Source organism: Miniopterus natalensis, chromosome 4, assembly GCF_054644295.1.
Source record: "Miniopterus natalensis isolate mMinNat1 chromosome 4, mMinNat1.hap1, whole genome shotgun sequence".
Lineage (NCBI taxonomy): Eukaryota > Metazoa > Chordata > Mammalia > Chiroptera > Miniopteridae > Miniopterus > Miniopterus natalensis.
In genome coordinates this window covers 9627158-9863786 of record NC_142084.1, presented here as the reverse complement: position 1 = coordinate 9863786, position 236629 = coordinate 9627158, and the positions used below count along the sequence as shown (strand labels likewise).

At 46.2% G+C, this 236629-nt stretch overlaps 1 protein-coding gene across 3 annotated transcripts; it reads right to left on the bottom strand.

The window, feature by feature from the left end:
* Positions 1 to 6999: 6999 nt before the first annotated feature.
* Positions 7000 to 134253, bottom strand: HTR4 (5-hydroxytryptamine receptor 4). Of its 3 annotated transcripts, XM_087816274.1 has the most exons (7): positions 134223 to 134253; positions 76462 to 76587; positions 75146 to 75346; positions 58906 to 59059; positions 57977 to 58018; positions 54716 to 55284; positions 32694 to 33558 (listed from the first exon to the last, which is right to left on the bottom strand). In XM_087816274.1, exons 1-7 carry the CDS (start codon positions 134246 to 134248, stop codon positions 33468 to 33470), a joined length of 1209 nt encoding a protein of 402 aa, XP_087672400.1. In that variant the 5' UTR covers positions 134249 to 134253; the 3' UTR covers positions 32694 to 33467. The 3 variants fall into 3 exon arrangements, with proteins under 3 accessions (XP_087672402.1, XP_087672400.1, XP_087672401.1); XM_087816276.1 differs by lacking the exons at positions 32694 to 33558; positions 57977 to 58018 and adding an exon at positions 7000 to 7948; XM_087816275.1 differs by lacking the exon at positions 57977 to 58018 and having other exon boundaries at positions 32695 to 33558.
* Between the last annotated feature and the right edge of the window lie 102376 nt (positions 134254 to 236629).

Below are 236629 nucleotides of genomic sequence, written 5' to 3'. Positions count from 1 at the left end.
GCTAGGCCACCCGGGCTTGTGTAAGTGCACTCTGACGCATGCACAGTGACAATTGCTGAACGACACATTTCTCAGAGCATAAGCCCCTTGTTAAGTGGTGCAGGACTGGAATATGTCATGGTCTGTTGAGGGGTAAGGGCCCTTCGAGCTTATCTAGTCCAACCCCCTCGTTTACAGGAGAGAAGCCCAGAGAGGGACAAGCTCGCCGGTGGTCAGGAGCTGGTTAAGGCCAGGTAGGACAGGAATCCAGGTGCCTGATTCCCAGGGGCTGCCTCCCCCATTAATGTCCACAGAAAGGCAGGCGTGGCAGCAAGCTTTCCTAACGCTAAAACACTGTGAATGATGTCTTTCCACAAAGCCTCCCCTTTCCAAGGCTTTAAAAACTCCATTACATTAGGAAGAGCGTTGGGGACTGCATTCAGTCCTCTCGCTAGCACCTTGCTTTTAACTCAGCTAACCCTCCTTTTAACTAAACGAGTATATCCTACTCTCCAGGCTAGAAATGTGATCAGTAAAAGACAGGAACATTCTAGATACTTCAAAATAATACAAAATCCCCAACTCTGTTTAAGATTCAATCCAAACCTCATTTTTCACTGTACCTGCAACCAAATAATCTAACTCAGCGATTTCCAACCCCTTTCATCTCATGGCACACATATACTGATTACTAAAATTCGATGGCATGCCAAAAAAAAAATTTATATATATATATATATATATATATATATATATATATGATACACACACACACATACACACACAAAGGTATAATTTTGGTTCATTCACACCGGACGGTTATTGTGTTGGCTGTTGTCACTCTTTTTCTTTGGCAATCTAAGGGAAAAGAGGTCAGAGCCCCTGGCAGAATAGTCGGGTATTGCATGTGTTAAAAATTCTTGTAGCACACATTGTGCCTCCCTCCCGCACACCAACTGAAAATCGCTGGTCTAACTAATGCTTAGATGAGCCACTAGAGGTCGCTGCTTTCTAGCGTTTGTTGATCCTCCACACGGTCGCACTTAATGCACTGTTAGAGCAGCAGGGGGCGCTGGAGTCATTCTACAGAGGCCCACACTGGCCCAGCTAAAGGGAATTTGGTAGCTGCCTCTGGAATGGATGGGTGGATAGTGATGGCCCAACAGCACTTTTTCAGCACAGAGCCAGGTAGTAAATGCTTCAGGCTCAGTTGTGACAACGACTCCGCTACTGTGGTGTGAAAGCAGCAACAGAAAATCCATCAACAAACGGGTGTGGCTGTGTTCCAACACAACTTTATTTATGGACACAAATCGAATTGTACGTAATTTTCACGTCACAAAATAAATACCTTTTAATTTGTTTCTAACCACTTCAAAAAGTAAAAACTAGTCTTAGTTTACAGACCGGAGGATTTGCCGACACCGTGGACAACCGCATTGTCCTGTTCCTCCTTCGAGGAATGTGGCCCTGGCACATGTTTAAAAGGTTAAGGATGTTTCCAGGATGGACTCCTGAGCTAATGGGAATGGCAGAGAGAGAATCGGGTTTCTCTCGGCGAGGCCGGGTGTGTGAGCCCTAATAGTCTCTCCAAATAAGAGCAGGCACCACAGTTCTTACAGGGACTCCGCATTTAGATTCAGAAGGCCTGGGTTCGGATTCTGACACCCTGAATTGCCTGCTGGGTGACCTGCAGATAGTCACAAGCCTGACTCTGGAGCCTCAGTCCCCTCATCTGTGAAATGGTCAGCAGTGAATAAATACCACGCCCACCGCACAGGGCAGTCGTGAAGGCCCGGCGAGAGCGCCGGTCCGCCGGAGTGGGAGCAATAGGGGTGGTATGGCTCCCGCGGTGGCCCCCTCTAGTAGGGAAGGTCTCTGTTTTTCTAGTCTTCCCCAGGATGGCAGGAAGCAGAGAGAAGGGCTGAGGCCACGAAGCAGTTTCAAGGTGTCTACCAGGTGCTTTCTATACACTCACACTAACACTTCAAAGCGTGCCTGGTCCTACGTCCCCTACTTTACTGCCGGGGACACTGGGGTCGAGCGGGCTAGAAATCTGGCTCGAAAACACAAATCTAGGCAGCGGAAGCAGGAGCTGGCAGCCTGACTCCAAAGCCTGTGCAAACTGAGCAAACTGCCTCTGCCCCCCGAAGGGAGGGGGAGCCCGGGAGCCGTGTAAGGGCCGCTCTTCCCACAGGGAAGCTGCCAAGTCAGAGCTGCTGCTGCCGCTTAAGCTTGAAACCTCGCCAGCTGACCCTCACGTGGGGGCACAGGCCGGGCAGGGGGCGGCTGAGCCGAGGCCTCCGAGCCCCGCGCAGACGGGGCGCAGCCGCGACGAGGCGACACTGCGAACTCTGCAGGCCCGTCCTGTGAACCGCGCACAGCGGCCGGGAAGGGTGAAGGGGACCCACGTGCTGATGTGAAGTGGGGCTGGCGGGGCAATTTGCAGGTTGTTATAAACGGCCTCGCCTTCTTTCCACGGAAGAACGAAACGAGCCGTGCCTTTTCACGCGCCCGTTTACACACCCGCAAACCCAGACCCGCTCTTGAATGACGTGTAAGCCAGGCCATAAAAGCGATTACTTCTTGGAATGGGACTTAGTTGGAGTCCAAGGGTATTTTGTTGTATCTGTATTATTAGAACTTTTTAGAATGAGAATGGACTGCAGAAATCCATTGTTTGTACAACCCATCATTTATGTGGCCCCCAAATACAGAATCTGTATATTTAGAAATACATTGAAAGCAGGGGAGGAAGGAAGCACTGTTAGAACGGGGTGAGCTGAAGTGTTTCGGTCTCGACTTCTGTCCCGCGTGCACTCTGTGTCCTTGGGCAAATCACTTTTCCCGACACAGTCTGTTTCCCTTCCTATCAAATGAAGTCAATAATCCCCCACCCAAGCTGCTGGGGGGGGGGTCAGCGACGCTGCGCAGCTACAGAGAACCCGCTGGGAGCCTGCGATACCATTGAGACTGGCTGGTTATTAATAACAGGCAAGGAGCCAAGGGAAGGCCGGACATTACAGGCATGTCATCTGGGCAGCGTCACCAGGGAACAGTGGGGGAAGGGGTTCAACAAAAGGGGACAAATGCAGGCGCAGTGCAGTTGGGGTGCCTGTCAGAGATTATTAGCCAGAGTGAGAGAAACCACTGCAAGCCCTCAAAAATTTGGGAATACAAAATGCCCTAAACAAAGGAGTGTTTTCTCTTGCATTCGCCCACACAGCCCACGGCCATGCGGACCCCACACCTGGTGGACTGCAGCTGGGAACACAAGCTAAGCTCGCCCGACGCTGGATTGGATGGTCCCACCACGGAACAGAAACCCTGGACCCTGGCTCTGATTCCAGCTCTGCCGAAGCTCCAGCTCCCTTCCTTCCTTGGGGGCACAAAGGGAAATGGGACCGTGGAAACTCAGGGGTTTCTCCAGTACCTCCTCCCATGCCAGTCTCAGAAAATTCTTTTTCTCGGGATATCACAAGAAATCCTCCCCCTCTGGTCAGCCACCCGCCTGTACCCCTCCGTTGTTCGGAGGTGGAGACCAAGGCTCGGGGGGCGGAGGGTGCCCACGAAAGCAACAGAGCGAGGGAGAGGCAGAGCTTCCCGCTGGATGGGCATGGCCCCTGTTGCGCCCCAGATCCCAAGCTGATGCAGAAGGGACACCTCAGGCCACAGGAGACGGGGAGGCGGCCGCACTTGGCTGGCTCACTGCTCCCTCCCAGCTCTGGGGCAGCCCGTGACCGCGCAGTAAACCAGTCCAGCGATGGGCAGTGTCGCCACGGTCAGGCCCGGGCGGAGGGTCAGGCTGCCTGTGGCCGCACTCAGCCCGCACCGCCCAGGTCTGTGTCCTTGGGCAGCAGGCCTCTCAGCCGAGGTCTGCTCGTCCGTGACTCTGGCATTTATCTTGTAAGGATTTCATGGGGATTAAATGAGCTAATCCACGAAAAGCACTGACTACGTGCCTAGCAGAAAGGAGCTCATTAAACGTTAGCTTCACTCTTTCATGCTACATTGTTATTATTATTATTAATTATTGACTCAGATATGTTCTTGGTGAGCTGAAAATAAGGGAAAGGAGACATGTAGTCTAAATAAAATATAACAGCAGTTAAAACTTTAACTTCCCTTCTGTGTTTCCAAAAGTGCGGAACGCAGCTGCAGTTGAATCACAGTAACTCACAAAGTTTGGAAGCCCATCTCTGGGATGTTCTTCTGCAACCTTCCCTTGCTGAAAGGGTCCTTCCTCAGACCCCCGAGGTGGGGTGCCCCTAGCAGCTCCCCAACACCCTCGGCCCCCTTTAAACACAGAAGCCTGGAGCAGCTCTGAGTGCTGGCTTCTCATTAGAGCTGAATAACCTTGTTTTGTTATCTATTTATCTCAGTGGCTGCTTTCTATTTATGGCGAGTAGCACTGATTTTCTATTTCGGGCACCGATATAATGTTTCTTCCCAAAATAAATTTGTGTAAGTGAAAACCTGAATTGACTTAAATTAAAATATTACGTAAATAACAGCGCGGGCAGGAAACACATTTGGTAAAAATCCCAATGTGGCCCTGGGTGGATGGGCGTGGGAACACTCACGTCTCCGACCAGCTCTGAGATTTTCTCCGGTGCGGAGACGAGACAAGTGAGGCAAGTGTGGGAAGTGACACGATGTTCCAAACTCAGGCCTCCAGATCCACCCCGACGTGTTTAAATTCAAACCAAATATTCAGCCTCCGTTGTCCAGCCTGGGTGGGAGAGAGACTGCAGGTGTGTAGAGGGGCCCGGGCACTCACCTCCTTTCCCCTCTGGACCAGCTGCTCCAGGAGGGACTTTGGCCAGAGCAGAGTGGAGTCATAGGGTAAAAGACACAACACCAAAGAGGCCAGTGGGCCGGGAGACAGCACAGCCCAGGGTGACATTACTGCTGTTCCGAGGACAATATTAAAGGCATAGTTACAGCCTCTGGCTCCCTCCCTGAAGCCAGCCCCACCCCACCCCCCAGCGAGACAGCACTTTTCTCAGGAAAGAGCAGGTTAGCAGCAGAAGAGCGCGTGTTGGGGAGAGGAAGTGGAATCGCAGAAGGAATGGCTTTTTCTACAAACGCATCCTTGGGTGTCAGGTGAAGAAGTTGGTTTTTATCTCTTGCTTTCCTGCTGCTGATCGCGAGCTGTGTGGGGGGCTGCGGGGCCTCCACCTGGCCAGCCCTGCAGGCCGGAGAGTCAGGTTGAGAAGCAGCACAGGGGGCCCCCCTTTATCCCGGACATCGGGGGTCCGGTTGCCGCATCCACCGCCCCAGGGAGCGTCGGGGCCAACCTGCGCCTCCTCCGGGAGCATCTCTCCTGGACACTGCAGGCTTCCTGGAAGGTGGTGGCCTTCTCAGAGAAGAGGGCAAGACACGGGCCCCCTCTTCCCTCGGATAAGCTTGAAGCCTCCTCCCTCTGAGTCTTCATGCACCTGCTCTGTTACCTGGGTTCCCAGGAGCCAGGGACTGAAGTGGTGCCAGGCTACCAGCTGTCTAAGCAGAACAAAGCTGGTCCTCTCCTGGGAACCACCACCATGGACGGGCCTTGGGAGCATCTCCTACATCATCCCAGCCCTGGTCCAGAGAGTCAGGAAAGCTTGCTCATGAGTCCATTTCTGCAAAGGAGACCATGCAGACAATAGCAAAGGCTCCTGTCCCCAGCCCGGGGTGCATGTGACCTCTACAGACACCAGGCATAGACTGGCCCACAGAAGCTTGTCCAGAGAGTCCAGAAGATATAGTCCAGTGATATGGGAAGATCTCATTTTCTCACCTATATTATAATCTGTGGATCCCTGTTGCATCCAAGTTGCCCTTTAAGATGGTAGACCTGCCACTGAGAAATACTGTTTCACATAAGCAGATATGCTTGCTAAGCTCCCGGGAAAAGAAGCCTTTCACAGGGAAGAGATCCTGTTGTATTTATGTATCTGTGTGTGCACATATGCATTTAATAGCGGGTCCTATCGCCTTCAGGGGCATTAAACAAAGTTTGTCTCAAAGCTATGCCTCCTTCTTGTGAGCTGGTTCTCATGAGGTCTGTGTCAGTCCTTCCCTAAGACGTTTTTTGTGATTCAAGAACCGAAACCACATTCAGAGACCAGGTGCAGAACCGTGGACCCCAATTTCACTCATCTCTGCCTTTTCCATAAAAAAAGAGTGAAGAAAGGAAATAACCTTGAGGAGGTTTATTAATCCTCAGCGCAGGGAGGGGCCCGTCGGTGGGTGACCAGCCAGCCCCTTTTGCCCGGGACTAATGGGTTTCTTGGGATGCGGACCTTTTGGTGCTGAAACCAGAGTGGTTGGTCACCCTAGTCCCATGTGGAGTCTGACCATCCTTCTTACCATGTCTGGGACAGGGGGGGCAGGGAGAGGTAGTGGATTCTGCCCCCGTGGATAAAACATGACAAGGAGGCAGTGTGGCTTCTGAGATCACTCAGGAGGGAATCAGGGTCAGCAGGCCAAGTGGAAGGACAAGGGGAGCTGCTGAGGTTAGAAACGTCTGTGCACCTGTGCCTTGAGGGGTGCATCACATACGCACCCCGCCACCACCCACACTGTCTGCGCCCTGGGGTCTTATAAGGAGCAGCAACCAATCCTTTCCATAGGGATTTTATCAGCAACCAAGAGAAAGGCAACTGAGCTTCAACCTGTGGGCACAATTCACCCCAAGATAAAGTAATTTGGTGGTAACTTGGACATCAGGGAAGCTTCTCCTTAGGAGCTTGGAGAAGGGGAGATGCTGGTAAAAGATGTAGAAAAATGATAGCCTGGGAGCTTCACAGGCAGGGGCCCGTGAGGTTTCCTAGAAAGCAAGTTGGTCTGTGGTTCTGTTTTGGCCAAAGGAGCAAACTGCCCTGACCGAGACCAGGCAGACTCAGCACAAGTCCTGAAAGCCACTCAGAGGTGTCTGATTGGAGCAACTCAGTGTCGCTCCCCAGGTGGAGTCGTAGGACCTTTCCCTACTGACGTTCCCGGTAACGGTGCAGCTGTTTCTGCACTGTCCCGGGGGGGGGGGGGAGTGAATCCAGTAAGATTCATTCCAAACGACCTCAGAGCCAGCGTGCCAACGAGGGAATGTCACCTTTAAACAGATGCACACACCAGACCAGCTTTAAAGATGCTCTTTGGTAAGGGATCTGAAACCAAATCCTAAGCAGAGTTCCCAGAGTCTATGCCCAAAAAAATATGTCAAGAAAAATGTTCATGTCTATAAACCAAAATATATTGATGCTTCTCTTCTCAGGACTTCAGTGCTTCTAGACGGAACTCTTGGCATTGCTACCAACCTAATTTCGTTAAAAGAGCCTCGATTAATTCATCCACCAAAGCACGTCCAGAAGCAGATGGCCGGAATGGAGAGGAAACTGGAGCCTCTGAGTGTAGGAGGAAGAATTAAAAGGGCGAGTGGGCAGCGGATCACTGCCTTCTAACAGCTAAGGGTTCTTAGGAGGGAGAGGCAGCCAAATGCACGGCCCCAGCGGAGCAGTGACAGACTCTCGGGCCAACAAAGGAAAGAACTTCCTTCAATCAGAGCGTCCCGGTGGCAGGAGGAGCTGCGTCGGGAGGGAGCGAGCTCCTGTCCCTGGGGGTGTGCAAGCAGAGACTGAGCGGCTTTCAGGGGCGATGTGAAGGACGCCTCTCCTGCATTGGGTGGGGCTGGATCTGACGCTGCTTGAGGTCCCTCCTCAACTCTGTGATCCTCCACCCTCTGGCCTCGGGCCTGTCCATCGGGTCCTCCAAGACCTTCCCCCGGCCCTCGGCCCCACTGCCTTGTGCCTCACGGGTGGTGATGAGGGTCGGGGGGTGCTGGGGTGTCCCGTTCATGCAGACACGATGAATGAACAGCCAGGCTGTGAGCCATGTCCTCGATCAGAAGCACGATTCCAGGGACTCTGGGTCATTGTTTATGGGCAGTTTCTCGAGTTCCTGGTGACGTCCACTGTGCAGAACTGTGTACCTAGGGGGGAAGGAAAGAAGGGATGAGAAGTGAACAGGCACCTTTCAAATGCACCGAACAGCTCCCAGCAACCCCCTTCCTTCCACTGCATGCTCCTGAGAGCACGTGGGGCTGAGGGTGGGGCCGGGGTACCTCGTCGCAGCGAAGTCAAAGAAATGGATCCAGATTCTCATCTTAAAGATGAAGAACTGAACGCCGTGAGAAAATCAGAGGCCCAGATTTACTCAGACAGCAAGTGGCAGAGCTGGGACTAGGACCGAGATTCTTCCCTCCCTGCAAAGCCTGGGGCTCTCGAGTGACTCCCCAGATGGACCCTGGTGGATCCTCTCAAGCTGCTCCCCACAAACCTCCGTCGGGGGCGGTTCTGGGTTCAGCAACATCAAAGTGCTGCCAGAGACCACTGAGCCACTCAGGGCCTGGAAGACAGTGTGACTGTACCTATTCCTTTGATTCCTTTTGGGGACATTTGCAACAGTAAATCCATTCGATGAATCAAACGGCAGGTTGACTCCAAACATCGCAGTGAAGCTGACTACTTGACAAGCGTTTATTATTTTCCTGCAGCATCACATGGTTGCACTCAATATGTTAATTGCATTTAAATCAGTTTCAATGGCATGTGGTCTTGTCATCAGTAACCCAGATTCCAGCATCTGGCAGTCACCGTTATGACATTTCTAAAGAGGTTAGCAGCTCCGTCCCCACTCACTTTCCCGAGGGCAATGTCAAACCCAGTCAGTAAAGTGCACACACACACACACACACACACACACACACCCCAGTTAATTATTTGGCGTTATGTGTTGACAGCCAACCTGATGGTTTGTCATGCATGACATGAATGCTTTGATTTGAATTAGAATCATTAACTGCTGGCTCGTATTGATTGGTTGGTATGTACCAGGGACTGTACTAAGCCCTCTCCACACATTACCTTATTTAATCTCACAACGGCCCTGTGAGATATGTTCATTTTTCAGTTAAGCAAAATGACACACGTCTCCAGTGATTCGCCCAAGGGAATACAGGTAATATGTGGAGAGACAGCCCATCAAACCCGGTCCATCTGACGCCAGCAGCCATGTGCTTGCCTGGCTCTCACGTAGCCCGTGGACCAGGAGTAAGTTTAGACAAGTGAGTCTCAGCAGGAGCACAGAGTAGGCGTTTCTGGTTGGCATGGCGGGGGTTTGCTGTTGGCACCTAGTGGGTAGAGACCAGGGCTGCTGCTAAACATTGTCCAACACACAGCACAGTCTCTACAACAAAGAATTATCTGGCTCCAAATGTCAATAGAGTCCAGACTGAGATGCCTTGATCCGGACAGAGTTCCCAAACCAGCCTCTACCACTTACCAACTCTGAGACCCTTAGCGAGTGATTTACCCTCCCTCTGTCTCACTTCCCTCCTCTGTATCCGAGGGTGATGGTGGGAAAAGCATCAGCCCAGGGCCTGCACAGAGTAGAATCTCAATGTAGTGAAACCAAAATTATTCTTTCTCATTTAATCATGAGAATATCATAATGATGATAATAATATATGTACAGCAGCTTATCGCTTAAGAATACTTTTCTCCTTTATTTCCTTGATAGGTAAAACCTCAAAGGACTCAAGACATAAAAGGCTACCAGATGTTGTCTTTCTTCCTGATCGGAGTCGCAGGCCTAGTGAAGAAGAGCTCACTGAGTTTTCCATACATGACCCTTTACAAGCAGCTCTGCAGGCCGGGCCAGGCAGGCAGCTACAGTGGGGAGAAAGCGAGGCTCGGGTGAGTGTTTGGGCATCACGGTGAGCGAGTGGCAGAGCCTGGCCAGGACCACAGGCAGGCTCCTGACCATTGCTGTTGCCAATGAGCAGCATTGTTAGTGACTGAACTACAGGTCTTCAAAACAGGGCCTAGAACCTACCACCCCATGAAGTGGAGCTGCACTCCTGGGGTACAGGGATATCCCTGAAGTGGATGCTTGTGCAGGAGAAGCTTTAATGATAACAATGAGAGCTCAATTTATTGGGGGAATTGAGGATGTGTGCTGATACCAGTTTTAGTAATTACATATATGAATTCATTTATATCATTCACTTTTCACAACCCTACTATGCTTAGATCTACTTTACAGATGAGAAAACCAAGGCTCAGAGAGGTTAAGCAGTTTACGTTAGGTCACAGTTTCCATGATGCCCACCCTTAACCTCAAACACACTCCCGAACCTGGCCAACAAGCCACCTGCGCTGGCAATCAATGGGCCCTTCTCCTGCACCGAGTTCACCTAAAGAGCGTGTCCTGGTTGGGGAGCCAAACTGACATTTCTGATCACATAAGATGTGCTGCCCCTGAGCGCAGGCACCCTCGACAGCAGCCTTCCACACATCTCTCGTAGGCTCCCTCCCACGCTGCTGAGTGGGTTGTTCAGGAATAACTAGAAGGGAGGTGTGGGACTGGAGCAGATATTCCAAGTGGAGTTTCCCTTTATCCAGAGTGCAGTTCACAGGCAGCAGGTTCCGTGAGAGATGGGGGTGAGCCCGGCCGGCGTGGCTCAGCGGTTGAGCATCAACCTATGATCCAGGAGATGCCAGTTCGATTCCCGGTCAGGGCACATGCCCGGGTTGTGGGCCCGATCCCCAGCAGGGAGCATGCAGGAGGCAGCCGATCAATGACTCTCATCATTGATGTTTCTGTCTCTCTCTCCCTCTCCCTTCCTCTCTCTGAAATCAATAAAGATATAATTTTTAAAAAGAGAGAGAGATGGGAGTGAGCAGACACATGTTTTCTAGTTACAACTTTGGGGTGGGTCCTGTCACCGTGGCAGCTAAGTGACACACAGAATGGAGGAACGGGCCAGAGATTTCCTTGGCAGGATTCAGGCACAGGGCAGTGTGTCTCAAATGGAGTGTGGCCTGCAGAGGGATTTCTAGGACTTGGGTATTCCCAGTTCTTCAAGATATGTAGAGACTTGATTTTGTATTTTCACTTTGATAGCAAATAAATAATTTGAGCGGACTTGGGACCATCTGGATGGCCGCCTTATAAATTCACATTGCCTTGTGAATCCCCACCTTTGCATTGGGGACCCCTTGATGTTGCAGTGACAGTGGCTGGCTTTACGCAGCATTTCTCTAACTGGGATGCATGAACCCCAAGCACTCTGTGGGCACATTCATGGGGATCTGCACATCTCCACTTTGAGCAATACTAGGGGGCGGGGGGAAGCACTCGTTACCGCAGGCAAACGGAGCAGCGTGCAAATCCGGACTCTACCATTTACCAGCTGTGTGACCTGGTCAAGTAGATTAGTTCCAGGGACATCACAACTTTGTCGTGATGATAAAATGAACATGTTTAAGGGATTTGGGAGAGGGCTGGATACATAGTGAGCACAGCAATCGTCACTGTTGAGGAAGCCAGGGTTCAGGAAACGGGACTTCCTCAGGCTCTGGAGGCAGAAGGCTGGGGCTGGAATCCTGGCCCTGGCACCGACTAGCCCTGGGATTACTGACGACGTTCTGGGTTGTTGTGGGCATTACATGAGATCATGCGCATAAAATGCTTCTTTGAATAGTACCAACCCACAAGCACGTACTCCATAAGTGCAAATTAATACTGTTGTTATCTAGTGATCCAGGTAAGACTCGAACCCAGTACTTCACTGCCGATTCAGTGCAGAAATCCGTTCCTTAGTCATTGACCAAATGTTTATTCACTTAGCAATTGACCATAAGGCTGAAGGAAACCTTCGAGATGACCTTACAGATAGAGAAAGAGCCCCCAAAGAGGCTGGCGCCTGCTCAGAGTGGCCGAGTGGCCCGCCCTGTGTGGTGCAGTCTTGCAGCTGCCCTGGTGGGGAGCAGGCCCGGAGGTGTGGCTGGACCTGGGCAGCCTCAAGTCCAGATGAAAAGTCTCCGCTGCTTCCCAAGCACCGGCAGGCAGGAGGCAGCTCCCTCTGCACCGATTCACTGGAACCGGACGCACATGCGGGGCCACAGCAGGCTGGTAATTACCTGAGTCTGCGGCTCACTCGCTGAGCAATTAGCGTCGCTTAGAGCAGCCCGCGGGCTGCAACCAGAGGCCCCAGAATCGCCCCCTGCTCCGACAAGGTTAGACTTTATTTCATATCACACCCTCCCGGCAGTGCGCACACGGGGGAGCGTGCAAGGAGACATTTTAATTAGTAAAATACAAGGCGCAGGGGTTTAGAGACTCAACCCTGAGGCAGAGTTTCGTGGAAGCTGGAGCCTCGTCACCTGGAAAGGAGGATCCCACCCTCGGTGTTTTCTGGAGGAATGAGGCTTTCAAATCCCAGTCATTTTCTTTTTCAGCCACTTGCTTGTTTAAAAGTGTATTTGGAGTGCCTAGCCTAGTCCAGGCGCTGTGCCATGTCCTGGAGATATCAGGGCAGTTAGAAAAGTCGCACCACCCCTGTCCCCGTGGACCTCTCAGTGGGGTGGGGGAGACCCACAGTTAGACGCAAACGCGCGGCCATGAGAAGCGTTAGGAAGGAGAGGCGTTAGGTGAGGCTCTGAGAGCACGTCACCGAGGGATGTGGCCAAGGTGAGTGTGTCAGGGTTCTGTGACCAGGGAAGCGATGGAGGCAAGAGCTGAAAGATGGGTGAAGGTTAACCAGGCAAAGGAAGAAAGATGCCAGCAAAAGGACAGCACGTGCAAAGGCCCCTGTTGTGGGGGCAGAGGGTGCTGCAGAGCAGACCAGCGCAGTGCAGGCTAAGGGGAGGGCTAAGGCGCGGGAGGCTCCCCGGGTAAAGACTGTCGTGGGGAGCAGTGGGAGGCAGCCAAGGCTATAAGTAGAGTGGGTTCATGAGGATTTTATGTTCTGAACGAACATTCTAGGTGCCGGGTGTGGAATAGATTGGAGTAAGGCTGGAGGGGGAGCCCAGAAGCAAATTAGGAGGTGTATTAATTTCCTATTGCTGCTGTAACAAATTACTGCAAACTTATTGGCTTAAAAGAACACAAATTTATTTTCTTACAGTTCTGGAGGCCAGAAGTCCGAAATGGGTCTCCATGAGCTAAACCTCAGCGTTGGGTAGAGCTGCATTCTTTCTGGAGGCTCTAGGGGAGAGCCCCAGTCCTTGCCTTTTCCAGCTCCTTCCAGAAGCTGCCCACATTCCCTGGTTTACGGCCTCACTGCTTTGACCTCTGCTTCCATCACCACATCTCCGTCTCTGCCTCTGCTCCCATCCCCCCTCGCCTCTCTGTGATGAGGATGCTTGTGATTGCAGTGCACTCGCCCAGATAATCCAGGACAATCACCCACGATGAGTAACTTAATCACACCTACAAAGTCCCTTTTGCTATCTAAGGTAATATAATCCCAGGTTTGGGGAATTAGAAGGTGGACCTCTTTGGACAGCTATTATTTTGCATGCCGCAGGTGATTTTCAAGGTGTCCAGAGATGCTGGTGGCTCAGAGATGTAGGATGGTAGTGGTGGAGGTGTCGAGAAGCAATCAGATTCAGGATACACCGGGCAGGTAGAGTGGATGGAACCGTCGATGCATTGCACATGGGCCCATGAGGGCACTGGGGGCAGGCATGGGCCAGGCAAAGGCCCAGAGGCAGGGAGGAGCACCGAGTGGCATGCTTTGTTTGAGGAATGGGCAATGCTCTGAGAGTGCATCCTGCAGAAGAGACCAGAGCGTTTGCACCCTCCCCACCCCCAACATGAGGATGCAATGAGAACAGGCGTCCGTCTACAAGACAGGAAGAATGTTCTCACCAGGCACTAAACGTACTGGCACCTTGATCTTGGACTTCCAGCCTCTAAAACTGGGAAATAAACGTCTGTTGTCTCAGCCCCTAGTCCATGCTGTTTCGTTGTAGCCGCCCAAGCCGACTGATACAGGAGGTCTTGAGGAGTCAAAGAAACAATGCGCATGAAGGGACAAGAAACACAGTTTAGGCTGTGAAGGTAGGACTTCTTGTCCTGAGCTATTAATTTAGGAAAACCCGAGTGATCAAGAAAAAATTACCAAACAGAGGGTGGGGGTCGGTGTGCGGATGTGTTTCTGCGAATCATTCACTAGCGACGCTTCATTTATCCGAAGGCCCGACATCCAGTGACCTTAACTATCCAGAAACCTGCGCGGAGATGTTTTTTGTGTGTTGGTTTTTTGGAAAGGCCTCTGAATCACCAGAGCAGTTGTCACAATGGTGTGGACTTTTCTTGACGCCTTCCTCCGTGTTTCACTCGGAATATTGAAGCTGAGTTCGCACACGGCCCTAGAAAGCTTGTTTCCTCCACACACGGCGGAGCGGAGGCTGGAGGCGGGAGGGAGGGGTGCGGTGCAGGTGGTAAGGGGCGATCACGGGGCCGGTGAGGCGACAGGGAGGAAGCAGAGGACGCGAGCCAAAATCAGCACAGCCCGCCACTCAGCCAGAGCCGCGTGGCACACGCCTCTCAAGGGCGTCACCGTCGGGCAGGATAACTAACGACAGAAATTCAAGTGATAACTTTGAGCAAAGTTCCTCAGAATCAGGTTTGACGCTGCGGGAGCTCAATCAAGTGTGGAGCTCAGCTGACAGTCTCAGGTTAATGCGAATTGTCCAGCTTTGACAAACGACCCATGGTTATATAAAATGTTAGCGGTGGGGGAAGCTGTACTGACTCTGTGCTGTGCTTCTAGATATAAATGTGTTTTAAAATAAAAAGTTTTTAAAAAAATGTTTAAAACTTTAAAAAACACACACCGGGGTTTAATCACAGTCATTTGTTTGAAAAAGATGAAGGAATTCACCACCAATAACCCATGAAAAACGGGGTGAATCGGGGCCTGGGATAGCTGGAGGAGAGAAGCCCTGGGCACCGTGACACTGGCTCACTCAGCTCCACCAGGGGACGTGGGAGGCTGTGCTTCCAGAACAGGGAAGAAGCCCAACACAAAACGGAAAGATTGATGGGTGTAAAACAAAATAAAGCCCCCAAGGCCTATGAATCTCTGGCCTTCCGATCAATAGTGACCAAGGTCCAGAAGGACATTTTGTAGGAAGACGGGTGAGTGGACAGACAGACAGACACCGGACACAGACAGTGACACTTACAGAGCGCGCTCAGAGCTAGACGGGAACCGGTCTATTGCAGAAGAGCAGGAGGAAGCTGGCGACAGAGGGGCAGCCACTTTTAGGCGCAACAGAAAACGGCCACAGACGAGGGACAGCCAGACGGAAGTGGGGAAAGAAAAAAGACAGAAAACGCAGTTAGCAGACAGGTGACCTGAGCCTGAGCGAGCATTCTCATAGCCTCAAAGGGCTTTGGGGGGGGGGGCGCCTAATTATTGCACAGCGTGGTTATGCCGAGCCACGCGTCTATAAAGCACTTTTATAGCAGAGTCTCACTTGAATCTCATGGCAACCTGCGAAGGTCGCGGTGCAGGTCAGTGCTGTAATTTACCAAAAAGGACACAGACACAGAAAGAAAGTTGCCTGTCCAGGGGCCACCCCACAAGTTAGCAGCCTGGGGGACATAAGCCAAGGGTGCTGAGTTACCTCCCATAGTGTGGCCGAGTGTGCACAGAAAGCCACCTTCCCTCCTCCCCGTCCCCCTCCTCTTAGCCAGCCCCCATCCTGCACGCCTTACTTAAGTCATCCCGTGTAACATTCCCATTTATAATACCCCCATATAATGCTCATGTCCACCTTGTCAGGCAGGTACTATGAACCCCCATTTTCTGTTGATGTGACCAAAGAAATCTTCTTAGTGAGAAGGAAACCGTCACTCGACCCCAGGGCCCTCTGAGCCAGAAGCATACACCTTTAATCTCCAAGCATCAGGATTCCCAGAGCCTCGCTTCTAAGATCCTGAGCTTCTTGTGGCCCCAACCCCCCCACTCGCCACCCACCGTGGGCAGACTCTGGGCCGGGCAAGCAATGAGGCTCTTTCCTTCTTGGACCCTGGGTCCCACCCCAAGAAGGAAGAACCATCCCCTGCTCCCTCAAGTTTCCCAGAGATCCCCTAGATCCCTGTGTTAGGAAACCCCAGCCAAATAGCCCCTTCGCACCATCAGGGCTCCGGGTTCTAAAATGCTCGCCTGGCTCGGCCCACTTCTTCCCTCGTCAAAACATCAGGTTCCGCTTCCGCTGAGGCAGGAGGCCAGGCAGAAAGCCAGGACCCTGGCAGCAGGGTTATTAAGGGCAATTTGATTCAATCAATTCACCACGACGTTAAAAAGCACAGGCCACACCCTCTTCTTCAGCTAATCTCCTACGAGCACGTCTCTGCTGAAGCATCTTTGGAGTATAATTGGGTGTGCACGGCCACTTCCTCCAGGCAGCCGTCTCTGACCGTCTCAGGGTGATACCCCTTCCCCTCCTTTGTACAGACATAGCACCTTCTGCTTCTACCGTTTATTTGACACTATGAGCAGCCCGTGACAGCCCTTGAAGTAGCTTGTTAAAGGCAACCTGTGTGTGCATGTAAACAGCATGCTCGCAGATGAATTGCAAGCCTCTTGGGGGCAGAAACCATGACTTAGTCATGTAGCCCAGTGAGGTATTTTACCCACAAGTATGGTGGTTGAGAGTCAAACATCCAGAATTCTAACCACAGCTTCATTACTTGGTAGCCCCTCCACCCTGGACCTCCTGACGCCCCACGGTCCTCCTCTAGCACCTGCAAATAGTAACAGTGCCGCCCCGGGGAGTGGGGGTGAGGGGTAACTGAAGCCAGGCATCCCGCCCTGTGCTTACCGGCCTGGCATGTGCTCATTCAGTATGAGCCAGTGCAGCGAGGTGAGTTCATTACATAATTAAACAGTGATTTGGACCCCCAACCTTCTCTTCATTTAACTGGTTCTCTGTGGCCTGTTATTAGTCCGATGACATGCCTGCTATCTGTCCTTCACTAACAGAGCGAAAGGTCTGTTAGTGTACCACCGGAACACTACGTATATTTGGTGAAAATCTCCCATTCCAACAATTCTTATGCTTGTTTGAAAATATAAGGAAAAACTCAGAAACGCTCAGCGGGCTCTAAGTAATCAGCTAAAGATGTAAACCCCTGGGGGCCTGTTTGCATGGCGTGCTTTCCCTGTTGCATTTTAGTGCAGGAGGAGCCAAGGCCACGCCTTTGCTCTGGGTTTTCCACACAATTCCGAGGTTTCAAGTATTCCTGTGGGGCTGTGTTACAAATGGGACAATACAGTTGTAAACTGTTACACATCATATACACAATAACTAATACTTGGTATGTATCTGTATGTACTTACCCACACAATCACACACATGTTGTTTTATTAGGCCTTCATAATTATTTAATAACAACTGAACTACTCTTGCATATTCATTTATATACCTCCTTTTAAATGCAAATCACGACTTTGTTTTTCTCAGATATACCCTTAAGGAGTCTAATGAATTAAGTTCTGAGAGTGCAACATGTAGGCAAGTTGTAAACATGTCTAGTAGTGAGCACATTCTGGCAACAAACGAAATGTTTCCTTATGAAAATTTTTTAAAAAGATGGAATTCTTACATTTTCTTTGCACTGCACTTAAAAATGGGAGATGTGGCCCAGCTGGCGTGGCTCAGTGGTTGAGCGTCGACCTGTGAGCCAGGAGATCGAGGCTTGATTCCCGGTCAGGGCACGTGCCCAGCAGGCGTGCAGGAGGCAGCCGATTAATGACTCTGATCATTGATGTTTCTCTCCCTCTCCCTCTTCCTTCCCCTCCCTGAAATCAGTAAAAGCATACTTTTAAAAACGGGAGATGTGATTAACGGCACACATTGAAGTAATGGTAGGATGAAATTTAAAATACTAATGTAAAATACAAATTTAGATTTTCGAAAATGTTTAAATGTGTTTTAAATTTAAAGATCTTCTCAACATCCCCTGTCCATGTCAACCTTGCTGAACGAACAGCATGGTTTTCCCGTGGCCTCTGCCTGCCTGTCGTTTTCACTGGCTGGAGCGAGCGTGGGAAACCACACCCAGATGAAGCTATGCTTTTATACACAGGCATTGGTCCTTACGTTTGTATTGCAGACCATGATCTTACAAAGCCCTTGACACTGGTTATTTTATTTTTTACTCACCACAAACCCCTGAGGTTGGTATTGTGCAGGCTTGAGTGGAAGAGAAGCCACATGGCCTCTCCCCTGCCCGGACAATGCAGAAGCTTTAAGTAATCACACGAGACCAGGCTGACCAGGCAGGCTTTCCTCTCCCAAGTTCCAGCACGTTCCGTCCAGGCAGGAACTGGGTAGGTCGGGGACCCGGGAAGCAGCACGGCCAGGCTGCCTTGGCTGTTGTTTGGATGGTGATGTGACCAGCCAGGGATTGGCTGGTGGTCAGCGGACTGCCTGGCAGCAAGTGTTAGGAAAACTCAAAGCCAAGGAGACAAGGCTTGGTGACAGGCAGAGGGAAGAGGCCAGGCGGGGATCTCGGATCCTGGGATAAAGGCTCAGGGCCCTTCAGACACCTGCAGAGCTCCCCCAACCCACCTGCTTTCAAATTCGAAGAACCTGGCTGCTCTGATCAGCTCCGCCTCCCTTACTCTCTGAAGAAATCGTTGCCGCTTAAAAGGATCTGATCCACCAATACCGAGTTCACACCTTCAAATCGTTTGCCAGAGGCTCAGAGGGGAAGGCTACATCTGGCCCAACACAGAGGCCCACAGGGATGTCCTCTTGCTGCGGCAGGGGGGCCACACAGTCCTGTTTCTCAGGCTGAGAGCTCCGTGTCTCCTGGACAGCAGCTGGGAACGAGTGGCGGAGTGGATCCTAAGCAAAGCTCCCTGCTGTCGTGAGAGGCAGACCAGGAGCTTCCCCCGTGGGCCAGTCCCTGCCTGCAAAGGGCGCTCCCTTTGGCCCTGCCCTCTACGCATCTGGGGCAATGCTGAAGCCTGTTCAGGGTACTTTTCATTGCTGTGCAGCAATAATATCAGGAAAGGGGACCTTGCATACTTCCCAACAACAGGGTCTATTTGAACCTACTGCCTTAAAAACAATCTGAGCTAAAGTGGGTTTAAGCTGAAGCTGGTTGGAAATGACCGGGACTCCTCTCACAAGCTAACTGAAATATTACCAATTTTTATAGTCATGTGCTCACGCTAATGCTGTACCTCTGTGATCGTAACAACTTGCTTTAAATATCACCCTGAGCGCACATTTTGGTCAAATGTGTCTCGGCCTTTGGCCAAAACCAAATAAAACACAGTTCGGATCTGAGCACACCAGCTCTGCTGTCAAAAACGTCCCGGCGCCTCGCCTCACACGTCCCTCCCTGCGCCAGGTCCCTCCCCTGGTCCCGGGTGGCAGCCTATGGCCTGGCACATTCTGCGGCCACCTCTGGCCTGGATGGGAGCCATGAGGAGGGTGTTGGCTGCTGTGGATGAATTTTACTCTCTGCAGCATAAACAATGAGGTGCTGCGGGAGGCTTGTGTTTGTTTGGTCAGGGCTTTTTCCATTAGGCTTGGTCATCAGCAGTTGGCTGGTTACAAATGCAGTCCTAAGATCCAGTGGCCGAAATCCAATTATCCCAGCTTCCTGTCTGCAGAGCTGCGCCAGCGAAGCACAGTCCTGTTTGCCTGCCTTGTCAGGCTCCCGGGACGCAAAGTATATCCTTTGGAGAAAACTAACAAACAACAGACCCTCAGATGTTTTGATGGAGAGGCCGGGTGCTGTGGAAAGCGGGTGCACTGGTGCAGAACACGGGGCCCAGCTCTTGTCTAATGTGCGCCTCTTCCTGGCTCCGGGCCTGTCCCTTCACTTCTCGGAGCTTCAATTGCTCATTTATTCGAGGGAATAACACCAACTGCAGGGGTGTCTAATGGGATGATGTATGTGAAAGAGGTCTGGAAACGACAATGATGGTGGCGATGGTGATGATACTAACAAGGTTAGCTGACAATTATTGAATGCCTGCCAGGGGAAGGGCAACATACTGTGTGTTTAATGGACACTATCTCATTTAATATTCACAAACATCTCTTAAAACATTGGCGATGATGGTAATAACGATATTAATAGCAATAGCTAGCATTTCTTAAGTGCTTACCACATGCCAGCCTCTAACCTCAGTGTTTCATGCTTATTAACATAGTATATAATCCTTACATCATGGGCAATAAGTGCCAACCATCCACGTGACATAGGAGGAAAACCAGGGAGCTGGGTAATTTGCTCAAGACCATGCTGCTGCTGAGAGGCCACCGGGATTCACACACAGGCATCTGGCTCTAGGACAGGAGTCAGCAAACGTTTTCTATAAAGGGCTCGGTGTTTAGGTTTGGGGGCCACAACAGATCCTCAGATGTTTTGATGGAGAGGCCTGGTGGTGTGGAAAGCGGGTGCACTGGTGCAGAACACAGGACCCAGCCCTCGTCTAATATCTGCCTCTTCCTGGCTTCGGGAAATGCTACAGAACTGTAGCATTTCTCCTTCTCTGTCTTCTGTTTTCTCCTGCTCTGTCTTTTCTTGCCTGTTTCGTTTCTTATTGATGATTTTTCTTTGTTTTCACATTCCTTCACAAACGCGAAAAACATTCTTAGCTCCAGGGTCACACAGAAATAGGCCGACGGCTGGACTTGGCCCACTGTAGGCGTGCGGACCCTTGCTCTGGAAACAATTTCCACTTTTCGCATAAGCAAGCAGAACCTCCAGTGCCTAAGTAACTGAAATCAGGATTCGAATCCAGTTTTGTCTGCTTCCAGAAACGGTGTCAACCCACATTCTACTGCTTTCGTGTATGCTGTTACAATGGAAGATATCATCACCGGGCTAGGGATGCTGTGCTCATCCCAGCCTATTTCCAAAGAGAACAGACTTCTCTTTCCCTCTTGCAACAGACTTGGAGACCAGATGGCAGTGTGAGAATGAGCGGGCTCCGTGCCTTGTACGGTGCCTGGCACACAGTAGGCATGCCATAAATCTCTACTGGGTGAAATAATTCTGATTGAATGTAGTGATTCACCAAGGTCTCAGCTATTTGCTCAAACTCTTCTGGACCTTGCACTGGAGTCTACAAGTGAAATCAATGACCTATTCCTTCGTGGAGCTCATAGGTAATCTATAACAATTTATGAGATCATTTCCATAGAGCCATCTGGAGAGAAGAAAGAGGCTGTGTGAAGAAATAGGAAGAGGAAAATAGCTCTGGGGGACTGTGGTTATGACTTTGAGATAAACACATCAGGAACCTGACACAGGACCCTGGGAGGACTCTGTGACTTCAAGTCCCTGTTCGTCATATCTGCTGACACAGCCAGTCTCACATTAAAGCAGACAGTTTTATTTTAACCTTGGGTTCTCCTTTAGGGAACCACTGAAATTCTTGGAAATGTATTCAAAATTCTGTGCAGATGTCCACACTTTCTGGGGAAAGGCCATAGATTTCACCGGGCTCTCAAAGGGGTTTATCGTTCCCTAAACGCCCTAAACGTTAGAACCACAACACAACGGCTGCTGTACAGCTTCCCGACAGGCACGGGGAAGGGGAGCTTGCTGGTGTGCAGTTAGCAGCAGTAGCTTTTCCAGAGGCCCCGGGCAGCACGAGGCTCTGTTACACTCTCAGGACACCTGCTTAGGGTGCCATGTCCGCGCTGGCACAGGTCTGGAGCTGTGCGTTCAGCCAGGAGATCGAGCGGCAGCCCAGCAGTGACCAGCACTCAGGGAAGCCGGCAGGGTACAAGCAGCCCCAGGATGAGGCCAGAGAGTCTCTTTCATTTTCTCTCCAGCCCCCAGGCCAGGCCCGGAGTCCATCATAACAAACCTCAAGGCGATTTTTCCCTTTTTGCATTCATTATTAGCATCCAGCACAGCCAACGATTAATAAAAGTCTGTGTGCATGAAAGTGAGGATCGTCATGAAACTGAGAGACCGGGCGTGGCTGACAAGGCTGTTTCCTTCTGCCATCCCTTGAGATTATCTATATGAACTCTTAGGTCCTTGTCAGTGAGAGGGCATTTCCTCTTTGCACTGTTTGGTGGTGGTGGTGGTTTTATGTCAAGGTAGCTGGTTGGGATGCTTCTCTTTTGTATGTGGGCCTGAGAGCATCCTTCCTTGGCGATTATCATTGTGGCCCCAGAAAATTAGGCGCTGTGGTCCTAGGCCAGGGCAGGCTGGATTCGGCCTTATGGGCAAAGTTGCCCACAGCATAGGCCTTGGCTTTGACCAGCAAGTGGTGGGAGAAAAGGCAGAGTGGGCTGCAGCCGAGCAGGGAGAAGTCACGTCTGGACCCAACAGCCGGAAAACGAAGTGGGACTTGGCCCGTTTGTCCTCATCGCACGCTCAGCGGGCCGTCGTGTTGTGGGTGCCGGCAACCAGTGATGGGCAACCGGCGACCAATTTATGTTTCTGGGTTGTCGAATAGGAAACATTCTCAGCGTGTGGAAAATTTTAGGAGGGGTGTCACCTGACTGTTTTCTTTTCGTTCGTTGTCATGTGTTCACGTGTGACTTAAAAAAACAGATTAACCTGTCCAGATGTCAAGAAAAAAGAATTAGAAGATAGTGGTAGTTCAGTAGGGTAAGGTAAGAGGTGACTGGGAATGAGCTCTGAGAGGTGTGAAACCGAAGAGAAAAGACTAGATATAGGTCTTTTGAAAGGGAGAGAATTTGGAGACTAAATGTAAGAGGCATTGAAGGTGAAGAAACCAGAGATGACTCCCCACTGGGAGTAATGTGCTGCTACTACTACTACTACTAATAATTATTATTATTATTATCATTATTATAGTTGTACATGTCGCCCAGTCCCATATATTTTAGAATACTGTGTCTTAATTAACCTCGCTGGACTTGTTACTTTTTGCCTGGATTTTAGTTTTTGCACACGTATCTTTTCCTGCCTGTTAAATGGAAGCCATCAGAGGCCAATGAGCATTTATTGATTGATGTATTTCTCTCCTCTAGCGGCACAAAAAGTTCCGCCACGTGAATAAATAAAATGTGGTATCAGTGAGGTGGGTTGAGGCATTTGCTCCATGAGCAATTTGAGACCCAGAGTGGCTTGTCAGAAGTCACCCAGCCCGTGAGGGCAGGATTCAAGGTGGAATCAGAATTGGTGGGGAGTTTTTTTTCTTTTTTCCATCACACAGGCTACCATGAGTGAAACCATCAGCTGCAATAGGGAGGTTTGAATAGCAAATAACTGCCAGGAAATTAGAGACTAAATAGAGGCGGCTCTCCACTGCCAGGGCTACTATTAGATGAGAGAGAATTCTGGAATGACTTTGGCCTTTTACTTTTGTAAGCTCAGTGTTTCCGGAAGGCTCTGTGTTGAGAGGATATGCAGTAATAAGGGTGACTCTGATAAGACTAAAAGGCTCCTTCCATTGACTCATATCCCCTCCACCAACTGCCCACTCTCTCTCTGACTGTCTGGGACCAGAGGTCTCACCAGAAACAGCGCCTTGGATGGGCCAGCCAGCGGCCCACCCTGACTTCCTCTCCGCAAAGCCTTAGTGATGAATGACTCACAGGACCCCCAGGGCTCGTTCCTGAGGATGAGAGAGACCCGGGTACAGGGCTGTGGGGTGGAGGGTGGGCGTGGGCTGTGTTCTGGCCAAGCACTTCATCATTACGCAGTAGCATATGGGCTCCCATTGGGACCCTGTTGGCAAGAAGGCCACATACTAACGGTTACCATGCTGATCTGGGGGACCGAGGCTAGAATACAATGACGTAACCCCCTAATGGCGTTCAGCACTGAGAAAGGTGGGGTTGAAATGAAATGATCTGACCTCTACCGAGTTTTTCAACACAAAGATAACGTCTGACCTTTCATCCAAAGCTCCAAACCAGTTTAAATGACTATCCATCCAGGCAACCGGGACACTCACACGTTATAAAATGTCTCCCGATTTCTGAGGGAGTGTCCCTTCGAAACGTGATGCTACTGCTCCATCTCCTGCTTTCCACACAGGCAGGAAAACCAAGTACGGGTTCTCAAAAGAAGCAACGGTAGGTTCGTCTCCTGGCCCTGCGCAGCGTTGCTTGCGTGACCTTGGTTCGGAAACCTGGTCTCCTTAAGCCTCATTTGACTCATCTACAAAGTGGAGGTTATCATGATATAAAATAACAATGAAAATAATGATAAAAACTCCCAATTATCTGCCTGGTGGTGTTCTAATTGCTATCATACGTACTATTTTACTTAAATTATACAACCTCATAAGGTAGGGAGTGCTAACACCTCTATTTCACTCACAAGGGAACTGAGGCTCAAAGAGGGTAACTGACTTGCCCAAGGACACACAGCGAGCAAGTTGGGAAGCTAGAATCCAGTCCAGTCCATACTTTGAGGATTAACGTGTTATATGTCAAGTGTCCAGGGCAGCACTGACATCCTAGGTGCTCAATAAACATGCGCCCCTTCGCCCCCCAGAAAGGGAGGGGCCACTGTTGCCTAAGGCAGTCCTGAACTGCAGAAGATAAGATGCATTTAGGAGAAGATAAGATGCATTTAGGAGAAGATAAGATGCATTTAGGAGAAGATAAGATGCATTTTAAGACGCCAGATGGCACCTAATCTCCGCCCCTGCGCTGCACGGCCTCCTGACTCCAGCCGAACCCCTGATGGTCGCCACCTCCTTCTGAATAGTGCCCACAGCCTGCCCCTTTCAAGAGCAGACGACGGGCGTAGAAACAAGCCCTGCCTGCCACCTGCCCACGTCCCAGCCCTGGGTGCTCAGCACCCTTCCCAGGTGACTCCACATGGCCTTTGGAATTTCAAGTGTCTGGGACTCGAGAGCGACAACTGTCACAGCTCCACTCTGGTGCGCCCTTCCTGCGTCCCAGCGGCTCTGCTCCGCTGCTGAGCTTTAAGCCACTGAAGCCCACGGCCACACTCCGGGGATGGGCCACCGTGATCCTGAGCTGAGAAGAAACTGAGGCTCAGAGAGTCGGAACCTGCCCAAAGTCACACACAATCAGTGACCGATGGAGCCTGAATCTAAACCCACATCCATCTAAGGACAAAGCCCAGGCTCCTAACCACAGAAAAACGTCTCAATTTATAGCTGGTAAAACTCAAGCCAGAAAGGGGCAGGTTCACACACCGAGTCATATAGCAAGTTACTAAGAATGCCTGGGGTTACCCGGGCTGGTGAGCTCAGGGGTTAGAGTGTCGGCCCACCCACCGAAGGGCCTCGGGTTCGATTCCCAGTCAAGGGCACATACCTGGGTTGCACGTTCCATCCGAGGCCCCATGCAGGGCACTTGTGGGAGACAAGCAACGGATGTGTCTCTCATACATCGATGTTTCTCTCTCTGTCTCTCTCTCTCCCTCCTTCCCTCCCTTCCACTCTCTGTAAAAAGTAACGGAAAAAAATATTCTCAGGTGAGGATTTTAATAAAAAGAAAGGATGGTGGGGGAAATGCACTTTCTGGCATCTTCTTAAACATCCTCTGTCACACTCCAGCTCGAGCAGCTCTGGCTGTGTCCCGACCCCACACTCATCCTCCCCATGCTCTGTGCTGTCTCAGTAAATGCCATTCTCGGTGACATAGTGGCCAATGCTCTCTAGGTTTACACAGTGTGAAGCGACTCGCACACCTTCGGTGCGATTCACCACCACAGTCTATAAATACGACCCTTTAAGCCTAAGTTTTCTTTCAACCCATAGACATGAACCAAAAAAGAAAAGAAAAAAAAGAAAAGCTTGCCATGAATCAGGAAAATAGTGGTATTTTAAAACTCTAATCCTTTTGCTCCTTGCAAGAAACAGGATAAACATCTCGATTTTATTCAAAACTGGCGCAGCGGTGGGTGAAGTATTAGCGGAGCAGTGAGATTTAGGGACTGAACGAGCTCAGTGGGATGGTATAGAACGGATGCTATAAACAATGCAAAGCCTCAAATTCTTCCAAAGACGGGAGTTCCGTGAATTTATCGGACAGCTCCAGTGCACAAAAACCTGAGTTGGGCATGAGGGAAAATAATGACCCGTAAGAATTGGTTCCTGTCCTCAAGGAGCCCCAAATCTGGTAGGGAAGCTGAGAAAGGGCAAGGCCGATGAGCCCCATGGAAAAGCCTAGCAAAGTATCCTACGCGAAGGACACATGAAGTGCTTTGGGGATTGTCATAGGTCAACAACCTCATGCCGTCCTGCAGGCTGGCAGAGACGGCAAGTGGAAGGTGACGTCTGAGACAGACCTCGTAAGAGATGCTGGGAGGTGTATGTCCAGGGGAAAGAAGGCAGGACCGGGAGACCGGAGGGGACAATGCAGAGTGAGTGCCTGGAACCTGGAACATGGCGTTTGCCCTGCAGGATAAAGAGGGGTAACTGGAGGCCAAACGGTCAATGGCAGGCCGGGGAGGGCCATGGAGAGCCCTGAATTCTGTAGGCCCTGGGCAATTGGGTCGGGATTTCCATCAAGGCCCTGGGCGATCGGGTCGGGATTCCCATCAAGGCCCTGGGCAATCGGGTCGGGACTTCCATCAAGGCCCTGGGCAGTCGGGTCGGGATTTCCATCAAGGCCCTGGGCGATCGGGTCGGGATTCCCATCAAGGCCCTGGGCGATCGGGTCGGGATTCCCATCAAGGCCCTGGGCAATCGAGTCCAGATTTCCATCAAGGCCCTGGGCAATCGGGTCGGGATTTCCATCGAGGCCCTGGGCAGTCGGGACGGGATTTCCATCGAGGCCCTGGGCGATCGGGTCGGGATTCCCATCAAGGCCCTGGGCGATCGGGTCGGGATTCCCATCAAGGCCCTGGGCGATCGAGTCCGGATTTCCATCAAGGCCCTAGGCAGTCGGGTCAGGATTTCCATCAAGGCCCTGGGCAGTCGGGTCGGGATTTCCATCAAGGCCCTGGGCGATCGAGTCCGGATTTCCATCGAGGCCCTGGGCAGTCGGGTCAGGATTTCCATCAAGGCCCTGGGCAATCGGGTCGGGATTTCCATCAAGGCCCTGGGCAGTCGGGTCGGGATTTCCATCAAGGCCCTGGGTGATCGGGTCGGGACTTCCATCAAGGCCCTGGGCAGTCGGGTCGGGATTTCCATCAAGGCCCTGGGCAGTCGGGTCGGGATTTCCATCAAGGCCCTGGGCAGTCGGGTCGGGATTTCCATCAAGGCCCTGGGCAGTCTGGTCAGGATTTCCATCAAGGCCCTGGGCAATCGAGTCAGGATTTCCATCAAGGCCCTGGGCAGTCTGGTCAGGATTTCCATCAAGGCCCTGGGGAATCGGGTCGGGATTTCCATCAAGGCCCTGGGCGATTGGGTCGGGATTCCCACCAAGGCCCTGGGCAGTCTGGTCAGGATTTCCATCAAGGCCTTGGGCAATCGAGTCAGGATTTCCATCAAGGCCCTGGGCAGTCGGGTCGGGATTCCCACCAAGGCCCTGGGCAGTCTGGTCAGGATTTCCATCAAGGCCCTGGGCAATCGAGTCAGGATTTCCATCAAGGCCCTGGGCAGCCTGGTCAGGATTTTCATCAAGGCCCTGGGCAGTCGGGTCGGGATTCCCACCAAGGCCCTGGGCAGTCAGGTCAGGATTTCCATCAAGGCCCTGGGCAGTCGGGTCGGGATTTCCATCAAGACCCTGGGCGATGGGGTCGGGATTCTCACCAAGGCCCTGGGCAGTCTGGTCAGGATTTCCATCAAGGCCCTGGGCGATTGGGTCGGGATTTCCATCAAGGCCCTGGGCAGTCGGGTCGGGATTTCCATCAAGGGCCTGGGCAGTCGGGTCGGGATTTCCATCAAGGCCCTGGGCGATGGGGTCGGGATTCTCACCAAGGCCCTGGGCAGTCTGGTCAGGATTTCCATCAAGGCCCTGGGCAGTCGGGTCGGGATTTCCATCAAGGGCCTGGGCAGTCAGGTCGGGATTTCCATCAAGGCCCTGGGCAGTCGGGTCAGGATTTCCATCAAGGCCCTGGGCGATCAGGTGGGGATTTCCATCAAGGCCCTGGGCGATAGGTTCGGGATTTCCATCAAGCAGCGGCACGCTCATAACGGGCTTTACAGCCTAAGGCCAGTCCTGATGCAAGACAACCCCCACTGCAGAGGGAAGGCGGCAGGCAGGATGGAGGCAAAGACACACGGAGAAACCCTGCTGAGGACAGAACCAGGTTGGGTTTCCTCTGATGTCTGATAAAATGAATGGTTTTAATAGCAAACCACATTGTGGCTGGCCAAGAATTGGTGTTCACTTCTAATTAGATGCTCTTTGGAATTAGGTAAAAATCAATGAAAAACCACCGTGGAAAGGCACCTTTGTTTAGAGACAGCCAGTACTTCACGGAGAAAGAAGGGAGGCCAAGGGGGGAAATGTGCAAGAGAATCCAGCTGTTTCCTGCCCCTAAAGATAAGGAGTCTCAGGTGACTCAAGTTCCCTCAGCAAGTGATATGCGGGGGAGAAAGGCTGCGCTTGGTGGGGACTGGGTGCGAGTTCCAGCTCCCAGTAATCTGTGTCCTTGGGAAGTTCTGGGTCACTTCTCTGATGTGACGCTCAGTTGCTACATCCATGTAGTGGAAAAATACTTACCTGCAGGGTTTCATATAAAATGCTCCCCAGAGCCTGGCACATAGGAAGTAGCTAATCAATAGTATGTGACGCTACTGAATTGTTATCAGCGTTAAATGATTCTTTGGTGCCACCTCCTACCACTTTCCCCGCATCCACCGAGCACCGGCCACACACGCTCAGCTCATTTCTGCCTCGGGGCCTTGTGTTTGCTGGTCCCTTTCAACGATACCGTCCTCCCGTCAACGCACGGCTGACTGGTCCCCAGTATTCCTGTCCCAGGTCACAGGGCTGCCCCTTCCCATGAGCTTCCCCTGACTCCCCCAGATAACGAACACACCTCTGCTTGTCACGTTCTTTATAGCACTTGTATCTAAACTTGTCTCATCTGTGCACATACGTCTCCTTGTTTATTTTCTGGTTCCCGACGAAAGACAGCAGACAGACCTTGTCAGTACTATTAATTAATTAACCTCTGACACAGTAGATGTTCCAAAAAAACATACTTGTGAACATTGTAGTGCTGTTGATAAAGCTAAACTATGTGACAAATAAAAACTACCCAGCATATAGCAAGTGCTAGGTCAATGCTAGGTTCTCGCCCTTGGATGGGTTGAGAGAATGGCTGCTCCAAAGTGCAGACAGACAATTTGGAAAGAAAGCAAGAAGGGGGACAGTGGCCCCAGGCGAGGCTGGCTGAGTGCCGAGGTCTAGTTCTCTGCCAGGAAACAGAGGATGCCTCACAGGGGGATGAAGGCTCAGATCGTCATTCTAGGATGGAAGTTTCAGGAAATTAAGCTTTTTTTTTTCCCCATGGAGAAAGAGGTTTTGCAAATCAGTGGACAGTTGTGATTTTGAGGAAATGCATCTGGATAAGTAACTCACAGAGGCCTCATGAAATTTTTAGAAAAACTAAGGAGGAGGGAAAACCAATCACCATCCCAGGCTTCTAGAGGAGAGTGCCTGGTCCAGCTGCTTAGGATTTTAAGCTGCAAAGAAGGCTCCTTCCAGTGATGAATTATAATGAGCGGAGATGGAGGACACACCTGTGCCCCATCCTATTTCGGGCCAAGTGCAATGGGGTTCCAGGTAAATTTGAGTATGATTTGAAGATCTAATTCTTGCCCACCCTCTGCATTTTATACGTGAGATGATGGAGGCCCCAGGGTTTAAACAGAAGAGCTGGGACAAGTTCCCTGCCCCTGACCGCCAATGGGGATCTTTCCACTGCCTCATACTCAAAAGTAATGGGACTGGAATTTCATTGACATATACTCTAAGCCTAACACCCCAGGGGCTCCAGGTCAAGGGAGCTCCTGGGTGGCTCATCACACCAAAAAAGATTTCAGCAAGGAGGCACACACTTAACAATCTCAGTCCTGTGGATATGCAGGTTCCTACGGTGTGCGCACCGAGAGTGGCTGGGCTGGATCCTTCCCCACCCTCTGCTCTTGGGATGACCATGGCAGAGATCTGTCATAGCGCTCGAGGCCCTGACGAACATGGCAGACAGACAGACAGACAGGTAGAATCACATTACCTAGCAGTCCTGGCCTTCTGGCTTACCCTTGTGGAGAACCTGATACTGGAGACAGAATATTCTCCAGCTCCAAATGTCCAAAGCTTCCGAGGGATGGGTCGGGCTACCGAGCTTACCAGAGAACGGAGGCACAGGAGTGAGGTTGGCATTTTATTGTGTATTCAAAACTCAGTTATTAGTTTTAAGACTTAAGACTTCCTGCAATATATAATTTATATAAACATGTACAGAATGCAGAAATATAAACATATGTGTAATTTATTGTTTATCAATAAATAGAATTTCTCAATTAAAAAAACAAGTCTGTAGGCTCCTGTTTTTCCCAGAACACATTCCTGGGAACTGCATCAGAAAAATCAATCATCGTAAAGCCAGCGATGCTTCCCATAGAAACAAATTCGACTCAGGATCCCAGTACTTTCAAAGTTTCAGCTTCAAATAAGTAATAGGTATAGCTAACAATTTCATAAAACCAAAGATACAACCATCATCAAAATTTGCAATCCTTTGAAATTGTATAATTAAGTTCCATGTTGTATATAAGGGGTACAAGTGTAATTTACATGTCAGTTACAAGGAGACTCGATACACTGTGACCCGTGCCCGTGACCCCACTTATAATTCGGCTTTATTAAAAATGTAAACAAAATTAAGGTGCTAGCAAAATAACATTAAACTATAATTAATAATCATTTACACAGACTATCATTAGCAAAAATCTCAAAAGTTATCTGGTACTTAAAGGGGGAGCAAGTGGGGGACATCTATAATAGTGTCCACAATAAAAAAACTTTATCTGGTTCAGTGTCTTAGCAGATTCTTTATGTAACATACTTGTCAGCTGCTTGTTCACAGTCTAGTCCATGTTTGAGGTTTGTTTTTGTCATAGAATTTATATATATATAAATATATATATACTTATATATATTTATATATATATATATGATAGGGATCATTTTGATGACCCTTTTTCTCCAAATAAATGTTTTCACGGCAAAAAGGCATTTGAATTTATTCTATGTGACCTTGAAGTTAGGCTCACTTTTACAAAAATTAGCCCCATCTCTCTCCAACAACTCCTTTATTTCGAGGACAACAAAACCCCAATAAATAAAGGGTTTGTGATGTATAAATTTGCAACATTGTGTGGGTTGTACAACCTGGAGTAGCCAAACGAGGAAGAGTAAATTTGGAAGAATGCCCCCAAAGGTGCCCCCTTGATATTGTTTTCCAACACAGAAGGCTCATCCTCTAAATTGGTTCACCTCTTGGTGAAGAAATTCTTAGTCCTGGAGAGCTCGGGAGCATCAGTAATAATAAACACACAGAATGGCATCTGATGATTTACATAATGTTTTCACAAAAGTTGTTCATCGCCACAACAACTTCGTGACCTAGGCAGGGTGGTTCCCTCCGAGTCCAGAGAGGTCCAGTTATTAGTTGAGGGTCACACAGTAAGTCAGCCACTGATTCAGTGCACGTGCTCCCAGAGGCGGTGGGCGGTGTGGGCCATCAGAGCAGACAGCTCGGGTCCGAAGGACAGGTTCACGGCCTTGGGACTCAGAACCTTACTGCTTCCTCCTTGGCATTAGAAGAGGAACATCCTTGAAACGGTCCCAAGTCCCAATCTAGGAAAGGCAGAGGACAGTGACTTGAAAAAGCAAAGGGGGCTAGTCTAGCCAGAGTCAAGGTGCAAGGCAGGACCTAACCAACGATCTTCATGAGTGATGAGAATAGATCCCCAATCGAATCTGCTCCGTGGGCCAGGGAGCCCCAGCCCGACATGGAGCATTTCAGCGTGTGCAGCATTTCTCAGCGACACTCATGAGTCCTAAAGATCACGCGTTTTCCCTTCCCTGAGGCATGACTTTCTCCCCAGCAAAACAGTCTTCACAGGACAGATTTTACTTTATTTTTTTGCATTTGGATGGTTTGGGGGCAATCTCCTCTTTCTCATTCCAAAGTCTTTCCTATCGGGTTTGGTTCCAGGACTAAAGTAAACATCGATGGAAATGGTAACTGACGCTTAAGCAGCGGGAACAAAGAGAGTGTGACAAAGTCCTGAGGCGCCATGAAATCACAGCCAAGATCAACGTTAAAACTCCCCATTGCTCTGGGACTTGACAACGTTTTCTTCTTTGTGACATTCACTCTGGGGCGGTTGGCAAGAGCCGTGGACTAAGCCTTGAATGAAAGCCATCCAGGTCAATCTGAAGGTCAAAGCTGGCAAGGTCAAGGGTCTAGACGGCCCAAAGGAGGTGGTTAGCTCCTGTGAAACAGACAAAAGGCAGGCCGGCCATGGCTTTTCGAGGTAGAAGAGGGCTGTAGCTGCATCCTGTTGTTCTAGAAACAGGGAGGAATCTTAGAGATCCCCCAGTCCAAGCGTCAGCTGACAGATATATAAAGTGAGGTCCAGGCACGTCAGGGGTGGATCAAGATCTCACAGCCTATTAGGAGCAGAGCCACGGCTGGAATTCGGGTCCTCTGGCTTCAAGTCAAGCACTGTTTTTGCACCCCCCCACTACTGCTTGGTCCTGTCCCCGCCACCGGGGGACTGAGTGACAGGCCTCAGCAGTGTAAGCTCCCAACAGTTCTCTCCTTTGAGAGCAACACAGTCAGAGCCCAGGGTCACACAGTGGTGCCCTGGGCCTCGCCACGAGCTCTCGGGAAAGATTCCAGAGTCTCTTAATAAACACCGAGATGCTACCGGCCCTGCCCACGGCTCCTTCGGAAAAGATGCTGCTCTAGCTCCCGAGCGAGGCGGGCTCCTCGGCGCAGGGGGCCCAGGCCACGGCTCCGGGGCAGCTGTCTGTCTTCGGCCCCCCTCCGGGGTTGCTGCGGACACCGTTGGCCTCGGGTGGATCTCTGCCCCAGTTCCTTCCGTGGTAAATACATGGAGCGTGTCCTGAAAGGACTGACACCAGACACCAGGAGGAGCAGAGGAAGTCTGCGACTGACACGGGACTGGCCAGGAGGACACACACTCGGATCCGGGCCCCGGGAGGAAAGTGCGCTAGTGTCTGGCACAGAACAGGACGTGATGAGACAGTGAGTGGTTTGAACTAGCAAGAAATATGTGCCTTTGAACACGATTCTGATGACAGGCACAGGGTGGGGGTTGTTGTGACAACACTGGTCTGTGAGCAGGCACAGCAGAGAAGGCATATTTAGCGACACCTGTGGCCGAGATAGGACACAGTGAGCGATCATGTTTGGAACATGAGTGGGACCAACCAGGCACAGCAAAGGGACAGACTGGGGACAACAGACAGTGTGAGGCAAGGGCGAGATGCCAGGAAGGAGTGCTGGGAAATGAAAAATCCCTTCCTGGGGGGTATCTCTGGGGGAGAAACCCCAGCGAACAAGGGGCCGTCCTCTCCCAACTCCCGAAAACACTGCCTGCTGGAGTCCCGGAGGGAAAGCCCGGTGGGCACGGGATGCCTGCCCCGACGGGTGGACGGACGGACGGACGGAATGCTCGAATGAAGAGAACACCAGGTGCAGTCACCCACAGGCAGCAGCTTAGGCCCTGGCTCTCTTGGAGGGATGGCTGTCTTCTGAGTCACTGCCCCAGGGGACTAAGTGTCACTGGGCTGAGTAGCCATCAAAGGAGAAGTTGCTGGGGGGTGGCACTGACTCTCCCATTGGCCACCACACTCCACTGCATCCCTGGAGAGAGGAGAAGACCACAGAACCTCAGAGTTGGAACGGACGTCCTGGAGGATCTCGGGAAAGAGCCTACCCCGTGCAGGACAGCCCCTGCCGTGCGGGTGCCGTGGGGCGGCCCCGACGTAGGATTCCCTAGTGACTGGCCAGGACACATCATTCTTGAGCAACTTTACTGAAACAGCCTGTTATTGTTATTGGCAAGAGCTTATTAATGTTCAGCCAAAATCTGTCTTCCTAGCGGAACTACTGTGCCCTACAGGCCCACTTAAAATTCTTCCCCCTACTAATTATGTCCTCTGAGTTTACTCTCTCCAAACCGCACATTTCTCTAATAGCGCATAGTATATTACGGCTTCCAGAATAGTCCTCGTAATGAGCACTGTCTTCTGAACACAATCCTTAGGCTACGATGATCTCTCTTGAAATAAGGAGCCAGGGAAAAAGACAAATCGACACAGTGAACCTGACACATCACATGCTTTTCACCATCAGTGTCGCTGACTCCCCTGGGTGTGGTCAGGGTAGCTGACTTCCCTGGGTGTGGCCACCAAGCTGACTTCCACGAGTGTGGCCAACATCAAGTTCACTTCTGACTGTGGTGATATGATATGCTGTTGGCTCATATTGAGTTTGTTGCCAACTTACATGTTTTTGATACACACAGTTTTCCACACCTGTGTTCTTTATTTCACGGGTGCAGTTTATGTTGTTTGTTTGAGAAAAATATAGGCCATTACATTTGTCTCAGTTGAACTGTGTTTTATCGACTTGGTATCATTTTAGCTGATTGAGATCATTGTAAATCATAACAATTTCGATATTCAAGATGTGATTGTTTAGCACCTACTCAAACAAGACTTTGAGGATTTTATAAGCACATAGGAAGGTCAGATAATTTATTGCTACCTAGATCATTCAGTTTAGTGTCACCTGCCGCTTAGGTCAAGGTTAAAAAATGATGAAACAATGATCGGGACAGGGCTAACAGAGAACTGTGGTGCACCGCCACCGACTGCCTGAGGATGGACCCGCAAACAAGCAATCCATGGAAGGCTTCACAGCAAGCGGGCAACCCTCAGTGTGCCTGAGGATGGACCCGCAAACTGGCAACCCATGGAAGGCTTCACAGCAAGCGGGCAACCCTCAGTGTGCCTGAGGATGGACCTGCCCATGCAAGGCTTTGTCCAATGCCTTGCCGAATGTCTCTGCCAAGCAGTAAATAAACCTGTCCTGATAGATAATGAAATTCGTGGGCATGGTCTACTTTTAATGAAACAACACTGACTTTTGCTCACAAAGGATTTGTGTTATAACTGCCCTAAAATTTTAGTAAGGTCTATGTCAAGCCATGAGCCTGTAGTTTCCCGAGTCTAGCCTTTAGTATGCCTTTAACAATAGGGTCAATATTTACTGCTCTCCAGGCTGCCGTCATTTCCCCGGTCTCCAAAAGAGCGCCAGTCAGAGGTCTTATCAACCAGTCCCTTTAATCCCCTGAGATACAATACGCTTTGGCTCAGAGACAATTAAATGTTTTCCATCAATCCTGGACAGCAGCTTTCTCCCCACCATGTCCTCTCCTGTCCAGTTGGAAGACTATCCGCATCGCAGCAGAATATGTAAGATTTCTTCCCTAAATAATGAGATCTGACTATTTCCAGGTTTGCTACTGGCTGGTTACTAGCTTTTGACTTGTCCCTGGTTATACATTTCCTCTGCCAGATTCCCTCGTGCTATTTTCAAGTGTAAATTCACTAGATAATGCAAGATGGGGCCTCATGTCTTTACACGCCTCCCCCCCCAACATTTTTACCTGTCTCATTCATTGGACGTATCTACTAAAGAAAAAAAAAAAACAGGCATGAAGAGAGAGGAAGCAAGGAAGGAAGGGTCTCTATTCCTCATGGGCCCAATTCCCTTTCTATAGTATTTGTTATCATTGTTATTAACAATAAAGCAGCCGCCCATTAGGGCAGCACCTGTGTGTTCTGCCTTAACTCATTATTGCATAACTCTTTAACAGACAAGGAAACTGAGCTTCAGAGTTTATTTGGTTAATAAGTGGCAGGATCAGACCTTACCTTTAGGTCATTTTTGATGCCAAAGTCTGTGCTTTTAATGGTCCTGATATTGTCACTCATCACCTTGAGAATTACCACTGCTGAGTCCCGTGCTCAGGCGCTGCTGTTTCTAACATTTTCTTGTCCCATTAGGATAGACTTCAGGGTAAAAGAAATATGTACAGGGGCACATATCTTATCTATTCCACCTACGGGACGCCTACAGTGTGATGTGCCCCCCTTTACTGAGATCCAGGGCGGCCCAGACGTTAACACAGGGCTGTCCTGCTTAAGACCCGCCCAGGAAAGCGGGATCTTTGCCACATGGCAGGTGTGCTTCCTGTGAAGCAGAACTGGGGAGGCCAGGCGAACAGGAAACCAGCCCTGCAAGTGCGGGAGGGAAGGAGAGGCCAGAGTCAGGGACAGGGCGAGGTTAATAAACATCACGAAGAGTGGGGAGTGGGATGGAGGAGCCCCAGATGGGGCAGACAGAAGGCTCCAGAGCTGTTGGGGAGAATGAAGGTCCTTTGAGAAGTATTCCCAAAAGGTTGTATTAGCTATCTCATGTCCTCTTGGCAGAGATTCAAATAAAGATAGACACAGGCAAGAGTATGGTGATTTCCAGAGGGGAGGGGGCTAGGGGCAGGTAGAAGAGGGTATGGGGGGATAAATGGCGAAGGAAGGAGACCTGACTTTGGGTGGTGAGCACACAATACAATATACAGGTGATGTGTTATAGAACTGTACACTTGGAACCTATATAATTTTATTAACCAATGTCGTCCTAATAAATTCAGTAATTTTTTTACGTTTATACAGGATAAATAAGAAAAAATAAATATAACAAGGCTTTTCAGTATCTACAAAAAAATAAAAGATTGAGATTACTGTGGACTTGCTAATGGATGCGTGGTGTCACTTCCATTTATTCAGGGTACATCAAGGCAGGAGAGGAGTCAGAGAGAAAGAAGGACAATGGCCCAGCCTCTAGCCCCGTGGAGAGATCAGGGCGAGTGGGGACTTGAGAATAGTGACAGAGCGGTCTGGTGTCCTGGGTGGCCCGTGTCATTCTCAGCTGCCACTAAGGCACTAATCTAATTGTTCACACTTAACAGTTTAATGTCACCTGCTTTTTTACGTTTTCATTCAAGGTACAAAATCATGGCCCAATAGGCGGCACCCCAAGAGACCTCTTTCCAGTAATAGATCACACTCAGTGCGCGTGGCTTTGACACGAAGTGAACCCCTTTCACCCCAACCCCTTTCGCCCTGCTAACTCAGCCAAGGCACCAGCTGAGGGCAGCAACGTCGGGACCCGGGCTCTACGCCTCGCGAGCCCCCTCCAGGCCTGGCTCTGATGCTCAGTCCCTTCCCTGAGCTCCCTTTCGTGGTTTTTAAATGAGGGGGAGGATTACCTATCAGATCCTTTGCAGCCCTGGCATTCGGGTTGTGTGAGCGGCAGAGATGGTGGGTGACAGATACAGACCTTTTGATTGGGCACCAGCTGTGTGTGGGACTGTTCTCCAAAGCTGTGGGTAATTGCCTCAAATTTGGCTTTTAATATTCTGCTGTTAGTATCTGGTACTTTCTATTCTGTGTGGGGGGAAGAGGTTTCACTGGAAACACAAGAGGTGTAATTTTTGGTTTTGCATTAAAGGAGCTGAAAGACCTCAATTTCTGAATCTGTAAAATTACACTGCAAAGCTGTTGAGTGTATCTGGGTGGGAGAGGACAGGGGCTGAGATGCCACTACTTAAAATGCAGCGAGATCACAACTGCCTCTCCTCAAGCATATGCTTCATCAGAAACTGGCAGAGCCGCTCAAAATCCCTGATGCAAAACATCATTAAAAGAGAATCTCCAATATTTTAACAGAAGCGTTTTTAAAACACAGTTTCTTGTATAAATAGTTTTGTAAACACCCTCTACAATTTATGAAGAATTTGTGTATCTTTTCCCGTATTTAATCTTCAACACAAATCTGTAAGGAGGGAGGGGACCGAGCACTATTTTAACTTTAGAAGAGGAAGCGGGTCAGCGATGGGCCCGGGTGATGGCGGGGGCAGGGGGGGCAGGGCCATAGCTCAGGTGTCCCCCTCCCAGACCTGCATTCTGCCCACTGCGGAAGGTGGGAATCGCCCGTGTGCCTGAGGAGGTTTGCTCCAGAGGAGGGGGGGGGGGAGCTGGGGGAAGAGGGGGAGCTGGAGGAGCTGGAGGGAAAGGGTCCCTGGCTGAGTCCTCTCACAGCCTGGGTCCGAGACCCTGCGGTCCTGGGCGCCTGTAACCCATCCAGAGCCCAGACCCACCCAGAGCTCTGATGACAGGTGCAGGGACGCAGGTGACGGGGGAGAGCAGACATTTGCGTTTTAAAGGGGTTTCCAGGCGGTTCTTCCGCACATAGAGGCTGATGCTCCCTGAGCACGGGGCTGTCCAATTATTCCGCTCACCCCGGAGCAGAGCTTGGACCCGGAGCCTCGGGTGGCAACAGGGGAAAGGCAGGAGCGTGGGGAGGTCAGGGCTGGGGTCCGAGGCCCTCAGCCAGGCTCCTCCACCAGGGTCAGAATGCAAGCGCTGAAATGCACGCACAGCGCCGTTCAGCAAAGTGGGCGAGGCGGTGTGACTGGTTTTCATGACGTTGACGATGAAGAAATGAGAAAAGACTTGGGGCCGAAGCATGATCATGAGAAGGCAAAATAAATGTAGATGCACAGCATATTTATATGTGTTCAGGTGTTCTTTACGCGATGAAAAAATAGAATGTTTGAGTGCAATGAGCTGAGAAAAACTAATTATATTGTCTATAAACAGGGAGGACACACTAAGTTACCAGGAAGTCACATTACTCAGAAAACCTTAGGTCAACTTCTTTATCTGTCTTTAGATTCACACGGGATGTGTTCCATACATGATACAGCAACCAATCGGCACAGCATTAAACCATGTGAATCTCAGTAAGGAAATTCAATATTTCTTTCACTCTTTCTGATTATTATTTGAAAAAAAATTTTTTAGATTATATTTAAAAATTTTTCACGTATAGTTGACATACTAAAATTATATTCATTTCAGCTGTAAATATAGTGTTTAGACATTTATATACCCTATCAAGGTGATCTTTCTGCTTGTCGTTTTTTTTTTTTAATGTTTTTATTGATTTTCAGAGAGGGACTAGAGAGACAGAAACATCCTCTATTGTAAGGAGAGGGATAGGGAGATAGAAACATCGATGATAGAGAAACACCATTGATCGGCTGCCTCCTGCACACCCCCAACTGGGGATCGAGCTCACAACCCAGGCCTGTGCCCTGACTGGGAATCAAACCAGTGACGCTCAACCACTAAGCCACACTGGCTGGATCCTTTCTGCTTATTTTAAAAAGAAAGACTCAGCTTGGCCTCACTCTGGCTTCCACAAGTCTCTCACACCTAACAAGTGGAGAGCAGGCCTCAGGCTTGGAGCCTTTAGCAAGCAATAGAACAAAATTAAATTTTAATGATAATTTATACAAATATTAATTTTTCTGTTTCATTGCACTTTATTTTTAGATCATCTTCTCTACATGGTTTTGCATTTAAGATCACGATACAGAGTTTCCTTTACGAATATATTTTAGAGTAAAAGTGCATTTAAAGACAAATAGTAAACCAATAATAGCATGGGTGGAGTGCTGATGCAGTAAAAATTGTGCAAGTAGCAGGAGAGTGACAACAGCCCCTCCCAGGTGATGGGAAAGCTGACTGCAGAGAGCACAGTGTCTCGGCCAGGACGTAAACCAACGCATCCGGAAGCTCTGGGATCGAGGGCCAGGGCTCTTTCTGCTATTTTGGGCTACTTGCAGAAAGGACCACAAATAGCTGAGTCTGTACAGTTTGGAATGCCTAACCCTGTGGCCTCGGGACAAAATATATTCTCAGGGGCTCTTTAATTCCATCACAAGCCTCAGTTATATCCATCCTTCAACAAGCCGAAGTGCAAGATCAAATCAGCGGGTGAGGCTTATTCTAACCCCAATGCACCTGCTCCCCCGCTGCTCCGCAGTACAGATAACTAAGGTCAAAACAATCCCCTTGAGACAGTTTTTCTACTGCTTACCAGCATTCCTAAATGACAAAAGATTGGAACTCGGAGTCTTTGGGGGATTGGACTGCCTGCCCCTTTTTTCTGCTCAACTGTTTCTATGAGACTCAGCCTAAAAATATCCAGTTGAAAATGTCTTAAAAGCATGGACCCATGATGAAAACAGCCAACATTTTTGAGTGTTTACCGTGTGCCAATGACTACGCTAAATGAGCAAATCATGGCTTATCTCATATAATTTTCACAATAATCCTACCCCATAAGTTTAACTATGTGCAGACTCTAGTTGAGTGGAATGAGGTTTAATAACTGGCCCATGTCCAACATCTGGGGGGAGGTCCAGCCACGATCTGAGCCAGGCCATCCACCTCCAGGTCTCACTGCATCAGCAGGATGAAATGAGCCCGTTCACCTAACTGGCACCTGGACTAACAGACTTGGCAGGTAGCAAAAATCCTGCTCTTGAGGAGCCGCCTAGATGAGTAGAGGGAATGGCAGGTGCACAAAAGTCCTTAAGAGCCCACAAAGTGAGTTGAGCTTCCCAGACACGGAGAAACAGGAGGTAAGAGAGCCCAGAGGAGGAAGCGATTGTTATTACTCGAAGAGAAGATGGGGGGGTGGGGGGGAGGAAAGTCTAGAGGGCTCCTACTGAAACCACACCTCAAGGCTTCTGCCAGGCAGGAAAGTCAGAAAGGCTGTTTGAAACAGCAGAAATAATAAGCCCAAGGTAGGAGAATTCACTACTTATTTGAAGAAAACAGATCAGTCTTGCATGGGTATTGATCACACAGGGAGTCAGGCTGGGGGAAAGTTGAAGGAAATGAGCTGGAAAACCAGACTGGGTTAGGCAAGAAGAGCTTTGTATGCCCGTCACTATCTGCCCACTGCAAGTCACACTATGTTGCTCAAGGCTATTTTATTACAACTCAATACAGCCAGCATTTGCAGTTTAAAATCCTATGTGCCTGAAGGGCCTTTCCATCCCCTTAATGATACATGTGAAATAGCTTCTCTCTCCGTGGTTATATTACACACGGAGTCCCAAAAGAAAATGAGAGGTAGGAAAAAAATTATAATTTGCAACACTATCAAGGGAAGGTCACCCTAAAATCACCAAATATGTGAACAGCCTTGAGTGCAATCCTAGAGTCCAGTCCTTAGGAAAGCCCTGGCAGAAGACTGTAGAAGAAGTTGTCCAGGATGATCTGATGGTCTGGGGTGGGGGTGGGGGGATCCAAAAGCAGGGGTTGAACCGTTACAAGAAGTGAGATGGTAAAATCTTGACCATGAACTCTTTGATGGCAGGATCCTTGCCTGTCTAGAGCCCTGCTGTATCCCCACTGCCTAGAACAATGCCTGGACCACATTTGGTAAATAATAAAAAGATAATGGATGAATGAATGAGCAAGATTTGAGCTAGAAATGCTAAGACTTGGATTCTGATCTTTGTCCTTTTGCTGATGTACCAGCAAGATCTGAAGTCTTTGGCGCTCAGTTTTCTTGTCTGTAAAATATTGAGTTCAGCAGTCTATTCAGGTTACTCCTAACAAGACTTTAACAGATAACTTCATGGAAAGGCTACAGGAAACACTGGCAGGATGGGGTAAGTGGTCATCATTCTGTGCACACATACCACCACCCCATATGAACATCTGTGGGTTTTTTTTTTCTTAAACATGTTTTTATTGATTTCAGAGAGAGGAAGGGAGAGGGAGAGATCGAAACATCAGTGATGAAAGAGAATCATCGATCAGCTGCCTGCTGCACATCCCCTACTAGGGATCGAGCTTGCTCCCTGGGCATGTGCCTTGACCAGAAATCAAACCATAACCTCTTGGTTCATAGGTCGATGCTCAACCAGAGCCACACCAGCTGGGCTGAACATCTGTTTTGATCAAAGCTGTTGTATTTTTATTGCTCACAGTTCCAAGTAAGAGTCTATTGGGACAAGAGATTTCCACACCAGAGAAAAACTGTTTAAAAACCACTGGGCTGCTCGAGCTCTGTTGTCCTCTCCAGCTATAAAACTCTAAACTTTAATGATGCTAAGATACATGGAAGTAAAATTTGATCAAACTTTGCAACAGCTGTAGCTACTCAACAATAGAATGTCTTGCCTTGGATAATATTGAGGAGCTACCCTTCACTGGGAAGAGAGACAGACAGCTACCGACCAGATGAGTAGTAGAAGAGGTAACTGCATTGGGCCAGGTCATTTCTGAAGCCCTTCCTGTGTCTGAGGATCAAACGTTCTGCATCTTTCAAGAGTTTTCAGTTAACTAGCAAAGGGCATAGTTTCATGGTTACCAGCAAGGTCTTTGAACTCAGATGAACATGGATCAGAACCCTGGCCCTACCACTCACTAGGTGTAGGACACTGTTCAAGTTATCTAATCTCTCTGAGTCTCAGTTTCCTCATTAGTAAAATCGGAATAATAATACCTGCTTCATATTATATATTCAGGACTCAACATATGTAATGCTCTTGGATCCATCCCTGGGATAGGAGCCAGTGCTCAGTAAATGGTGGATTCTAAGACGATGACAACTAGACCAGAAACCCAAAACCAAATTATTCCTAAAGCAACTAATAATTTTACTTGACAATCATGTATATATGCACATATACGTGTGTACATATGTATGTATATGTGTGTACATATGTATATACACATGTGTGTTCACACACACACTCCTTTCTCCCAAGTCAGATACTTAGAACAGACAACGCTAATTCACAGAGGAAGAAATTTCATTATACCAGCCAGCAAAGGAAATGGAAGTCTGAAAAGCGTAAAAGGAACACAAGCTGGCACCAAATATATTTGTTAGGTTTATCAAAATATAGATTCGCCCGTTCCTTAGAGAATAAGAAGCTCTCTAAGAACAATTCTAAGTGTGAAGTATTTCTAAGAATCTTGTTAAAAATAGCCTGCAATAGGCACAGAAATGAGCAAAGCCAGTTCTGGAGTCACCCTGGGAAAAGTTAAGTTCTTAGCTCTTTAGGTGAGTGGAGCCCGCTCCGCCGTTGGTTTGTTTAATAACCAGGCACCACCCCCTGGGTCTCCTGGCTCGGGGAAGGTGACCTCCCAGCACTGCTGCAGGACAGCAGCCGGAACGTTCCACACCGCTCCCTCTCCACAGCTCCTCTCTCCTTGCAATTCAGGTACCGCTCCTTCTCCTGAGCTGACAGCTCAGGAACGATCCCGTCCCTCATCAGGAGTAAATTATGGTGATTTTGACACCAAACCATTTCCCTTCAGACCCTGTTCTGACAATGGACCAGTGTTCCAGAAACAGGGGCCTGTCCTACTAACCTGTAGACCTGACATTCTGCCCAAAATGATAACAATGAGAATAACGAGAGCACAATTTATCAGTAACACATGTTCCAGGCTCTGTATGTACAGTGTCTCACACAACCCCACAGCAGAGGCGACAACCACCGTTACTTGCATTGGGCACGGGAAGAAACTGAGGCACCGAGAGGTCAAGAAACTTGCCCGGGATCACACAGCTTGAAAGTGGCAGGCCCTGGAGTCAAACTGAAGCCCATCAAACACCAAGCCCTGTGTTTTTACCTGTGACACTGAACTGTCCCTCCAGCCGTCTGGTTCCTCTTAGACTGGGATCCTGCCTTGCTATTTTCAGAGCCTAAAGCCCTGGTCCTGTCTCTCTGTGGAAAAGAAAGCCCACGAAAACCAGCTTGAGGGCATGTCTCTCTTTTTTTAATCCTCATGGATTATGTTTTATTGATTTTAAGAGAGAGAGAGAGACATCGATGGAAGAGAGAAACATTGATTGGTTGCATCCTGTATGCTCCCCTACAGGGATTGAACCCATAACGTAGGTATGTGCCCTGACCAGGAATCAAACCCACACCCTTCTGGTGTATAGGACGACGCTCCAACCAGCCGAGCCACTGGGCCAGGGCCAGGGCAAGTCTCTTTAATCTCAGCCTAGGGCTCTTTCACCCTCCAAGTCTTTAAATAGTAATTACATTAATATTAAGGCCTCAAACAACAAAGACGCATCCTGATGGGTGGATATGACAATATTTTCCTCTAATGGAATCTCAGGCAACAAGTGAGCTGTGCGCCGAGCATCCCTAGGGCCTGGGGATGTGGCCCCGCCTTAGACGTGCCTAAATTCCCTACCAGCCAGATTGCCAGGGGAATCACGACGCCAACCAGAATGGCCCCTGACACATCTCTTCCCGCTGTCATCTTCCCAGGAGGTCTCCGGCCTTCACCGAAAAAAGCGTTAGATGGGCTGAAGTGTTACCCTCTCTCCTGTTCCCCTGCCCTGCGGGAGGGCGAACGGTTCTGTAACTCACACAATCACAAAGGGAGGGTCTGAGGACCCCCCGTCTCCCGGCCCCTCCTCAGCGATGCCGACTAATGGCCAGTCAACGCCCGCAGGGACCATCAGTCCGTCAACCCTTCTGCGTGCCTGGTGGTCACCTGATTTCCCCTCCTCCTGTATCAGGAGCTCCCGAGTGAGAGGGCTGGGCGCTAAAATGTGCACTGTGTGCTGAAGTACGTGTTCTAACACCCCCATCCTTTGACCCCACCTCTCGCCCTTGGCACCATGCTGCACACGCCAGGTCCCTCTCTCCTGGAACAGCCCTTAGATATGTGAAAACAGTGCTTATGACAGTGTCCTTCATGTGTCATGGAGTCCACAGAGAAGATCACGCTGCTTCCTCCCTTCTGAACACACTCTAGTGTGTGGCCCCCCGCCCAGGGCCCTGGATCTGCAGCAGGCCACCTAGGACACCCCCCCCCCCCACTCGCCGGGGCGTGGTTTTCTGGTGGCTCTCTTAGTGTGCTGTGGGGGCCATTCCTTCCTGAACAGCTGCTCTGACTAAACTGGGAGGCTGTGTCGCTGCCAAGTACACGCTGTAAGGGAACAGGCTCCCAGAGCCTGCCTGTGGGAAGGGCCTCTCTGCGAGGTTACCGCCAGCACTCCAGCCACGGGGCTCAGGGCCCTTTCTCGCAGAAACACCAACCGCCTGCTACACGGTTTTCCCCCTTGTCTTGCATCGGGAATGGATGTGGATTATCGGGGCCCACGTGGGGCAGGGGCTGCACTGAAGTGGGCAGATAAAAGCATTTGCGATTCCTGGCCTTGTTAAAAGACCTCTCCTGCTGCCCCCTGGCAGAGGGAAGGAGGCTCTTTGTTGTGAAGCCCAGAGGAGTAATTTAAAGCAGGCTCTTCAACCTCAGCACTATTTTATTGGGGGGGGGGGGGTTGCTGTAAGTTCATTGTCAGATGTTGAGCAGCATCCCTGGCCTCTGTCACTGGATGCCAGTAGCATCCACCAGTTATGACATCCAAAAATGGCTCCAGACATTGCAAAATGTGCCCTGGTAAACAGAACAGTCCCTGATTGAAAACATAGGGAATATAGTCAATAATACTGTAAAAACTGCGTACGGTGCCAGATGGGTAATAGATTTATCACTTCATAAGGTATATAACTGTCTAACCACTATGCTGTATACCTGAAACTAATGTAATATTATTATATGTCAACTGTTACTGAAAAATAAATTTAAAAAAATAAAATAAATATTGATTGATTTTGGAAATAAATCATTTCGAGAGAGAAGTACTGGTTTAAACCCACGCTACTTCAGTAGTTTAACATATGAAGCTGGGCGTAAACTTGTAGCCCTTTCTACTTCAATGTCCTCATTATATTGGTGCAGAGAGAGATGATGACTGCGTGGTGGTCAGTCAGAGATGAGAGGCAGGCTTCCTGCTGTTTCCATGGCACCAGTGGTCTCAATCCTACCACCCATTAGAGCTCTTAAAACATGCATTTTTGGTTCCCATCTGGACCCATTTAAATAGAAGCTCTACAAGTGGAACCAGGCTCAGGTGTTGCTTAAGACGTCCCAGGTGACTCTAGTGTGCAGCCAAGGTCGAGGGCCAGAACACCGCACCACACTGTCTCCACCGTGGCATCGGATGAACCACTTTGGGCATCCCTAAGCTGAGTGCTGTTTGCAGGCTTGCCCTGAGGGTGCCATACCTACTGTGGGCACCAATCTCAGAAGCCTAACCCCCTAACAACAGGTGCACTTGCAGAACCAAAGGAGGGAAAGATGCACACAGAATAGACCCACCTTGCTGGGCATGGTCAGCAGGTTTTATGTTGAGTCAAAGAAATGCCTACAGGTAATTTAAAAGCTACAAGGCATATTCAAAATAACAGTCTCAACTGCTCAGCACAGGGCATGATGTACCCAGGAAACAAGTCTTGTCTCATGTTGCTTAAACAATTATTTATACACAGTGTGATTAATTTATTTCTGGCTTTTCTCCTGGCTGAGGGAGTGCTGCAGTCCTTATGTAAAGAGCAGTGAGTAGAACACAGAGATTTCCACTGACTTGTCTCTTAAGAAATGCTTATCAGGAAGCTGAGAAAACGACGAGATAAGGTTGTTTAACCAAAATAGGGATGACGCTATATATACAATTATACTAATAGCAATTATAGCAGCTTCCATTCATTGAGTGCGTTCTGGGTAAACAGGAGCTGGGCTCAGCTCTGCACCTATAATGTGTCATTTTTAACTTTAACAAAAGCCCTAGGAGATAGGTTCTAATATTACTCCAATTTTACAGATGAGGAACAGAGGCTCAGAGATGTTTGGTCACATGCTAATGGTTGTATCAATAGTAAATGACAGCCCGGCCGGGCATGGCTCAGCCGTTGAGCGTCGACCTGGGATCTAGGCGATCGGGGTTCGATTCCCGGTCGGGGCACAGGCCCGGGTTGTGGGCTCAATCAATGACTCTCTCTCATCATTGATGTTTCTATCTCTCTCTCCCTCTCCCTTCCTCTCTCTGAAATCAATAAAGATATATTTTTAAAAAATAGTAAATGATAGATGTTAGGTTGGAAACCCAAGCATGCCAGACTCCAGCACCTACAACCAATAGGCCACACCTGGTGGGAGGTCCCTTTGATAACATACCCCAGTTCACCTTCCTCTAAGTCAGAGCAGGCACTTTTCTTGATAATGCGTCTCAGTAGAGGGGATAATGTTTAGGCCTCAGCACTCCAGCCCAGAAGTGGGCTCCCTGGAGGGCAGCTTCAGTCACGTGATTACCTAACTCTTGCAGGTGCATTCTGCAGACAGCGCTAACTTTTCTACTCCTGAGTATTTGGTGGAACTCTCCTGATGTTGTTAATTCTCACTATTGTCCTGGTGTGACCTCAACAAGGACAACATTTTCTGGGAGGCTGCTTCAGGTTGGGATTGGGACAGGATGGGCAACAGGGCCAGCTTCAGGGTCGTGTGACCAGTGCAGTCACACAGGAACCCAGGGCTTGGGTTAATGCTCTGCTTGTTGCCAGCTTGAAATTCTCCATAGTTTTATCTTTGAACTGTTGAAGGATGAAGGGCCCGTGGCGAGTGCACGCGAGCAGAGGTGACCGGTATGTGCGCGCACGGTAGGTCCTGGCCACCCATCGCGTACGCGATGCCTCGGGAGCACAGCATTCTGGGGGACCCACCATGCACAAAGTGCAGCAAGACTGAAAAACAAATGCAAAGTAAACACATTATACCCAGGAAAGGCTCTCCCTTCCTCCATGGCCCGCTGTCAGCAGCTCTACAACATGCTTACCTTGTTTTCCTCTGGGTCTTGCTGAATTCCATGGGTCCGCCAGACTCCTGTGCTCATGTTTCCCATCAACACACCTATGGCTTTGCACCTGGGAGAGCTGACAGCCCTGAGAGGCCACGCTTTCCACTTGAACCAGGACTTGCCAAAGGCGGAAAGAAAGCAGCCACGTTCTAGGAAAGGGGAACCACCAGGGAGCCCTACCAAGTCTTTTCTCACTCATGTGGCTTCCTTGTATTAGCCAAGCCCTTATGCTGAAAATACCGACTCAGAAAGAAGGGATAGGAGGGCAAACCGTGGATCTTCCCACTGTAAGTCTTTCTTTACTCCTCCGCAGCTGCAGACAGACAGGTAGTTGAATGTGTATCAAGAAGTGAAATAAAAAACTGCGTTGGTCTGATAAAAACAAAATACAACAGCACATCTGAACTACAAAATACAACCTGTGTAATTAGTGGGATTTTGTGAATCCACATACAAGCCTAATGCTCTTATTTATAACTGCATTTAAAACTGGCATTGCACAATACAAAGATGAATGATAAATTTTATGCCAAGAATAGAAAGTTACATTTTACTTTTCTACTAGAGAAAAGGTATATAGCAAATAAATACGCCGTGACAGGTTGAGAGAAGGACTGTGAATGAAGAAAAAGGGCCTTACATTTTAATACTTTAACAGCATTTTATGTCCTGCCCTTTGAACAAATAAGGCCTCGGGTTTTCATTTTGCGCTGGGCCTGCAGATTACGTGGCCAGCCCTGGGGGAGGGTGGAAGGGCCGGGGCAAGGTCATTCTCATCCATCTCTGACTCGCCCAGATTAAGTCTGCTTTGGCTCAAGACAATGAGGTAAATGTTGAATCCAATTGTAACCTCCAAAGTTCAAGGTAAAGGCCAAAAAAATGGCTTTTAAATGTCAAACAACTTTCCAACATTAGGAGAATCCTCGCAGGATCCAAAGTAAATCAGACCTAAATGATTTCCTCATTCACGGGTGATCTTCGATCCACAGTGTGAAAACTTTTGTTTAAAAGGGGAGCTCTGATAAGTTGAGAACAGAAGGTGGCAAGTGGTTTCACAGGGGAAAAAATGACTATTCCAGTTATGGAATTAATAAATATTTTTAAAAGTAGTGAAAACTTATTTGAGTAGACACCTGGATGGTGGTCCAGGTGAACAATAAGGTCTGATAAAAGCATTTATTCATTCATTCAACAAACATATTCACTGAACAACATGCTACACCCTGGGGAAAACTTTTGGAAATAAAATGAACATGCTACCAGCCCTCATTATTGACAGTCTCACTGGGGAGACAGAAAATAAACAAGAAAACAAAAAATAAATACAACCATAAATTCTAATCATTGTTATTTATAAAGGAAACAACGGGGTGATAGGGTTGAAAAGATTTAGTAAATCTGAGGAAAAGTGCATATTGCCTTCTTCCAAAGGAAGGCTCAGCTAGATCTAGAGCTGTTTTGTCCAACAGAACTTTTTACGATGATGGAAATATTCCACATTTATGCTCTCTAGTCCAGCAGCCACTCATATGTGGCTACTGAGCACTTGGAATGTAGTTAGTGGTTGCCTATTGGACAGCAGAGCTCTCAGAATCTCTAAGTCAACAGAAGACCTGTTTATCGGGTGGGTAATAAAGGATGGTAGACGAGCCAAGTTAGACAGACAACAAGTTTTTTGGAAATTGCCTACAGAAGTTCTCAGCCTTCTCGGGAATTGGGTGAGTGTCCCAGGTTTGAGCAGGGTCTAAACTTGGGAAACCAGGGAAGAAATCTAAGCCTGGCATGAGAGAAACACATCCCCCAAGCTAAACTCTGAATGCAATCTCTGCTCGTGTTACCTAACTTATAAATAGTCTGTTCTCATAGCATAATTCTCTCTCCCATCAGGACAGAACTTTGCAGTTAGCAAAGCAATTTCACATCCATTATCTGCTTTGATTTTCACAGTGAGGTGATGAGACAGGCAGGACAGGAACTATTTACCCAAGAAGTGAAAACTGGAACCTCAGTGGGTTCCACATAGAGAAAATATCTGTTCTAAAGTTACCATCAGCACCCTAGTCCCTACTCTGCCTTGGATCATCTTAAGAAATCTTCATAGAGACAGTTAAACAGAAGAAAAGCTAGGTCAGAGGAGAAGGGACAGAATCACTCTTTCATCCTCTTGTCAAGCCTCACAGTGTTCCTGACACTTTACTAGACTCTGAGGATACAGCAGTGAACAAAACTAGCTCAATCCTTGGCATTTATCCAATGGACAAGAATGAAATCAATATGACTTGTTCTTATCACCTGTCACCCGTGTGACTATGTGGTCATAGTCTATATGGTCACACTATGCCTCCCAAATGAGGAGACTCACTTGGCTTGAAGGCTTGAAGAATGACTGAGCAAGGCAGCAATGTCATTTTCCCTAACCTGCCCCAGTTCAATGAATGGACCAAGATTCTCTGTTTACTAAGCTCCCAGGTGACTCTAATGTGAGTGGTCTGCTGACCACACTTTGAAGAAAAAATGATCCAGAAAAATAAAAATAAAGACTACAAGTAAAGAGACATGATTATGTTCTCCAAACCTTCAACAATATTGCATGGAGCGTGATGGAGGAAATTGGGATACTGAGACTGTAAAAGAAAAGCCTCAGAAGGGACACATAACTAAAATATACAGAAAGGGTCATTGCAATAAAAAAGATGTAGCTCAGTTTTCTCTTGCTCAAGACAGAACTACAGCCAGTAAATAGCAGTCATAGTGATGAAGACTTGAACTCAATATAAGGAAGACTAAATCTCTAGAGCTGCCCAACCATTGAGCAGGTTCATCAAGTAGTAAGATTCTCTTATTGCAGGAATAGAAGTAGAGATGAGAGGATCATCCTCAACGATGACAAGGAAACTGTTGGTTAGATAGCAATCCCTTCAGCTCCCCTTAAACCTGTGTCAACTCCAGCGATGCCCACTGTTCTGTGATTATTTGCTTATGAGTCTCTTTCCTTGACTGTGAGCTCATTGAGGCACCAACTCTCCTACCAGCTCACACACAGTGGCTGGCCTGTTGGATGCTCAGTACACAGTTACCATGAATCTAACCTGAGAGCCTAATAAATCAAGTTCCAGAATCTGAAAATCTGGACTTCTGATGAGTTTCTTGTAGCTTCAGAAGAAAATTTGGAATTTACAGCAATCTCACCTGGGTTCACCGTGAACCCTTAGCTAAGTTTTCTTCAATAAAGGCCTATCTCTTTCTTTTACATTTTAAAGTAACTTTACAGTTTCTGTAGATGGTGGTGTTTTTCCTAATTCCCATTCTAACTGGTTATTTCTAGTATGTAGGAGTCTAGTATCTAATAACGGTTGGACTTCCTTGTGGAATAGCTTAGTTTTCACAGTTTACAGAGAATTTTCCTGGTAGATGATCATATATTTTTTAAAATAATGGCAAATTTACTATTCCCCCCCCCCCCCCAATTTTTATACTATGTATTTCTTTTTCCATCATTGGGATTTTGCATGTGCAATGTTGAACAGTCCGGGTGACGAGGCATCCTGGTCTCATTCCTGACTTGATTAGAAATGCGGCCAATGTTTTTTCATTAGGTTTTTCCCTCCCTTCTCTACCATTATGGTTTTTTGGTTTGTTTTTTGTTTTTTGTGTTTCTTTAATATATCTTCATTGATTTCAGAGAGAGGAAGGGAGAGAGAGATAGAAACATCAATGATGAGAGAGTCATTGATCAGCTGCCTCCCGCACGCCCCTGACTGGGGAGCGAGCCCATAACCCGGGCATGTGTCCTGATTGGGATCAAATCACTATATCCTGGATCCTAGGTCGATGCTCAACCGCTGAGCCATGCCAGCTGGGCTGCCATTATGTTTGATGTGCATTCCTAGAGTGAAAAAAGTGACTCCTATATGACTAAGGGAGAGATTGGGGGAGGAAAACAGCTATAAGACCAAGTTAGGGGTGTGGCAAGGAGAGAGAACCTGGCTCCAGATCCACTAAGGACCAGTTCACACACATTATGAGCTTCAGAATCCACCACCCACATGCTGGCATTATGCCTCTTTCTAATATATGTGTGCACACAAATTAATGCTGCCCCAAGAAACATTTATATGACAATAACTCATGTTTGGAAACTATTTTTAAAGGGCTATGTAACCTATATATCTAGACAAACTATTTCATCAGCCAACCAAATGGTATCTTCTTTTTTTTTTTTTTTTAATCTTTTTACTGATTTTTAGAGAGAGAGGAAGGGAGAGGGACCGAGGGAGAGAGAAACATCAATGTGAGAGAAGCATTGATTGGCTGTCTCCTCACGCCCCCTACCAGGGATTGAGCCTGAAGCCTGGGCATGTGCCCCAACCAGGAATCGAACCACCAACCTTTCAGTGCATGGGACAATGTCCAACCAGTTGGGCCACCAGCCACTCTTATTTTGATTGTTGGATGGATACCCCAAAGAAGACATGTGTCCAATGGAAAACAACCAGTCACAACTGCCTACATCTCTGCTACCATACATTAGTACAATCTGAGTGATCAAAGTCTTCTAAGAATGTCTTGCAAAAGCATATTTCATTTCATTGACTGCCCATCTGCTTGTTTAACGATAAAATGTTAATATAAGTCCCAGGGCCAAAGAACAGCACCAACCATTGGAGACCTATCATTCTAAACCACTGGGCCCAGGCTGGCCTGGTTTAATTCAACCTGAAACAGTGAAATCCATTCTCTCAAAAAGATCTTAAGAGAAAAAGGCCCTATGATTTCAGAGTGTTGTCATGACCTGGCTCTCCCAGCGTGATTCCTGGGTTGCAGACTAAGTCTTCTATATTTTATATACTTGGAAAAGAGAAAAGATAATTTTCAATTTTGAGGGCTTTAATCTTTCATCAGTCTGAAGACAATCATGAAGACATTTCATCAGTAAAAATGTATTGATATTTGGTCATCTACTGCTTCGCAGACAGCGGACCATATGGCACGTGAATAAAAGAAAGCCATAGTTTCTACTGTTAGGGAATATTTGGTCTTACAGGAGCTAAATAAGGAATTCTATACGCTAAAGCAGCACAAACGCCAAGAAAAATAAAAGCTGGGGTAGAAGTAGCAGGGTAAAAGCTGACTTTACTTTTGATTGTTTAGGTTTCATGTTCCTTGGATTCATCTGAATTTGTTGATGTACCACCTGCAGGAGTTTTAAGAAAAATGTAAATGTTTCTTAAGTCCTGTTAATACAATTGACCTGGAGAATTAATTGTATGATTTGCTAATTTAGTCAAGAGTTCAGGTTCCTACCACACGCATCAGACAGCAGACTGGGTATACGGTGGGTAGCAGCGAACAAAACAGGCAGGATTCCTGTTTTTGCAAGGCGTAAGTTCTGGGGGATTCAGCGTGCAAACAGTCTCCTCCTCTCTGGATAAACCGCCCCCCTCTATAAGACTCCTCACCCTCACAGAAAAGTGTCTCAGACCAAGCTCCTGCCCTCTTCATGACTCGCGAAGAGATGCAGGGACTGCAGAGTGGGCAGTGTGTCCACAAGCCACCTCCACTGCTCTCTCTGCCTTCCAGGCACAAGGCAGATTTCCAGAGGCACCGGGGGTAAAACAGTACACATGAACAGTGTTTTTTGGGCTGCCCTAGAAACCCCCAAACTCTTTCTATGACTGTTTCTATGGGAAAGGCCACCCAGTTCTGAACAACTGGCTTAGCAAACGCGCGGCTGAAACACTCTGTGTTTGGAAGCTGTCGACAGCCTGTGCTCAGGCAACTGCTAGCTCAAATAGCTAAAAACGACCTGGCACCCACACAGAGGCCCTGCACACACATTTCATCCAGAGTTGGAGCCTTTCCATGGCACTCGCCAAGGCATAATTATTACGAATGTCAGCCTATAGCAGTATCCATGGAGGCCCTTCTACCAGCTGGAATTGCTACCCTGCACCAGGCTTCAGCTAGGGGCCTGCCCACACTGGTGGCCGAAAACCGACTGCACGCTTCCGAGCAGCCCTGAGGCAGGGCGTGTATATTTCACCACAAACCCTATTTTTTCCTCTTCTTTTCTTCCACGTGCAGATCAAATTGCCCCGATTTTCAGCAGCCAGAACGGCTGAATGCCGTCATCCTCGGAAAGATCAAATGTGTGTCTCAAGGAAGGGACTGCTCTTTAGAAATTCCTGGGCATCTCGGGGCAGAGAAAACAAAGGTCGCTGACAGTTCATCTTGGCTACAGGATGAAGACTGATCATACATGGCTTTTCCCAGCCGAGAACGACTCCAGGCCAGGGTAGCCAGAGAATTCTCAGGCTTTGGAAAGAGGCATCTTGACTAATCATGGAACACTCAACTCCAAAGTCGCTCTCACTTCCATCAACCTAGGTGGTCTTGGGTTAAAACACCTCTTTCATATTCCAGTCGCTCCCTCACCCTGTCCTCTCTCCCTGGACCGGCTTCCTTGATCCCTCCTCCAAGTTCTGATAAAATGCTGTTCTATGAAGCCTCCCTGATTCCCTTAAGCCAAATCAGCTTCTTTCTTACTCATATCCACAGCCCAGCAGTCCATACTCTGTTATATATTTATCACGTGGCATTATTGTTACCTATTGATCATGATATTTATCTCAGTTCGTCATGTTATTTTGTGGTCATCTTAGGGTATCAGGCAATATGCTATCACTCCCACGTCTACTAATATTAGTAACACTATTAGTATTATGAGTGTTTACTATGCGTCAGACTGTATGAATGCAATCTCTAATTGCTACAAGAGCCCTGTGGGATGGATATTGTTATTCTTACCCTTTTTTCTGTAGTTGAGGAAAGTAAAACCAAGGGAGATTGTACAAATGGTTAGTTGTGGCACCGAGAGTCAAAATAAAGTCTATTTTCCCTTAAAGCCCATGCTTTTAACCACTACGCTAAAATACATAATAGTAGGTGCTATTGACTAAGTGCTTACTAGATGTCAGGCTCTGTTCCACAGGCTCTATGTACATTAGCTAATTTGATCCTCACAAAAACCCTGTAATGTAGATATCGTAATTATAATCTCGATTTTGCAAAAACGAAATTAAGGTTTAGAATGGTTAAATGACTTTCCCAAGGTCACAGAACTATGGAGAATGGATTTGAATGTAGGTCAGTCTCTCCTAGGGCCTGAGCCCTTACCCACTACACTATTCCATGACCAGATGGTAGATTTCCTTTCATCTTGGCAAACACCGCACAGGTTTTCAAGAATAACCCCTCTGGGGACAGAAAACTGGACAGTGGCCTACTTAACTGGACAATGACCCAGTTTTCCGACTCCAGCAAATAAAGCAAACCTGTCAAGCCCCTAGGCACTCACCTTAGCACGTGTGTGGACCCATTAATGGTTGTGGTCGAGCAGGGGACAGTCTGGCCCAGAATGGAAGGTCTTCGGTAACGCTCATCATCACAGCACAGAGTGATGAGAAAGGCACGTCGAAAGGACTTGTTCAAGAAGGCGTAGAGAAAGGGGTTCAATCCAGAGTTGATATAGCCAAGCCAGAGGAAGGCAGTCCACACCTGCCCGGGCACCGTGTAGTCTATGAAGGGATCCACAACATTGGTGACAAAGAAGGGGGCCCAGCAGAGGCAGAAGCAGCCCATGATGATGCACAGGGTCTTGGCTGCTTTGGTCTCGGTCCTCATGCGGTGGGTGCTGTGGTGGTCTGCCGGCTGGGGCCTGGCCTCCGCGGGGGCGCCTGCCCGCTGCAGCATCTGGATCTGGTGGGCGTGTTCCCTGGCTGTGACGTAGATGCGGTAATAGGCCAGCACCATGAGGACAAACGGGATGTAGAAGGCCACCACGGAGCAGGTGATGGCGTAGGGCTTGTTGACCATGAAGATGCAGTACGTGGCGTTAGAGCTCTGGTGGAACTTCCGCTTTTCTATCTGAGAGGGGAGGGGAGGGGAGGGGAGGGGAGGGGAGGGGAGGGGAGGGGAGGGGAGGGGAGGGGAGGGGAGGGGAGGGGAGGGGAGGGGAGGGGAGGGGAGGGGAGGGGAGGGGAGGGGAGGGGAGGGGAGGGGAGGGGAGGGGAGGGCGCCGAGAGGAAAGCAGGAGGGGAGCGAGGGAAGGTGTAAGAAAGGAAAAGGAAGAGAAAATGAAGGTAGAGAGAAGGGGAGGGGAGCAGAGAAGGAAAGAGAGGGAAGAACCAATGAGAAGAATGAAGGGGAAAGCAAAGGAAAGGTTTATCAGAGGAGCTTCCCTCCTCTCTCCTCGTAAGCACAGAGCACCTGGAACCTCGCGGTCAAAAGGAACAGGGTCGGGTCCCGGGGCTCAGAGGGTCTGTCTGTCCACAAGGGGCTGAACCCCCAGGGAAGGACAGAAATAAAACAATATATTGTCTGCTTGCACACAGCAGATCTGGGAGTAAAAGTCTTCAGACCGTGACTCAACTTCAAGACGGTGTTGACTACTCTTTTAATTTCAGCATTTCCCATATAAAATTGAGCATTGGCTTATTAATTTTTATAAAAATCTTTGAGGATTTCTATTGGAATTAGAATAGAATGTTTGAGGAAAACTAGTATCTCTACAATGTCAAGTCTTCCCATTCACAAACATGGTAATCTTTGCCCTTTATTGAAGGCTTTTAAAATTTATTTTGGTAATATTTAATATTTTAGTGCAAATGTCCTATGCAACTTTTATTAGGTTTTTTTCTCGGCTATTTCACTTTTTATTCCACTGCAAACGGCACCATGTTAAAATCCTAAATCCTAATTTTTTGTTGCCAGGAGGTAGAATTCAGTGAAAATTTTTTTGTATATTGGCTCTGTATCCAGCAACTTTGTTAAATTAGTTACTAATATATCATCTCTAGATTCTTTTGAATTTTCTCCATGCACACTCGTGTGATCTGTAAATAATGAAAATTTCACTTCTTTCTTTCTAATATTAACAACGTTTTTTCTTACATTATTGAACTTAACACGTCCTCCAGTATAATTCTGAATAAAAGTGGCTAGCGTGGACACCACTGTTACATGCCTGGATTTAGGTGGGGAGCTTTTAATATTTTCTTATTAAGTATATTTGTCTTTGGTCGATGCTTTTTATTTGATTGATAAAGTTCTCTTCTAGTATTAGTTTGATGAGAATTTTTAAAAAATCATAAATAGATATTGAATTTTATCCATGCATTTTTGGCAGTAATGAGATGATCATGCGGGTGTTCCCTTCTTTCTTTTATTAAGAAAGTACACTGATTGCATTGCATTGCTCACTTGTATTGTATACTGTGATACACTAGGTCCCTTTTGAATGATTGAAAGACTTTTCTCCCAACTATAAACTTTATGTGCTGACAGCTCTTAGTTATCAGCCTTCTCTAGGAACAGCCATTGGCTGAGGAGAGCTGTGTGACAAAATGGCACTTCCCTTCCTGAGGCCAGCCTGTGTATATTCACATGAAAAAAGATATAAATAAAAAATATATACAATACACACACATATGTTATTTCTTGTGTAATACAATACACAAGTAATTTAGTATCTTGTCTTCTAGTGTATTATAAGGTTATAGTATATCGTCCTATTGAATTGATATCAGTATGAAATACCTCATTTTATCTCAAGTAATATTATTTGCCTTATATTTATTTTATCACTGACAACAGTAGGTTATGCCAGCTTTCTTTTGGTTAGTGTTTGCATGTTATATTTCTCCATTATTTTATGTTCAACCTTTCTGTCATCTTATATTTCACGGGCCTCTCTTACAAGCAGCATATATTATGTATTGATTAGTTGATTAAAATATTGTGACCAGAGACTTGGAGGAACCTAACCCTGTGTTTCTGCTAATTCAGCGTTTGCAGGAGCTAATTACTGCGAATAATGGGAATTGACTGGATAAGTATTGTGAACACGTGGGTTCTACTAGCTTCTTTCTGGGCAGATTTAATGTGCAAATGAGTGCAGAGATGTGAAATGCAGTCACAGCATCGTGGAGCAAATACTAGGCGTGTTGACAGCAAGGAGTTGCCATATCTTTCAGTTCTACAAAGTAAATAGGGGGTGTCTCTCACTCTGACAAATGGACAAAAATCCCCTAGGTCATTTCCCTTAAAAATTCTACATCAGAAGGTAAAAGGGCTGGGCCCCTATTAAAAGTTCTGATGCACGAAAGCTTATGCTTCCAAAGGTTTTCTCTGTTAACGAGTAAGCTTAGCACAGGCAAGGAGAGCACCCACCGCAGTCCGTAAGCTCGGGCTTAGGTACAGCCACCGCCAATGTGACTTCAGCGGCTAACATCCCCTCTCAGAACCCCGCCCAAGGACAACAGGACCTACTTCACAGCCCTGTTGTGAGGCCTGAGCGAGGTTCAGAAGACAGTGACTCAATTACCAAGGGGCTCAGAGCCCAGTAAGTGTTCAGCCCTTGTTGGCTGTTATTACCATATTGGTTGTTGGAAACTTGAATTTCATTTCCCCCAGGAATGATAAAACTGAAAGTGTGAAAGAGGGATAGGATTAAAAAAATATCCATACAGCCTCCCTTGTATGGGTCCCCTTTTACTTCTCCATTCCTCTGTCCCCAGCATTGCTCTCAGAGGCCCTGGGAACTCCCGTTCTGACATACCACATGCAACTCCTCGCCCAGCCTTGGCTTGGGTGTTCTTTCCTGGACAAAGAACAAGGCAAGATTAGGGGCTAGGGATGGAAGGGAAGAAGGGAAGCCCTTACGCTGACTGGTTCTGTTGGGCCAGAGCTTGCTCTCAATCTCTCCTCTCCAGTCCCCTTCCTACTGCAACGTGGTCCTGGGATCAGCTTTAAAGCCACAGCCTGACTACTTCCTTAGGGGATGCATATCCCTGGTCATGGATCCAGACCATAGCTTTCAATCATCATCACAAGTTTGGTATCGCAAACAGTATGTCAGAGCTGGACGACTCTTAAAGATCACCTAGACTGGGGTTGGTAAAGGCCTGACACAGTGCCACCCTGCCACTCTCCTACACCCCGGAAGATACTGTTCCCCACTGGGGACCAATGGATCTCCTCATCACAGCCCTGCAGGGAGTGGGTCAATGAGAGCACTGGGCTCAGGGTTCAGCTCTAGCTCCTGTCCAGGGCTCTCTTCATTCTCAGAAGCGTCCACTCGCATGACATGCTTCCTGTGGGTCACTGAAAGCCTCAAAGGCTCTTAGCATGAAATAGGATGAAGCCCTCCTGGGGCACTGGAGTCTGGATGCTACACTTTGAACCCCTGCTGGCTACTTACTAGGCATATCCCTGGGCGTGTTACTTCACCTTTCTGGGCCTGACTTTTTCATCTAGATGAGACGAGCAAAGAATGTTATCGGGATTATAGGTGAAGTATGTCACATACTTTCTGGCATACAGTCAGCATTCCAGAAAGCTGGCTTTTCTTTTTCCTGTGGCTCAGACCACTGTCGGAATCTTTCTCAGGATAGCCGCCCAACCTGACACTGTTTGTTTATTTAGACCCCTAAGCAAATGAAGTGAATCGGACAGTTAACCAGTGCCACCTGCGTGGGCTGTACTCACCAAATCAATGATGCCAATGTTGTTCCAGCCTTGCATTATGGGAAGAAAAGAGATGAACATGGGGATGACCCAGCAGCCTCCCAGCATTAGTGCGATGCGCAGAGGGGTCATCTTGTTCCTATAGACCAAAGGCTGGCAGCAGATGGCATAATACCTGCGGGGGGGGGGTGGTGCAAGGGCGAGGAGGGATGAAAGGGGGAAGGGGGGAGAAGGAGTGGAGAGAAGAAGGGAGATATGAGAAGGAAATATCGGGAAAGAAAATGATAGTGGGGGAAGGGGACGGTGGGTAGCAGAGGAAGGGGGGGAGGAAGGGGAGAGATGAGAGAAAAGAACAGAGGAAAGACAGAAAGCAATTATACAATGAAATATGTTACAGTGGCCAATGAGCTTCTGCTGATGCAAATATCGGCTTTAGGTCACATCTGAGGATCGCGGCCTGGAGTGAGCCCACAGCCTCTGCCTTTCCCCTTGCCTGGGACGCGGGCACACAGCTGCAGTCCGCCCTGCCTCAGGCGCGGCCCCAACAGTGCCCTCACGCCTGGGCATTTGAGGGGCTCCAGTCCAGCCCTCTGGGCCTCAGCGTCCTGGCATCTGTGGTCCTCTTTGATAACAATTTGAGGCGACTTAATGCCTGGCCCAACATCTGAGCTTTAGGAACTGTCTCAGATTTGTCGCCATTCTCTTGCTCACCTACCCGCCTATACTAAAGTGATGCTCTAAGTCAACCGTCCTTCCGTTGTGGTCCAGGGATTCCACCCCGTTCCCCTGCATCAGATTCACCGGAGGAGGCCTGTTCGAAATGCAGGCGCCAAGGATCTCCTGAGGAAGGACCTGGAGATTGCATTTTGACAAGTGGAAGTCATTACGGCCGTTAGCTAAGTCAGCCCAGGCCCTCCTTCTGGGCACACACATGTCCTGGCCTCCTTTGGGCTGGGTAGGGCCAAGTGACTGGTCTGGTCAATGAGTTGTGAACAGAATTGACATGTGTTATTTCTGGGCTGGGCCATTTCACTGTTTCTCTAAGATGCAAAATTTCAAATATTTCCTGTTTCACTGTTTCCTGCCTACGGATAGAGGCCGCCTCAGCCCCATTTAGCAGGGTCTTCTCTTCCTCTCGGGACTCTGCGCACCTTTCGCTGAGTCCATGTTCTGCCTGCGGCACTGACCATCTTCTTACCTCCAGGCACAGATGCGACCTGCCCCACTCAACGGTCACACCTCTAACTCCCAGACTGCTCCTGGCACTCGTTCCAGCCTTAGAGATCACCACGGCCCGGTCCAGGCGGTTCACAGAATTGGACAACAGGCAAAACATCGCAGTAGGTCTCTCTGTTATTTGTCTTTGCAAGAATCTTAATAAGCGCAAAAAGATAGCCAGGAGGCTAAGTGTATTTTCCAAGACTTCATACCGTTGAATGATGTTCCGCCCCCTTATCGCCCTCGTTCTATGTAGTTCACTTTGTTAATTTCCCCACCTCTTCTTTTCTTAATTCAAAGCAAAACTAACATAACAATGGCAATATTTTTTGAAGAGGTGGTGGTGGGATGAGTTGGAGCGGGTGGAATGAGGAGAGCCCAATGTTAAAGCATGAGAAGCAGGTGCCTGGGGAGATGGGGGGACTATATTTTCCATCTAAATGGCGTAGCTGACCTGCAGCAGAGTGCAAGGGACAACCGTCCAAAGACTGGAAGAGGGGATTAGTCAGAACCTCATTTTCCTCTAGGTATGAAACTGACATGGCAGCCAGCTCTAACTAAATATAACTCAGTGATGGCAAAAGTGATGATTATCTGGAATTCCCTCCATAGAGAGGATGAATTAGGTGTGTAGGAAAATATATATATTTTCCAGATTTTGCTCCCTACCTCATTTCCTCCTAGAGGACCCAGGTTAGACATTTCATTGTGTCCATTCAGCATCTCCCTTCTTTTTTCTTGGTAATAGCACCCAGAATCTTTGGGGAATTCTCTCTTGTCTGTTGATGTGGTATTGGGAAAGCAAATGATGGGACTCTGACATTTCCAGCCAAGGAGTGACCCAATCAGTGCTTCCTGGGACTCCAGACATCATGCAGAGTGATGCAAAGACGGGGAAGTCCCCCTGTTCCCGCAGCACCCTCCTGGCAGAGCTGACAGTAGCTCCTTCCCCTGGGTCTTCGGGGAGCCATGCTCCTTCAGTCCCTCATTCTGCAGCACTCCCTTTAGTTTAATCAGCTGCCTCATGTCTTTCTAATAAATTCCCTTTTTGCTTAAGTTTCTGTTATGGGTTCAATTGTGTCCCCCTTCTCCAAAAAATATGTTGAAGTCCTAAAGCTCAGTACCTTGGAATGTGACCTTATTTGAAAATAGGTATACAGAGAGCTAATTAACTTAAAATGAGGTCATTAGAGTGGGCCTTCACCTGACATGACTGATATCCTCATAAAAAGGGAAATTTGGACACAGAGACTGACATGCACAGAGAAAAGACAGCCACATGAAGACAGAGGATTGGAATGACGTATCTAAAGGCCAAGGGACACCAAAGATTGTGAGCAAACATCCTGAAGCTAGAAAGAGGCAAAGAAGCACACCCACTTGATTTTATGGGTTCAAGGTTCTTATCCAGGCCTTGGCACCCTTGAGGCAGCTGCCCTAAATAAGCCGCCTTGTATACACTTTCTAATATCTTTCCTCATATCTTTCCAATCTTTGCTGTCTAGAAAAGAATCTAGAAAAATAAACATCTTTCTTTTTAAAACATTTTTTAAATTTTGTATTGATTTTTAGAGAGAGACGAAGAAAGAGGGAGAGGGAGAGAGAGAAAGATCAATGTAAGAGTGAATCATCCATCAGTTGCCTCCTGCACGCCCCCTACCGGGAACTGAACCAGTGACCTTTCGGTGCCAACCAACTGAGCCACACCGGCCAGGGCTAACCATCCTTTTGATGGCTGTATTCAAGAATCTAAATTAAGTAGATGGCCTGACAGGGTGTGGCTCAGCGGTTGAGCATCGACCTAGGATCCAGGCAATCAGGGTTCAATTCCCAGTCAGGGCACATGCCCGGGTTGAGGGCTCGATGCCCAGTCAGGGGCGTGCAGGAGGCAGCCGATCAATGACTCTCATCATTGATGTTTCTATCTCTCTCTCCCTCTCCTTTCCTCTCTCTGAAATCAATAAAGATGTATTTAAAAAATTAATTAAGTAGATGAAAATAAATATTACTGAATAAAATAATTAGTAAAAATTAAGTTCTAGTGCTGACTAATGGAGTTTCCTTAAAAATCTTAATTTTTGTCTCTAAATCAAGGGCCAAATAGAAATCTGATAACTTGATTTTTAATTCCTATCTCTGGATTAGATTACCCCTGCTAATAAAAATATTTCTCCTACTATGAACTGCTCCCAAAACACATGTACACAATACCCTTAGACAGAAGTAGCTAATTAAATTTGCAAGCTCTTTGGAGGTCAGGCAAAGCACCCTGGCTGAGGTAATAATAATAGCTACTATATCCATTTACTTAGCAAGAACTCTACCTGTACTATCTCATTAAGTCCTCATAACTACTTCTGAGACAGGAACTATAAATGTACCCATTTCACAGGTGAGCAACAAAAACACAGAAGTGTCAGGATTTGTCCAAAATCCCACAGGTGGTAAAAACTGGATCTAGCCCAGGCAACCTGACTCAAGAGCCAGGATTCTACCTTCATTACTATCCCTTTACTCTGCCACCTCCCCTGAGCCCCCAAGGGATTATTTTACTTCTTTACAAGCTGCTTTAGGAACAGTCAAAACATACAGACACTAAATCTCAGAATGCTGAAGTCCCCAGTCCTCCCAACAATGCAGTGGGTCCAAGCCTGCAGGAAGGCACCGAGGACTGGGATTCACCAAGTTCCACTGCAATACAGTGTGAACTTAAGTCAATCCTGAAGTTAAGAATGTTTCCCCGAAATTGACTTTCTGTAACTTCCAGTTTCACCCTCTGGTTCAACGGAAAACTTCTATCTCTAGTTCTGTTTCTGCGCAGTGGCCCTATGGATATCTGAAGAGGGCTTTTACATCTTTCTGAAGTCTTAATTTTTGCAGGTAAAAGCATTCCCAGTTGTATTCAACCAGGGTTGATTTTGCTTGCCGAGCGATACTGGGCCACGTCTTGAGACATTTTTTGTTGTCGCAACTGGGAAGGGTGATGGGACTGGTATCCAGTGGGCAGAGGTCAAGGAGGCTGCTAAATGTCTTACGATACACAGGACAGCCTCCCACAACCAAGACTCGCCTAGTCTGCAATGTGAGTAGTGCCAAGGTTGAGAAACCCTGGTCTGGAGGTGGTTTTCACCACCGGCAGGGGCTCCATGTCCTCTGCCTGTGCTCAGGTGTGCCATTACCTCTTAAAAGTGGGTGCCACAAGGGGCACAGTCCTCTGGGGCATCCGATGCAGCCAGGAGGAGGCTAGTACATCCCCTGCCACCACAACTTAATGCGGCGGGGGACACCCAGGAGTCCAAGATACCTGCATCCCCCCCAAGAGCTATGATCCAGGATGGGAGTGAGAAAAGTCTTCCCCTAACTGATTTATACGGTCCAGAGATGTTTGCTTCACTCACCCTGTATCCCTGCATGCTCACAGCCTAGGCTCGATAGGAAGAGCCCATGATCGCGGCCCGTGAAAAGGAGTCTCCTTACCTGTGGGACCGTGTTTTGGGGATGTGAGAGCTCACGTCGAGTAGGGGGATGGGGGCGCTTTCTCTAATAAGTGTCTTTTAAGTTGGACTTTAGAGACTGGGTAAGGGTGGTAGTGGAGAGAGTGCATGACAGGTGCTATAAAGGAGACAGAAATATTATATATTTGAGATACATATAAAGTATTTATAGATATGTATTTCATATCGATATATACATCTCACCAATATAAAATATATATGTATAAATATATATCCCTGTATCTCTACAGCTGGGCAGTAGAGTGTTTGTGAAAGGAAATAAGCCATAAAAAGCTGGCGGAGGGGCAGGCCCCAGAGCAGTGGTCCTCACCCTGTAGCCAGCATCAGACTCACCTGGGAACCCAGGTTGGTAAACCCGAGTGGGGCCCAGGAATCTGCATTTCTGATGTGTTCCCAGACGCTGCTGCTGCTGATGGCTTGGGACCACGCTTTGAGAACCACTAGTTAGAGGTGTTTGAATGCTGTGCTAGGAGGAGTCACCAAAAGCTTTTGAACTGGCAAATGTCCATCACAGTCAATGCACCTGACTGCTGTACTAACAGAGCTGAATTACGACACAGTCGAGAGAAATGGTTGCTGGTTCACAGCCTATGGACAGTGTTCATAGCTGAATGCAGCTCTGTCTCACCTTAGGAATAGCTTTAGCTGCCAGGTCTTCTTTCTGGCCCTTCATTGGACATTTCCCATTCTTCCTTAGCTAGAAAACTTTCACAAAGTGGTTAAATGAATGTTGAAATGGAAGTGATGTTCCAGATGGCCAGGATTACCTAAGATGAACTACGTCATTTCTTATGCAAAACATTTCAAAGTCTTGCTTATAAAACTCCATGAAAACCCCCTATGGTAGCCCAGCCATCAGCTTCCCCAACTACAGCCAGGTATAAATGTGTGATCACATTGCCTCTAAATGTCTCTGGGGACACAATTCACTTTGACAACTCTGACATGACAGTTGTTTATTTTAAGCTCCGTGCTAATCTCTTCCCCGCTCCTGCAATTAAGGAAAATTCTTCCCCCTCGCTTCCTGCCCTCCTACCACAGGGAAGGCAAGGAGCAGGCAGAACAAGTTGGAATCCTAGACTCTCAGAATTCGAGGAGGTTTTAGCTTTATGTCTTCACAGCTGGGACCTTAACCACCTATTAGCTCAGTAGTCTTAGGATCACTTCTCCAAGGCCCAGTTTCCTCACCATAAAGAGTGGGTCATTATGCCTGGTTCATCGATTAGCTGTGAGAACTGATGAAATAACATGTTCAAAACCCAAGAGGATCCTGGCACATAAAGCTTAAGAACTAGCAGTTATGACCTACTCCCAGCCCCTCTCATCTTTCATATACAGGGCAGGCAAAAGTAGGTTTAGAGTGTCCATAGCGAAAATAATACAATAATTAATAAATAATAATACATGAATAAACTGTGTTTCACATACAACTGTAAACCTACTTTTGCCCCACCCTGTATATTTATTTTGTACATACTGTGAACAGGTTCAAATACATTTGAGAGCCAGGTGCTTTTAAACTATTTAACAAATAAAATAGAAGTCTCTTGGTTCAACATCTCTCCCCGTAGCTGGTTCTAAGAAGCAGAAAGGTGAATGAGTTGATGCCAAAGAGGAGGGGAGGCACTGAGACTCTCCTGGCTGCCTGTGATGGAGTTGATTACGTGCAGTATTCTTTCAAGGACTTAATCCAGGCCCAGCCCTCCTACCTGACATAGTTGAAGAAAGCACCCTGGACGATCACTGAGACCAAATCTCTAGTCGAGATCAGCTAATGAAAGAAATGTCAACCACAGGGGAGAAGAGATGAAGCAGCAGCTGGCTGCTAAGACCTGAGTGTTGGAAAGGACCCAGGAAAACAGAACGTTTCACCAGATTCACTTTCTCACAGTTCCCAGCTCGTAAAGCACAGCGAACGGCCTTTAAAATTTAGGGCCAAGGGATAAAGAATGCCACCGAATCAGTAAACTTGTGAGTTAAGAGGGCACTTTGCCTTAAGCAAGAAAAATCAGTTGGTTCCAGTCCCAGCTCTTTCACAGACTGCCCTTCCAACTTTGAGACAGATCACTTGGTGTCTGTTTTCTTTGTCTAAAATGGGAATTAACTACATCTGAATTTCTGTAAGAGTTTGTAGTTGTGATGGATTAAAGATGACCACAAATTCTTTGACACTCCTCCCATCCAGAGGTGGGGAGTCTGCCGCCTTCCCTCAGATCTGGGCTGCCCTGGGACTGCTCTGACCAACAGAGCACGCTGGAAGTGCTGTGTGCCACTCCCAGGCCTATTTTTCAAGCCATGAGCTATCATGCAAAAGTGCTTAACATGTATGAACATGAGATCACATATAAAGGACCACAGGGACAGGAACAGGGGCCCAGCTGAACCCAGCCTCCCAGATGACCCTACCAAGGTGCCATGTGTGTAATGAACTGCCTTGGACCCTCTAAGCCAGTCCAGTCTCCAGATAAATACTATCAAGTGACTTCAGCCAAGCCCAAATTCCTGATGCACAGAATTGTGAGATTTAATAATAATACACTGTTGTTTAAGCCACTAAGTTTTGGGGTAGACATTATATGGCAATAGGCAAGCACAACAGGGGTAAACAGGTGGCACAAGGTCTGGGGTGATGGTGGGGTTCACTGGCTGGGTGCTCCCTCTAGGAGGTGATGCAGCCGAGTACCGTGGCAGAGCTCTGGGAATGGGACTCATCTTCTGCTCTTTGGTTTTGCTACATTTTAGTTCTGGTTTCCCTTTGAGGAGGTGGAGAGGAGAGAGAAGCAGCAGTAGCTTCAAGAAAACAAAGTAAAGGCCTTTCCCTCTGGTTCCCAAGGAGCTTGGCAAGCTGTCAGTCATTTGGAGGATCAATGAGGGCTCCCGCAGGGACATTCACTAGGAGCCAAGGACAGGAAGGGGGGCCCAGAATGTAGCCAGGAGTGGAGGTAGAACTTCAGGTTTGGGGAAGGAAAAATGCTAGGGGTGGGAGACAGGGAGAGACTCCTTTCTGTCAGAGATCTGGAGGATGTCAGCCTTTGCAGGGATCATAATCCCAGAAGCAATCCGCAGAATTAATGTTTACTGTGTTCCTCTCTGGTAAATATTCCTTGATAAGAAAACTTGCAAGAAGGGGAATGAATACCAGCTGGCTAGAAAGGTGTCCTCTTGAGTCACTACAGAGGAAAGGAAAAAGGTAATCTGCCCAAAGTGTCACCTGAAAACATCTTGGCAAGGTAACTGGACACACACAAAGGTCAGCAAGACATCCTTGATCACACGTGTGAACTGACCAGTCTGCGAGCAGACACTGGATGGCTCTCCCACTGACCCTTCCGGACTCAGCTCAACAGTCACATCCCCTGCAAAGACCTTTCTGGCCCCCAAAAAGCACAGGAAGAGACTCTTTTCTGTTAGAGAGATGAACTGGCTCCCCATCTCTGCCCTCTTTTTCGACAATACCTTGCATGCATCTGTGGTACAGCATTTCTCTAACTGTATCGTACTTGTTCAATATCTGCCTACTGCTACACCTACTCCTATCCCTACTGCACACACCACCCATTTATTGAGGGCACACTATGTGTCAAGAAGTGTATTCTATGCCGTATCTAACTCCTAGAGCAGCTCTGCAAGGCAGCGGTCACCATCCACGTTTTCAATGTGAGAATGCTGAGGCCCAGAGAATTTAACCCACATCAGACCTCCAGGATCTGGTGGACCCGAGACTGCAACCTACATGTGCCAAAGCCCGTGTCCTTGCCACTTCCGTAAGTGGGCAACACGAGACGAGAGCTTCGCTGCCCGGGGGGTGGGGGGGAAGGAGAGTTTGCAGTGCCCTGCTAGCGTGGTGAGTGGAGGGCACGCAGAAACAGGGCATATTTAAAGAGGAACCTGACAGGTGAGGCAATAACTAAGACGCTACTGCAATGATGTGACCCAAAAACAGGAGGGGGGTGGTAAAGAGAAGGAAGATGGAGCTGAAAGATATTTATGAAAATACAGCTGTGATTTGTCATCCAGCTGGCCGTGCAGATAAGTAAAAGCTGACCTCAAGGAATTACATTTAAATGACTCATAGGTGCACCTCTGATGTAAAAAGTGGAGGGCAGTGTCAGTTTACCGTGGAAATTTCCACTTTGAGCACCTTGCGTTTGAGAAAACAGAAAGATGCATAAGGCCAGATGTTGAACGGGCTGTTCCACAGAACCCAGAGGACCCCAGGGCCCTGCATGGGACAGGATTGCAGTAGAGACCAGAGCAGAAGTGCAGGGAAAGCCAGAGGACAGGAGAGCTCTCCAAAGGAGAGAGGGGGCACACCCAGGGCTGGAGGACTGAAGGCCACTCCGCTATGTAGCGGGAAGTAAAACACCCAACCCTCAGTACCTGGGAAGGCACCCACAACAGCCACTAGGGATTTGCATTTGGAAAGGTAACAGTAATGGCATAATACATGTGGCGGGCACGCACTGAATGCTTACTAGGTGCCGTGCACTGGTGTGCGTTCACTGCATGCACTCAGTAACTTATTCTTTGCAAACTCCAAAAGGAGCATGCTGTTACTAACACAGTTTTACTGATGAGAAGGAAAAACCCAGATGATTTAAGTAACTTCCCCCAAACCACACAACTGAAAACTGGTCAACCTGGGACTGAATGCAGGCAGCCGAGCCCTGGCGCCCCAGGCCTCATTCTAACTACTTGCTGTACTGGGACTTCTAAAGGGGAAGAAAACCCACCACCAAAGTTACATCAGACAACCTGAGTGGCATGTGAAGCACTCCAGCTCAGCGCAGCAGGCATGCACAGCTACTGTGGGCTGTGAGAGCACCGGCACAAACGAGGCAGAGGCTACTCTCAAGGAGCTCACAGTCGACGGTGAGACGGACAACAAGCCAATTATTAAAACGAGTGGTAACTGCTGTGCTTATATTTAATGTTCTGTGGGAGCTCAGAGGGAAAAACAACAGATCTCCTTTGGGAATGAAGCCTGGCCAGTCGGTGGAGAAGGTGACACCTCTCAACTGAGTATTTCAGGAGGGTGTGCGTTCACCAAGAAAAATGAGCTCAAGACACTGGTAGCAACATGGAGTTGTGAGGAAAAACATCGTACTCAGATTATAGCAGATCGCTGTCACTGGGAGGTGAGAGAGGAAAGACAGACAGACCTTGGGCATAGCACTGAAAGACAAGCTAAGGATGTAGCCTATAGTTGATAATGCGTCACTAAATAAAAGCCTCCGTGGCTTTGCACAGGCTCTTTTCTGAAACCATCCCTCCTCATACCTCACCTACTGATGTCTACACTGTCTGCAGATCCCAGCTTCCGTGTCACTTCTGAGAGCCATCCGTGCATTGGTGGTCACGTGCTCCAACAGCTCCTTAGACTTCTTGGTCTATTTCAATGACCCCCCCAATTTTACTATAATAACCTACCAGCTGCCAGTACTATCCACCAGGCTAAAATCTCTATGACTCAGAGCTTTCCTCTGATTGTTCATCACTGCACTTCCATGGTTCTGCTCAGCTCCTGGCAATTAGTAGGCACTCAATAAATATTGATGAAATGGATATAAAAATAAGATTCATATCCTCTGGCATGAACTTTGACTTGACAAATATTACTGTGGTGTGCAAGGCATGAACCTGCCCTCCGGGAGTAGGTGAGCAAGGGGAAAATGTATAATATACTTGCCTTGTGGAAATGCATCTCAGCCCCACAAGTTCACAATGACGGACACTTTTCATTTATATAAAATTGAGTCGTGCTCCAGGGAAATCATAAGAAATGCAGAGACACTTAATTCCAGCACAGGATAAAATATGCAGCCTTTGAGTCAGAATTGTATGTTTTATAAGGAAAGCTGTTTTGAAAGAAAACCTGTGACTGAGAAATCATTGGAGGGTTTTTGCAGCTAAAACACATCAAGTTCCTGGGCTGCCAAGAGGAAGGGTGACAGTTCAGTTGGACATATCAAAGACAAAACCTTGCAAGGCTACAGAGAACTATCCTCAATGAAGTGAAATCGATTTTTTTAAAGGGAATTGCATTTGATGCCAAAAACAGAACAAAGTACACCAGAGAAAGGGGACCAGAATGGTTAAGTCTGAAGATTACGGCATCTGAAGCCAGAAGAAGGATCTAGCAATGTTTAAACCAATATAAACAAGGCTTGGGGGTGACATGTCTGTCTTGTGGAGGCTTCATAAAGATACCTGTAGGTCCTTCAGCCAGCCTAAGAGAAGTTGATGACTGTTGCTCTTGTCTGTCCAACATCCTTCTTTCCAGCAGGAGCTGCCACTCTCCAGTGCCACATGTAGTGGTAAGGCCACAGGCACGGTGCCTCGCCTCTGCCCCACAGCCAGATGTGTCACCCTCACACCACAGCGATTGGTCAGGGAAGAGCGTCTGACTCAAGCAAAGCCAATAAAGTTCTTCCATGAGAAACAGCATTTAGGTTTCTCTTTCTGTGGACTCAGAGGTAAGGACAGTTCAAGACTCACGCTGCCTGTGGCTATTTTTCTGAACTCAGATGAAAATGAATCCGACACGGAAACAGTTTAGAAACAAAGAGGGGCAGGCATAAAGATAGACACAGACGTAGAGACAGAGAGGAAGATAGACAGAGAGAAAGAGATGGAAAGGGAGAGATGAGGACAGGGAGACAGACGGAGGGAGAGAGCGCAACCGGATGGCATTGATCAAACCCTTGAGAGAGCCACGTCGGAAGCCAGGCTTTTGAGCTAATTGAACCAATCAATTTATTTTCTGTCACATGCTGCTGAAAAAAAAGACCTACTAATATATCATCTGATAAGCAATTTGCTGAGGACTCTTCAGTCAGGCAATTCATTGGGGTCTATACAGGAAAGGCCCTCTTCAACTGCTAATTTAAACCATAAGTCTATTTGAGTAAGCTAAAATTACATCCCCATAACAAGTCTGCTTATTGCATATGAAATAATTGGAATTCAGAGGGAGCTGTATTTACAGTAGTTACCTGCGGGGTGTACAGCCGTGGAGGTGGGGAGGAGAATTGGGGACGTTTTTAGGTTTTACTTGTGAAAAGGTGCCATTTTTTTATAATGCTCAGGTATTATGTTTTTTAAAAATGGTGATGGTTAGAAAAGAGATTGTTGAAACAGATCAGACACAAGGTCATGGAGATGAGTGTGAATGTCCACGGGAGGGAGCATCTGCTGCCAGGCTGGCGAGGGCTCCCTGAGGGGGAGAATCTAGGCGATTCCGTGAGAAAGCGGAGGGAACACGCTGCTCAGAGGTTCCACGTTCCCGCAGTGCTCCGGCTTCAAAGGGAACTCCTAGCCCTGACTCAGAATGCTCTCGGCCGGCTGGGGAATGTGCTAGCCCAGGAGCACTTTCAGCTGGAAGGTGACCGAATACTCTCGCATTCGACAAGGGTTAACTTCTAGCAAAGAGAGAACAGGGGCTTAAAACACATATTTCCTAAATTAGTGAAGGTGAAGTTTTCCAACCCCAACCCAACTGACCATCCAGTCTAGCCAGCTCCACCCCCAGTGTCCCCCATATAACCATCACTAATGATTAATGTACTTCCCCCACTCACTCCCGTGTGTACCCAGATACAGACATCTAGGTATTTATCTTACAAAAGTGGAATTATTCTAAACACTAAAGTCTGAAGCTTGCTTTTTTCCCCTCACATAACACACCAGGGATATCTTTCTAAGACAATACACATAGTTATCCCTCACGATTTTGAATGGCTGAGTTACAGTATCCCACTTTCAAAACCTGTACTCTTACAGATACGTGGTTGGTTTTCATTCGCCACAGAACCTTAGCTTTAAAATAATCAGTGATACTTTATGCCTTAATGCAGTTCTGACCTCTCATGACCCATACTATAGGTGGCGTGGATTTTAATTATGCTTTTGAAATTATGTTTTAACGAGGCAATGAACTTTCATTAATAGGATTCAATTCTCAAAGCACCCGGAAGCACAGTGGACGGTGGTTGGGGAAAAGCGTTTCATAATGTTTTGCTTTGATGTAGGGTCTGCTATCTGGGTGGAATCAGGACTCGCAGTGAGCATTCTTGCTTGAGAGGCGCTATCCTTTATGAGTCATCCTGCAGATTCACACAGCCCTAGACAGGAGGACAAGACATCTTGCCAGGAGTGCCCATGACAAGTGATGACATCGCACCTTAGAGACGCTCACTCTGTGCTCTGCCCCAGCCCGGCCGGACTGTCCTGGGAGGGACCCAGCAAAAACAGAAGGCAGGTGATAAACAAAATCACACTCTTCCAGGCTAAACTGTTGCCCTGTAATGTCCAGTGTGAACCTTCCGGCCCAGTGAAAATATCACTCTTGGGACAGGCAGACACCTGGCAAGTTTCCCAGGGTCCCAGAGGAAAACAAAGCCATTGATCCCATTTCACTTATGGTGGTGGAGATTTTGACCAAGATCAGAGAAGGAAATGAAATTATTGGCAGCATTGTTCAAAAAGAGAGTGTGCTGGACACTCCAGTTGTTCCACAGTGTTGACCAAATACTAAGTCAGTATTTACGTAGTTACTGGTTGTCAATCTCCCCCATAAAAGGTAAGTTCCACGAGGGCAGGGACTTCATCGGCACTCATATGCTCGTGCTTTCTCCCTTTGGGGTAGACAGAGACGTTTAAGAAAAAATTGTAAAAAATTAATTGTTTTAGTCATAATTGCACTAAGTTCTCAAAAGAGAATGGGTTTGATGGGGCCCGAGAGGGCTTCTGCAACCAAGAGAGGATTGAGCTAAAAATCTAAAAGGCACACAGGGGAGGAGGGGGTAAAGGAACTTTCCAGGCAGAGGGAGGAGCCGAGGTCCTGAGATGGCTGAGCACAGAGCACTGGAAAGAGAGAAAGAGGCCAGGTGAGGCTGGGGCATAGGAAATGGACAGCACAAAACCCTACAGGCCACAGTTTGATCTTGATCCCCAGTGCAAGAAATAGCCACTGAAGGAGTTTAAACAAAGGAGCAACAGGATCACAGTTTGGTCCTGATCCCCAGTGCAAGAAATAGCCATTGAAGGAGTTTAAACAAAGGAGCGACAGGATCAGAGCTGCATTTTTTAAAGACGACTCTGAGGATTTGTAAGTGGAGAGGGTACTGGAGGGCCATAAAGGAGATGCAGAAGGACAATTATAGGAGGTTGCAAGAGATGATATTAGGCTGGGTGAGAATGGCGGAGATGGGGAGAGACAGACTGGGATCTGGGTAGGAAGAAAAATCAGTAGGACTGACTATTTAAATGTGGGGGGGGGTTAGAAAAACCCACATTAAGAATAACTCCCGCCCAGCCAGGCGTGGCTCAGCGGTTGAGCGCTGACCTAGGATCCAGGCGATCAGGGTTCGATTCCCGGTCAGGGCACATGCCCGGGTTGCGGGCTGCAGCCGATCAATGACTCTCTCATCATTGATGTTTCTATCTCTCTCTCCCTCTCCCTTCCTCTCTGAAATCAATAAAGATATATTTTTAAAAAAAGAAAAAAAAAAGAATAACTTCCAGTTTCTGAACGACACAGCTGCTGGCGCTGTTCACTGAGAAGGAAGTCTGAGTTGGTAAGAAATAGCATGGGTTTCGTGGATAGTCCCAAGAAACTGAAACTCATCCATTAACACTGAGTGCCATGCCAGCGGGGCCAATGCTGGGCCTCGAGTGGATTATCTAACTTAACCCTCACTGCACCCCTATAAGATAGGTGTCACTCCCCCCATATTCAGGGGCGAGAAAACAGACATGGAAAGGCTTAATAAACTTATCACCAATCTCAAGAGCGAAAAATGGGTAGATCTGGAATCTGAGCCCAAACTTCTTGAGTTCTAAAGCAGATGGCTCTTCATGACCAGCCCATACTGCTTCGTGACAACGCAGGGGAAATCTCAGGATTTCAAAAGAATTTGATGGTTAATCTGGAATTCTGAGGCCAAATCGACCTAGGAAACCTTCAGCCCTCATCTCAGAGATGCCCAGAGTAAACTCCACATCAGAAAGCGATGCTACACTTCCCTCCTCCGCTTTTCACTCCCTGCCTGCCTCATGTCCTCCCCCTTCTGCCCAAACCCCAAGGTTACCTCCAGCTGCTCTGATGCCTCCGCTTTGCCTTCTACCAAGCTCCCGCAATACTTTCAGTCTCACTGCACCTTTGAGCAGTGATCTCGTGCAAGCCACCCTGTAGGATTTCCATGTATTTTCTATTTCCTTACATTTTATTTTTTCTAATGTGAACTTTCATCCAATATATGCTGAATGTCTTTAAAAGTCTTTCATGTACTAAAGTCAGATTGTTATAAACAAGCTAATACACATGAATGTCAAACAATGGCACACCGTGGGTCTGGCTATCAGCCACCGGTTCAGCTTTATCAATGTCATCATCTCTAGCTATAGAGCGGAATCCCATCATGCATGCATTCGACTTAAGCATATTCAACTCTGACTCCTTGAGAAAGGGGAGGGGACAGGGAGAAGGAGAGGGAGAGAGTGTGGTTTAGGTAACGTAGGCCATTACACCTGCCAGGCCATTACACCTGCCGTTTCAGTCAGCGAGCACCTGTCCCCTGGGATAGGCTATGAATCTGCTGTTCCCCCAGCTGGACTCAGCCCCTAAGGACTTTTCCCAGTATGAGTGATTCTCTGGGAAGATGCTGATTTTAGCGTTGAAGGGCACATGCTTCAGATATACCACCATCTCTAATTTTAGTCAACCACTTTTCCTACCCCTCAATGAAAGAAACAGTTACCTATCCCAAGGCTGGAGGGAAAACTGGTCTGTTGGACTCCTTGAGAGACGTGATTTGCACACCACGCTTTCATTTGAGAGCTAACCCCTGAGACATGGCTACAGTGATGGCTGCACACGTCCGTGTGATCCTCTGACCTATAGACCACGTTGTTTCTTTATTGTTAAATATCCATAAGTGGGAGTCAGAAAATAAAAAGCACTGATACAACTAATACACCCACATCTGCACAAACGAAGCAAAGGTGAAAACCATGAGGCCTCCTGAAGTCAAATGAGAAGAAAGGGAACAAAATTCTGCAACAGAATGAAGTGCTGGCCCTGGGTCCAAAGGCCAGTAATTGGGGATTTTATCATCGTCTTTAACTTTCTGGAAAAGAGTCTCCACAGTCACAGGCACACACCCGAATGCACACCTAGAATTACGGTACAGACACACTTCCAGGAGAAGGCCATGCCCGGATGTGCCCCGCAGCCCGCCTAGGAATCCCTGGCGCTCAGCTCCCGCAGCGCCTGCCCCTGCGGCCCTGCACAGCTGGGCCTGCCTCCACCTCCACCGTAGGCTCCTCGCAAGGCTCAGGCCTCCCATCTCTGTGTCCACAGGCCTCAGAGCGCCCTCCGCGGAGACTGCAAAGTGAGCGAGTGAATAGCCAGATTTCCGTCTCCAAGATTCATCCCTAATGAATTAGGGAAGAAAGACACCTCTGCAGGCAGTGGCGGGGCCGCTGTCCCCAGCCCAGCGCCCCCTGTGCATGGCGCTCGGCCTCACCTGTCCAGAGAAATGCAACACAGGTGCAAAATAGATGCCGTGGTGAGCAGGACGTCCAGGGATGTCCGGACCAGGCAGAACATCTCCCCGTAAATCCAGATGTCCTGAACCAGCTCGATGGCACCGAAGGGCATCACCAGCACGGAAACCAGCAGATCCGCAAAGGCAAGAGAGACAATGAAATAGTTGGTTTTTATTTTCCTGCGAGCGAGAAAGTGTGAGGAAGAGGCAGAGGGAGGGCGAAGGAAGGAGGTCAGGGAGGAAAGGGAGGAGCGAGAAGAGGGGGGAAGGAAAGCAAAGAAAGGAGGAAAGAAGGGGGGAGAGGAGAAAGGAGAAAAGGTCAAACGTGTGACTGGGCCTTTGAAGTTGTTTCCCCTCTGCGACGTGGCTGGAAAGGCCCTGCGCGGTCCGGACCCCTTCAGAATTCTCCAGGCTCCTCTTGCACCCAGAGCCCTCTCGCCCTCTCCCCTCTGGCCATGTGGTCTGATTGGAGTCCCTGCGTACGGAGCTCCTCCCAAGGGCCTTTTACAGGGTGCTCCCTCTCCCTACTATTGGCTTAACTACATCCCACCCGTCTTGCAGGCCCCAGTCTGGTCGTTCTCGGGGGCCTTCCCAAGGTGCCCCCTCCACGAACGGCGTGAAATTCCATTATTTGCCACCTTCAGACTGACGTTTGCGACACCCATCAGAAGGGTGCTTTTATGCTCTGCTGCATTATCACTGGATCGATGCATGTCTTGCTCGGAGAGGAAGGCAGAAGATAAGCCAGGACTACGTCTTTTACCCCCCTATGGGCTGGTGGCTCTTAACCTAGGCTGCACGACAGAATCAGCCACTGCATGGGACGTACTTATACTACACAGTAGCAAGTTTTCAAAGGTCCCCGGGTGACCTTAATTGCAGCCAGGGCTCAGACTGGTGAAGCGAAAAGAGAAGACCCAGGTTTACATCCTGGATCAGGCACTGCCGGCCACCCTTTCTCTGAACCGACTGAGAAAGTGGAGAGTTTAGATTAGATGTGGCCTCAACACATGTACAGACAGTGATCACAACTGATTAAAAAAACTAACAAAGGTAAACCTAGGAAAGAGGACAGGATGGAAACGCACTTAAGTGTTTACACGGTCATGTTAGGGTTGTGGGGTGATGTGCAATCTTGTCGCCTTGCTCTGTTTCCAAACATTGTCCCCATGTATTTTTTTTTCCCCTTCATTATCACAAACTATAATGGAAATTAGAAGTGCAGACCCCAACTCTGCAGGGAGAGCCCAGAACACCACCCAGGTTTCCTTATGAGGTTGCCCCATGCTACTCACCTGAGCTGCCGGTCCCTGCACACGGCCACCATCACCAGAAGGTTCCCCAAGATGGCCATCAGGATAACCACCGAGAGAAACGTGAGCAGCAAGACCTTCTCCACTGACCTGAAACCCTCCTTGGAACTGGAAGACAGACACACAAAGAATTGAAGGAAACCCTGAGACGCGAGCAAGAAAATTCATCTTTTCCTCACTCAGGAAGATAACTTCGCCATCAGCAGCTGCAGCACACATTTATTGTGCACCTAATATGTGCCAATGTCTGCACCTGTCGCTTTACATGATATCTTAGTTAAGCCTTACACGACAGGGGAAGGAGGCTCAGAGACATGAATGAACCGCCCTGAGGCTGCACAGCCATTCTCCAGAGAGCTCATGCCTTTCCTTCAGAGCTTCCTCAGCTGTGCTCAGAAAGGCATTTTGGTTGATTCCTGTTTTGTGCACCTGCCCACTGAGGAAGCTCCATGTGGCAGGGACCTCATGTGGTTTATTCATGGATAAATTCAACAGCAATCAGTCATTCACATTTCTTGGATGAAGGAAAGACGATGTTGGGTGGATGAATGACGGTGACTTGAACCAGGGTCTGCATGAGTAAAAGGCCACCCTGTCTGCAGGACCCCAGCCAGCCCATGCAGAAGCTGCTGTGCACGGTGGGCTGTCTCCAGAATAGGCCGTGGCTTAAAGATTGTTCTTACGTAGCTGACCTAAAGAAATTGGTCTCAGATTCTGTGAAGTCCATTAAAAAGACAGCAGCCAATCAATAAACGTAGAAACTCACTTCACTGCCCTAAACAACATCTCTTTTGTTCCCCAATGTAACAGTTCAGATCTGTGGTCTTGACAATGTTGGCATCTGATTTGATTCTATAAACTCTGCTGTCCTAGTATGAATCATTTTGTTTTATTAACTTAGAAGTGAGTGACCCCCATCAATAAAAGCACAATGCCTGAAGATTATTCAGAAGCTACAGAAAAAAGTTTTATGCCTATTAGACTAATAAAATGTTCTTTTTAAATGAAGCTTCAAAGGATCTTAAAATTCTCAGACCCAAGCCCCACATTTCAATATAAGAAACTGAGGCCCAGAGAGAGAAACTGAGCTGCCAGAACAGTTTAGCGATTGGTCTGCAAGGGGCTGCCTGCCCCGGGAGTCCACTCCTGGGACCACAGGCTCCCAAGAATCAAGAAATATCTGTGTTTACTGAGCTCCTTCCATTGGAAACCAAGACGGCTGCTGGCCCCAGGTGGCAGCAACATACCAAGTCCTGTCTCTGGCCTTGTCCACAAGTTTCTCAAAAGATAAGATGCTAATTAAAATAAGGACCGACTAGTACAGTGGCTGAAGAATCAGAGCATCCACTCCACTGACAGGTGTTTTTCTTAACTGATTGACTGACTGATTGATTGATCAACGTCTGTACGGCTAGGGTTCAGATTGTTATCGGAATACGCGTGGATGGTCTTTCTCCAATGCTAATGAGTGGGGTTCTTGGGGTACCCTGGGAATAAACATTTCCAGAGGCCCCCGGGGAGGATGGATGTGGTAGAAAGCTTTATTTGCCGGAATTACACCCCTGGGATTCCAAAGCCCGGTTTCCCTCAATCCAGTCCTGGAAGAGGTGCAGCTGGGGACTCGGCAGAGCTAAAAGCAAAGCCAGTGTCCAGAGCTTTCGTTCCCTGGAGGAGCTGGATCCAGTAGCATCAGGCTAGTTGTAACCCATTAGTCCATTGGGGGGGGGGAGGGATCCACATGGATGTGGGCCATGTGGGCAAACGCAGGAGCTGAGAGTCCCACAGCCAGGAAATCAAGAGGCGAGAGTGCAACTACGAGCACAGGAGAGCAAACTCCTTTGTTTAGGAGATTCAGTTTCTCAAATCTTCCCACGTTCGCAGTGGCTACGCCGGTTCTGGTCAATGGCCTGTTCCCAGGTGTGGCCGACAGGCAAATACCTTCCCTATGTCACCCAGACTTTACTGGGCAGGCGTCTGTTCTCCCCCTGTCCAGTCCCTGGGGAGAGTTAAACTGCAGCTTCCTGGCAAAGCTGCACAAATGGCAATGATATTTGGCCTGCCTTTCGCTCCCTTCCTGTTACTTATAACTGGGTTCATTCAAACGGTATCGAGATGGAAAGAAATTCCAGGGATGTTCATCTAAATCACTCTTCCACACCTAAAGTCCCACTATCAACAGTACAAACACGGGACAGGGAAGGTTTCATTCATGAGGAAAAAGACCTTACTAGGGTGATGTGTCTACCCAAAACTAATCTGACCTCAGGCCGCGTTAACTGAGGTAACGTGTCTCACGAAGGAGGTGATGGTGGTTTTCCCCTTGTCCTTCTCAGAGGCTCCGACCCAGAGCCCCCCTGAAGCCGGTGCCCTCCCAGGCTTCTGCACTAGCTGCACCTCCCTCCCGGATGCCTCTTCCCGTCTTTCAGGTCTCAGGTTAAAGTTACCCCACTTAATGAGCCAGCATAAGACAGCACTTGCTGCTATCTGGAGTGACTTCTGTTACTGACTCTCGTCTGTGCCCCGCCCCACAGACTGACTTCGCTCATCTTTTCCAGCACAATCTCCAGGGCCAGACACGTCTACTCTGTGGCGTGTGGTGTACAGGTATGTGCAGCACATAGGAAGCGCTCAGTTATCTGCTTATTGAGTGAAAGAAAGACATGTTGTAGTCATAATGATGAGGCTCACCCCTCAACGTCTTAGAAAACTGACTGAACGTACAGAGAAGATGGTCCCTAGAGAAGATCCAGTAGGAGACACGAAAGCTCTTTTTAACTATCTGAAGGGCTGTCATTTGAAATAAGGGCAGATTTGTACATGCACTCCTTCAACTACTTTCTCAGCACCTTCTCTGCCCCAGGCATTGCTGCAAGTCCTAAGAAAGGAGAAATAAGCAAAACAGAGAGCCAGCAATGAATAGATAAAAGGAATCTAAAAGGAAAACAAACTGGGCGCCAGTGGGGGCGGAGTGCTGGCTATTTCGTAGGGGCCCTCAGAGAAGGCTCAGTGAGACGTTTGTCACACTACAGCCCTGCAGGTTGTGTAAGGAAGTGGGATGAAGAGCAGGCTGGGAGCTGAGTTGGTTCTCAACTCTGGCTGCTGATTGAAATGACCTGAGGAGCCTTAGAAACGCTGATGTTAGGGCCCCACTCTCAAAGGTGCTGATTTAATTAGCCTGGTTGCAGCTTAAATATTGGAATTTTTTCCAGTCCCTACGTGATTCTGACGTGCAACCAAGGTCGACAATCCCTGCTAGAAGGAGACGAGATTTAGACCCGGCTCATGAGAACTTCCTAACAGCTAAGGATGCTCTCCAGTAGCTCCCTGGTGTTAACGTGAGCTCCGGCTCGGGAAGCGGTTAAGGCGCCTGGATGCCAATGAGGCGCCACCTCGACCCACGCGGGCGGCTACTATAGAAACAAAACAAAGTGAGAAGGAGCAGTGCTGGTGAGGGTGTGGAGGCAGTGGGTCTGGTGGATTGCTGGTGGGCATGTAATATGGTGCAGCTGCTGTGGAAAACAGTTTGGTGGATTCTCAAAAGGCTACATTTAAGTTGACCACATGACCCAGCACTTCCAGTCCTAGGTACCTACCCGAAGGGATTGAAAGCAGGGCCACGAGTAGACACATATACATAGATGTTCGAAGCGGCAATGTTCACAATAGCCCAAAGGTGGAGACAACCCAAGTGTCCATGAAGAGGTAAATAGGTAAACAGAATGTGGTATATACATCCTATGGAATTTTATTCAGTCATAAATTTCTGACGCATGCCAAAACGTGGATTAAACATTGAAAATATTGTGCTAAGTGAAATGAACATGACACAAAAAGACAAATATTGTATGATTCCACCTATATGAAGAGCCTAGAATAGGTAAATTCGTAGAGAAAGTAGAATAGTGGTGACCAGGGGCCGTCGGAGGGGAGGAGGGAATGGGGGGTTACTTAACAAGTAGAGATTCTGTTTGAGGCAATGAAAAAATCCTGGAAATGGATAGTGGTGGTTGCACAGCATTGTGAATGTATTTATTGTAACTGAATTGTACATTTTAAATGGTTACTTTAGCCCTGGCCAGTTTTGCTCAGTGGTTAGAGCATCGGCCCGAGGACTGAAGGGTCTCGGGTTTGATTCCCGGTCAAGGGCATGTACCCCAGTTGCAGGCTCCATCCCTGGCCCTGGTCAGGGTGCAGGAGGGGAGGCAACCATTCGATATGTCTCTCTCACACCGATGTTTCTCTCTCTCCCCCTCCTCTTCTCTCCCTTCCACTCTCTCTAAAAATCAATGAAAAAATATCCTCAGGAGAGGATTTTAAAAGAATGGTGATTTTATGTATTAATAATAAAATTTATGCTATGTATACTTTATCACAATAAAAACAATACATGGATGACTATATATCAGGATGTTGTATAGGGCTCCTCTATTGGAGGCAGGTAAGGTTGGCTGATTTTAGGTCTCTCTCTTGTCTATGGACAATGGTCTGAGCATATCCTTAGAACAGGGTCGGTCCATCAACCAGAACCTGACCACTAGAACCATCTCCCTGCACTGCCTTTCCTCTTACAGAAGAGAAAACAGATTCAGAGTCTGTGGTGCACAGCTCTGGCTCCAGAGAAGGCATATTTCAAATCAAATGGGAATGTCAGGGTCAGAGAACCCCAAGTTCAATGTTACGGTTCATTTGTGGCATGCTAATTAGGAACTAGAAATAGCTAAACTTTAAACTGTGAGTGACAAGCACAGTTTAACCAGAGGAGGAACTTTTTTAATTAGGCAGAACTGTGCATTGAACTAAATGTTAAGTCCAGTAATGATAATTAAAATAAATTATAAGCCACTTCTGCTAAATCCGTGTGAGACCCTTCAGTTACCTCTGTCACCCTCCAAGGATACCGTCAGCCCCTACCAGACAGGTCCCATCTGACCAAAGAGCTCGGTCTAAGCCACTAAACAGGTTCTTTGACAGTTAGTCTTACAGGGAATTTTTCTTCTTTCTTTTTTTCTTTTTTTTTCAGTGATCTCTTGATCCATTAATAAAGAAAGTCCACACACTTGCTGGCTCTGTTTGGCATTTTCTCTGTTCTTAATAAAAGAAAACCTGCAACAATAATTCTGGGTAAATCTCCACATAGGTTAGTATATGTGAAAGTGTACCACAAATGACCAAGTATATTATAAACAAGTAATCATTGTTATTAATATTAGAAGCCCACGCAGGGAAATAGCTAAGGAAGTTTAGGTTATGCTTTGTCGTATCACCCAGAACCAATATCCTATACACTTCCATAGGAGTCAAGAACACTTTCCTTGAGCCTCAGTTTCTTCATGGATCAATTGAGGAAATTAGATTAAATCTCTCATTTATCAAGTGTGTATTGATTGCTAACTCTCTGTCAAGATGTGTGCTAAGTACTGTGATGTGACAGTAAGGATGGTGGACAAGGTCCCCGCCTTTATGGCGTTCCCACGACTGGAGAAACAGACACTAGCAAGTGCACAGCTAAAGAAATAAGAAACCTGGTCTGTGATCAGTGTACCAACGTCACCCTCCCAGACTTTAATGTTCAGATTAAATCTACTGAGGACATTGGTAAAACGCAGATTCTGATTCTTTTGGTCTGGGTTGGAGTCTGGGGCTCTGCATTTCTCACAAGGCTCATGAGCCTCAGTGATGCTCACGCTGCTGGTTCGTGAGTCAACTTGGGGTAGTGAGACTGTCAAGGGCATTGATGTGATGGTGTGATAGAGAACCACCGAGTTAGAGGGAAACTTTAGGTGATCAGGGAACACTGGTGGTGACACTGGTTAAACACAGAGTGCTGGACCTACCCATAGTTCGGTACATCTGGGGTGGGGCCCCAAAATTTGTATTTCTAACAAGTTCCTAGGTGATGCTGCTGCTGCTACTGCTCATCTGCAGACCTCACTTTCAGGATGTTGACCTAGAGCATTGCAAAGGATGCCCTTTTCCCTAACTCTCATTTCTCCATTGCATATTACCTCCTTTTGCTCTGAGGTCTGGAGCTTCCTGCTTAAAAGTGAGTCGATTTGGACACTGATTTATCAAGCACCTACCACACGGCAAACAATGCACTCAGGAGATTTTCCATGTGGGCTCATTTCATCTTCACAATGACCAGGTACTTTGATGTCACCATGCCCTTTTTTCAGAAGAGATGGGTGCTCAGCGTGCTCAGGAGACATAAGATCCTACAACTACCAAGTAGTGGCCCTGGGATTCAGACCTGCACATTCTGATTGCAAGTCCGGTGCTTTTCCTACCAAATTTTAAACGTGCTCATTTGAAATTGAATAAATTTCCTTTAAAAAAAAGACATGCTAAAGTTTCGCTTTTCCTCTAGAAACTTAGTATCCAAAATGTTGATGATGGCATCTTAATATATGCCTTGTAAAAACATGCTGGCTATAGAATATGGTAGGGGAACAAATAAATCCTTGCAGGATGGAAATAATGCTTCATGGAGTTTCTCTGCAGTTCTAAAAGAACTTTTTGATTGGTATTGAATGTCCTATAGAGAAGAGGGGTGCAGGCAGGGGTGATGCACAGCTGCTGAAGTCAGGTGTTTTTCAAATGTAAACACATGGGAGAAAATTCTAGTGGCAAGCTCTTAATAGACTTTTCCAGAGCCTCAAAGATCACACGTATTGGGCATGAGAAAGACTTCAAAGCCCAAAGAGGATGTGTCTGTACAGAGTATAATGAAGTTGAAAGCTGCAAGGAACACAAAGGATATCATCAGGATCAAAGCCACTGCTCTCCGAGGCCACACCTGACTGCAAAGCCAGGCAAAACTGCAGTGACAAGCTGAGGTCTCTGCCTGGGAAGATTCTCACTGCCTCACAGCATGTTGATGACCAGGGCTTCCATTCTTGGAAACCGAACGCCCAGTGATAGTGCCAGCAAATTAGACCTTCGAGGTGCATGTCACTTTAAGAAAATCCAGTCTTCCAATATTTAAACTGAGCAAACAGTTCCACAGGTAGATTTTTTTCTTTACAATGTATTTTTTTCCCTATATGCAGGTTCAGTGTAAAGTGTCTGGTTCGTTTTGCAAACATCCCTTTACCAGCAATTGTTCAGGTACCGAAAAGGCTTCCTTTGAAAGAAAACACGTGGCATGGTTTCAGTATTTGGCCGGTCATTTCCTTGAAATTATTCTTGTGGTTATGAGAAATCCAGCCCGGGGGAAAACGTGAACGACATGGGGCCTCTCCAGCGTGGTCAATCATTTACCCCAAGGATAAGTGCTCAAGGAAAAGTGGGATTTCCCATGCTCTGCTAACAACCTGCTCCCCACTTCTTTGCTATAGGTGGCCTCTGTCTCTGGCCCAGTGGCAAATGGATCGAGCTCTGCATAATGTACTAGGGTCCTGGCATGCTCTCGCTAAGTGTTACGATTTCTCTTCTCACCTCTGCTTCTGACAGCGTAAGAACCTTATGCTCAGATGAAAGAAGAGACTGCTTAGTGTTGCTCGATTGCAGGAACTGCCGCAGCTTCAGCCCCTGGGCCAAGTCCAGCCCGTGCCTGTTCTTGTAAATAAAAGTTCACTGGAACACAGCCACACTCGATCACTTAGGAGTTTTCTCCGGCTGCTTTCCACTCCAAAGGCAGAGCTGAGCAACTACAGCAGAGACTGTACGGCCCACAAAAGCTGACGCTGGTTACTCTCTGACCCTTTCCAAAACAAGTTCGATGACCTCTGCTCTTTTGGAAACAGAGATAAGTTTGGCCTGAAGAAGACTATGGTATAGAGACACTAGGAGCTCTAAGAGCCTACGACAAGGAACCCAGCAACTGGAGTCATTCATTTCTCTGGATTTTCTCACCAAGTGGAAAGTGCCAGCGTTCCAGGTGGCCAAGCCGGAGCCAGGCCTCTGCTCCATTTCTTCCTCTCCTCTGCCTGTCATTATTCAGTCTCAGGGTCTCTTTTTCTAATTTTTTAAAAATATTTTCAGTGGCAGTTTACATTCAATATTATTTTGTATTCGTTTAGGGTGACCGCATAGTGGTTAGGCAATCATATGCTTACAAAGTGCCCCCCTGATATTTCCTGTGCGCCTGGCCCCATGCACAGTCATTACAACATCACTGACCAGATGCCCTGTGCTGTCCTTTGCGTCCCCGTGACTGTTGTGTAACTACCACTCCGTCCTTCCCGACCCCTTCACCTTTTTCAGCCAGTCCCGCACGGGCGCCCCCGCTCTGACAGCCAGCAGCCCGATCTCTGTATCTGTGAGTCCGTTTCTGTTTCGTTAGTTCACTTACACCGCGGGCGCCTCAGATCACGTCTCGCCAGCCCGCCGCCAATGCCGCAGCGCAGGCCTTTCTGCGGCCTTTGCCTAGATTGTCGCGGCCACGCCTGTCTACTCTGTCTTTAGTTGTCCGTCTAGTAGTCGGCGTCAGCTAACATCTCCAAAATGGAGCTCTTGCTTTTCCTCACCCCAAACCTGTTTCCCATCACAACACGCAGCAAATCTATTCTTTCCGTTGCTCAGGCCCCAAACCTTGCGGTGATTCTTAACAGGTCTCTTCCTCTGACACCTCACGTATGTCAACAAATCCTGTCACCTCTGCCTTAGAAATGCAGGAGCTTCTGACCCTCTCCAAGCTCCTCCACCATTACCGACCTGTTTTAGCTACTATATGCTTTACCTGGGTGATGGCAAGGGCTTCCATTGTTTTCTTTTTATTAAAGATTTTTCAATTGATTTTTAGAGAGAGTAGAAGGGAGAGGGGGAGAGAGAGAATCATCAGACCTCAGTCGGCTGCCTCCTGCCTGCTCCCCTCTGGGGATGGAGCCCGCAACCCAGGCACGTGCCCTGACTGGGAACTGAACCAGCAACCGTTTGGTACATGGGACGATGCCCAGCCAACTGAGCAATACCAGCCAGGGCCATTGTTTGCTATACACAATCCACTCTTCACCCAGTAGAGATAATGAACTCTGCAAAATGCTTCGTTTGGAACATGCCACTTCCCTACTCAACGCTCTTGAGATGCTTTGCCATCACACTGAGTAATGCTAGAATCAACACTTGCAAACAATATAAATGTCCACCAGTCTGAGAGTGATTAATTAAATCATAGCATTCACACACTTAGATATTATACAGATGTTGAAAAGAACGAGAAGGGATCCATATACGTATAATTAAAATATACAGACATGCGTTGGGCTCATAAACAATGAAACCGAGGAAGTGACTGTGGAGTAGGGGCAGAAAGAGAGGAGATTTAGCAGGAGGTTTCGACTGTAAGCATTTGTAATAGTTTATATCTTAAGCTGGATCGTGGGTATAGAGGCATTCTTTCATTTTTCTCAGCAGCTTTTGTTATCTTTGAGATATTTTATTTTTCAAATGAAAACAATATATGTATATACATGCATATATACATATATGTCGTTACATATATAAACAATAAAATTATAAAAAGAATGAAATATTAATAAAATAATAAAATATCTCCCATACACATGATTAAATGGGGGGAAAAATGATAGACCAATACACATAACATGATACTATCAGAGTTGGGAAGGAAATAAAACCGGGGAGGGAGGGAGAGATGTGTATGATATCTATATACCTACTCAGAGGTTATAGCCGTAAGGATGCACAACCAATTGTTAATGGTAAGTATTTTGGGCATGGGAGTGGAAGCTGATGGGAGACTTTTCATTTGGGTTATTACTAGAATTTGAAACTATAAGAATATATCTATTATTTATTCAACTAAGGAACTCCCTCTCCAATGAATCCCCTTTTCTCTTGCAATTCCAGCAAACTCACAACCCTTCTCATCTCACACTAGAAGGTGAACATACCGCTCTTGCCAGACAGGTCCCACGTGAGAGGATTTGTTTCTCTAAGCTGTTAGGTGTGAGCTCTGCTCGAACTGGAAAACAAATTCCCTGACTCAACAAGACTTGGCCAAGAAACATCAGCCTCGCTACAGGCATACGTTTGCTCCTTTGTTCATCCAACTGTGCCTTCTACCCAGTCATTTGTACGTTCACTCAGCAGAGTATTTGAGAACCAGCTCTATTCCAGAGAAGAGAAAGGAGTGGTTCCTCCGCCTGAGAGCTCAGGTGACGGGAGCAGACACAGATCCAATCATTGAGTGTCTGTAAAGCTATAGCTGTGGTGGAGGCTATGAGAAGAAATACACATGGTGGCATTGACCCTGACAGGAGATCAGAAAATACTTTCCTGACGCAGTGATAACCGAGCTGCAATTTCAAGGGAGAATAGGAGTTGACTGATAAAAGTCAGAAGATGTCAGGGGCCAGAGCTGGAAGCATAGCAGTGACAATGACCTGACTGACTCCAGCAGGTGACATAAGGCCAGCACAACAGAAACCCAGGCAGCCAGGGGAGGCAGCATCAAAAGAGGCCAGATCAGGAGGGGATTAGAAGTGGAGCTAAGTATTCAGGTCTCTATTCATCAGTTCAGCAGAGAGTCACAGATTGTTTTAAAGTTGGCATTGGAAGTGACATGATCAGATTTGTGTTGACATGTCTGGAGTGTAGAGGGACAACTGATTTTTTTTTCCTGAGAATGGCTTTTGGCCTTAATAATTAAAAAATCTTTTAATTGTATGTCCTCTAGTCAACCTATCCAGAACACAGCTGTCAGGAGAAGTGGTACCAGCCCTAGAGGCTGTTTGAAATATCTGTGGGCCACTGGGCTGTGGTAACAACTGAGGAACACTACAGGCATTTAGGAGGAGGGCAAGGACAGGGGACATTACAATACGAGGGACAATCCCTCAATGAAAAAAAAATACCATCCCACATTCTCCATGAGTTTAGAATTCCTATCAGCCATTTGTGTGAGTAAAAAATTTTGTTTATAATTAGCTAATTGAGAACTTAACATCTTTTACATATAAACACAAATTTTTTTTTTTTATTGAGCTTAAAGAGAGGAAGGGAGAGGGAGAGAGAGAGAGAAACATCAATGATGAGAGAGTCATTGATCGGCTGCCTCCTGCATGCCCCCTACTGGGGATCGAGCCCACAACCCGGGCATGTGCCCTGACCGGGAATTGAACTGTGACCTCCTGGTTCATAAGTTGACCCTCAACCACTGATATTTTTTGCATAGTAATTTATATACACAAAATGAAGGAAGATGATGCATTTGTTTTGTTCAGATTGAGTATTCTCCATGTGCCACCAACAATGCTGTTCATGGGACTGGAGTTGCCAACACAATGCACTTGTGCTGGACTTTGCTGGTGGCTGTCACATTTTGTGGTGACTTAATGTACAAACGCAGGTGTCTGGCTGCTTTATTATGTTTTCTGCTGTAGATGAGAATTGATATTATGAAACACATATTGTTTTACTATAAATCACTTTCATTTTATTGCTTTTGTATTCCAGTTAAGGCACTATGTGGATAAGTTTTTAATTGTGTACAGATAGATTACATTACTCATGATTTCATTTTAGTATAGTCAAGGCGTGTTACAAAACATTGTTTTAGAAGAGCGAGGTGGTGGTTGATCTGATTGAGACTCAATGATCTAGAAAAGCATAATGACCTGGAGAGCTTGGCAGTTTCCTTGAACTTCAGGTGTCCTGTCTGAAATGAATGCGCTGAAATGTTCCTGATTATCAATACTGGGCATGTACAATTAAAGAACAGCAGTGAATATCACAGGCTGGAAATAACAGCAGAGACTGCATGCTGCTTCTCTATTGAGGAAATTAGAAAGCTAATGCTCTCGTTCCAAGCTTCTCTCATTCAGAGCCCTGAAGGATTTTTAATAGCTACAGTACACATCTTCCATAAAAAGCTGTATTTCATTATCTTATGAATATCTAATTTGACAATATTGGCAAATCAAATTTGTGTGATTCTGGGGTGTGCGTGCATGTGTGTGTGTGTGTGTGTGAGAGAGAGAGATTCTTTCTCAGAATAATTTATGGGGCAGATGCTTCCATGTGCTAGAAATCGCTGAGATAGAAAACTTAATTTTGTGGTTAGCCTGGAAATAAATGCGAGGAAGCCACGTGTAGCATAATGTAATGCAGTCTAATGTAATGTAATGTGATAAGGAAAGCCCTTAGGGTTGACCGTGGCAGCTTTCCAATCCTACGGGCCACTCTGGCCTCTCTGCTTTAATAACAACGGGGTAAGGAACAGTTATCATCATCTAAGCACCACCACGTGCCCGAAAGACTTCTGTTTTTCAAGCATTAATTCATTCTATTGTCAAAACAAGCCTACGAAGATGGGCTTTGCTACCGTGTTCAATTACAGATGACGAAACTGAGGCTCGAGAATGTGAACCAATGTGCCCAAAGTCACATAACTGGAAAGCAGTAAATGCAGGATTTGAACCTCGGTCTTGTGAACTCCAGAGCCTCAGGTGTGCCAGGGTGAATGTTCTAAATGTTAGAGAAAATTTAATAATCAAAGCATGATTTAGGAAGATAATCTCAAAGTTAAAATAAGTCATCTGAGACACAGATGAATGTAAATGCGTATCTTACTCTTTTTTTTAATATGCTTTTATTAATTTTAGAGAGACAGGAAAAGAGAGGGAGGGAAACACTGGCCCGACTGGGGATTGAACCTGAAACCTGGGTATGTGCCCTGATAGAATCCAACCGGCGACCTTTTGGTGCACGGGACAGCGCTCAACCTACTGAGCCACACCAGCCAGGGCTCCCCTCGATTCTGATAACTCCTTTGAGAGTTACAAATCTTCAAACCCGCCCTCCTCCCATGAGCTTGTGCTTCATACTTTGTCAGTTACTCCGATGTTTAAACCTTGAACATGTTATTACCAACCATTGCCACACCTCAAAACCTCAACTTTAAATATCTCACTCGCCAAACACCACGTTCCATCTTTAGAACTCATTCCTTTAGCACTTTGATGCCAGCAGTTCTGGGGACGACCCTCTTGGGATATTCGATCCATTGATCCCAACACTTTTACACCATCCCTCACCCTTCTCACCTTAAAGCATGACACACCTGGGCAGGTTATGGGATCTTAAGGACCTGAATGCTAAAGTTGCTGGGAGTCTAAGGGTACCCGGAGAATTGTCCTGGATAATGATTATCCAGAGATATTCAAAAATATCTAGACAGAGTTAACCAGGATGTTTTCAAAGGACCTAGTATTCCCTGCATCACCAGGAAAGCAGCTTAAGAAATAGGGGGTTAGCCGAGAGACCAAAAGGCCCAGATGTTGGGGTAGCTCACCTCCATCTCTGAAACGCTGTCATGTAGCTCTAAAGAGTGTGACTGGGTCCAGTAAGGGAAGACACTGGAGGGCGGAATTCAATTCAAACAAAGAGAAAATGACAAATCCCTTCCTTCTCACATCTCCAGTTCGATCGACTTGTTATATGAAATGTTATATTGAGAAGGTTTCCGGGAATGGTTTTCAATCATCACTGTCAGTCAGAACGGTTTAGGTTATAATCTGGTAACAATCCCCAAATCTTCGGCAGTTTAAAAAACATTCTTTTTCCTTCTCTGTACATAATCACTGTGGGTAGTCGGGGCAGTCTGCTCGTCACACTCACTCAGGGACCCAGACTGAGGGAGTAGGAGTGTCCACCGTCTTAATGTTGCCAGGGGCCATGCTAGGGGGAAAGGGAACTTGAGGGGTGTGCGTGAGTGTGTGTGTGTGTGTGTGTGTGTGTGTGTGTGAGAGAGAGAGAGAGAGAGAGAGAGAGAGAGAGAGAAATGTTCCCACCTGGACGTGACTCACATCACTTCCACTCGACAGCTCACTGGCCAGAACCAGTCGCATGACCCCACCGAGCCATAAAGGAGCTGGGATGTTCAAACCTACTATGTGCCCAGAGGACAGAAGACCAGTGGGCAGAGTAATAAACACAAGCAGCATGGTGGGCAGCACCATACCTCTTGGGTCCAGGGAAGGCATTCTATTCTGGCATTTAAGTCTGGTACTTTCCATTCCTGCCCTGCCAAGCCTCACAGTGTAGTGAGCTCCCCAGCACCAGAGGGCTACAAGGAAAGGTCAGTGACACCATCAGAGTTATTCCTTTATCTAACAGACTAGAGGAGCAATAAGGAAGCCTGCCCTTCTGAGTTTCTCCATAGGTCCCTTACCACACTGATAAACGGAAGTAGGCATTGTGGACCCCTCACAACAAATGCAGCCAGACCTTTAGACAGAAGGAATTAGCTCTCAAACCCGCTACATGGCTGGCCAAGAGCCACGGTGAACTGTACTGAGTGAAAGCAGACAGACGTGGGCTGAGCATGACTGTGGCGTCGCTGCTTCTCTCCTCCAGAGTCAGTCATGTTCCTCTCTCCCTAAGGAGAGGTGATCATCAGAAAAAATCAAACAGAAAGCCAGGCAAAGGAGTTCCATTGGGAGAAACCCCTGTAACAAGGTTTGTAATGCTGTCAATATTTCTTTATGAAAACTGAAAGCTGACCAGCAGACTCCCTGTTCAGCTCCAGACAGGACAGCTCTGGTCCAGAGTGAAAATGACCTGCTCTCCACCCAAACCCATGAGGAGCCGGCCAGGCTGATCAGTGTTGGATAAAACATCTGAGACAAGGTCACACACACACATGAGAGAGAGTTTAAAAATTAAACATCTGAAGCCAGCCTTCAGTTCACATATGCTTCCCTGGCTATTCCTGCTTAATCCACATAATTTAGAGGTTGGGATTCTTATTGTAATTAATACTTTCAGATAAGAAACCTCAGATTCAGAAAGAGTCATTTCATTCACTCATTCTCATCTAAGTAGGTCTGTACACTTGGTGCCCCTGGGAAGCCCCAGAACGGGTGTGTGTCAAAAACTGACTCCCTAACCCGTCAAAGTTCATAACGGAGAAAGAAGCAACTGATGCTTCCCCATGGCCAGAGTTGGTGGGGCTCGCAGGACCGCAGGTCTTATAATAGATGGTAGTTCTTAGGTTCTCAGGGAAGTTATCTTTGGCATTCTACATTCAGTCAAATTTCCACCTACCACTGAATTCATTTTACTTTTCATAAATCGCCAAATGACATGGAACAATTTTCTCTGGTTTCTGTTGATAAAATATCTTCACAGTGGATCTGATTATAACACCCCAAGAGCAAGCAAGCACTATGGGACACCTAATAAGTATGTCCACATGAGGGTTAAACACCAAGCACCCTAGAAAATGAGCCAACCCATCTGTAGATTTGGTGGTTGCCTGGCTGATGGGACTATGGCCCATTGGACCAGTCAGGAGAAGAGCTTCTGTGTGCATCTCTGCTCTGTCTCCCTGCCTCTACCTGCCTCTACCTGCCTCTTCTCTCCATCTTGGAGCAGCCACAGGCTCCTCTCAACCTGAAGTTCTGGAGCTAGTATTGTCCTTAATGAAAGAAGTGAGTAGCCCCTGGTCAGTTGCATAGAAGTCTAAGCCTCAACTCAGCCTGCCTCCAAGCCCAGCTGGCCCTATGCAAACCCCAAAGATGCACACTAGCTCAGCAACTGGACTCCTTTCTTTTCCTGTGCCTCGCTTCCCATTCACAGGAGTGAAAAAGATTAAACTAAACTAGATAAACATCAATATTGATACATTTTGCACATATGATGCTGAGTTCTTAAAAAGAGCAAGCTGTAGAAGAAAACATCCAGTCTATCATTCCTGTAAAGTTAAAAGCATGAAACGTCTTTAACATATTAATAATAATTAATCTTACTTTTGAACACATGCTACGTATTAAAAAGTGTAAAGAAATGCATGGGAGTGGCTGGCATGGCTCAGTGGTTCAGCATCAACCTATGAACCAGAAGGTCACGGTTCCATTCCCGGTCAGGGCACATGCTCAGGCTGCGGGCTCGATCCCTAGTGGGCGGCTTGCAGGAGGCAGCCGATCAATGACTCTCTCATCATTGATGTTTCTGTCTCTCTCCGTCTCCCTTCCTCTCTCTGAAATCAATAAAAAACATATGTTTAAAAAATGTCTGGGGATGATAGACCTCAAATTCTGGGTGGCAATTACCTGTGCAGGGGGAAGGAAGGAGATGTGAACTTGGGGAGGTTGGCTGTATCTGTCATCCCCTATTTCCTACGCCTGTTGATGGGTCCATGGGAATCTATTACATTAGGCTACATGCTATTTTGTTAGTTTGACCTATTTCATAATAAATCGTAAATGCCCCAGGAGAAAATTCAAACATTTCAAACAAACCTAAACCATATCTTGACTACTAACACCTAACCCCTAATCCCAGGCACACGTCAGGGGTGTCTACTGGGTTAGTTATTAGTCTTTTTATAATCAACATTACTGCATTGTTTGAATAAGTGTGTCTTTCCTTTTTACATAAGTGATAATATAACATATGCTTTCATTAAACATCACATCTTGGCCATATCAATATACCTCCATCTTTAGCAAAAATACATTTTCCTGGCCCTTTAGCATTTTTTCCAGGGAGAAGAGTAGAGCAGCTAAGAAAACAACCTCTGGAGAAATGCCTGGGTTCCAGTTACTGCTTAATATTTACCTAGGGAAAGTTACTCAAGTTTTCTGTGTTTTAGGCTTCTCATTTTTAAAACAGAAATAATCACAAGTACTAACTCTTAGGATTATTTGAGGAAATTCATATAAAGAACTTAGAAAAGTGTCTGGCACACTTTTTTGGTAATTGTTGTTGTTATAATTATTATTAATATTATTTGCAGCTACAGTCTAGGACTTATGGGGAAGGGTCCTTATGACGGCTTCCTCACACCATGCCCAACCCGTGGCTTCTCCATAGAAGAACCGTGATGTTCCTCTGCCCACCGCTGGTAATTGTGCTGCCCTCTGGAAATCAGTTGCCCTTCAGGATGCTGCAGAACCAGCTGCAATGGCCAGTCTTCTGGTTCCTACACACCAAATTCTATTTGTCCAAGTTCCAGGCATTCTTTTTTTGCAGGAGAATTTTTTCAACTCTAGCTGTCAGTTCCTGCCAAGTTAATTTGGCAACTAGAGAAATACACTTAAGTATTTATATGTCACTATTCTTTCTTTAAATTGGGCCTGTGGACATGGCAAACATTCCTTTTCACATTCATTCTAACAATATTTTATATTAGTTACAGAATATGTAACTTTCAGTCAATGTATTTCCCTCATAGTTCTCAGAGATTACTCCAAATTTATCACATCATTCATGCACATTTTATGCTTTCATTCAGCAATTTAAAATATCTAAGCTTATTTCTTGCCTAATGTAAAATTTGGAGTTTGCATAATTCACCAGTATAAGAAAGATTCAGAACAAAAGCTTTGGAGTCAGCCAGGCCTAAGTTCAAACCCGAGCTCTGTCACCAGCTAGTTCCGAGTCCCAAGGTAAGCATGTTATTTTTCTATAGCTAGATAACAAATAAACCTCACACTGAACAGGCTTGAAACAATATCTATTCACTAGTTCACAGTTCTGTAGATCAAACTTCTGGGTGTGGGAAGACGTGAGCTCCCTGCTCAGGATCTCATAGTCTGAAATGAAGATGAAGGCAGAGTTGACTGTTTATCTCATGTGGAGTTCAGGGTCCTCTTTCGAGCTGATATGGTTGTTGGCACAATTCAGATCCTTTCGGCTCAAGGACTGAGGCACTCATTCCTTGCTTCTGTCAGCTGAGGCCACTCTCAGCTCCTAGAGACTGCCCACATCCCATGCCACTTTCAAAGGCCTTCTCCACCTTCAAAGCCAGAGGGGATTTCCCCTCATATCAAATCCCTTTCTTTCCATAATTCTCCGACTTCCCTGAAGACCTAGATTTAGAGGGCTCACGTGATTGGGGCAGGCCTACCTGGATAATCTCCCGATTTTAAAGTCAGCTAATTTGGAATCTTAATTACATCTGCAAAATCGCTTCACAGCAGTAGCTAGATCGGTGTTTGATTGAATTCTAAGATGGGGCACATCTTCAAATTCTGTCACTCACAGCAAACCACTCTGGTTCTGTGAGCTTCCTGCATACAATGGGGACAATGGTGCTCACTGCGCAGAAGTCAACTGGATACAAAGCAGCAATGATAAAAGCTTCCAGGTACTGAGTATAGCCAGGATTAGGTCCTCTGTTCCCTTTTTTTTTTCTTCCCGTTTATCATTTCATCAACCCTTCTGAAATGAGCTTGGAGCAGAAACTGCTTGGGTGCTGATTGGGTCCCTAATAATTACTCATTATATAAAAGATTAAGGAAAAGTTACTATTACCCACATTTTATAGATGAAGAAACTGAAGCTTAGAGATATCTGTAAAGCAGTTTCTACAGGCTCTGGCACATACCACGAGCACTCATAAATATGAGCTGCCACCACCACCATCATCATCATCGACTTCTGTATTAGGAAGGAGAAGCCCAAAAGCCTGCAGTAGCAGCTGCCACACGCCCACTCTTCACAGTCCTGGCAAGGACCATGGAGATGACAAGCACTTTGCAAGGCATTTCTGAGGAGCCTCTGTTCCCTGAGAAGATGCCTGGTGGTTTTTTTTTTCATTTTTTCACTGCTTCCTAACCCCAGGAAGAGCTGCTGTTGACGCTCTAGTCCTGGGACAGACCAGACCAGAATCCAGAAGCTTCCTGCCTCTTAGCACCGATTTGATGGTGGAGTTGTCATTGTCTGGGGCAAAACGCAGTCCTTTCAGCATTTACATTTGATCTCTGTTTTCTGGGTATACAACTTCGTTTATCTAATTTTCCCAGTCATTTATTTTCGCTCTATCTTACCAGCCTTCAGTGGAGACAAGGAGTATTTGAAAGTTCTCTTAAAATCTCCTAACAGCATATAAAACATTTGGGGCCTATTAAACTAACACCATTCCTTTCGAGTGTCAATCCCCGAGGGACATAATGAGGGCAGCCAAGAGCGGTACCCAAGCCAGCGCTGGATTTCATCTGGTTCAAACTCTTCCTTTAACCAATGGAAGAACTGAGGAAAGGACTTCCTCAGAGTCACGCGGTCATGGCAGAGCCAGGACTAAACGGACATCAGGAGTCCGCTGGCTCCGTGCTGTGACCTTTCCAATTACACGGCTCCACCTGGCCTCTGGTTTCTAGTCCCCAAGGCTCTGCTCAGTGACCAGGTTCCTCTGTTCTCTCTCTGTGTGTATTTATATCGTAAAACCCAAACAAGTAATTATGAAGTGAAGATAGCTCACGACAGCTTTCACATCCTCCTGGGTAAGCAGAGATTCCCCGAGACCATTCAGAGAGTGTTCTACACAGGTGCTGAGATGCTGACAACCGCCTCCCCGGCCGCCGTGGTCTCCATCTTCCTGGGTGGCAGAGCCTCAGTTTTGCTTGGGGGCACCAATATGCCCAACTCCATCAAGCTACTCTCTTTGCCAATCTCCCTGCTGCCAGGGGTGACAACATACAATTTTAGCCAATAAGCAGAAGTGGGCTGGGGGGCTGGGGAAGGCCGCTCTCCGGAGCAAAAGGATGGACACTGCCGAGTCGTCCCCTGCCCCCCTCAAACCTGAATTTGATTCTGGAGCAATAGCAGCCTTACACATGGGACAAGAAAATGAACAGCTAGAAGGAACGTGGATCCTTGCTATCACTGACCTCCTTCACCAGCCCTGAACTACATGTGTATTTTTTTCAAGGCAAGAAACGATCCTTCAGAAAGCAATGTGTTGCAGTACTTAAAGGCCCTGCTTGAGACAGACCTGGCTTTGAGTCTTGGATAGCTGCCTGACTTTGAGAAAGTGTCCTGACTTCTCTGAGTGTCAGTTTTCCCAACTCCCAGGACTGTTTTAAAATTACAAAAAAAATTAATGCAAATAAAAGTGCTTATAATGGTGCCAGGCACAAGGCAAGCCTTCAGTCTCTGGTAGCCTGGTTAAATCTGGGAATCTGTTTCTGAACGGTTTTATTATTAGCCAATGTATAACCCAGGGATACATGCAGAGTCCATCTAACTGGCTGGCAAGTAACATATTTTACACGCATAACTTTATATTCATTGGTTGTGAAAGGCACGGATTACCACAACAAGGCTCATGAATATTCATCATAGATTGCCTCAAAATTCTAGAATGCTAAAGCTAGAAAGATTGTTCAGTGTTTTGCCAACAAACATTTATTGAACATATAAACACGTGTTCAGCACCATCCTAGTCACTGTAACTATCTCAGTGAACCCATGAAGTGAGAGTCCTGCTCGCATTGTGCTTATGTGCAGTGGGCAGTCCCTAGGTGTATTTGCTATGACCATCTCATTTGACAAATGAGGAAACTGAAGCCCAGAGAGGTTAAGTGACTCACAGACTTATCTAGATCATACAGCAGTTAGTGGAATGGAACTGCAGCTTCCTGACTCCTATCGCAATGGCTTGACTATATCCAAACACTCCTGGGCATAAATTTTTGTACATCACAAAACACGCCTTGCTGTCTGCCACGGTGACTGAGAACAAAACCTGACTCCTGCGTGCCCTGCTGGACCACCCTCTCTCATGCTCTCTGTGATCCAGAAAGTGCGGTCTCGATTGTATTTCCTCCAGCTTGTCAGACTTGGTCCTGTTTTAGGACTTTTACCCTGGCTGTCTCCTCCGGCTGGTTGCTCCTGGAGGATAGTCTTTGATCATTTCAGTCTCAACCTGAAGGCCACTTTTCTTGACCACCTCCTAGGAGATAGGCTTCCCTAACCCACCACTTTCCTTTTAGCTCATAAAACCAGCTGAAATGACCTCACTCATCTTTCCCCTCACACGCTCGCCGCTGGTCTGCATGGAGCAGTAACCTTGTCTGCCTTGCTCACTGCTGCGTTCCGGAGGCCAGAGCGATGCCCTGAACGAGCACTGCCACCCAGTAAATATTTGTCAAAGGAACACTGAGTGACGCTTTCAGCTCTAGCATGCGAGGCTCCAGGGGATTGTCACCTAACGAATAATTGCGAGCTGTGCTTGGCGATGTATGCTGCATGAATGAAGGCAGGAATCCTGGAGTCATTTCATATTTGGCTTCGTAGAATACAAGATGCAGGAAAGATCTCGGAACAAATCATTACTCCAACCCGTTCATGTGAAATGGAAGGAAAGTTAAATCCAGGACTTGCCTCGAGGTCCAATTGGCTGAACTGAACTCATGTATATAGAAGGCGAGGTTGGGTGTGAAACCCACCACGGGCAACCTGTCTAAAAAGCTAGATGAATGCTGGACAAGACAGCAAATGCTGACTGACTACAATAGGCCCTTACTTTTCTCCTCTTTTCCCCCCTCTGCTGTCCCCAATCCTCTTAAACCTCCTATGATCCACGCCTGAAACCTACCCCTTTCTTTAGCAGGGGCTGATGGCGCTCGGCCCTGATCCAGCTGATGATTTTTGTTTGTCCAGCACAGTGCTGACAAAACATTTACATGTGAATGCCTTTCAGTAAGCAGACACCCTCCGGCTCCCCAACCCCCTATTAGGCCACACCTGCCCGCTTCAGAAATTCATGTCACCTCCCTGGTCCCTGAACACACCTGAGTTTGCCCTCTTGGTATTGGGGTTGAAATGCAGCCTCTCCAGCTGTTAGCAGGAGGTCCCACCGGGCGGTGAGCGAATGACCCAGAGCTAGTTTCGTGGCACGGAAGACTGCATCGTAAAGATATAACTGCCTAAGATAGCAGAGGCAGAAAAGTTTAGGAACGGCCTGGTCCCCTTCCTTTATTTAAAAAGGGAGACAATGGAGCTTAGGGAAGGAAGGTGAGTTGTTCAAGGTCACAGAGCAAGGGAGCGGCAGGTCCAGGATGGGGACTCAGGCTTGGCTGTATCACACCGAGCTGGCCCAGCACAGGGCGGGGCTGCTGGGAGGTCCTGGGGGTTAGAGGAAGCTGGGCGGGTTTTCAGGACAGAATCGAGGTTCTGCCTGGGCTGCGCCCACCTTTTCAGGTTCCCCTCCCAGCCCAACCCCGAGAGGTAGGATGCTGGCTGCTCCCCCATAATGACACATCTGGGCCTTCAGCCTCCTTCGCTAATTTGTATCTGTATCTTTTCTGTCACTTTATATAACTAATTACTGTTTACTCTTCCCGAGTGGGTTGTGTGGGAATCTGAACCGTGGGAGAGCATGATGTTCCTCTAAGGAAGCCTGGGAAGAAACAAGATCGTCAGGAACAGGGCGAAACCCGGGCTGCGGATTCTCTTCTGTCTTCTTGCGCAGCCTCCCACCTGGGCTCCCGGGAAAGTCCTATCAAGAAGTGAGAGTCAGCAGCTCAGGCTCAACGTCTCTCAGCAGACAGCAAAGCTGTGCCCGGCTAGTTTACGGGGAGCCCCTCACCCCTACACTTCCTCTCCAGGCCACACCTGCCTCTGCAGGGGGATGCCGGCTCTCGGCTTTTCCTACCGATGGCTCCCGTCACGATCTGCCTCTCCCTACTGTCCTTCTAACTGCCCCCAGGAACCTCTTAAGTCATTTTAACCACACAGGGAAGCAGTGTGGCCGGGGGGGAGAAATAAACACGGCGGGACTCAGAAGACCGCTCCTGCCACCACCCAGCTCTGGGTCTCCCTGCGGACCATCAGTCCGCTCTGTGGTTACAGGACCAATGGACTTTTCTCAGCAGCTCTCTGATTCCCTCTCTGTACTGCTTGGCCCTGCGGATTAAACTCGTCTTTAAAAAACATTTAAAACAATTCCTAGCTCTGCAACGTTTCAAACAGTCCAAAAAGTCGAGAAAGTAAGCTGAGGCAACAAGACTGGAAAGACTAGACCCCCAAGCCCGAGAAATGTTTCCTGGGGAGAAGTTCTCAGGTCCAGGAGCACGTGTGGGGCAGGTTTGTAGCTCAGGGACTGACAAACTCAGGGAGTCTTGGGCTTTGACAACAGAGGAAAATCAGGTAGACTCAAAGCTTTCATTCCTTCGCCCTCCTTCCCCAAAAGTTAGCACTACAATCAAGTCAGTGCATATCGTCCATAGGTACGCGTTAATATTTTTATTGCATGTGGGTATAGATAAAATAATGCATGTTATTTTCTGGTTTTGTACGTTTTGTGTATGTTTATGTGACTAGTGAATCATGCTGCTTGCATTCTTTTTAATTCAGCGTCATGCTCTGGAGACCTGTCTGTAGTGTCCATACAGACTGAGTTCAACTTCACTGGTATGCTCCCGCACAAATAAACCACAAGCTCTTTAACCATGCTCCTAGGAGGGACAATTAATTTGTTTCCACTGTTTTGCCATCATAAACAAGCTGCTGTAAGCATCCTTGTGCACAAGTTCAAGAGTTTCTCTAGGGCAGAAACCTAGAAGTGACACCGCTGAGTTATTAGATGTGTGGTCCTTCATTCTATTGCTCTTCAAAATATACTAAAATTTTGCAAAAGACAAAGATGGAAATTTTGCCAAGTGGCTCTTCGAAATAATTGTGTCATTTAATCCTCCCATGAATAAGTTTTCTTCTTTCTTTATATTCCACCGGCACTTGGCATCTTTGAGTTATCGTTTGCCAATATGACGGATATCAAATTGTATCTCATTGCATGACAGTTAGCATTTATTCCCCTGATTTCTTATGAGAGCGTGTAGCTTCCCATTTATGGATTGATCATTCAGTTTCTTCTTCAAAGAGTTGCCTTGTTTCTCACTTTCTGTTTGGGTTGTTTGTTTTTTCTCTTAATGTTTCATAAAGACTATATTCTGGATAGGAATGCTTTGTTGGTTATATGTCTTACAAATAACTCCTCTAATTAATTGTAAACTCATACTCATACTAAATGTATATTACTTTTTCCCTGTTCTCCATCTTTTATTTTTATTTTTATTTTTTTTAGTTATTCTCTCTCTCTGTGCTACAATTGTGATAATTTCCTCACTTCTGTCTTTCAGTTCATCAATTCTCTCTTCAGCTGTAGTTTACCTCACATTTAGTCTTCCTTTGAGGATTTTTAATTTTAAGTACTGCATGTTTCTTTTTATATAAGTTTTATTTGGTTATTTCAGCTTATTCTTTATCATAGTGTCTCACGGTTGTCTTATGATTTTGACTCTTCTTTTAAAGCTTTATCAATTGTAAACAATTATTTTGTAGTTCTTATCAAATTGGTCTATTATCTGACGTTCTCAAAGTTAGAATCCTGCTAATGTGAAGGTCTGCTGACACTCACTGAAATCAGCTTTTTCTCTCATATATTTGTCCATTTAGGACTGTGAGTACATCTTTGCTGGGACTTTAATATGTGGGAATTCTAGGCATCCTAGTTCATCATGTGTCTCTCCGGAGGAGTTTTGTTTACTTCAGGCAGAAGACTTGCAGGTCCAATTTTATAATTTACTTGGTTTGCCAGTTTTCAGACCACAGAGGCAGTAGAAGTTTGAATCCCACACTTACATCACAAAGTAGGGCTTGTCATCATTTGTTCCCAAATCTACTCTTCCTTCTGATTTTGTTCTGGTCAACTAAGAAAATAACACAGCATCATCCTTAATGCCTCATGTTTCCTTATGCACTCATCTAAATATGTGAGTCCTGTGGCTTTATCTCTTTACTTTTTCTAGAACACATCTACTTCCCTCTACCTCTAATACAACAGGTTTCATTTGTTAATCTCGTACCTGAAATATGCCTTCTAGTTACTCCCTCTGCCACAAGACTGGACCTCTTCTAATTCATCATCTATACTGCGGCCTGTCTTTCTAAAATTCAAATCTAATGTCACTCTTCTTAAAAACCTTTACTGCCTCTTCATTGACTTCAAAATATAATCCAAAATCCAAGAAGAAATTCAAGGCCCCTAAAAAATGGATCTCTATTTTAGGCTCTTATCTCCTACCAATTTCCCCTTAATGCCTCCAAATGACCAATGCCTCAACCACACTAAATTTTCAATCTACTTCAATTCGCCTGAATATATTTTGAATATGCTAGAAATATCAATGAGTTGATCTATAAATCCAGGTACAAGCTTCTCAGCATGAGTGATTATCATACCTTTCCTGATGATGAAATTTCTTTGAATATTCATCATAGTACTTAGTAGCAAAACCATATTAAAATGTAGTTAGCAACAATATTGTACTTTCTAAGTACTAGTAGAATTACTTTCATTTGTTTACGTTCTAGTCGCAGCATAAAATATATTCTTAATAATAATATATTTTATGTCTTATAAACATCCTGTCAATGACAAATATAATAATAGAATTCTCTTAAATAGATAAATGCTTGTCTTAAAGCAAGTGAGCTCTTGAAGGAGACCTAGATTCTTAGATAATATGATTAGAAATAAGAGTAAAAAGCTGAGGTTAAAAAAGTTTTTCCCAGTTCAAACTTCTGTAATCCTATGGTGCGTGTATGTGAGTGTGCATGTAGCTACCTGGCATTATAGCAGGGGCAATTCAGGAATTGAAATCATAGAATATTAAGACTGAAAGGGACCTTAGAGGTCATTTAACCCCATAGTTTCTCAAATTTCTGACTAGCCAGGAAACTTTGAAATTTAACATACAAGACAGATACACGTGAACCTCCTCTGGCTTATTATATGGTGTGGGACACCACAGCCCCGGACACGTGTTAAGCCTTCTCTCCTCCAGGAACACAGAGGATACAGAGAGCCCAGTTTAAAGGTCACCGCTCTACCCCAACCCAGTCACTGAGTAAATGAAAGAATGGAGCCCAAGAAAGCGATGACATACTCATGGTCACACAATCCATCTGAGGCAAAGCTCACACAGAACCTATTCTCCCAAATCTCCACGAAGTTCTATGCCTATGACTCTTACTTTTTACAGTAATTTCAACCCAATCTCGGAAAGCCAATAGGATTTCTTATGTTCCACAAATGGATCAATGCTACGAAGTAATGAGTTTTCCCATGAATTCACTCCCCAGAAGCTTTGACACAAGAAATAGTTGCTCGTTGTAGAAAATTTCAAAAATAAAGAAAAGCAAACACATAAAAGATTAAAAACTCCAGAAATCCCACCTGGCAGAAATAACCAGCGTTACTCCTCCCCCCCCCCCCCCCCCCCCCGCCCCATGCAAACAATGTCTTTTAACCAAATGGCATCAGTCTATATTTCTACTTGCAAGTTGCAAAATCTTCTGTAGCTAATTTAGGCAGAGAAGAAATTTATCGAAGGACATTAGGAAGCTCCAGAATCTCTAAGAAGATCAGAGAGTCAGGATTGGAGTCAACCCAACTAGAAAAACACTCAACAACATTATGGGACTGCTTCAGAGAAAATTCCAGCACCACTACCACCATTGGGCACAGATGCCACAGCTCACACTCTAGACTCTGGTGGTAGCATAAGAGCGAATACTACCTGTCCTGCCCCCACAAAGCCAGACAATGCATTTCCTATGGCATCTGCATCATCACATTCCTCCCTTCCAAACATTTTAATAAGGTAAACCTGACTAATAGTGCCCAGGACACAGGACATACCCTATCCACAAAGAACAAAAAAAATGCCCCAAACATAGGAAAGGTGTTCAACAAGCCTACAATGCAATGATATAACACTTGTAGCTGGAGAAATCTTTATTTGTTTGTGTGGCTTTAATTTGTACTGACATCATTATATTAATTATTGGCTTGACAAGATTGACTGATTGACCATTCTATATGAATCACCTTGCTGAAAGCAAATGATATTGATTCCAAATGTAATGAATAATTTGATCTGTCCTTTCCTATTCTCTTAATATGAGATGTGAGAATTTGTAGATTTTCTATAACTCTTCACCCATCCTCCAACATCCTCAAAAATTTGTTTTAAAATCTTTTCCAATTTAAATGGTCTAAATTCCAAAAATGGTGCAACCCATTTATAGGAAGAAAAATCCATAAAACTGTGGGCTGCCTGAGGAGTTAGAGTAGTGACACACTTATTTACTGCCATGACTAATAATCATTGCAGCATCGTGTTTTTATCCCTCTGAGTTAGTTTAAAATATAGAACAGAAGATCGGTTGCCTCAGACACCGATCAGCAGCCCACAGACTTCCGACCAAAGTCTGTGGCTACAAATAAATCACAGCATATGGTATTTGTGCTTCTATTACAACCCAGAGCAGCAGCTGAGGACATAGCAATTAAGCAAATGCTAATGAGAAGTCTAACAATCAAAGAATGTATGGATTATAGCTATTTGACACTCATGTTAAGTGACAAGTACAACCCGTGCCTTAAAATGTGATTGATGATAGTGGCCAGCTACTGGTCTCAGACTGTGCCCTGAGAAATTATTTATTATTAGCATTATTTATTATTGTTACTTAACTGAAATGTAAATTACCATTAACTCATTAACAAGTAATCCTGACCCATCTTCCTGGGGCAAACCCCAATTTCAGTTACTCCTCAACTTCAACCCTTGATTGGCTCTCACTGTGTATTGTCCGGTTCTTACCCAGGCATTCAAAGCTCTCTACTAAATGTCATTAGAGGCAAAAGAAGGGTCATCTGAGATTACTTAAGTATCCATCAGGCTTGAGTCCAGTAAACTCTCTGAGGGAAGATTCTGACATTCAGATATATGTATTGGAAACAATAGGACCAGTAAAAATGTAGGTGGGAAGAAATAAGGAGAAAATGAGGGAAATACAGGCTGAGGTAGAGTGGGAATGGGGATGAAGAGATGGGACAGGAAGGTGATGCTCAGAAGGCCAGGAGTTAAGATCAGAATAAGTGAAATCAGTGAAGGTGAATGGTCAGTGAGAACATGAAGGCATGTAGTTTAGCATTTTAAAAATGTGCCTTGGTACATAGTAGGTACTAAATAAACATTTATTGATAGATTATGACCAAATCCTCTTTTACTTTAAATAAATCTACTCTTTTGGATGTGTGGCAGATGTTTTGGGATTGACTGCCTAGTAGCCTTCCTTCCTTCTGGAAACAAAATTCAAGTCTAATAGTAGAATGGATCACTGGTGGGTCACAGGATCCAGACACTGCAGTTATAAACACAAACTTTAAAATAACTGTAATTAATAAATATGTTCAAGAAAATAAATGACAAGATGAACAGAATTTCACAGGACAATTTCAAAACAAATTTAAGAACTTAAGTGAAAATTCTATACTATCAAGATGTAATTATTGAAAATAAGAATCAATAGATGGATTTAATAGCTGATTGGATATAAATAAAGAGATCATTAAAAAACAGGGAGATAAGTAAGTAGAAAACATACTGACTGAAACATGGAGATAAAAATAAAATGGAAAATACCAAAAATATTGCAGAGTAGATAGATAGGACATACTGAAAAGGTCTAACATAAAAGCAATCAATATTCAGGAAAGTGAAGAGAAGGAAGAGGCAAAGACAGTATTTAAAGAAATTTCTAAAACTCCTGCTATACATCAAGCCCCAGATTCAAGAAATACTATGAATCCAACCAAAATAAAAATAAAATAAAGGCACGCCTATGTACAAAATAAAGAATAAAACTGCTGAAAACTCACATACAATTAGGAATTTTTTAAAGTAGCCAGAAGAGAAAATAGACACATTCTTTCAAAGGAGCAATGAGACTTACACCTGACTTCCCAACAGTAAGTATGAAAGTCAAAGCACAATGAAGTGGTATTTTTGCAGTGCTGAGAAAAAACAAAATTGTCAACCTAGACATTGTATATCCAGTAAAACTGTCCTTCAAAAGTGAAAGAAAAAGGAAAAGACTTCCAAGCAAATAAAATAAGAGAATCATCAGACCTGTACGAATGGTAATCTTACAGGGAGTTTTCCTTATGAAGGAATGACCCAGAGAAAAACATAAAAATGCAGAGTATGAGGAGCAAGAGGAAAGATAAATATGTAAATCAAAATTATTTCATTGTGCAAACAATGTAAGGTCTTATGGTGTTTAAATTATATGTAGAGTTAATATGCAGAACATAAGAGAGGAGAAGATAAATGGAGACAAAGTGTTTAAGAACTTAGGGTTGTTTGAGAAGTGGTAAAAGTATAAATTTATATTCAACGCTAATAACACAGGGATGCACATTTTAATCTGTAAGGTAACCTCTAAAAATATGCATCTAGCAAGCTAATTAAAGAGAAAATGCAATAATAAAAAAATAATTAGTCTCAAGTAAGGCAGGAAAGCGTGAGAAAGAATCATCAAACAGTCAGGACAACTAGAAAATAATTAATATAATAGGCATAAACCTAAGTATACTGGAATATAAATAGTTTAAATGCACCAATAAAAAGGAAAAGATATAAAAATATAGACTGCTTATAATAAACATAATTTAAACATAAGGATACAAGTAAAATATATGTATTATGAACACTAAATAAAAAACTGGTGTAGTTATAATATCAGATCAACAAGAAGGAAAGGACGTCCACTTTCACCATTTCTATTCAACAGTGTGCTAGCGATCCTAGCCAGTGTAATAAGGCAAGAAAATAAAGTACAAAGATTGGAATGAAAGAATTGAAATTGTCATTATTTGCAAAGAAATCTGGTTATATATAATCTGAAAGCAAACTGTTATAATTAATAAAAGAATTTACCAAATTTGCTGAATATAAAGTCAACCTAAAAATAAATGTTATTCATACATAACAGAAAGAATATAATTAGTAAATAAAAATGTAAATGATGTACTTATAGAAGCATTGAAATACATCAAATATCTTGAGCTACAGTAATTATGAGTGTGGTGTTTGTTTAAGAATGGACTAACAAACCAAAGAAACAGAATAGGGTCCTGAAATAGACACCGACAGAATCATCACTGACTTGGGATGTTGAGTGTAATGGGGGGAAAAAATGGCCTTTTTAATAAATGGGTATATCTTCTTGACCTTGAAGTAACCAAAAATTTCTTAAATAGGATATTAAAATAATATTCTAACTATAAAAGAAGCCACTAGTAAAGTGAATTGCATTTTAAGAACTTCTGTTCATCAAAAGTCCCCTTTAGGAGGGTGGTAGAAGATATTTACAGTACCTGTATTGGGGAAAGAACTTTAATTCAGAATACAGAAGAAGCCCAGGTTATCAACAAGAAAAAGGGAGTGAATTCATAGTGAAATGGGCAAAGGCTTAAAAAGAAAATTTAGAAAAACATCAAATTGCCAATACCAGCATTGGCCAGGATGTGGAACAATTAGGACTCTCACATACTTTTAGTCAAAAACTGGTACTATCTTCTAAGGCTGAGCATACTCATATCCTGTTACTAAAGCAATCTCACTAACTCAGTGCACAGTAGAAATGGCCAGACACACAACACACACACACACACACACAATCTGTAGAGCACTAATCATAAATAGCCTAAAACTGGAAACAACTCACAGGCCCAACAGTTAAATGAATAAATAAATTATGGTATACTCATACAATGGAATATATGCTTAATACTCACAAGAATGAACCACCTAATTCAACAAGCAACAAAATGAATAAATCTCAAAGATATAATGAAGAGCCAAAGAGGCCAGACAGAAAAAATACGGAATGGATGATTCCATTTATATGAAATTCAAAATGAATCTATGACGTCAGTTGTTGGGATAACGGTTCTCTTTGCGTGGGAGGGATAGCGACTGGACGCCCTGGCATTGGTAACATTGAATTTGTTACACAGGTCTTCTCAAGTTCTAGAAACTTTTTCAAGGTGTAACCTTATTTGGGCACATTTCAAGGTGCATTTTATGCTTCAATAAAAGGTGTTCTTAAAGCCCAGTCAGCATGGCTCAGCGGTTGAGTGTCAACCTATGAACCAGGAGGTCACAGTTTGATTCCCAGTCTGGGCATATGCCTGGGTTGTGGGCTCCATCCCCAGTCGGGGGCGTGCAGGAGGCAGCCAATTAATGATTCTCTCTCATCATTGATATTTCTCTCTCCTTCTCCCTTCCTCCCTCTGAAATCAAAAAAATTTTTTTTAATTATAAAAAGTGTACTTTAAAATAATTAGTCACATTTGCTTTCCTCATCAGACTCTTCCTTGGTCTGTTTTCTCTTATGCAAGTCATTCCCTAGTCCTGATGTTTTCCTGTGACTTTGTAATCCAATTTCCATTTGAAAGGATTCCAAAAACACCCTTATCAAAACTGACATTTTAACAAGATAATAATGCCACTTACATAATACAGAAGGTTACAAATACAGAATACGTCATCCCTCATATATCGGCAACTGGAGTAGAAGCAAGGAATTCACAGGCACAGCTGTTCCCAGACTCACATTTCTTCCACCGCTTCCCCGGGCCAGCCGGGTAGGAACATGAACAAGGCGGCCGGCTACCAAGTGCGTTCAATGAGATGATGGAGGGAAAGCATGTTGTTGTCAACTGCACCCATTATGTAAAATAAGACATATATCACTACGCCCATTCTATTTTAGAGCTCAGGCAATATTGAAACTCACTGAAATATCTCACAGAACCACAGTAAAGGGTGTTGGTTCAGCTGGGTACCAGGGCCAACTGGACCCAGGAAATCAAATGTGGCCAGGATACTCCCCTGTGTGTTCTCTTAGGTGGTCCCCAAAACCTGAGACCTGGAAGATGTCACATACGTAGAGCTGGGGAAGAATGCTCTCAGTAGCAAGCGATGCATGGCACCAGGACTGAAATGCAAACAGTCGAGGGGAGAGTGGTATGATTCATTAGAGACAGACCAGGGGTCAAACCACAGAAATCTTAAAAAGCCAGGTTTAGGAGTTTGGATTTTAATCTGAGAACAATGGGGGGGCTGCTCCAGTCTTTTAAGCAGGGACGTGGCTTAACAAGATTCGCACTGCAGAGACATCACCCCAGATGTGGTATGCAGGATGGACTGAAGGGTCCCTTCGATCAGTATGGCCAACCAGGAGGCTGCTGCCATAACCCAGGTGAGAGATCAAGATACTCTCAGAGAGATATAAAAGGGTGTCAGGAGGATTAAGGAAGTAGAAGTAATTAAACTTAATATTTTATTGGTTCCTGTCCTTGACTGATTTTCAACCATCAGCTCCCAGGGGACTGATCAAGATGATCTATTCCATTAGGGATGTTACCACCTAAGGGATTCTTATGTCAGGAAGGGGACTAGTTCCCCTCACTCAGGAAATTCTTCATGTCTGCAGTACTTTGGTTCTTTGGTTCTGTGAAGATAGGGAACAAGAATTCATTATTATTAATTATTCATTCACTAGCTTCTTAAATAATAGAAGTAGGGATCCCCTCGTTGCCTGAAAACTGGAGATATGTTGGACATAAAAATAAGGCGCTCCTTGTAATGGAGTTGTGTTGTGCGCTCATTTAACCAACCCTGAGAGAAAGAGAGGGACCAACTGAATATTGCAGGCAGCTCTGCACCCTGATCCACTGAATGAGCACATGCCCCCAAAGAAGCACGAGGAGGAAACTGGGTATCTGCTACCCCTTCATTCGGCTCAGCTCCCACTGCCCCTCGCCGGGCACAAACCTGGCCACTCTGCTTGTAATGCTGATGATCGAAGATACATACATCGGAATTTTCAAACAACATGCCTCCCCCAAAACATAACTATTTCATACAGTTCTCAGGAGAAGCAGCAGCAATCTATTGTCCCAACACTAGCAAAAGGTGATGCATATTTATTGAGAGGGCACATTAGTCCACTTCTGTATGCTAGGTGTTACCGATACAGTTTAAGGAAGTTTTAAGGGTGATTTTTTTTTACTATGTGAAAATACGCCATGGATACGGGCCTTAAGAAACTTCTGAGTGCGATTTGACTCCAGAGGAAAATAAATTAATGAAATTCACTATCACAGAAGTTATATGACCTAAAAATATAAATTTTATATGTTCTAGGAAGATAATACAAGAAACCAGAGGGAATTCAGAACAACCCTAATATGATGTTGTCCTTCCAGCAAAACTTTCAATACAACTATCCAAGAGGAAGAGTGAGTGGGGAGCTCTTGAACCCTCATGGCCTGTGGATAGAAAGTTCTTGAAGCAACAGTTAAGTTTCTAGGGTCTCCTTTCTTGCAGACTGCTCAGGTAACATGCTGTCTCAGGACTTTCACCTGCCAATCAATTCCTCAGGAGGGATCAAAAATATTTTCGAAAGATGTTCTCCTGCTTAAACGTACTCAGATGCTATGAGTTAATTTGCAGCTGGGAATTTTCTCTTAATTTTGTTTTCCATAGTCGCCTTCTCCTTCTACCCTTTCTATTTTTATTTTTTTTTATATAAAATACAGGACAGGACTTTACAGTGATTAAGAAGCACACACAGCAATTGCACTAATGTTGCTAGGCAACAAGGGCCATGTATGAACTCAACAAATACATTCTGATGATCCTCACAAGGGAGAAATAGGAGGCAGTGAGTGAACTGTCCTGATAACCGCAGGGGTTAGTGCCTTCGACACACATGCTCTAGCATTCACCTGAGAAGGGAAAAGGCACACATTTTCAATGTCCCCGGTGGTTCATTTTTCTAAAATGTATTTAAAATTCTCCTGCATGGAAAGTTGACACAGTGTGTTATAATGATTATTAGCTCAAGATGAGAAAGTTCAGGACAGCATCACCTGTAGCCTGGGCTATTTCAACAGCCTCCAGCCCTATCCTGGCATGTTTTCTCCTCTCCCCGCCCCCCCCCCCCCCCGCCCCCAGTGCACCTCACCTGGCTGATTAATTACAAGGGTATTTTCTATCTCCTAGCCACTAACTCCCATCCCCTATGGTTAGCATTTACCCTCTTCAGTTGCTGTAAAAACATAAAATTGTTGACCATATTTCTATCTGTTTTATTTTGTTCTTATTACAAAGCAACGCATGATCATTAATGAAAATGCAGAAAAATGCAGACACACAAACAGTCACATCCGTTGTCCTGTACCCGAGAGATAAGCAATGTAAATACCTTGGTGCAGAGATGACTTTCTGTGCAAATATGACGATGTTTCTTACAGAATTGCATGACATGTATAAAATCAGTCGTAATTTGCCTTATAAACTCAACAATAGCCAACCTCGTTTTTAATAGATTCAACACTGTACCATAATTATTTAACCATTCCCGTAAAACATGGGGTAATTAATGGAATAAATGACCAGTTACAAGACAATTTTACTAATCTTATTGCATCTTCTTGTTTATCCCCTGAGCCTAACCATAGGTAGCTTTATTAATTCCCCAGTCTTACACCACTATTTCCTTCCATTTCTACTAGTATTACCCTAGTTCAAGTTCCTTAACTGGCCTCCTATAGTAATGAATCAATCAGAACTCCTTTGGCTTTAAATGGCAGAAATCCCAATTCAAAGTGGCTTAAGCAAAAGTGAATGGACGGCTGCATGGCTACAGTCCCAGTAGCAGGGGCTCCTAAATGCATAGTGGGATCCACAGGCTCAAATAAGGTCAGTGGGACTGGCCTCACGCCCTCCACCCCCAGCAATTCCCTCTCCTATAATTATTTCATTCTTGAGCAGGCTGTCCCCTAAAGGCAATCAAAGGGCTGTCAGCATCTCTAGGCCTCTATGCTCTCACGAACTCCAGGGGAAAGTGCAATGCAATCCCCTGCTTTACTTCTAGGAGTCACCGACTCACGGTACCCACCCTTCCCCACCTGGACTCTGGGTAGGGAGCACATCAGTCAGCTCCCTTCTGGTTGGGCTTAGTCAACAGGAGGCATCAGCAGAAGAGTGAGGTCAGAGAATGTCTTCACCTCCCTACCTGCTGAGCCACAGGTTGGCAGTAGTTGTGCCCCTGTACTAAAAACCACAGATCCTATCAGGTGAACTCCTACAACCAGCTACAGGCCTTTTAGGGTTCTGGTAATAACACTCCCCCCTTGTGCTTTCAGGCACAGGGGTGGTAACAGCTCACCGCTGTTGTGAGCTCCGGGGTGCTCCACCACCCCTAGTTGTTTGAACCCGGCACACACATTCACTCCACCTACACGTGCCTCCTCTTTCCTGTGGGCCCTCGACAGGTGCAGCCTCCAGCAGGTTGTTCAGCCTATCGGTCTCCTTCGCACCACCACAGATCTGGTTAACCACTACAGTCCCCCTTCGAGGAATGGATGTGGACATTGGAAGGTCAAGCTGAGGGCTACTGGCAATTTAATACAAATCACCAGTCACTGTTACTAGGCTTTGGTGACCTCTGAAGACTGTAACACTTACTAGTGAGTCCAACTGCTTTCATATTTGGTTAAATTAGTAGAGTGTATCTAGAATATATCTGTGAAGATTATACTTTAATTCAGTTGGTCCAGCTTCCCCAGTAGAAATTGAAAGGAAAAGGAAGGGGGAAAAGAAGGAAGGAAGGAAGGAAGGGAGGGAGGGAGGGGAAAAAGGGAGGGAGGGAGGAAGAAACAAGAAAAAAAAATGGGGATAGAGCTCTGACCTTGGAGTCAGGAAACTGGAAACTTTATCCAGCTTTGCCCAGGATTCCTATAGGTGGCCTTGGGACCACTGGGTCTCTTTGTCCTGATCTACCAAACAGTGTGATTGGACCAGATCATCTTAAGTTCCCTTCCAGTTTTAATAATCTATTAAGTTCTAATGAACTACAATGAATGATGCCTGCAAAACAAATGCACTTACAAACAGTTCAAAGAAAATATAGATATCCTACTAAGTTGGATAAAAATGTCTCCCCTAAGAAAATAAATTTTTTTAGAAAACTGGGCAATCATTTACATTAATAATGGAATGGAAACCTAAGGCACTGACCGCAACTCAAAACAAAATTGTTTTTGTTCAGGCTCTTGCTGCAAAGTTCACGTACAGACATCGCGGGGCTCTCCATGGGGATCTCCAGTGAAGCCACTGAAAAGCACTAATGAGGCAGCGAGGGCCCACGCAGCCTGGCCACGGGCACAACACAAGATCAGAAATGCTGCTAAAACCCGGGAGCAAGGAGTTCCCATGCTTCTCTGGGTAGTTTGCCTGGTCCAGCCAGGACCGTGGGCGCTGTAGGAGGCAGATCAAAAAAAGGCCACCGCAGAAAATGAGCTGTAACTTGACAGAGTCACATAAGAAAACAGAAAAGCAGGAGACACTTCAGGTCCAAAGAAGTTGCTCGGAAAATGTTGCCTGAATATTTAGGAATAGAATATTAAAAAGGAAAAACAAGTAAGCTCTATTGTATTTCATGTGGAAAATGCCCATCATAAATAGCCAGGAATAAGAACAGGCAATCGACAAAAGGTCTATTTGTTGGTATGCCCAGGGGTCGGAATGGGGGCGGGAAGGTACTGGTCCCGAGACCCTGATGGCTGCTAGGGGTGAGGTAAGGCAAAGACCCAACACCTGCGCCACACCCCAGGGAGAGCTCGGGAGCCTCACAGAAGTTGGATGAATGTGGAGGAAAAGTCAGAGGCTGAACTATCCGCGTTGGCAAAATGGCCCTAAGTCACTGGTCAAGTAGCTGATTAGTTGGTAGTGGGTGTTTCCGAAAGTGTTCGCAAGAACGGTCAAGTCACAGCGCCAGGACGTGGGAAGCAAGAATGATAACTTGGCAGTGTTTGTAGTTAGGGCGGAGGGTGGGACAAGAATAGGAAGTGGTGACACATTTGAGTATTTTGCTGACCTTGGAACGTGTGTTCTGCATGTGCACTGTCCCTTATGGGAGTCACCAGCCACATGGAGTTAAGTGGAAAATACATGTGCTATAAGTGGAAAATACACACTAGGTTTTTACGACTAAGTACAAAAAAATGTAAACTCTCTGATTAATAATTTTTATATTGATTATATGCAGAAATAATATTTGGATATGTTGAGTTAAATTATTAATATTGATTTCACTTATCTCTTTTTACCTTTTTAAATAATTTTTATTGACATTTAGAGAGAGGAAGAGAGAGAGAGAAACATCGATTGATTGTCTCCCACACTCACCCTGACTGGAGATTGAACCCAAAATCCAGGTATGTGCCGTGACTGGGAATCGAACTTGCCACCTGCTGGTGTATGGGACAACACTCCACCCAACTAAGCCACATCAGCCATGGCTTTACTTATTTTTAATATAGTTACTAGAAAATTTTAAATCACATGTGTGGCTCACATTTGTACGCATTATATTTCTACTGGGCAGAGCTGTTGTGTAAAGTCCCTCGCTCGCTCACTTGCTCTCTAGGCTTCTGTGATATTAAGATATTGGGGAAGACTTGACTTAGCTCTCACTGTCTTTCCCATCTCAAGCAGAGCCTAGTTTAAAACTAAGTAAAAACCACACCGAGACCCAACAGCTGCTGTATCCACACAACTCACACCCACTTGGGAATATATACTTACTTAGAACAGTCACCACCGCCTCTTCACATGTACACCCACTTCCCATATATGTACGCAAGCATATCTGTATGTGTCAGAATAATATCCATAAATAGGGAAGGAGTATTAGCGGAATCATTCCTTACAGTGAGATTTACATTTCTAATGTCAACCTTAATCATTTGTTTGAACTAGGGAGAGCCATTAGTGCTTGTTAATAAGAAGAGGTTCTTTGAAATTCAAAAGAGAATCTGAATTTCATGTCTCCCATCTCCTAACAAGAAACCAGTCGCTGAGAGGTAACCCTAGCATCAGTCTTCTACTAGAACCGAGAGTTCCAGAGAGTAAAAACCAAGCTCTTGCCTGGTTTGGGGATGAAAACCTCTAGTGTGACCTACCAACCAGCACAATTTGTTTTACACTCTCTTAGCTGTCCTCTTCAGATTTTTGCCCTCCCTAAACCCTAAGAGCCACCTAGTCCTTCCAGCCTTGTCAACTGCACCGGCATCTACCACCTGGCACACCTATCAGTTTGATGCTAATTGCATCAAACTCCCGATCCAAACTCGTTTGGTCAGTCCATGATGACACAACCATTTTACAAAATGATGCAATTCAAATCTTACTTAAGTGGACAAAGAATTTCCTTCACAACCGAACTTTTGAGGTTAGTCTCCTTTACAGAAGGATTTTGGCCCTTGTATTGGACATCTTCACTTTTAGACTATCAATAATTCATCTTCCCTTCATTTGGTAAAAGAACTCCAGTTTCCTTGGGGGAAACACCTCGTTCCTATTCTAGTCCATGTGGTCGGGGTGGGGGGGGACTATGCCCGCTCTCCCCCATCTCCTCTGGGACAGCGCATAGCCTAGGCCTGGCTAATTACCATGTTCTATTCCCCTGGAAATTCCAACAGAAATCTAATGCAAACCGCAATGGTTCGGAGATGGTTACGTGAAAGAAACTGCACCAATGGACGTATTCTGGTACTTTGTTGGAACTACAAGCAAAGAAAACCTTTGTTTTGTCTGCATTTGAAGCTGATAGGATGTAAGTCTATGATTTCAAGGCACTGCTACATGGAAAGACCCTGCTGAAGAGAATGGTGGAGTGGACAGAGAAGCCAGTTCCATGGACATTGAGGCCCTGGTCCAGCAAGTTGCACTCCTAAGCTTTTCAGTTTGGTGAGCTAATAAAATTTCCATTTTTGCTGAAATGACTTTGAATTTGCTTGGAAGTCTGACTAATAGCACTCATCAAATATTTAGCCACTACATGGATGATCTTTTTCCTGTACTCAAGGAGCAGATAGATTCTCATGAAGTCTCCCCTGTTAAATGTAAACTCGCCCTGGACTTTCCTTTTATTTTTGTTCTTTTTAATAAACAGTCTGTAAGGCACATTACCATTATTAGGACTTACCTTGGAGATCTGGCCCATCCATAACCAAGGGAATTCAAAGGTTACTTCAATATTTCATGCTGAGTTACTGACAATACTTGACATCAAGTCATCCTTACAGCTCATTTGGAATATATCCCAGCTCTGAACTCTTGGCTTCTGTATGGATCCTGAGACCCAGCTGCCAACTTGCATTTCAGCCTTGACTGTTATCCAAATGCATCCCTATGTTTCTGACTATCTCCTGTAGTAACTGCCCCAAGCCTCAGTCGCTTCAGCATCTGGGGTCTCCCTGACTAGTCCTTCACTCTAGGAACTGTGGATGGGCCCCTAGTACATTTTGGAAACTTCTCTAAGGGCAACAATCTACATGGTTTAAAATAATCAACTTCCAGATTCCCCTTCCTGAGGTCTGAATATTATTACCATTTGCTGGTTTGCCTGATGCCAGCTGCTTGTTATAACCTCACTTTATGGACTAATCTTTCCATCAGGTACCAGTTATGTTTCTCCAAAATGAACCATATCTGATGGATAAGTCTGTCTTCAGATCTCAGCCACGTCTCACTTGACAGGGTTCAGAACGAGCGCCCCCCTCCCCAAAAGGTGCCACTTTTGACATATGGGTTATTTTCAGCTGAAGGCAATCGAGACCCAGTAGACTCAAGAAAAACTTTTCTCTCTCCCTTAATAACCTAAAAGAATGTAAAGAGGGGGCCCAGAAAGAAAGCTACTACCAGAAATAACTTTTTATCTGAATGACCTGTCTGTGTGGCAGGACAAACATCTAGTTACTAAACATCTGCTCTTCTTACCATCCTGTGAATTACCCTCCTTCCCTTTGAGGCCCAGGCCCCTAGCTCATTCCTTAGCTCAGAATGGCATACAAGGCTCAACTGCCTGACTTGTCCTTGGGTCTCATTATCTTTGTGAGGCCCCCCTATATACATAATTAAATTTGTCTTTCTCCTGTTAATCTGTTGTATGTCAATTTTATTATTAGACAAGCCAAAGAACCTATAAGGATACAGGAAAGCTTTTCCTCCTTTATACACCAAACTTCAGTTAACCTTTCCAAATATCCCAACCTAGGCCAAATACCATAAAACGATCATACCTCTCTACTTCTATTTTAGCATCTTATAACATCACTGTTAGGCTAATATATCCTAACCATACTCCTGTGCTCACTTATTGCCACATGCAGAGTGAAAAGCCAGTACACTAAGAATCAGAACATCCATATTCTAATCTCAGTTTTGTCATATACTGTGGTGTGACTTCAGGCACAAAAAAATCTTTCATAACCTCTCACATTCTTATTTTATCGATAAGCCCTATCTTCCGGATGCTGTGAGAATTAGATAACGATGCATGTGGGAGCACTTTGTGCAGTGAAATATCATGCAAATAAGTTATTGATATGAGGGCTTATCACTAGTCGTCTCCTACCTCTTTCAACCACAGGGGGCCATACAGTGGTAGACGTCGGTGAGCACTTGTCAATTTGCAAATATGTATACATGTACTCCAGAAATCCACTTGTACAGCGAGAGGAAAATGATTGCCAGTGAACCAAGTGAGAGGTTAGGGGGAAATAAAGATGCTGAGAAAAAAGAAGAGGTAGAAAAATACAGGTTATGAATGAGAGGGGACGTGCTGGGCAGAGTGCAAAGGCAAGAGAGAAAGAGAGCAGGGGAAACAGGGCGAGCGGGGTGGGTAAGGGGACATGCCAGTGACGCCAGGTAGGAGAGGAAGAGCAGGGGAAAGGCACCAAGAAACAGGGAAGTGCCACAGAGCAGAAGAGGCATCGATCGATCGTAGACCAGAGTGATCTGCTTGGAAGCTATCCAGGGGCTGAGATGGAAACGAGCTCCTCGCTCCCCAGTGCCTTTCAGTGAGGTAGGAAACCACCGGCCACTTGACACTGCCTTCAGGAAAGCCCTTGCCCTCCAGCCCTTGGCAGTGGCAGTGGCCAAACCTCCTCCCAGGGGGCACACGCAGGCTATGCCCACTCTCTAGGAAGAAGAGACAGGAACAGCAACCAGATAAACAAAAAAGTAGAAAGTTGAACGACAGCACAGAAAATGAGAGAAAGAGCGTTAAAACGTTGCATAATTTGACGTTGCTTTCCTTCGCTGAAATGCCTAATCATCTGGACTGAACTGATTGGTAAGTCCAATTTAACCGACTACCTGGGCATACTTAAAAAAAAAGGACTGGAATTTTCTAGCAAGCAAGTGGCTCCTCTCTAGGACACCACAGTGGGAACTGCGACACGTGAGACAGGCTTCAGCTCTCTCGAGGTTTCTTAAGGACCGTTACTGTACTAACATTCTAGGTCCCCAGCTGATCTCGGCCACCTCTGGGGATGAAAAAGGAGGACAGAGGTAATGCAGCGAAAGGATTCCCGATTAGAGGCAGAATCCCGGAGAGTGAGGCAGAGAGAAACAGAAAGTCTATTGAAAGGAGCCTAATCTCTAAGGGGCCATGATCACAGAGCACACGAGCTCCTCCCTCTGGGGTGACACGGGCTTTCTTTCTCGGGGTGGCTATCTGGACTGCCACTTCCGTGACACAAGGCCCTGCCGTGGTCTGCAGAGAGGAGAAATAACAGAATTAATAGAAACACTGGAGTAATAGAAGTTGGGGCAAGAAGGAGAGTAATGGTGGCCTTGGGGCCCGGTGTAGTAATGCCAGTGTCTGTAACATCACGGGAGGAGGAGTTGGAGTTGGAGCTCAGGAGTCACACCTCCTAAGTTTGCATCCTTGGCTCCACCACGCATTAGCTGCATGAATTTGGGCAAGTGCATTACTTCTTCTATGTCTCAACATTACTACCTATAAAACACAGATGGTAAGAGCACCCTCTTCATAGAGCTGTTACATGCAGTGAATGAAAAAATGCTTCTCAAGGGTTGAACACAGGACCTACGCTATTGACTGTTCAATACCTGCTACTCAAAACAGCAGGAAAGGTGGGGCGAGGGGGCAGCACTGCAAAGGAGTCCATCCCACGTAGGGGACAGAGAATAAAGGGAGCACAACCCTGTCACTAGCAGTCTCATGTCATGCAATCTGTAAACACATCCACAGGAGAGGCCTTTCTACTTCAAATAAAGAGCTGGTGTTCCTCCCGTCCTCCCATCTCTTCTCCAGATGTCACAGCCTCCCCCGGTGCAAGTGAAATTCAGCGGGGTTGGGGAGGTAAAGGTGGCGACTGCCAGTGTCCACTGGGCGCACACCTGTGACAGGCCTCCAGCGACGACGCGAGCGCCCCCGAGGGCTGCGGAGGGCACTGCAGAGGCCTTCTCGAGCTTCGTGAAACTTCTCAGCACTGTGACGAGCCAGACAGCGGACCCAGGCCCGGGAAGTCCGGCCAGTCCGGCCGAGGAGGCAGACACGTTAGGCAGACGATCACGAACAGCTCTGACGCTTACACCACCTGGTAGAGCAACTTGTCGGCAGAGCCCTGGGAGCAGAGAGGGGAGGGGGCGGAGGCCTGGAGGGTCTCTCAAGTGGGACACAACTGAGTTCCAAGCCGAAGTCTGAGAAGGAGGTTGACAAAGGACGGGGTGAGCATGATTGGATTTAAGCCACACAAAGATGTTGGGGAGAATCAAGATGGCGGCCCAGGTAACAGCGGCACCCGCCGCCTCCCGCAACCACATCAAGATCACAACTAAAATACAGAACCACCGTCACTCAGAGCCTCCTGAGATCTGGCTGCACAGAAGCCCCACAACCAGGGAGCTGAGGAAGCACCGAGAGGGGAGGAGGGGCAGAGACGCGGGCGGATCGGGGCTGAATCTCGGAGACGCGGCCGCGGGCCCACATCCGGTGCCGCGGTTGAAACCCAGGAGGGAACCTCAGTGTTGGGGGTTTCCCCGAGGAGGGAGGGGTCCCAGCCCCACAGCAGGCCCCCAGCCCAGGGCTCCAGGCCGGGAAGAGACGTCCCCACACCTTCAGCTATGAAAACCAGCGGGGACTGACGCTGAGGGTCGCGGAGGCTGCGGGAGCCCCAGCAGCTCCTCTAAAGGGCCCGGCACGGACTCACTCGGACGCTCCCTCTGAGCCCAGCGCCGGGAGCAGCCTGAAAGGACCCGGGACACTCGGGGAGGAACTAACCTGCCTGAGATCCGGGCGAGAGGCGGAGGGCGGCTTCCTCCCAGGCAGAAGGGCTGGCGGAGGCCATGGCTCCTTTGGCGAGTCCTCCCCGCACAGCCAGCAGGCAGGCGCCATGTTTGAGTCGCCAGCACCTGACTCACCTTTGGCCCCGCCCCGTGATCCCCGGAGGCCCCGCCCCTCCCCACCTGCAGGCTCATCCAGGCCATTTCCAGGGGCTTTTCTGTGCAAGTGGCCTCTCGAGCCTCAGGCTTAGGACTTTCCTAAAATCTCTCAAACAGGCAGCAGCTGCCCCATACGGCTTGATAAGCGGCCCCAGGCCTGGCACTAGCGGCAGCTGCACTGGCTCACAGCTTGGCCTCTCCTGGGCACCTCCAAGCCCAGCATAAGGAGCAGCCAACTAGGTTTGCCTGTAGTTCATGCTGGGGGACCCTGGGCAAGGCACTGGCACAGGCTCACTCTGCACCTCCCCGGAGGCCCCAGAGACAGTGCACCTGGTGGTCAGCTTCAACCATACTGGATTACAACCCTACCACATCCATAAGTGGCACACTCAAGGGGAGCACTTGGTGAACACCAAAGCCCCACTGAAGTAAATCCTGCTCCATGGGGGTGTCTCCACCACGGCAGCTCTTTGGCTGTAGTTGCAGCTGGTCCTCACAGCTGATTGGCCTGGGGGTCAATTCCTCTCAGGGACAGCAGCAGCAACCAAGACTCAGGTACAACAGGACAGTGCACACAGCCCACACAGGGGAGCACCTAGAAGGCCCAGCTCAGGTGACTGGGGAGGCTGAGCCACAGGACCCTACAGGACACCTACTACACAAAGCCACTCTACAAATTCCAGGAGACATAGCAGCTCTACCTAATACATAGAAACAAACACCTGGAAGCAGCCAAAATTCGGAGGCAAAGAAACATGTCCCAAAGGAAAAAACAGAAGAAATCTCTAGAAGAGGAACTAAATGAAATAGATCCAAGCAAGCTAACAGATAGAGAGTTCAGAATTTTGTTTATAAGGATGTTTAAGCAGACTATTAGGGAAATAACTGAGAAAATCGATGACATAATAAAGTACCAATTTGAAATGAAGGCTACACAAACTGAAATGAAGAATAATTTACAGGGAATCAACAGTAGAGTAGAGGACGCTGAGAATCCAATCAGCAATCTGGAACACAAGGAAACAAAAAACACCCAACCAAAAGAGCAAAAAGAAAAAACTATCCAGAAATATGAAAATAGTATAAGGAGCCTCTGGGACAACTTCAAAAGGCCCAGCATTCGTATTATTGGGGTGCCAGAAGGGGAAGAAACAGACCAAGAAATTGAAAACCTATTTGAAAAAATAATTACAGAAAACTTCCCCTACCTGGGGAAGGAAACAGATTTACAAGTCCAGGAGCACAGAGGGTCCCAAAGAAGAGGAACCCAAAGAGGCCCACAGCAAGACACATCATCATTAACATGCCAAAGGTTAAAGACAAAGAGAGAATCTTAAAAGCAGCAAGAGAAAAGCAATTAGTTACCTACAAGGGAGCACCCATACGACTGTCAGCTGATTTCTCAACAGAAACCTTGCAGGCCAGAAGGGAGTGGCAAGAAATATTCAAAGTGATGAAAAACATGGAACTACAACCAAGATTACTCTACCCAGCAAAGCTATCATTTAGAACTGAAGGTCAGATAAAGAGCTTCACAGATAAGAAAAAGCTAAAGGAGTTCATCACCACCAGACCAGCACTACAGGAAAAGTTGAAGGGTCTTCTTTAAGAAGAAGCTAATGAACAAAAGAATCTGACGAACTAAATAGATCCAGAGACACTGACGCATGCAACAGACAATCATATTTCAGAGGAAAGAGGGAAGGGGGGTGGAGGGTGGGAAGAGATTAACCAAAGAAGTTACATGCATATATGCATAACCCTGGACACAGACAATGACGGGGTGAAGGCCTGGGGAGGGGGTGGGAGCGAAGTGGAAGGGGTCAATTGGGGGGAAAAAAATGGGACACCTGTAATACTCTCAACAATAAAGATAAATTTAAAAAAAGAAAAGAAAAAGAAAGATCTGAACAATAAATGAATAGCATCAGCAAAACAAAACAAAACAAAAAACCACAAAGATGTCGGCCTTCGGGCTGCGAAATGAACTGGAGGTGAAACCACCAGAGTCAAGAAAGGAGTTTGGAGATGGTGTCAATCACTCAGAAAAGAGAGTGTGAGGACTAATGACAGCAATGACAAGAAGGGTAGGAGAGGGTGGCAGAGTCGAGGTTACATAATTCTAAATAAAACGGTGCTAAAATTAAGCTGGTGTAAAAAGGTTACTAGGTGTGTGTTTTTTTACAGAGGAAAATCTCTCAGTTGAACATAATTAGGTAGAAGGCATGCCACAATTAGTCAGATATGAATTACAGATTTTTAAAGAATATGACTAAATGCTTAGGGTTTTAGGACTAGATGAGATTTCAAATACCTTTCAACTTCCCTGTCCTTAATTAGCAGCAACAATGGTCCTGCAGACTATGAAAGTGAGGTCCTCAGAAGTAAAGTGGGGGTTTTTGCTGCAGTGGATTGTACCTTTCTCTCTTTGATTTTGTTCCCATCATCCTGGACACCAAGGCTGATCTCTACCCACAGCCGATTCCTCTTTTGCTGGTGCAGGAAGTCCTAACACTGACCTTAGGCTGACTGTCCAGAAAACTGGTGTGAGAGGCCCGCACAATCTCTCGACATAGAAAACAGGCTGGCTGGTGCTCCTCCCACCAATTAAGGGTGTCAAACTGGGTGATGCTAGTCCATCAAAGACACAACCACGGAAAATAACATGTTTAAAGTTACAAACAGAGATCACCACAATTTTCCTGAGTTTCGGGATTCTTTGGGGTGACTCAATTTGTTTTTCAAAACTTCTGTCAGTGTGCAGTGATAATCAGTTCAATCCCAGGACAAGCCATCAAAACACTCCCTTTTAGGGAAAGGGTTTTATCTTACTGCTCACGAAAGTACTGAATTAGTTGAAATCCTTAATTATCATGGCTTGTCTAAAACTCATACTAAATGCACTGTTTAGTTTCCAAATACTTGTGCATTTCTTAAATCATAATCCTCATGAGTAGTAAAGTATTTATTATGAAAAAATATTAGACTCGATTCTCAAAATGGCACTGACTAGACATGAAGTACAAAGGAAATAACTCCTTATTCCAGATTCCCTAACTATGTACAAAGGATGCTGGCTCCCATGAGCTTTCTGAGTTTAAGAGATGGGAAGGGTCATAATTTCACACACACCCTAATTGTACAAAACTTCCTTATTACTTGCCAGGTAAGAGAATGAAATAATTCGGGGAGTCTCAGGAAGGAAGGTGCTTCATACTCAGGCAGTCTCCTTGGTAGGAATATTCCGGGAACTGCTTGCATTTCTCCCTTGTCTAGAAGACCATCAGGGCTTTTGAGGGTCAGTTTCTAGCCTATTCAATTCATAATGCAACAGATGGAATAGAATCTTCCCCAGAAGGTTTCCCCACTGAGCACCACACCAACTTAACCTATTTAATCTACTGGGTGTTTATCACCAAATGTCTCAGTTTTCTCCAACTCTACCAGCTCCAAACTCAGCTCTATTTCCCCATGCACCCCAGTCCTTCCCTAAGGTCACCTTTAAGATGTCTCCCTCTTCTTTCTTGTGCAGTTAGTGACCTTCCACCATGAGATCTGCTCCCTCTAGAATCTGTGTCCGCTTCCTCTATCCCCACAGTAATACTAGTTCTAGCCTTTTCCTCCTTCCCCTGGACAAGTAGAACAACAGTCTCCTAATTGAGTCCCTGAGCCCCTGACTCCTGCCATCCTTTGTCATTCAGCCTGAACTCGGCTAGAATCAGGCTCCCAATATACCTGACATGACTTCTCCTTCTGCACAGAATGATCCTATTCCTGGACCTTCCATACCCAGTTCTCTTCATTTATGATTACCAACATTCGCTCGGGCTCTAAGAAGTTCTCTCTTTTTTTTTCATATTGGAAAATGACTTTTTAGTTTTATATATCTATACACGCACTTTTGCTAGAATTCAACTCTCAGAGATTTGGACTGCAATAATTATAAATAACGAACAATGGAAATCAGTTTCACGGTTGCTAGTGAGCCCTGATAATAAATGTGCATCCACATCTGCTATGCATAAAGGGATGATAGTACTAAGCATTCAAAGAGGAGTACTTTGTATAAAACCTTTTGCAAGCTCTGAAATGAATAAAGCCATTATAAGTTAAGGAGAAAGTGAGTGGGCAGAGGAGAGGAAAAAAAAAAAAAAGATTATTCTCAGAGTTCTTTAGAAATGCAAATAAGAACATTGCCTGAACAGCATTACCTGACTAGTAAAATGGTAATCACTTCACAGGTGTTTATTTAGAAACCTGTTCCAATTCCTTAATTGAAAAAAAGGTCTTAAATTCAACACAACCCTATTTGCAAAGTGGTAATAAAACAAATTTCCACGGAGAAAACTGCAGGTGCCAAATGGCATAATATGGTCTGTAAATTGGAGATAATTCTTACCACTGTTTTTCAAATTTAAGTGATAAAATAAAGAGCCTCGCGGGCCTGGCAGGCAGATGGGGCTCCCTGACAACTGGACGCTGTGGTTGAGGAAAGAAATGTAACAGTTCGGATGGCTTCTTTTCAGACAACAGGAATCACTGTTACTCCAGTAAACTGGAGAGGGGCCAGCTTCCCTAAAGGCATCTAAGTTGATTTTTAAAAACCTGGACAAGCCAAACAAACACATCTGCCAGGCCTTCAGTTTGGCAACCCAGGTCTAAAAATGTCCAGTGACAGGCCCCCTTCCACATAGAAATCTCTGTACAAGCAAACTGTGGGACTCAAAGGATAACTCTGACATCTAGCAAATGTCGGGGGAAATACTGACTTCACCTCTTACTAGAAATGTAACTTTGGACAAAATAAGGATTCTTTTCTGCCTCAGTCACCCCTCCGTAATAGAAGGGACACGATCGGTGAGTGTCTTGGTCAGCTTGGGCTGCTGTAACAAATCACCACAGACTGGGCAGCTTAAACAATAGATTTATTCCTCACAGTTCTGGAGGTTAGGAAGTTCAAGATTAAGGTGCCTGCAGATCTGGTGTCTGGTGAGAGCCCAGTTCCTCGTGCGCAGAGGGCCATCTTCTCACCTTGTCCCCACCTGGTAGAGAACAGAGAGCTCCCTGGGGGCTCTTTTATAAAAGTGCTCATCCCATTCACAAGGTATCTACCCACATGATGTAATTACTTTCAAAGACCCCACCTCCCACCACCATCACCACATTGGGGGTTAGGATTTCAGCACCTGAATTTCAGGGTGACACAAACATTTAGCCCATACATATGGTAAGGAACTCACAGAGTCCTCAGGATTGAAGGAGGTCAGATAGGTCACATGCTTCAAGGAGCATCCAAACCTCTGAACCCTAGCAAACTATTCTTGTAAATGATCAAGGCAAGTGACTTAATATTCTGCTAGTCTTGTCTAAATCCAGTTTTCAGATTTAGGCATGTGTAATTAAGGAACATTTTAATCTAAATTCTATACCCCTCGTGAAATAGTTTGCTGTCTTTGGAACGCTGGAAAGTAACTTGAAAAAAAGCAGTGATTTTAGAAGCAGAGACTTGGGTTTTCGTCTGAGGTTAATCACTCGTTAGCCGTGTGGGCTCAAGAAAAATTACTCAACCTCACTGAAACCCTTTCGCATTTCTTTTATATTCTGTGCCTTGTGAGACTTCAAGAAGCTACAACCCCTACCCAAGGCTCCAGATTATTGAAAGGAGCTTGGGAAGGATTTCAAATAACTCAACATCAGTCATATGCTTCCTGAATCTCATAATGACCCAGTTTTCTGGAATCCAGGTGACCCTTCAGTACAGACCATACTCTAGTCCTGTTAAATCCAGAGGAAATTCTGACTGGACTGGAGCTGAGAATCAAAGAGATCTTGTAAAGGTTGTTTTGTAAAATCAGGCAATACCTCAGTCCCCACCTGGCTATTTGCATACACAGATTTACACTAGTGGAACTATCTAGAAAAATCCTTATTGAAATTTAAGATTTAAATAAGGCCTGGTGTCCTGGCTAGTGTGGCTCAGTTGGTTGGGTGTGGTCCAGTGCACCGAAAGGCTGCAGGTTTGATTCCCAGGCAGGGCACATGCCAGGGTTGCGGGCTTAATCCCCAGTAGGGGACGTGTTACACTCTCACATCGATGTTTCTCTCTCTCCTTCTCCTTTCCGCTCTCTCTAAAAATCAATAAACTATTCTTTTAAAAAAATAAATAAATAAGGCTTAGTGATGGCGGGCAGGACTCCGAAAGAAATGAGCTTCAGCGAGGGATGACAAGGCATCACAGGAAAGGAACCGGACTCACCAGGGTGGACCAGGCAAGAGACTCAGAACGATGCGTGCGAGTGGCAGTTCTGAGAACGTGTAACAGTTGAGACCAACATTCACCGAGACCCAGCCCTGCTGCGCGCCCCTGGGAGAAGATTCGAGAACAGGAAGCTCTGTATTTCTGGCTTCTGGAAAATTCCATCTCAAGCAGTTTTAGCGGGACACCCACGTGATCGAGTATTGCATAGAACACATGTTCATCTCACTCTGCATGTACAGTAATGTAGCTCTGCAGTGTCAAGAGCCTTTCTGCTTTACTAGATCCAGGGCACAGCCCACCAGGCCGGAGACTGGTCATTCTTCAGGATAGATTCGGACGAGCCCCTCGGTGGAATGGTTAAGGCTGGAGGTTGGCAGAATCCAGCTTGGGAGGCAGGACAAATTCAGGGACACTTATAAGCACCCACTTTTAGTAGTAATCAAATGCCCAAGAACACCTAGACAAGGGGAACTGGACAAAAGATAGCTTCCTGCAGTCAAGGAAGTGAAGACCCAGAGGCAGAGGTTCAGACGGTTGTGTTAATGTGATCACATGGGATCTCTAAGGCTTGTGAAGGCCAAGCACCAAGTCCCAGAGCTGTGAGCCCCAGAAGGAAGCTGCACTGTGATTTTTCCTTTCGCTTGGAGAGGCTAGAAGCCTGAAAACTACATTAGTCACACTTCCTTGCCTACTGCCTTCCGGTTGTTTCCCAACTGGGAGGCTCAGAATGGGGAACTGGACTGCGAGAGGGAAAAGAGCACCACTTTCTCCAGTACCTGGAGGTGCCCTCAGTAGTGGGCACAGCAGCGAGTGGCTCCTTAAGCTACAAATGTGTGGCAGAGATGGGGCTCATGAAGCTCCCTGACCTCTGGTTAACACTCCTTCTTCCTGCCCTTCCAGGGAGCTTTGTGACCAATCCCCTGCTTGAAATAAATACCCACAACAGTCTCCATTTTCCCGGCTGGTCATTGACGGGTACAGAAGCAGAAAGAAACAAGTCAGAGGTGTTTTCCTCTAAACAGAGGTCATCGGTCAAGGGATCAATTGCATAAGGAGTGCACAGGAGACAAAGGACACAGGACGGAGCCCTGGGCCCTCCAGGTCCCAGACGGGAACGTGCCCAAGTTCATGGAAGGTGCAGAGTAAAGAGAAAACAGGACTGAACAGGTTAGAAAGGAGACGTGGTCTCGGCCCAATTATGCCACTTGTAAGTCCCAATACTGAGGTCTTCTATCATCTTTGGAACCCTGTTTCTTCACCAGACAATGGGCACAATTGGGGACAGTCAAAAAATTTAACAACTGGTTTTTAAAAATAAGGTCAGTCAATTAAATGGATGCTGAATTTAAGCAATCAAGAAGTTTATAGAGCGTGATAACTGACTAGCAGTCCTAGGGGTAATAAAAGCCTATATCCCACCATTATTATGATCATTATGATGATACCTAATATGTTCAATGCCCACTGTGAGTGATTTACTATGTTAAGAGTTTTACCTACATTACTTATAATCCTCACAAAAGTCCCATTTTCAGATGCCAACACTATAGGCTTAGAGAGATTAAATAATCAGTTCAAGGTTTCACCACCAGCAAATCCCATACGTTGCAGGAGACCTGTGCTGTAGAAGCGTAAGTGTGTCTTCCTCCCTCTGGTAGCTCTGAGGTCTCCAGCTCCAGGTCCCCGGTGACTCCATGGAGCACAAAGGGCTTCCACCACAGAGGGACCTCCACTTCATATTCACTGTGCTCCCGATCTACCCCAAGGACCAACTGAAATATCACCATGTGATCAGCCAAGCGATAAAGCTGAGTATTATTCTCTTTTACATTTCTAAAACAATATAAAAACATCTCCTTGTTAGCGGTGCCCACTCACTTTCTCCTTATATGCTAAGGCAGGTCACAATCTCAAAATCTGAAGAGAAATTCCCTGCAAAACATGTCACTGCCTAAAAGTTGTCCATATTCACCGTTCCGATGAATTTACAAACATCAATGAGCTCTGCTGCAAATCAGTTACATATTGATAAGTCCTTCCGATTTGCACACATGGATTTGAAACTCAGTTGTTTCAAGGCTTTAGGATTTTAGCATTAAAAATTCCAACTCCATCCTCAGGCTTCAGTGAAATATATGCACTGTCACCAGGATTAATAATCAAGCCAAAAGTTAACTCCTTTATTTTAAAAACTGCTCTTTTTCTCTTTGCCAGAACTGGATCATTTCAATTAAGCCTTGTACTCACATTGATTTCCAATTCATTCATTTCTTGATTTCAAGTAATGAACTTCACCGTAGTTCCGTGACAAAATTAAAGCAACTGGGTAATTAATTCAGTCAGCTACTGACCTTTGGTATAGCTTTAATCCATGTCGTCACACATGAACCTCAGGTGACTGCATTTACATCAAGAGTTTGCGTTTCATAAAGTCTTCAACTTTGGGGCCCTGGCTGGGGAGCTCAGTTGGTTAGAGTGTCCTCCCGATACACCAAGGTTGTGGGTTCGATCCCCGGTCGGGGCACACGCAAGAATCAACCAATGAATGTTCCTCTCTCTCTCCCTCCCTCTCCCTTTCTCTCTCTAAAATAAATAAAAAAAGAATTTAAAGTATTCAACTTTTAGTATTTATTCATCTGTTCTGTGTTTATACAAAAGGTTGCCTTTTGATCTGCTGTTTAAACTGCCGGGTGGCTCCCCAACGTGAGTCGTGAAACCCTACCAAAGGGGGAGGCCCAGCAGATTCCCCTCCCTGGAAATGGAGTCCTCCTTGAATTCCTTCCTCCCTTTCCTCTCCCTCCTGTCCTTCCTTCCCTGAAGTGGCTTACAAAAATAAACAATATAGCACAGTGTTAAGAAAGCAAAGGAAACGAGATGAAGTGACAGAAGGCGTTGGAAAAATGAAAACGAAGGCAGGTCAGAACCACTGTTGTGAGTGCCTGGAGATCTTTTATTTTTAATCTTCACCTGAGGATATTGCTTTTCAGAGAGAGTGGAAGTGGGAGAGAGAGAGGGAGAGAGAGACATTGATGTGAGAGAGACACACCCATCGGTGGCCTCCCGCTCATACACCGACCAGCACTGGGGATCGAGCCTGTGACCAAGGTACGTGCCCTTGGCCGGAGTCAAACCCGGGACCCTTCAGTCCGAGGGCCGACACTCTGATCACTGAGCCGAACCAGCCAGGGCTGCGTGGAGAATCTTTTATACATCCCAGTGGTAATTACACGTTTGGCTCTGAGTTTCCCAGAAACCTTAACGAAGAGAGGAAAATGTGATTCATCATTCCTATAAGATGCTTGTTTTGGTTTTTAAATGAGAAACATTAATGAGAAAGCACAACAGTTATTCTGCAGAGGAGAAAAAGATTCTTAAACCAAGGTGTTCTTATTAGAGAGAGGCAGGATAGCAGGAGAGCGCAAAGAGCCCACGGAGCAAAGAGATGAGTCAGGGTAGGAGGAAGCCACAGGTCAAAAGAAAAGTGATAAAAATAAACATTTCCCCCACTCAGAGCCTGGGGCTATTTTCCTGAGAAATCTTCAAAGAAAGAGTCTGAATATATTTGGACTTTCCTCCACTGACTAACCTCCTACCTGAACCCTGTACATTCTGGAACTAGAAGTTGATACCAAAAAAATCTTAGAAAGCAGAGACTTTTTAGCTGTAATAAACAGCAGGAAGGAAAGGACAGGGACCCGGATTGCCTTCAGGGATCACGCTTAAGCTGAGGAAAGCCACCTGCCAGTGGGAAGAATCTGATCTTCAACCAAAACAAAAATAAAAAGCAGGCAGGGGCCATCTCTGAAGTCAGGCAATAAGCCACAGTGGGCAGTGTCGAGGGCTGGGCACAGCCCCGGGGTAAGGCGCCACCAGGCTCACTGCCCAAACGCAGGCCCGTGGGGTCCTACAAAGAGCTCCTGCTGAAAAGTCGCCAAAGCCACTGTTTCCATTTTCCTTTCTCCAGCCCTTCAAAAAAAAAAAAAAAAGCAGCTGTCTCCTCCAGAGCCCCAACAAGAAGCAAACAGACCAAAAAACGGCATCAGGTGGGTGTCAGAGCGTCTGCAAAGAGCTGCCTACTGACTGCTAAGTTTGTGAGACGCTGTTTACCGTAGGGAGGGACTCACCAGGGCCTGATTCACTGCTGGCTTTTCATCCTGAGTCAGTCCGTCCTACATCGACTGCTCGCTACAGCAGATGCCCTGAAGGAAAAATGCTAGTAATGTTTCTCATAATTCTGAAATTGAGCCCCAGTATTTCTTTTTTTTTTTAAGTCCTACCGCAGAGCTCAGAGAGAACGCAGCTCGCTGTATCTCTCACTATCGGGGCTCTTTGGTTATTATATCAAATTCTATTTGTGTGAGAGTCCTTTAGCTAAGACCACGGGATCCTTAAGAACAGGCACTTAGGTTAACTTCCTCATGCGTAGTTTAGGTGCTTAATGAGCACATAACAAACAGGGAGCAGCATTATTTAAACACCATCGATAAATCCAACTGCTACAAAACAAGGAAAGTTGGACACTGGTCACCTGTTGGCTGCCCAGCCTCTAGTGCCCCTTCTTAAAAAGCACCAAAATCTTTGGAGGCCTGAACTTTCCTCTGTTGTATGTCATCTTCCTGAGTGGGACCTGCCTCCCCTTATGAAAGCTGACCGGCAAGTGGCCACAAGACTTGGCCTGACCATTCAGATGTCACTCCCCAGGCCCCTGCCTCTGGACAGCAAACAGAAAGAGGACCTGCTTGGTCGTTACTCACGATGCAGAAATGTGCTGACCACTGTCCCGGGCCTTGGCCATTGTTCCACTTCCAACCGCAACAAGAACTCGCAAAGGTTCTCGTTTATTTGCAAGCCCTGTCCTCCAGCATGTTTTCCTTAATTCTCTGAGCCTGTACATTGTAGCGTCTCCAAAATTACCTTTGAGTCATTTTAGCAAGTTCGTGTCTGCCGCTGTAGCCAAGAGCACCGACAGATATGTAACAGTGAGGGTCAACCTGAACTAACAAAACCCGTTCAGTGAAACCAAATGATCAAAAAAAGAAGTGGCCGGGATGGCCTGACAAAATACTTACATGTTAGACGTTTTATTTGGCTGTAAATGTCAGCGAGAACCTCTCTGTCCCCTGATACCTGAGAAAAAATTGGCTGGAGTCCCTCAATGCTACAGCTCGTTGAAATCTCAAACTTTTGCTCAGATTTCTGAATTTCCCTGGGCATTTGTCTAGTCTTCTGCCCTCCTGTGTCTTCTGGGTGTCTTTTCTGCATTCTCTCGTGTAAATCACATCTACTCAGACAGGCATGTCAGCATCTCACCAGCACACACTCACACACATACACACACACAGTAGGAGGCGGTGTGGTCATCTGACCTTGAGTAGGTCACTGGACCTCTCTGTGCCTTGGTTACCACACGGCGTAAGGCGGATGTAATAATGGCATGTGCCTCGCAGGATTGTTTTAAAAATCGAACGAGACAGTGCATGTTCAGTTCATAGCTCACGATGCCCTCACACGCAGTAAACACCCAACACTCAATTCCTAGCCAAGCTAAAAAGTTTTACTGAAGAGCTGGATCCCGGGAGGGTCAGCAGACCTCTCAGACACATTTAAAACAGAGCAGCAGATAAAGGTGCAACTGGACTACTCCCCGAGCCTCGACAGCCACCCTCGCACTGGGTGCTTCACCCTTTCCAAGCAGAGCCCCGACTCTCCTTCTCTGAGTCTTGTCTCTTCTCCAGCCTTCTTGCTCCCTCCTCCATTCACTCATTTTTCCCATCTTGAAAGCATGTAAAAAAAAAAACTCCTCTTTTGTGCCAGGGATTTGGGCCCTTCAGCTCACACTTTATATAGGCATTTTACCAAGTGAAGACATTTTCTTACCAAAAAGAAGAATTTCTGGTTTCTGCTCTTAAAGTAATAAAATTTACTCTATCTATTGATAAACTAGAATATCAGTTTCTAGACCCTGGTCGTCTGCATACTACCCTTGTGATATTTTTTGCATTCATTTATTTGTTAATAAATATTTTTTTTAATCTTCACTCGAGGATATTTTTTCCATTGCTTTTCAGAGAGAGTGGAAGGGGGAGAGAGAGAGAGAGAGATCGACGTGAGAGGGACACATTGATTGGTTGCCTCCTACACGAGCCCTCACCAGGGCCAGGAATCCAACCTGCAACCCAGGTACGTGCCCTTGGCTGGAATCGAACCCAGGACCCTTCGGTCTACAGCCGACACCCTAACCACTGAGCCAAACTGGCTAGGGCTGAATATTTTTAAATTACATAACATTTTCTTTAAATACACTTATTTTTCAATTTTAAATAACTGTATTTTCAAAGGAACCTTGACATCACTACGGTAAGTGTGCAAAATAGTATTACTCATCACAACAAGACAGTTAACCTTAAAATAAATATTCACCTTAAAATAAAAAGATGTTCATATACCACCTAAAATCATCATGTATTACCAGAGATCCATGTATCACAATTTGGTAAATGTGAACCTAAAATACATCCTTGATCATGGACCCCGCCAGAGGCCGGACTGAGGGAGGTTCGGGTGGAAAGTCTGCGGCATTTGCATGTTACTAGTATTGTGGGTAGAGACAGGGAGTGGGCAAGGGTGGGCACATGTTAATGGGGTCAGGACAGAAATCCGACAGAGTGGATGGTCCACAGATAAGATTCTGGGGAGGGAATATCATCCTGTATCTTGAGCGATACAAGACAGACAGCACCCGAGGCAAATGTTCATTTAATTGAATTGTATTCTGCCATTAGAATCCAACGCTGCTATAAATAAATGTTAAAAAGCTACAAAGGTTAGGGACCATACTATCTGAATTATCCCTAAAGAAGTGCATTTTAACCAACTGGCACAGTTTGATACAGTGTCTAAAATTAAAACAACCTCATAACATCACCATTCATATTGCTCACTTTGGCCTTTCACTGAACTAAAATCACATGGAGATTCTCTAGATTCCACCCTGCTCTCTCGGGACAAACGGCATCACAGACTTTTAGGGGAAAATTAAACACATGGCACCAGCCTAAAAATGTGTATTGAAGTCCTACGGCTCTGCACCAGATCAGCGCGCTGGGGAAACAAAGTCCACGATGCTTCTGTTGAGAATGTAAAGTGTGTTATTGCTAAGTAGTCAGAGCCTCTTTGCACATCAAGGTGCGACAGAGCTCAGCCTCATTTGACATACATGCAGTAGCATCAAAGACCGGCTGATCAGCAACGCTTTACTAAATACTCACCGTGTGCCGGGGACCATGTGTGAGACAAGTTCTATCCTTAAGGAATCCCCAAGTTCAGTACACCTGTGGGAGCCCAGTCACGTTACACTGGCGTTTCTGTCAAGGCATCTGACAGCTCCCTTCTGTCACAGACACACAGGCACAGTGCCCCTGGTCTATACCTGAACGTGCTTTTCTACAGGTCCCAAGGAAAACAAACACTGTCCTGTGATTATACCAGGAATTTATTTTATTCTATTATTTTATTTTTAAACATGTATTTTTATTTTTTTTAAAAATATATCTTTATTGATTTCAGAGAGAGGAAAGGAGAGGGAGAGAGAGAGACAGAAACATCAATGATGAGAGAGTCACTGATCAAGCCCACAACCCGGGCATGTGCCCTGACCGGGAATTGAACCCCGATCGCCTGGATTCCAGGTCGACGATCAACCGCTGAGCCACGCCCGGCTGGGCAACATGTATTTTTAGAAATTAATTTCAGAGAGAGGAAGGGAGAGGGAGAGAGAGATAGAAACATCAATGATGAGAGAATCATTGATCGGCTGACTCCTGCAGTCCCCCCACTGGGGATCAAGCCCACAGCCCGGGCATGTGCCCTGACTGGGAATCAAACAGCGATCTCCTGGATCCTAGGTCGATGCTCAACCACTGAGCAGCACTGGCTGGCCAGGAATTTATTTTCTTAAAAAGCCTTCCAGCTCTCAGTATCTTCCGCTATTCCTCAGCCTCAAGTGCCAATCCATAACACTTACGCCTTATTGGATACAACTTCCTCGCACTATTTGGTTGTGCCAAATAAAATTGCAGCAAACCTTTAAAGAAATAACTTCCCAGGAGCCATCCTATTATTTGATCTCCAAGGGCAGCAGGAAATTACAGGAAAACAAAACACAAAGCGTTGGGCTTTACATAACTACACCATGCAACCATCACGTCCCATAATCTAATGACCTGGTTGAAAAAAGGAGTGGGCCAATGAGAACTGCTATAAATAGCCATTTAAACATACATTCAAAGTTTAGCTGAACAGATATTACATTATTTTATGCTATTAAATACATCTTCTTTCTTCCTATTACAGAGATGAGTGTCTACTTTCATATAACATATCTCCCATAGTGCAGACGTTAGTATAGGCCTCTGGAAACATTTAGAGCCATATTTACTTATCACTTAAGCAGAAGTGAAAAAACCCCACTTATAATCGAACAGAACCACACTCATGATTCTATAAGAAATGTTGAAGAAAATCCGCATCCATTAGCTTTGTTACAGAGGCCTTGTAGTTCACATGACCATAATTGATAGCACAATATATACAGAAATGCCACGTACCTCACATTAGCGTCCAGTTCGTCCATTACAGGAACTAGGCATGGGTGAGCTGGCCTTCAGTACCCACAGGGTCCTGTAACGCGGCAAGAAATGAAAGTTAGACAATCCGGTGATGTAGGTAAATAAAAGTCCTTGGTAGAGGGGGGGGAAATGCCAAGTGGTCATCGCTTCCTATTTATTAAGACTTTTGTAGAGTATCAGTAAACCATTTAATAAACAATACCACAGCAAAAAGCTATTGGCTCACCGAGGTAGGGCACCGCTGAGTGTTGCAAAAGGTGTTTTTATGTGTGACTGATCTCCTGCAGATTAAAACATACAGGTACTTCTTTTGACTCTGTGTTAATCAGTTTATTTTTTGTTCTTCCTGGAAACAGCTTATTTATATGATCCGCATTAGGACACTAGCTAGTGAAAATAGGTAACTACATTGTTATGATTAAAATAGTACATTACCTAAAATGGTCAGTCCCTTTGTTTCCTATAAAGCTTTTCATATTTTTTAAAACTCGTTTTGAGAGTAATCATGTATCCTTTTGAGAATCTAGTAAGCTCCTGAGAAATTTCTACCCAGAAAAAAAATAGATGGGCACATACATGCACACTTTCTGGGGAGCCCACGTTTCCTTGAGGCCCCTCCATAAACCCCCAGCTAAGATCTCCCAGTGGAAGGGGAGCTGACTTTCAAACTCTCAAAAGTTCCTCCAGCACAGACTCTCAGAAGACCTTACACCCTTTAACAGATGGACACCCACTGATATTCACTAAACCAGCTCTAAACTGTACAGTTTTATTTTTCAGAAGAATTCCTGCTTTTCAACACATTTGCTCCACAACATGATGAATCAGAGAGCATAGAGGCAGAGCCTGGTCTGTTGCTCCTGGGGTTACCCCGAGCAAGTCCCTTTTTCATTCTGAGCTTCATCACCCACTTCTTGAAAATAAGAGATGATCTCTGGGTTCACTTCCAGCTCTGATATTCTATAATTCCATCTGCTGGTTTTCTAATCAAATTGAACCAAGACGAAACTGTAAATCTGTTTATCTACATAACAGAGCCATGAAACTCAGCCTGGGCTCTGGGGTGGACCAAACACACGCCCCCGGCAGCCAAGAAGAGCGCGGCAGACCACCTGGAGCTGGGAGGGTGCAGAGCTCATTGGGTCCTACAGCGTTTGCTCCTTAGAGCCTCTGACATCAACAGAGGCTCCTGTGGGCATTTCTGGGTCTGCAGCAGGAGTGGGGAAGGCTCAGCCTGCAGGTCTCTGAACCCTGACTCTGACCTCAAGTAAAGCAGCTCTGTCAGCTTTTATCTCTTTTATGTTCAAATTTGGAATAATCTTTTATTTGCAATACATACGGACAAAGCCCTAGCAATTGAAGTGGCAGGGCTCCCTCCTCCCTCCTCCATCTGAAAGTCATACCTGAAGTCACATCCCTGGCCATGGCTTAAAATGCCACCTAGTCACTGAAGGTTCCCAAAACAATAGCTCCAGCCTAGGCCTTTCCCAGACCCTTATCGCCTACCTGACATTACAACTTGGATGGCTAAAAAGCATTTCCAGCTGAACTCTTCATGTCCCACTCCCAGCACAAACACCTACTCCCCCCCTGGTGTTCTCCGTGTCGGTACACAGCTCCAGCATTTGCCCAGTGACTGAGACCAAGCTGCCTCTTCTCACACCCTACAACCAAACTATCAGCAAACTCATTCTCTCCACTTTAAAAATGATTCCCTGGCCTGATTTTTCTCATTACCTCCAGAACCAACATCCTGGCCAAAGCAAGCGAGCGTATCTCCCTGCCCTGGGAGACTGCCTCGCCCTCCTAATTGGTCTCCTGCTTGCTCCGCTGTCATCTCTTCTCCCCACAGTAGCCAGAGTAATATTCTTAAAATTCTAGTGGCTTCTGGTCACACTTAGAAGGAAACGCCAACTCATATCACGGCCAACCAGACCTGACATGATCTGGCCCCAGCTCCTCTCCAATCCCAACTTTAGCCATGGCTGGCCTACCCCCTCACTGCCCTCCAGCACACAGGTCTTGCTACTTTCCCTGACCATGAAAGTAGGCTCTCAGCCCAGGGTTTCTTCACTCACTGTATCTTCTCCCTAGAATGCTACGGTGTAGATCAGTCCCTCAGGTTCTTAGAGACTCTGCTCAACTGGTACTCCTCACAGATATCTTCGTTGGTCATCGAAGTACAATTTCAGACCTCACTTTCTGTAAGTTTCAATCCCCTTTACCCACTCTATTTTATCTTATAGCACACAAGCTACATATACTCAATTGCTCCTTTATTAGTGATCCGTCTCTATCACTAGAACCTAAGTTTCGAGAGCATATAGTTATATCTTGATCAATCCTCAGTGTCTAGAAAAATGATATATTCGCTTTATAGATATTTGTTGAGTCATCTAAGTGGTTAGTTCATTTTGCAAACTGAGGTTTGAGAATTTGTGACTTTCTCACTGGGATGTAATGCACGAACCATCCCAGGGTACAATACTGTAATTTTTTAAAGTAGCGAAAACCATTTCATTTTATGAAGTCACCCTTCACTGAGTGTTAACAAGTGCCAAACACTGTCCCTTTCCCTTCTCTTCCAACTTCTGAGTTTTTATCTCTATTGTTAGATGAAGAGACTAAAGGTCCAAGGGGTTAACTGACCAAACTGGGACTAGAATCCAGGCCTGTGAATTCCAAAACTCAAGCCTTGTCTTGCAATAGTTCTTGTCGTACCAAATTTCCTCCCACAAGAGCAAGGAAATCTGGTAAAAGTGGGCATTTGCTGTAATTGTCTGCTGATCCTCGACTCCCTCTTTCTTAGAAAACAGTGCCTTGATTTTTCTTTGCAGAACTACCCCTTGCATGCTTCAGCCCCCAGCTCCAGTGACGAGCACATGACCAGGACTGGCCGATCAGAACGGTCCATTCCCTGGCCATAATGAATTAGCTCATCTGCTAGACTAGTGAAAACCAGACCTGAGATTTTTGCTAGGAAGAGTCCCTCTCCTCCCTGATGTTGCTAAACTGATGGACTTTCGATTTTAAGTTCTTGGTGGCCACCATTGCCAATGTGTGGGGGAAAGCCTGAGAGGGAAGCTAAGCCAAAGGAAAGAAGAGTTGCAACAGAGAGAATACCAGTGTTCTGATGACATCATTTGAGGCTTAAGTTTCAGCAGTATCTTAAAACAGTATTTTATACTTGAATGAACCAACAAATTCTTTTTTTTTCCCTCCATAAGCCAGTTTGACTTGGGTTCCAGCCATTATCTGCAACCAAAAGAGTCCTGCATAATATACTAGAAAATCAATATTGTATTTGTATACAGCTGAGAAAGAAAAAAACTCAAACTAAGGGAAACCAATTAAAAGCTAACTGAAGTTAATCTCACTGAAACATGTTACAACATGGGGAAAACCTTATATATTCATAGTGTGGAAACTGATAAAGGAAATCTCAACTAAAATTGGTGCGAGGAAGGCCTATGGAGGGAGTTCTCATGCCTTGCTCCAAACAGGGAGAGATGGTGTTGTATCTCCAGCAGGAAGATGTATCTACTTTAGTACACCTGCGAGACGAAGGGAGATTTTCTTCTTACCCAGCAACAAGCCCAGCCAATGGAAAATGCTGCAGCTCAGCCAATGAAAAGTCGTTATCGCCTGAAACTCTTACTTTCCGCCAATAAACTTTTATTTTGCTTTTACTATGACTTCCTTGCCCCGCTCTTCTCTCTTTAAAAGCCTTCTGTTTTGTGTTACTCTCTGCTTGCTGGCTGAGATGCTGCCCAATTCATGAATCATTTAATAACACCAATTAGATCTTCAAATTTGCTCAGCTGAGTTCCGTTTTTAACAATAGCAATATACATTGGTATATTTTGCTCATCTAAACCCAATGAGCAAATTTAAAATGATGGCCATGTAGCAAGCCAGTGAGACAGCATGCATTTTGTCAAGAGAGAAACAGTAGCAAAAGAGAAGTTGGTGATTAATACCTATCCTGATTTAATTGCTCGATGTCCACTATTTTCTGCCACGTGCACCAGAGAGAGCTAATCAGAGCCACGATTACAGGAGCACCTCTTGTTAGGAAGACTGCATAGAGTGAAAAAGCTTTGCAAGGAACCAATGCTTTTTATCTTGCATACTTCTATTTCTATCTCCTTAACAAAACACTATCTAGTTAACTAAACCAACAGAGAGCATCTCCTATGCTCAGGTACAAGCTGTGTTACTTCTAAAAGTTGTCAGTTTGGAATTCATTTAAACCGTGTGTGTGTGTGTGTGTGTGTGTGTGTGTGTGTGTGTGTGTGTGTGTGTGTGTGTGTGTGTGTGTGTGTGTTGGTGATAGGCTATATCCAATGTCCTGCTCTAAGGGACAAGAGGTGATACAGCTCTGTGTTGGTTCCCTTCAGAGAAGCAGCCCTAGATAATATTCAGAAAAAGCACATGGCAAGTCCTGGGAATAGAGAGGAGGAGGGAATCAAACGATCCCTTCTACCATGTAAAGTACAAATAAAAGTCTCAGTATCTTTCAAGGCTCGGACAAGCCCAAGCACTGGAATTATTCAAAAGTAAAGCTACAGCCACAAACAGCTCCCTCAGATCCTGAAAGCTTCTTCCCCTGGATGAACCCATTCAGACTCTGATCTTTCCTTCAAAAAGTAGGAGGGGAAAAGCCCATTTCATTTATGCCACCCAGTGCTTATTCCGACCCTGTTCTCTAGTTTGTGCATCTAAAAGGCAACCCCAAAAGGTAAGTGCACCCCATCTTCACCTTTGATTCAGAATACTCTGAAAGATGGCTGTGGAGCTTTCATTAATGGTTAACAGAAGGTGTGTAGTTGCATCTCTGTTATAAGAAGCGCGAGCACAGGACTCACCTGTGAATAGTCCCCACCTACTGGACTCAAATACAAATGTAGTTGGTAGAGTGCCAACATCTGCCAACCCGAAGCTGTGTCATAGCCTCAGTTTGCTTTGCTGCACTTTGTGTGTTTTTTCTTTGGTTTCGGCTGCATGCTGGATAGTCATGCAGAACTGTGCATGGGTTGACCACCTGTCTTTGTACAGTATGCCTACATGGGTTAAATTTCTACATCAAAGGGCATATTTCAAGACCTTTGTTTTGGATAAGTGTCAGGAATAACATTACTTGTTATTAATGTAACAAGTAACGTAAAACATTATTTATCTAAATTGCCAAATTGAGGGTGAAAACCTGACATAAAGCAGGATCGCTGGGCAGGGAGTTGCTGGACCTGGGTCACAGCCCAACCCTGCTACTCACTCACTGTTCCTATTCTTAAGCAGCTGTGGGGAGGAAAAATAATTTTTCCTTAACCTTCTAGGTTCTTGGCTGACACCCCTCCCCCCAGTAATAAACGACAGATAAACACAGGAAAGACAAACAAGTTTAACAACACGTATAGCTCCTGTTCACGCGGGAGAGCCCCAGGTCCTAAGTAATGTACAAGTAATTCTCCAAATGGCCCAAGCCACCACCTTAAATAATGTCTCCAGCTAAAGACAAAACACGACGTTGGGATGGGGGACAGTTATGGGAGGGTCAAGAAAAGCAAGGGAAACAAAGGTAAGGTCCTTACGCAGATTAAGTCCTTACTTTCTCCACTGATAATAGTTCCCAGAGTTTGAGAGTCATCCTTCACTTTCTTCATGGTACCAAGAGGGAGACATCCTTATAAATGGAGACTTTCCTTATAAATGTAAATGCTTCTTACAAAGGGTGACTTCTACTCAGTGTTCAGAGCTTTTCCTTTGTCTGCTCTTCCTTAAAAATAATCAGCCTAGAATAACCCTTATGCCAGAGTGGAGAATTCTGCTCCCTCTCACAAGTCTGTTCACCAATCTGGGTCTCAACTTCCCCATCTGTGGAATGGACTCGGCTCAGGGGTCTTGGGCAGGGTGAGCAAAGGAAGAAATTTCAATGACAGCTTCACAGAACTTAAAGGAAATTTCAAACAGGTAAGTTTTTCATCATTGGAGGGGCCTAGCAGCATGGGGGTAGCTGTGTAAGGATGTCTATCTAAATGAGAACTGTGATTTTGGTGACCGCGGGGGCTTCTTCCAATGCTAAAATTGTAGGACTGTGATAGTCCATGTTATTTCTACCTCTTGTATCCCCAGAGGGTAAAAATCCAAAGTGTTCTGAATCATTTTCCAGTTTTAAAAACAGATACATGCTCAATTCACATGTACTGTCTCAAACAGCCATGATCGCTGACCTTTCTGAACTAGTGAGACAAAAATAAGAGCAGTGCAATGTGTGATCCGATAAGGCCAGGTATGTGATACGAGTTCAACTTCCCCAAGTTACCTCATCGATCTAACCCACCACTGGCCACATGCACAAAAACACACAATCTCACTGGGATCAAACACGCAGACATCCCCGAACAGTCTTCCACATCCACGGTGATCAAGGTTTCCTTGTAAACTTCACTGTGAAAGCAACCCTTGGATCACCTGCAAATTTACAACTGTGCAAATTCTCACTAAATGGAAGAAAAAAACTCTTCTCCTGGGCTATTTACTTGGACTTTTCATTTTCTGGAAAATATCTGGCAACTGTAGGGTGCTGTCTCAGCAATTTTTTTGTTACCTCTGTGAAAAATGACATAAATGGAGCCATTTCAAAATGGGGCTGGAGCTACTACTGCAGAGGAACTGCCTTGTATGTCTTGCTCCTTGAACCTTTAGACTGAACAAGCAAGGGGTTCTACGAAAAGTAACCTCACAGGGTGATCTGATCACAAATTCCTAACTAGGTTGGTCATGATGGGTAGTCACACCCCGGGCATATAACTTCTTTAGTAAAACGGTTTATCTTTACCTTAAGCGAGTCCTGTCCATTGTTTCTGGACCCCTAGGTTAACACACCTTCGAAATGCCTCTTTTCAGACCCCTCAGGAAACAAACCACCCTCAAGAGGGCACAAAACCTTAACTATCCAGTAATCCAACCCTAGTTTTACTTCCTCCCACCTTCATGTAATCTTTCTTATGTCCCTTCCTTAATTCTAAATGCATAAAAGAAGCTGCAGACTGTCATTCTAAGAAGCACTTTTCTCAGTCCATCAAGATCTTGCTTCCAGGCATAGCCTATTTGGAGTAAATAAATTTTTATAAAAGTTCTCTACAGGTTTGGACATCCTTACGTCAACAAGACTGATTGAACTGGGCCACACCTTTGGACTGGGACAAACCAACATTGTTTTACAATTTTCTATAAAGCCATCACGAAACTGGACATCCTGACCACAAGGATGGATAATTACGGACTCTCTATCTAAAGATAGAACCAGTAACCAGTCGCACAGAGCCAAGAGGAGCTCAGCTTATCAGCACCTATTGGAATTTTTCTTTTTTATGTAATGATTTCTTCCTTTTCTCATAAAACGCCTGCCTTTACCCTGTAATCGGGACACTACTTGGGTTTCTGCCTGAACCTGTGCTCCCTGAGTTGCAATTCTTTGATGCTGAATAAAAGCTTACTGCCCCTCATTCTGGCTTCTTAATTTTAGGTTGATACCTAATCAGTTGATATACATGCTTTAAAAGAATTTCTCTTTGTAAATTAGTCCTGAAAAAAATCATATTATTTATTTAACCAAACATCAAAATGGTAGTGCACAAGTGAAAACATACATATGCTATTTAAAAAAACAAAAGAAAAAGGAAGATCCCGTGTTCCAGGAACTGGACCTTCATTGGCAAGTGTCTCTTTCTATAGCTGGTCATCAAAATGCCAGTGTCGCTAAATCATCTAGAAAGATTTAGTCCTAAATGAAAAGCTCCTAGCCATTTTATTTCCATAACTGAAAATCCATACAGAGGCCAACTCAGTCACACTTAAGGGACCAAGAGGCTGATATGTACAATTAGGATGCAAAGTGGCTTTTAACTGTTTTCAAAATAACAAAGAAAAAGAGAAGATTCCGGAGGTATGTGTTTATAGATTGGCTTTTCTGGGGATTAATGTCTTACTCTAAATTTGGCCTCAGGTTCTTTGAAGAAAGAGACACAGTGCACGATCAGTATCTGACAATGATAGCAGGACCCAGTCTGAAAGCTCTAGTTGATCATTAGAGAAGGAATTAGCCTTGTCTCTGTGTCTCCATAGGAGAGAGGAGTGTCTCAAGAGTGTGAGACCCATGATGAAGGTCAACCAAGAGGAGAGCCGTCCAGTTACTGACCTGTGGGCCTTGGCAAGCACCAAGGTCCCCCTCAGTGGGAGGCTCAGAATGAGGCGGGGGAGCCAACAGTCACGTCTGAGGGGAGGAAGCAAGTCTGGGAGGATTCGAGTTCTGGTGACATCCAGGAATGGGGTGACAGCAGAGGCTCTGAAGTTTCAGCAAGCATAAGGATCCCCCCCCCCATTAAAACACAAGGGCTGGCCCCGCCCCCCAGTTTCTGATTCTTGAGGTTCAGAGAGGAGAACATGCATTTCTAAGAGGTTCCCAGGTATGGCTGGTGCTGCTGGTCTGGGGACCACTCTTGAGGGTACAATGTCATTTGCCGGTGGTGGTTTCCCGACACTGAAGAGAGCAGATGCTATCAGGCAGTGGGTGGATGAAGCACTAAGTACGACCTCATCTTAGGGGTCATTTTCTATTTTAATCAGTTATTTACAATGAAGAAAGGGACTCACATAAGTGTTAGCTTATCTTAGGCACCTTCCTGATATCGGCTAATCTCTGTTTGATAATAAAGAACAGGTCTCATGCTCACAGTCTTTTGTGAGAAACACTATTGTCTACCTGGTGTCACCCCAAGAAGCAGATCTGGGGGGGGGTTAAATGCATGGTTTATCTGGTAGGGGCAGGTACAGGGGCAGAGGGGGCAATGAAAGGCAGCCAATGAGGGGTGTGTGCTCGAGCCACCGAAGCTTAATCCCGCAGGGGAACACTGAGAAACCGTGGCAAACATATGCCTCAGGATTATCCTGGGCAAGTGGGGGGACCTGGGGTGCTGATGCTCCCACAGGTTGCCAGGCCCCTCCTGCTGACTGTGCTGTGAGCAGAGCTGACTCCAGGGGGCCGAGGGCCTCCTTCCGAAAGCGGCGGGGGTCCCGCACCGGGGGTCGGCGTGGCCCACACAGGAACGGTCGGCCATCTGCAGGAGCCGAGAGGAGCAGCGACATCTCTGCTCCGACTCTTCAGCTAAAATCCGAGGCTCTGTTTTGTGTACGTTGCATTTGTTTCTTGTAGTAGGTACCGGTTTCCACTTCCATTTTTGTTTCTTTGGAAAATAGTTTACTTAAGGGAAACTCGCCGATCTAAAGAAAAGTGCTATGTAGATCATGCTCTTAATGGCACGAAGTGATGGCAAGAATCACAAAGGAAGTGTGCAAATGACTGAAGTTTGGGAAACACTGCCATTGTCGTTAAAGCAGAAGTTAACACACCTTTTTCTGCAAAGGGCCATTTAGCAAATATTTTAGGCCTGTCAGGGCATAAGGTCACTAGCCGACCTACTCCACAGTGAGCAAACAGCCACAGACAATACTCGAATGAGAGAGCATGGCTGGTTTCCAATAAAATGTATTTATGGACACCGAATTTGAATTTCATATAATTTTCACTTGTCACGAAATATTCTTCTTTTGATATTTTCCTACAATTTAAATATGTAAAAACTTAGCTTCCCTGCCATAGAAAATCAAGCATTTGGTTAAAAAATTTGCCAGCCCCTGATTCAAAGCACAGCCTTGGAATCAACCCCAGGTCTATCAATTAACAGTATGCCCTTGGACAAATTATTTACTTTTTTGGCCTCGGTGGCCTCATCTGTATAATGGGATAAGCATAATTCTAACCTCACAAGATTATTGCAAACACTCGGTGAAAGTGAGTACCCAAAGCAGGTGCCCAGTGAGTTCACAGTATAATGTTGGCCAGCTGTTGTCACAAGTGGTCTCCAGCTGGGCAGTGCCCCAGTCACGGAGGCTGGATGCTTTCCACTCTGCTTCTCCTCGAAGGCAGCTGTGCACCTGGGGGCTGATCCCTGGCCTGGGATGTGGCTTTAGAAATCATTCCTCTTCTCTGTAGAGGAGGCCCCTGAAAGCTGAGCCTCCGAATGCCCAACGGATTTTGTCACCACTGATTTCAGAGGTCTGGAATTGGGAGCAGGTCAAACCAAAATTTACATTCCATCTAAATTAAGTCTTCAAAGTTTTGAACTTTGCATAATTCGGCTACAGACAGCAGTGCTTCTCAAACATTAGAACACCCAAAAGTCACAAAACTGCAGATCCGGGCACCTCACTCAAAGCACCTCTGGATCAGCAGGTCCAGGGGTCTGCATTAACAAATAATGTCCCATTGATTCTGGTACAAATGAGTCTTGGAGAGCAGTTTGGGAACCAGGCAAGAATGGAGTGCAATTCAGCCAGGTGGACGCACCCTTCTGAAACCTTCCTTGGCGGCTTTTCCACAGCTGTGTGAATGCTTCAGCAGCTGGAAGGCCTGGATTCCAGTATTTGCTGAGCATCCAAGGGAAGAGTCTCTGCCAGCGTCTTACCTCTTCTGCCCACACTCTTTTCTCTTTCTTCTGAGCCTCCTGGATTACGAATAGTTTACATAGAGCTCTCTACTTCAGATATCCTGCGCTGACGATCACATCCAACTGAGCACCCCAGGGCAATCTCGCAGGACGTGGGCTATTTACGGCATAGATGGAAATTCTGGAGCAGAGTCTGCAGCTTCACTGGACTAAGAAGATGTTGACCCCAAAAGGCTGCTGCCCACAATCTCTTAATAGTTCCCAAAACGGCCCCTTCAGAAACAAGATAGAACTATACCCCAGATTGCACAGCGACCTGATTAACACACAAAAGGAGGCTCCTGGGGAGGAGGCAGGAGGGGACTAATGACACATTTCTATAACTGGTATGTATTTGTGGCACACATGCCAATTACCAGGCTTTTCACATGTGTCACCTCATGTCACCTGCACATGACTCTACGAAGCAGCACTGCAACTGTCCCCACTTCACAAATGAAGAAACTGAGGCACAGGAAGGAGACACTGTCTGAGGCCATCCCAGAAGTGACTTCGGAGTCCAGACCTTTAACCACTAAGTTATCCCATAAAGGATCCAGATCTCAGTAGTCTCCTCTCTCAAATGTCCCAGTGCAATTTTATTACCTAGATATTCCTGTAGCTCCTCAAAATCTACAGAATGTCTACGGGTACTTGAAAGAGGATACTTTTTCTTTTTCTTTTACCAAGACCAAATTTGCTCTTAGCACCATGTGACCCTGAGTTCCCCATTTCGCTTCTGTGAGCCCCAGGTCTCAAGCTGTTCAATGTGGTTGAGATACCCAGCCCACCTGTCTTGCAGATCTGCTACTCCTCACAAAGCTCAAATAAGATAGCATATGTGAAAGTCCCGTGAACTTAGGAAATGTTATCTCAAGTGGTAATTTCCCAGCCTGTCATTTCCATAAATTATTTTTAAATGTCGAAATGGAATACAGAGTATATTAGTTTTGTAAAATCATCTATGTCAAAAATCAGATTTCCCAGAGATTTGAGGTAGGTTGTAAAGCTCCAAATCTGCAGATCTTTGTGGAGCAAGGGAAATACTACTTCTAGTTGGAAAGTGGACTATTCATCAATGGGAATTTTAGGAGCTTGAGAATCAAATAACCTGGGGCTGCCCTGCCACTAACTGACCCTGAGTGAGCCTTTCCCTCTTCCCTGCTTGGCGGCTAATAAAAAGTGATCCATCTGGGGTGTCAGGCTGCAGTGTTAAATCCCAGTTCCATCACCTCACAGGGTGGTGGCCTTGGGCAAGTCATATCAATCATCTTGGTCTCAGTTTCCCAACTACAAAAATGAAAATAAGAATCAAAATGACTTTGAAATCATTCAAAAATGAACTGATGACTGGATAGAGTGGTTGACAGATAGAAATATAAAAAACAAGTGAGTGAAATATTCACTGTAGACCTTACCTAGTGAGTATATATGTGTGCTCACTACAAGATTCTGTCAACGTCTTTTCTGAAAGGTTTTTTTTTACATTAAAATATTAGGAAAATTAACCAAAAAATGGCCACAACATGTTCGTTAGAAGAGTTCGATGAGATACAGAGCTTTCAGCAATGCTCACTGTAAGTGCTTGGCATAAATGGCCAATGGTTACTTACTGTAGATACCAGATGGGACAAAAATAATAGATCCCTTCAGCTCTGACGCGGGGAGTTGGGAGTTTGCCAGGTAAGCCAGAGACATGACCTGCGTGAGCAGAATGAGAGGCCAGGCCACACGGCACAGAGACCACATGGACAGAGAGGAGCAAGGACGCAGCCATCGAGGCATCAGAAACCACGAGGTAAGCACAGGCCGAGGCAGGAGGACCGTATGCAAGGGATGCTTAACACGGGGGAGCTTGCGAAGAAAGGCAGGTTACCTTGATTACAGGCCAAATGAATGTGCTTCTCTATCCGCCACCCCTTTGGTGGGAGAAAGCACTGGATTTGGAGTCAAACCTGAGATCAGATCCTGTCTCTGCCATACTAGTTGTGTGACAACGAGAGACTTTCATTCCAAGTGTCCGCTCGGGCATCTGTACTGAGAATATCAACAACTACAAAGTGAGCCCCATAGCAATCATGCTTCTGCTATGACCTCTTGGCCATAAATGATTGGGCCAATCAGGTTTCCTTTCTTGAAAATTTGAACCAAAACACACACTCCTGGGAACGTTGTCATCTTCAGGACAGAGAAATTGGGTAAAGATGATCATGAATTCCTGAAACTGAGTTCTTTGGAAATAGCCTAGATGTCTAGTTGCTTGAACCCTTAACAAAAGCCCCATTATCTTGCCAATAAATTCCAATTTTTGCTTAAGCAAGGCAGTATTGACTTTTATTATGTGTAATAAAAATACATATTTAATAAGATAATTAACCTTCTAACTAATACAAGAGTTTTTCTAAAGTTTCCAGGCCTTGGTTTCCTCAGCTGTAAAGGAGAAAAATACCTCTTCTCTCAGAAATTGATATAAAAATCAAAGAAGACCAGGTGTATACATGGCAAATAATGAACATTTAAACTGCATCTCAGTTTCAAAACCTCTAGATCTTTCTGAGTAAGTACTTGGAGTTCCTTTGTTTCTGTGGAGGATGTGTGGTCATGCAAAAAGAAACAGATCCTGACAGTCAAGAAGAAGGGCCAGGGGCATGGCTCAGTGATTGAGCATTGATCCATGAACCAGGAGATCACGGTTCAATTCCCAGTCGGTGCACCTGCCCCAGTTTCAGGCTTGATCCCCAATGGGGGGCGTGCAGGAAGCAGCTGATCAATGACTTTCTCTCATCATTGATCTATCTCTCTCTCTCTCTCCCTTTCCCTTCCTCTCTCTGAAATCAATTTAAAAAATCATATTTAAAAAAATATGAAGTCATATTTTTTTAAAAAAAAGAAGAGGACACTTTCCTAAAATCTCTCAAACAAGCAGCATCCCGCCTCAGCGTGCCCCATACTTCTCGCTAAGTGGCCCCAAGCCCAGCACTAGCGGCAGCCAGCCTTGGTTCACAGCTTGGCCTCACTGGAGCACTTCCAAGCCCAGCACAAGTAGGTGCCATCTGCAGATCGCTCTGTAGCTCATCCCGGGATGCCCCAGGCAGAACACAGGTGGTTGCTGACCTTGGCCTGCACCTTGTAGGAGGCTCCAGAGCCAGCGCAGCTGGTGGACAGCTTCAGACCACATCAAAGCAACACCCAACCACCTCCACAAGTGACCACAAGTGACATGCTCAAGGGGAGGACTCAGTGGGCACTAGAGCCCCACTGCACTAAGTCCTGCTCCATGGGGTCAGCCCCTGCACAGCAGATCCTCCACAATCGTCGGTGGTCGCAACCAATCCTTGCAGCTGACTGGCCTGGGGTTAAATCCCTCCCATTGAGTTGCCAACAGCAATCAAGGCTCACCTACAACAGGAGGGTGTACACAGCCCACACAGTGGGGGAGGACTACACCTGGAGAGCCCAGCTTGGGTGATCAGAGAGGCTGTGTGCTGGACACTACAGAACATCTACTATATAAGGCCACTCTGCCAAGTGCAGGAGATGTAGCAGCTCTACTCAATACATAGAAACAAACACAGGGAGGTGGTCAAAATGAGGAGATAAAACACAGACACACCCAAGAAAAACTTCCCAAATGCAGGAACAGAACAAAACTCCAGAAAAAGAACAAAACAAAATGGAGACAATGTACTAGATGCAGAGTTCAAAGCACTGGTTATTAGGATGCTCAGTGAACTTAGTGAGAACATCAACAGCATAAAAAAGGACATGGAAACCATAAAAAAAAACCAGCCAGAAATGAAGGCTACACTAACTGAAATGAAGAATAATTTACAGGGAATCAACCATAGAATAGAGGAAGCCAAGGATCAAATCAGCAATTTAGAATATAAGGAAGCAGAAAATACCCAATCAAAACAGCAAAAGGACAAAAAGAATCCATAAAAATGAGGATAGTGTAAGGAGCCTCTGGGACAACTTCAAGAGCACCGACATTCCATCGTGGGAGGGGTGCCAGAAAGAAAGGAGAGAGAACACGAAATTGAAAACCTATTTGAAAAAACAATGACAGAAAACTTCCCTAACCTGATGAAGGAATTTACATACAAGTCCAGAAATGTAGAGAGTCCCAAACAAGAGGAACCCAAAACAGCCCACATCAAGACACTTCCAAATTAAAATGCCAAAGTTTAAAGACAAAGACAGAATCTTAAAAGCAGCAAGAGAAAAACAATTAGTTACCTACAAGGGAGCACCCATACGACTGTCAGCTGATTTCTCAACAGAAACTTTGCAGGCTAGAAGGGAATGGCAAGAAATATTCAAAGTGATGAAAAGCAAGAACCTACAACCAAGATTACTCTACCCAGCAAAGCCATCATTTAGAACTGAAGGTCAGGTAAAGAGCTTCCCGGACAAGAGAAAGCTAAAGTAGTTCATCACCACCAGACCAGTATTACATGAAATGTTAAAGGGTCTTCTTTAAGAAGAAAACAAGATAAAAAATATGAACAATAAAGTGGCAATAAATACATGTCTATCAACAACTGAATCTAACAAACAAATTAAATGAACAAGAGGAACAGAAACAGACTCATAGATGCAGAGAACATTTTGAAGGTTGTCAGATGGGGGAGGAGATCTGGGGAGATGGGTGAAAAGGGTGAAGGGATTAAGAAGTACAAATTGGTTAAAAAAATTAATCAGGCTAAAATAATCAATATCTCAAAGAGGCATATTTTGGGCTGACAAATTCTGCTTCCCTTCAAAACAATCCAGTCATAAAAAAATACTGTATGACTCCATTTATATGAAGTATCTAAAACAGTCACATTTATAGAAACAGAAAGTAAAATGGTGGTTGCCAGGGACTGTGGAGAAAGGGAGATTAGCAGTTGTTGTTTCATGGACATAGACTTTTAGTTTTGCAAGATGAAAAAGTTCTGGAGATTGGTTGTACCACATTGTGAATGTACTTGACACAACTCTACACTTAAAAATGGTTAAGATGATAAATTCTATGTTATGTGTATTTTACCACAATTAAATTTTTAAGAGGGTTTTCAGACTAGATGAAAACATAAAAATCCAGCAATAACATGATATGCCACTAGAGAAATGGAAATTAAAGTCATAATATGATACCACTACATGCCTATTAGAATGGCAAAAACCCAGAACACTGATAACAACAAATGCTGTGGAGGGTGTGGAGCGGCAGAAACTCTCATTCATTGCTGGTGGGAATGCAAAATTTTGCAGCCACTTGGGAAGACAGTTTGGCAGTTTATTGCAAAACTAAACATACTCTTCATAGGATACAGCAATTGCACTCCTTGGTATTTACTCAAATTGAAAATAATGTCCACACAAAAACCTCTACATGGATGCCTACAGCAGCTGTTGAATGAACTCAAAAGCAATCTGGAGGCTTTGGCTGGAAACACATGATAGATTCATTCAAGGGTCCTAAGGTTTGCAAACAGCAAACACAACTAGCCCAGAAGTGTTCTAAAGAAGAAAGAAAAGTTAAGAGTTCACAGAGTAAAAGTATAATCTTGAGAATAGTAAATTCTGCATTCTTGGCCCTAGGATTGGTCCAGGACAGTTACCAGTGAGATGTCAGGCAGTTTGATGATGTATGTCAGGTGATCTGGAAGATGAGCACCGGGAAGATGGGTTGCCAGAACTCAGAAGCAGCCAAGATGTCCTTCAGCAGATAAATGGATAAACCATATAGTACATTCAGACAATAAACTATTATTCCACACTAAAGTAAATGGGCTATTAAGCCATGAAGAGATGTGGAAAAATCTTAAATGCATACTACTAACTGAAAAAAGCCAGTCTGAAAAGGCTGTTAACTGTATGATCTCAACTATGTGACATCTGGAAAAGGCAAATATCATGAAAACAGTAAAAAGATCAGTGAGTTCCAGGAGTTAGAAAAGAAGGACTGATAAATAGATGAAGAAAAGAGGATTTTTAAGGCAGAAATTATTCTGTAGGATACTATAATGATGGTACATGTCATTACACATTTGTCTAAGCACATAGGACACCAAGAGTGAATCCTAATGTAGGCTGTGGACGTAAGAGTGATATTAACGTGTCAGTGTAGGTTCATTGATTGTGAGAAATGTGCCACTGCAGTGCAGGCTGTTGGTGGAAAGGGAGGCTTTGCGTGAGGTATTGGAGCAGGAGGTACATGAGAACTCTGTATTCTGGTAAATTTTACTGTGAACCTAAATTTCCCAGCTGTGAAAAATAAAATCTGTTTTAAAAAATGTTTAAAGAGGAGGAGGGGTTGAATGAGTTTAAAATTTGGTTTTAAAAGAAACTTCTTCAGATTAAAATTTTAAAAATTTAATCAGTTACACATAAATGTCTGATTTGGGTTTCTGTGAGGTTTCTTTATGGTGCTAATATTTATTGCTTTGGAAAAAAAGAAATACAAAGCAGCTACATAGGAAACAAAAGCTGGATGGACAGATAACATACCTTTCTTAATGTAGGGGCTGGCTGGAATTTATGGGGCAGTAGACAAGATATTAAAGGACTTTTTATTCAGAGTATCTTGTGATTAATGAGCTATTTTATCTTTCAGATTGAAGTAACAGTGGGAGTGGGCAGAGATACAGAGCATGGAAAGATCTAAGATCAGCATTAATTCAAAGCAGAAACAGCAAAGGTTTTTCTAAAATTCAACATGAGAGGCAACTGAGAGATGTGAACTAGTTCTTGGCATTTATTGTTTTTCAGTCTTGCTCTATCAATTGTTTCTCATAAATCCAAATGCTCAATTATCTTCAAAATAAGATCTCTTTTCATTTAAAAATAAGCTCAAGTTGTGAGCTTTATTTATTTAGGCCTTAACCATGTGGTTCTCAAACTTTGGTCCCTGGACCAGCAGCATTAGCATCACCTGAGAATCTGTTAGAAATATAAGTTCTAAGACCGAACCCAGAAGCGTTGAGTCAGAAACTCTGGAGGTGGGGACCAGCAGTGTGTGCCTATTTCCTTTCCCAAAAGACACAAGGAATTTTTGAAAAAGATGGTTAGATATTAGAAGGTAACCCTAAGGCTTTAGGAGAGATGTTTCTTTTCTTAAATTTTATTTTTTTTATTATTGACACTGTTACAGATGTCCCCTATCACCCTCTTTATCTCCCTTCACCCAGCCTTTGCCACATTGTTGTCAGTGTTCATGTGCATATATTCATATATGTTCTTTGGCTAATCTCTTGCTAAAACAAAGAACATCAATAACAATTAAAGATTTCTAAAACTGGAAGAAACCTTAGAAATGATCTAGCAACTAGGTTTGGGTTTTGTTTGTTTGTTTGTTTGTTAATTCTCACGAAGGATATTTTTTCCATTGATTTTTAGAGAGAGTGGAAGGGAGGGAAGGGGGCAGAAAGAGAGAGTGGGAGAGAGAGAGAAACATCGATGTGAGAGAGACACATCAATTGGTTGCCTCCTGAGCTCCCCCCGACGCAACCCAGGTACGGGAAACCAAGACCCTTCAGCGTGTTGGCCGATGCTCCACCCACTGAGCCACACAGGCCAGGGCTAGCAACTAGGTTTGAGTTGAAATCCTTCATCACATTTCACAAATGAAGAAACTGAGATTTAGAAAGGCCGAGAGACTTCACCTGGGTCACAGAATGCTACAACCATCAAAAGGAGCAGGTTTTTCCCAAATATGTATTTAACTTATTAGTCAGACGGTGACAATATCAGGGGTCTCCCCTTTGTGCATTTGCTTTGCATGTTTTCCAACCACCACAGTCTATCTCTGTTCCTATTTCTGGAAATCCCTGAATATAGGTTTCACCTGATAAGGTGGTGGCAGCAGGAATTTTAATATATATATATACACACACACACATACATACATATATATATATTCACCCTAGCTGGTTTGGCTGGGTTGCAGGCTGGACCCCAGCCCCGGTCGGGGCACGGGTGGGAGGCATCCAATCAATCAGTGATTCTCACATTGATGATTCTCTCTCTCTTTCCCTTCCCCTCTCTCTGAAAAGCAATGGAAAAAACACCCTCTGGTGAGGATTGAAAGAAAAAAAAAATTCAAGAGATACTGAGGGAAAAAAATAAAACCTGCCTATTAAACTGTGATCTCCCCTGACGAAAGGAGAGGAGAAATTAAAAGGTGCCCAGTTCCCAGTGAGGTGACGTGAGGAGGCCGGTGGTTCAACAGCGGACGGGGGAACAGGAGGGACTTTGGGGCAGCAGGTTGCTGGGGCTGGGTTTCAGGTGCTGCTCTGTGGGGAGGAAGATGAGGGGATGAGCAGTGTCAGGAAGGCCCAGCGAGACTCAAGTAGAATAAAATACCTTTAATTTGTGGGTTAGGAGGCAGTTGTGGCCCCCAGGACAGGCTTCAGGAGTAAGATCCAGATAACTCAGAGATTCCAAAAGCCTCATCTCCCCTTGGGCCCGGGGACCTCCGGAGGCTCCTGCTAGCTCTGATGTGATGCAGTTAAATGACGGCCCGCTCAGCTGCCTAATAAAATTTATAATAAAGATGTTTCCCATGGAAGGAAATGATGCAAACACGAGAGAGAATTAATTTAGGGTTAGGGCGCATGAGAAAAATACAGATAAGATTAAAAGATGACTGGAGAACGCTGAACAAACCCTCCTTGCTCTTTAATATTTTCCCCACACTCATCACTTTCTAGAACTCGCGAGCTCCAAGCGCCGCGCAGCTTGTCCTGACTTGTTCCTCGGGTCTAGGGCACCACATCCATCACCGGTGTCCTTTTCATTCAACACCTGCGCTCCCGGGCAGCACACATCACGGATGCTGAAGCTCCACACAGGGGACCCGGCAAGCACACCCCCCCCCAGGGTCACCCACAGCTTTATGACCTGGGGGGTCGCCCCAGCCATATCAAGACAAAGAGGCCAAACTTGCCTGTGTCTCTCCATCACAAGGCGCCTTGGGCTCATGCCAAATCTGTACCCCAAGGAACATTTTTGTGCATTTTAATGAGCCTAAAAGAAACACCAAGCCCACATTTTTCCTGAACACCGGTGTCTAGGAAGAGGAGCGGGTCCCCCGACCCCCCCACCTCTGCCGGCCCCCGCTCCCCAGGCCGCCGGCAGCACCGTCTGCACTCTGGGGATGAGCCCCGGGAAACGCGCCCCAAACTGGGCTAGGGTTCTGCCAATGACAACTGCAGGACGCCTCCATGCAGCAGCGCCCACACATTCGGGCCACTCACACAGCCCGCAGACTCAGGACATGCGTGTCACACGCACCCGCACAGTTGGGGTGCCTCTCTCCTTGCGCACCCAGGACCATGCACAGCCCACACGTCTCGGGTTCCACACGCTATGGACGCCCAGCCCGTGTTCCCCCCTCCCTGCCTCCCTCCCTCTGCCCCCTTCATTCACACACACCCTTACACACACAGCCTCCCGGAGTCGGTGAGCACACAAGCGGTTCCACCGGTCCTTACGCACGGAGCGCCCGCACGGCCCCCGCCCGGCAGGGTCCCACGCTGGCGGCTGCAGGGGGTCCGCGCCCGCAGCCAGCCCCCTGCCCCCGAGCGGCCGCGCAGCCCAGCAGCCCTGCGGCACAGCCCGGCTCTGGGGTCCGGGCCCCCCGAGCCCCGCGCCGGCCGCGCCTCCCCGCCCCCGCCGCGTCCCCACCGGCGCACGTGGGCTCCCGGCTCCCGACCCCCGCGCCCCGGCCGCACGTACCCGCTGCCCGAGGCGACGGAGCGAGGCGCCCTGGCCGACCCGAGCGGCCACCCAGCCGCCGAGCCGAGCTGCCGCCGCCGCTGCCGCCGCCGCCGCCGCCGCCGCCGCGCTCCCGGCGCCGCTGCGCCCTCCCCGCCGCCCCCTCGGGTGCCGGCTCCAGGCTCCAGCCCCCGCGCGGCGAGGCCGCCCGGCTCCGGCGCGGCCCGGGCTGCGCGCGGCACGACCCCCGCCCCGGCCGGCCCGGCCTGGCCCGGGGGACCCGACTGCGCGCAGCCCGTGCGCCCCGGCTCCGGCCCCACCGGGGGCGCGCGCACGCGGCGGTGGGCGCCGTGCGGGCGGGAAGGACCCCCCCCTCTCACCCCTGGGGCTGGCCGGCCTGCGTCTTCCCGGAGCGAGCGCCGTCCCGGGCTCGCTGCTGGCTCCTGGGTGACCTTGGGCAAGTTGGTTACCCTCTCTGAGTTCCCATTTCCTCTGCTGTAAGATAAATACGAAAGTTGAAAGCGCGCGCTCGGCGCCCGCGCCAGGGGAACCCTACCCCCGCAGAGCTTACTTCCTTCTGCTCTGGCTGCCGGGCACGGTCACTGGGGAGCAGGGTTCAGAGTGAGCTCCGTTGTCCCTTACGTGCAAGGCTCCCCAGTTTTCCCGAGGCAATGTTTCAGTACCCCGATGTCTTCCTAGGTGACCCCGCCAATATCTGCTAGTTCACAGTTTGCTTGGCCATCTGGAGGTAGCGTTTCTCCCAGCTTGGTCCCCCTGTGACCTTGAGCATGTGATTAGACCTGAGCCAAGTCACAGCGCTCCCATCTGTAAAATGGGGACCATAAACTGAGACTGTGTTGAGACTTACCAAAGCTCCTGCTCCCGGTCACCGAGTGCTCATAATATATGTGAGGAGCTGTGACAGGATGCAAAACACGTTTCCTCCACAGGTCTGAGAAAGGCCTCAAGTGAGGGATACAACAGGTCGAGAGTTAAGGCGTGTTGGGACCAGCAGGGGAAAGAAGACCCTTCCTTTGGTGAGACAGGTGAGGGGTCCGAAGGCCTGCAAGGTGGATAATCCACCCCTCAAGGACCACTGAGTCTGCCTGGAGCTTGATAAGACAGAGAAGCCGGGACAGTAATTAAGCTCTGAAAGCAAATAAGTCTTCCCTTAAAATGAATAACTTACAATTGAGAGTACAACCCAAGTGTGCTGGAAATTTACCCTGAGCTTGCCAGAAACTCTGAGCCTTCCCCGTCTCAGCTTCTCTCTCTGTTGATAGTCCTGCCTCTCATTTCCCGCTTCTGCCGTGTCTGTCTTCCCTGTGGTCTACGTTTCTTCCCCATTTTACTCACACGCGCTCTCTCTCTTCCCATTACAATCTGTCCCTTTCCTGTCACCTCTTCTTTACCATCTTTGCGCTTTGTCTGTCTCTCAAAACCACTCACCCTCAGCCATTCCGATTCCCACGTGTTACTTTTCTCCTGGCGTGTATGTTTCTTATATCCCCCATTCGAAATTTAGTAGTGGAAACTTTAGGTTATTTATCAACTAAGATATTAAGATCTAAACTTGAATTGATCACTGTGCCACTGATTTGTTACTCCAAAGGCATCTGACGATGGCACCGTGTTACCTTCACAATCACCTTTGACCACTCTACCTCTGGCCTGTTTCTCCCTACTCTCTGCTCTGCCGCTTGCCAGTTCCCCAGAAGTCTATCCCAGCTCTGCCTCTGGCATCTGTCCTTCCCTCCCTCTTCCCATGGGACTGAATGGTATCTTTTCTGGAATCACCAAAAAGATCTTCTAATTGGTCCCTGCCTTCCGGTCCTTCCTCCTTCCTGACGTGAGCATGCTCAGCCTCAGGCAGATCCCCAGTGGCATCACTCTTGCTCCAAAACCCTAAAGCCATGAAGACTGAAAACACCTCCCCAAAGGTAACCACATCCCAATGCCACGAACCTATGAATGAATATGTTCCCTCACGTGGCCAAAGGGACTTTGCAAGTGTGATTAAATTAAGGACCTTAAAATGAGAGATTATCCTGGATTATACGGGTGGGCCCTTAAAAGCATCCTTAAAGTTGAAGAGAGAGGCGGCAGAGTGATCTGATGTGAAATGGACTTGAACAGCTGTTGCTGGCCTTGAAGATGGGAGAAGGGATCCTGAGACGGCCTCAAGAAGCAAGGAAACAGATTCTCCGCCAAAGTCTCCAGAAGAGAAGGCAGCCCTGCAGACACTTTGATTCAAGTGCAGTGAGACTCACGTCAGACTTCTGACCTCAAGAGCTGTAGGATAGTAGACGTGTGTTGTTTTAAGCCATTAAGTGATTTGCTGCAGCAGTGATAGCTAACACAATGCCTCTTTTACTCGTGGAGGTGCACACGAGCCTTTTCTTGTTCTGAAGAGCAGTCGGAGGTAGTCTTGCTGTACCCAAACCTTGAGTTTCAAGGAACACCTGTTCCTGGACCACCTTCTCCCGTCCTGTGTATCAGGGCTCACAATGGCCTCTCCAGAGTGTCCTCCAGATGCCGCCAGTCCTCCCTCTCCTCATCGCTCACGGATTCCATGGAGCTGTTCCTGAGCTCTCCCTTCTTTGATTCTCCAGAACTTTGTCTTTTCTCATGGTATATCCTATTTCAAATGGTGCTTTCTAATGGAGAGAAGGGAAGAAAAGAGAAGAGAGGACTCTCAGTGCACAGGATGAAATTGCTCCCGGCTCTCTGCTCCCGCAACGCCGTGTTCATCTCTCTACGGCGGCAGTTGCCAGCACGCTTGGTGTTTGTGAGTCATTTACGTGTCTGCTTGGCCCAGGGTGGTGAGTGCCTCCAGGGTGGAGACCACATCTTACCTCCCTTTCTATGTCCCAGTCACTTGAACCATACCAGGCACACAGCAGGGACTCAATAACTATTCTGTGAACGAATAGATGAAGACGGCAAGTGCAGTGGCTGGTTTTGTTGAGCAGGTGAGGCTACTGGTAAAATTTTCTTGCATCATCTCTCTCTGTTCAATGGGGCTGGTTAGTGGAAGCACCTAAGTTAATGGGATATGGTTTTAAACGGGGCTGCTTTGGTGCATACCTGAAACATAAACTTTCCTTTGTTTTATGGTTTTTTGTTTGTTTGTTTTGCTTTGGCTGAAGAAGAGTCCCACAGTAAAAGGGCTATTCTTTTTTATCAGTTTTATTTAAAAGGGATACTTTTGTAAGTAAATTATTATAAACCTACAAACTCTTTGGCCCAACAATTCTACTTCTTAAAATGTATCCTAAAGGTAATGAGCCTATGTACACAAAGGTTTACTTAAGAGAATGTTCACTGCAGAATCTTTTATAAGCTTGAATAATTGGAACCCAGCCGGTGTGGCTCAGTGGTTGAGTGTAAACCCATGAACCAAGAGGTCTCAGGTCCAATTCCCAGTCAGGGCACATGCCCAGGTTCCGGGCCCGATCCCCAGTAGGGGGCTTGCAGGAAGCAGCCAATCGATGTCTCTCATCAATGTTTCTCTCTCTCCCTCTCCCTTCATCTCTTTCTAAAATCAATAAAAACATATATTTTTTTAAAAAGAGTGAATAATTGGAAATAGCCCAAACATTTAACAATAGGGAATTAGCTAAATATATTATCCCTACCATGAAACACCATTCAGGTATTAAACATGATTTTGTCAATTAATATTTTCTTATACAGAAAGATGTTTATGAATATTTTTATATTTTTAGGCTTATCTGTATTTTTTAATTACCATACAATAAGCATAAGTTTAAAAGTTAAGTTCAATTATTTTTTAAAAATAGCTTTGCCTCCAAAAGGAGAGTTATAGAAAACTTCGATGTTTTTCCAGCTTCTAAGAAAACTCATCTACAGGTGAGATTCAATTCACAGATTGTGACAAAAGAAGGGAAAGGTCACAAAAGGCTTGAAATACTGTCTAGGCCCATCTTCATTAATATATTTATTCCAGGAATGGTTATTGTACCATCTCAATTAAGGTCTTCGATAGCAAGCCACAGAAAAGGACCTTAGCTAACAAACAAAAGAAAAATTATTGGAACTAGTTAGGGGCTCATATAATACCTGGGATTCCAGAAGCCAGTCTTGGAGAAGCTGGTACCAGAAGAGCTCCAGAGAACCAAAAAATGGAAATTGCAGCAACCAATTCACAAGGAAACTCCATCAGGGACAGTAGGCCATGCCTCCTGACACAGTGAGTGGCCTCCATCAGTCCGCCCTCCTTGGGTCACTCACCCAAGTTCAAAGTTTCTGGAGAACACACCAGACCGGCCACGGTTAGCTTTGCATCTCTTCCATCCCCCATTCTGAAGCAGAAGGTATAGGGAAAGGATCTGCCCCCCCTCCCCCACCAAGCCTACACACAATGGGGAGACTTCATTTCCCCAGTAACTTTGGGGTGTTGTTAGGAAGTGCAAATGGAAGCTGCCACCCTGAAAATATAAGTGGCCACTGCAAGCGCCTGCGGTGTGCCAGGCTGATCTGGCTTCCTGGCTTGGAACAGCCCAGGGAGACGGAGGCGCCAAGCAGATGCCCTACCAGTAGCTCCACTGGGCAGCGGTTGTCAGGAGCTGCCCTTCTCTGCCCCGCCCACGTGGAAGGTGATGGGAGAGAGACTGAGGGGACCCAGGAGCAGGTCTGTGTGGTGTCCTCCCCAACCCCTGAAGGAAGATGACAGGTGCTCAGGGCAGGAGCCTCCAGTCCCAACAGCTGGCCGGAGCCTCCGCTTAGCTCGAGCAGGCCAGCGACGCCGCTCAGAGGAGAGGGAGAAGCCTTTGATTCCATTATTTCCTTTCTAAGCTTGAAACATGTTCAAGCCTTCTAGCGATCATTTCTTCCAGACTGCAGAAACAAATACTAGTTTTCTCTTCTGGTTGTTCACGCCCTGCTCGACTAGGACAAATGTCTGCTCTGTACTCGCTGCCAAAGCCGCCGAAGCACCTTAACAGCACCACCCTATGGGGTTATCTTAAAAGTCTCAGAGCTTGTTTTAAGCTTGTTTTGCACTGGATGCCTTAGCTATAGAATGGAGGGGTGTGTGTGTGTGTGTGTGTGTGTGTGTGTGTGTGAAAGAGAGAGAGAGAGAGAGAGAAAAGACAGAGAACAAAGAGGAAGGAACAAAGAAGATGGAAATTAAATTCCAAATCCAAATTGCTAAAATAAATCAAAGCCTCTCATGAGCTCACAAACGTAAAGCCTACATACCTTCCATCCACTTAAGAGCTGCTGAAATTTTAAACAGAGAAAGAGTTTTAATGCAGCTGCACAGGATCGGGAACCAAGCCGTGAATACCTTTGCTGTCATGAAGCCAGGGTGGCGGGCTTGCTTTTCATGAATTCCACAGAATAAATAAAACCCTAGAACGCGATCAAGACGCGTTGGCATCCGTGGGCACTGGGGTCATTCACAGAAGTCCTCAGTTTACCTTATAGACAATCATTGTATTTCAGGTTCTAGCACAAGCTCCTGTAAATGAAGTTGTGAATGGAGGAGCCTCTGCAATTTGCTGCAATCTGTCGTCAACTCTCCCATAGAGGGCCATGTTTATCCTCATTTCTCCACATCCCGGAGTGTATGATTGTCTCCCTTCCACCGAACCCCAGTCAGACCTGATGAGCGAGGCTCGTTGCCCAGACTCCCCGACGTGGCTGCGGGGACTCTCGGCCAGGACCCCGCGCCCCCTCCCGCCCCAGCTCGCGGCGCCCTCCTCCCGCTGTGCTCGGGCCCTGCCGCACGGTGGCTTCCTAGGCCTGCCCAGCCATTGCTGGCCTCAGGACTTCTGCACTTACTGTTCCGTAGACCCGAAATGCTTCTCCTCTGCTTCAGCCTAAACATCCCTTTTACAGAGCTCTCCTCTTGACCGCTCCTGCCCATCCCTTTATTTTCTGTCCTGGTGCCCTGTTCATGTCACTTACGGCCCTTACCTTACTCCGTAGCTAATTCGGTGATGTCTTTTCCTTGCTTTCTCTCTGACCCTCCAGGAAAACCTAAGCTCCTAGAGCCAAGAGACCCCACCCTCGTGAAGGCCCTGGCTGGGAGGGGACACGGCCTTGGCGGGAGTCGAATGGATGGAACTATGAACCAGCGGACAAGTGGATTTGCCTTCAGGGCCTCTGTGCTTTCCAGGGGGTCAGAGGTGCCCAGTAACCAAGGGACCCCACATTCCTGTGGATAAAAGATTGATCAGTCACTATTGAGAGGGGATGTAGCTTCGGGGGAAACAGACTCATGTGCAAGAGAGGCTGTGAAATGGAACAGGTGGTCCAGACGCAGTGACATCACTTGTGCTGCTGACAAGGGGACACGGAGCCAGAGAAGGAGAGCAGCCCAGGTTGCCTCTAAGCGGGAAAGACCTGCCGAGAAGTCAGTCTACACCGAAGGGAATTAACGGGATTGAGCGAGAGAGCCTGAGCCCACAAATTCAAGACAGGCTGTTCTTAGGAACCTGCTGCGTGGCAAAGTCCGCGTGGACCTGCTGTCTGAACACGGGACAGCCAGGGGCCTGAAGCAGATGGAGGGCAGCCCAGCAGGGTTCTCGCCAGCCGGGTAACAGGCTCCTGGTCCCTTTTTTGGTGCTGAGCTGCTCTTTGTCCTGCTTTTGCTGGGTTTAATCAATTTACGTTTGAAAAGGCCGTTAACTAATTCATGTTTTATTATCAATCAAAATCACATAAATGAATAGTTAACCTATCAGGAAGGAAAACTAAAAAATAAAGTCTTCCAAGAGCAGCTAAATCAATAAGATAGACCTCAGGAGTGTGACCTGCCAGACAAAACTCAGGCACAACTGAAATTTTACAGTTTATCTTTAAATTTGTATGTAGACAAATCCGTTGGGCCAGGGGGTGCAGTGCTGTGAGCTCTGACACATGTATGGACCTTTGTAACCACTACCGCTTTCATGGTATGGCAAAACTGAATTTTAATAAGATCAAAGGTATTTGGAGATGAATTAAAATACTCTGTTGAAAGGGACAGTTTTGACTGGCTGGGGCCAGAATGAACAAGTCTCTTCTTCCTGCACACTGCCCATCTCCCCTGCCCTGTATCAGTTTGTCCCGTTCGCAAACCTGGAAGCCTTTGTCCTGTAACTGGAAGGTGAGTCCTAGTGAGAATGGAAGCTGCAGGGGGAAGAAGAGGAAAGAGGGCAGATGTGGGGTGGCCTCTTACCCCACCAGCTTCCTTGGACTGGTTTGAGCTGTAGAGAGAAGGGACTGGGAGAGAAAACCAATAGGAGTGTTCATGAAGGATGAGTGAGAGGCGCGCACAAGTCCACACTCTGTGTTCAGAGCCCAGCTGATGAAGCAGGACTCAGACCCAAGGAAGGGGCCTTGCTTTTGCTCCGGAGACGCAGGTCCTTCACACACACCCGGGAGCTCATGATGGGTCGTGGCAGCAGTGACCTGTCACCAAGCCGCATTGGGGGCAACGGAGGCTGTCAGAGCCGAGAGGGGCATGGTGAGGATGGCTGACCTGTTTGGATCGCGGGAGCATGTGTGGGATCCCTGTGGGGTCTCCTAAAGATGATAAGGGGCACTTACAATAGGATGGTTAGTGGATGATTTGAGCTATAATTTTGGGTTTAAAGAAGGCAACCTGGGTAGCTAGGGAGCTGGCAAATATGTGTCTCACAAATGTTTTGCTAGTTTTCTATAGGCAGGCTCTGTGCTTAGCCATGGGGAGTGTGATGAATAAAAAGATGGGTCCTTCTTTTCCAAGCATCCAGAGCCAACCAAAGGAGATAGGGTTAAACTCAGAGAATATCAACACATTGTGACAGTTGATAAGGTGAGCACAGGTGGAAGCTGGAGCTCATGGCATTTATTACTTTATTGTCATTATTTTATTATTACATAACAAACACTTACTGAGCACATACTATTTGCTAGTCCCCGTGCTAAGGAAGGTTAAGGAACTTGATATTCAGATGATAGACATGGTTAGAAAGGGCCGGAGCCAAGATTTAGAACTCAGCCTGTCTGACTTTAAAATCTCTGCTTTGATCAATCATGAAATCAAAATCATTAACAACAACAGCAATATATAAAGGACATGAATGGCTGATGACCTTCTTTTATTGGGCACTTAACTGTCTCATATGATTTTGAGAGCTATTGTGCAGAGGGAAACGTTAAAATCGCCCTGGATTTCTGATGTGAAAGCAGAACAGGGGCCAGGCTGTTTCAGGTTGGTGTAAGACTGTCTCAACATTTGGAGCCGTCTAGCACTGTAGGTACCAAAGCACAGCCTGGGCGCCATCTGCCAGGGATGCTAAGGCAAGAATCCCTGTTCCAGGCGCAGGGTTCAACATCACCTCTGCATCTCCCCTAACCCAGTGATTCTCTAATGCTGAGGTTTGAAAAGCTCAATCTCTTTTGCTAACTTCTTCTCGGGCTAACACTTAAATGTCAAAGCCCTTCCTTTTCTTTCACTCCCTACAGGTCCCCATACTATTGCATCCACAATGCTTGCTTTAATTATCATTTATATGCCAACAACTCTCAAATTTTGCACTCCAGCCCAGAATTTTTTTCTGAGCTCCAGATCTACCTCTTGGCTGTAAGATACCCATGCCGCTGTGTGGGGGGGTACCTGGTCTAACATGGCCAGGGTGACCATGGAGGAGAGATGTCCAGAGGGGAAAAAAGAGGCAAATTAGCTTCAATAGGATCTTAGAAAACAAAGAAATGGCGAAGGTGTTTGGTGGTGGTTCAAAACAGAAAGATTTGAACTTGAGTGGCACAGACTTGTTTCTTTGACCCCCTGGAAAGGAAATATAACCTAGCATACTATTTGGGTCTTCAGGGACAATATTGATACAGTCATAATGATTTAAATGTTGTTTTCTGTTTTAGACTTCTAGAATCAACCTATGGAACTTTAAGAAGACTTAACTAGTCAGAATGTATATTTCTCAATGTCAACATCAGATAAACAAAGGTACAACCGGCAAAACTTGAGGGACAAAAGTGGACAGGTATGAGGAATGGATGAAGGAACTTTAATGCCCTCATCACAAACATAGGAGTCAAGGGATGTCCATCCCTGTGGTGAATGGAATGAGCACTGGAGGTCGAATTACTCTATTTAGAGTTGCAGAGCTGACCGCAGAAGGAACTGAGAATGTGAAACTGCGAGCTCAATAAACAACAGAGCTCAAGAAGTGGCCATGTGCGCATGTAACCTAGAAAGAGGGAGGGGATTTGCAGAAGAGCTGTAGCGAACCCTGGTTCCTCTATATAACCACAGCCGTTTCCATGAACAGTGGTCACATCTTCCCACCCAGCCCGTCTATGTTTTCCAGAAGCTCAGCCCATCGGTCGTCCTAGGGATGACCTTGATGGGCCCGACCCGATCGGCACACTCCATCTGCCTGGTCAGAAGGCCTCGGATAGGCATAAGCAAACGGCCCAATTTGAGGCAGTGACGCTCAAAGAGACTTTGCTAGGGGTCTGAGAAGAAAATATTTGTCTTCTTCTGTGAGAGGGTTCAGAAGAACTATCTCCCTCTTTTCTGGCCAGTGTAGGGTAAGGGTACAATGCTACAGCCACCTCTCCTTCCTGGGGAGAGCAGTCTGGGGGTAAAAACAGTGCATGAGAAGGGTGAGCCAGAGAATCTCTGAGAAATGGAACAAAAGTCTGGCTGCTGTCAGCAGCTGGGTCAAACTATGTCTGAAGCCACAGATACCCATGGAACTATTCAGTTAGGTAAAGCAATATATTTTCTGACTGCCTACCCAATATTCTTCATCTACTTCTATGGGTAGTAAAAGCCCAATTTTATTCAGTGGGGCACTGATCTCAGATAAGTGACCATATTCCCAGCCTCTCGGCACATGGCTGAGCTCTGGCCAATGAGATGTAAACAGACGTGCCATAGGAACTTCCAGAAAGACTCCTTGATGTGGCTAGAGCATGCCAGGCTTCCCTTGCTCCTTAGGCCTCCCTGCTGCGTGGACTGAGTCCCAGCAGCAGGCATTTGGAAACCATGAAAAGGAAGGCCACGGGGAATAGGCAAATAGCAGAACTGGGCCTGGCCGGCGTGGCTCAGCGGTTGAGCATCAACCTAGGATCGAGGAGGAGGTTCGATTCCCTGTCAGGGCACATGCCCGGGTTGCGGGCTCGATCCCCAGTAGAGGGGTGCAGGAGGCAGTCAGTCAATTGCTCTCTCATCATTGATGTTTCTTCTCTTCCTTCCTCTCTCTGAAATCAATAAATATATACTTTAAAAAAAAATAGCAGAGCTTGGGTCCCTGACGACATTGGAGATTCTATAGCAAAGATGGACTGAGTGTCTTCAGGCTTCCTTTATCTGAGAAAATAAATGATTAATGTTTAAGCTACCATTCATTTGCATTTTTCATTATATTTTATAAACCTCTTTCTAACCAATGCAGATGGTTTTTCTGTAATTTGTAAATGAAACAGTATCAATAGGTGAACTAAAAAAATAATTCTCTTCTCTGGAAACAACTGGTTCTGGATGGTGAGAAGATAAGCAGATTACTGTCACTTTTTTTTATAAGCACTGCATTGTTTAATTCTTTAAACTTTGATGGAAAAATAAACTGTGAAGACAATGCAACCGGGCATGGAGAAGCCCCAGAGTGAACGGTAAAGTCAAAATCTATTATTTGTGGGAGCTCCATGGCTACCACAAATGAAGATTAATATTAGCCAGGAATTGTGCACAGTTGTCTAAGGGAGGTTTATTTACTGAAGAAATCACTAGAAAGCCTTGTGTATGTGTGTATACACACACATATATCCAAACACAGCCTCATAGACCATTAGATGCTGTGGGAAAATACATACAGTAATTATTGAGAGAAAAGGCAGACCGTCTAATAGCACGTGTCAGAGCATCTCTGGAGTAGAAATGCCTGCGGTACAGGATTTAAAATCTATGAGGAACTTAAAATGTTAGCAGTGATTGTCTCTGGGCGGCACAATCATAGATCATACTTTGTGTGTGTGGGGGGGGGTGGTTGGTTTACTAATACTTTTCGGTATTTCTGAAATATTCTACATTGCGTGTGTCTTAATTGGTCATCAGAAAAAAAAAAAAAGCAATATATTTCTTCCAAATGTTTTTAAAATATTTTTTTAATTGAAAAGAGCCCTGGGCACTGAGAGCAGCTGCTCGGGAGCACCGGCGGCACCCGCTGTGGGGGGGACAGTGCAGAGCCCCGAGCAGGCCTGGGCTCAGAGCGAAGCGCAGGGAGCAGCCCGGCTCCCCGGGCCAGCTGGGCTGTCCCCGTGGTCACGCCCAGGGCCACACTCTGGGGGCTCACAGCGGCAGGCGTGTCCTGAGACCAGCCTGCTAAAGCAGAGAGTGAGTATGCTCTCCTTGGACGGCAGCTGGCCCCAGGCAGCCGGCTTCTCTGGCTCCTTCCATCCTCTGTGCAGGGAGGGACCTGGAAAGAGGAGCGGGGACAACGGCAGGCCACGTGACGGGGGCACGAGGCGACAGCACTCAGGGCCGGGTCCTTCCGCGTGCTCACGGGGTAACAAAGCCTGGCTTTGTGTGTTTTATAGCTTCCAGTATCTTCCTGATCCAGAAGGCAGCCCGGGTCATAAAGTACCTGGAGGAGAGAAAACAGAAGGTACAAAGTTGCTGTAGACCCTGCCTCGTGTTGCGCCGGCAAATATAATAAACTCCAGATTAGGAACAGAGTCGAAGAGGCGCTTTTGAAATCAGCCAGCCAATTAGCTTTTAAAAACAAAGAAAAATACCAAGATCTTAAGGGGGAAACTAAGCAAAAAAATTTTTTAAGGTAAACATTTACCTGGGGAATAAACTGGAGATTTGATAACCCTCCTGCTAGGCTTCATTTTGTAGCCCCCAAAAATGAGATAACTGGACAAGATCGATGTTTTTAAACTTTTGGAAAGTTACACAGCAAAATTATCCAAAGAGCGGGATTTCGACATAAGATTGACCCTAGTTCATTAACAGATGAGTTCTCTTGTCTGCATTTGTCCCCTGCAGTTTAAAACAGAAATGTTTTAAAAGGCAAAAAGCAGCGACGTGCCATTCCAGTCTCTCTAATTCTTTTCCATGCGAGTCCTCACAGTATGTGTGCCATGCCTTCTCTGACGCTCAAATGCCTTTCCACTCTGCCTTCTCTTTTTTCTATTAATAATGATAACAATGACAGTAACATAAAATGTAAACTACACATCTCACCCCTTAGGGACAATTCCCATAACACTCCTGGGCATTTATTTTTTAAAATGAGCAAACCCTTTAAAAATATCTGAGTGGCTGACAGCCTCTTAATCCATCTCTGACTCCTCAGTAGCTGGGACAGCATCTGGGACATAGGGGACCTCCAGCCACTCTTCTGACAACAGGGAATGGGCTCAGGGGTTCTTCAGGCCCCCTGAGGTCAATACTTCGCGCCCTACTATCGCAAAAACACCTTCTTGAGCACCTTCCTGCATGACAGAGCCGTAAGAAGGCAATATTATTTACCAGAGGGGCCGGGAGGTAAATATGCATGTTTATTTAGCTTGCACAAATTCGGTGTTATATGCTTGTCGAAAAATAGAGCAAGAGGAACAACTGAAACACGGAGGGGCAATTCTGTCCCCTGTTCCCCTCAGCGACAGCATGTCCCAGTTGGCACGAGGTGGGAGGGGACCGCATCCCCCTCCTTTGCTCTCAGTTTGCAGGTACCTCTCCTGAAATGGTCATCTCACTGTGCCGGGTGTGATGTGCTTTTGTATCACACGTCCTCTCAATACAAACAAGCGACATTATCTGACACTCAGCTAAAGAAGCAACAGTCCTTTCCAAGCTGGAGGAGAGATCGGCTGACTTGGGTTTACTCCTCTGGTTTCCAGCGTTGTCCGTTATAAGGAAATTTACTGGCACTGCAACTTTTGCCCCTGGTTGTCTTCACCTTTCGATGACCTTTGGGGACCAGGTCTAAGGTGTCTGCCCTGTAGCTTCTACAGAGCCTGGAAGAGCCATGTGCCGTGTGCGCGCGCGGGGTGGCCCTGTCCCCGTGCCCGTGTTGGGGGACAGGAGGCTGCTTCAGGCAGCACGGGAACTCGCCCTCCACCACACACCCTGACATTTTGCCCTTTCCCTTTGCCTTTGGTAGTTACGAAAATAGATTGTGCAGTAATTGTAGAGGTCCCTACTCCGAGGAAATGATTTTTTTCTTTAAATTGGGCATCTGTTCTTTTCAAAGAGAAAATGAGAGCACAGTTGGGGGGAAAGACAGTCGAGGAGGTGAATCCATTGCACAGGGGCTACCAGAGATGGATTCAGCCAGAGAAAGCCGTGGAGACACGCGTGGCATCTGTGTGTTAGAAAGTACTTCTGTGTCCCATTACTCTCGGGAACTGACGCTGTGCAGAGCATCCAAGTTCCAGGCTGTGTGACACAAGACAAGCTACTTCCCTTCCATAGACCTCGTATCTAAAATGGCATAACCGTGCTACGTGCCTCCCAGAATTAAATGAGACAGCACAGGCCAGTGCAAAGGTGCATTTTTAGGCATGCATTACGACTCAATAATGAGCTCTCATTGTCACTCTTCAGTGATAAAATGAGGGCTGGGATCTATCAGTCCCCCCAGTTTTGCTGTTTTAGCACAGCACTGTCCAATAGAAATATACAAGCCACATATATAATATGAAATTTTCTAATAGTCACATTTTACCAAGTGAAAAGAAACAGGTGAAATTTACTTTAATAATGTTTTATTCGATTGTATACATACAACATATAATCCCAGCATGTAACCTACAAAAATCATTAATGGGACATTTTGCACTCCTTTTCTGGTACTCAAGTGTCTGAGGTTGAGTGTGTGTCACACTCACTGTTCATATCAGTTCAGACCAGCTGCATTTCACGTGCCCAGTAACCACATGTCCACCATGCTGGACAGCACAATTCTAGACAACAGTGAGTTCAGTGTTAAACACATTCAATTGCTTTGGCTGGGAACATCTCAAAAACAATGTCTCCAAACGCTTGACAGTTAAGCATTAAGACCGTGAGTGAGAAATTGGGCTAGAAATAGAGATAAAAGAGTTTTTGGCACTCTTAATGCTAAGAGCATGGATGGCCACCACCAAATCTGAAATCTTCCCTAGGGGGCCATCTGTTGGGTTAAGGCATTATATCCACATAGGAGTTACAGGAAAATGCATCGCCTTGAATGAACAGTTGCTATCACTATTTGGATTTCTCCCTGGGCCTATGACAAAAAGAAAAATTGCGTTATGCTTGTGTTGTGTTCATGATTAAAACCCAGCTACTTAACAGTGACTGTAGTCCTGTCTATCTGCACCAATAACTAAAAGTTAAAGGAGCAGCAGAGTTGTAATCATCATGAAAGGAATATAAAGATAGTTTTTGGTGAGTACTTGAACCAGGAAAACACTGACAATGAATTGCTGAGCAAAGGGACAAATCCTCGTATGTGTGTGTGCATGCGTGTGTATGACCAGTGAGGCCATGTGACCTGCCAAGGAAGGACTGACTCAGCTGTTGGCTCAAGAATCCAAAAGATTCTGAGCAGACACATGTCAGAGGGAAGAGAGGAATCAGTGGATAGAGCTGCAGGACAGGAATTAATAAGATATTGAAACCGTCGCCGGTAGCACTTGGGCTGATCTACCCCAGCCAGGCTATCATCTAATGAGACCGCTCACAGCCCATAAGAAAGAGTCCACTGAAATTAAATTCTTCTCAGGGCTCGAAACACAGTGGAAACTCCTCCTTTTTCTTATGTCCATGCAGGACGCACAGACCATGGGACTGAGGATGTGAAATGGCTACACCTTTAAATCAATTTACTGTCTTTTGATGAGTAAACTGGAGAGATTAGGAGCTCGGACTTTAATTCCACATCCCTGGGCTTGGATGCTGGCTCTAACCTGTGACCCGAAGCCTAACCTCCCCACAGGCCTGCTCACCTGTGACGTGGCAGAGTCGAGGCCCCTCACTCGCAGGAGTCCCGGGGGCCTTCCCTGTGCCTTTGCGCAAACCCCTGGGCCCCGTGCCGACACCCCATTGCCGTCATTCGCTCCGAGCTCTCCCTGCAGACCTAGCGTTGCTAAAGGCAAGTCTTTAATTTGGCAGATCATAGCCAAGAATAAGCATTTGGATGATCCTATACATTTTCCTCCATGTTATGCATTTAATTATTTTGGGTAGTTGAAGGAAAGAATCGATGAAATGCCAACAAGGAAGGCAATTTAAAAAAAAAAAATTGTCATTATCATATTCAAATATAAAAATAGAAGGGAAAATATGTGTCCTGGCTTCATGAGTAGAATCCTTAAGGTAGCACTGTGATCCCACTGTGGCACCACAGAATCTTCTGGAGGGAGACAAGAATGCAATAGAAAGAAATTAAGTTCTGAGCCTCATTAAAGGCAGTTTAGCTATTCAAATGTGAGCATATATATGGCCTCACTTTCAGATGGCTCCTGGCTCTGAGAAGCTACTTGGCCTCCCGCCTGTCATCTCAGATTCCTCACCTGTCAAGCAAGAGCATGATGCTAAGATCCCCGATTTCCTTCTGCTTCTCACATCTTCAGGTTCTATGTCCATAGCAGACTTGAGTTCCACAGATTCTATTAATGAACATGAGACGCAGTGAAAATAGTTGGCTTTTGAGGGCCCTCCCCAACCCCGAAGGGAGAGCCTCCCTTTTACCCTTAGGATCATAGGGTAATGATCCTCCCTGGCAAGGACTAGGATCCAGAAGAAATGACGTCGGTGAGAGTGACAAGAAGCACCGAGGATTTGGGGAAGAGGGCAGAGAAACGGGGAGGGAGCCCCTGCATTTTGAGAGGTGGCAGGAAGAGAGGCAGTTTGAAGGCCCCTGGGGATTAGGTTTCCCCTATGTTGTCAAGACATAGTTACAAAGGATGCTGTTCATTTCTAAATGGCTGTAGATAGCTGGGTGTCCTTTGATGAAACAGGGTTCCCTGACCGACCAGGTGGGCTGTCATTGTCAGCTTTCCTACTGGTTATGAGAATCCAACAGTTACACGGTCAGGTTCACTCCCGTTCAGATTTGACGCGCTTCCCCCGGCCCCACCCATACTCTAGGGTGGTCCCTTACGTGAGATTAATGAAGGTTTCCCATAGGCCACTTGACCCCTTTCATCTGGAAAAACCTAAGATGACCAATGTATAGGAATTTTCTCTTGCTTACATAGCTCACAGCTTTCTTTAGCTAGACCCACGTCCATCCTTTGCACACAGACATAAGCAGACTGCATTTTTTACTTTTCTGAGGTTTAATTTTTCTCTTGTTTTTCCCTTGTGTGTTCCAACTCTTAATACTTTTGAATTGAAATAGGAAAATAATTAACAATTGATAAGAGATTTCTTCCCCCTCTTCCCTTCCCCACCCTTTTTGGGCTAACTCCAGGACAATTTTCAAACACAGCTTAAGCATTGTCTATGAGACGCTTTCTTGATCACTCTCTTTTAACACCTTATGCAAATGCCATCACATTGCTCATCCCTCGGCCCCCTCTCCTCCCTGGTAAGCACTATATCTAGCTCCTCGCTCTCCCCACAGTGCCACGCACAGCACCTGGCACTGAGCAATCCCAGCAAGGGTTCATCATTCTCAACCACCTGATGAACGATGAATTTTGAAGCAGTTCTTGAAGACTCCCTTGTGGCCCATTTTTCTTGTGGAAGCCCAAAGGGGTGGGGAAAATAAGAAACACCTATGTCTAGGTTCCCATGGGAACGGAAATAAGTATGGCAACAATTAAGGAAAAATGAATACACTAAAAATATCATTTTACAAATTAAAAGAATGTCACATCTTCGAGTAATCATATTATACCTGCTGCCCTTTCTTTCCTTTAAGGGAATGTTGAAAACAGCTTATAAAATGATCTTTACTTACAAAGCTTGCTCCTCTATCCTAAAATACAATTCATGTGAATATTGCTATGGACTGAATGTTTATGCCCCCCCTAAAATTAATATGTTGAAATTCTAACCCACAGGTGATGGTATTAGGAGATGGGCCTTTGGGGTGTGATTAGATCATGAGGGTGGAGCCCTCGTGAAAGATATTTGTGCCCTTTTATGAGCAGACAGGAGGGAGGTGATTTTCATGTGAGGATATGATAAGATGGCAATCTGAAAACTAGGAAGAGGGCCCTCACCAGACACCAGATCTGCCAGCACCTTGATCTTGAACTTCGCAGCCACCAGAACTGTGAGAAATAAATGTTGTTTAAGCCTCCCAATTTATGATCTTTTGTCTAAGACAGATGTGTATATATATGTGTATGTATATATATATATATATAAAATTCAAAGGTCTGAATCTATCTATGACCCTCTCTTTTACTTTCATTTATTCACTCAGTCGCTTTTTGCTGAGTGCCAACAATAATGTGCTGATACCATGGTAGGTTTTGGGGACACGGCTGTGACTAAGAGAACCAGAGGAGTTCTTTCCTCACAGAGTTCACAGTCTAGCAAGAAAAACCGACAACTTGAAAAGCAAGTAAACAAAAAAATACATTCTTACAAATTGCACAGGTGACCCCCAGGAACTTACAAGGTGCTCTGATGGAGATTAATGGAGGGATGGTGGAGGTGGACCTTTCCCAGGAGGAAGCATCTAAGATGAGAGAGGCCTGGAGAAGCAGAGGGACTGGTTTATGAAGAGCGAAGGTGGGGAGCAGGGAGGACTGTTTCAGGTAGGTACAAAGAGCTTAAGGCAGGGAGAGTCGGGGGTTTGGGGAATGGAGAGAAGTCTCATGTGGCCACAGCAAAGTGGAACACAAGGAGATTTGACTGTGTGTGGTGGACAGGAATTTCGATTTTGCTCTAAGTGCAATGGGAAGTCACTGCCGCCCTATAAGCAGGAGCATGTTATCATCCAATATACATTTCAAAGGTCACCATGGTTTCAGCTTGGAGAACAGTTTTGAGGGGGAAACAAAACGTGAATGCCAGATATGAGATTTTCAAGTTGAGCAAGAAATGACAGGTTTCAACAAGGATGGTGGCAGTAGAGATAGGAAGATATGGATGTTCTTGACTAATATTTTGAGGGCAGGCATGTCAGGACTTGTGTTATTTCTCTGCTCAAAACCTTTACATGGCTCTTGTTACTACAGGTCTTCTTAGGCTAAAGTTTCTGTAGAATCTGCTCCTTTCCTCAGCTCTCTCTTCATGTCCCACTCAACGTTCCATCCAACCACATTGACCTTGCTGTTCCTTGAACACACAAGCCATGCCCTTTGTTCCCTCTGCCAAAAATCATTTTCCCCAGGATGTCTGGACCTCTCACGGTTCAGCTCCTCAACTCTTTCCATCTTTGTTCAAATGTTCCTCAACAAGGCCCTCTGTGAGCCCCACCCCAGCAATCCTTATTAACTTTTTTGCCTTAGTTTTCTGATTGGCATCTTTCCACCTTCTATCATGTGGTATCATTTCAATTTTTATTTTGTTCATTGTCTGACTCCCTACACTAGAATGGGAAACAGAATGTGCTACATGGTAGAAGCTCAACAAATTTTATTTTATGAATACAAGTCAGGGAAGGAATCAAGTGTTATTTCCAGGTCTCAGATACAAACAATTGGGTTATGCTTTTTAATGAGCTGGGAAATACTGGGGGATATCTTTTTTACTCTATAACAGAATGAAAACAAATTCAAATCCATATTGTCTTATAATAAAGTCAATATTTAGAATACCATGGGGTCGAACTAGTTTTTTCAAAAAGGTGAGAAATTGATTTTGAGGAAACTGTGGGATCTAAGTAGAAGAGCTAGAGAGAGAGCTGGATGGTCAGTCTCCCTCCCTCTCCATGCTCCCTGCTTCCCTCCACTACTTGCTTTCCTCCTACACGCATCCCTGGGCTTTCCGCACCCTCTCTCCATGGTGAGCCCAAATCCTATCACTTCCCCTGGTTGCCTGTTAGCACTTCCAGCATTTGCTTATAGTTGTCATTTTCCACCACACATAATTTGGCTTTTGAGTGGCCTGCAAAGAAATACAGTGATTTTATCATACAATAAAGTCCTTCTGCTAATTTCCTTCACCTCACCAGCTAGTTCATAACTACATGAACCACCCCCGGGGCGAATAAATCTGGACCAAACACATAAGCTTCTCCACCTACTTGTTCAGGTCTTTACCTCGTTAATAGGCCCACCTCACTTCTCCATTGTCTTTTATAATTAAACATGGGATTTAAGTTGCAGTGACACAGAATAAGCCAGTGACTCTTTCCAGGGCCAAGAGGACTGCTAGTGAGCCTTTGGTGAATGAAAGAAACACCAGCATTTCATCGGAGAGCCCTGAGCTCATAAAAATGCATTCCTAATTGCTCCCTTAACACTTTCATCCCGATGCTAAGCATCCTGCTCCTCGCTGGCCCTGTGAGAAAAGAACTCTTTTCATTTTCTGTTTGAATGACAGACTGTTGCAGAGAGGATTAAATGGGGTGATCTATGCAAAGCAATTAGGACAGTGCCTGGCGCCTAGCAGGTGCTCAATAGATGCTAACTGCCCCGAGCTCTCAAAGCCCTCTCCCTCCGCCTGTTACTTGATCGGGGCTCATCCAAACAGCAGACCCCCAAAAGGATCTTCAAAATCAGGGTGAAACCTACCCCTTGCTGAAAGAACTTCGTTGCCATTTCGCACTTTAGAGCTTGTTAATCTTCATCTGTTTTCAGCCAAAGACCTAATAAAGGGTCAAACTTGCTATTTTGGAAATATTAATAAATTAAGCTTAACAAAACAAGATGGTTATTAAAACTCAAAACCATGAATCTTCGTGTTTTTTGTGGTTTCTCAATGACAGCCATACAGTGATGGGTAGAAAGTTAGAAAGCGAGCCCTGGAAAAGACTTTATCCTATTTTTCTCCAATTTTTTTCATTTTCTTAGAGTAAATTAAGGCCCAGAGGAAGAAAAATAATTTGCCTAAGGCTGCGTGGTGAGTTTGTGGCTGAGCCAGGATGAAGCCAAGGTTTCCAGCTCTCAGCCCAGTGCCCTTCAGGCTTCCCCCCTTCGCTGGCTGGAGATTCCTCATACAGAGCCCGAGCCGAGGGACAGAGAAAGGGGATCCTCAGGCTGTGCAGGATCCAGGACGCTGACAGTCCCCCTCGCTAGTGGAAATACCTCAGGCACAGAGAGAGGACCAGAAACCATGGAAACTTCCTGGCCGGTCACAGGCTCCTTGGATTTGACCTAAACTGAAGGCAGAATTAGGAGCAAACTGAGGACGGGCCAGGGTGGGGAAGGGGCACGGGATGCATATTCCACATCGTGCTTCTTTGAAGCAAGGACCGTATGGCTATAATCTTGCATTTCTCATGATTTGTCGAGTGAACAAATACATCTCAGCCTTTCTCTGGCATTATCCTTAAACAATATGTTAAACGTATTATAACCTCCCGTCAGACCATCAGACAGTTACATTAACTTGACAATGCAAGAACTGAACAGAATTAAGAGCTGAAAAATAAAGTTGGCCCTAAACTGTGTCCCAAATAAATATGCCTAATGGAGTCATTAGTCAGTTCATTTATCATATTTCATACATTTTTTTAGTTCTATGTTTGTCTTAAAAGTCTTCTTCTTTTGACAATATTAAGACAAAATGTACGTAGTCTCTCCGGTCATGGAGGGAATATAGTAATCAAATGATCACACAAATAAATATATAATTACAATTGCAGTAAGTAGTATGAATTAGGGGGAACTATGAGCAACAATAACCTAATTAATAGAGGTCAAGCTTGCAGAATGTGGAAGGTGATGGTCTGTTGCAACTCACACTTTACATTTGAGTTTTGAGCTCAGCTCTAGCTGCCTTCATTTTAAGACTCAAGCAAGAAATTCTCCTACTGCGTCCACAGTTAGTCCGACTTTTCAAATGCCATTCTTTTAGAGGCTCTGCTTCTCTTAAGAGCAGGAGCAGAAACTAGATAAGAAACTAGATTTCATCTATTCAACAAATAGCTATGGGGTCCCTGCTCTGTGTTAGGCATTACAGCTTAGGATACACTGGAGGGCAAAATGTATCTCGTTTCTGTTCTTCTTACACTACAGTCTCGTAGGAGAGGCAGATAGTAATCACATGAATGTACAAATAAAGATAAAAATACAAATTATAAATGCCAAGAAGTACAGGGACCCATGCAAAAAGCTAATTTAATTCCGAATAAATTCCTTGAAAAGCTTTTTTCTAAGAACTGAAATTCACAGAGATTTTTTAAGCCACTTCATTAAGGTATGGCTAATATGTAAGAAGCTGTACATATTTAATGTATATGAGTTTAGTGATAAGTATATATTCATAAAACCATCACCACCATCAAAACCATAGACATATGCATTATCTGCCAAAGGTTCCTCCTGTCCCCTTTATTATTATTATTTTATGTGTGTTGTAAGAACACTTAACATAATATCTACTCTCTTGGCAAATTTTAAGTATACAACAGCACTGTTAGCTAGAGGTGCAATGGTATATAGTAGATCTCCAGAACTTATTTGCCCTGCATAGCTGAAACTCTGACCTTCACCTCCCCATTTCTTCCTCCCCACTCCCCTGGCAATCACCATTCTCCTCTCTGCTTCTTTGAGTTCGATTATTTTAGGTTGCACATATAAGTGAGATTATACTGTATTTGTCTTTCTGTATTTGCCTTATTTCGCTTAGCATAATGTCCTCCAGCTCCATCCATGCTCTTGCAAATGGCCAGGTTTCCTTCTTTTTTAACCCTAAAACATAGTCACACGCTAAAGAAAAAAACTGGGCCACTATTTTGCACCATGCACAAAAAACCGACTCAAAATGGATTAAAGATTTGAACATAAGACCTGAAACCATAAAACCTAGAAGACAGCATAGACAGTAAGCTCCTTGACATCAGTCTTGGCAGTGGTTTTGGGATTTGACACTGAAAGCCCAGACAGCAAAAGCAACAAAACTGGCACTATATCTAATGCAAAAGCTTCTGCACAGCAAAGGAAACCATCAACAAAATTAAAAGACAATCCAAGGAACATGGGGAAATATTTGCAAATCGTGTACCTGATAAGGCATTAATGCCTGAAATACATGAATGACTCATAGCAAAAGAACAAATAATATGGTTTAAAAGTGGACAGAGGATCTGAGTCAACATTTCTCCAAAGAAGACATACAGACGGCCAACAGGTACACGAACAAGTGCTTGACATCACTAATCATCATGGAAACGCAAATCAAACCCCCGACGAGCTGTCCCCTCACCCCTGTCCGGATGGCTGTTATCAAGACAGAAATAACAAGCCTTGGTGAGCCCGTAGGGAACTGGGACCCCTTCTGCACTGTTGGTGGGAACGTAAACTGGTACAGACATTATGGAAAGCAGTGTGGAGGTTCCTTTAAAAGTGAAAGACAGAACTTCCACATTGAGATGTAAAAAATAAGAGTTAAAGCAGAGGAGTGATGCCCTGGGATAGATACAGAAACACTGCCATCGGCTAGTTTGGCCCTGGCAGATCGTTTGACCTGATGGTTTAAGAATTTTTTTTTAATCTTTTTTTTTTTTTTTTAATATACCTTTATTGATCTCAGAGAGAGGAAAGGAGAAGGAGAGAGAGATGGAAACATCAATGATGAGGGAGTCATTGATCGAGCCCACAACCCGGGAATCGAACCCTGATCGCCTGCATCCTAGGTCGACGCTCGACCACTGAGCGACACCTGGCCGGGCTAAGAATTTTTTTTATATATATCTTTATTGATTTCAGAGAGCGGAAAGGAGAGGGAGAGACACAGAAACATCAGTGATGAGCGAGTCATTGATCGGCTGCCTCCTGCACGCCCCCTAATTGGGATCGAGCCCGCAACCCGGGCATGTGCCTTCACCAGGAATTCGAACCGCATCTTCTGGATCCTAGGTCGATGCTCAACCACTGAGCCACGCCCGGCCAGGCGACCTGATGGTTTAACTGTAAATTAGAGGGAGCTGAGAGTTCCGGAGTAATGGGTGAACCTGCGAGGGCCAGGGACCCAAATCCGGCCCTGCTGCCCACTTCTGTAGAGCTCATGAGAAAAGACTGGTTTTCACTGAAGACTAGTTAGTGGCATCGGAAAATAATCCGAAATGTACATTTCGGTGTTTATAAATAAAACGTCATTGCAACGGGGTCACACATATTGTCTATGGCTCCCTTCTTGCAACAGCAGAAGAATTGTGTGGTTGTGACACAGGTTATATGGTCGGCAAAGCCTGAAATATCTGCTATCTGGCCTTTTACAGAAAACATTAGCCGTAACTCTTTCTCTGCATTATAAGGAAGTGTTTCTTTCGAGGAGATAATCTTGTCAGCATTGATGTGGCTGCCTGAGGAAGCGGTTTGATGTTTAAAGCAGTGGGGTTGTGTTGGAAAAGTGCCTTCACTGTGTGTAAAAGTGATTGGCCTGCTCTCTGGCCCTAGGGGCTTCAGGTGAAGGCTTCAGGTCCATGGACTCAGCCACTTTGTCCAAAGTAGGATGAGGCGGTCACTTGCAGGGGTGGGTTCCAGTTGCAGTGGCCCATCTGAAACAAACAAACAAACAAACCAACAAAAACACTGCCTGTGGGACTTGTCAACTCCAGTGTCAGAAGCAGATAGCCAGCATCTGATGTCACCAAGGCTGCAAGGACCTGTGATCCTCATGTCTCTCATCCTGCTGCACAGGCAAGGAAGGGTAAAAAGGAGCCGGCAGTGTTTGGGGTGCTCCCGGGCCCCGTTCCCCACTGTCAAGGTCAGCGGCTCCGGGGGGGGGGGGGGGCGCCAGGAAAAGCGGACATGCGAGGCTACTCATTTGCACCGCGCGGGTCTGACAGCTTGCAGAAACAGGCCAAGCAGTTTAAAATGGAAAATAATCCCACTTTGATCCCTCCTCTTGGGAGAAACTTTATAAAGAGGGGAGAGCATTCCAGGCAGAGGAAACAGTGTGTTTGAAGGCTCCCAGGCGAGACAGATGGTGACATGTTGGAGGACAGACAGGAGGCAAATGAGACAGTGTAGGAGGCGAGGTCAGAGAGGCCGGGGTCAGACCGTGCGGGCCTCTGAGGATCTTCAACTTCATCATATTTGCCATCGGAAACCGTGGAAGGGTCTTAAGTGCTGGAAGTGGATGGATGGTGTCAAAGGGTGTAGCTCCTTATATTTTCCAGCGATGGCCATAGCACATGTCCCATCCCGCATGCTCCTCTTTCAATATGAAGTTGATGCTCCTCCAAGGAGAGAGGGGGGGTTCCTCCCCTTGAATCTGGGCAGGACTGTGATGAGAAGTGACTTCCCTAGGCTAGGTCAGGAAAAGTTTGCAGCTTCTGCCTGGTCCTCTTGGAACCCAGTTGCATGCTGTGAGGAAGCAAGAAAAACACAAGGGAAGACCAAGTGAAATGTCCCCCCCCCCCGGAGGCCCCAGTGGACAGCGAGCAAGCCTTGGGCCAACCCCAGCGCCAGCTGCTGAGCCACACCAAGCCTTCCGGTGTCCCCCAAAATGTTCCGGACACTGTGCATTGGGAACAAGCTGCTTCTGACTTCCTGACCCCCAGAATCTGTGAGCGCGATTAAAAGATTGGTGGTGTTTTGTGCTCCTAGTCAGCAAAGGGGCAGGAAAATTAGGTTTGACACCAATAGGTGACCAGAGCAAGAGGCTAAAAACCCTACGATCTGTTTCCTGAAACCCATTCTTGCTTAGTCCCTTCCTTTTTTAGTTTGTAGACTATCTACTGGTACGATTCCCTTGGGTGTTTATCTTAACTATATAGGACGGCATGAGACCTTTTCCAGGCCTTACCTGGGGCTCCCCCTCCCAATTCTGTTGTAATGGCTTCTGCTCACAAGTTGAATTCTATTATACAACCTAAAAACTTACAGTAAAACTGAGAGGGCGCCTGAAAAAGACATTTTAACAGAGCTTTATCTTGCTTCTCTGCAGGTGTAGAGCTCCTCTAAGGGGGGTGGGGGGACAGGTAAGCCAAAATCACTCTTAGCAGCTACTGAAAATTAGAAAAGAAGTGACTAGTTTATGTGAGTCTAGCTGCAGGAAAACTTGGGCGACATGAACACCTGCTCACAACACAAATTGTCGCCTTTCTCACGAAGTCCTCATGATTCAGTCTTCAGTCTGCCTGCAGACTTGACCGGAGCACTGCCTTCCCATACATCAGAGCCTGTCTTCTTGGAAGCAGATGCCAGGAAGTTTGAGGTCAGCTCTCCGGTCTCCCCACGTGCTGGCAGGGACTTGCTCTGTGGGTACCCGGTGCCAGCCACAGCCTTGCTTGCCCACCACCTGCCTGCCCATCCTTCTTGCCCCGATACCATGAGGAGAAGGCTTCTGGGGAACAGAAAGGAAAAGAGGCCACTAGTCAGTTCTCTGCTCTGGTTCTGGGCCTTCAGCGTGGCAGCCTCTCGTTTCATAAAGATGAATGAGCCGATAGTGGGATCCCTGGTGACTCCTGTTTTCCCACCAGGAGAGAGTGACCACCCTCAAAGGGGAGAGCTACTTGGCCTGCCTTTAACAGTTTCTTCTGCTGCTTTCGGGAGAACTGTTCAATTTAAATATAATAGCCTCCCGGATCCAATACTTTTCATTTCTAAGGGTAGATCAATTCCAATTTTCTTCTGAAATTCTGCTTTCATGAAATAACCTGTCCTGCGGTCAGATGGGAGTCTGGTTTTTAGAGAGGATCTTATCGAGCTGCTGAAGATGGATGAGGTGTGGCTGTGGCGGGGTTTGCACAGCCTAGTGCGCCAGGCTAGATGAAGAGGAGCCAGCTGACTGCACCACTAATATTTTTGAGCACTTTTCAGGTGTCAGGCCGTGACCATAACCACTGTCCACAAAGGAATTTATTTTCCCCAACAACCTTGTGAAGTTAAAAGTAAAAGTGTCGCCGTTTTGCAGATGAGAAAACTGAGGCTCGGAGAGCTTAAGCATCCTAAATGAGGCCACACAGCTGGGTAGAGACAGAGCTGAAATGCAACCGAGGTCAAACAGCGCCAAAGCCAGCACTTATGGGAATCCACAGTTGCCTCTGACGCAGAGCCAAGTTTGGGAAGTGACAGGCAAAGCGTCCCGGTTTCGTTCCGTTCTCATCAGGCAGCAGATCAGTTAGTTCCATACAACACAGTTTTGTAGGCTGTCTGATCTCGGCTGATGAGTGATAATCACTGCCCACAATGTTTGCAATTTTTCTTCTTGACTGTTTGGATATAGTTGTTTTTAAAAACCCTTGAAAAGTGCTTAGCACCTAAAAATACCCCCAGTAAGCTAAGTAATATAGCTCCTCATTTCATCTTGCTTAGAATGGAGCACACAGTAACCATGATATCAATAGCAGAGGATTGGAGTTTGAAGGTCTCCATTATAACTCCTGGGCAGATTTTGCTGGGCAATTTGGGCAAAGACAACTACTCCACCCCCACTCCGCATGGCCTCGATGGGGGTGTCAGTCAAGGCCCCCTAACCATGGCAGGGCCATCAGATTCCTGGGAAAGGAAAGCCTGGAATTCAAGAACACAGCAAAAGCAGAGCACATTAGTCCCCAAGAAAAGACTGAAAGGACTGAGCCCCAGAGTTTTGCTCCTCAGAGGCCCAGTCCTGTTCTTTCTAAGGTCTGGTATGTCAGCTCTCCTTGGAATTTGTAGCTCACCCCAGATCCTCTCAATAAATTCCTCATTGGCATATGTTAGGCAGAGTGGGTTTCTGTTGCTTCAAATTAAATAACCAGGCATAGTGCTTGTCAGAAGGAAAGAAAACACAGTCCAGGTGGTCCCTAAATTCTCCTGCGATCCTAGCATTTCATGGTTTTTATACGCCCGTCATCCCAGGACCTAAGGTTGTTTCTCCACCAGATGATCCATCCTTCTGACACAGGATGAGCAGGCATTTTCCCTACGAGCTTCAAAATAACGAAATAGCTGAAAATCTGAGGTTTGTGTGAAATTTCCAGGCTTCATGTTTACTATAAAATATGATTGTGGTTAAGTCAGAGGAAACTGGAATGAGAGATGCAGATTTAAAATTATGGCCACTTATCAGGGCTTAACCTTGTACAAGGTGCTTCATCTCCCTGAGTCTCAGGCTCTTTATCTGTGAAATGAACGTGGCACAGTGATTAAGATATTTCATTGAGTTTTATTCTCACTCTATTTTTACCTTAAACGCCCACACACGGGTGCATATGTGCAAAGGCATGTACATTCACACAAATGCATGCGTACAAACTCTCACACACAAATACACACACACAATTCCAGAAACAAGAAATCCAAGAATTCTAGGTCTTTTGTGCCTCTGATGTAGAGCCTAAAGGAGATGCCTGCAAAGAAAGCCTGCCCCTGGGCCTGCAGCTCTGGAGTGGTTTGTGCTAAGGGAGGGAGAACCAGAGGAAGGACAGTCCTCAAGACAAGACAGGAATGTCTCTGGGTTCCACAGGTAGTAGGATCCTGGGCCCTGATTCCCAGAGCTGTCCCCAAGGAGGGACCAAGACCTCAGAGGGAAAGCCTAGTCTCGGCCAAGTTCTCCCTCCAAACTTAGCATGAAAGGCACCTTATTGCCTGATCGATGATACAGGAGAGAGTGGACAAAATAGGTTAGCAGTGGTCACCATGGAAGACTGGGACCAGAGGACCTGCATGTGACTCTCGGAAGGGAGGAAAACTCCCCCAAAATCATGAGAATTGAATTTCCTGCCCTCCTGTCAAGATGAGGACTCAGAGTCAGATTTCATTTAATGTAAAGAGAACAGTTTGACACTTTTTGTATGTATGTATGTGTGTACATATACACACACACGTATTTTTTCAGAAATTGAGTTCTGCATTACACAACACTTATCACTTGTTTTTTTCCACTAATAATGTATTCTAGATCCATGGCTACACATATTATATGTCTAATTATTTTTTAATAGAAGCAGGACAGACTCATGGTTTAAAAAGTCCATATGTGGAAGCAAAATTGCCCCCTCAGTGGCGGAAGGAACACTGTGCGCTACTTCGTGTGTGTTTATTTGAATATCTTTAGCATATGTGAGCATTTTTTATGTCTGCTTTTAATTAGTCTTAACTGAGATCGGTTGTGGTGGCCCCAATTTCTTTTCTCCATGAGGCTATCTGAACTGTCTATCTACCAAATGACCTTACAGCCTGATTTCTAAGCCATTCCCTAAGTAGAAGAGTGGTGAGTCGTTAGAAATAGGGACTCCGGTCAAATATTTCTATTTCTAAACAGGCCAGATATTTTGTTTTCTGAATCTATTTTGAAGCTACAAATAACAGACAGTGATTCAAATGTGAGTATACAGGCCACTAAACAAAACATATATAATTTCGAGTGTGACTAGTGTTAAAAAACAGGCCATAAATGGCTTTCCTCAGTAAACTCCACCTACTTATTCTCAATAATGATGGACCCAAGGCCAATTTCCACGGTCACAAACCTGTAATGGAAAAGACCTTCTAGTCTGTTTATCCAACACATCTCTCATTTATCACTTGGCAACTCTGCTAGTCCCAGTTATCCAAGCCAAAAGTAATTCAGGAACCTAAACAGCTGCTGATGCCCAATAGAGTTTTCAGAAAACACTATTTAAAAACAACTTTGATTACATATCCAGTCTCCTCTGCATTCTCTTCACCGAGCTCTTGCCTGTGGAGGAATCTCGAGCATGTCAAGAGCTTAGCTCTAGACCACACTGCATTAAGCCCCACTTGACACTACAGTTATTTGTCTGGTCAGCTCCCAGTATTGCCCCTAAAAGGAACTCAGAAACTTTCAAGTAAGGGAGTGGCACACATGGTCTGCCCTTTGGAAAGGTGGCTTTAGCAGCTTCAGGAAGAGGGATTCAAGTGACTGGAAGCTAGAGGTGACGCCCAAATCCATGGTCTAGGCAAGACACGGTGAAGGCAAGAAAGTCACAGTAGAATGAAATGGTCCGGGCGGGTCTAAGGAGATAAAATCGGTTGGACTTGTTGACATTACACCAGGTACGAGAATAACCTTGAGGTTTGTGGTTTGTGTGGCCCGATGGTGGCACGGAGTTCTCATGCAGGGAGGAACACGCCTGAGGGTGAGGATGGACACTAAGGAGCTCCCTCAAGGACAGCTGTGTTTGGAACATCTATTAAGTGTCCTTCATTTCGGGTATAAAGAGAGCAAGGAAAATAATCCATCCTGGAAATCAAGACCATGGCTGGAAAAGCATTCGTGGCAAAGAGGGAGATTACTTGAGAGACGTTGCAGAGATACAAAGGGACACACAAGAACTTTCCACAGTTTCAGTTCCCAAGGTCACAAGACTCATTTTTCACCCGCACTTGTCACAGTCAACAAAGAAGCTGACAACGGAACCCATCAGCTGAGCCCAGAGGGACTCCCAGGGCTTATGCTGCTAAACTTCATCTCCTTTCAAATATCCGAGGGATGCCAGGGACAAAGGCTCCCCCTTCTGAAAGGAAACCTGAGAGCCAGCTCTCTCCCTCTGCCTTCCAGATGGCGCTACACATGTCCGTGCGAAATGCTCAGGAAGCGCTTTCTTCTTTGCAACCGAGAGAAGCATTTTCCTTCTTCGCTGACGGCCCCCACTTTCTCTCCCTGCTCGGATGGAAGCTGATGTGTTTTTCCCCAGATTATCCACTCCTGGCCCCGCGCACAGTTTGTGCTCTTGGTAGCTCCTCTGCAGTGGGCAGATAAGCGCGGGGCTGTGACGCACGAGTCGCTGCCGGTTTCCTTAGCGATGCCCCAGCAGGCTTCCCGCTCCCCTACAAACCTGCTTCTGAGTCAGCCTGCTTTCGGCTGCCGTCCAGGCCCTGCCAGAACGTCACTTTTAGAATAATGATGACTCTTTCCATCGTGGCACTTTACAGTGTCTAAAGATCTTCCCCTGTCTTCATTTCCTTTCACCCTCCATAGCGCGATCTTACAGAGAAGATGCTATTAACGTCACCACTTTATAGGTAAAGAAGTTGAGGCTCACACAAGTTTAATGACCAGCCTAGACTGCATGGCAGTAAGTCAACAGAAGAGGGTGAGGCTTGGAACCAGGGGCTCGTGGAGTTTGTTCACCTTGGGCAATGGTGGCCACTGAGTCCTAGCCAGATATCCGTCCCCTTCAGTCTGAAGACCAGAGAGGGGTTACTTCAGTGCAGGATGAAATAAGGGCAGGTCTTCCCTCTGAGTTAGCATATGTTCAATATTTACTGAGAAAGTCATGGACAGGAATGATGAAGGGCTTCTTAATTCAGCTACCAGCTTGCACTCCAGGCAGCAGTAGTGGTCAAAATACAACAGTTTCTATAGTGTTCATCATATAACAGTTGTTCTATGGACTCATCACAGATGTGTCCCTCCAGTTGGTCAGTGCATACAGTTAATATTGCTTTAGCTGTTGATTGGCACTGATGTGGCAAAGTGTAAGGTATAACATTTGAGTTGAATAGTTTATTGAAATAGCAAAGAGTTGGTAGAGCTTGTTGGGGTAATTGGTACAGCTTGATGTCCAGCTGGCATCTAAGAAAAAGTGCATGTTTGCTGGCATATGGATATGTGTATATAGGAGGGGCCGGGGAGAGCGGTAGAGTGCCCTCTCCAAGGAGATCCACATGCTCATGGGATATGGAGTTGAGCAGCCCGCAGCGATGAATGCTTGCATAGACTCTCTGAGACATGGGACCAGTATTTGGTACATGGGACTAGTATTTGCACCTCAATTATTGCTGACTTGCTTAGAGCCCTTTTGAATCTCTTCATCCCTTGAAGAGAGCTAGTCTGTATTTCTAGTGTTTGAACATGAGCCCCACACTCAAAAACCTGAGAACTGCTATTCTAACTTCTCTTTCTGGAAAAATCAAAATGAATCTTTAAAATACTGGACTTGCAAAAGTCTTCGAAAGGTCATTGGAAAAAATTAAAAGGCCACTGAGTTAAACTATCCATCCAAATTTAGGCTCCGTGTGCAAAAAAATATTCTACCTGTTCCACCTGACCCAACGACAGGAGCCTCACTATCTCACAAAACAGTCCTATGTTTCTAACACCCACTTCCCTATTTCCAACAAACACTCTACTCTCTCTACTGCTCTCCTGGCCTTCTGCAGCTCAGCAGCCTGCAAGTCATGGATTCCCCCTTGTTTCTGTGGACAGAGGATCGCAGGCTTCTGCTTGGATCCTTCCAGCAGCAAATGGCCCACCCCCTTCTTAAAGCAGCACATTCTTAATATTTCATATTGATTCACATTCTGCCTTTTTCTGGCTTCAAGGAGAGGCAATTAAGTGAAAAAGATAAGGTTTGGGGTTTTGAAGTCAGATAACCTGCATTTAATTGCCAGCTGCGCCACTTCCTGGTTCTGCAACTTGGGATGAGTTACTTAACACTTTGGAGTGGCAATGTGCTGATTTATAAATAAGACAGGGTAAAAATAATAATATCCACCTCTCGCAACTGCGGTAAGAATTAATCAAAATAACGCTTATAATATTTTTATGAGAACAGTGCTTGGTGCATGGTAGTTATTTAACTAGCTGTAGCTACAATTAATACTCTATGGGTTGTTCTTACTCAGCTTGGGCCTATGGAGCCTGTGAAATAGCCCAGCAAGCTCTTCCGCGTGTAAGCTTTCTCCTGCGTGTGCAAACTGCCTTCATTGGCACCCTTGCCTTCTCTTAGGGAACTGATCTTAGGTAGCACTGCAAAGCAAGCACAAACCATTTCTGTTCCCAAGGAACTAAGTAAAAGATAAACGTGCTCACATTGACCTTCTGGAGGATGGGGCTTGACCCCTAGGTAAGCCTGTGAGACATTCATAAAAAGGTAACCTGACACAGCAGTGGAGAGAACATCCAACTGGGGTTCCCGAGAAATAGATTGTACTTGCTCTATGCTCTTGGGCAAGTCATTTGACTACTCCAATATCTCCAGCTGCGCAAGAAAGGAAATGAAACAAGTGTCACAGTACTTTGGGGGACATTAAGGAGACACACATGCAAAACTACTATGAGGAGAATCAGAGCTCAGCACATGATAGGCATTCAACGGGTGTTGGTTGACTGTGTTTCTGGGCCCCAGACGTGTTGACACCCATTGGCAGGCTTGGGCTGGCTAACAGTCCCCGGCCTCCGGCTCGAGGGTGCAGCGGTGTCCTCTCCCCATCTCCCTGCTCTCGCCTGGCCCTGAAAGTGCTCACAGTCCAGTAGCAGAACATAAAGAGCATAATAATTAGGGGTCAAAATCTACGGGAAACGATCAAAACAACGTTTAGAGAAAAGGGTATAGCTTTACTTGTCTTTATTATTTTTAAAAAATAAATTAACTGACTTCTCACCTTATTTTATGAGACAAGGAAATGTGTGGAAACAAAACAAACACCATCGAGGAGAATGAGAAGCCGTTACTGAGTCAAAATAAACACCTAATTAATTGAATAACAGAGAATTAAAAAGTGATTAATATAATCAGAACTACTTGTTTAAAAAGACCAACAAATGCCCAACAGACAGCAAATTCATTTTAAAAGCTAATAAAATTATAAATGAGGCAGGAAATAGAGCATCCAAGATAATAGAAAAAATGTGTCAGGAAACACTTTGCACAGTTAAATGCTAATTATTTTAAATTCCACTTGAAGTAAAATATTTTTTCAAAGGCAAGGGGATTGTCACTCACTGAGTACTGACTGTCCCCCTTGTCCCAGTCCTGGGCATTTCGTGTGCATGTGATAACCCTGGGAGATGAATATCTGTCCTTTCACAAACAAGGACTGAAGTTCGGAGAAATGAAGCTCTGTGTCCAAGGGCACCCAGCTACTAGGGATGCAGCTGAAATTCAGATCCGATCTGCAAGGCCTGCACTTTCTATACTTTGCCACATTTTCATCCTAAAAATGTAATCAAAATAGTTTCTATGAGAAAGAAGAAATCGAACCATTAGGTAATTAAATATATTTACAAATTGTTTACACACCACACAAACACAACTGGATAAACTTGTTTAGATCAAAACCAATCTGAATCTTCAAATAGAAACCTAACTACCTATGTCCTTCCTCAAGAAAGGAAACAAAAGCAAACTACCTAAACTACTATTGAAGGAAATATTGGTCTTAATTTTAATTCTGATTAGGGCATACACACATACACCTTATGGGGAGTTCTCCCCTTACAGACAGGAATTTTTCAATAAAAATCAAATCGAATGAGGTGATAAATTATCGCACGCTAGAAGATGATACCATTTATATGAAATTTCCAGAATAGCACAAATGTAGAGGCAGAAAGTGGGTCCGTGGTTGCCCAGGGCTGGGATGGGTGAAGGAGGCAGGAGGCAGTCGATCTGTGGGATTTCTTTCTGAGATGATGAAATTGTTCTACAATTCACTTCAGTGATGGTTGCTCATTATTTGTGAACGTGTTAAAAACCATCTGCTAGTTTGCTAGGGCTGCCCTGCCAAGACACCATAGGCCAGATGACTTAGAAACTTCTTGTCTCCCGGCCTGGAGGCTAGAAGCCCACAGTCAGGGTGCAGGCAGGGCGGGGTTCCGCTGAAGCCTCTGTCCTTGGCTTCCGACGGCTACCCTCTTGCGGCCTTGTCCTCACAAGGTCACCCTTCTGAGCACATGCATCTCTGGGGCCTCTTCCTCTCTTGATAAGGACACCAGTCGTATGGCATCAGGGCCCCACCCTAACGGTTTTATTTTTACCCAGTCACCTCTTTGAACCTGACCTCTGGTTCCGCTCTGAAGTACTGTGAGTAGGGGCTTCAACACAGGAGGCTGGGCGGGGGAACACAATCCAACTCGCAACACCATCAAACTGTACGCTTCAGCCTTAGCAGGTTTGGCTCAGTGGTTAGGGCATCATCCCGGGGACTGAAGGGGCCCAGGTTTGATTCCCGGTCAAGGGCACGCACCTCGGTTGCAGGCTCCATCCCCAGCCCCAGTTGGGGCGTGCGCGGGAGGCAACCAATCGATGTGTCTCTCTCACATCGATGTTTCTCTCTCTCTCCCCCTCTCCCTTGCACTCTCTCTACAAAATATCTTCGGGTAAAGACTACCAACAACAAAATAGTACACTTTAAAAGGAGGAATTGTGTTCTCTTTGAATTTTATCCCAATAGAGCTGCGTTTAAAATAGTATAAGGATGCTCTCTTAAAATGATAAAAAAATATATATTTAATTAAAAGTCAAAATTAGCCCTGGCCAGTGTGGCTCAGTTGGTTGGACATCGCCCTGTGCTCCAAAGGGTTGCTGGCTTGATTTCCTGAGGAAGACGAGGCACCATTGCAAGGTTGGAAACAGGAGTGACAAGCTTGTCCTTTGAGTTTCAGAGGGAGCCCACCGGGCGCTGTGCTGAGACTAGAATGTGGGGCAGAAAAGGTAGAGGCGGGGGCTACTGCATGCACAAGTGACAAAGACTGGACACGGGTTTTATTTTTAAAATAATGGCAGCCCGGCCGGGCGTGGCTCAGCACTTGAGCGTCGACCTAGGATCCAGGAGATCGCGGTTCAGTTCCTGTCAGGGCGCAGGCCCGGGCTGCGGGCTCGATCCCCAGGTGGGCGCGTGCAGGAGGCGGCGGATCAATGATGATTCTCTCATCATTGATGTTTCTGTCTCTCTCTCCCTTTTCCTTCCTCTCTGGAATGAATAAAAACATACTAAAAATTATAATAATAAAATAAAATAAAAAATGGCATACGCCCTGGCCGGGGTTGCTCAGTGGCTAGAGCGCTGGCCCGCGCACCGAAGGGTCTCAGGTTCGATTCCAGCCACGGGCGTGTACCTGGGTTGGGGGTCGCTCCCCAGCTCCTGCCAGGGTGCGTGTGGGAGGCAGCCAGTCAGTGTGTCCCTCTCACATCGACGTTTCTCTCTCTCCTCCCCCTCCCTCCCCTCCACTCTCTCTAGAAAGCAATGGAAAAAAATATCCTCTGGCGAAGATTAAGAACAAAATAATACTAATGGCATATGCTGTACATATGGGGAGGGGGAAGGGGGTAAGCTAGAGCAGATCTGGGAGAGCTGAATCACCCTCTTCCATAAGAAGGAGTCAGGTAGGTGATATCCAAAATGACTACATCAAGAAGTAAAAGCAGAGCATTTAGAAATATTACATTAATTAAAATAAGAGCTAGCTAAAAATAGTTTGAAGGGATTGCCGCTGGAGAGAGAAGCTGGGGAAACGGACAAGGAACGGCTGTTGCTCAGGAGCCCTCCTTCCACCTCATGTTTTTAACCCCATGAATCTAGTACTTTGACAAATTTTTAGGAAGGACCAGAACAAGGTTGGCATTTAACTTCGTAATTAATGTTGGGTTGGGGATTGTGCAATTGCAATAAGTTACAAAGGAAGAAGTCTAATGGTTGGGAAAGTCTCTGTAAAATATCATTATTTGCAGATGGCAGAATGCCTAGTTAAAAGGAAAGTCAACTAAAATATTTCGGTAAAGGGATCAGATAGAGAGACATTTTTTAGCTTACTGGCTCGTATAATGCCATGTTTAATAAATGTTTCCCTTAAGTAGACCAGAATTTTTTCATTACTAAAGTTCAATGCTAAATTCAGCATTCAACTATAGTTAATGATGACTATCTGAGAAACTTGCTCTTTTTAATTCTTAAAAGCCAAATAACCATGGAGTTTTGTCCGTGGCTTAATATTACTGTTTTAAGTTCATTTGAGAAGAAAAAAAAAACATTGTACCCTTTCTTCCTGGATATTTTTGGTTTAGAAGCAATTGCTGAGCAGACCAATGAACAGTTCAAGCACCTGTCCAAAGTCAAGGGCAGGTCACGACAGATGGGTTTTAATATTCTCTTGCCATCCTCTGGGAGGGGAAGCAGAAACCAGTTTCCACCTGAGTTCAAGTCAACAAATCATCCGTTCATCCATCCATTCATCCACTCATTCATTCAGCCATCATTCAAATCCTTACTGAGCAAAGTAAGCCCAGCGTCAAGATTCGGGGAGAAAGACTTACTCCCGGCTCTTAGTGGGCTCGTGTAAACAAGGCATTCAAAGGACAGCGACAGGACACCGACAGGACACTACAGTAGGGACTAAGAGAGAGGTGCCCCTAAAGTCGAAGCAGAAGCAGAGTCAGCAGGGGTGGGAAGTGTTGGGAAGAGGGGGTGACAGTGAGGCAGGAAAGGAAGTGGATTGTGTTGGTTGAGTAAAAGTGATCAAACATTGAGCACCTGAAAAGGAGGGACATGGCAGGATGCAGTGCTTTGGAGGGACCACAGAGAAGAGCGTGTGCTGTGCAGTGACCCTAACCTCAAATGCCCACAGGAGCCAGGCGGGTGATATGAATAAGTGTATGGGCTTGGTCCTGGGAGAGACAAGAGAGAGTAGTGCAGACTGCGGCAAGCTGAGGGCGCCGTGCTCCACTCAAGGGGACAACCCTCCATAGCTCCAATGATTGCCACTAGGCAGGACTTAGTGCTCCCATATCTTCTAATTTTCCAGCAGAAATCCAGACTTGTGCTGGGGTGTGTGTATATGAAATTGTTAGTGAATTCAAATGCTTTAACGTTCTAATGATAAAATCTACTGTGCTCTAGTCTCACCGCCCACAAAATGTGGCTGATTCCAAGCTAAGAGCTATTTGTTTGCTACCCTGACATAGTGGCTGAATTGTTCTGACCTATGCTTCCTAAAACAAAGCACTTAAGCTATCTCAAGCCTCAGTTTCTGCATCTACAATAATAACAGTATTTAATCTAGTGTATTTAAATTATAGAATTTGGACCAAAACTAAATGAGGGAATTATGTATAGTTGAGTGCAGACCTGAGGAGGTATGAAGGACATCCCCACAGCCCAGGGAGGTCAGCCTGAAATTGAGTTAAGGGAAAGTGGTAGAAACTGTAATTAAAGACACGTGATGGTCTCAGAGAATCTAAAAAGAGTGGAACAGCAATAGCCAATGAGCAATGTATGCAAACATGTATAAAGGGGTATGCCCCGCAGATCTTAATTTAATCAGCAATCCCGTTTCCAGAAATTCCCACTTTGAGCTAAATGAAGTTAATGTGAAGTGTTTTGTACAGGTGCTGGCCCCAAAATGTCAGCTTTTATTATTATTTGCCTGCTGTGGTTAGATTATAAATCTATATTAGGTGATAAAATGTGAGGCTGAAAAGGTAGATGACCAGAGGCCAGATCACAAAAGGTATTAGGGGTTACATGAGGGAGTTGAGAATTTCTCCCTAGTTGGGGATGCACTGAAGGATTTTAAGCAGTGTCTTAATCACCTGTGTCAAATGCAGTACATAACAAATTGTTACTACTTTCACTCAAATATAGAATAATTGACAAGATGCCAGAATACATTTAGTGGATTACTTTGGTTCTCCCCAGTGTGGCAATGCATCTACTAAGTATGATCTTTAGACTCTGCCTTTGATGAACAGCACACGTCCCAGGGAGAGATGAAACGGAGGTTCCATATGCTCACCTTTGGCAGTGACCCTGTTCCTGAACTCTGCACAGCGGCAGCTGCTCTAGGACAGCATTAGCACAAGACAAGGTCAAAGAGACCTTGTTGGAAGGCTGTCGTCTCCACACACTTCAACCACAACAGCGTAGTTAATAGATACCAGAAGGCATGCAAAGGGTGTATTAGTTCTGCTTCCTACCCCCTGAAAAAAACAACTAATGGAGGCAAGACAGAGCAAGAAGTGGGTGTGGGAGAGAAGGGAGCTGCATCTCGCTGATGGAAATAGCTTCTACATAAGGTCGAACCCACAATACCAAATGGTTAGTCCCAAAAAGATGTTTTCTAATCCTTGATCTGAGAAAGATCTCTGCATTTTTGCCTCAGTTTCTCCCATTATTTCTGGTCAATGGTACAAAAATGAGTTGAAATGTTCTCCCTGGAAGCTTGTGAGATGTTCTCCCCGGAATGTCCCAGCCCCAGAACCACAAAGGGCACAGGAGAAAATTAATACTGACTGAGCGCCTGCTAACCTGCTCCAGGCTGGGGATTTTCCTGACACTGAACTTAGAAAACTGTCCAGTCTCTTCCCTACACTGCCCACCCCCCACCAACCATCTGTCATTATCTCTCTAAAGCAGAAAGATTTTGAAAAGAGTCAATGGCCAGATCATTGCACAATGACTACTTTTGTTGTGATCGTTGTTGCCCCAAGTCTAGAATCTCCTAAGGGACCTCCTGCATGCCCTGTTAGGTTGCATTTCAATTATTATCTGACAAATTAAGCAACTCACCTTAAAAACACACAGCTGAATCTACCGGAGAGGACATAGGTCCAACTGGAAGAGCAAGAGACTAGACAGGGCTCCCGCACAGAAAGCAGGAGGACATCATGCTCTGTCCCTCTCGCCCCAGAGCAATCGCAGGTGAGCCTCCGGGAAGGCAGCTGGGGAGTGAGTACAATGTTTGACTTATTAAAATTGTTGAGAAGACTTCTCCCTCTGCACCTATTTTACCACGTGGCAAATCTCTAATACTCTTCCATATAAAATCGCCTCCAAGTTCTCTTAAACCGCAGAGGACCCCATGAGGTTATGACCCCTGGAGGGGTTTGTTTTGATGACATAACACACAATCCAAATATTAGTAATTACTATTGAGTTAAGGATTATTATGTAAGACATATTGCTAGGAATGCCGTATGCTAGAAACTGGTAATTGCCTCCTTCTTGCCCATCACTGCTTCTTTCTTAATAACAGAAACCGGGTCTTGTTGGAGGCATCAATGTGCCCTGATGCCAAACTACTTTCTCAAGCCGCACCCTGAGATGGGGGTAAGGTACCTAAGTTCTGGATAAGGATTTCAGGGGGGGTGCTAATTTAGTTAGGAGGTTCTTCTGCCTTTCTCCCTTTCCTCTTTCTTCCTCCCTGGGATATAGACTTGATGTCTGGAGCTGCAGTGGCCATTTATCACCTTGAAGATGGAAGTCACATGCTAATGGGGACAGAACAGAAAGACAGAAGGCGAGGACATAGATGATATCAAAGGACCACCGTAACAACCACAGAAAGTCAGCCTCCAGACTGCCTATAGCTCAGAGAAAAATCAACCTCCATCTTGTTCAATCATGTTATTTCAGGTTTCTGTTATTAGCACCCAAATTTAGTTCCTAACTGGTTCATCTTCTAGGTGGTAAAATAAGAAAAGCGGGTTCAAAAAATTCAAGGGAGATGTGAAAAAAGGAGAACATAACATTTAAATTCTATAGTTTCCAGGCCACGCTGCATTATCTGTGGGGAGGAACTTACTAGGTTAGGGCCGTGGGATAACTGTGATGTCCCAGTGTCTAGTGGAGGGGAATTTCTTGTAAGAGAAAGCTGTAAGGATCCAGCAGATTTTACCTGTGGCTTTCAAACGCTTTGCCCTTTGCGGAGATTATAAACCTGCATTATTTATCAACATCGAATTTGCCTAGTCTGTAGGAGAATTGACTGATCCTTGGAAAGTGTTTCCCCATGTGGGGCCTGGGAGACTTCTGAATGCAGCTCATGAAAAATGAAAGGAGACAGCATAACCAGTTCAAGTTCATTCAAGTCAACATCAATGCCAGTGTCTCCAGAAGAAGCAGGAAAAAGGCCAGCAGAGAGGAAGGTAATAAAAAGCTCTTGGCTCTGCTTTCCTAATTACCCCTAATCCGATAAAGAGCTGGACATCTTACAAATGCTAATTAATTAAGCCCCCTACCAGTCAAGTGATAAACCCAGGAAGAGACCTGCCTGCTAGAAGTATGGACTGTGACAGAGTTTGTGGGCTGGAAATAGACGCCTGGGGGGGGGGGGGGTTAGATGCCAGAGGGGCAGCTGAGGCCTCCAGGGGACTGTATGGGGCTGAGGACTGGAAATCAGCACCATCTCCTCTTTGCCCCACCCCCCATCTATTCGCAGCTTCTACCTCACAGCGGAATAACCATATTGCACCCTAACCTCAGAATTCTTGACCTTCTGGAACTCTTCAAAGTCGCAGAACTTTTCCTTCTGGAACCTTCAAAGTTCCACCTTTGTCTCCTTTCAACCACTGCTAGCACATAATAGTGCTAATGATCGCCTCCAGAAATGATCGCCTCCCCCGCCTTGTTCTGTTCCCATGCTTCCCAAACCGTGCTGTGCTGAATTGGCCATGATGATTTTGGTTGCAAATGAAAGAAAATGCAACTCAAAGTAGTCTAAACCGTAAAGGGAATTTATTGTTTCTGATTCACTTAACAGTTCAAACGTAGGTCAACTTCAGGCACTGGTTTAAGGTTAGGGCTCTGGTTCCATTTCTCTGCAGTTTTCTTAGTGTTACTCTTACCTGGTTGGTTTTTCCTCTGATTGATTTCTATCACAGGGTAACGAAACGCTGCATCAGTTCCTGGGCACCACCATATATCACAGCATCCAAAGAAAGAGAGTGCCTCCTCCCAGATGTAACAAAAATGCCTTGAGCTTCACCTGTGACAGACCAAGTGAGGGTAGGCACACACTCTTGAAAAATGTCCACTCAGGCCCAAGAAGTGGTGCACGAGTCAGCCTAGGCTAAGTTGTGCTGTGGTAACAAAGGACCCTAAAAACTCCAGTGGTTTGCAAAGCAACAAAGCTTTGTTTTTCATTCAACTTGCACACAGGCTGTTACAAAACAAGTGAGACTTTAGCCATGTCCTCTTCATTCTGGGCGTAAGACAGAAGGAGCAGCCAGCTTCTAGGGCGTATTAATCTTGTGGCAGAGGGAACAGCGGTGGTAGAACCACATGCCGGCTCTTAAAATTTCCACTTGGAAGTAGCACATGTGACTTCCACCCACATTTTGTAGGGGAAAGGAAGACATTGCCTAAGCCTGTTGTCAGTAGGATGCGAAGTAAAATTCTGCTGTAGGAAAGACCAGATGGAAGGAGCTTAATATATTTTGAATATAATCTAATCTACTGCAAATGCTATATGTTGATTGGTTTAAACTGGGTTTCTCACCCTTGACCCATTTATTAGGCAAGGTAATTGGCAGGATTAAACTTTGGGGTTTATATCAATCAAAGCTACCCCTCTACAGGGGAATGGGATAGACCACACTCAGGCCACAAGGTCCACTTCACATGCCAATAGATAGGGCAGATTGGATCCTCATTTTACAGATGAGAAAACTGAAGCTTAAGGTGATTACCTCTTTAAGATTATAGAGCCAGAATTCGAAGCCAGGTCATCTAAATTGATCTTCCATGTTTTCTGTTGTACTAAAGACTTTGAATTTGGTACCACTGTATCCAGAAACAACCTCCTTACTTAACTCGTTCATTTGACTAACAAACTTAGCTAACACGGGTAGGGATCACATTGGAAATTCACTATTTTTCCTGGACAGTCACCATTTATAAAATAACTCATAGGTCTCAGATCTGAAAAGTCCTATAATCTGGAGATGAAGTCACAAACAGGCACATTTCACCCAGGAAATGTGCATTTTCAAACAGTGCATCAGAATATACATTGTACAACCTCCCAGGTGATCAATTTGACAATATCTAGCAAGAGCCTTAAAATGAGCACATTGATTGCCCCAGCGATCGCACATGTAGGAAACCCACCTTGTGAAAATGCCTGTGGTTGAGTGGGAAAGTCAATAAAGAGAAACAAGGACCTTCAATGCAGCAAAATTTCTAACCTAGAAATCTGAACATTTAACCTAAATATTCAACAACATGGGATTCATTAAACAAACCAGGGACAATGCACTGAACAAAGCACTACACGCTATTAAAAAAGAATCTCATGCTTATATCTTTAATTACACAGATTTTATTTAAGTTGTATCAAAAGTATACCATCAAATGCTATCCACAATATGTTTTCTTTTATATATATATGTGATTATAGAAGATTTTGGCCTTGCCTTTATGTTTACATTCACATTTTCTGCATCAAATGTGTATGGCTTGTACCCTAAGAAAGCAAACAATGAAATTTTCTTTTCAGTGAGGCACCGTCCAAAACTAAGGCCAAGAGAAACTGTGTGACATGGACGAGATCACCATCTGCAGAAGCAATAACGAGCTCTAAGGATGTGCTGCTGGTTAGACGAGGTGTCTCTCATATATGATGGAGAGATCAGGTATAAATCAGGCAACAGAACCCATGGCCTGCAGCTGTGATAGCCCAAGAAAATGGGTCTTGCCCGGCCGGGCGTGGCTCGGGGGTTGAGCATTGACCTGGGATCCAGGCGATCGGGGTTCGATTCCTGGTCAGGGCACATGCCCAGGTTGCGGGCTCGATCAATGACTCTCTCATCATTGATGCTTCTATCTCTCTCTCCCTCTCCTTTCCTTTCTCTGAAATCAATAAAGATATATTTTTAAAAAAGAAAAAAAAGAAAATGGCTCTAGAAAGAAGAGGAAAGCTGATTAAGAATGGTCAGTGTGGCTCCAGCACTGCCCACTGGGGCGGGTTGTAAGTCTAATTCTCCTCACCAGAGAAAGGGGCGGAATTTTACCCAGAGAGATGACGATTCACCCAAGTGTTCCAGCTTGCTGCTTAAAAATGCCAGCTTCCTTTCATCTCCATCCTATCCTCACCCAGTTACCTTCTTTCATCTAGAAGCAATGCCCCACGTCAAGGACACATGTCACATTTCCTGACCGAGTGGGCTCCCACTGTAGAGGGCTTGGTATGAAGTCTGGCCTATCCTGCCAGTGTGGGGGGGGGGACCCTTACCCGGTGCCACTGTGTTCGCCAAGGTCGTTTCAACCCAGGGCGAGCTAATCCCATTAAATGGAAGAGAGTCAACTGGCTTCCTTATTTTCAGTAACATTTCCACTTCTTTCTCTACCTGCAAAATTCCTAGTGCAATCAGATGCTTTGGCCAGTGTTTCAAAATGTTGTCTTAGTAAAAAGGGCCTTGTGGGAGGTAGTGAAAATTGGAGGAACTTGTTTAATTGTCTTCTTCCTAACACCCCTCCTCACCAGACTTAAGAACCAATATTCATCTACTCTCTCACGGTCTTGCACAACATGCATGTTGAACTTTTATGCTAACAATGTTCAACCATATCCCTCACTAAAGATAATAGCTCCAGCCCAAATAACCCAGTTTTTAATAATGAAGCCAGTCTTCCCATACCCAGCACTGAAAGTCCCAAGCAATTCAAAGGTGCGTTCCCGCACGAGCCAAGGATGGAGCGATTTCAGTGCACAAAATCAAATGTGTGTTCTGAGTGTCACATTCCTCACTCAAAAGCCAAAATAGGCAAGGAGTCCATGTCCAGGTCCTAAGTTAATGGATCGAGCCAATGAAACGTCCCACAGTGTCCCTTGGAGAATGGAATTAGCAAGCAACACTTCCTTCTCGGGAACAATACACGATCATAAATATAACTCACACTAGTTCTCAACATTTGTTTCATAAATGAGCTTGCTCCATTTTCCCCCAAGAAAAGTGAAAAAACAAAAGCGACAGAAGCACTAAGGTTGTGCTGGGTGCCAGCACATACCGAGCAAGAATGCTTTTAGCCCTGGCCAGTGTTGCTCAGGGGTTAGAGTGTAGGCCCGTGCACCCGAAGGGTCGAGGGTTCGATTCCCGGGCAAGGGCACGTACCTGGGTTGCAGGTTCGATCCCCGACCCCAGCTGAGGGGCAGGCAGGAGGCCCCCAGTCGGTGTGTCTCTCTCACATCGATGTTTCTCTCTCTGTCCCTCTCCCGCCCTCCCTTCCCCTCTCTCTAAAAGTCAATGGAAAAAAATATATATATACCCTTGGGTGAAGATTAACAAAACAAAAAAAAGGAATGTTTTTAAAAGAAAACGGAGTGAATGAAAAAGTAAGTCTATGTCTCCAGCTATCTCTACATTACTGAGCTTCAGAGGAGCTTGGGCCCAAGACCATCCGTGGTGTGTCTTTGACGTAGATGCCGTGTCTACAACACAGAGGCTTCATTTTGAAGTGATAATACACTTCTGGGGTTCATCAAAGGGTAACAGAATCTTTTAATTGAAAATATCGCAAACAGTTTGAACTGGAACCAGGAAGATGGGAAACGTAAAGCAAAAAGGGCCAATAAAGAGGAGTGTCCCGGGCTCGTAAGGAGCAGGTCCCCGAGGCTGAGCCCAGCCTCAGCAGGCTCGCGCCTCCAAGGCGGCTGATGCAGAGAGCGGGCCCCCAGGCAAGAATCTATGCCCAGGGACGATTCCACATCATGTGAATGGCGGCATCCAAGTCCCAGGGAGGCCTGTCAAGTTTGAAACTGGATTCCAGTAGGATAAAGCAGGCCAAAGGAAGGGGAAATCCTGCTGGTGGGCAGACTGGAGCTCCCTGCAGGGCTCTGGAGCTGGCACGGACACAGTAAGAAGTTTAGGAGAAAACAAGAAGGGAGAAAAGATGGAAAAACGTGTATTCCAGACTTCGTGAAAAGACAAAGTTAGCAAGAGAAAAGTCCTGGGGGATGTCACGGCACAGGGGAGAAATCTGCTGGGCGTAAGTTGCCCATCCTCAGTGTTCAAGACTGCAACACACGTCCCCACTTTGCCCTTGTCATTCAAGGACACCAGAAGGTCCTTCATGTCCCTGGCAAATCACAGAGCCTCGATGACTCTATGTAATCAACTCTAAGTTGCCCAAAGGAAGATCTACCCCTGGGAGTTAGGGGATCCCGAGGCAGTGATCCTGGGACTCGACATGCAAAAAGCCTGGGTTCTATCATCCAACCTCTGCCTCTGGCCGTCTGCGGGACCTGGGGGCACAATGTTCAATCTGTTATTTATCCCAATTTTTTTATCTAAGAAATAGAAATAAAAAGTATTTTGCACATACAGTTGTAAGGACTAGATAAGATAATCCATGTAAAACACAAAGAACGAGACTTGGCACATAATAAATGCTCAGTGAATGTTTCATGGAGTAGTAGAGGTGATGCTGGGAGTAAAAGGTTATGCATATAAAGGTCTGGTGCAAAGTCTGGCACACAGTAGGCCCTCAGTATGGGCTATTACTGGCTTTCCCTGCCTTTAGGGCTAACTCAAAACTGTGTCTACCCCCAATTCCCACCTCAATTCTAACCCCTCACAGTAACAGGGAGCCTCCCTCTTCCCTGCTGGAAAGCGAATCTAGTCACAAATAAACCCTGACCAGAGGGATACTCCCAGAAACTCAGTGAAGTCAGCCCAGGAGGCTTCTGGAAGCCAGCAATGGCAAATGAATCTCTTAATTACTGGTATTAATCAAACGCCTCCTAGATTTCCTCATTGCATTGCTTTCCCACATGACCACAGCCACTCAGAGCCAGAGCCTTTCCTTGGCACAGCGCTTGGCACCTGCTATTCTTAGAGTTGTTTGATCTGAGCCGTGATAAGTTACTGGCCTGTTGTACACACAAAGCAGCATTTCACCAGGGGAAGGGGAGGTGGCTGGCAGCAGTGAGCCAGAATGAAATCATGGAGCCCCGGGTGGGACTTGGGGTGGCCGGAGGAAGGCAGGAGGAAAGAACGCAGGAGGCAGGGAAGCAGGAGTTGCCATAGGCTTCGGGGTGGACAAATAGTAGACCAGCTCCCCGAGGACACAACTGATGGCCTCTGTCATTCCCGAGTGTGTGGGCCATCAGGTGCTGGACAAGACACAGGTCCTCCACAGGAGGTTCAAGGTGCTGTGTGGAAACAGCACTAGCATCAGCTTACAAGTGCCCCTGAGTGTGCCAGGCCTGACCTCATGCCATCCTAACGGCACAACTGCGAGGGCTGTTGGTTGAGCGCACAACTCTCTCGCACAGTTCCTAAGTAAAATGCTGCAAAAAGCTGTGCACTGAGAAGCACCCCTCCTGTCTGTGTCCCCATTTGCCCCATTCCTACTCTCAACCCTTGTAAGTAACCACTTTGATTTGTCCCTTGTTTTATCCGTCTACGTGGGGTTTTCTTACTTTTTGAAGATGCAAAAAAATTTTTTTAAATCTATTCTTATTTTCACCCAAGGGAGGTAATATTGCCCACAAAGAAAGGTGGCTAATTAGAAGGTGACTGATTCTTCCTCCAGGCTGACCTTGGCTGGTCAAGAACCCGTGCACTCCCAGGGCCACTGTTGGCTACAAGACCCAACCCAAAGGTCAAGGCTACAAGTGACCCTTGAGTCTGAATCCAAGGTTCCTGGTTGACTTAGCTGATTTGAAGGTTTGAAAAATGCCCTGCTATTGTCCTGTGGCCTTAACAAACCCACTCTGATCATCACTTCCCATCGCCCCTCACTCTGGACCCCTGCTCTGCCTGGGCATCCAGCACCACCTCACAGCTGTCTCTCCAGCTCCCACTACAAGACTTCCTCAGAGGACACAGCCCCGAGAACATGGCCCCTGTCTTAGGACAGCCTGGCCCAGAAGGACACAGGCCCTGTCCTAATGCTCCACAGTCCAGCCCCTGCCAGCTGTGATGTCTGATAAAACACCATTAAGATCTCGAGAATAATGCAGAGGAAAGAAACATTTAAAACTGGCTATTAGATGCCCAACTCCTCGGATCCGTGGATCCGGGATTGGCTTCCCTCCCTCTGCACAGGGCTGTGGTTCAAGGCCTGGCTCACCACCCCCACTGGGGTTTTGTTGAATTTTCTCCTTTGATCCTCGAGTCTAAGCTCTTACTCCCTTCCACCCCAGAGGAAGCAAAGCCATCCTCCCCACTAACCTAAGAAGAAATTCTAATTCATTTCTTCACCGGAATGAATCACAGTAAGAATATACACCCACCCCCACCCCTGCCACCCTGCCGGGTGCAAACAAGGCAGTTTCAAAGGTAGATCATGCAATTCTCCACATATGCGTATCTAGCCTTAAAAGATGTCCGCAGGGAGGGCGGGGGGGGGGGGGGGGGGGGAGCACTGAACACTTTAATCCCCTGAGAACTGAGCCACACCCTCTACAGCTCCTGTTTATACCCCATTCTGGGGGGAAGAACAGGTCTGCCCACTGCCTGTGGAAAGGAATCTGTCTTGTGATAACCTAACTACAATATTTAAGCCAACATATTTCCCAAGGGGAAAACCAGTGATTTCCTGGGATAGTCCAAATGAAAATCTACATGAAAAAACAATGCCTTTGTAAGGACATAGTTCTATGGAAAATATTCCCGGTCTGTGTTACGGACAGAGGCTGAGAGTCGGATCTGGAACCTTTGGCAGGGTCGGAGGGATGTCGGGGGTTCGGGTTGAGTATTGCAAGAGGGCATTTGTCTTAAGTGTATATGATTAAACAGCTCACCAAAGCCTGAGGCTAAAAATGCAGCCCAAGAAGGAAAACAAGCCCTGAATTCTGGCGAAGCAGTCACGCCTGATAAGAGGCAGGATCTGATGAGCCACAGGCAGAAAGTTCACGTTGGAAACTGTGCGCTCAGCGGCAAGACCCGGACTAAGAGGCAAGTGGAGCCCCGCCGGAGCCCGCTGCCAGCAAAGGCGGGTTTCCATCGTCTTTGTTGTAAAGAGGCTTATCTTGGGCCCCAGTCATGGTTCAGAAAGCCGCGGGGAGCGCCAGCGGCCAGGCTGAGGGGAGGACTGCGATTGATTCCCTGTGGCGTTGGTCCTCGGAGGCTGCCGTCCTGAAAGCAGGGTGCTAAGAGCAAGAGCTTGCTCTGTCCTCGGAGCCCGCAGAAGGCCCAGGAGCCGGGGAGGCGGGGGCTCCATTCCAGGTCTTTGTCACTTACAAGCTGGGTGGCTGTACCTCTGGACAAGTCATTCCACCTCTCCACACACTGGCTGGAAAACGGAACAGTTGACCAAGGATTGGGGCTGTGGTTTAATCGTTCACAAACAGAACTAGGGGGATGGACAGACACCAGCTTCTTGCTGGGGATGGATACAGATGGCAAGAGAAAGAAACATGGGCTCCGTCGTACAGATGAGTCGCAGCTCCCGCCTGCCAGGCGGTCCCAGCTCTGGTCCCCGCCCAGCTTTCCCTTCGCACACTTTTTGCAAAAGTTTAAAGGAACTTCAGTGTAATTCATTGGACAATGGTAACTATTTACTGCAATGGAACCATGTCAGGTTGTGGCCAAGGCCTGCCCTCTAGCGGTCAGAAAGTCGAAATGCCCCTTCTCATTAAATTGATTTTGAACTTCATGATCATTTGTAATAGTTGGGTGACCTCTGCTGTCCTATTTATCATGTTTTAGTGTGTCAAGATAAAAGAGTTTAAAATGTATCTAGTATCTAGTCTGTCTCTTTTCATAATTCAGTTCTTTCAAAACTGTGCCTGACTTCTTAATATTACTTTGGATTAGCTTCAAGTATACAGCATAGTGGTTGTACAATCATATAAACTTTATTAAGTATTCCCCATGATATTTCCAGTACACACCTGACACCATAGTTACTTCAATATTATTGACTATATTCCCTGTGCTGTACTTTACATCCCAGCCACTATTGAGTAATTTCCACTCTGGACTTCTCAATCCCTCACCTTTTTCAGCCAGTCCCCAGCCCTCCCCTCTGGCAACCACGAATCTGTTCTCTGTGTCTATGAGTCTGCTTCTGTTTTGCTTGTTTGTTTATATTGTTCTTTAGATATTATTGAATGTAAACTATAATTTAAAAATAAAATTTAAAAAACTGTACCTGACTCTTGCTTTAACAACCAACTTCCACATAGAGATCGCAGAAACTCCTCACATCTGATGAAAGGATTGTTTTTTAAAGGCCAAACATTCAGCAGCAGCAACCAAAGAGGAAAGGGACCCTACGTGATCCATAATCTTTTAGGCTGGGCAACCATGAAACGAAAGAGATTTTGATGTGACTGAGCCCAGCTCCTAAGGCCGCCCCATCTCCCCAGAAGGGAGATACTCAACAAAATACTGGGAATTCAACATGATGTTCCCTAAGTGAAGAAAGAACCCAAAGCTACACTGGGCTCTGAAACCGTGCGGTGAATGCGGGAAGACAGTGTGGGCCCAGACGAAGCGGGAAGGGTATTTAGGAGCCTGTCTGCACCATTTCAGAGAAGCTCCACACCCAGCTGTCCCTTCAGCTGAGCAAAAAGAAAAGAAATGATGCGAACCTATGGCAACAGAAACGAGGGAGGCATCAGGTGAGAAAGACAAAACAACCAAAAAAGCCATGAGAAGAAGATAAAATCCAGAGGGGAATGCTGGCTCTCTTTGACTGTTGGGAGGCTGCTGAGTAGAGAGGGACTCATGCAGAATAGGAATTCGATGAGCCCGGCCGGCGTGGCTCAGCGGTGGAGAGTCGGCCTAGGATCCAGGAGATCGCGGTTCGATTCCCCGTCAGGGCACAGGCCTGGGTTGCCAGTAGGGGGCGTGGGAGAGGCAGCCGGTGCATGACTCTCTCATCATTGATGTTTCTCTCTGCCCCCCCCTTTCTCTCTCTGAAATCAATAAAGGCATATTTTACCAAAAAAAAAAATACAGATATATATATGAATTCAATAAAACAAGACCTCAAAGGAAAATTGTGAAACAATTGGCTACGATGGAGGAAGAGATGCAGAGCTAAGGAAAACACTGAGCAACCAAACGGCGCTGGTATCGGTCCTAACAAATTATAAACCGCCGAGGGGAGGGAACGGGGCTGCAAGTGGCAGGAGAGGTGGCGGGATGTCATAGCAGCCGCAGGTGGAAGGACGGCAGGGTGGAGGCGAGGGAGAGGCACTGAGGCCAGCACGCGGGGAAGCAGAGAGCCCAGAGTGACAGCCTGGGGACAGCTCCCGAAAGGAAGAGCCGCGGGCGCAGGTTCAAAGGCCTAGGTCAAGAAAACCCGACGGAGCCGTCAGGATGGAGGTAGTTCCCGGTTAAGGGGATGAACGTGAAGGGTTGGAAAGAATCCTTCAGCAGGCAGGGAGGCAAGGGCAAGTCAGCCAGGCCAGGGGGAGACTCAGGTGGGTTTCGAGGCTTTTCCACAGCGACGCCAATGCCCATCGACAAGGGAGCCGCGACCACAACCTCCGGGAGAAGAGGGGACCCGAGGATATTACAGCAAGCCCGGTGTTACCAGGCATGCAAATAAAAGAAAGCTATCTTCTGCGATGAAAGAGCTCGGGAAACAGAAAACTCGTGAACTCTTTTGACAGCAAAAACAAACGAAAGGAAACTATTTGACACATGATCCCTGTTGAACAAGAGTTGCAAAATCATGGAAAACTCATGAATGAGAAAACTATGGAAAAAAGAACCAGCGTGAAATACGGCTGCGGTCTGAAGGCTTGTGTCCATCTAAAACTCCTGCGCTGAAATCCTAACCCCAAGGCGATGGTATTAGGAGGTGAGGCCTTTGGGAGGTGACTAGGTCACAAGGACGGTGCCCTTATGAATGGAATTGGAGCTCTCGTAAAAGAGCCCAGAGCACTCCCTCGCCCCTTCCTCCACATGGGTGACAGTGACAATCCCCTGGCTAGGGGTTGGGCCCTCACTAGACACCAGATCTGCCGAGGCCATGATCTTGAACTTTCCAGCCTCCAGAACTGTGAGAAATAAATATTTGTTGTTACGCGTCTCCCAGTTTATGGTATTCTCATGAGAGCTGCCCAAATGGACTAAGACAAGCACCAAGTTTATTTAATTTCACAGCTAAGGCGAATCATGTGTGGCCATGAAGGCAGCATCAAATAATAGACATATCAAAGTGAAAATAATAAAAGCACAGTAATTCTCTTACCTTTTGTAGTAGGGTCAGCAAACTATAGCCTTTGGCCAAATCCAGCCCACCACCTGCTTTTGTGAATAAAATGTCTTGGAACACAGCCCCACTCGGCACATTTATGCATCTGGCTGCTTTCTTGCTACAGTAGCAGAGCAGAATCGTTGTGACCAAGATCTTCGGTCTCATAAATCCTAAAACATTTACTGTCTGGCTCTTTACAGAAAACATTTGCTAACCCATTTTATAGCACTCAAATAATACCCATATATCTAAATTACATAAATATATACATATATATAAAATTAAATATGTGCCCTAAAAATTAGTGTCTTTTAAATTGCTTTAGTAAGTTTGTAAATGTAGAGGGATCTTTACGGAGGACTTTTAATCCAAACTATAGATGTATGTATGTCTAAAATCATGTTCATTGAATGTTAATACTTGTTACTTCTGAGTGGTAAGATCTGGAACAATTTGTTGTTGTTTTTATGTTTGTATAGTGCCTGATTTTTTGTAATGAGTATGTATAATTTTAAAAAACAACCAAGTGACTAATTGCACTTAAAAATAAAAGGGCCAGTTTATTTCATTTCCAACCCAGCTTCACTGAGGAGATTTAACCTGTTGGTTGGGAGCTTCCTCAGCCCCTCCCTTAAAATGTTGATATGTGTCTTTTGGAAATGTGATTGGAGAATTTTTGTACATTCCATTATCAAGAGCTGGGAGAGTCCCTTCCTCAGTTCCTAGAAGACCTGCCTTCGAAGGGTGGTTAATTCTTGAAATAGCAGGGGGCTCCCTCTCCCACGTTTATGAGACTGCAGTGCAACATCCCAGCTCCCTGTCTGTACCTGCTCAGGCCTGCCCCTTAGCAGTTGTGTGAAAGGAGTCACTGACCACCCCTGAGACTCAGTTTCCCCACCTTCCATTCCTGCCCACTGCCAACCCACCCTCCACACTGCGGAGCAGACCACGCCCTCTCCCTCCAGCAACTCTTCCACCCCTTCCCGTCCTCTCAGAATCCATCCTAAATGCCTAAGCTAATACTCACAGGCCCCCGGGCCCTGCTCCCGCCATCTCAGTCCACACACAGAGTCCCGCCCTATGACCCAGCACACTGGCATTTTGTCAATACCTAGAACACACTCAGCTCTTTCCTACCCCTGGGCCTTTGCACTTGCTGTTCTCGGCTGAGCTCTTTCCTCTCCCAAGCTCTTTTGCGTTAAAGAATCCTTCTCAGTGTTTAAACCAGCATCACTGTCACCTCCTCAGAATGGCCCTCCCTGGCCCTATCAAAAATCTCTCCCACTTTCTTTTCTATCACACACCCTGTGTATGGTCTTACTCCCACTTATCACAGTCTATAATTGCTTTATTTGTGTGATTGCCTTTTGCCCGTCTCTCCCACTAGAGCCTAATTTCAGACTGAAATTGCACAGTTTGTGTTTCGTAGCACATACACGTGTGTGTATTTCCTTCTCACCAGAACAGTGCAAATGCTACAAAAATAAATAACTCAGTTGTCTTCATCTCACTTTTGGACATGTGTACATCCTGCCAACACCGTCTGCCTTCACCTCACTGATCAGGAAGGATGACCAGAGAAACAGAGGGACTCCGGGCTGCCCCACCTTTCCTTGACCGACACCCCAGTTTCAGCATCAGTGTTGGGCACTACATGGAAATGGCATGAATAATGCCTCCATGGATATGATGGGGGATCCCGAGTCAATCGCATGTTGTAGAGTGGCATTGCCTCCTCCTGTGTCCGCAGCAGGCTCTGACGTGAACAGAAGTGTGGCCTCTCGGTGGCGGTGTAACGCACTTGCCTTGCCCTCACTCTGCGTCCAGCTGAACTTCCTGAGCCGTGAGTGCGGCGGGTTCTGTGCCCGTGGGCATCGTGACTGCCACCTGCGAGGCTCTGTGAGCGTATTACCAGCCTCTCCTCTGTTCCCATGCCTGCTCCACTGTCCCGCTGGACTTTGCGGACAAAACACAAGTTCAAAGATAAAATCACTAAGAACTTCAAGGTGGCCACAGCAGGGCAGAGCCCCTGAGTGTGGGCCCCTGTGCAACAAGCCCTGGGAAAAGGGGAAGCCACCGTTCAAGAGCAAAGAAATCTAGTGGACCCCGGACTGGCTGCAAGCAAACTCCCCAACAATGCGCATGCTGCAGAGCTCCCTCCAGCTTTCCCACAGAGAAGTACCAAATTCAGTGTCCAGCCCTGAGGCGGGGAGACAGAACTGACAATTGCTTGCCGTGAATTTTCACTCTTGGTGTGTAGTATTCCACGTCTAGTGGGCCTCGTGAGCGACACTGAGAGCCTATGAAACACAAAAGCCTTTCTCCAGGGAAACTGTCCCTGAGTTCTCAGTCTTCTTTGGGAACGCACCCCATTTCTAAGGTAAAAACCATCTGGGCCTGTGCATCCCTGGAGGACATTTGTCTCCTTAACAAGGCAGAGCCCGGCTGGGTGCCTTGCTGAGCCCACGAAGAGGCGGGTGGGGGCAGCCAGGTGCGGTGGGATCCCGAGCTAGACACCTGGGGACCCCCGTTGGGTGACCGGCTCTGATAGTAACCATGTGACCTTAGTCAACTCACTCAGTCTCATTTCTGTCTTTTGCAAAACGACGGTTGGATCTGACGATCCCCAAGGGCCCGTCCTGCGCTAAAAATAACCAGAACCAGCAAAACTGTGTGTGACAGAGAAGGCAGAGAGAAGAGAGTGACAGAGTCACATGCAATAACTCGACAGGGCAAATGACCTAAGGACACTTTTAGAAACCACGGTGGGCTGGTTCTGGGCTCCACAGGTCTGGAAAGTTCCCTGGCTGCTGCGGTCCGACTGGTTCAGGACTCAGGAATGTGGGCTGGGCCACCAGCAGCCTCCCCAGCCAGCGTGTTTCCTGCTGCCCCCCCCCCCCCCCCCGGCAGTGCCTTTTGCCTTGTTACCCTCTGGTCCACCTTTGCCTGAGTTGTGACCCTGGGCCACAGGAAGATCCTGAAAGACTTGTGACCTCCCTAACTTTTATATCACTCCTGTTTTTCTTATTGACCCACTTCTGACCTCTGGCCACCTTCAGTCTCCAGGAACATTGCTGGCAACCAAGCCGTCAGTGGCAGTAAGGTCTGGAAGCAAGTAAGGCAGGCGCCTCACCTGAGAGCTAGCGCCGATGCTAACAAGCTGGGTGGCCTCACACGGGTACCTTCTTCCTGCGGCTATTGGGGTTTGTTTCCTCCCAAGCATCCCTTCCCAGGGGACAGCATCCTGTTTTTCACTTGTGGGTATGGGTACACTCCCCTTCTGTTAGGAAATCCTAATTTTAGGTGGACGTGGCCTCCCCACACACTCTCTCTGAGGAGGCTCTCACTGTCCCAATCCAGTCGGTACATCTCACCTTTCTGGCCAAAGAGATGGATCAGCGCTAAGACAGGACCCGTTTAGAGCCAATGAGAAGACTTGAGGCCTGTAGAAGGGCTTCTGGGAGAGAAACATCCTTTCACTAGATCTGAAGGCATGAGCCTGGGAGGCTCAGAGTTGCTGTAGCCAGCTTGCTATCACGAACCTGGGCCAGTCAGGGAATGGCTGAGCAGAAGTTTAAGGAAAAGCTGAATGAACAAATGAGTAGAGACCCTGTCTTGATGACATTTTCTGAGCCTCTAGATCAAACCGTGCCTGAAGCCAAACCACCCCTGGATCTGAGCCAATAAATCCCTTTGTTGATTTAAGACAGTATGAACTGAGATTTCGGTCACAGGTAAAAATAATAATCCTAACTGTTACACTTTATCTGTCAGACCTCAGTTTTCTCTACTGGCTATTCTGTGGACAGTTATTAGCATGGACTCAAATATTGATATTATGTTTTCAGGAGTGGCTATAATTCCAGGTGGTAACATAATTTTTCAAAATATTGAGGACTCATTTCTTCATCCAGCAGGCGTCAGATCTCATGGCACTGTGTAATGTTACATGGCAGACTTTAGTATATGCAATAATAACTATTTCCATGTAATATATTCTGTATTTCTAGCCAAAGTCTCGTTTCTGAGCTTCAGATGTCATTTCCAACTGAATACTGGATACTTCCACCTACATGGGGTTTTTTTATTTTTTTGTGCGTATATTTTTAAAATATGTTTTTACTGATTTCAGAGAGAGGAAGGGGGAGGGAGAGAGAGAGAGAAACACTAATGATGAGAATCATCGATCAGCTGCCTCCTGCACGCCCCCCACTGGGGATGCAGCCTGAAACCCCGGCATGCGCCCTGACCGGGAATCGAACCGTGACCTCCAGGTTCCTGGGTCTACTCTCAACCACTGAGCAACACTGGCCAGGCTCCACCTAGATGCTTTACAGTCATCTCAACCGAGAGGGCCCCAAACTGAACGTGGATCCTCCAACCCTCCCCACGCCCTCTCGTGTTTCCATTCAAGATCAATGGCACCACCCAGTTGTGCAAACCTGAACCTGTAAGTTGCCCTTTCCTTCTCCTTCTTCTTCACAGCGCATTCCACCTGCAAGCCTCAGAGGTCTGCCTTCGAAATAGCTCTCACATTTTCACCTTTCCCTCAACTCTCCTGCCACTGCTACAGTAGGGCCCACCAATATTTCACTCAACCACTGAAAAAAATTTCTAACTGGTCTGAGATGGTTCTCTCCTTCTGAGTTCTGGTGTCAGCCCCCTTCCCTCATCCCTTTGGGCCTAGAAGTGGTCACAGCTCCGCTGCCACTATCCCTGGGTGACAGCATGATCCTTTGTGATGATTTTTGCAAATAAACCTTCCTAGATTGTCCTAAAGGGAGGGTCCCATCTGTCCCTCACTGGGACCCTCCCCCTTATGCATCTTCCCACAGGGCTCTTCGCCGCCCTCAAGGCTGACCCCTGCGATGACTCTCTCTCCTCTCTGCTCGCCCCCTCCTAGATTTCTGATCATGAAGGCAGAGGGGAAGAAGGGGAAGCTGAGAGGCCCACGGTGGCAGGGCCAGTGTTGAGGGTTAGGAAGCCCTGAGGATTTGTGGGGAGAGGAGTGTTCTGGCCCAACAACTGCCGCCCTGTAGAATGCCAAACTAGCTTCTCTCTGGCCATCCTTCCCGACCCTACTTGTCAAGGCTGGAGCAGTAGCAGCAATGCGACCATCCTGCTACAGGTGACCTTTTGGTGCAGGACTTAGGAAAGCTCCATCCCTAGCGGGTTTGGCTCAGTGGTTAGAGTGTTGGTCCCCAGACCATAGGGTCCCGTGTTCGATGCCCAGTCAAGGGCATATGCCTCTGTTGCAGGCTCGGTCCCAGCCCTAGTCCGGGGCAAGGGTGGGGGGCAGCCGATCAATGTGACACGTGGGTGTTTCTCTCTCTTTCTCTCTCCTCCCTCCCTTCCACTCTCTCTAAAAATCAGTGGAAAAAAATACCCTCAGGTAAGGATTAAAAATAAAAAAAGAAAGCTCCAAACACACAGAGTCTTTGTCACCATAGGTCTTTCTAATGCCAGTTGATATTTTCTCTTTATTAAGTCTTACTTTGAACACTTTGCCTTGAATGCTTGTGGGGGCAGGGGGGTCAGTACTCAGGTAGCTAGCGGTTGCCCCTACCTCGGAGGCAGGGCAGGTGAGGGAAACGGGACAACCACACCCAGCGGGACCCAGTTAGTAGTGAGCCTCCTGCCCCCGAGAGTGTCGTGTTTGTGCAGCGCGTTACCGTTTAACAAGGGGGTTCATCCCAGTGGCTGGCACATGGCTGAGGGATCGATACAAGTTTTGTAAATGATTGAATCTGTGGAGTCATTTTCTCTTCTTCAGAATCACCCTGGGAGGGGAGATTGCCGTTCCCACTCCCCAGAGAGGGCCCAAGGTGGCGAAGTCTCCTGGGACCACACGGCTGGCACCAGCCGCAGCTGCACCCAGAGCCCAGGTGCCCCGGCCAGAAGCCAGCCCATCGTGAGAGGAGCGTGGCCCCCGGCAGAAGCGACAGGGCTTTGGATGGGGTGGGGTGGGGTGGGTGGCGTGCCTCCCTGGGCGGGCCCACTACAGCACGGTTAGAGCTGCCAGGGGAGGGGGTGGGGAGGCAGAAGTTCAGGCTGGTGCCCAGCTGGGAATTGAGCAAAAGGAAAAAAAGAAAAAGACGTCTCTGTGCCAGGACTCCAGGGAACTGTTTGTTGACTTTTTGCTTCATATTCACCGCTTCCAACTGGGCTTTGAAGCTGCCTTTTTGATCGACGGGCTCCCTGGGAGGGGGCGGGGAGTTCACGGCCTCGCAGGCGGCTCTCTGGGCAGCTGCGGGCCCAGCGCAGCGCCAGGATGGTGCCCGCATTACGCAGAAGGTGGAGGGAACTACGCAGAAAACAGCGCGCACTCCGTAAAGCCGAGACAGAACAAGAGTTAAAGGGCAAAGCGAGAACCAAGAACGGGCGCAGGGGTGGACAACGGCCATCGGTGCTGGGCCCTCAGGATGCCGGGGTCCCTCTCCAGGCCTCCTTCGCCACCAAGCTGTCCCTGATCACACTGAGGGGCTCAAAGGAACCAGCAGCCCCAGCTCTGGGCCACACCTCTTGGCGGGGTGGGTGGGAGTGTTCACTCCCCTGCCAGAAGCTCCCCGGCTCCCCATCACCCGCAGAAGGAGGTCTGTGCTGCTTCACAGAGCTCGCCAGTGCCCCTGAATCTCAGCTGCCATCCCCAACAATTTTCCAGAATCGGGGCGTTTGTGCAGGTGTCTCCTTCATTGGCTAGCTCCTGTTAATCCTGAGGCTTGAGCCTCAATGTGCCCTGACCCGGAATCCAACGGGCATCCTTTGGGTTCACGGGACCACACCCAACCAACTGAGCCACACAGGCCAGAGTTAGACCTTTTTAGGCCGCACACCAGCTCTGCCGGGGTGTGTGTGTCACGCCCTCGGCTGTATCTCCGGCATGAAGCAGAGGTCCTGGCATTTAGGGAGTGCCCGTTAAGTATCTGCTGAACAAATAAGAGGAGGAAATAGGCAATATCTCTATAAGACCCTTCTAGCTCATCAAGCAAGGAGAGAAAGGGAAATGACCGAGTAGGGGAATTTGGGTAAAGAGCTTTTCCTTAAGCGCAGGAAGCCAGAGAAATGAAAGACCCTTAATCTGGGGGCTGTCAAGAAGCATATTATCTCCTTGATTGACATTCATGCCCCTGCCATTGCCTCTGCTGGAAAGAGGGGCTTTCCTGGAACTGGAGAGATCTGGCGATGTCCTTCCGTAAGAGTAAAAGTAGAGAATCAAAACCCACCAGGTGTCTGGATGTGTCCGAAGAGAGGTCACACTCAAAGGAGTGGACAAGGCAGCTGATGTGGGCTGAAGGCGTGGCCCCAGCTAAGAGGAGAAGCTGCTTCTCAGCTCCAGCCAAATGCTGAAGGCAAGAGTGCAGGGCACCGGTGCCTGATTCTCGCAGGGAAGCCCGAGTCCGTGTGTGTGTGTGTGTGTGTGTGTGTGTGTCCTTAAATCTCCCCAAACTGTTTATATTTTTCATAGCTACTGATCAGGCCAGAAGAACAAGTTGTATGAGGCCCAGAGATGCCAGTGTTTGACCTTTGCACCAAGAAACCTGGCCTCCCATGGGTCTGTTTATCTCCTAAACCCGCCGACACCAAAGCGCCAAACAACGTGAGTCACCCATAGAAAGGGAGCAATACGGGAATGACTAAATGAGAACAGAGACTTGTCTGTATCAATTATCGACGCTGAGCGGGGGAAAGAATAAATTAGCAATGAAGGTGTGTCTGCAGTTCAAGATTTCTGCCGCTAGATGGGCACACTCATTTTTTTCTGCCGCTGGAAGCCTTGTTTTGTCGGAGGTTTCTTCTGAGTGGGAGAATTTACTGCAGAGCCCAACAGTCCTCTAGAGAAACAACACCTTTTATTAAGAGAGTTTTACGGGCACATCTGTAAGTCTTGCATGCTTAGCCTGAGCATCCCACAAATACCGACACCTGTTTTCTCGTTGCCTTTGCTGTCCCTCTCTTTTCACCCCATCGGCTCTGGCGACAAATAAAGTCACGAGAAGGAGCTGTTTCCCTTGGTGCGGGCACCATCAAGGTTAGAAACAGGGAATGACCGCTAGATGGGGGGCGGGGGGGGAGGCTGGGTTTTCAAGAAGCTCGCAGTCTCTTGGGGTGCATAGACCCTTAACCCAGTTACAATACAGTGCATTTGATTTCGTAAGGCTGGCGTGTCTGTGATGCTTTGTGGACCCAGAGGCGAGAGGGACAGGCCCCCTCGGCTGAGGAGGGTGCGGGAGGTCCTCGGAGCAGCCCCTCAAGGCCGGGTGGACCTTGGCCGATGAGAAGGGATTCCCCGAGGCGCCCAGGCAGGAAGGACGGGCACTCACGCACCAGGGAGCAGGGCACCTGCGTGTGCCCGGCACCTCGAGGCCGCGGGGGTTCAGTGGTGAACAGGGCACAAGGGCTCTGTCCCTGAGGAGCCCACAGTGCACAGGAGAGAGATTTAGCAGTCAAGAGAGAAAATAGGGGTTTTTTAAAATTTTTAAATTACAGTTTGTGGGAAGAACTAGGAAGGAAAGGGGTCAGGTGCTGAGATAGGAGATAGGAAGCAAGGTCTATGTTATCCAGAGTGGCCCAGCGAGGCCTGTCCCAGGAGGTGACACTGCAGCCGGGGAGGGCGAGGGGTGGGCAGGGGCGGGGCGGGGATGGTCCTCGCAGAGGGAGTAGGACCTGGCCTTTGTGAAAGCATTTGTGAAAGGCGGGGAAGCCTCCCAGCATCCTGCAGGAACTGTAAAAAGCTCCTGTCTTATCAGGATATGACAGGTGGGAGCCGAGGCCAAAGAGATGGGCAGTGTCCCGCTGGCAGGGGAGCCCGGAGTTTATCCTGAAACCCCGTCTTTCCCAAGCCAGTGTCACACCCGTAGCAACCTCACCATCTCTGCCATATCCTCATTCCACTAGAACTATTATTTCCTTATTTTTCTTTCAATAAACTTAATTTTTACTTAAAGTATTATAAAGAAAACATAACATCATTGCTGTTACTGTATATTAAAAAACCAGTATCGCTGGCCATTGAGTCAACAAGAAAAAGAAATACAAGCCCAATAAAATTAGAGATGCCTCACATGGTCCAAATCGTATACCTTAGGATACGGGATGGAAGACATGGGGGGATTTTAATTAGAGAACTGAGGAGATGAGGCTGGTTTCAGAAATTAGTGCTGAGAGTGCTATTCCAATTGTATCTCCTACAAAAAATGGGGTGATCCTGGCAGCCTAAAAAGGGATCTTCCCCCCAAGGGGCTTTCCAGTGGAGAGTTCCAGGAGGGCCCTGACGACTAGCAGGCTGCTCAGTAGGAATCCTGAGAGCCGCTGGGGAAGGATGACCCGCTCCCTGAAACTCCCATGTTCAGTGTCATTTCCTCCAGCTTCGGGAGAATTGCTCAGCTACTTGGCAGACGGTAAATAAAGAGATTTAGATAAAGCTCCTGAAAATGAGGAACTAGCTCATAATTCCTGACTGGGGAAACCCACAATACAAAGTCTAATAGGCTCTTTGGTTATAATTACAAATTCACGCCTGGCAGCTTAGAGAAAAGTCCACTTAAGCACCCACCTCCTGGAGCAGTTTAGCCTTTTACTTTTCCATTCCACAAATATTTAGAAGCACTTATAAAAAGTCAGATACAACCCAGCCAGTGTGGCTCAGTGGTTGAGTGTTGACCCAGGAACCAAGAGGTCACCAGTTTGATTCCCAGTCGGGGCACATGCCCGGGTTTCGGGCTCCATCCTCAGTGGGGTGCATGCAGGAGGCAGCTGACTGATGATGTTTCTCTCTCATTGATGTGATGTTTCTATCTCTCTCTCTCCCTTCCTCTCTCTCTAAAACTCAATAAAATATACTTTAAAAAAATTTTTTAAGTCAGATATTGTGTAGAAATCAAAAGGGTGACAAATGCAAATGCCTAGCCGTGTCAGGAGAGAAATATTAATGAAAGCAGTGGCCTGCTACTCAGCTCCTGTCTTAGCCCCGCAGGAATGCAGAGCCTGTGTTGACAAGACTTCAGATATTTCAACAGTTGCACAATGGTCATTATACTTAGGGGGAAACTGGGAGTGGGAGGAATATCTTCTGAATTTTTAAAGCTGGCAAGTAAATAAAAAAAGTTTAAAACACTCCAAGGGCCAAGAAAAATACATCTATAGATGGATGCAATCCAAGGGCCAGTGGGTGACCTCTGGGTGTGACAATCTCAGCCTTTTTGGGGCTTGTGTGTGAGGAGATAAGATGTGTTCATAAATAACTCCCACACAGAATGTGGTGATAAGTGTTGTGTGAGCAAGACACAGTCAGGGACGAGTGACAGAGTAGCAAAGCCCTAGGTGGGGAGTATGGATTTCTCTCCAAACTCTTTCTGGCCACAGATCAAGAAACCCACTGAACTCAGTGAGGAAGGAAAGAGAGGCGTCCAATGAGTTGTCACGAGGTCAGGACTGAGCATCACTCTAACCAGGGCGCATTTTCAAGATGTCCATGTCTAGCCGTCACCCCACACATCCTAAGTAGGAATTTCTTGGGTTGAGAATTATGCACCAAATCTAAAAATGTCTCTTCATTTTATTCTCATTGAGCCCCTTCCCTAAGACCTCTGCTCTAAGGAGGTGCCCCCAAAATGCTGACTAAAACAACAAATGTGACTCTTTTGCCGTCCTGTCCCCCTAAATTCAAACAAAGTGGGACTCACAGGTTATCGGGGGTTTGCCCTGGAGTGTATGGTCTCTGCTGCGCAGGGACCCCAGCGATGGGCCTCGGAAAGCACTGACCAGCCCAGAGGAGGAGGCACCTCTCGTTCTCGGTCCAGTGGGGCAGCCGCATTTGTTACTCACTCCAAGGCACTCTGCATCCGCAGGTTGCATAGGTATTGCTGCGTTTCCAAGCCATCTCTCTCTAAACTTCATCCTGTAACAAATTCTAGAACTCTTAAGGCGACACAGGTTATCAAGAAATGCGGCCCAAAGTATATATTAAATTTGCTCAAAATTGAAGATGGGATTTCTATTCAACACCATGACATAAATTCAAGTTCATCTACATTTTTCCAACTTATAACTCAGCGTCCTACCAAAGTCTTGTCATTGATGCCTCCGTTTTTCAGCTTCTTTCAGGCATATCTGGGCTCAGTTTTCACATCAAAGAAACCCAGCGAGCAGGCCCTGTAGTTTCACTGTTATTGTTGACCACGTGAGAGGTTTATCTGGGCTCCAGATCCACTGCCCCTTCCCCCATGGACCATCCCTCCTGAGGGGTTGCTTATCTAAACAACCATCTACCCTCCCAACTCTTGCTTCAAACTGTGCACCGTCCCAAAGAAGACGCGCAAAGAATGTGGTGTCCTTCGGTTGTTCGAATCACATACCTCTCAGAACCCAGGAGGCCTTTCACGGGCAGAGGCTGTGGGCTGTCCTCGAGGACCCCTCCTCTTCTCTTCCCTTCCAGGGTCCAGCAAAAACGCGAGCCCCACATGCCCTTCTAAGGTGTGAAGGGAAAAAGACTTGGGACAGTGGGGAAGCCTTGGTACTATTGAAAATGAATGACTCCATAGATGCCTAGCAGCTGCCGTTAAAATAGAATTAGCTGCAAACTGCATGTGCCGCCCAAAATGAAACGAGGGGAATACCCTTGACTCCTGCCAGAGGAACTGACCCCAGGAAGCCGTAGGCTGGAGGCTGCCCAGTCAGCTTGGTCGCGCCCTAGTGTGCTTGACAAGGGGTAACAAGTCCTTTCTTTAGACACCATTACTTTGTGTCGCATGCACTTTATGGCTTAGCAATGTGTTTACACGCACCGCCTTGTTTCATTTCATGACAACCTTGAGGGGTGGGCAAAGCAGAATCGTTATAATCATTCTACAAAGAAACTCGGGAGCAGGGGAAGGATGTGCAGTGGGTTAAGTTGTGTGGCTGCCAAATGTCCCTTTACCCTTCTCCTAGTTGTCCCCTGGGGACACCCTCCCATGTTCTCTCATGTTGTCCTTCGGGAGGCTCAGGCAACACCACTCATCACCCCCAGGATGGGGCGTGAGAGTCAGGGCATCGGATTCGTTAGCCCCATTAGCTGCTTCAGGGATGCGCCTGTAGACGCGGCCGGAGTCAGTGAGCTGGAAGAAGCTGTCACTGGTTGGGGGACAGCTGTGTCCAGCTTCTTTCTTTCCATCCTGTGATGTGTGGAAATGAAGAGACACAGAGGACGGTACAACCACCCGAAGGGGGTTAGACTTGGTCCAGGCACCAACCTTGGTCTTGGCACCTGTGCCACTAAGAGTTGTTAGAGCAATAAACTTTCCTTTATATTTTCATTTTTTGCTTAAAACTACCTTGTGCTGGGTTTGGATACTTGGAACTGAAGTGTGATTCAAAATGCTCACGCTGTCCATTCCCCCATAATTTCACCGCTCGCAGCCCCCCTTCAGCATCACCCTTCTGTATTAGAGCGTGTCGTCATGGCAACTTCCCTCCAAATTTCAGGGGGAGAAGTAAGAGGGAGGAAACGCAGCTAACTCCTCTCTCTGTGGCTCCTGACCAGCCAGTGGACTGCATACCCTTGGCTCAAGTGCACCCTTCCTTCCTGACCCGCCCCACAGTGGCCAGAGGCTGGGGGTGGGGAAAGGCTGATGGCCGATAAGGCACAGGACACGGTCACTTAAGCAGCAGGAGCTTGCAGAGGGCAGCTCCCTCGGAAAGAAGCTGGAGGCGCAGAAAAGCTTTCTACAGGCCCGTGCTTCTCAGTGGAGTCTGAGACCCATACCTTCTTGAGCGTCTTATGATAAAGCTATACATTTGAATTTTATGATCATTCAAACATTTTTAGTTCATAAGCACATTGGCCCAGAGTAATGCCACTTAATTGTTGAGGCTAATGGGAAAAAAAAAGAGGCAGTCTTAATAAGCGATGTGTTCACATCAAGTGAGAGCCAAATGACATCATAGAACTTTAGGGAACAAATGTTTTGCAACAATGCAAATAGGAAAACTCTGATGGTCACTCTGAGGCTCAAGGGAGTGTAGGTGAGGCAACCCCCCAGGACCTCATCAGAGTAAGCGTGAGCAGAGAATTCCTTTCACCCAAACAGAATTATGCATCATAATAAATTTTTTCCCATGTAAATTGTAGCTGTTTTGTCATTTTATTTGCATTTAACTCATAACTTTGTTTTTATTGTTTCGTACACAAGCTATAAAATGAGCCATTTATTCCTGCTTTTTATGTTTGTGTGTATGTAGATAACATTGTAATAAAAGAATCATGTCAACACTGGGAACCATGGGAAATTCCTGTTTGCCTTTCAAGGTGTTGGCCAGCATCTCGGGCTTGAAAACCGTCCTAGCAGAGTCTCTCGGGACCACCTGCCTGCTGCCTCCTTCCCTGTGGTTTTAGAACCTAATGGTTCTTCCTGCCGCTGGGCTCTCCACCTTCCAATCCACCCAACACGGAGCTAATGGTCCTTACATACTTTCTTCATGTTGGTTTTAGACTCAAGAACTTAATAGCTCCTGCATGGCTATCAAATGTAAGTCTAATATTTCTCCCTAACATTCAAGTCCTGGGCCTGGCCCAATATATCTGCTTTGCTTTTCTCACTACAGACATCCTATAAATAACTGCTGAGTGAGGATCTCCCAATCTCTTCCTCTTTCTACTATATTTGACTAACAAAGTGAGTTCCTCAATTAGGCATTGTTTTTTTTCAGCTGAGAAAAAGTTAAAATCTTGACTGGTCACAATCAATATTCAACAAATAGTTGCTAAGTATATTAGTCATTCGGTCCACCTCCCATCCCACTTTTAATGGAAAAAGCTGTATCCTCAGTGGAAACATCAATTAGAAGTTGTCTTCCAAAGAAGTGGCCTTTGGGGCACCAAAAAACCTCCAAGTATTAATATTTAAGTGTCATTTCAAAAAAATCTGTAATACTTTGGTCCTCAAAAGGATCCCCTACCTCTCATTCTCAAGACATAAAACCCTTTGAACTTGGTTGGGGACCTTCTACTTCTCCCTCCAGTGGGAATCTCCTTGAATTAAAAATTGATCATGTGATCAAAGTATTTATTATTATTTTTCAACATCCACATCTCACAGCAAAAGCCAAAGTAACCCAGCACATCCCAGGGGATCTCCTTGGGCAACACTCTGTACACAGCCAAGTTTCCATGTACAGAAACAGAACTTATTGTCTTGACAAGTGGATTTGTGTCATTTCGACATAAACAATGATCCAACTCAATCAACTTTTAGCCCGTGTCTTTCCACACATTCGAAGGAGTTACAAAAAAATTACAAACCCAAAATGTTGAAAACTTTCTGGCAAGTAGAACATAAACAAATACAAAATATAGTCCTATTTATCCTAAGAAGTCACAAGGAGACCCCCAGGGCTCCGAGGAGCTGTTGCACAGGGAGGGTGTGTCCATTCACTCACCCACTCACCCCTCATTCAGACAAATCCTGACCATAGATAGATACAGCCTCTGTCTCTATGGAACCTACATTCTGATAGAGACTTAGGCCTACATTTTACTATTATTTTTTATTTGTTCCACTAGTTTTTGTTCTGTTTTTCCTCTCCTCCTTTTCTTCAGGATAATTTAATCATTTGGGGATTCCATTTTATCTGTTGAGTTTTTAGCTATATCTCTTGTGTTATTATTATTATTATTATTATTCAGGGTAGCTGTAGGGGATTGCAACATACATTTTTTCATTTTTTTCTTTATTGTTGAAAGTATTACAAGTCCCCTTTTTCCTCCCATTGATCCCCTCCACCCCACATCCACCACCACCCAGGCCTTCCCCATACCAATGTCTGTGTCCTTGGGTTATGCATATAAACATGTAAGTTCTTTGATTAATCTCTCCCCACCCACCTACTCACCCATCCACCCCCATGCCCGCCTTCCCTCTGAGATCCCTCAGTCTCTTCCATGCTTCCATGTCTCTGGATCTATTTTGTTTGTCAGTTTATTTTGGTTCCTTAGATTCCACATATAAGTGAGATCATGTGGTCCTTGTCTTTCTCTGACTGGCTTATTTCACTTAGCATAATACTCTCCAGATCCCTCCATGCTGTCCCAAACGGTAAGGGATCCTTCTTCTTTACAGCTGCGTAGTATTCCGTGGTGTAAACGTCCCACAGCTTTTCCATCCACTCACCTACTGATGGGCACTTGGGCTGTTTCCAGATCTTGGCTATTGTAAACTGCGCTGCTATGAACATAGGGGTGCGTATATTCTTTCTGATGAGTGTTTCAGGATTCTTAGGATACATTCCTAGAAGTGGAATCACTGGGTCAAAAGGCAGCTCCATTTTTAATTTTTGGAGGACCCTCCATACTGTTTTCCATAGTGGCTGCCCCAGTCTGCACTCCCACCAGCAGGGCACCAGGGCTCCCCTTTCTCCACACCCTCGCCAGCACTTGGGCTTTGTTGACTTGTTGATGGAGCCATTTTCACAGGGGTGAGGCGATGCCTCATTGTGGTTTTAATTTGCATCTCTCTGATGATTAGTGACCTTGAGCATTTTTTCATATGTCTCTTGGCCATCTGCATGTCTTCTTTGGAGAAGTGTCTATTCAGGTCCTTTGCCCATTTTTTAATTGGATTGTTTGTCTTCCTTTTGTTAAGTTGTATGAGTCCCTTATATATTTTGGTTATTAGCCCTTTATCAGATGTGTCGTTGGCAAATATGTTCTCCCATACAGTGGGCTCCCTTTTTGTTTTGTTGATGGTTTCCTTTGCTGTGCAGAAGCTTTTTATTTTGATGTAGTCCCATTTGTTTATTTTCTCCTTAGTTTCTCTTGCCCTAGGAGATGTATTGGCAAACATATTGCTAGGAGACATGTCTGAGATTTTGATGCCTATGTTTCCTTCTAGGATTTTTATGGTTTCCTGACTTACATTTAAGTCTTTTATCCATTTTGGGTTTACTTTTGTGTATGGTGTAAGTTGGTGGTCTAGTTTCATTTTTTTGCATGTACCTGTCCAACTTTCCCAACAGCATTTATTGAAGAGACTGTCTTTACCCCATTGTATGTTCTTGCCTCCTTTGTCAAATATTAATTGACCATAATAGTGTGGATCAGTTTCTGGTTTCTCTGTTCTGTTCCACTGATCGATATATTTGTTCTTGTGCCAGTACCAGGCTGTTTTGATTACAGTGGCTTTGTAGTATAATTTAATATCTGGTATTGTGATCCCACCAACTTTGTTCTTCCTTCTCAAGATTGCAGTGGTTATTCGGGGTCCTTTTTGGTTCCATATAAATTTCTTAACTGTTGGTTCTAGATCTGTGAAATATGCTGTTGGTATTTTAATAGGGATTGCACTGAATTTATAGATTATTTTGGGTAGTATGGACATTTTAATGATGTTACTTCTTCCAATCAATGAACAGGGTATATTCTTCCACTTGTTTATATTTTCCTCTAACTCTTTTTGCAACATCCTGTAGTTTTCCTAGTATAATTATTTTACCTCCTTGGTAAAGTTTATTCCTAAGTATCTTAATTTTTTTTGTTGCAATGGTAAGTGGGATTTTTTTTTAGTTTCTCTTTCTGAGAGATCATTATTGGTGTATAAAAATGCCATCAATTTCTGGGTGTTAATTTTGTATCCTGCTACCTTGCCGAATTCATTTATTAAATTTAATAGTTTTTTGGTGGCGTCTAGGATTTTCTATGTACAATATCATGTCATCTGCAAATAATAACGGTTTTACTTCCTCCATTCCAATTTGGATGCCTTTTATGTTTTCTTCTTTCTGATCACTGTAGCTAGGACTTCCAGTACTATGTTGAATAAGAGTGGTGAAAGTGGACACCCCTTTCTGGTTCCTGTTCTTAGGGGAAATGGTTTTAGTTTTTGCCCATTGAGTATGATGTTGGCTATAGGTTTGTCATATATGGCCTTTATTATGTTGAGGTATGATCCCTCTATTCCCACTTTGCTGAGAGTTTTTATCAAAAATGGGCATTGGATTTTGTCAACTGCTTTTTCTGTGTCTATTGATATGACCATGTGATTTTTGTCTTTCAATTTATTTATGTGATTATCACATTTATTGATTTGGGAATATTGTACCAGCCTTGCATCCCTGGAATAAATCCCACTTGGTCATGGTGTATAATCTTCTTAATATATTGCTGGATCCAATTTGCTAATAATTTGTTGAGGATTTTAGCATCTATGTTCATCAGGGATATTGGCCTGTAATTCTCTTTTTCTGTAGTATCTTTATCTCATTTTGAAATTAGGCTAATGCTGGCCAGGTAAAAAGAGCTTGGAAGTGTTCCTTCCTCTTGGATTTTTTTGGAGTAGTTTGAGGAGGATAGGTGTTGGTTTTTCTTTGAATGTTTGATAAAACTCCCCTATGAAGCCATCAGGACCAGGGCTCCTGAGTGCTGGGAGTCTTTTGATCACTGCTTCAGCAGTTATTGGCCCATTCAGGTTTCCTGACTCTTCTTGACGGAGTTTTGGCAGGTTGCATTTTTCTAGGAATTTATCCATTTCAACCAGGTTGTCCAGCTTGGTGGCATAGAGTTGTTCATAGTATTTTCTTACAATCCTTTGTATTTCTGTTGGGTCAGTTGTTATTTCATCTCTTTTGTTTCTGATTTTATTTATTTGGGCCCGCTCTCTTTTTGTTTCTTGATGAGCCTGGCTAAAGGTTCATCAATCTTGTTTATCTTTTCAAAGAACCAGCTCGTGGTTTCATTGATCTTTTGTATTTTTTTTAGTCTCTATGTCATTTATTTCTGCTCTGATCTTTTTTATTTTCTTCCTTCTACTTACTCTGGGCTTTTCTTGTTTTTCTCTTTCTAAGTCTTTAAGTTATAGGGTTAGAGATTCTATTAGAAGTTGTTCTTGTTTTTTGAGGTAGGTCTGTAGTGCTGTAAACTTCCCTCTCAGGACTGCTGCTTTCATTATGTTCCATAGATTTGGGGTTGTTGTGTGTTCATTTTTATTTATTTCCAGGAAGTTTTTTATTTTTTTCTTGATCTCTTTGGTAACTCATTCATTGTTTAATAACATGCTATCTAGCCTCCATGTGTTGGAATGTTTTTTAATGTTTTTATTGTAGTTGATTTTTAATTTCATGCCATTGTGGTCCAAGATGCTTGATATGATTTCAGATTTCTTATACTTGTAGAGACTTGTTTTGTGTCCTAACATGTGGTCTATCTTTGAGAATGTCCTGTGTGCACTTGAGAAAAATGTATGTTCTGCAGCTTTGGGGTAGAATGTTCTATAAATGTCTATTAAATACATCTGATCTAGGGTGTCATTTAGGGTCACTATTTCTTGTTGATTTTTCATCTGGAAGATCTATCCAGTGAAGTCAGTGAGGTGTTAAAGTCCCTTAGTACGACTGTATTGCTGTCTGTCTCTCCTTCAAGGCTGTCTTAAAGCCTTCAAGAACTTTTTTTTATAAATTTAGGTGCTCTTATGTTGGATGCATATATATTTATCAGGCTTATATCCTCTTATTGGATTGATCCCTTTAGCCTTATGTAGTGACCTTTTTTGTGTCTCTTGTTATGGCCTTCATTTTGAAGTCTATTTTATCTGATCTGAGTATTGCTACCCCAGCTTTTTTTTTCATTTCCATTTGCATGGAAAATTTTTTTCCCTCCCTTCACTCTCTTCTTGTTTGAGTCTTTTGTTCTGAGGTGGGTCTCTTGTAGACAGTATATATTTGGGTCATGTTTTCTTATCCATTCAGCCACTCTATGTCTTTTTATTGGAGCATTTAATCCATTTACATTTAAGGTTATTATTGATAGGTACTTATCTATTGCCATTTTATTTCTTTATGCCTATGTTTCTCATTCTCTCTATTTCAACTTCTTATTACAGCAGTTCCTTAAACATTTCCTGCAATTCTGGTTTGGTGGTGATAAACTCCTTTAGTCTTTTTCTTGCCTGGGAAGCTCTTTATTTCACCATCTATTTTGAATGATACTCTTGCTGGATAGAGTAGTCTTGGTTTCAAATCCTTGCTTTGCATTACCTTGAATGCTTCATTCCATTCCCTTCTGGCCTGTAGAGTTTCTGATGAGAAATCAGCTGACAGCCTTATGGGAGCTCCTTTGTAGGTAACAGTTTGCTTTTTCTCTTGCTGCCTTTAAGATCCTCTCTTTGTCTTGAATTTTTGGTATGTTAATTATGCTATGTCTGGGCATGGGCCTCTTTGGGTTCTTCTTGCTTAAGACTCTCTGTGCCTCCTGAACTTGTGTGACTTTTTCCTTCACCAGTTTAGGGAAGTTTTCTGATATTATTTCTTCAAACAGGTTCTCTAACCATTCTGGCACTTTTGTGATTTGAATATTGTTACATTTCATGCTGTTCCACAGCTCCCTTAGACTGTCCTACTGTTTTTTAATTGTTTTTTTTTCGTTTTCATCTCTGATTGAGTCATGTTTTCTACCCTGTCTCCTAATTCACTGATCCGATCCTCAGCTTCCTCTAATCTGCTGTTTATTCTCTCCAATGTGTTCTTCATTTCTGCTATGTCATTCTCCATTTCCTTCATAGTTTCCCTATCTTCTCTCATCATCCTTGCAGTCGGTATTCTGAATTCTATATCTGATAGATTGCTTATCTTCATTTCACTTAGTTCTTCACCTGGAGAATTCTCTTGTTATTTCATTTGAGGCTTGTTTTGTTTTGTTTTTTGTCTCCCCATTTTGGCTCCTATTTGGGTTTGTTTCTACGAATTAGGTAGATCTGCTAGGACTCTCAGTCTTTTTGGAGTGTCTCTGCACAGGCCAATGTCAGACACTGTTTATGACTGGCCTTGGGCAACCTGTTTGGAGCTATCAACAACTCATGGCTTGAGGTCCCCTCTGCTGGGACTGAGTGCATTTGGACAGGACCAAGATGCACACCAAAGTCTGTTTTTCCAAGCCCCAAGTCCAGAAGCAAATCAGGCAAAGACTCAAAGCAGTCTAAGGTTCACCTCTACCTGAAGGCTGATTAATCTGATTCTCTTAAAAAGCCTCAGAGTGTAGAAACTCCACGGGGGGGGGGGGGGGGGGGAAGTGGGGGGGGGGGGCGGCTAATTGTTTTCAATCTCTTAACAAGCCTCAGGCTGCAGAAACTCCTCTGGTAGGGCAAGAGGTTTTCCATGAGGGTGGGGCAATTGCTTCCCCCCCAGGCAAAAGCTGCTTGGATGGTAAATGTCTGCCTGGGAAAGATGTCCTTTGCCTTATGGGAGAATGGCTTGGCACAGGAATCCAGAGGGGTGCCCTCTGAGCTCTATCTCCAGAGCCCACAACCCTAGACTCTCTTCACACAGCTCCAGTCCACTCTTCCCTCCCTCTGCTGGAGCCCACGGTGAGTGGCTGCACACGAAACTTTGTGCATTGGCCCTTTAAGAGAGTGCCAGCAGTTCCAGCTGCCTCTCCCTGGCAGACAGAAACCCAGCTGCTGCTTTTCACAGCCAGATGTTATGTGGGCACCTCTCTCAGTTCTGGTGCTCTGGGCTGGGAAGCCCAGCCTGGAGTTTAGGCCCCAGAGCCCTCGGTGGGAACCCCTACAGCTGAAATATCCTTCGGGACCGTCAGCTGCTGCCTGTGGGAGCCCAGCCAGCCTTCTCATGCCTCCGCCCTTCCTACCAGTCTCTATGCCGTCTCCACTTTTCCTCCTTGGTTATGAGGGTGCTCTCCAGCTCGTCTTCAGTTGCAGTTGATCATTCAGGATGTTTTTTCTATATTTTAGTTGTAATTCCAGTTTGATCCCAGGAGAGTGTCAGTGTAGCTTCCACTCAGCCCACCACCATCGTTTACCCTGCAACATACATTTTAAACATTTCAGTCTCCTTAGCATTAATATTGCGCCATTTTATGTTAAATGAAAGAAGCTTGCAACCATATAAGCCCATTTACCCCCAACACTGGCCCTTTGCGCTTTAGTTGTCAGAGTTTTTTCATATATAAATATTATAAACCCCTAAATTCAAAGTTACAATATTTACTTTAAATAGTCAATGCATTTTAAAGATGTTAAGAAGAAAAATGGTTTTTTAAAAATATTTACTCTCATGTTATATCATTTCTGGAATTCTTTTCTCAGTGAAGAGCCACATTTCACTGTGGTATGATTTCCCTTCAGCCTAGAGATCTTCTTTTGGTTTTCCTTGTAGTGCAGGTCAGCTGATGGTGAATTCTCTAGTTTCCTTTTATGAGAAAATATCTGTATTTCATCTTAACTCTTGAAAGATGAATGTTTCTACTGATGTAGAATTCCAAGTTGACAAGTTTAGCTTGTCTGTGTCTCTTTCTCTCTTTTATTTTCATCATTTTCAAGATGGAGTTGCTTTCGCTTCAGGAATCCATCATTACCAAAGAGAAGTCAGAGATGATTTCTAGTGTTGGTCCCTGATGGACTGTGCCGTTTCTCTTAGGTGATTTCAGAATTTTACTTTTTTGTTTTCAGCAGTTTGACTATGATGTACCTAGATCTGGTTTTACTTGTATTTATTCTAATAACTTGGGATCACTGTTCTCTTTGAATCTGTAAATTTCTTTCTTCAAGGATTTTTTTCTATTCTAGTCTCTCAATCTTTTCCTTCTCATATTCCTTGTATTTTTGTTCAGCTTTTTTTTATATGGCCCGCAAATCACCAAAATTACATTACATTATTTTTAGTCTTTTTTCTCTTTTCTTTAGATTGGATTATTTCCGTTACTCTATCTCCAAGTTCACTGAGTCTTCCTTCTGTAATCTCTCATCAGCTATTAATGCAATCCAGTACATTTATGTCAGATATTGTATTTTTTTGCTCTAGAATTTCCAGTTTTTAATAGTCTTTTTTTCTTCTCTTTGAGGTTCCTTATTTGCTTATGTATTACAACACTTATTTTTCTTTGCATTCCTGAACATGGTGATAACGACTGCTTTAAAACTTTTGTCTAACTCCAACATTCGGGCCATCTCGGAGGCAGCCTCCTTCGATTGCCTTTTCTCTCAAGTATGAATGATAGTTCCCTGCTTCTTCAAATGTTAGCAGTTTTGACTGTATCTAAGACATTGTGAATGATACCTTGTAGGGAGCAGCCATTGAAGTGTTTTAAGGAAAGAGATACGATAATCATAGCTTTGTCTCAGAAAAAAAGGATTCTGGCTACGACATGGAGAATGGAGTGGATGTAGATGAAACAGCTGGAAGGCTGCTTCAGTAGTCCAGGAAAGGTGTGTTATTAACACTTCCTAGGAAGACGGCAGGACCAAGCTGGAATTAAGCAGAACAGGATGTAATGAGAGAAATGGAAGGGACTTAGACATAAGCTGCCTATAGAGCCATATTTTTCTAGATGATCCACTGTGCTTCTTACCCAATAGGCCAAACAGAATACCATTCACCAACTTCCAACGAGAGAAATCTCAGTAATGCCTGATGCTTCCCGCTTTTTACTCTCAACAGTCAACCGCCTGCCAAGTCCCAGCAATTCTTCCCTTAAGATTTCCTCTGTTCCTCTACTACCAACTGACTGCAGAGCTTTATTCATTTTCACCCACATGAGTAAATCGGCCTCCTAACAGACACTCCTGTTTCCAGCCTTAATCTTCTCTTATTTGTCCTTGACTCTGCTTCCAGGGCCATCTTCTCCAAAGACCCAATCCAGTTAGGTCCTTTCTATTCAACAGATTCTCAGCGCCCCTATTTGGTACATGAGAAAGTCCAAATTCCATAGCATGGCACATGATGCTCACAGCTTATGAATCTTTCCTCTTATTTTTTTCAGCAAATGTTTTTGTGCACCTCTTATCTGTTGGAGAAAGCGGAGGAAACTATGACCAAAATCTTTGTCCTTCCTTTGCCAATAGTCTACTGAGGGCCTGGTTTCAACTTCATCTTCCTCTACTTCCTCCTAGCCCTCACTGCCCTCCCTAAATTGTCTCCAGCACACAGAGTTTTTTGCCGTCACTATTTTCTTCTGTTCCTTGATACCTCTGAGCCTTTGGACATGCTGTTCACTCTTCTTTCCTTTTCTCCTTCGCTTCCTGTTAAGACCCAAATCAAATTTCACTTTTTCTAACTCCTCACACTCTTCATTCAATCACTTTTTCTCTCTATTCATTCAAACCTCGATTAAGGATCTGTTTCTTGGGGGGCAGATGCTAGTATACCAGCCCTTCTAGCCTCACATTTAACTCTCCGCACCCTCTTCTGTCTCTGCAGTCAACGATAAAGTCTCTGGGAGCAGGGAGCTGGTCTGCGTCACCTTTTGTTCTGTCATCTCGCACATTGCCCAGCTCCCAGTCAAATCAATTGTTTATTTATCCTTTGACATCCTTCTCATTTTACAAATGGGGAAATAAAAGTCCAGAGAGGGGAAGCGACAAGTCTTGCGAAATGCTCTGGACTTGTTTTATGATCACTGTTTCTAAGGGCCGGAGGGGGGTGTCAATATTTCTCTGGGCAGTATACCGGATGGTTTCGTGGAAGGGGCAGGACTAAGTTAGGGGTATGAAATTTGACCAGTAGCTTAATGGCTTTTACAAGCTGAGTCTATGAGCACAGATTGCTAGCTGGAAAATAGAGGGACTGTAATGAAAGGAAAACTAACCTGCAAGGAAAAAAAAAAAACCTGGGTTCTATGCATAGCGCACACCTCCCTGTGTGGTCCTGGACATGCCCTCATGGCACCAACTTCTAATAATAAAATCAACAACATCAACAGCAATCATAACAAGCACTTATGGTTATTAAACCTTTACTATGTTCCAGGTACTATCCTAAAACCTTTATATTTTACAGATGAGAATATCTACCTTCAAAGAGTTGAAATAGCTTGACCAAGGTTACATAGCTAACTGGGAGAAACAGGGTTTCTGTTCCAGATGTTGGACTAGATCATCTCAGGTCCACCTTAACTGGAGATGCTGAAAAGGAGTTTCTGCCACAACAAACACTGGCCATTCTTGAGCTTATTACAAGAATCCCCCTCTTGTAAGGTGACTTACAGGTCTAGCTCCCAGCTAGGAAAAAGCTCACCTGGAAAACACGGGGACTCTCTCTGGTCTGCACACACATAAAAGACACCAGTCACTTGAGATTCTGTCATGGCTTGAATTAGCAGTGAAGGAAAATCCCTATTTTTAAAAATAATTTCGGCACACAGAAGTCTTATCTGTATGGTTCTGTATGTCACTGCTATTTTCCATCTTTATTAGTAATCGTACCTGCAATTTAGCAAAGCACTTTCACATATACTATCTCATTTAGTCAACACAGCAGCCTGTTTTCCAGGTGAGGACACAGAGTCTTTGCCAGCGAGTTTCCTAAAAGTGCACAGACAGTAAGTGGCGATGAAGTCTGAGCTCCAAATACCCTTCTCTGCTGTCTTCCCACCTCTAGAACATGGGTAAGCCACAGGTACAGGTATGTCTGTCTGTAATTTACTGAAACCACAGGGAATGTACTGAATTACTGAAATGCAAATTAATTCATCGCCCAAGTAATAAGGATCCCAATGTTCTTTGACTGGCTGCTTTTTAAAAAAAATTGATTTGAGAGAGAGATGGATTTGTTGTCCCACTTGTTTCTGCATTCATTGGTGATTCTTGTATGTGCTTTGGCTGGGGATTGAACCTATAACCTTTGCATAATGGGACGATGCTCTAACCAATTAGAAATCTGGCCAGGGCTTGACTGGCCGCTTTGAAGCACATTGGGAGCCCAATGTTAGGAAGGGTCCTAGAGGGTCATCAGGCCCACTATTCCTCTCCTTTCTTCACTGGTTCCACCCTCCAATTTTTGAGACACCCCTATTAGGTGGTGGCCAGCTTCCCAAGGTGTCCCCTTTTATATCCAAGCAGCTTTGAAGGTTATTAACCCTCTTCGATTGAATGAAATCGACCTCCTAACATTACCACCCGTGGGTCCTCGGCCAGCCTTTTGCTGTTACTGGCTAGAAACCCTTCGGGTAACTGATCTCAGTTCTCATCACCCTTGATTACTTTCATTTCCTCTGTGAACTTGTCTAGATCTCAGTTTCCTCATCTAGAAAATGGGTAGATGGACTGGCTTTTGTCCGTCCTCATAAAGCGTTCCTCCTGTGACCCTGTGATCTTTTAAATGTCCAAATAATTGTACCCCAAAACAGAAAAGCTTGCTCGCTGCCAGGAACTCTCAAAACAAAACAAAAAGTGTTTCCTAACATGTCGCCCATTGTGTCTTTTCCTGCCTTCCCCTTTGTTTGTGTTTTTTCGGAGATGGAGAAGATAGTCCCGCGAAGGCGGGGTGCGGGCACTGCGCATTGTTGGTGCTGAGGCGCACTGAGCAGGGAAGGGATTTAAAGCGGTTAGGGATGCCCGAAGCCCAGAGCAGCCCCACCCTTTCCCACCTCGGCTTCTAGCCTCCTTTCCAATTACAGGGAGGTTTCCAGATAAAAATTCCGATTGACTGGCGCTTACCCAGGGACCCACACGGCCTCCTCTCTAGCACCTTCTCGTGGATTCCTCATACATCTAAGTGCACCTGTGACCTCTACCCACATCTCCTCTGATGAAGGTCTGAAATACTTCTAAAAATATAGAGAAGACAAATGCCTAGGAAATCTGATTAGAGCCATATACAGACTAGTGAGTGAGACAATGATAACAATAAAAGTAAAAACAAATAAGCATTTATTGAAGAGTGAATGTGTCCCAGACACCAAGCTAAGAACTGCATGTGCTCTGTGTTATTTCATTCTCACAGTAACACTGGAAGGTAGGTACTGTTTCATCCCCATTTATAGATGATGAAACTAGACGTTAAACGGATGTGCATGTCACCTACCCAGTGTCACACTGACAAATGGTGGAGCCAGAACTGCAGCCCAGGCCTGCCTAACTCTGGTGTTTAAACACGTCATTCAATACAAACTGCCTTATTGTTTTAAACAGTGTTTTAAAATTTTTTGCATCTGTGTATCACTTCTTCCATGAAGCCTTCCAGGACTCCCCCAAATCCCATTTAGAGCTCTCCACCGCATTTCATTGCATCCGTGCGTCCTTTTATGCTAGTGCTTGGCACACTGTTTAAAACCTGACTTCTTTCTACTGTAGACAGTAAACTATTCAAACACAAGAGCGGTGTCTCTTGTGTTCCTTGCTCCTGACACATTTTTCTTCTTTTCAGACAGGATTGTAGGGCACACTTGCTCTACTCTAGAGGATTGTCAATAGTTCTTGGTTTTACAGCCCAAATCAAAAGTTGCTAGATGAAGAGATGACACCCCTCCCAGCCCCCTCCAGGTATCCAGGGGATTTTTCTGAGTGTTCCCAGAAGGGATGGAAACTCAGGCTTTGCATTAAAGAAAGGAAACAGTCCAACTGAGAGGTAGCTTCCCTGAGATTAAGTAGTGTTGTGGTGTTTCAGGGAACTTTCTGGAGTGCTGACTGCTAAATGTCTGTGGATCACCGACTCTAAGCCATGTGCTCTCAAGAGAAGCAGGGAGGGCCTCTGTAGCTGAGCCTGGGCTCGGGGCAGAGAAAGGGTATGAGGACCACCCCTGAGCCCATCGGGACAACCAGTGACAGCCAGCAGCTTGGAGCAGCCACAATAGTAATAATGATGGTGGGTCCTTAAGTCAGGACCAGGTCTTCCTCCTCCCCCTTATGCTCCTTAGAGTCTTACACCCCCTAAGGAAGGCATTCTCTCAAGCATGACAGGTGTAATTTGCTATCAACCTTCAGGTTTGAAGGAGAGGCATTCATTATACCAGAACCATGGAGCAAACTCAGACCTGTTCCAATTTCATTTGTCTATCAGTGTATCAAAGGTTTGGGGGAGAGCATGCAAGAAACTGCTGGAGGCAGCTGCCTCAAGACAGCCAGACTGAGCCCGTTTCCATTTTGTTCATCAGTTTATTTTGCTCATGAGATTCCACCTATGAGTGAAACCGTATGGTCCTCGTCTTTCTTTGACTGGCTTATTTCACTTAGTGTAATGCTCTACAGGTCCATCGATAGAGAACAGACTGACAGCTGTCAGAGGGGAGGGGGTTAGGGGGCTGAGTGAAAAAGGTGAAGGGATTAAGGAAAAAAAATACAACTCATAGACACAGACAACAGTGTGGTGATTAGCAAAGGGAAGGGGGTGGGGGAGGTAGAAGAGGGTTTGGGGGATAAATGGTGACGGAAGGAGACGTGACTTGGGGTGGTGAGCACACAATACAATAAACGGATGATGTGCTGTAGAATTGTACACATGAAACCTATATAATTTTATTAACCAATGTCACCCCAATAAATTCAATAAAAAAGAAAAAGAAAATAATTGAATTAAAATTTTTAAAAAAGACAGTGAGACTGAGGTTCTAAGGAGAGTGGGGATGCATTTTTCATTGGAAATGTTCTTGTATTGCCTGAATATCATATCCCGTGCTTGTACCGTTTGTATAATAATATGAACAGTTAGGCTAATTTATGTAATAAATGTGTTTTTAAATACTTGGCTCCAATCCTAAATGAGTGGAACTGAATCGGCTCTGCAGAGGACCCAGCTGAACTGAAGCTGTGTTTTCTTTCGGATTCAGGGAGAGCAGGTCTGCCTGAAGTTTATGCACCTGGGACACGGAAAAGTCTTCTGAGATGCCGCCCAGAGAAGGAGGGGGAGTGGGATTCAGAATAGTGGTAATAAGAGAAATAAGAAACATTTCATCCAGGCGAGAACTAACCTCTACATGGATCATCTCATTCAAACAGCCCAACGAAGAGGTGTCACTCTTTGCCCTCTGGAATCAGGGGTCTGAGCGGTTGAATACCTACCAAGTGGCAAAGCTAAGATTTCATTCCAAGCAGCCAGAAGCCCTGTGCCAAGTCCCATCTCGACTGGGCAAAGTGAGTGGCATAGAGTGCTGGCCTTAGGTACCTTCCTGATAGCTGGGGGGGGGGACGGGACAGGCAAGTAAGCAGACATTCGCACTAAAAGGTGCTCCTTGTAATGAGGATTTGGGAAGCCCCTTCCTGCTGACCACCTTAGGAAGGTGAAGGCCTGTGCTTGAGCAGGTATAAAATTCATATTCAAGAAATCAAATGAGCAGACATGGATATTTCTTTATTTTTCTAACAGAATTCAACTTTCTTTCTGAGTCTTCCTCTCCTCAGGAAAAATACCCAAACAAACAAAAAAAAACAATAGGTGCAGAAATTTCATTAATTTTGTTTTAAAACCTGGGACTTTTTCCCCACCCCAGGTACAAACTGAGGCAAAATCCATAGGTCAAACGCCACGTCACGACCGTTCTGCCCACGCAGGGTTCTCCGCTCCCCTTCCTTCTGCAGGGTTCTCCGCTCCCCTTCCTTCTGCAGGGTTCTCCGCTCCCCTTCCTTCTGCAGGGTTCTCCGCTCCCCTTCCTTCTGCAGGGTTCTCCGCTCCCCTTCCTTCTGCAGGGTTCTCCGCTCCCCTTCCTTCTGCAGGGTTCTCCGCTCCCCTTCCCTCTGCAGGGTTCTCCGCTCCCCTTCCTTCTGCAGGGTTCTCCGCTCCCCTTCCTTCTGCAGGGTTCTCCGCTCCCCTTCCCTCTGCAGGGTTCTCCGCTCCCCTTCCTTCTGCAGGGTTCTCCGCTCCCCTTCCTTCTGCAGGGTTCTCCGCTCCCCTTCCTTCTGCAGGGTTCTCCGCTCCCCTTCCTTCTGCAGGGTTCTCCGCTCCCCTTCCTTCTGCAGGGTTCTCCGCTCCCCTTCCTTCTGCAGGGTTCTCCGCTCCCCTTCCTTCTGCAGGGTTCTCCGCTCCCCTTCCTTCTGCAGGGTTCTCCGCTCCCCTTCCTTCTGCAGGGTTCTCCGCTCCCCTTCCCTCTGCAGGGTTCTCCGCTCCCCTTCCTTCTGCAGGGTTCTCCGCTCCCCTTCCTTCTGCAGGGTTCTCCGCTCCCCTTCCTTCTGCAGGGTTCTCCGCTCCCCTTCCCTCTGCAGGGTTCTCCGCTCCCCTTCCTTCTGCAGGGTTCTCCGCTCCCCTTCCTTCTGCAGGGTTCTCCGCTCCCCTTCCTTCTGCAGGGTTCTCCGCTCCCCTTCCTTCTGCAGGGTTCTCCGCTCCCCTTCCTTCTGCAGGGTTCTCCGCTCCCCTTCCTTCTGCAGGGTTCCCCGCTCCCCTTCCCTCTGCCATGGCACCGGATGGGGGAGAGGGGCCGGCACGGCATCAATGGTTTGGGGAGCGAGGACTGTCAAAGTCCTGGGCTGGACTCCAGAACCTCGCCGAGCTTTCCAGGCCCAGGACCCTGGGCACCCTCCACTGGGCTCAGCCGGGTGTGACTCCCGCCACCTGGGTTTGCGGGCGTGGCACTGGCTTCCACCACTGACACCCATGGACTGACGGTGGACTCTGATTGCGAGGTGTCTGCAGTCCAGGACATTCTCAGCCCAAGCACAGTCCCTGGGGTCTGTCAAACCACTCGGCTTTATACACCTCCCTGTGGGGCCCCGGAAACTCTCACTAAACCGAGGTGGCCAGGGTTCCCCCACCTCCCACCCCCACCCCACCCCCAGGCACCTTCCTTGGGCGTTGCTCTCCTATTGCTCTGCCATGTGGACAGGAGTACCAGGTGCCTTCCAAAGTGAAGCCCACGCCTTCCCTCCCACCTCCGGGGATCTCCCCTTGGCCCAGTATCTCCCACCTCCAGGGATCTCCCCCCTGCCCGGTATCTCCCCCCGGCCCGGTACCTCCCAAGCCTTCCGAAGCGCTGCACCTGCCTCGGGCCCTCACCGGGTTTGTGGGTGCCATTCCCTGTCCTGGTCCGGCAGGAGCTCCCTTATTTCATATCCTTGCCCTTCTAAACCCATGGTCAGCACATAATCTACGCTGCCATTCTCCCGGCTTGGCTTTCTACACTCCAAGCCCAGATTCGAGAAATACCTTTTCTCTCTCAATAAGATGCTGCTGTTTTTCAAACAAACAGCATTTTCTTATTCGATTTTGTTTTGCTTAACTGTAAGCTATAACACGTTAGGTACTATTAGGAGTCACATTCAAAATGATGGGGTGGTTATTCTGAGAGATCCGGGTCATTCAAACCATCCCCAGACTTTCTATAGTCGATAAACTAAGGGAAGGGCAGAGGCGGGCAAATTCCCACCTACTGTGTGTCGGCAGTGCCCAGGCACCGAGCTGGGGCTTTATTTTCCTCACTTTCCCCAACCCTCATCACAGACCTTCCGTGTAGTGATCGTTCCCGTTTCACAGAGGACGAAACAAGCCTCAGAAGTGACCATGTAACTGCCCCAGGTGACCTGACTGGAAGCGGTGAAGCCAAGAGCCCTGCTCCCTGCCGCTGGTCCCGAAACTCACCTGCTTTGTCGTTTTCCGAGTCAATAAATCATCAGCCATCAAATGTCAGCCCAATGACGCAGTTAAGTTCCACGTTCTGTGTGTTATTTACAGCCTAGGGGGCCCTTGCGATGATCACTGGCCAGGACGTCTTGATGACTGTTTCTCTAGGGTAATGAGCATGATGTACTGACCTTAAATGTCAGTTCATCGACAGCTGTAGCTCTGCTTTTCAGGCCTCCTGTTGCTCTTGGCCTTGACTGGATGGAAGGACGCGGAATCCTTGCTTACCAAGAGCCACCGATAACATTACTGGGAAAATTAAAGCTGCCGTTGGGTGACCTGCTTTCCAATGGTTTTCAGGAGGGCATTACAGGGAGGAGAGGGCACTTCCTGTGCCCGCAAACGGGCTCCCTGTGTGCCCTGCCCGGGAAAGGCTGGAGGCCTGAGAGCAGGCCTTCTCACTGAGCGCCGAGAGGCCCTGCGTGGCCTGCAGGGGTCGCAGGCAACTGAGCCACGGGCGTCCCCAGGGGTGAGGGCCGTGTGAGTAAATATAACTGTCTCCCCGTGAGAATCCGCTCAGGCGCTGCGGGGGAGCCTGGGATGCAGATACCCAGCCACGGCAACAGCGTCAGGGAAGGGTTCCCTAGACTCAGGAGCTGAGGCTTCCCCGATGAAGCAGCCACTCCGTAACCAGTGATGCACAACTCACTGTTTCCAGAAAAGAGCCCGAGTGGCCTACGGCAACGTAGGTCAAGAGCCGGAACGATAGACAATGTCTTCTTCGTGTAGGGATGCAACCCAAAATTCAAATGGACTCATTCCATAAAATGCACTTTTCAAAAAAAATATGTTTTTATTGATTTCAGAGGGAGGAAGGGAGAGGGAAAGTAAGTTAGAAACATCAATGATAAGAGAGACTCATCCAACGGCTGCCTCCTGCACTCCCTCTACTGGGGCTCGAGCCCGCAACCCGGGCCTGTGCCCTGACCGGGAATCGAACCCTGATCTCCAGGTTCATGGGTCAACAGTCAGCCACTGCGCTACACCATCCAGGCTGAAATGTACTTTTTAATCATTTAAGTCACATATCATATATCTGTATATACAGATATAGATACATGTATGCGTGTGTGTGTGTATGTTTTATGGGAGTTAGCACAGTTTAGAAAAGAAAAAAACACTAAATATAATTCAGATTTAAATTCTAATCTTGGCTTTTCTAAGAGCATACAGCAAGTCACCGAACTTTTCTGGGCCTCA

Excerpts from the sequence above, each read along its gene's own strand:
- HTR4 (XM_087816274.1), bottom strand. The coding sequence starts at position 134,248 with ATGGACGAACTGGACGCTAATGTGAG. Across the intron at positions 76,588-134,222 it reads GAACTGGACGCTAATGTGAG|TTCCAAGGAGGGTTTCAGGT; the intron begins GTACGTGGCATT and ends TCTGTCTTCCAG. Across the intron at positions 75,347-76,461 it reads TGCAGGGACCGGCAGCTCAG|GAAAATAAAAACCAACTATT; the intron begins GTGAGTAGCATG and ends TCTCGCTCGCAG.